At 45.1% G+C, this 203509-nt stretch overlaps 2 protein-coding genes across 3 annotated transcripts; both read left to right on the forward strand.

Annotated features, from left to right (window-relative positions):
* Positions 1-33049: 33049 nt before the first annotated feature.
* LOC119523305 lies at positions 33050-41427 on the forward strand (the record flags this gene model as incomplete). Its single annotated transcript, XM_037822071.1, has 3 exons — positions 33050-33065; positions 33136-33720; positions 41399-41427. Coding segments are annotated over exons 1-3 (630 nt in total), but the record flags the coding sequence as incomplete, so codon positions are not given.
* Positions 41428-57242: 15815 nt separating this feature from the next.
* Positions 57243-189321, forward strand: WWC3 (WWC family member 3). 2 transcript variants are annotated; one of them, XM_037822058.1, is made up of 23 exons: positions 57243-57665; positions 118048-118157; positions 122919-123122; positions 132078-132154; positions 133273-133352; positions 146570-146699; positions 148705-148854; positions 152280-152353; positions 160270-160512; positions 166375-166464; positions 167287-167846; positions 172117-172237; positions 173043-173117; positions 173946-174032; positions 175392-175584; positions 176511-176681; positions 177088-177239; positions 178595-178760; positions 180729-180893; positions 182286-182378; positions 184114-184341; positions 184782-184909; positions 186491-189321. In XM_037822058.1, exons 1-23 carry the CDS (start codon positions 57400-57402, stop codon positions 186555-186557), a joined length of 3630 nt encoding a protein of 1209 aa, XP_037677986.1. In that variant the 5' UTR covers positions 57243-57399; the 3' UTR covers positions 186558-189321. The 2 variants fall into 2 exon arrangements, with proteins under 2 accessions (XP_037677986.1, XP_037677987.1); XM_037822059.1 differs by lacking the exons at positions 57243-57665; positions 118048-118157 and adding an exon at positions 123444-123542 and having other exon boundaries at positions 123111-123122.
* Positions 189322-203509: the final 14188 nt, after the last annotated feature.

Here is a 203509-nt window from a genome sequence, read left to right on the forward strand (position 1 = left end):
TAAAAAATAGGGTTGGATGGGGGATGATTTGGGTGTTCTTTTTTACTTTTATTTTTTATTCTTATTCTGATTCTGATGTAAGGAAAATGTTCAAAAATAGATTGGGGTGATAAATGCATAACTATATGATGGTACTGTGAACGGTTGATTGTACACCATGGATGATTGAATGGTATGTGAATATATTTCAGTAAAACTGAATTTAATTAAAAAAACAGTCAATATCATCCTTTACCCTTTAGTCTGGTTTACCTTCATTATAATCAAGTCCATTTTGTTCATATCTCTAATATCATATCTAATTGATCTCTTTTTCAGCTTTTTTTAACATTTGCTATATGGGGTAATGCTGACATTTGTTGCTGCTGAACTCTGGCTCTGAGTCTCAGGTGTCACACAGATACCTGAAGTTATAGGGACCCACCAGGTTATACACAAACAGCTCAGCATCTCAGAATTTAGAGATAACCATTACAACTCATGAATAGATGTGACTCTGTAAGAGCTTACAATCTAGGCACTTTTACCATAAGCCTTCCCCTGATAACCTATGCTCTCAGATTCAATTCTCAGAGTGTGCACGTGATAGTTAGTCCATATTTGTGAAGCATTCTAAAGTTTGTCTTTTCGATTCTGGCTTATTTCACTCAACATACCTCACGATGCATACCTCACAACTTCACTTGTTTTTGCTGCCACTTGGTATTCCATTGTATGTATGCACCACAGTTCACCATTCTATTTATCTGTTGATGTACCCTTAGGCCAACTCCATCCATTGCAAATCATGCATATGGCTGCCATAAACACCACTGTGCAATATCCACTCATGTCCCTGCTCTCAGTTCTTCCAAGTATATACCCAATAACAGGGTTGGAGGATTATAAGGCAACCCCATGCTTAGCTTCCTGTGGAACCACCGCACTTGCCCTCCAGATGGGCTCTCCCATTCTACTTCCCTACCAACAGTGACTAGGTACATCCCTTTCTTCAATTTTCTCCAGCACGTGTATCCCTCTGTTTATTTTTTGACAGTTTTATTCACATGCCATAGAATCCACCCTAAGTAAACAATCAATGATTCCCAGTATAATCACATAATTATGCATTCATCACCACAATCTATATGAGGACATTTCTACCTCTTCCCCAAAGAGGAAAAGGAGAGAAAAAAAGAAAAATACAAAAGATAGAAGAAAAATAAAAATAAAATACAATGAAAAGCTCAGACAAACCACCACCACCAGGAATCCTATATCACTCCCTTAAATCCCCCGCTTATAGACATTTAGCTTTGGTATATTGCCTTTGTTACAATTAATGGAAGCATCTTACAATGTTACTGCTAACTATAGAGTCTAGTTTGCATTGATTGTATTTTTTTCATCTATACCATCCAATTTTCAACACCTTGCAATGTTGACATTCATCTGCTCTCCCTCACTTAAAAACATTCTTATATTTGTACATTTAATCATGATTATTGACCACTCTAGGTTTTGCTAAGTTATACAATCCCAGTCTTTATCTTCTTTCTTTCTGGTGTCATACATGCCCCTAGCCTTCATCTTTCAACCATACTCACACTCATCTTTGTTCACAGTACTTACAATATTGTGCTACCATCACACATTATTATGCTATCCATTTCTGGATCTATACAATCAATCCCATTGAACTTTCTGTACTCCTTTAGCTTCAAATGCCCAATCTACAACCTCTTTCTATCTCCTGAGAACCTGTGTTCACAACTCTCAAATTTTGCTCATCATTGTTAGTCCATGTTAGTGAAACCATACAGTTTCTGTCCTTTTGTTTCTGGCTAATTTCACGCAAGATACTGTCTACTGTCTACCGTTTTGTCTTTTGGATTTAATATGCCTATCTTACTTTATTTTTATTTTTTCCCTTTCTCTTTTAACCCTTACTGATAGTCTTCATTTCTACACTCTTCTCCAAACCTCTCTCTCCTATATTTTCCTATCTGCCTGTAGTGCTCCCTTTAGTATTTCTTGTAGAGCAGATATCTTGTTCACAAACTCTCTCTGTGTCTGTCTGAAAATATTTTAGACTCTCCCTTGTTTTTGAAGGGCCATTTTGCCAGATATAGAATTCTTGGCTGGCAGTTTTTCTCTTTCAGTATCTTAAATATATCATGCCATCATCTTCTTGTCTCCATGGTTTTTACGGAAAATTCCTCATAGTCTTATTGAGCTTCCTTTATATGTGATGGATCATTTTCTCTTTCTGCTTTCAGAATTCTCTCTTTGCCTTTGACATTTGATAATCTGATTATTAAGTGTCTTGGAGTCTGTCTACTTGGATGTATTCTGTTTGGGGTATGCTGCACTTCTTGGATCTGTAATTTTATGTCTTTCATAACAGATGGGAAAATGTCAGTAATTATTTCATGATTGTTTCTGCCCCTTTTCCCTTCTTTTCTCCTTCTGGGACACCCATGACATGTATATTCATGCACTTCATATTGTCATCCAGTTTCCTGAGACCCTGCTCATATTTTTCCATTCTTTTTTCCTATCTGTTCTTTTGTGTTTAGGATTTCAGATGTCCTGTCCTCCAGTTCATGAATCCTTTCTTCTACCTCTTCAAATATGCTGTTGTATGTCTCTATTGTGTTTTTCATCTCATCTATTGTGCCTTTCATTCCCGTAAGTTCTGCCAATTGTTTTTTTCAAACTTTCAAGTTCTTCCTTATGCTTGCCCAATGCTTTCTTTATGTCCTTCATCTCTTTTGCCATATCTTCCCTCAACTTGTTGATTTGCTTTTTGAATTGATTTAGATTTGCTTGATTAATAATTAGTTGTTTCAATTCCTGTATCTCAGTTGAAGTGTAAGTTTGTTCCTTTGACTGGGCCATATCTTCATTTTTCCTAGTGTGATTTGTAATTTTTTGTTGTCTAGGCATCTGGTTTCCCTGATTACCCCCAATCAGACTTTTCCAGACTTGACAGGCCCAGGTTGCAGGAGGAGGCTGTATTCAATATCAGGTTTCCATGAGGGTGAGACCCAGAAGATTGTTAGACTTTCCTGTGAAGCCCCTAGACTCTGTGCTTTTCCTATCCTGCCCAGCAGGTGGTGCTTGTTGGCCCCCAGCTCCCCACCAGTGTAAAGAGGTGAGGCGTATTTAATTCTCAGTGGACCCTGTCTCCTGGCCAGGGGCTGAGGGTGTCAGAAGCCAAACTTAAGCTGTTTCTGTTTTTTTTTTTCTCACCCCCCACCCTGGGGTCTGAGTTCTCTGAGGGAGGGCAGCCACATGAACTGAGCCCCACCCCCCTCTTTTCTTAAGAAAGATAAGCCCTTTAGTGAATTGTCTCCTACACTTGAGTTTTTCCTTTGACTCTCTGAGTATCTTAACTCCACTCTTCCCTGGATCAGGGCTGACAATTGAAAATGCCTGAGGCTTTCTCTAATTAGCTACTTAGAATGAGATGGGAAAAAAGGGGAAAAAGCAAGGAAAAGGAAAAAGTCCCCTTTTCAGAGGCAGTCACCAGCTGTCCAGTTCACCAGGCAAGAACCGGAATTTGTACCTGGTTCTGTGTGGTCCTTTTCTTGGGACATGCCATTTTCCAGTGTTCTGATCTTGTGGACTCCAAAAGCCTCTGTTTTTATGTTTTGTTTTGTTTTTTTTTTTCCATCAGCCATGCCTCCTCTCTGCCAGGATAAACCTCCAGGTTCATTTTCTGCTTGCTCCAGGTTTATCTATGCTCATAGCATGTATTCGGTATTCCAAATTTATTAATTAAAACTGCAATTGGAGCTGGTTGAGCTACATTCCCTTGCTTCCATCAGGGACTGCTTCTTTTTCCCACAGCAAAGTTTTGCATCTCACCTGCCATGCCATGGGGGAGCAGTGCCAGCTCCGCAGTTTGGGGAGCTTTACTTACAGTTCTATGCTGCAATCTCAGCCATTCCACCCATTCCAGACTGGGGTATGATGTTGTCCCATCACGGATGTCCCCCCATCAGTTGTTCCTATTTTCTTGTTGTTCCTGGCTATTTACTAATTGCTCTAGGGGATTAACTAAATTCCACACCTCTCTTTGCTGCCATCTTACCCAGCCCCCTCATTTATTTTTTAGCAGAACTGGATCCAGTTGTGCTGTGCATACAAATGTGTCATTTTTAGCATAGTCTAGATCTAGCTCCATGCCTGTTTATTCTGTAATCTCTACCCTGAGAAAGGGCAGAGTGACTTAGAATGCAGTGTGTGCAGTGGTTGGGAAGGATTGCTTCTGGCCTTAGACCTAGTGCTTGCTCTACTGGTGTGTCCTGGGTGTGACATGCAAACTTGGACTCTGAAGGGTGGGTGTGGCCAGGAGTGGATTTTCTGGAGGCCTTCGGTGGCTGTGAAGCATAGGAATCTTCTAGAGAGTCATCTTCTCCCCCTCGGCTTCTTCTTGACCCCACTGTTGTGGTGTTGGGGGATGTTTGCAGCTGGAACTCTTGAGAGGGTCGGGGTTCTGGGGAAAGTTCACTCTGTGGGCCAACCCCACAGAAGGTGTTCTGAGCTCTTTGAGCAGGTGCTGCATTCCCTCCAGGGGATGGAGGTCCACACGGGGTGCCTATTGGGTATTTGGAAACCAACTAAGATAAAGCCACATGTGAACAAGATGAGCTTGTGAGGAGTGTGGGAAGAACAGGAAGTGCACCCGAGACCTGGTGGAGGAAGGAGGGATCAAATTCCCAAGGATTCTTAAGGCAGGAAAAGTTAAAAGAGAGCAGGAAGAAGCCAATGCCAATACCACAGGTAAGAAATACACGCTATAGGTAATAGTATAATTGAAACTAAACTCATAAAGAGTAGTCCTTCTATTTCCTTATGTTTGATTGATTTTCCAGGCTACAAATGATTGAGGGGCTTCTCTGTGCCAGGCTCTCGGACTGGTGCTGGGCTTCTGGCTTTGCAGGCATTTCCTGTCTGTCTGTCTCCATCCCTCCATCCCTCAAGCTCCTGTATGTTAAAGAACTAGCGGCCTCTAATGTTTTTGTGGGCTGACTGCCTTCCTTTTCTTGATTTTTTTAGTGGATGAAGGGTATGAGGAAGTTGTGATGAGTGAAGAACAACGAATAGGGTGATGTTTGTGTCCTTTGTAAGTGTGTGGTTCAGGAAAGACTCCAGCCCTACTGTCCACTGCTTGCTGTGTCACCTTTCTACAACAGCTGTGACAGCTGGCTGGCCACCTCTTCCACACTTAGTAGTGATTGTGCTGGGAACTGGGCACGGTGCCTGAAGCCTAAGATGAAAGCTGTCATTTGTTTATCTTTGCCATGTTCGCCTGTGGAGGTTGCCTTGCTGGGCTGCTTCCTGAGCTGAAAGGGCAGCCCAAAGCCTGACTGAATGCCATCTGGTTGCCTCCTGCACACGTGTACTAAAGAAAGTCGCACAGCAGGGCTGAGAGGGGCCACCACAAATTCAGACCATCCTGCCCTGGTTGGGGGCACACCACTGCTGGCCAGCTTTTAATTTTTTAAATCTCTTTTAATCTCCCCACCCCAGTCTTTGCAGAATCTCATTTTTCTTTTCTAGCCTGTTCCCCACCTCCAGGGTAGAACACATCCCTCACTTAAATTAAGTGAGGACTGAGATCCAGTCCTTCCGATCCTCCATCTCTCCCTCCGAATTTCTTGGCTGCACCTCACCCAGTGGTTCTCCCCCTCTGGCTGCACACTGGAACCTCCCAGGGGGCTTTGAAAAAAATCTGTGCCCAGTCTCTGTCCCCTGAGCTAATTCAGTCAGTAGCTCATTAGTGAGCTAATTCAATTAGTAGTTAACTAGACAAGGCACTCGGAACAGGCAGGGTTGGGAGGCACTGCCCCAGCTTCTTTCTCCTCCCCTCTCAGCTCAAAGATGTGCCCTTCCCTTCTCAGATAACCCTCACCACCACGGATCTCAGTTGCACCTACCCGCATCTTGCACTGCAGTGGTGCAGTCTGTGCCTCGCTGCCCAGCTCCATCGCCTACTTCCTGTGTGGCTTTGGGCAAGTGACTTTACATCTCTGTCCCCTTACAAAATGGGTATTAAGAATACTGTCCCCACTTTGTAGGATTGTTGGGGGATTAAATACATAGCACACAGAGCAGTGCTTCTCAAAGCACTGGGGCACCCGGGCTCGGGGAGCAAAGAAACTTTCAGGGGTTCCACAAGGTCCAAACTCTTTTCCTCATGATTCTAAGATGTTGTGAGCATTTTTCACTCTCATTCCCTCATGGGTGTGCACTGAAGTTTACAGAGGCCACAAGGCATTCAATATCAAAAAGGCTGCGTGCAGATGTGAGACTCCAGCTGCCTTCTGTTAAGCCAGAGGTGAAAGCGAGCCACAGACTGCCCCTCTGCTCACTAAATTGTGTTAGTCTGAAAACACAGTTCTTTTCATAAAGATATGTTAACGTTATTTGTGTTTGCCTGTAATAATATTATGGGGTTATTATTACACGAGTTAATAAATACTTCTTGATTTCTCAGTTGAATTTCTAACATAATAAATATTAATAGATACAACCTACATGAACAGAAACTCTTTAGGGTCCTCGAAAATTTTTAATTGTATAAATAGAGGAGAGCTTTTTGGTCCTGAGACCAAAATGTTGTGGAGTAGCTGAATTGGAGCCGTGCCTGGCCCTCAGATGTGTGGGGGTGGGTGGCCATAGTCCCCTGGGCTGGGGAGTGCAGGTTCTGAATCTCCAGCGGAAGCCACCCGCCTTGCCCCAGCCTGCCCACTCCTTCCCCATTTGCACAGTCTCTTCTTTCCCCAGTGCTGCCAGGAATCCCCCGTCTGTCTGCTCTCCTCCCTCGGAGATGTCACTCACCCTCCCCTGCTCCCATTGCGGTCAGGTAACTAATTGGTTATGTTTTAATAGCAATACTTGTTTATGGCAAAAAAATTAAAACCTGCAAAGGGGGTGTCCAGTGAGAAGGTGATGTTCTCTTGCCAGTGACCCCAATCCTAGTTCCACTTCCCAGAACAAAAAGCATTTGACCAGTTCTGTACCCCCAAATTTTCTATTCATAGGCAAACATATGTATTATATATTTATATAGGTTAGTTTATTCATATACCAACATGTATTATATATTTCACTTAATTTTCACAGAAATTGAGCCATCTCTATACAAACTCTCCTGCCAATTGCGTTTTTCTTGACTTTCCTCATGAGTATGCTTAGCCGTCTCTCCCCTCTCTCTTATTCCTCTGTTCTCTCTCTAATGGAAACCACACACATGGATGGTAACTATTTAAATACTTACAGTAGTGCCCAAAGACGACTCTGAATGGGACACTGCCCTCCCGTCCCAGACCCGCTTCCTTCAACAGTCCCTGGTGGTGTCTTTCCAGAATTTTCCATGCACATTCGTAGGTTTAGAAAGAAGCTATGTGCATCTTTTCATAGCTACCCAAAGGGGTCTCTAAGATTCACTTTGTTGTGTAATGTTTCTCCCCAGGGAGGGATCTGTCTACCCCAGGGTGTGGACATGCACACACATTCACACGTGCGTATAGGTGTATAGGGGTGTGCGGGGGGCATCTGTGTCATCATCTCTAATCTGGATCGCTACAGTAGCCTGGGGGCGGGTTTCCCGGTCCCACTCTCGCCCCCTGCAGGCAGCTGTCAGCCATGCAGCCGGGACCCACTCGCGAGAGCAGGGGTCCCAGACCTCTTTAACACCCACTGAAGGCTATGGACGCCTTCCCAGGAAAAAGTGGTCATAGATGCATAAATCTAAATACCCAGAATCACAAGCGAAATCCCGTTATGTTGAAATACAGTTATCAAGAGTATTTTTGTAACCGTGTGAATCCTAATTCATGCCACCACTTTCTCTGCAGCTGCTCCTGTCTTCTGGCCAGTCTGGCCCAGCTAGCCTTCTGCGGGCATCACCACAGCACTCCCTTGCAAACCGCCGCACCCCTCTCTTCGTCCTACAGCATAAATCTTCTAACTGGACGGAAAGATGTCAACGTAAGTCTTTATTGAGTCGGGGTTTCTAGCAACAGGCCTGGGCGCTGGAATGAATGCAAGGCTGTTTTGCAGAGTCCGCGGATTTGGGTTGAGGAACGTTGACTCCTCCAGTGTGGCTTTTCTGGCACTGATGGGTGCCTTGGACTCAGGCTCTGTGCCCCCATAGCCTGCCCGTCCCAGGGACTTCAGGGGATGCCAGTGACTATCTCATTACGCATTCACGTCCTTTAAAGCATTGTTCTCCTGAATGCATCACATTAAAGATAGGTGGGCTTCAGGTCCCTATGTCCCACAGCAGCAGGGCAAGCCAACACCCACGTCCCTGCCAGCTGGGGCGGCTGGCCATCACTGGGACACACTTGAATTTCCCTCTTTAACAACTTATTCAATTGCCTTGTGTGTTTAAATCCTTCCCACAAGCCCCCAGGCTCCAGCACTCACAGTCAATTAAACACACCCAACTCACCTGTTCATTTCCTGCCAACGCACCATTTCAATCGTCTCTTCAAAATTGCTCAGGATTCTCCGCCCCAAAAGAACGATCTTTATAAATATGGTCTCTACCATGGATGTTCTTCATGCCAGAATGGATTTCTGGCATTAACCCACAACCACCCCCACCCTGAGCTCCCTGGCATCCCATAATAAAGCCCAGGCCCCTCCCTGTCTCTGTAAACTGGTATCCATGTCCCCTCCTGCTTTGCGCTTGTATAGACCACACGCTGCTAACACCACCGACTCACCTGCCAGACAAGACTGTGGATTTTGACCTTCCCACTTAATGCAGCTCATGGGCACAGCTGCCCCCACAGCGGCCTGTCCTGGACCCCTCCTGTAGGGTCAGGACACTTCTCCTCCAAGGGCCCTCCCCTCTCCCCCACCTACCTTCATCTCTCCATCTTCTGCTCTCTGTAGCATGCTTTTGCACCTGGCTCACAACACCAGTTTCTTCCTGCCTTCATCTGTCACCTGAAAGTCTACCTCCTTCCAGAGCAGATTTTCCCTGATGTTCTGGTTTGCTAATGCTGCCATTATGCAAAGTGCCAGAAATGGATAGCTTTTATAAAGAGGATTTGTTAGGTTACAAATTTATAGTTCTAAGGCCATCAAAGTGTCCAAGGTAAGGCATCAACAAGAGGATAACCTTCACTGAAAAAAGGCCTATGGCATCTGGAACAGCTCTGACAGATGGGGAGGCACATGGCTGGTGTCTGCTGGTCCTTTGCTCTCAGGTTCTGGTTTCAAAATGGCTTTCTCCAAAATGTCTCTGGGCTTCTCTCTTCACTCCTCTCTCTCAGCTGCTACGCATTCTTGCTTCTTTCTGCTAGGGTGTTTCTCTGTAGACATCTGGGGGTCCTCTCTTAGCTACTCTGGGGCAAATTCTGGGCTTCATCTCTTAGAATCTCCAAACATCCTTCTGTCTGCATCTCCAAGCATCTCCAAGCATCAGCATCTGTGTCAGCTCTTGAGCTCTCTCAAGTAGTCCAGTGAACCAGTCAAGACCCACCCTGAATGGGCAGGGTCCACACCTCCATGGAAATAATTTAATCAAAGTCCTCACCAGTTGAGCGAGTCACATCTCCATGGAAACAATCAATAGTTTCCACTCAACAAGATTGGATTAAAAGATGGCGGCTCTTTTGGGGTCCATAACAGTTTCAAACTAGCACATTCCACCCCCTGAACCCTGGAAAGATATGTTCTTTCCAACAGCAAAAATACATTCATTCCATCGCAATATAGATAAGTACAAGGTCTTATCAAAATCAGTTACAGGCATGATTTGTCCTAAGGCAACATTCCCCTCTGGTTGTGGGGAAACGCACAAGAAATTATCTGCTTCCAATATACAAAGAAGGGATAGCCATAGGATAAACATTCCCATTGCCATAGGGAGAAAGTGCAAGGAAAACAGGGTTCACGGGACTGAAACAGGTCCTAAAATCCTCATGGCAAACTTCAGTAGATTCCAATGTCTGAGAGTCATTTATAGAATGACGTTTTACCCTCAGGTCTTGAGAGAGCAACACTCCCACCCTTTCCAAAGGCTTACACAGAGGCCTTTTTTCTCTCCAAATGCTGGGGTGATTGTTCCAACATATCCATGCATTGGGGAGACCACCTTCTTCTCGTCTCACCCTCCTCAACATCAGTGGCATCGGTCTCTCTTCCACCTCCAAGGCACACACTGAACCCCTTCAGAACAGTAGGGTGATGGCCAGGCTCTCCCCAATCCCCGGGGAATTTGCCCCACCCTCTCTGAGGACTGGGGCAGCAGCACTCTTCCTGAGCATCGAGGCAGAAGGCCCACCCTCTGCCTCCAGGGCAAACTCACCCTTTCCACGTTCATGGGTAGGTGCGTTCATGGGTAGGTCCGCTCTCCTGGCCTGAGACTTCTTGGCTCCAGGCCTTAGCTTCCATGGTTCTGCCTTTGAAGTCATCCTTCTTGCAATTTGTTCCTTCTCCATCCCCTCCAGTCCTGACTGGCAGTGGCTCTGTCTATACAGATCTCACAGAAAATTTGTTGGCTTGGCATGCAGCATACAGGGGTCAAAACCGTCAGACAATAAGACTTTCCACAAATCCTTTCTGGATAACTCCATCTCCAATCCTGGCTTGTACCGAAATGGCTGGCTGTTTCCTGGTTTTGTTAAATCCTCACATGGTGCACTAACCTCTGGGGTCCCACTTTCTGGAAGCCCAGAATTTTCCAGATCATCAATTTCTGGTTTCTTTGTACTCAAGAGTTCAGTTCTCAGCTTATCTCTTTCCTCTCGCATTTTGCTATAAGCTACAAGGAGAACCCAGGCTGCATTTTCCACTTTTAGTTTGAAGATCTCTTCAGCTAAGGATCCCAGCTCATTGCTTTCAAATTCTGCCTTCCATCTACACCAGGACTCAATTTTGCCAAATTCTCCACCACTTTAAAACAAGGATTGCCTTTCTTCCAGTTCACCATGACACATGCATCGTTTCTCTCTAAGACCTCATCAGAAGTAACTTTAGAATCCATATTTCTACCAACAGTCTCTTCAGAGCAATCTGGGCCTTTTCTGTCAAGCTCCACACAATTCTTCCAGAATCCTCTCCTTATCCATTTAAAATGCTGTCTAACATGTTTGGTATTGGCAAACTCAGGACCCCACTTCTCTGGTATACCAAAATCTGTTCTGGTTTGCTAGAGATACGGTTATGCAAAATATCAGAAATGGATTGGCTTTTATAAAGGGGATTTATTAGGTCACAGAGTTTTAGTTCTAAGGCCATAAAAGTGTCCAAACTAAGGCATCAACAAGAGGATACCTTCACTGAAGAAAGGCCAGTGGCATCCGGAACACCTGTCAGCTGGGAAGGCACGTGGCTGGTGTCTGCTGGTCCTTTGCTTCCAGGTTCTGATTTCAAAATGGCTTTCTCCAAAATGTCTCTGGGCTTTTCTCTTCACTTCTCTCTCTCAGCTGCTGTTTATTTGTCCTTGCTTCCTTCTCCCAGGGCATTCCTCTGTAAGCATCTGGGAGTCCTGTCTTAGCTACTCTGGGGCAAACTCTGGGCTTCATGTGTCAGCATCTGTGTCAGCTCTTGCGCTCTCTTAAGTAGTCCAGTGAACCAATCAAGACTGACCCTGACCTAAACTCCATGGAAATAATTTAAACAAAAAGTCCCACCCACAGTTGGGTGAGTCACATCTCCATGGAAACACTCAACCACAAGGTTCCATCCAACAAGATTGGATCAAAAGATCATGGCTCTACTGGGGTTCATAAGTTTTGCTTGTGAGCTGGAGGAGGGACTTGCACGCTACCCTTTCATGTCCTTCCCACAACCAGGAGAGTGTTTGTTTTTTTGTTTGTTTTGTTTTTATTTTTTTATTAGAGAAGTTGTGGGTTTACAGAACAAACATGCATAAAATACAGGATCCCTATACACCACACTACCACCAACACAACAGTGTGGAACATTTGTTGCAATTTATGACAACACTTCTTTTGTAGTTCTACTATTTTTAAACAGTAGTTACATTTTATTAATTGTATTTTAAGTATGTGTTTTAAACTTGAAAAAAAAAATCATTCTTTTCTATAGGTAGAACAACTAGACAGAGGACCAATAAGGAAATTGAGAACCTAAACAATATGATAAATGAATTAGACTTAACAGACATATATAGATCCTTACATCCCAAGGTACCAGGATATACGTTCTTCTCTACTGCCCATGGAACATTTTCCAGGATAGATCATATGCTGGGGCACAAAACAAGCCTTGATAAATTTTAAAAGATTGAAATTATTCAAAGCACATTCTTTGACCACAATGGAATGCAACTAGAAATCACCAACCAACAAAGAACCAGATCTTTTACAAATATATGGTGGTTAAACAACACACTCCTAAACAACCAGTGGGTAAAGAAGAAATTGCAGGAGAAATTGGCAATTATCTAGAGATGAATGAAAATGAAAACACAACATATCAAAACCTGTGGGGTGCAGCGAAGGCAGTACTGAAAGGGAAATTTATATTTCTAAATGCATATATCAAAAAGCAAGAAAGAACTAAAATCAAAGACCTAACTGAACAACTGAGGAGGCTAGAGAAAGATCAGCAAACTAACCCTAAAGCAAGTAGACAAAAAGAAATAACAAAGGTTAAAGCAAAAGTAAATGAGCTGGAGAACAACAACAAAAAAAAAAATAGAGAAAATAAATAAAACCAAAAGTTGGTTCTTTGAGAAGATCAACAAGACTGGCAGACCCTTAGCTAAACTGACAAAGCCAAAAGGAGAGAAGATCCAAATAAACAATCAGAAACGAGAAGGGCATAATTATTACAGATCCTGAAGAAATAAAAAAAATCATGAGGATACCATGAACAACTGTATGCCAACAAGCTAGACAATTTAGAGGAAGTGGACAATTTCCTGGAAACACATAAACAACCTAGACTGATCCAAGGAGAAATAGAAAACCTCAACAAACCAATCATAAGCAAAGAGATCTAATCAGTCATCAAAAATCTACCTACAAATAAAAGCCCAGGGCCAGATGGCTTCACAGGGGAATTTTACCAAACTTTCCTAAAAGAATTGACACATTCCTGCTCAAACTCTTGGAAAAAAATTGAAGAAAAAGGAACACTACCTAATTAAAAAGAAAAACATGTCCTCTGAATCTGAAAGCAAAAAGTGTTCTTGTCCACAGAGTCCAATATCAAAGAGGCCTGGGGTGTCAGGGACAAAAGCAAGAGACCCCACAAGGCCCGACTCCCTGAGGGAGGTTCTGAATGTCACCTTGAGGTGGGAGACCCCGTGGTCTGGGGGGCCCACAACACTTGATATGATGCAGTGAATGACATGGTGAGGTCATATGGGGGATGGGGCCAGGCAGCCATGTGCCTTCCCCGTTCTGTCCCGTGTTCCCCATTTCTTCACAAGGATTGGAAGGCAGCACCTCTGGGACCCACACAACTTCTTTGGGTGAGCCAAGCAGACTCCCCTTGAAATCTATAGCCAGGCCCTCCCTGAAGCAAGGAAGACATTTTCTGTGAGGTGTGAAGGGACTTCTCTTCTGGATCCTTCTGTGGTTAAAAAAAAATCCCATCTATAAAAGGTTTAATTAAGCACAAGAGGAAACAATGGCAGCATCCACTAAAAAGTAAGCTTTGTGCTGTGCAACTGGAATACCTATTCACAGGTAATTGAGATGGGCCCCACGTGGCTAAGCATTGGGTTTGTGTAGTGACTGACATTTACCTTCTATCTCTCTGGGACTCATAGGTCATGTTGGAAAAACTGAGGCTGACTGGAAGGCTGGGCAGACCACGAGTCTAGCCTATCCTGGGCCATTTGCTTCGACAACACAGACCAGGATTTGAACCCAAGTGGTGTTGATTACTGGGATATATGGTCTCCTGGGAAAGGCAAACAGGGAAGAGAGGGGTGTGATGGGAAGAGCCTTGCCACCCTCTGGGATGTCTGTTGTCCTCAGAGAAACAGGCAGGAAAAGGGAAGCAGCTGGCATTGCCAGGAAGGGGCAGCTGGCAAAGGGTGGAGAAGCAGGTGCAACCCTCAGTGACCGGGGCACACTGTGCATCCTTCACTCGAGGAAATCAGGAGCTGTCATCACACAGAGGATGGTCAGTTCCACTCACTCAGTCCTTCATTCACTCACGTGGGCTGCCTCCATCCCAGGCAGTGTTGTAGGGGCTCTGACACAGCGGTGAGCAGAACCGGCAAGGGCGAGGGGCTGAGTGTGCCAGGGCTGCTATGACAAAGCACCACCACTGAGTGGCTGAAAGGACAGAACTGGATTCTTGCACAGCTCTGGAGGCCAGACATTCACCATTCAGGGGTCGGCTGGGCCATGCTCCCTGTGAAAACTGTAGGGCAGAATCCTTCCCTGCCTCTTCCAGCTTCTGGTGGGTGCAGGCAATCCTTGGCCTTCCTTGGCTTGTGGCTGCACTGCTCTCACCTCTATTTCCACCATCCCATGGCCATTTTCTCTGTGTCTGGGGCTCTGTGTCTGACTTTCTCTCTTCTTATAAGGACACCGGTCATTAGGATTTGGGTCCCACCCTCAGCCAGTAGGGCCTCAGCCTGACCATTTCCTTCACAGAATTATGCCACAGTCTGCTTCAAGAACAGCAGTCTGCAAACAGCCTGGCAGAGCCATATGCTTCCCAGAAGAAGGAAAGAGCATTCCATGGGGATCTCAAGGGAATCTCAGTCCCACATAAAATATTTGTTCAAGGGCTTCCCATGACATGTGGTGTCTTACTTGGAAGGAATCCAGCTTGTATGCTCCGGTCTCCATAGGTGAATGGACTTTTTTTTGGATCGCTATTATTTTCATTATCCCTGACTCTGTACAGCACGTGACAACTTCCAGGACACTTTTGTACAGGGAAATTCATTCAATTTGTCTTGCCAAGCATTGAGCATGATATGAAGGTTAAAAGAAAAAGGTGTTGACTCCATTCTTTGGAGATCCATTCACTAGAGGTACAATTAGATCTGTGATATAAATAATTATTATCTCAAGCAAATTTGTTAAATGCTTTGACAGAAGCTCAATATGCAATAAGAAGGCAGAGATAAATTTTAATTGAGGAATTTGAACTGGTCCTGGAGAGGGGCAGGATGTGAATAGAGCATAAAGGCACAATTTAGACTTTGATGGGTGGGTGTTGGACAAGGGGTTTGGTGTGGAGGGAATTCTAGACAGAAGGTGGCATGTAAGTGACCCAGAAGTTTCCAAACCCCGTCCTCTGTTCTCCTGCCTTAAGAGGGCGTGGGCAGGAGGGGATGGGGTCAGGCCAGGAATGGGCAGAGTGGCAGGTGGTTTGGAGGTGCAGGGAGAGCTGGGATGGCAAATGTCAATTGGGACTGGATTGAGAAGGGCCTCAATGCCAGGCTAAGGATTCCAGAATTTTTTATTAGTCCCAAGATGCATCTGTCAGGACTGTGGCTGCAAATGGATGGAAACCCAATTGGTGTGAGCTTAAGCAAAGAAGAGGATTTACAGACTCTGTTATAATCCAACCAGGTTTAGAGCTGGCCCTCAGGGACAGGTGGAGCAAGGGATTTGAGCACCATCAGAACTGCAGGTTGGAACTCCCCCCCCCACCCCCATTCTGAATGGACTTTTGAATCACCAGTGCCCTAACTGGCCTCCTGCCTCCAAATGCTTTAACACAAAGTTGAGTCGAAAGAAGCCAGTCACAAAGGAGCATCTGCGAGCATGATTTCGATTTTGAAAAACAGGCAAAATGGAACTGTGGTGTTCAAGGATGCATCCTGGGATGATAAACTGAACAGAAAAGCATGACAGTGGCGGTATTCTATACTGTAAACCTGAGCGGTAGCTCCATGGGGGTTTGCCCCACAATGATTCATTAAGCTGTACGCTTAGGTTTTGTGTGCTTTTCTATGGTTTTAAAGGAAAAAAAATCATAATCCCTCCAGCCCAGTTAAAAATTTCTCTTACTACCTTACCATATAGACCCAGTTCTAGTATCTATTCCGTGACATGCTCTCTGTGCTCAATATATGACGAGTATCCTCAGTTTTGGTCATGTTTGTTTTAATGGCAAGTTGAATGGCTATTTCCAAAAAGATTGGAAATACAAAACATTGGAGAAGAGATGGAGTAACTAGAACTTTCATACATTACTGGTGGGAAAGTAAAATGTTACGGCCATGTGCTGGTTTGAATCTGTTACTGTACCCCATAAAAAGCCATGTTCTTCAAAGCAATCATGTGGGGCAGACTATTATGGGTTTGGGCCTTTGATTAGGTTGTTTCCATGGAGGTGTGACCCCGCCCATTCAAGGTGGGCCTTGATTAGTTTACTGGAGTCCTTAAGAGAGCTCAGGGGCCAACACAGATCCAAATGTTTGGAGATGCAGACAGAAAAATGTTTGGAGATGCCAAGCTAAGAGATGAAGCCCAGAGTTTGCCCTGGAGAAGCTAACAGAGGATCCCCAGATGCTTAGAGAGAAATGCCCTGGGAGAACAAGCAAGGATGCACAGGAGCTGAGAGAGAGAAGTGAAAAGAAAAGCCCAGAGACATTTTGGAGAATGCCATTTTGAAACAGAACCTGGGAGCAAGGAACCAGCGGATGCCAGCTACGTGCCTTCTCAACTGATAGAGGTGTTTAGCCATTTCTTAAAATCTTAAACATACCCTTACATGCAATCCAGCAGTTCCACGCCCGGCTGTCTACCTGAGAGGACTAAGAACACAGGTCCATACAAAGGTTTAGATAAGAACATTCAGCTGTGTTATTCATAATAGCCCAAATGTGGAGTCAATCCAAGCATCCAAAAGCCCATGAATGGATAAAGTGTGGTCTTTCCATATATTGCTGGAATACAACTCAGCAATAAAAAGGAACAAACCTTCTTTAGAGTAATGAAAATTTTCTAAAATTGATCATGGTGATGAATGCACAACTATGTAATGATACCATGAGCCACTGACTACAGTTTGGACGGATTGTATGGTGTGTGAATATATCTCAATAAAATCGCATTAAAAATAAAAGGAATGAATTGCTCCTACGTGCTGCAATGTAGATGAACCTTTAAAGCATACTAAGTGAAAAGGGCCAAACACAAGATGTTACACAGTTTGATGACTCCATTTATACTTTTAACATAGCCACATGACTCCATTGCATGGATCCAGCATAAATTATTTAACCCAGCCCCTCTTGTGGGTTTTGAAGTTGTTTCCCATTTTTCAATCTTACCAACAGTGCTATAGTGAACATCTTCATGACTAAATAATTTCATCAACTTTAATTATGTCTTTGGACGCATGTTTGAAAGGTCTGTGCATTTTAAGGCTTCCAGTCAATATCGCGAAATAGCCCTTTACAAAGTTTGCTCAGCCCGAACTCCCACCAGCAGAGCATGAGGGTCACATGTCTCCTTTCTCAAGTGTGTCATTTCCCTCCCGGGGGCTGCTCGCCTCCAGCGATGGGACGGGACGGGATGGGGGCTGTCCCAGGCCTGCGGGCGCCCGCTCACGATGCCCTGTATTTCTTTGCAGGTACTCTGACCACGATGTGACCAGACGCCCCAGCAATATCCACCATCAGGTGTGCAACTTAGCTGCTGCCATCGTGGGTTGGATCCTGGCCACCATCTCCATGGACATGGCAGAGTGGAGAGACTGGAGTCTGAGCACCCCGGTGTCACCCTCCAATCTAGTCTACGTGGGCATGTGGCAGGTGTGTTTTCACCACAACATCAGCAGAGTCTGGTTTTGTCACCATTACACCTTACATGAACACTACCCTCCCGCTTGACATCCGCGTGGCTCAACATCTCCTGGTGGTTGCCAGCCTTCTAGGGCTCCTGGGGAAAGCCTCCACCATCTTTATCATTAGAAATCTACTGAAAGGAAACCTTCAGAGGAACGCCACCTGAATTGCATCCGTGGCCAGCGGGGAGTCTACATCTAGCCGCTGGCATCTGCACCTCAGCCACCATGGTGTGGAACTTTTCCATGGTGATGAAGGAAGAGGGAATCTCATTTCCATCAGATTTTCAGCTGCCATTCAAGCCAGATGCTCAGAGAGTTGGGTTTGCCAGTGCCGTGGCATTCGTGGCCACCCTCCTGCTGCTGATGAGCGGGGTTTCTTCCCTTATGTCCCGATTTCCCCCACAACAGCGAAGTGCATCCCAGGGTCTCAGACCCATGAGCTTACTGGTTGTGTTGGCTTTGCCAATTCTTGGTTACCAGGGGAAGGTCACCCTGGTGATCACTTATTTTCAGGTTGAATTAAGGAACTTTCATTAAAAAGAAAATCTTGCCTCCCTGCCAATCTTTTGGACTGGTTCTGGATTTCCATTAATCTTAGCTAAAATAATCAATACTCTAATGTGTGGAAATCAGCGTCTGTGAACACGTTAACCTCGCACACCTCCCTCTTCACCTTCCGCTAGCCAGTGACTGACCTTATTTCCTGTGGCATGATAAGAGCATCCCTCTTTTATTCTATGAAATTTTCCAAAACACATAAAAGTAGAGAGAATGGTGTGAGGCCTCCACGTGCACCTGTCTCCAGACTCAACAGTCACCAAGATCCTGCCACATTAGCGTCCTCTCTCCTGTCTTTCCCCCTTCTTGTCTATTTTTTTCTCCAAAGTAATTTAAGGCAAAGCCAGACATCATGTCCCTTCATCCCCACATATTTCAGTGTTCCTCCCTAAAAATAGGCATATTTCCTTACATGACCACATTCTACCTAAACAAACTGTTAACAAACTATTCCTTGTTATCATTGATTATCCAAGTCAGAATTTTTCAATGCCTCCAAAATAATTCTGGAGTTTTTCTTTTGACATTTGGTATGCCCACTTTTTCTCTTAAGTTTTAATCTAAAGTGGTTCCTTCACTCCCCCACCCCCTAACACCCCCACCTCCTTTTCCTTCTTTTTTGATTCTTAATTTGCTGAGGAAACTGGGCCAATCGTCCTGTAGATTTCCCACAATCTGAATTGGTCCATTGCCTCGTAATGTCATTTAACTTGTTATCTCTACAGGCTTGATTAGATTCAGGCTCAGCTTTTGCAGGACGAGGATCTCATAGGTAATACCAGGTACTTCCTACTGACTGCATCGTACCAGGAGGTACACGGACATTTGTTTCGATCAGTGGATTCTCCCGGTGAAGGCCTGATGCCTCGTGTAAATTTCCTCATCAAAATTCCACCTAATGGTTTCATCTATTGATGGTCCCGGTTTGAATCAATTATTTTCATTAAAAATTGAAAATGGTGACTTTCTAATTCCCCATACTCCTGCCAGATTCATTGGCTGGGATGCTTTCTTCCAGTTTGCTAGAGCTGCCATTATGCAAAATACCAGAAATGGATTGGCTTTTATAAAGGGATTATTAGGTTACAAATTAAAGTCTTAAGGCTATAAAATTGGTCCAAACTAAGGCATCAACAAGAGGATACCTGCACTGAAGAAAGGGCAGTGGCATCTGGAACACCTCTCTGTCAGCTGGGAAGGCACGTGGCTGGTGTCTGCTGTTCCTTTGCTCCTGGGTTGCATTTCAAAATGACTTTCTCCACAATGTCTCTGGCACTCTGTCTCTCTCAGCTTCTCTCAGCTCTCTGCTTGTTCTCCCAGGGCATTTCTCTCTAAGCATCTGGGAGTCCTCTCTCAACTTCTTAGGGGTAAGCTCTGGGCTTCATCTCTTAGCTTAGCATCTCCAAATGCCCTGTCTCCATCTCCCAGTGTCTCCAAGCAGTCAGTGTTCTGTGTCAGCTCCTGAGCTCTCTTTAGTACTCCAGTGAATTAATCAGGGTGGGATCCACACCTCCATGGAAATAATTTAATCGAAGGTCTCACCCACAGTTGGGTGAGTCACATCTCCATGGAAACAACCGAAAAGATTCCACCCAAAAGATTGGATTAAAAGATCATGGCTCTTCTAGGGTCCATAACGGTTTCAAAGTGGCACACTTTTGTAAAAAATTACTTTTCTTGTCAACTATGGTTTTTCAGTTCGTATTTTTAAAATCTGGGATAAATGCTTCATCTTTTCCCTCTAATTAAAACTTTCCAGAGTAAGGAGGGAGGCTACCCTAGTAAAACTTCAGTGGTGATCAGTGCATTCGTATTAGTCAGGGTTCTGTAGGGAAAGAGAACCAACAGGAGATATCTGTAAATATGAGCTTTTATAAAGTGTCTCACACAACTGTGGGGATGTACAAGTCCACATTCTGTAGGGCAGGCAGCAAACTCCGATGAAGGTCTTTTGATTGTACTCCCAAGAGATGCAGCCTGGCTGAAGAGAAATTCTGTAGGATGGGGCTGCAAGCGGGCACTCCAATGAGAGTCTTCAGCGAATTTCCCAGGAGAGGCTGGCTGGCTGAAGAAGAAGTGAAAGGTTCTCTCTCTTCTCCCTTAAAAGTTTCACTGATTGGATAAATCCAGCTGATTGAATTCCCCTCATTTGCAGAAGATATGCCCTTCTTGATGTAATCAGCCACAGATGCAGTCAATTGACTGATGATTTAATAAACCAGCCTTCGGTTTATTAACCAGCCACAAATGTCCTTGCAGTAATGGTTAGGCCAGTGCTTGCTTGACTAGACAACTGGGTACCATCACCTGGCCAAGTTGACACATGAACCTAATCCTCACAGCATTGTTTATTGATTTTGCTATTTGGTTCTGAGTATTGACTCAACTCTGGAGTATGACCTCGTGGAATTTTCTTCCATGTTTTGTCATGGAAATTGCCAAATGCATTCAGAAGTAGAGAGACTATTTTAATGAACCCACATATATTTATTACCCAGCCCCAAGAATTATCAATATGTTGCCAATCTTGTTTCAACTGTACTTTCACTCACTGCCTCCGACTCCAATCTTGGATTATGTTGAAACCAGTCCCTGGCAACACATCACTTTATCCAGAAATATTTCAATAAGTGTTTCTAAAAAAATAAGGACTCCTTCTTTTTAAAAATAACTCCATTGTCATTTATCACACACACAAAAGATTAACAATCATTTCTTAATCTAATCAAATCCTCAGTCAATGTTCCAATGTCCTTAATTGGCTCAGAAATGCATCTAACTGTAACTTGTGGGTTTCTATGTATTCAAAGTGTATCATTTAGTTGCATCCATTATTCCTTTTTATGATCCAATCATGCCATTTTTGTCTTTGGAGCCTCAGTTACACACATATCCTTTGACATGTCTCCATTTGTCCTTGTTTTTTCCCAGATTAAAAAAACAATCCTTTATTCAAGATCATCGTGACACACTGTTTACTGTTCACTTTATCAATAAAGTTTGTTTTCTGAAAATGATTTTCCTAAAGAGCAGAAAGGTAGAAGAACAATTCATCAATTGTTAAGGAGAGTTGTAGAAGTTAAAGCATGTTTATTTACTCTACATCTTTTACACATCTCTCATACCAGTGGTTTTAAGCTCATGAAACACTCCCCTGGACTAGTGCACAGACACACACAATTTTGCACATGTCCAGAACCCTCCTGAGGCCTATTCATGTAGCTAATTTTTAAAAAAAGTAATGATTTCCAAAAATTGATTCATTCTTTCTTTTACCTCTGGAAACTCCCCCTTCTCATAATCTTCAGCTGATTTTTTCAACAAATTAACTTTAAAAGTTAAAAAAAAAAAACTACTTAAACTGCTTAATGTGCAGCATACATCCTGCTTAAAAATATTTTATTGAATATTTTTGAGTGTCACTCCCTACCTTTAAAGTGTGAGAAAAGGAATTTAATGAAATCAAATCTATGCTGGAAGTCATTTTCTCTCTTTGAAGAAATATGACTAAAATGCAATTAATATTTACAAGGAAGGGATTAACTGTAGACATTACTTTATCTCAGGAGCACAGAAAATTCTAAACCTAGTAAGATCAGGCAGGCATCTGTACAGTCAAGAAGCCGACCTGGAAACTGTTTCTATGCTTGTTCTTGAGCTTCTACTTTGGGAGCTTTTCCACATTTTACTGAAGTTCACGGATGGTGCAAAGACTATGAAACTGTTTTCAAAGCAATTCCAGCTTATTTTCAGTATTTTCTTGGATATGTGAGAATGTACTAGTTCTTTGAATGCTCATACGTGTTTGCGGTCCCTTTCCCAAGCATTATATCCTTGACTATATTTTCCGTTATGCATTTTGCTTGAAAAATCTGCTTTTTGCTATCAGCAATTTTTTCCCACATTCTTTGGCTTAGTTACACTCTTTGTCTTCATACCTTTTGTCATGATTTTCCAGTTCTCTGAGATTCATATCCTATACCAGCAAGGTTCTGCTCACGGCACATCCCACTGTCAGCATGCATTGGCAGTGGCCATCTCCCTCTTCCTGAACCCGGCGTCGCACCATTAATGACACGTCAATAGCTGGTGAACTTCCCTGGTCATCAGCACTGCCCTCACCAGCCGAGAGACGCTTCCTAGGATTTTCCTGTTAGCCATGGCTCCCACCGGCTTGCAGGGTGGTTGTGACAGTGTTTCCCGTTAACCTGTTTTGTTTTGTTTGTTTTCTTAAAAATGCTTATATTTAAATAATATTTTCTAATGGTTTTATTAAAATGCAATTCACATGCCATACAATTTGCCCTTTAAAATGTACAATTCAGTGGGTTTTAGTATATTCACAGAGGTGTGCATCCATCACCGCTACTGAATTCCAGAACATCTTCATCACCGCAAGAAGAAACCCGGGAGGCATTAGCAGTCCTTGTTCGTCTTTGAGGCTTGCTTTTGGGTCCTTGAACAGGATGTTCCCGTGCATCTTGTGCACTCCAGGCCTGAAACTAGAGTTAGCCATGCCTCCATGAGCCCTGGAAATGAAGGTTGGTATCTAGAAACCAGAACTTGGGCACTAGTGGGACTCACCACTGTTGGGTCGTCCTTACATCTACAGTCTTTTTAGGGACACGCTAGGATATATGAATTGTTGCGAAGAAGGAAATCATGATATTAAAATATATTTTCAACTCAACCTTAACTTACAGAGTTTTAGTTTAGCTTCAATTTTATAACCGCATTTTCTACCCAGATTGAAAAACCCAGTAAGAATCTAATTGCTTATTTGCTTTTCTAAAATACAAGTAGAGTTATTTTAAGATATTATTACCAGTGTCATCAGTGACCACAAGACCACTGAGTAAGGTTTAAGGTTCTTTGAAGCTCTGTCTCTACAATTTATTCTACTAAGTGTGGATAGTCAAAATACTGCATTTAAGTTATTTGACATATAATTTTCCTTGTGTGTTTCTATCACCAGCTTGTTCATATTGTTTTTGGACATAGTTTCCTTTTTTAATATTGTGGAATATTTAGATAATATCAAAGTCAAAATTACATACCAGGTTTATTCAGAAAAGTCTGAATAAAACTTTGGTCCCTCTCCTCATTCTGTTCCTCACAGCATAGGTAGATTTTCATTTTTTTATTTTCCAGGGCTTTCTTTTGCAAATATAAGGTGTGCATGTTCATATTTCTTTCATGGCTTAAACAATGCTATCATAGTGTATACATTGCTTGGCACCTTGCTTTTTTCACTTAATATATTTCTGGAGATGACTCTACATCATTGTGTAGGGATCTTTCTCATTGTTTTTATGGCTTCAACTATGCCATTTCATCTACCTGCTATGTATGTATGTATGAATGAATATGTTATAACTTTCATGCCAATATCTTTTAGTATTTTTTGCCAGTGCCTCTTGGGGATAGATTCCTAGAAGTGGGACTGCTGAATGAAAGGGCCAATGCATCTGTAATTTGTGTCTTAATTGCTAAATCCTCCACCGTAGGGATGATTCATTTTGAACTCCCATGAGCAAATCTATGAGAATGTCTACTTCCTCACAACTTTGTCAGTGGAATACCTTGTAAAACTTTTGAAATTTTCTTCAAACTTTAAGGTGAGATATGGTATCTCAGTGTCTTTCTTAATATGCATTTCTTTTAGTAATAAGGTTGAACATTTTACAGATTTGGGGGGCTGTTTTTATTTCTTCGGTGATACCTGTCATCTGCTGATGTGTAACAAATTACCCCAACTCTTAGTGATTTAAAACAACACACGTTTATGATCCCACAGTTTCTGTCAGTCAGGAGTCTGGGCATGGCTTACTGGAGTCTTCTGCTTCAGGGTCTTTCTCAGGCTGCAAACTGTTGGCTGGGGCTGTGGTCTCATCTGAAGGCTTGACTGGGGAAGGAAGTGCTTCCATGTTCATTTATAGGCTTGTTGGCAGGACTCAGTTGCTCAGTTCCTTACACACCGTTGGCCAGAGGCTTCCATTCCTTGCCATGTGGACTCTCCATAGAGCATCTCACAACATAGCAGCTGCCTTCCTCAGAGCAAACAAGTAGGAGGACGAGAGAGCGACAGCAAGAGAGAGTGCTAAGAGGATGGAAGTCAGTCTTTTCTAACCTAATCACAGAAGTAACATCCCATCACTTTTACCATATTCCACTCATTAGAAGCAAATCATTCAGTCCAGCAGATACGCAAGGGGAAGGGATCCCACGAGGGTACCAGGAAGTGGGGGTCACTAGGGGCCACATCAGAAGCTGCCTATCACAGTCTCTATTCATATTTCCTGCCCTTTCTTCTCTCGAGTTGCCAGGATTTTTCTTCTTGAATTTTAGGAGCACTTAATATATTACAATATTAAACCTTTGTGCTCTCCGTTGCAAATATCTTTCTCGGTATGTCATTTATTTTTTAAATTTGCTTATGGTATTTTTTGTCATGCAGATGTTTTTAAATGTTTGCATATTGTCAAATCTATCAATCTTTTATTGCTTCTTTTTTTTTCAGAGGCATCTATGTTTATTATTGTAAGGAATCCATAAAAAGGCAGAATGGTTTTTTTTTTTTTTAGTTACAGTCTCTAGTTTATGCTGATTGCATCCCTCCCCCAATGCCTCCCCATTTTTAACACCTTGCAAGGTTGACATTTGCTTGTTCTCCCTCATAAAAGAACATATTTGTACATTTTATCACAATTGTTGAATACTCTAGATTTCACCAAGTTACACAGTCCCAGTCATTATCTTTCCTCCTTTCTTGTGGTGTCTCACATGCTCCCCACCTTCCTCTCTCAACCGTATTCATAGTTACCTTTGTTCAGTGTACTTACATTGTTGTGCTACCATCTCCCAAAATTGTGTTCCAAACCACGCACTCCTGTCTTCTATCACCCTGTAGTGCTCCCTTTAGTATTTCCTGTAGGGCAGGTGTCTTGTTCACAAAGTCTCTCATTGTCTGTTTGTCAGAAAATATTTTGAGCTCTCCCTCATATTTGAAGGACAGCTTTGCTGGATACAGGATTCTTGGTTGGTGGTTTTTCTCTTTCAGTATCTTAAATATATCACACCACTTCCTTCTTGCCTCCATGGTTTCTGCTGAGAGATCCGCACATAGTCTTATTAAGCTTCCTTTGTATGTAATGGATTGCTTTTCTCTTGCTGCTTTCAGGATTCTCTCTTTGTCTTTGACATTTGATAATCTGATTATTAAGTGTCTTGATGTAGGCCTATTCATCTCTTCTGTTTGGAGTACGCTGTGCTTCTTGGATCTGTAATTTTATATCTTTCATAAGAGATGGGAAATTTTCATTAATTATTTCCTCTATTATTGCTTCTGCCCCCTTTCCCTTCTCTTTTCCTTCTGGGACACCAATGATACATACATTATTGTACTTTGTTTCATCCTTGAGTTCCCGGAGACGTTGCTCATATTTTTTCATTCTTTCCTCCATCTGCTCCTTTGCGTGTAGGCTTTCAGGTGTTTTGTTCTCCAGTTCCTGAGTGTTTTCTTCTGCCTCTTGAGATCTGCTGTTATATGTTTCCATTGTGTCTTTCATCTCTTGTGTTGTGCCTTTTATTTCCATAGATTCTACTAGTTGTTTTTTTGAACTTTTGATTTCTGCCGTATACATGCCCAGTGCTTCCTTTACAGCCTCTATCTCTTTTGCAATATCTTCTCTAAACTTTTTGAATTGATTTAGCATTAATTGTTTAAATTCCTGCATCTCAGTTGAAGTGTACATTTGTTCCTTTGACTGGGCCATAACTTTGTTTTTCTTAGTGTAGGTTGTAATTTTCTGTTGTCTAGGCATGGTTTCCTTGGTTATCCAAATCAGGTTTTCCCAGACCAGAACAGGCTCAGGTCCCAGAGGGAAGAAATATTCAGTATCTGGTTTCCCTGCGGGTGTGTCTTAGAAAATTGCTCCACCCTTTGATGCCTCGGGTCACTGTGCTTTTCTGCTCAGCAGGTGACGCCTGTTAGCCTATAATTCTTGACTGGTGTGAGGAGGTGTGGCCGTGTTCCCCCAGGCTCTGGGGTCTGGTTCTGAATGGAAAGGGCCCCACCCCTTTCCTCCTAGAGAAGACAGACCCCTCAGGTGGAGGTCATTAGCATTTCAATGGTCTCTCTCTCTGCTTGTGCTGTCTCCACCCTTCCCGGAGTCACAGCCCTGGAAACTGAAAATGACTGGGGCTTTCTCCACCCAAAGCCTCTGTCTGTTTTTTGGGGATACGTACCTGTAGTGAGCAGTTCACACTCGCTACTTAAAACCCCAGTTGGAGCTCAGCTGAGCTATATTCGCTTGCTGGAAGAGAGCTTCTCTCTGGCACCACGAGGCTTTGCAGCTCGGGCTATGGGGGAGGGGTCCCATGACTTGGTTCCGCAGGTTTTACTTACAGATTTTATGCTGTGTTCTCGGGCATTCCTCCCAATTCAGGTTGGTGTATGATGAGTGGATGGTCTCGTTTGTCCCCCCACAGTTATTCTGGATTATTTACTAGTTGTTTCTGGTTTTTTGTAGTTGTTCCAGGGGCCTACTTAGCTTCCACTCCTCTCTATGCCGCCATCTTGCCCAAGTCCCTTATTGCTTCTTGTATTTGAGTAATGTCAGGTATTTTTCCACTCCCACGTTACAAACGTATTTGCCTGTGTCTTTTTCTAGTACTTATATGGTGTTCATTTGAAATTTATCCTGATGGACACTGTGAGATAGATATTGGTCAAATTTATCTTTTCCAAATGACTGTCCCTTTGTCTCAATACCACTTAATAAAAGAATCCATTCTTTCTCTACTGATTTGAGATACTATCTTTTTCATATGTTTAATTTCCATAGATATTGGGTCTACTTCTAGACATTCTATTTGACTCCTTTTGTGAATTTGTGCATTCACGTGCCATTACCAGACTCTTTTAAATATTAGAGCCTTTAGAAATAATGTTATGTTATTTGGTATGCTTATTCCCTCCCCACCTTAGGACCTCGTTCATTTTTTCTGCTTATTTTTCCATTAACTTCATAATCAATCGTGTTGCTCTAGACTGGAAAAAAAAATACCTGTTAGTATTTTAACTGGGATCCTGCTAAATTTATAAGTTAGCTTAGGGATAATTTCCTTGTTTACAATATGAGTCTTTTTATTGAAGTACATAGTATGTCTTTCCATTTGTTCAAGTCTACTGTTGTTTTCTTGAGGGATGTTTCAAGTAGTTTTCTTTGCATCAGGTTGTTTCCAATATGGGGCAATTATAAATAAAGCTGCTGTACATTTGCATTCAAGTTTATGCGTGGATGCAAATTTTCATTTCTTTTGGGTAGAAAACTTGTAGTAGGATTCCTGGAGTACATGGTAAGTCTAACTCATACTTAAACCTTCAAACTATGATCAGCTTTAGTTACCTTTTCCACTCATTATTTGGGATTGGGGGCTAAACACTTCTCTGTTGGTCATTATTAAGACAAAACCTAAGATAGTTATTTTATTTTTTTAAACTTGTTTACACAAATTTAGGTAACTGCTAACAGGACCCCACCCAGCAGCAGGGCCCCTCCTGAACTGTGGAATGCCTTTCTGCCCAACCTTCGTGGGTGGTCCTACTGGCTCCCAGACTAACTTCTAAGCCCCCTAATGTCTTTACTTAATAACCTTCCAAAATCACACCGAAGAGGAAAAATTTTGATCATTCATTTCCTGATTAATTCCTTCACCAAACATCAATTGGGCACCTTTCATGTGTAACATGCCACCGAAATATTCAACCAAAAGAAGTGGGGATGTGATATATACAAAACACAACCCTGATAATCATGTGGCTTGATTGCTCACAGCTCTTCTGGTGTTTCAAAGGCCTCAATTGAAAATAAATGGCTGAATAAATATAGCATTAGTAGGTTAAAAATTAGACATACTCACTTTAATCTTAGAGTTTCACAGACCAAGGAGGCATTGAGAACACAGGATAGAAATCAATGGGCAAACTTGGAATGGTCTCCTCAAAGAATATTTTGGTCTTTGAGAGCAAAGTATTTGGAAATTTCTCCATACTGTGACATACAAGTCTGTCAACTAAATGTATGGACCATAAATGCTGTCTGTGGACCCATGTGGACTGGGTCTGCATAGAATATTAAACAGATATGTGGGCAACAGATTCTTCCTCTCTGGAGGCCCTCCTTGGAGAGACCTGCTGGCTCACAATCCACACACCATCCACAGAGCCCTCCAGCTCTTCTCCTTAGGATACCTGCTCCCTCCTCTAGAAGAGTGGGGCAAGACTTTTGGAGCCTAGAAGTTTCTGTCTGCCTTTCCTAGAGTTCTCTTGTCCCCTCTTCTAAGATGGAGACTCCCCCAATGGAGAAAACCAGGGGTGGCAGTAATAATGTGTGTGGCTTCTCCGTGAAATGTCAACAGCCATCTTGGCATCTGCTTGACCACCAAGTAGTCAAGCCTGTGAGAAACCTCCTTCTGCAAGGTACAATTTGTCTGCTGCTTGAGTGTAAACATCAAATTAAAAAGAAAACATATTCCTTTTTTTAATATCACGTTCCTCCTGCTAATAGCCCAATACTGGAGACAAAGCAAATGTTCATCAACAGAACAGGGGTTACCTCAATCGGCTCTAGCCATCTGTGCCGGTTTGAATGTATTGTGTCCCCCAAATGCCATTATCTTTGTAGTAATGTGGGGCAGACGTTTTGGTGCTGGTTAGATTTGCTTGGAATGTGCCCCACCCAGCTGTGGGTGATGATTTTGATGAGATGTTCCCATGGAGGCATGGCCCCGCCCATTCAGGGTGGGCCTTGATCAGTGGAGCCATATAAATGAGCTGACTCAAAGAGAGGGAACTGAGTGCAGCTGTGAGTGATGTTTTGAAGAGGAGCAAGCTTGCTAGAGAGGAACGTCCTGGGAGAAAGCCGTTTTGAGGCTGGAGCTTTGGAGCAGACGCCAGCTGCCTTCCCAGCTAACAGAGGTTTTCTGGATGCCATTGGCCATCCTTTGGTGAAGGTACCTGATTGCTGAGGTGTTACCTTGGACGCTTTGTGGCCTTAAGACTGTAACTGTGTAGTGAAATAAACCCCCGTTTTATAAAAGCCTATCCATCTCTGGTGTTTTGCATTCTGCAGCATTAGCAAACTAGAACACCATCCAACAGAATGCTCCTTAGCCATAAAAATAAACAAAGTGATGATACAGCCAAGCACATGGATGAAACTCAAAAACATTATATTGAGGGAAAGAAACCAGACACTAAGAGTACAATACTGCTTTGATTCCATTTATATGATGTTCAGAAATATGCAAAACTCATTTGTGGTGCGAGAAGAGTGCTTACATCCGGGTGTGGGGCAGGCTGTGGTGGCTTAGACTGACAAGAGGCATGAGGGAACATTTTGGTAAACAGGGATGAGCTGTAGCTTGTTCTTGGTGGGAGTTACATGGACATATACATATGTAAAAATTCACTGAGCTGAATTTGTCCATTCTACTCTCTGTAAATTTTACCTCAAATAAAAACACAAAAAGAAAGTTTTCCCCACTTTCTCCCTCTTTGTGTCCACCTTCTGCCCTTTGCTCTTCTCTCGCCCACTTTTTCCCCGGGTTCACTTTGTCTGCTTAGTGTGTGTGAGTCTCTAGAATTTGGGCCATGGTCATTAAAATGTATCAGTTTACAACATTAAGCAGAATCAGAAAGTTCAGAGGGTGACGTAAGAATGGAATTTACCTTTGCATGCAAAACAAAACCTTACATGAGAGCCTTATGAATTTCAGACTGTCAGTTCTACCCATGGATCCCTGAACCGGGAAACTTTAGAAGGCACGTTCTAGAAGCCTTGGCCTTCTCTAGTGAAAGCTGACTCCTTTCATGGAAAATCTTTCTTTCTGTCCATTTTTCACTGTCCTCAGGAAAGATTCCCTGCTTATGAAGACTCATGAACTATCATGACTATTTGCGCTGGCACTTGAAATCAGAAATTTCTCTTCCAGAAAGACTTCTCAACTCTTCCAGAGGGAGTTGGCTACTCTGTGGCTTTATTTGGTCTCTGTCACGTGACCACCACTCAGAACTCCCTGACCAGCCTGGCGGTCATGGCAATATAAGAATGTCCTCTTGTACTTATTTCCCTTAACAGCTGGGAAGTTACCACTCTTGGTACTTCTGAGAAGTCCTCCTCCCTCCCTTTTTTTGAACGCTGTGGTTTAGTTATTTTTTTCCCTCTGGTTCAGATCGTTGAGACTTGCTGGGGGGAGGAGGTCACTTTAGTTTAATCACTTCATCTTCTCTGTAAAAAGGTTAAATGTCACAGGAGCATCCCACAGAAGAGGGAGGCCCAGGCCACGGTAATTTTGACACGAATGAGCCTCATTGCCTTTTCGTCATGGTCTCCTGGCCTCTGTGTTCTTGGCTTTTTGCACCGTGGCCATGTGCGTGTATCTCTTTGAGTACAAATTACAACTCAACATTGGGTGCTGCCGTCTTCTCCGTCACATCTCCCTTTGTGTGAAAATGGTGATGTGATTTAGTGGCAGGGTATGAAAGTCGATGGCTAAATTGTGACTTAGACATGAAAGCAATGGTGTTGCCAAGCCACAGGGTAGAATTCCTTGAATAAATGAAATGCATCTTTGCTCATTTTGAAGTACCCACTTTACAAGGTCTTCTGACACATTGAGATAAAGGAGAGAAGGAGGCAAGTGTATTTTATATTTCCCCATATGTTGCTATCTCTCAAGATTCATTTTCATCTTTTATAGGACATAGAGAAGGCCACAGCTGGTCGCTATCTTAATCAACATGGCATTTGTCTACTTGTTCATTCTCTCTTGATGTGAATAAATGCCTTGCAGTATTAGGAGAGCCACGAAACATTGCGTCTGATGGCAAGGGCTCTGGAGCCCAGTTTTGCCATTTATATTGTGTGACATTGAGTAAGTTACTTAACCTCTCTGTGCTCAATTCCATCATCTATAAAATGGGAGCCATAATTGTGCCACCATCATTGAGCTGTCATGAGGACTGAATATGTTAATAGTGCAAAGCACTTAGAATAGGGCATGACCTATATAAGCACAATATAAGTGTGTAATAAATAATTTGTGGGATCCAGGGATTTCCTGGGCTTTGTTCAGCCCCAAGGTCTACCTAACAGTATCTCTTTTACTACAGCTGGTTCATTTCTCATTGTGGATCTTTAAATACTGGCTGGGCATCTTTCCCTGTCTGACATTTCTTTCTGCTCTGAAGAGTATTTGCTATCTCCCAAGCATCTGAACTTTTGAGTCCTACCACAAGGCCCAGGGGTAAAATCATAAAGTAAGATATATGGAGTCTTTCAAATTTAGTCTTCAGGGAAATCATTTCCCCGCCCAGTCTGTTTTCAGACACGACGGCACCAGAGGCTCCCTGGGCTGCCCGACTCCCTGGCGACTGTGACGTGCTGCTTCCCAATCCCCTCTCTCCATCAAAATCTTCACGGCTCCTGGGGGCTGTCCCCTCAGACCTCTGGGGCATGGAGGTGTTCATGGATAGGGACTTCATCACTCTGGCAGCCAACCCCAAACTAATCTTGTCATATTTCTTCCTAAGTAGTAAAACTGCTGCCTCCATGCAATTAAAAAAGCACATTCCCCGAAAGATTGGGGATCAGTGGATGCAGTGTGGGTGCATCAGGCTACCCAGCAAGGGGATATAGTTTGCAGCCTCTCATTCCGTCCCTCACCTGTGCAGTTGTCACCATCATTCCCTTCAGGGCAGCACAATGGAGGGGAAACCCTAGGAGTATAATCGTTTGATAATCCCAATCACTCACTCCCAAGGATAAGAATTGACAAGAGATCCAATCAAGTGGACTCAGTCTAGATTTTGCTTCAGAGAGGATTTTTGCTTCATATAAAACGTATCAGGAGATTTTTAAGAAGCCAACAACACTAAAGCTGAAATTTTGAGCAAGTGGTGAGTAGGAAAAAAAAAACAGTCATGATTTGTTGCGTTTAACATATTGTAGCTTGTCAAGGTCATGTTTGGTGTGGTTTTAGTTACAAAAGTATACATGCTTGCCATAAAAAAACAGACAAATTTATAGTAAAGTAGGTAAATAAGAAATGAAAAGTTCTACCTCACCCAATTGATCTCCCTAGAATTGTGTGCGTCCTCTAAGCTTTTTAAAAAGTATATGTACATGTTTGTTTATATAAAGAAAACTCTGTTTGTTTTCATTATGACAAAAATGATCATACTCATGCCGTGTTGTTCGGTTCACTTTTTGGGTATAATACAGAAGTTTCTTCAGACCGTTGACATAGATGGACTCATTCTATGTAACGGCCACATAATATTCCACAGTCATCTTAGATGTGCCATAATATATTTGAGCATTCCACTATTCATAGACCTTTAGGTTATTTCCAGTTTTTCTCTGTTGTAAACATTGCTAAAGCTAACCTCTCTGTGCATATATTTTTGAAAACTTGTGAATATTTGTGTATTAATTCCTGGAATTGGAGTTGCAGAACAAGAGATAAGAACATCTCAACTTTTGATTGACACAGCAAAATTGCACTCCAAAAAAGGTTTGCAAGCTGATACTCCCACCATGGCCCAGGATTTCTAGGATTTTTTATTCTCATCTAAAATATTTAGAACACTAATTGAAGGCTGATCTATATATCCCTTAAATGTAACTTTTAGAGACAAGAAAGCAAGACACAAATATTTAGCACTTTTGAAACCATGGCTCATCCCATATGTTTGTTTATTTTTTCTCCTGTGTTCCTGGCTTGACTTCATAACTCCTCTACCTCTATAACCAACCCAAGATGAAGCAGCACTTGCACTGGAAATTGGCCTCTTTCTTAGTTATTTATCCTGGGCTTTCGGTCTGGTCCTAGCAAACAGCAGGTCCTGGCGTGTGTGCGAATTTGACAGCACCATCGTTCCCGTCGTGTTCATTGGACTTTGGGAAGCTTTTTATTTTCAAATTTTTAACATCTGTGGTTCTCCGGTTGAGTTGCCAGTATACAGTCAGATCAACATGAGCTGGGTCATTTCCAGTGAAATTGCGTACGGCCAGGACCTGATGTTGCTGGATAATTTTATGAAATCAGTAGCCCTAGTTTTCAGCTCGGTGGCCCTTTTGGTCAGCTGGATCGATGGCCCGTACCCAGACTTCCTCCGATCATGTTACAACAAGGCCGCCATCTTTCTTTTCCTCAGTTGTGCTTGTACCGTAGCTACAGTGAGTTGGAATTTTGCTGTGGACTTTTTTGGCCAAACCACCCTTAACTTTCCACAAAACTTTCCTATTGATAAAGATATACTAATGAGGAAATGCCTCTCCTATGTGTTCCCACTAGGAATCATGACCGCTTTCCTGTCACTAATAGGTTCTACCATGTTCCTCTGTGAGAAACATTTCACCAAATGGCAGAATTAAGTAAAGCCCATGATTGTGATCAAATTTTCAAAACAAAAGGTCTGAACTGAGGACTTTTCCTTTTTAGAATGGCTGCCAAGAGCTTTCTTAAAGAAATTTCCTGTGTACACATAACATTGTCATAATTATCCACTCATTTTAAATAAAGCATTTATTTGGCATCTCACAGTGTGTCTGTGGCTTATATGCTCCTCTTCAGCTCCAGTCTGCAAATCTATCCCTTTCCTTGAAGCCTTTCACCTTCCAGAACCTGCAGTCAAGCATGTTCTGTACATACTTGGTCAAAAAACAAAGGCAGTGGGAATATAAAATGGTGCAGCCTCTTTGGAAAACAGTTTGGTGGTTCCTTAAATGATTGAACAATGGGTTACTATATAACACAGCAATTCCACTTCTAGAGAATCTAGAGAATTCCACTTTCAAGAGAAATAAAAACATTCCACACAAAAACTGTGCACATCTGTATACCGCAGCATTATTCATAACAGCCAAAAGGTGGAGACAACCCTAATGTCCACCAATAGACGAAGAGGTAACACAATGTGGTCTCGCCATAGAACGGAAAATTATTTGGCCGTAAGAACTAATGAAGTTCTGATACTTGCCACAACATGGATGAACTTTGAAAACATTGTGCTAAGTGAAAGAAGCCAGACACAAAAGTCTTGACATATTATATGATTCTATTCCTATGAAAGTCCAGAACAGGGAAATCTAAAGAAACAGAAGGTATATTGGTGGTTGCTCAGGGCTCGGGGGCAGAGGAGGGGAATGGAGGGAGGAGAAGGTGATGGCTGAAGGGTATGGGTTTCTTTTGGAGGTGATGGAAATGTTCTACAATTGACTATGGGGCAAGTTGCACATATTGGTGACTACAGTAAAAACCATTGAATTGTACAGTTTTAATGGGTGAATTGCATGGAATGTGAATTATATCTCAAAGCTGGAAAAAAATCAGAGGCAGGAAAAGTATTGCAATGTAAGCACACAAGAATAGCATCGATGAACACAAGCAAAGCCAAGTTGAATCAGAAGCTATGAATAAACTCACAGATGTGCAAAGAAAAATAATCATGTTGAGGACTTAGAGATCTTTAAGACATTATAATTGGTCAGGTTAGAGCAGGGTTCTCGATTCTCGACCTCAGCACTGTTGACATTTTGAACTGGATTCTTTGGTGGGAGGACGGCGGGGTGGCGTGGGAGGCTGGCCCGTGCATTGTAGGATGTTTACCAGCATCCCTGGTCTTGATCTTCTAGAAGCGAGTAACCCCCGTCCTCCAGTTGTGACCACCAAAAATACCTCCAGACAGGGTCAAATGTCCCCTGGGGGACAAAATCGTTCCTGGTTGAGAGGCACCGGGTTAGAAGTAGGCAGTGACCCAGGCTAATTGTCACTACGTGAGAGTGAATTTCCAGTTTGAAATCCCCTGACTGGGGCATTTTTATTAAATGATTCTATTGAGCCCTGCATTTCCCTCGGGGGTCCTCACTCTTACGGGACACATCAAAAGGAGCCCCGACATGTGAGAGCCAAAGCAAGGGCTCCGAACACGCGCTCATGATTGTCTCCCAAGGGAAGTAATTCGTTTCCTCTAAGAGCAAGCTGTCACCTGTCACCGCAGGCCTAAGCAAGACTGCAGCGTGATTCACAATAGTATCTGGGAGCCACCTTGCCCCATGCCGCCAGCTCCAGCCTGCCCCCCACCCAGGGGCTGGCAAGCTGCTTGGAGCAGATAACAAAACAACTGTCCACCCCCAGGATGGTGCCCTCGTCTCCCCTGCCCGTGGCTTCTTCAGGCAGCGAGCTCAGGCCAAGAACATTCTGGTCAGAAGGCCGCGAAGTCTCCCAGCCCCCATGGGGTCGGAAGCCCTGTGAACGGGAGCTCCCAGTCTGCCTCTCCTGGCTTCCGAGAAGGAGCCATCTGCAGAGGCAGGCAAGGCTTCAGTTAGGCCCGAGAGGACTTGGCAGTCATTCTGGGCAAGCCACCTGGATGTCAACCCAGCGTGCAGCCCTCCAGCATCCCCGCCCTCCTCCTTTCTCCTCGCCGAGCCCTCGCCTGGCAAGATGAGGTCAAGGCCAGTTCCGTCCCAGGTGGCGGCGTCCTCAGGTGGCACAGCACCAGCCAGGATGACGCATGTGGCTTCATTATTCCTGGAAGGGTGGTCGTATTTATACTCAGAGGCATACGAAGCTCTCAATGACACATTTTCAACAGATTGATATTGTGTCACGGATAGTGCAGGCCTTTAGGATTTGGATTCAGTGGGCCAGGTATTTGCTTTCTGTGTCAAGACAATAAAATGCCTCATCAGGGCTTGGCACCACATGGACAGCCTTGACTGCCTGCCATTTCCATTCCTTCCCCCCTTTCCTCCCCACTGGGCACTGGAAAATGGAAGACTTGTGGAAATGGCGAGCCTGCTTGTGGGCCACACACACTGCTCGTTGAGTTTTAATGGTGCTGGAAGCTATAAGACTGAACTGTAGCCTGCAACTATTTTGGCCCAATTTTCCAAGCAATTGCCCTTCTGTTTTACTAGGCTTTTTGGGGGGGTGGGTTGGGGTGGGGGGGGTTGACTGTACCCACAATTACAGTAGAATCTCTTCAGAAGCCACTCAGCAGCTTGAAAGAAGTGTGTTACCTGGGAGCCAATCATTCAAATTGATGGCATTTGCTATTTTTAAAAGCCACATCCAAGCATTCCAGTCATTCATTCATGCCTTCATTCATTCCCCTGGAATATGCAGAGACATGAACCCCAAATGCCTCGGTTTCATGGATTTTGCCAAATTTTTAAGAGATTGCAAAAAGTGTCTGCACCTTCTGTTGTGTTTTTATTAGTAAATGATCGGATGTGATCTAGGTGGCCCTCAGGAGGTGATGGTTAAATTAATGGTGGACATTTGATCAATGGGAAACTGAGGCACCATCCGGAGCATGAGGCAGCGCTGGACAAGCTGACAGGGCAGAGCCCCAGGATATATTTTTCAGAGAGAAGCAGCCAGGGGCAGAATAACGAATGCACTGCTCTGCTATCTGTGTAGAAAAAAGAATAGACATATAGAGGTCGATGGCTTCACTTTACACAAATATATGCATATATAAGTGATCTGTACATCACACATATACACAGCTGAGTGATACACGTGTACATCACTTAGAAATACCCGTGTACTGGCAACTGTGAAGCACTTTTGGAAGGACACAAAAGTAGCTGGTAACAGGGGTGGCCGCTGGGGAGCAGGGCTGGAGTGAGATTTATTGCTCATGGTCTCTCCTTTTGTACATTTTGAGTTTTGTGCCTGTTCAGAAATATAGTCCAAATTCTAAAGAAACTGGGAAGTCCCAGGCAGACCCGGAGGAGTCGGCCGTGCTAGCCAACTTGCCCCTGCTGACACAGGGCTGCAGTGGAATTTGCTAGGAGGTCAGCTCGCCCGCTGGAGGAGAGCCTGTAGACCCCCATATCCCCCAGAGGAAGGCTACCCCACCCCCAATGTACTCCTTGGGGTGGGTGGGCTGGTGGCCATGGTCACATGGTCCAGCTGCCCAGCACAACTGCTTCCTCTGATTAGGAACCGCCACCTTAGAGGCAGCCGACACCTCCTCTTCTAGAACCTGCACGTGCCAGCCTCCTTTCCAGTGGGGGCGGCAGCACGTACCCCAGGCTTGGCCAAGCAACACACCCATGGGGGACTGAATTGGGAGTGGGGGGCAACGAGAGTCTGGCCCGTGCCCGGTTCATGCTGGCGAGGGTGGGGACAGCACAGCAGCCCTGTGGGGGTGAGGGGGCACGGCCCAGGCTGCAGCTCTAGGGGCAGCACTGACTGCCAGCATCGGTGGTGCCCACAGCACGGTGGGTGCCTGTGCTGAGGGCAGGGGAGGGCGATGTCCTCACGAAAGTCCTTCTCTAGGATGGTTTCGGACAGTCTTTCTGGCTGGTTTCACCGCTAAGCCTCCCTCTCAGTCCTTCCTAGATTCTGCAAATATTCTTTCATTAACCGCCCTTCAGATTAAATCAGATGGAGGTGGTTTCCAATGACTGTGACTCGGAACCCTGGTTGGCACAAGCGGAAAGGGGGTCCTGCCCTGCAGGCTGGTCTAGGGTTCTGGCGTGGAAAGCTAAGAACTCACTGAATGCTGTCAGATTATTGGAAACCGCACAAAGATGGAAAGGCAAAGAGCAAAATCTGCACACTGTGCTCAAGAAGAAGTTCCACATCCCCAAGGAGCTGTGGCCTGGCCAGCTGGGGATGCTTTCCCCTGCGTGTGTCTGGGGTGGGGTCCCCGGGCCCACCCCAGACCAGCTCCATCAGAATCTAGCCTCAGGGTTCTTAAAGGTGAGTGGTGGCCAAGCCAGGTTGTGTGATGTGACGGTGTGATGAGTCTGCCTGTGACCGAGGGGTTGCCTGGGACACAGGACATCCGGCGATAAAGCCAGAAACGCTGCAGGCAGACTGGGATGGTTGGTCACGCTGGGGGCAGCCACGGCTGAGAGCCCCCGCCCCACACCTGGCTGCACTGAAGGTGGGTAGAGCCTGGGGTTGGGGGTGGGGGGTGGGGGTGTCCTTTTCAGGAATAGCACATGTGACGGTGAAAAGGCGTTCCAGCTTATGAGCCAGCATTTCCGCTCCTAGGGAGCCATCTACCCAAGAGAAATGAAAACTTCTGTCCACACAAAAACTTGTATGTGAATGTCCCTTGCAGCATGAGTCATAACAGCCCAAAAGTGGAAACAGCCCAGACGTCCATCCCTGGTTGAGGGGATAACCAAAGCATGGCCTGTCCGTGCAGTCGAGTGTTATTCTGCCGTCAAAGGGGATGAAGGCCTGCTACACGCTGCAGTGTGGATGAACCTGGAGGACATTCTGCTAAGTGGAAGAAGCCAGACATAGAAGACAACTTTTGTATGATTCCATTTATAGAAAATGTCCAGAATAGGCAAATCCACAGAAAGATGAAAAGCAGATTAGTGAGTGCCAGGGGCTGCAGCTAAGGGCTTTCTTTTGGGGGTGATGAAAATGCTCTAAAATTGATTGCAGTGATAGTTGCACAACTCTATGAATATACTAAAACCATTAAATTGTACACTTTAAATAGATGACTCATATCTCAATAAAGTTGTTATGTATTTAAAAAAAATAAAAAGAGTTTCAGGGAGGGTCCTCTGCTTGAGCCCAGAGCACATCAAAGTGGTGGGACTGGCGTTGTGGCCGCGGACACGGGGAAGGCCATCGAGGAGGCCTCTTCCTGACCCGGGTGGCTTCTCACCGCCCTCTAGGCCTCGCCTGCTCTCCTCCCCCAGTCCCTCAGCCGGAGAACCACTGCCACCCCCGGTCCAGCAGGCTGCCTGTGCCAAGTGGAGAAGATGGAGTTGATCCGGAAGGTCAAGCTGGCTGAGCATACTGTGTTCCGACACCATGGCCAGCTGCACGGCAGCTGGGACAGAATGGGACCAAGCTGTCCCATGACGAGCTCAGCCTGCACTCGGTGGCCTATGAGCATGTCATCAGGGGCCACAGGGCCACCTGGATGGGCATCTCAGGCATCAAGCAGAACACCAGCCCTTCCCATAGGAAGTTGCAGTTGACCGAGGACTATTGGGAGAAGGCAGAGCGGGAACTGAGGGCCACCTGTGCGCCCTGGTCCTGGAGCTGTTGGATAAGGATTTAATAGCCAATGCAACTAACCCAGAGGGGAAGGTCTTCTGTCTGAAAATGAAGGGAGCTTGCTTCCAGTGTCTTGCTGAAGAGGCATGAGGCAACGATGAAAAACAGTCAATAAGTAATTCCCAGGGAGCTTCCCAAGAGGCATTTGACGTGAGCAAGAAAGAGATGCAACTGTCACCCGCAATCTGCCTGGGGCTGCAGTGGGAATAGACTGGAATCAGTGGATTCTGTACACATGAATGAGTTTTTTTTTCTTGCTATAGGAGACCCAAGTGGAATAAGGAATGGAGATGTGTGAAAAGGTTTACATGGAGACACGCTGTGTTCCCAGACGGAAAGATAAATCTCACAGAGGTCTTCATCCATCCTCGATTAATTTGTGGGCGTAATGCAGTTCTAAGCAGAATGCTTATGAGAAAACGGTAAATGGAAAAGGGGATAGAAACCACATCTATTAAGATTTGTGCATTTCACTGTGTGTAAAGTTTGTATCCAAAGGAAATCACTGTAAACAAATTGTGCTCTCTAGTCGATAGCATGTGCATTTATGGACTTATTTAGGGAGAAGTGTATTGATGTCTGCAATTTACTATGAAATGCATCAAAAAATAAGATGGATTGATTGATGGATAGAGGGATGGACAATTGGATAGACATGTGAGAAAGGAAAATACAATCAAGTGTTAAGGGTAGTATCTAGATGGTAAGTGGGTGTTTGCTGTAATTTTTTTTCAACTTTCTTGTATATTTGAAAATTTTCATAATAAAATGTTGGGAAAATACAGAGCCAAGAACGATGAGATGCAAAATGCATATCTAGTATGACTCCAATTTTAAAAGTACAAATGGGAAGAAATGGGCTAAAATAGTAGCTGTGGTGAAACGAGAAATTCCACTGGGTGGCAGCAGAGCCCCACCAATGCCGCGCTCCCTGAGCCTGGTTTCCGCACCTCAGATGACAGCTCCGGAGAGCCGTCCACACTGGCGTTGCCGGTGAGGCCCAAACCCACCGCCGCCTCCTGGGTTCTTGGTTCTCATTCTGCAGCACCCCCCCTCTGCCCCCCAGGCTCGGCCCCGTCCCCACCTTGGCCAGCTCCAGCCTCTACCTCCCTTGGGTTTGGGCCAGTTGCTTAAAATGTTTTTATTGCAAATCATGGTGATCCAGAAACTGTAAAGGAAAAATTGACAATTGACAAATTTTACTAATTTAATCATTTAACATCCCTGCAGGGCATACAAATAAACAACAACCCATAAATAAGGAATTGCAAAATGATTATTGAAAAAAACATTTGCAACCTATGTGAAATGGGGCTGATTTTCTTAATTTAAGCAGAGCTAAAAAAAAATCACAAGTATTAAAAAAACAACAACACAGAAAGGAAGATGACGAACCAACGGAAAAATGAACCCAAAAGAAAAAAGGATGAAGTATTAATGAGGGTACAGAGAAACATAGATCCCCAATGAACAGGGAGAAAATATTGAACCTTACCCATAATAAAAGGAATGCAAACCAAAACAAAAATGGGATATAACTTGTCACCTATCAAACTGACAAACATTAAATTTAAAAGTTGATTAGCACCTGGTGTTTGGGAGACTAGAGGCTTGAGAATGAGCATCCGTGCATTGTTGTAAAAGCCTAAAGTGATGCAACTTTCTGAAGGACAATAGATATTTGGCAATACCTATTAAATTTATAAATGTATGTGGCCTTCAAGTAGGACCCTGTTTGGAATTTACACTATAGACGTAGTTATTTACGTTCACCTAGATAGATAGAAAAAGTGTCCTTTGCTGCATTGTTTATAATAGAAAAAATAAAAGTGCTAGAAGCGATCAAGACATCTGAACAGGGTAAAGTTACCAGGTATTTGTATAAATAAAGAGGCTTGTTAAAAGTAAACAGCATATCTGATAAAGGATTAATTTCCAGTATATGTAAAGAAATCCTTCAACTTAACAAAAAAAGACAAACAACCCAATTTAAAAATGGACAAAAGACTTGAACAGACATCTCTCCAAAGAAGGATATATGCATGGCCAGAAAGCGCATGAAAAGATGCTCGACATCATTAGCCACCAGGGAAATGCAAATCAAACCACAATGAGATACCATTTCACCCCCATTAGAATGGCTGCTATTAAAAAAACAGAAAATAACAAGTGTTGGAGAGGATGTGGAGAAATAGGAACGCTCTTTCATTGCTGATGGCGATGTAAACTGGTGCAGCCCCTGTGGAAGATAGTTTGGCAGCAGTTCCTCAGAAAGCTGAGTATAGAATTACCATATGACCTGGCAATTCCACTACTAGGTAGATACCCCAAAGAAGTGAAAGCAGGGGCTCGAACAGATATTTTCACACCAATATTCATAGTGGCATTATTCACAATTGCCAAAAGATGGAAGCAACCCAAGTGTCCATCAACCGATGACTGGATAAATAAAATGTGTTATATACATACAATGGACTATTTTTCAGCTGTAAAAAGGAATGAAGTCCTGGTACATGTGACAACATGGATGAACTTTGAAGATATCATGTTGGGTGAAATAAGCCAGACACAAAAGGGTAAACATTGTATGATCTCACAGATTTGAAACAAGTAGAGTAAGCAAACTCATAGAGTTAGAGTCAAAAATATAGGTTACCAGGGGGTAGGGACAAGGAATGGGGAGTTAAGGCTTTAAAAAAAGCAAAAAAGGAAACAAAGCAAGAATCAAATTATCAGAGTCAGGGCCAAGGTTAGCACCCAAATAGCAGAAAGAGAGCTATACTGATCTTTACATCTTCACTGCCCAAGAGCACAGAATCTAGAGCCAATTGTAGAGTGGGATGATGGGTGATTTTTTCTTTCTTTGTACTTTTATGAGTTCCCTAAGTTTTCTATAATGAGTATGCATTGATGTTTAATCATAAAAGTTACAAATCTTACCTTTACCAATGTGTAAAGAACACATCCGGCTTGTATCAATGACTGGTCTCTGCTCACGTAGCATTCTTCTCTTTGTCCACAAGAGGGCAGCATGCGCACGAATAGTAGCTTCTCTTGGTCCACAAGAGGGCAGCATGCACAGGAAGAGTAGCAAAATAGTTCCCAAATAATTTTGTCTGACGTCGAACAGTGCTGTTAAAATTGCTTAGTTTATTTTGACATATTACCTGAATAAACAAATTATTCGTTAGATTGTTTTTCTGGTGAAAATTGGTAAGCAGAAGAAAACACAAGTCACCTGTCACACTCCTCAGATAAAGCCATGGATAGCAAGTTGCTATTTATCTTTGACTTTATAGATATGCAATGGAAAGAAGCAGCTTCTATACAACTTGTTTTCTAATCTACCCTTTTACATCAAATGTACCTGATCATTTCCCTCATATCCCTAAATGTTCTTTGATATCATGATTTTTAAAGATCATAAGGTGTTCCATCCTGGGTAAGCAAGCATTGTAACTTGCTAAACCAATTTAACTTGTTCATTTGGGGTGTTTTAACTGTCTTTGAATTAGTTTAAAATAATTACCAAATTAAGATTTCGTAAATACAGAATATACAGAGAAAAATATATCACCCAGTTGATTGCTACACCAAATTGATCCATGTTAATTTTTGCCATCTTGGCTTCAGATATTTCCTAAGAAATAAAATTTTACAAGTAGAATTGAAGGTCTCTCTATCCAATTAATTCTTGTCTTTCCATCATAAAAGTAACCTCTGATCTGAAGATGGCATTTAGTCTTTCTCTCCTTGATCTCAGACTTTAAGGACAAAAGTATGTATCATAAATGATAGAGTTTTGTTCTGTGTGTTTAAATTCTACACAGAAATATAATCCCAAGTGCATATCCTTTATTTACTCCCCATTCCTTTATTCAAATTTATGAATGCATTCCCCTATTGAAAAATCTTCAGGTGGTTTCCAATCAGTGAGAACTGACACGCTGGAGAGCATGCAGGTGTGGTTGAGCTCCTCCAGGAGAAATGTCTTTTATAAGATCCTCAAAATTCCACCAGAAAGAAAATAAATGGGCAAAAGACATGAAGAGATATTTCTCTAAAGAAGATACTCAGATGGCACATGAAAAGGTGGTCAACGCCACAAGCCACTGAGAGACGGAAGGCAAAACCACAATAAGGTATCTCACTCCACACCTATCAGAATGGCAAAATTAAAAAATAGTGACACTACCAAATGTTTACATGAATATAGAATAACTGGATCACTCATATATTGCTAGCAGGAATGTACAATGTTTCAGCCACTCTGGAAAATCACTTGGCCTTTCTTTTCAAACTAAACACACGCTTACCACACTGCCATACGACCCAGCAATCCCATTCCTGCACATTTCCCCAGGGAACTGAAAACTTTGGTCCAGCGACCCGGGCACCATTATTCATAGTGGCTTCATTTGAAATAACCAAAATCTGGAAACAACCGAAAAGGTTGTACAAGTGAATGATTAAATAAACTGCAGTACATCCATACTATGAATATTACTCAGCAATAAATAAAAAAGAACTCTTAATACATGTAACAACATGGATGCATCTCAAAGGCGTCATGCTGAGTGAAAAGAAACCAAATTTTTTACATGTTGCATGATTCCATTTGTACAACATTGTTGAAGTGACAAAATTACAGAGATGGAGAATGGATCAGTGGTCTCCAGGGGTTAAGGAAGGTGAGATAGAGGGAGGCAGTGAACTATAAAAGGTTGCCTGAGGGAACTCTTTGTGGTGATGGAGTATTTCTGTATCTTGACTCTGGTTGTGGTTACACGTGTCTATCTACACATGTGTGATAAGATGGCATGGAACTACACACACACATAGTACCAACCTAGTTTCTGGTTTTTGCTATTATACTCCAGTTATGTGAGATGAGACACTGGGGGAAGGTGGGGAAAGGGTCCATGGGCTCTCTCTGTACTATCTATGCAACTTCCTTTGAGACTAGAATTATTTCCAAAAAATGAAGTTTAAAAAAATCTCCCATGTATCATTTTTTGCATTTCAATTAAACTCCATGTAGAGATTATTTTGTTGAGAAGCAAGTTAGGGATTTGTGTGAGATCGAGTGGATGCTAGCAACTTTAGAAAGGAGATTCTAAAGCCCTCAACTGAGCGTGGTGGGCATTCCACATCAGTGGGTGGCTTGGGTCCAGGCGGGCATCCAGGGATCCAGGTCCCATCGGGTTTCCTCTCCATTTCCTAGTCTCTAGGTCAGTGTGGAGTGCCTCTACCTCGGGGTGGCAGCAAGTGAGAGGGGGGAAGAGAGCAGAGTGGGGGGCACACCAGGGTCTTACATCCTGGCCCAGAATTCATGCCTACTCTGCTCACACTCTATTGGTAAGGTCGAGTTGCATCCAACCACAAATGGGCCAGCTACATTTAACCATGTGCCCTGGAAGAGGGAGAGAAGGGCTTTGGGGGGACAACCACTGGTCCCTCTCACAGGACCCAACACAATTTTTTCCTTAAGTGGTTACAAATTTGCCCAATGCTATTTACTGAAGAGTCCCATTCCCCACATAATATTCAATGCCACTTTATCATATACTAATTTCTTATACCATATACTTCCATTAATCTGTCCGTTAATGTTTTGGTATACACTTCTAAAATGATGCTAGCCCTATAATATGTTTTAATATCTGATAGCCTTAGTACTCCGTCCCTCCCTGCCACTCCTCTTCTTTTTGGAAACATAATTTCTGGCTCTTTTTGTGTCTTTATTTTTCTATATTAACTTCAAGATGGCTTATCTAGCTCTAAAAATGCATTGGTATTATATGTGAGATATTGTAAAATTTGCAGATTAATTTGGGGATTTCCTATTCAAGGACAGAGTGTGATTTTCCATTTGTTCATGTCTTCTTTTGGGTTTTCTAGTGATGTTTTATGTTTTCTTTATATAGAATTAAGTTGATAAATGTCAGTTTATCTGGGTATAGAATTCTAAGTTGTAAGGTATTTTCTCTAGGCACATGGAAGATAATATTTCAATGTTTACCTGCATTTTTTTATTGCTTATGTGATTCCTATTATCAAAAAACTTCATTTTCCTTTGTCAGTAATTTTTTTCTCTGTTGCTCTTAATATTTTCTCTCTACCTTTGCATTCTGAAGTATTAATGTGACATGTTTGTGTGAATTTTGAAAAATTATCTGCTTTAGGATTCATGTCTTTCATCAACTCTGGAAAACCCTCACCTCTATCTCTTCTAATACTCCACATGCCCCTTCTCTCTATTCTCTCCTTCGGCACACTTATTAGGCACTGTTGAAACTTCTCACTCGTGCCTCCTGTCTATTAAACCTTTATTTTCCCCACCCTTGAATCCCTCTGCAGTACATTCATAGTAATTTTCTCAAATCTATTTTTCTGGTTTGCAACTTTCTCCTTTAGTTCTTTAACCCATTCATTGAGTTCATGTCCATGAAGTAATTTCTTCCCTAGAAGTTCTCTCTCATCCTTGTTAAATTTTTCCATATTATTTTGTTATAGCATTCTGTTGTTTGATTGCAGTTTCCATTCCTTCTTTGTTATGCTTGTAATTAATTTAAACAACTCATTTCATAGTCTTCATCAGACAGTTTTATTATTTTAAGATCCCAGGCTATTGGCCCTCAAGGGTGTGGTATCTGCTGACTCAACATTAGAGCATTTCTTAGTTCCAGCAGGTTTTATTTTTCCTTGCAGGAGCACTGCCTGCTCGGGATCATAGAAGACTCGCTGTAGAATAGATGGCCTTGGCTTCTGCCTGGTGGAGCAGGGGCTGGGCTCCATTTTCCCATTAATTTCTCACCTTGGCATTTCCATGCCAGAAAGATAACGTGCTTTCAGATGCCATGACTTTATTGCATAGGCTTGAGGTTTTGTTTTCTCAGATTATTTCTCAGCCCCTCCCCTTGGAGTGTCAGCAAGAAACAAGCATCCTTGCTACTTCACTGGGAGGTTGGCAAGTTTACCTCGCCCTCCCTTTCGTGAAGGAGGTGATCGGCCCATGACCAGCTCTGGGCAGGCATCTCAAGGCCAGCTCCCCATCTCAGAGGGTCAAAGTTATGTCTTTTAACCCTCTGCTGGTGTGGAAACCTCAGCCCCCAACAGGGAGAACCTATATTGGGATTCAAGCCCTCTCTGACTCCAGAAAGCAACATTTCTTTCTAGCTAGACTATAGAGCTAGACGATTTATTTAATGTTTGTGTTATGATTTATACAGCATGCTTTTGTGTTTGTAGAAATATGGGAGGGGGGGTTGTTGCATTACCTCCTTCTGTCCAATTGCCAGAAATGGAAGTTGGAGTCTGTTTCCAATTTTTCAACATTATAAGTAACACCATGCTGAATGTCCTTGCCCATTAATCTTTAGGCACATCTCTGGTTATTTTCTTTGGATAAAGTCCTAGAAATGGTCAAAGAGTATGAATGGTTTTAAGGCATTTGATATACAATGCTGTATCGCCAACCCCAAAGAATGTCGCACTTTGCATTCCCTGAGAAGGCCTGTTTTCCTGTGCCCTCATCAACATTTGGAAACTTTTAAAAATGATTGGCCGTTTGGTTAGATTAAAAATATAGTGTGAGAAGAATATATTTTACAGGATTTTTGAAAAGTTTAAAGAACTTTTCAAGTTTAATGTGTTTAAAGAAATGTGCACACATCATTATTTACGGCTTGGTGGGTTTTCACAAACCGGACACAACCATCGGACCACAGCTGCCACATCAAGAGACAAAACAGTGTTAGCTCCAGAAGCCACCCCGAGGACCCCTGCCAGGCATCACTCCTCCAAAGATGCCCTTTGCCCCAACTCCGTGATCGGAGTTTGGTTGGCCATCTTGAACTTTCTATAAATGAAATCAGATGGAATGTGCACTTTCTGCATCTGGCTTCTTTTGCTCAACATTATGCTTATGAGAATCCTCCACATCATGGGGTGTAGCTGTGGCTCATGCATTCTCATTATTGTGTAGCATATTCTATTGTGTTAAAAGGCCACAAGTTATTCATCCATCCTGCTGCTCCTGGCCTCGGAGTGGTTTCCAGTGTGAGGCTATTATGGACAGCGTGGCTCTGAAATCCTTGTGTATGCATCGTGCTGCACGTAGGTTTGCATTTCTATTGGGTATGTACCCAGGTATGGTAGTTTGACGCTGTTGTGTACCCCAGAAAAGGCCATGTTCTTTTAATCCATTCCTGTGGGTGCAGACCCATTGTAGGTGATTAGGCTATTTCAATCGTATTTTGTATTTTGCATTTGATATTGTTTTTGATTAGGCTATTTCAGTTCAGATGTGCTTTGCCAAAAAAATCTCTCTGTGCTCTGGGACTGATGTCATGTCCACAACTAACCAAGAGGTCTCCTTTGTTGCCAATGTTGACAGCACTAAATTACTTTGTCTCAGATACATTAGAATTTTCCTTCATTTTTTCCTTTTAAAAAATAACAATGTTGCCTTCTCCTAGGTAAAATTGGGGGGGAGGGGGAGCTATTTGGATGTTGAGAGTTATATAGGCAGAAGAATGCATCAATTTGGGGGGAACAAGAGTAAAAGTGTCCCTGTGATGATTCCACTGTGGCGAGTCAGGTAGCCCAAGTCTGCCTGGCAAGCACCGGGTCACTCAGACCTAAGAGAGGCAGAGGTGGTTTCATCCTAAAGTCCCCTGTACCTGAACAATCACTGTCTGCCTCCCCCACCCCCACACCCTGACTCAACTCCCTCTCTGTTCCCAACAGATCCTGGCAACTCCTTCTGTCACTTTACTTGGGAAATTTTTTCACTCGTCCCATGACATACACCTGGTCATTTCTCCCTACCACCTAGTGTGCTCAAAAATGTAAATGGAGTGAGCTCCAGGTAAAATAAAAATTGAAAGAGAAACTTGGTTTTCAAAACATGAAAACCATATCTGCATTTCACAATAATTTCTCAATATTAGAGTTATCCGTGCCGCGGTGCCCTTTCGCTGGCTGATGAGGAATCGTTGGTATCCCAGGAGAGGTAAAACATGCCAACCATGCTACCAGATCACGAGGGCAGTGCTAGCTACTGTAACAAATCATTCTCCAAATGTCAGTGGCTTCACTGAATAGGCATTTACTTCTTGCTCACATAAATGTCCAATGTCTGGTTGGCAGGCAGCCTTCTACGCAGCCTTCCATCTTGAGGCTCCTGCAGCCCTGGGGTTCTATAAGCAGGCAAGGAAGAGAGAAGGCACCTTCACATCTTCCCGGCGTCAGCCTGCAACATACCGTTCCCCTTCCACTCACAGCCCAGACCCCACCTTAAGGCAGGAGGGCAGGGACGTGTAGCCCAGGCCGGGCAGCCACTTCCCAGCAAGCATGAAATTTGGAGAACAGTTGACCGTCTGTGCTCCAGCTCCCTAAGTCCATAGCTCCCGGTTGTATATGTTACTTTTGACTCTAAATTAAATTCCATTTACGAAGGAAAAAAATTTCACTTCACTAGTTTAAAACATCATGACATTTATATTTCCCTTTATTTCTGTCACTTATCTTTAAGATCAGCGGGTTGGCAGACTACAGCCCGGATCTGGCTTGCTGCCTGTTTCTGTACTGCCCACAAGCTTATAAGGTTTGTTACATTTTTAACCGGGCAGGGGGAAAAAAATCAAAAGAACAATATTTTGTGACATGAGAAAATTGTATGAAATTCAATTTTCAGTGTCCGTAAATACAGTTGTATTGACGCACAGCCACACCCATTCATTTTCATATCGGCTGCATCTGCTTTGGGGCTACACAGCAGGGTGGAGCAGTTGTGGGAGACACCACCTGGCCCATGAGGCTGAAAAGATTTACTATCCAGCTCTTGACAGAGAAACTTTGCCAACCCCTGTTTTAGATAAAATAAACCCATACTGAAAGAAACTGTGGTAGAGTTGTCCTCTGGATTACTGACCATCAGTGAGATCGAATGAGCTACGGCAATACCCGACAACATGGGTGGATCTCACAAACATAAGGTTGAAAAGAAGAAGGCAGCTGCAAAAGAATGCATGTGGCTTGTGTCCTATTTATACAGTGTAGCAAAACAGGCACAACCGATCAACACGGAGAGAAATCCGGAAAGTGGTAACCCTTTGAAGGACAGTTCGCCGAAGGGGCATCTCGAGTGCCGATCTGGGTGCCAGTTGCATGGGTGAATTCACTTTAAAAAAATTCTTTGAGGGTTACACTTCTGATTTGTGCACTTATCTGTAGGTAAGTTTTTTTTTTTAAATTCAGTTTTATTGAAATACATTCACATACCATACAATCATCCATGGTATACAATCAACTGTTCACAGTATGATCATATAGTTATGCATTCATCACCCCAATCTATTTCTGAACATTTTCCTTACATCAGAAAGAATCAGAATAAGAATAAAAAATAAAAGTAAAAAAAAGAACACCCAACCCATCCCCCCCATCCCACCCTATTTGTCATTTAGTTCTTATCCCCATTTTTCTACTCATCCATCCATACAGTAGATAAAGGGAGTGTGATCCACAAGGTTTTCACAATCACACTGCCACCCCTTGTAATCTACATTATTATATAATCACCCCTTGTAATCTACATTATTATATAATCATCTTCAGGAGTTCAGACAACTGGGTTGGAGTTTGATAGTTTCAGGTATTTACTTCTAGCTATTCCAATGCATTAAAACCTAAGAGGTGTTATCTATATAGTGCATAAGAATGTCCACCAGAGTGACCTCTCGACTCCATTTGAAATCTCTCAGCCACTGAAACTATTTTGTCTCATTTTGCATCCCCCTTTTGGTCAAGAAGATGTTCTCAATCCCATGATGCCAGGTCCAGATTCATCCCTGGGAGTCATAGCCAGCGTTGCCAGGGAGATTTACACCCTGAGAATTGGGTCCCATGTAGGGGGGAGGGCAGTGAGTTCACCTGCCAATGTGGCTCAGTTAGAGAGAGAGAGGGCCACATCTGAGCAACAAAGAGGTACTCAGGGGGAGACTCTTAGGCACAATTATATGCAAGTTTAGACTCTCCTTTGCAGTAACGAGCTTCATAAGGGCAAGTCCCACGACCGAGGGCTCGGCACATCAAACCGCCAGTCCCAATGTTTGTGACAACATCAACACCAGTCCAGGTGAGGAAGTCCAACACTTCTGCACCTTCCCCCAGCTCCTCGGGGTGGGAGGGGGGGTGCTGTAAATATATTTTTTATTCTCTGCCCAAATTACTTTGGGATGTGTCACTATTTCACTCTAACCTATACTAACCTACTGTATCTCACTTCCTATTCAAAGTTCCATGTAATTGTGGTGTTTGAACAAACTGACTATAGAGTTATACTGTTTAGAAAATATAGATCCTGCACCAAATAGACATCTCTTCCCTTGGTCTCACATGGAAGTTGAAGTTTTAAAACACAATCAGTTTCGACCTTTGCCTTTTGACCTGGTTTGCCCTAGTCTTAACCAGACCTGCTTCATTCATATCACTAATTGAAGTCTGGGCTCTTTTTCAGCTTTTTTTTTTAACAGTTGCTGTATGCACTAATACCGACATTCATATCTGCCGAGCTCTAGCTCTGAGTTTCAGGTGTCTCAGAGATACACATTGTTCCAGAGAACAGTCAGGTTATACACTAAGGATCATCATCTCAAAGTTTAGAGGTAGGCATTACAATTCAGGAATAGAGTTGACTGCTGTAAGAGCTTACAATCTAGGGACCATTACGATAATCAAGTCCATGTTAGGCTATGTTCTAAGATTCAATTCTGAGTTTACACATTGTAGTTAGTCCATATTGGGAAGGCATTATAGTGTTTGCCTTTATTTCTGGCATACTTCACTCAAATACTGTGTACAGGATCCATTCACTTTGTTGTGTGTCTCACAGCTTCACTCCTTCTCGTAGTTGCTCAATATTCCATTGTATGCGTACACCACAGTTCACCATTCTGTTCCTCGGTCCATTACCCTTAGGTCACCTCCACCCATTGCAAATCATGATTACTGTCTCCATGAACAACAGTTTGCAAATGTCCATTCATGTCTGTGCTCTCAGATCTTTAAATGACATACCCCATAATGAGGTTGCAGGACCTTACGGTCCCCACATACTTAACTTTGTGTGGAACCACCACACTGACCTTCAGAAAGGCTACACCATTCTACCTGCTCATCAACAGTAGATAGGTACATCCCTCTCACCATGTTTTCTCCAACACTTTTACTCCTATATATATTTTTCCTACAATTTTATAGAGTTATATTCACATACCATACATTTATCCACAGTGCACAATCAGTTGTTCATGGTATCATCATAAAGTTGTACATTTATCACCACAATCAGCACTTGAACATATTGATTACTACAAGAAAAAAATTTTTTTTAGCAATAATAAAAAAGATGATAAAAAGAAAAATAACATGTCATACAATACAATATAATAGTAAGGACAGAAAATAACACCACTACCAAGAATCCCATATTCCTCCCCTATATCCCCCTCTCATATACACTTAGCATTGGCATATTGCCTTTGTTACATTTAATGGAGGTATATTACAATGTTTCTGTTGAACATAGACTCCAGTTTGCTTTGATTATGTTTTTTCCTGAATACCATCCCTTTTTCAACACTCTACATGGTTGACATTCATTTGCTTTCCCACATGCAAAAACATTTTTATATTTGTATATTTAGTAATAGTCATTGGCCACTCCAGTTTTTGCCAAGTTATACAGTCCCAGTCTTTATCATCTATCTTTACCTCTGGTGTCATACATTCTCCTATCCCACCTCTTTTAACTTTACTCACAGGCATCTTTGTTCAGTGTACTTACAATACTGTGCTACCATCACACAGTATTATGCTATCTATTTCTGGATCTATGCAATCAGTCCTAAACAGTCTGTAGCCCTTCAGCATCCAATGGCTGGTCTCTGCCCTCTTTCTATCTCCTGGTCACCTGTGTTGTCAGCTTTTAACTCCCAAAGTTTGTTCATTAATGTCTGTTCATATTAGTGAGACCATACAGAATCTGTCCTTTTGTTTCTGGCTAACTTCACTCAACATAATGTCCTCAAGGTTCATCTACATTATTATATGATAGAATGAAAAAAGTGTTGGGGGGGGCATTGCTTGGGCACACCTGGGAACATGGAGCTAAATCAAAAAAGGCCAAAATTTCTTCTGTATTTTCTCCTTTCCTTGTCTCGCTATCCTTCTGTAGCTCAGCTTTCATGGCTTCGGTCACTACCTCTCCCCTCCTTATATTTTCCTTACACCAGAATCAGAATAAGAAAAAAAATAAAAGTAAAAAAGAACACCCAAATCATCCCCCCATCCCACTCTATTTTTCATTTAGTTTTTGTCCCCATTTTTCTACTCATCCATCCATACACTGGATAAAGGGAGTGCGATCCACAAGGTTTTCATGATCACACTGTCACCGCTTGTAATCTACGTTGTTATACAATTGTCTTCAAGAGACAAGGCTACAGGGTTGCAGTTTGATAGAAAAACCTTAATCTTAACACTGCGTGCATCTACACAAACCAAGGAAGTCTCGCGTCAGAAAAGCCCTCTGAGCCCCGCCGGCCACACCCAAAATCTAAACGAGGACTTTTCAGATTGCTAGTCAATTAGGTGTCTAAAACTAAAATCATGAAGCCATGAAATAAAACATCAGCAAATAACCTCACCCCTTGCCCAGTCCAATTCTGGAGCCTGGGGACGGGTCTCCAGCTAGGGATCTTCGCCTTTCCCCCCTTCCTTTGCTGTCCCCAAACCGGCAAGGCAGGAATTAACAGGGGTGACGTCTTCTGCTCTCCCCAGCTCATGGATTTGCATCGTTTAAATACATGAGAGACGCCCATAATTGAGTAATTATTCCAGTATTTAAAGAATGCCAGACAATGAACCATTTCTTATGCAGACCCCAAAGGGCCCATTTCCGTTTCCCTCTTAGCACAATGTGTAGAATTACCCCATGTGTCACTTCCTAGAACACTGTTTGTTTACACAAGGTAAAAATTTCTCTGGCAGTATTTATTTTTCTCATTTTAGACACATTGATTGCAGCCTTCACAGTGTTCCCATTTCTAGAAGCTTCTCAAGGATGGTATATGTGTAGATCCAATTTTGTACCTTTCTTTTAAAATAGAGGTTACCCTTTGGGGAGGGGAAAGGGGAAGGAAACGCCCCATTCGAATTTGCCTGTGTAAAAATCGTCATACTCTGGGCTTGCTTGCCTGGCAGGCAAGAAGGGCACCCGATTTACTCTTGAACCATCCTTTTAAAGAAAGTATTCTGCCAGTTACTCTTCAGTGCAGTTTACAGGCTCCGGGAAAGGGGATTTCCCAGAGGGTCTGAGAGGAGAACAAAAGTATTTGCATTTCCTTCACCCAGAGCCTAAGTGGATTTTTCCTGAGTTGTTTTTCCTTCAGAAATCTTGGTGGGAGGACGGCTCACTGCACATGTTCCCACTTTCATCGTCGGTGAGGCTGTGGTTTTAATATGGAAGAAATAAAGAATGCATAATTGTCCATTTAGTTAGGGCCAAAGTCTTCTTTATCCTACAGCATTCTGTGTGTGCATGTGTTTTTATTCAAACACGGAAAGCCCCGCTCGACTGTAAGAAAGTCAGGCCTATGACCCTAACAGTTCTCAAGCCCAACAAGTCTTTGCAAACTTCCAGCAAAGCTGGGGCGTCATCTCCCCAGTGGAACCCAACGCCATTCTCAGGTCGTCAGGGCCCGTCAGCAGGTGCCTACAGCAAACATTACAAGTGAAAAACAAAAGGAGGAAGGTTGTCATAAGCAGGCCTGGGTCACCCCAAGCTTTGGCCACGTCCTCTCTGGTTCTGCTCATTTAGGAAGACAAATTCCACAGGCCACTTGCGGTTTCCGAGTCAGAGTGGTCCGGAGGTGGGCGGGCAGGCCTGGGGCTGAAGCTTTTTTCTTTATTAGAGAAGTGGCGGGTTTACGGAACAATCATGCATAAAATACGGGATTCCCATACACCCCCCACCTTGCTTTGGTATGGAACATTTGTTACAATTAATGATAGCATGTTTTAATAAGTGTACTATTAACTAAAGCCCATGGTTTAACTTAGGGCTCACTGTTTAGTGTAATTCCATGTTTTTTTTTTTTTTTTAATTATTATTCTGTTACCATATACACAACTTAACATTTCCCCTTTTAATCATATTCAGATATACATATCAGTGCTGCTAATTGTGTTCACAATGCTGTGCTACCATCACCCCACCCATTACCAAAACTTTTCCGTCATTCCAGATAGGAGCCCTGTGCATTTTAAGCCTCAGCTTCCCGTTCCCTATCCCCACCTCGTCCCCTGGTCGCCTGTATTCTAGATTCTGACCCTATGTGTGGCTGAAGTTTTCTCAGTGAGGGTCTCCAATCTGTCTTCACTGGCACGCCCTGCCACACCCCTCTTTTCTCCTCTACGACCATGCAGGTGAAATTCTAGGAGGACCGCTACATGTTATGCTGATGAGCTGTGTTAATATTTACTAAGTGCTTAGAAGACAGCCTGGCAGGGGGAGACTCTCCGAGGTCAGGTTCCAGAGCCGCAGCGCCTGAGCCGGGGATTCTCAGGCCAGTGGTCCCTAAGGGAGCTCGGGAGGCGGGATGGGAAGGCAAGCCACCAGCAAAGCCACGGGGGCGGGAGTCCAGCCTCAGCCTGATCCCACGGGGAGCTCTGCAGCCGGCGTGGCACCGTGGGAGTTTGTCCCACCAAGGCAAGGGGGCTGGGCCACAAGACTGCAGACTCAGCAGTGGGGGTGGGGTAATCCCTCGGGGATCGCCGGCCAGCCCCGGGTGACCCTCCAGAGAAGGGTGCAGACCCCAGGAAAGGGGACCTGGGTGGGGACCTGGCGGCCTTGGTGACTCAAATCAACAACCATTTGGTGACAGCAGCTCCACGTGTCAAATGGCAAGAGCTGGGAACTTGGGAACCTGAGGGGACACGAAGGCAGTGGCCGCTCCATTGGCAGTAAACCCTGCCAGTCAGAAGGGAAGCTGTCAGCACAGGAGCACCCAGCACTTGGGGCCCTCCTTGCCAGGGCAAGAGCAGGAAGCATTGGCTTTTTTAAGCCCCCTGTCCCCCCATCTTTCCCTCAGACATTTAATAATTGTGAATGTTTAATTAAAAAGGCCCCTGTGGTGGAATTTCTGGCATATAACATCTGGGGCAGATACTTGGGGAGCTAGGAAATCTGTAGTGGTGGTGGGAGGTGGGGAGGAAAGACTTTTCTTGGATGTGTCCCAATTAGTGCCAGTCTGCTGGCAGTCTCCATGCCTTCACATTTTCTTTTTTAAAACCACTTTTTCCCTTATAAAAGTAATATTATCACTTACCAGAAACATTTGTAAGAGAACTAATGAATCATCCCACTGTAGAGACATGAACTACTGTGAGCATTTTGAGACATCTAGTGTCCTTCCCCATGTTTGGATCTGGGTCACTGATAGGATTTTTACTATATATATATACATATATGTATATGTATATATATATGTATATGTATATATATATGTATATATATATATGTATATGTATATATATATGTATATATATATATGTATATATATAAACCTCACAGATACTTTCCTGCATTTCCTGGCATAGAGTCTTGCAGGGGAGGTGCGTGGGTCTGGAGCAGAAGTAGTTTGGGGATTTGGGGCAGGCCAGGGCCCAAACCTTTGGGGCCTCAGTTTCCCCAGCCCTGAGGTGTGAGTGCAAAGGAAAGCACCGCCCATGACTACTGCCTTAGTCGGCGGGGCGGGTACCCCAGCAGCCGCCGAGTTGGGTCTCTGCTCAAACTGTTGGACCGCGCAGATTGGAAGAGGGAAGTGCCCAGGGAAGGTCAGAGGCACCCCGCCCAGAGAGGGAACCCGGATCCGCCCCTCTGGGGCTCTCCTGGCAGGGACCCGAGGCGGCCACCTGCCCGGCTCCCCGCTTCCTGGTGCATCCTCCCCGCACCGTCCAAGGGGACGCCTTTTGAGGGAGACCCCCGGCTCCCGAGCGCCTCCGGTTTCCCCTCAGAGGCTTTACCACCCTCGCGGGACCAACTTGGGCATTCCGGGGCCCCGGGCCGCAGCCGCCTCCCCGCGCCCCCGCCCCAGGTGGGCAGAGAGGAGCAGCTGCGACTTCCAGGGCCTGGGAGCCGGCGGCAGGGCCGAGGAGGGGTGCCCCCCCTCTTCCCCGCGGAGCTGTTCGGGCCCCAGGGGTCAGTCCCCGGCAGGCCGCGCCGGCCTCCCTGGCGGGGCGCCCAGGTCCCGGCTCGCCCTCCTCTCCGCGGTGGCCCGGGGGCGGCCTCGGCGGCGCCCGCCCTGGCCCCCGTGCGGTTTCCCGGCGCGGGAGGGAAGAGGGAGGGGCGCAAGGAGGAGGCGGGCAGGACGAGGAGGAGCAGCAGAGGGGAGGCGGAGCAGACGGGGAGCAGCCCAGGGAGGCGAAGGACGGGGCTGGGAGGTGAAGGCGGGGGGAGGCGGAGGAGCCGCCCAGGGAGGTCCCACGAGGAGCCACGGGCCGGGCGACGGGCAGCAGAAGGCGGAGGGAGGAGGGGCAGCGGCGGCCGGCGGGGCGGGGCCTGAGTTCGCCCCGCCCCCTGGGGGCCCCGCCCCTGTGGGCCGGGACGCGCCGAGGAATGAAGATGGCGGGGCGCGCCGCGGGCTCGGCGGGGCGGGCGGCGGCGGCGGTGGTCCGCGGACAGTGACTGGGACGCGCGCGGCGGCGGCGACCATCCCGGCGGAGCGGGCGGCGGCGCTCAGGAGGCGGCGGGCGGGCGCTGGTGCGCGGGCGCCGGGCGGAGGATGCGCCGGGCGCGGCGGGGCGGCTCCCCGCGGTCACCCCCGCGCCCCGGGCGCCCGGCCTTAGTGCTGGCGGAGGAGGCGGCGGGCGCGGGGGCGAGCGGGCGGCGGCGGGGCCCGCGCGGTCATGCCGTGGCTGAGTGGCGGCCGCCGGCGGCGGCGGGGCCGGCCGCGCGAGTCCTCGCGGGAAGCGCCGTCGCCGGCGCAGTCCCCGCGGGAGCCGCCGCCGCCCGCGTTCCCCGCCGCGCCCCCCGCGCCCCCGCCGCCGCGGGTCCGGGAGAGCTCCGAGCTGCCGCTGCCGGCCGGCTGGGAGGAGGCGCGCGACTACGACGGCCGCGTCTTCTACATCGACCACAACACGCGCCAGACGTCGTGGATCGACCCGCGCGATCGGTAAGGGTGGCGGGGCGCGCGGGACGGGGGGCGCCGGCACGGGGGTCCGGGGAGCGGAAGCGCTGGCGCCGGCGCGGGGCCGCCGGGAGCCCCCAACCGCGGGACTCAGGATGGAACCGGGACCTGCCAGGAGCCCCTCGGGTCCCGGCGAGGGTCCGGGCGCCCTTTCTCTCGGAACCGGGACTCGCTAGGCGTCCCGGGCTCTGGGTGAAGACCCTGCGTCCCCGGGTCCGCGCGACAGTCCCGACCGCCCCCACCTGGCCCCGGGAGGCGATCGCGGCGCCTTTCCCCGCCGAGGCGACCCTGGACGAGGTTCGAGTCGTCCGCTCTCCGGGCCTCGAGGCCTCGGAGCGCGGAGCCCCGGCCGCGGGGCGGACCCTCCGTCGCGGTTCCCTCACGTCACCCGCCGTCCGAGCCTGGGAGCTGGGCGCCTGGAATTTCCTCTCCCGGGGCTGACGGATGGCTCTCTTTTCCTTTTTCCGCGGCGGCCTCGCCCATCCCTGCCCCGGCCCTCTGCGGTCCGCCACCCTGGCTCTGGCCCCGGAGGCGCCCCCGGCCTCGCGGTGGCCAGATGAGCTGTCACTTTGGAGCACAGACGTCGCGCCCCAGCATCGGGGTGTGGGTTCCTCGTCTTGGCGGGCTCAGCCTTGTTTCCATCCAAAGCTCGATGCCAGACGGGGCACTTCAGGGATCCCCAGCCCATTTGGAGTTGGGAAAGCCTGTTCTCCAACCCCGTTTGAAATATCCTTGTGTACTGGGGCCAGAATGGAATCTGATTAGACCCATATGTTTTTTGGAATAAATGAGAAACACAAGTTGTATTTTAGGTTTCCTTTTTGTGGAAGATATGCATATTATTATTCATGTAAATCAATCCAATCCAGGAAAGACTTCTAAAAGCACTACCAGAATTCATTTAATGTCACGTAATGAAACTTTTCCTTAACTTTGGGCCAATTGCCTGCTGGTTTCAATGGTTCATCTGCTTTTAGAGAGATGCATTCTTTGTGGAACTGGGAATTCTGTTGAAACCAAGTGTTCTCACTGCTCATCTGATATCTCGTCCTATCTGGAGTAACTTTTTTTCATGCTGGGCCTGAGTGCCAGAAAGGAAATACTGTAGGCTTTCCAGTGATTTCCAGACTTTGAAAGGGCCCAGTGTGGGGACATTGTGCCAGCTTCCTCCTAGGGACACAGGAAAGGCAACCCTGCACGGCACAGGCGTTTGAAAATAAATGTTTGTGCAGGGAAGCTGGTGGTGCGTTTGAAGATTCTTCTGGGTTCAGCTAGGGGAAAACAAGACAGATCAAAACAAAACAAAAGGATCATGATTCCCTACCATTCTCTCCGAACAGGGCAAAACTCTGGGCTCAGAAACTTATATATTTACTTCTAGTCCAGTTTTATGGGTTAAAAAAATGCTTAGTGTAAAGTTATTTTGAAAATCAGGTGAGATCGTAATATAAATTTAACCAAAAGCTAGAGCCACAGCTGTTTGATCAAGCCTTGGATGGTTCTGGAATTGGTAAGAACTGCTTGAAATGTGGGACCCTTTTGTGGAGTATGTTTCTTAAAAAATCCAAGTAACTGGAAAACGAACCAATTAAAAATACTGTTTTGCTTCGAAAAGGCTAAAGCTCATTTTATGAAGGTAATATAAAACAGTTGTGGTTATATTGAGTAGCGATTCATAATGAAAACTATAATACATAAAGAAAACGATACAAAGCAGAAGAATTTCTGCTTTAAGGGTAGGACCCGTGACGTGGGTAAGCAGGCTACAGTAATCAGGTGGTTTGGAAACTTCGTTTTTGTATAATTCGGACAGGTTTCCTACGTTCCTCTTAACAAAGATCTGTTATTGAATGACTGCTTCAACCCTTTTCAGACATCACTTATGTTACAGATTTTTAAAAAGTACCGTTTTTGTTGCTAAAAGTGTTGACTGAGTGAACAAAAGTGAGTATTTTGCATTTTTTATAAAGTAAAAACGTGTATACTTTTATGAGACAATGTTTTTATAGTGAGTGAAAATTCAGCAGGGGCAGCTTGAACTTCAGCTCCCATAATCCCTTGCCGGAAATATGTCTGGAATGTTCAGCAAGCCACAAACATTTAAGTGGAGTCTGCTGAAGGGTGCAAGAGTTGTCCTTGGTTTTCTATTTCTTCATGACAGAATGTTGCCGATTTTTATAAGTGATGGCTTATCCTTTAGAATTGTAACTAATTTTTATTATATGGAAAGAACTGGGCTTCCAAGCAAAATGTTTTTTTTTGCGTGAACATCTGACGCCGTTAAAACCCTTTTTGAGTCAGGTTTGATTTGCACAACTGGTAAACCGTGTTCAAGAAATAAGAACTTTTGGAGGGTTTTACTTTAATTTTAATTTTTTTTGGAGCCATGAGAATGTTCAAAAATTGATTGTGTTGATGAATGCGCAGCTATATGATGGTACTGTGAACAAGTGATTGTACACTGGATGGTTGTATGGTATGTGAATATATCTCAAGAAAATTGAATTAAAAATAAAGTCAAAAAAAGAAAAGAAATAAGGACTTTTACCAGACAGAGCCAACAGAAGAGGAGGCAAATAAATAATAAGCTTTTTTTAAGAAAATGAAATTATGGAGGAATAAATGAATATATGGTAGGTTAGGTGAAAGTTGTGTCTGACTTAAAACATCATGTCATATATAATTTAGTAAAAAGTGGAATAGCTTTATCTATGCTGCTGTAAGCAAAGTAAGTAACTGAGGGCCAGGGATTGTAAACAAAATCTCTTCTAGAATTTTATAGTGATTCCATTCAGTGTTGTGTTTAACAACATTTGATATTGCCAGCTCAGGGCATGTTGATGAATTATTGCAACTCTAGTTTCTTTTTAAAGTTATAACAAAGAGGATGTGAGCTTAAGGGAACAGCTTTACAGATGTGGCCAAAATCTCGGTATTTTAAAACCAGATTTTTTTTTTTTTTTTTAATTTGATGAGGATCCCACCTTTAGGTTTAAATTCACTATTTCTGGGAACCAATGCTGTGCATGTAATTTTTGTAGTTAGTTTACTAGGAATTGTACCTGAACACTTTGTTAAAAATATAAAGGTAATTTGCCATTTCGCTGGTCAGTAGTTTTCCTTGTGTGACTCTTGTGTGGTTTACGTTAGCAACTTTTATTCTGCAATTTCTGCATATATTAACTCGGAATACATTGACCACCTTACAACAGGGTATTTACCATCTGGGCAGAAATTTTGGGAAAAACATTTTTGCATCCTTTGGACAAATTTAGTGCCTTTGATAGTTGCTTGTGCGCTTCCTGCAGGGTTATTTTGATATTATCCTATGAATTGACCAAGTTGAAGCTGAATGTTCTGTTTCCTGTAGCTCAGTTGGAGTGGTATGATCTGGAAATGCCAACTGCGCACAGCTTAAGAATGGTGGAGGATATCATGTTGGCGATCAAAGTGGAGTGTTGCTGGTTAGGCTGCTGGTGGATGACCAAGGTTGTATCATGACATAAGTTCTTAAAGGACCAGTTTGTTCTTGAGACAGGTGGAGGGGATCTGTGGTATCCTTTTGCTCTAAGGAGAAAACAGTCCATGGTTCTGGAATTTGCCAGGTTGGAGCCCCACTTAACAGAGCCGGGTGACATCACTGCTACCTTCTTGGAACTTCTATTTAGAATTAATTCATCAGAGGTTTACTATATTTATCCCCCAGAGTCTACTTCTGGATTAGATAATCTGCTCTGGCCGAGCATTCTGATAAATATGTAAGGATTTCTCCATTTTCCATTCAAGTTTGTAGGTAGTATTTATATGAACATGGGGGAACGTCTTGCTTTGAAGGCTGTAGGGGTGAACCCCTGGAAGAATCTTCTCTCGCTTCCATTTAGAATGTTAACAACCACTACTTCGTCTAATATCTTTCTTTCTTCTCCTTTTCCTTTTCAAAGAAAAGTGAATGGAAAAGTCATTCAGTTCCAAAAATAGCTCCCGGATGTTTGGAAACTTCTAAGTTTCCTTTTCTTCCCTTTCCCTCCAATTTTGGAGGTGGAAATGATGGGTATTATCAACTCTGGTAGTTTCTACATCAGGAAGCCTTGGGGCACCTTGGTTCAAGGTCACCTGGTGAGCCTGGGGTGGGTTTCTTGATTCCTCCCACGTCTTTTTGCTAAGGTTGGCTGCTGTTCCAAGAAATCCAATAAAGTTAATCTGATGGACTAAAACCAAAGTTAAATTCTGAGTCCGGTTATCCCCATTCAAATCAAATAAAGCAAAGAAGTATTTGTGGAGACTCTTGGGCTCCTGTGTGTTGGGACAGGACATAGAGATCAAGAAGAGATGGAACACAAATGTCATATAAATGAAGACAGTAATAGTCGCAGGGCATCCCGTGATTCATTCAATTCCTTGGGTGGTGATTGTTTCCGAGACAAGGCAGGAGGCTTGCTTGAGGATGGGGGGTTGGTCTTCATCCTTGACCGCAGACCTCCTAGATGGAGGGATTCTTGTGCTTTCACAGAGCTGGGGAAGAAAGGAGGGGCGGGGGGGGGGGGGAGTGCCTGGGGGTGGAGGAGCAGAAATGAGAATGTGCTGGAGATCAGGAAGGGCTGAGCTACTCGGATCACATCAGGGAACCAGCCATTTTGACCCACCTGGAGTTTTCAGGTAAGGGAGGTCAGACTCGGGCAAGAGCAGGCGTGTCTCAGAATCCTACTGCTCCAGAGCTGGAAGAGCTGGGATGATCTTGTTCACACTCTGCATTTTGAGGGCAGGGACTTGACCCCTGATCTGGCGCTGCTTCCCAAAGGCCTACCAATTGCCCAATCCCTGCCCATTTTTAAGCATGCTGCCTCCTTTCATTCATTCAGCTGTTGGTTTGTTGCTAGCCTCTTAGGCTCAGGCACTCTTCCAGGGCTTGGGACTCCAGCGGTGAGCCAAACCAGACAGGTCCCTGTCTCCATGGGCTTCCACGGGGCTTGTGACCTTCCTCCAGGGCCTTCCTTCCCTGGGATCCTTTGGTTCTGTGATGTTAGCAGGCACCGATCGAATGCACCCCCTGTGCCAGCTGGTCTAGGAGTTGGCAGGGATGCTTCCGTTGAAAGCCCTCACTGGGCATGAGGTGGGGGTGGACCGATGAGGAAGCCGAGGCCAGGGGAGGGCGGCTTGGTTGCTTTGACTCACAGCCAGTGAGGGACAGAGGCCGAGCCGGAGCCTGCCTGTACTCGGGCCTTCCTGGGCTGGGCCACTGTTCCCTTTGCAACCTCTTATAGCCACCAGTTTTTGGTTTATTAAAATTTTTATTGTGGTAGCATATATAACAAAAAATTTCCCCTTTTAACCACTTTCAGGTGCACAATTCAGTGATATCAGTGACATTCGCAATGTCGTGCCACCTTCACCATCGTCCATCCCCAAAACTTTTCCATCACCCCAAGCGGGAACTCGGTACCCACTGACAGTAACTCCCGGTTCCCCAGGCCACCCTGCCCCTGGTGCTGTCTAATCTACTCTCTTCCCTGAATTTGCATGTTCTCGGCATGCCGTATAAGTGAAATCGTATGCTGTGTGTCCCTTTGTGTCTGGCTTATTTCACTCAACAGGATGTCTTCGGGGTCCATCCATGTGGTAGCGTGGAGCAGAGTGTCCTTCCTTTCTCGGGCTGGATAATACTGCCACGAGTGGGCAGGTTATTTTTTTTTACCTGGCACTGATTGTTTGATATTTAATCCCCCCCTGGGGTAGGGAGAATAATGGCTCCCCAAAGATGCCACATCTTAGTCCCCCAAACCTGTAACTGTGTTACCTTCCATGGCCAAAGGGGCTTGGCAGATGCGATGAAGTTAAGGATTTTGAGAAGGGGGGACTCTCCCGATGATGCGGGCCCGATGGCATCACGATGGCCTCACAAGGGTCTTTGTAAGAGGCCGGCAGGAAGGTCACAGTGAGAGAAAGGGATGCAACGATAGAAGCAGAAGTCAGGGTGATGTGGCCATGAGCCCAGGAAGGCAGGTGGCCTCTGGAAAGGAAACAGCTTCTACCTTAGAACTTCCAGAAGGAGCCAGCCCTGCTGACGCCTTGGTTTAAGCCCAGGGAGACCCATTCAGACTTCTGACCCCCAGAACTGGGAGAGAATACATGGGTGGTGCTTGGAGCCGCTAGGTTGGGGGTCATTTGTTTCAGCAGTGGTAGGGAACTAGCCATCCCCCGTGCATTGTTTCTGGGTTAGAATGGTGGCGTCTGGTCGTCTTGGGGTCCCTAATGACAACCCCAGGGGCTGACCTTTATGTGCTTAGGTAGACACTGTGCTAAGCATTTTGCATCTCTTTTCTCCCCGGCTTCCGCCACAGCCCTGATAGGCCCTTGTTTCTGGAGCTCCTAGCATGGATGGAGTCTTACCCCATCAGGTGCAAAGGCAGTCTTTAAGAGTTTGCCAAGTTCAAGATGGAAACTATTGGAGGTTGTCATGGACAGTGACGGCCTGAGCTAGAGAGACTGGCAGCCCTGGGACTAGTCAGCGCAGGGGTCAGGTCAGTTGAATTGTGAAGGCAACGAAAAGTCCGCCAGGTTTGGTGGATGCTGGCAGAATCAGGTGGGGGCCAGGAGACTGGCTGTCACTTCTGAAGGAGCTGAGACTGGCAAGGGGCAGACGTAAGGGCCTTCTGTCAACCCCACCCGTAAGCCTTCGCTGTGGTTCTTGTTGTTTGTTGTTGTCGTTTCGTGTGTGCTTAAAAACTTGGTCACATGGAGAAATGTGTCACAGTGCTGCTGCTGAGCTGGCATTTGTCGTGGGGGCTGTGCCATGCATGGTGGGATGGTGAGCGGCTCCGCCGGCCTCTGCTCATTAGGTGCCAGGAGCAGGCCCCTACCCCAGCCCTGCCGAGCCTTCACCGTGCAGAGTGGCCCCAGACTCTGCCAGCTGTCCCCTGGGAGGCAAAGTTGCCCCTGGTTGGGAACCACTGAACCTCCTCTCTCTGCCTTGTTACAATGACTCATCTCCAGGGGCTGAATTTATTTCAAGCAGATGACAGTTCCTGAGATCCTGTGTAACAGGGGAAGACCCCAGAGGCCCAGTTTCTGTGTTTAGATGAAAAACTGGTGTTGAACGGATTTATATGAAAAATCCTGAATGTCCTACACAGTAAAAATAATCACAGCGGTGTGGGAAACTTTGGGAATGTCCGTTAGTATGCGTGTGTTTTTCAGTTGTTAGACTTTTCTCCGTCAGTAGGTATTTATTGAATCCCCAGGATATGCATTTATCCAGTGGAGAATTAGGCCACCTTAGATGCCCCGAGATACGCCCGTTCCCCTTCTGGGGACGCAAGAGGGGGTGCAGCAGGAGGGGGTGCACAGATTGCCTCCGCCTTCACTCGGAAAGCCTCGAGGCCCGGGGTGAAGGTCTCTCCAAAGGCTGAGTGTGGAGTCATGGCGTCTCCCCTCTTTCTGGAAGCAGAAGGCACGAAGGGAGGGAGCGCGGAGGAGGGAGAGGCTGGCTGGCCTTGACCCCTGGGGGACCAGCCCTCCACTGTAGGTGGGTGGAGACTCACTGAGCACCCCCAGGCGCCAGTCACGACGCTCCCGGGAGATGGGGACCCCACCAGGGTGAAGGCGAGATTTCCAGGCCTCGTGGGACTCAGTCAGGGAAACAGATAGAAACTGCGGGGTGCGCTCTGTCTGCCACGGACAGCCACGGAGGGCTCCGTCCCGTGGCAAGCGGCCTGCCCCAGGGTGGGAGTGGGGGGCCCTGAGTGTGCGGTCACTTGGATTTGCCCTGAAAAGTCTCTCCCCCCTCCCTTTTTAAAAAAATTGAGATATATTTTGCATACCATGAAATTTAGAAGTGTATGATTCATTGGTATTTAGTACATTCACAAGGTTGTGCAGCCATCACCACTGTTTAATTCCGGAACATTCTCATCATCACAAAAAGAAACCCATACCTGTGAGCAGTCAGTGCTCACCCTCCTGCCCCACTCCTGGCAACAACTAATCATTTTCTGTCTCTGTGGATCTGCATTTTCTAGACAGTTCATACAAATGGAATTGTACTATATGTGGCCTTTTGTGTCTGGCTTCTCTCACTTAGCATAACATTTTCAAGGTTCATCCGTGCTGTAGCACGTGTCAGTGCTTCATGCCTTTCATTGGTGACATCATCCAGCAGTGTGGCTGGACCCCATTTTGTTTCTCCTTGGTTGTGGGTAGCCCTCTGAAGTTGGCGTGCAGACCTTTCTGCCCCCACCCAGTGCCCCCCTGAGGTACCCTCCTTGAATACAGGAAATAGGTATGTCTTTAATTCCATTATGTCAACGGAGAACTATTTCACTAGTGGAAATATGGCTTTTAATATGTTTATAATGTCAAATTATAACCATGAGCTCATGAGTTCAATGAAAATAAGGAGGTTTTGAGGGAACCGTGTGCCACCGTTTCCCTTCAGGTTGATTTGCTGCTTGCCTAGCTCTTCTCTCATAACTAGGAGGGCACCCCTCCACTGGGGTTACCCGTTAGGCCTCCTTGGGGGAGCTTTAGAAATCCTCATGACCAGGCAGCCCCCCACGCTGACTGCTTCAGGACTGGGGGCGGCGGTGAGGGGACAGGTATCTGTCTTTGTAAAGTTCCCCTGGGGATTCCAACGTGTAGCCAAGGGTGAGAGCCATCTTGTGCCAGGGCTAGTGGAAAAGCAGTCTTGGGGTGCTTGGTGTTTAACAGAATTGGAGAGGGAGATCTTCAAACGGGGACACTTTATCTATAGATTAATTTATCCATAGATTAATTTTCTTCTGCAAATGGGGCAGTGACTGTCCTTTGTTTTTGAAGGAGGAGAGAGTGGGCACCCTTGCGTCCCAGGGAGCAGCAGTGCAGGCCTGCGTTAGGGTCCTGCCTGTCGCAGAGCTAGCTGTGCCTCCTCAGGCCAGTGGCCCAGCCTCTCTGAGCCTCCGTTTCCTCACATAGAAACTGGACACTGTGGGGCTGTGGTGAGGGTCCGGGAAGCCCGGGAGGCAGCGGGGGAGGCAGCTTGGGGAGCCCACGACCACGTATCAACAGCACCAGGAGGAGGCAGCTTTTGTCACCTGCAGATGGAGCACAGGTGCGGCCCTGGAGCCAGGCCGTTGTGTGACCAGTGGGCAGGGAACGTTCCAGTGCAAAGATGCACAAAGATCCTGAAGGGTACATAGGAAACGGGCGACCACGATCACCTGTTTGGGGGATGGTGGTAGGGACTGTGAAGATGGGCAAGGCTGGGAGAGACTTGTCACCGTATCTTTTTATCCCTTTTGCTTTCTGAACCGGGTGAAGATAGTAACTGTGCAAAAATATATTGAGCTGAAATTCACATAACCTCAAATTAGCCATTTTAAAACGAGCAATCCAGTGCCATTTAGTACATTCACAATGCCGTGCAGCCACTGCCTCTGTCTTGTTCTGAAATATTTCCATCCTGCCAAAATAAAACCCTGTGCCCATTAGCAGGCCCTCCCTATTCCCCAGCCCTCTTCCCCAGCAAGCACTGATCTACTTTATGCCTGTTGATTTGCCCATTCTAGACAGTTGAGATAAATGGATCAGACAGTACATGGTCTTTTGTGTTTGGCTTTTTCACTGAGCATCATGTTTTCAGGGTTCATCTGCACTGCAGCAGGATATATTAACTTTTCAAAGGATTAAATGAAAAAAAGTTAAGCATAGGCTACCAGGATGGTATTTTAGATAAGAGTTTAAGGCCCCCTGCTCTTTCTCCTCTGCCCTCCTCCTCCTCTTCCCTCCCCATGCTCACCCCTGGGTGCAGTTGTATTTGGCACATTTCTGTTTGCCTAACTGAGCCCGACCCCTCAGTGGCTCCCGAGCACATTCCTGATAAGAACGATGTGGCCGCACCTCACCGCCATGGAACAGTCTTGGTGCTGGTGGATGTTTTCAGTTCTGTAACTGCATTTGGAGTTTCGAAATGGAAACAAATAGCTATTCTATTCCTCATCTCATCTTTTTTGAAAATTCACTCTTATCTTTGTTTCCTGGGTCTCCATGAACTTTTTAGTTTGAAATACTTTCAAACTTACAAGACAGTTACAAAAATAATACAAACCCCATACCAAGAACTCCAACATACTCCAGATACCCAGAGCCACCAATTTTAACATTTTGCCACCTTTGAATTCCCCTCCCTCCCTCCCTCCCTTTCTCAATTTCTCCATTTCTCAATTCCTTTCTTAATGTCTTTCTATCAATTTATCTTTCCATCCATCCATCCATCCATCCATCCATCCATCCATTGGTCTGTAAGTCCATTCTCTGAACACTGAGTATAGGTTGTAGACATCATGCTCCTTGAATACTTAATACTGCCACGTACAGTTCCTATGAAGAAGGATAATCACTTATGTAACCACCTTAAGTGCAGTTATCAAGTTCAAGAAATTTAACATTGATATAAAGCTTATATTCTATATTCCATTTTTTTCTTATGTTCCAATACTGTCCTTTTGAGCTGTTTCTCCTCCATTCTTAGATTCCATGCAGTATCATGTATTTCATTTAGTTGTCATTATCTCTTTAGTTTATCTTTCTTTCTGTGTATGTGGAAAGACGTACACCACATGACTTTCTCCTCCCACCCCCTCCCACACAGACCGTTCTGTGGGATTCACCACGTTCGCAAGGTTGCGGTTGGGTTGATCCTGTTTGGAGTTTGTGGGGCATCTTGGATGTGTCTATTCATGTCTTTTGTTTGATCGGGAAGTTTATAGTCATTATTTCTTTGAATAATCTCTCTGCCCCTTTCTCTCTTTCTTCTCCTTGTGAGATTTCCACCATGCATGTGTTGGTACACTTGATGGGGTCCCACAGGTTCCTCAGGCTCTGTTCACTTTTCTTCATTCTTTCCTCTTTCTGTTCCTCAGACTGGATGATTTCAATTGTCTTATCTTCAAGTTCACTGATTCTTTTTTCTGCCAACTTCAATCTACTCTTGAACTCCTCTAGGGAATTTTTAATTTCGGTTACTGCAGTCTTCAGCTCTCTTTGGTTCCTTTTCATAATTTCCATCTCTCTATTGATGTGCTCTCTGTGTTCATCTGTCATTTTCCTGATTTCATTTAGTTCTTTGTCCATATTTTCCTTTAGCTCTTTGAGCATATTTAGGACCATTTTTAAGAAGTCTTGTCTGGTATGTCCCAGGTCCAGTCCTCCTCATTGGTGGTTTCTAATGCTTTCATCTTCTTCTTTGCCTGGGCCATTGCTTCCTGTTTTTTGTATGTTTTGTAACCATTTGTTGAAACATGGACATTTTGATATTTTAATGTGTTATCAGTGGAATTTAGACTCTGAGACATCTGTTCCATAAGCTTGTATCCAGCTAGTGTTATGAAAGAGCTCTCCTTGAATGCCAGGAGATAACAAACAAAAAAGAAAAGAAGGAAAAAAAGAAAACACTTCCCAGTCTTTGCAGATTGAGCTGTGCTAGTGTTCTTCTTCAGGGCTTATCCATACGATGAGTTTAGAAAATAGCTCCAGGCCAAAGTGTAGGGGCCTCCCTGGGCCTGTCTTCACCTGGGACTTGTCTTGGGCATGTGAGTGTGGCCCTAGGAATTCCCCTGAATCCAGCCCACTGCCCTTTTTTGTAAAACCTGTGTGATAAGATAGATTTTTAAATGGTTGGAACAGAATCAAAAGAAGACTAGTATTTTGTGGAAGTCATGTGAATTTCAAATTTTAGTGTCTACAGAGTTTTATTGGAACCCAGCCATGCTCATTTGTTTATTGTCTGTGGCTGCTTTTGCGCTGCAACGGCAGAGTCAAGTTGTCAGAGACTGTATGGCCTGCAAAGCTGAAAATATTTACTGTCTGGCCCTTTATGGAAAAAGCATGCTGACCCCGATCTTAATATTATATGGGGTCTAATCAAGGAAACAATGAGTAATGGGGGTGCGAGTGGGTTCCAGCTGGGAGGACGAGTGGGCGGTCCTAGCTAACCAGAGTGAAAGGCTGGGCATCATAAAAGCCAGTGGGAACTTTTAGGCAAAGAGGACTCAATAGGCCGCAGTGTTCAGTGAACTAGAATCTTCTCTCCTCCCCAAAGAAGGCTGTTCCATCTATCTGTCGTAAGACAACATGGGAAAGCTAAACTAGGTAATTTAAATAACATAGAAATTAAGTCTCTTTTTTAAAGAAGAAGGTAGGAAAGTATCAACTTTTAGAAAGCGTGTCATCAGAAAGTACGGTTAAAAAGCTAAGTTTAGAGGTAGGGAAAGTTTTAGTTCCCAGGAGAATTCCGGTGTGGGGAGGCTCCCATTCTTTTGTGTTGCCAGGTAAACCAGGCTCTCCTGGACTTTATGAACTTCAATTGTTTTTAGAGGCCAGTTAAGGGAGTTGCGTGTGTGCATATGTGCATGTCCAGAATACACAGAAAGAAACCAGAAACAGCTGTTCCTTACCCCCCACCCCCACCCTGTTCCCAGACCTCTAATCACAGAAAATACCCCCTGGGACCATTCCCCTTCACAGCAAGCAAAAGGCAGTCAAACTCCAAACCACTAGACCGCTCCGGCCAAGACAGTGCACAAAAGGAAATAGGTATGATTCCATTTATACAACATACTTGAAATAATCAAATTAGAGAGCTGGAGAACAGCTTAGTGGTTGCCCGGAGTTAGGGAGGGGTAGAGGTAGGAGAGGCTCTACAGGGGCAGCACCCGGAGCCTTTGGTGATGGGACAGTTCCATATGTTGATTGTGGTGGTGTGTGAAGCCACTCATGTGTTAAAATGGCATAGAGCCACACACTCACCACACACGCACACACACACACTCTCACTAATGAGTGCCTATATAACTGGTAAACTCTGAATAAGCTCTGTGGACTGTACCAATGTCAGTGTTTTGGTTGCAACACTGTACTATGCAAGATGGGGCCATGGGGGGAGGCTGGGTGAAGGGTGACTGGGACTTCCCTACACATTTCTGTGCAACTTCCTGGGAATCTCTAAATGCCCCCAAATAACAAGTTAAAAAGGAAATTGGAGAGTATGCTGGTTTGAAGCTGTTATGTCCTCCAGAAAAGGCCATGTTCTTTTACTCCATTCTTGTGGGTGCAGACCTGTTGTGGGTGGGACCTTTTGATTAGGTTGTTTCAATTGAGATGTGACCCAGCCCATTCAAGGTGGGTCTTAATCCTTTTACTGGAGTCCTTTATGAGAGGATAAAGGACAGAAAAAGCTTAGAGAAAGAAAAGCCCCAGAGGAGTTAAGAGAGGACCCATAGAAGAGGCCACTGGAACCAGAAGCTGAAAGCAGTGAAACCCAGGAGTGAAGGACAAGCAGGTGGCGGCCATGTGCCTTCCCATGTGACAGACATGTCCCGGATGCCAGCTGCCTGTCTTCAGGGTCCAGGTACCATCCTGTTGATGCCTTAATGGGGACATTTTCACAGCCTAAGAACTGTAGATTGTAAGTTAATAAATCCCCATTGTAAAAGCTGACCCATTTCTGGTGTACTGCATTCTGGCAGCTTTAGCAAACCAAAACAGAGTAAAGGAACAGAACAGAGATGGAGTTATTTATAATTTAAAAAAAAATTAAGCTGTCTCCCTCTCTTTAACTCACTTATTTAGATCTTATTATGCTTTTTTTTTTTGCACAGTACCTAGCACTTCTTTTTTACACAGTACCTCAATAAATGTGTTGAATGCAATTACCCATGTAGAACCAGTTCTCTCTCTCTATAATTGTAACAGATTTTAATATTCTTCTATTTCATGTAGTTTTTCCTCATATATTCTAGAATTCTCAAGAGCATTCCCTCCTTTGAAGCTGTCATAGCCCCCATTTTGTTGGGGTGGCCACCCATCATCTTGACCCAGGTGGTGTGACCCTCACTGCGGCGCCTGGTGAAGTCCTGCTTGCCCAGTGGTGTTCAACTGGGGATGACGTTGCCCCCGAGGGGACATTTGGCACCACAGGGGTGGTTGTCACAGCTGGGTGGCAGATGCTACTGGCATCTAGTGGGTAGAGGTCTAGGGTGCTGCCAAACACCCTACAGTGTACAGCACAACCCCTCCACTGCCAGGAATGGTGCACCCCCAAATGTCCGTAGAGCCGAGGATGAGGATCCCTGCTCTAAGCCAATCGCTGAGCATCTCATCCCACCACTGGCTGAGGCAGGAACAATGTCCCAAACCTGTCTGGTGAGCTGTGACGGGAGGTCTGAGATGGGGGTGGGCAGAGGCTGAGGGCTCCTTGCTCCTAAAGACCTTGGTGAAAGCAACTCTTCCTTCCGCCAGTTGAGGTCACGTCTCCATGGACCCTGGAGCTGGGCAGCCCATGAGGTTGCTGGCTGAGAAGCCGAGGGTGGCTGTGTGGCAAGAAGGTCCCTGCGTCCTTGATAAGGGCGCTGGCTGGAGGAATGAAGATTCTGAGCTGCCCACCCTCAGCGCCATTTCTCCCCTGAAATAATACCACTTCTTCATCCTTGTGGGCCAGTTGGATTGGGGTTTGGTGTTACTTGCAGCCAGCAAGTAAATTGGACGTTGTCCCTCCCTTGTATCCCACGTCACCACATAGTTTTCGTAATTGACGTTTCAGGGACTAGGCTTCCATTGAACGGCTGCACCGTGGTTTATTCAATATTCTTTTATTTTTGACCACTTAGGTTGCCTACTGAGAGCCATGATTATAAATACTATAATTATAATGCTGCTTATGTGCAATTATTTTCTCTGTAGAGGTTTTTTCTCTGTTTGCCTTAGGAGATATTTTCAGGCATGGATTAATGCAATGCAATGGTTTTTGTTAGTTTGTTTTGATGAACTTGTATTTCAGAATAATTTTAGTGTTTTACAGAAAAGTTGCAAAGACAGGAGAGTTTCCCCTGGTGTTGACATCTTCCATCACCAGGGTACATTTATCAAAACCAAGAAACCAACCTTGATGGATTTAATTCAGATTTTACCAGTTTTTCCACTAATGTCGCTTTTCAGTTTCAATGGTTTGTAGAACTGTTAAATTGTTGGTATTTGTATCGTCCAACCTGATATTTGTTTTTCTCCACATTTTTTTTATTTTTTAATTAAATTGAGTTTTATTGAGATATATTCATATACCATACAATCATCCATGGTGTACAATCAACTGTTCACAGTACCATCATATAGTTATGCATTCATCACCCCAATCTATTTTTGAAAATTTTCCTTACATCAGAAAGAATCAGAATAAGAATAAAAAATAAAAGTAAAAAAGAACACCCAAATCATCCCCCCCATCCCACCCTATCCCACATTTTTATTTTGTGGGTATCACCATTTATCTTTCCTACCTTTGGCAATCTTGCAAGATTTCCTCTGAGCCTTTGTGGTGTAGTGCAGTGATTCCAAAGCAATTTTGAGTCAGGGATCCCAGGAAAATCTGATGCAAGGTAGGAATTCTGTTTGCAAAAAATATGCAAGCACACAGAAACTTGCCCATGCTTTCAGGCAGGAGGTCTCCAGACCTCCTGAAGCCCGTCCGTGGCTCCCAGAATAATGGAGGCTGGGTTTGAAATGGGCAGACACCCCCACAGATGCCTGCCCCCCACTCTGGAAGCATCGTGGAATGAATAAATGAATGTGTGCTCACATATTTACCATCACTGGCCTAGGTACGTCACGCAGCATCCAGTGATTCCAGTGATTCCTGGAGAACCTGCCAAGCTTTCTCCAACTCGTCTCTACCCTCACACCCGACCCAGCATTCAGCTGTAGAGTACATCACTTGTTACAAGTGGGTAGATTTCAAATGAAGAGCAAAGCTATGGATGCACCTCAGAAACCCGATGCTAAGTGAAAGATGCAGACAAAGGGGACCCTATGTTGTATGAGTCCATTTTTACAAAGTGTCCAGAAAAGGCCCTTCATTAGAAGCAGAAAATAGATGTGGGTGCCTGGAGCTGGGAGGAGGACAGGGGAGTGACTGCACAGGGGATCTTATTGGGGTGATGGAAATGATCCAAGGTTGGATTGTGGGGATTCCTGTTCAACTCGGAAAATTTATGAAAAACCATTGGCTTGTACCCATATGACATCTGAATTTTATGGTATGTAGATTTTACCTCCATGAAGATGTTTGAAAATTCCTTTAAAAGTAAAGCTGCTTTTAAATGCAGGAGTTTACCTTGACTTCATGGTTGGAGAGACCAGGTTGGGTAGATTTGACTCATGGCCTCTAACCACACAGAAGGCTTTTGGGCCTCTCAAAATGCCCATATGATCACCAGGGAGACTTGCCAAGAAGCTACATGCTAACATTGCCCCAGAGCTTTGCCAATTGTAAGGGGAGAATACTACCACGGAACCACCTGGTAATCATTACCAGATTAACAATATGGTTGGTTTTCACCAAGGCAGCTAGTTTTTCCATTTGGGGGAAATTTCTCTTTTAAGGATGACTCACTAGCATAGCTGTTTGTTACAGTGAAGTTGAAGTAATATCTGGATACGTGGCAGTATTTGGAGTAAAGTGACTTTTGCGAATAAAGGACCAGTTGATTCCTGGGCCTTTAAGTATCCACATTCTTCCATCCATTTTGGGATGAAACTCTTAATATTGTATGATACGCTTTTTGTTTCTTCTTAGATATGTTAACATAATGTAATGTTTTCTTGATAATCAGGGTTTGTAAGGGTGAGCATTAGGTTTTATATGTCCTGGAATGTGCCACTAATGGCAGGGACCACCCAGGTGTGAGTAAGGACATTGGTTTTGGAGATGGACAGCCTGAGTTTGACTCTTGCTCTGTGCCCTCAAGCAGATCATTTGGTCTCAGTTTTCTCTTACATAAAATGAGGGCAAAGTACTTGCCTCCCAGGTTGTTTTGAAGATTCAGTAAGAGTATGTAAAGCGCTTAGGTCAATGTCTAGTGCATAGTAAGCACTGAGATTTTAATTGTTTTTGTGGTTACAGTAAATGGGCACGCAGCTTTGCTTTTGTGATTTTTCAGTGTCTTTGCTTTTCTGTCCATCAGAATTTCCGCCCACTGTTATGTCACCTCTGCTTCTGAATTTGCTTCCTTATTTTACTCATCGTTGCGTAGCCCGTGCTTGCTGGCGGCCCACCAGCGTGAAGACAAGTGCTCAAACTTCATGACAAGTATTTTTCTGTCTGCTTGGAGCTGTTCTTTGAGTTCTCTTGGTTTTGTGGCTGGGTGAGTGAAGTTGCTGGAAATGGACTATTAGTAGAGATAATAACTAAGAGCAGAGGCCATCAAACTTTTTTGGTAAAAGACCAGATAGTAAATATTTTCAGCTTTGCTTGCCACATGAGGTCTCTGTCACAACTAGTCAGTTCTGCCTTTGTAGCATAAAAGCCGCCATAGACAGTACGTAAAGGAATGGGCCTGGCTGTGTTCCAGTGGAACTTTATTTATAAAAAACAGCAGGTGGGCCAGATTTGGCCCACGAGCCATAGTTTGCCAATCTGTGATCTGGGCCATGCTTGTTTGTGTACCATGTTGGCATGACCAAAGCTTTCCTGTCCTAAACTTTCATTGTTGTTGTATTTGCTTGAATCCAAATCTGAAAATACCCAAAATGTGTGCAGAATTATTGGTTTCCAAGTGCAGATGTCATTGTGTTCTGAAACTTGGTGTGTGTAGCGTTCAGTGATGTTAGAGACATTTCAAGTTCACATCATATGATTTGAACCTGTTCCATAGCTAAAAGATACTTAATTATTGGACAAATATTAAGCATGGGGAAGTTGATTCAAAGTAAAGCCAAATCACAGCAACCTTCTAATATGTCTATGAGACACTTATCCTGTGAGTATTGACAGCCTTTGGAGTCACATTTACATGCACAGGTGCACTTACCTTGGGGGATAAACTGAAGGTTGCCCAGTTGCTGTGCCGTTTGGGTCTTGGAAGTTGTATTAGTCAGGGTTCTCCAGAGAAACAGAACTTACAGGAGATATATCATATACGCTTGCTTGCCCAAACAACTGGACACCATAACCTAGCCAAGTTGATACATGAACTTAACCATCACAGTCCTCCCCTTATCAACTTGGCATCTGGGCACAGCTCCTTAAAGCATACTTAATCTCTACATAAAAACAATGACAGTCATTACTTTCACCTAACATCATTCAACTGTCCTATGTACAACCAGAAGCGCACTAACTCTTTTCCCAGAAGAGGGTGCAAGTCCTTGGGTGATATTCACTCTTAAACTTGATATCCTATAACTTAAATACTATGACATAAGGTTAATACAACTCATGCTATGTGAAAAAGGAATTAGGTGGGGAAGAAAACAAAGATATTTGCTTTATGTATACATACAAACACGTTCATAACAAAACAGGGAAGAAATATAATTATTACAGTCCTCATTTCTATAACTGGTCATATTGGTAATAGCTCCTCAGCTAGTTGTGGTTCTTTGCCTGGTGGGTTGACCCCAAACCTTCATTCCTGAAGATTCTGGGCCATTGGTAGTTCTCCCTGGATTGGGTGGTTGCAGTTTTCCATTGACTTTAATCACAGGGCATGGTAGTGCTAAAAGACACCGTAAGGAATATGTCGGGCAAATTTGTCTTTACCTCCATTGTGTAGTAGCAGTCCAATTTCAGCATGATAATCTGGATCCATCAGTAATTCCCTTCTTTGCCTGTTGATTCAGATGCATGAGGAGCCCCAAGTGGCTGGGTGGCAGTCTTAACTTCCAGTTCAATGTTCAACATTGTGTCTCTTGGTGAAATCACTCCTCCTTTTGGAACTAAGACCTGTAGACAGCGGAGCTTAAGGTTGTGGGGACAGGAAGCATACATGTTTCCTAGTGGATCACTAGGGGTAATAGTGAGTGGTGCCACTCCCAATTCTACCCCTTGATTCCAGGACCCATGAATCCTGGCTACGAGAGAAGCAGCACCATAGAGTGGAAGGTCATTTAGAGCATACACAGCCTCCTGGAGAACACTGCTCCAGCACTGCAAGGTATTGCCACCTAGTTGGCATGTAATTAAGTCTTCAAAAGGCCATTCCCCCATTCTGTCCATCCAATTGCTTCAGTATGATGGGGAACATGGTAATACAAGTGAATTTCATGAAGATGTGCCCATTCCCATACTTCATTTGCCATGAAGTGGATTCCTTGGTCAGAAGCAATGCTGTGTGGAATACCGTGACGGTGGATAAGACATTCTGTAAATCCAAGGATGGTAGTTTTGGCAGAAGGATTGTGTGGAGTGAAGGCAAACCCATATCCAGAGTATGTGTCTATTCCCATTAGAACAAAATGCTGCCCCTTCTATGATGGAAGTGGTCCAGTGTATAATCAACCTGCCACTAGGTAGCAGGCTGATCACCTTGGGGAATGGTGCCGTATTGAGGACTGAGTGTTGGCCTTTGCTCCTGGCAGACTGGGTACTCAGCAGTGGCTGTAGCCAGGTCGGCCTTGGTGAGTGGAAGTCCATGTTGCTGAGCCCATGCATAACCTCCATCCCTACCACTATGGCCATTTTGTTCATGAGCCCATTGAACAATGACAGGAATGGCTGGGGAAAGAGGCTGACTGGTGTTCGCAGAGTGGGTCATTTGATCCACTTGATTATTAAAATCCTCCTTTGCTGAGGACACCTTCTGGTGAGCATTCACATGGGACACAAACATTTCCTGTTTTTCACCCAGTCAGAAAGGTCTCTCCACATACCTTTCTTCCAGACCTTTTTGTTACCAATTTTCCAATCACGTTCCTTTTAAGTGCCTGGCCATCAAGCCAAACCATTGGTGACAGCCCATGAATTAGTATGCAAATGCAACTCTGGTCATTTCTCCTTCCAGTCAAGATGAACAGCCAGGTGCACTGCTTGAAGTTCTGCCCACTGGGAGGATTTTCTTTCACCACTGTCCTTTAGGGACATCCCAGAAAGGGGCTGTCCAGTTTCAGGTGGTGCCTGTATATCATGCAGAACCATCTGTTAACCAGCCCTGAGTTTTCTCTTCCTCAATCAACTGATTGTAGGGAACTCCTGAAGAAGCCAGAGGTGTTTGCTGGCAGAAAGAAGGTAATGTGTCTGGAGTAGGGGCTGGGGCATTTGGGCCTCTCTGTCGTGAAACTTACTTGTGCCTTCAGGGCCTGCTGGAGCCTAATCTCATATATACCACTTCCATTTGATGATGGAGTGCTGCTATGCACACACCAATTTGGGGGGTCAGACAACATCTAGTTCATGATGGGCAACTCAGATCTCATGGCAACTTGGTGGCCCATGGTTAAGCATTCGGTCTCTACTAAGGTCCAGTAGCAGGCCAAAAGCTGTTTCTCAACTGGAGAGTAGTTATCTGCAGAGGATTGACAGGGCTTTGCTCCGAAATCCCAAGGGTCTGTATTTTGATTCTCTTATAGTGGCCTGCCAAAGCCTCTAGACAGCATCTCTATTTGCCACTGAAACTCCCAGCACCATTGGATTTGCTGGATCATATGGCCCAAGTGGCAGAGCTGCTTGCACGGCAGCCTGAACCTGTTCCAGAGCCTCCTCTTATTCCAGTCCCCACTCACAACTAGCAGTTTTTCAGGGCTGGTGTAGCATATCCAAATGAAGAATATGTTGCCTCAGAAATCCAAAGAGGCCAACTAGGCATTGTGCCTCTTTTGGTTGCAGGAGGGACCATATGCAACAGCTTATCCTTCACCTTAGAAGGGATATTTTGACATGCCCCACACTACTGGACACTTAGAAATTTCACTGAGGTGGAAGGCCCTTGAATTTCTGTTGGATTGCTTTCTCACCCTCTGGCACACAAATGCCTTACCAATAAGTCTAGAATAGTTGCTGCTTTTTGCTCACTAGGTCCAGTCAGCATAATGTCACCAATCTAATGGACCAGTGTGATGTCTTGTGGAAGGGAAAGGCGATCAAGGTCCCTGAACACTAGATTATTACCTAAGGCTGGAGAGTTGATATACCCCTGAGGTAGGACAGTGAGGGCGTATTGCTGGCCTGGCCTTGTTTCTGGTAGTTTTGACTAACAGGTATTGAGAAAAAAGCATTTGCCAGGTCAGTAGCTACAGACCAGGTACCAGGGGTTGTGTTGATTTGCTCAAGCAGTGATACCGCATCTGGAATAGCAGCTGCAATTGGAATCACTTAACCTGGTTAAGTTTACGATAATCCACTGTCATCCTCCAAGACCCATCTGTTTTCTGCACAGGCCAAATGGGAGAGTTGAATAAGGATGCAGTGGGAATCAACACCCCTGCCTCCTTCAGCTCCTTGATGGTGGCACTAATCTCTGCAGCCCCTCCAGGAAAGTGGTATTGCTTTTGATTTGCTTTTTTTGCTTAGGTAGAGGCAGTTCTAGTGGCTTCCACTTGGTCTTTCCTACCATAATAGCCCTCACTTCAGAAGCTAGGAAACCAATGTGGGGTTTCTGTCAGCTGCAGAGTATGTCTATTCCAATTATGCATTCTGGAACTGGGGAAATAACCACAGATTGGGTCTGGGGACCCACTGGACCCCACTGTGAGTTGGCCTGAGCTAAAGCTCCATTGATCACTTGAGCTCCATAAACCACTACTCTGACTGGTGGACCACAGTGACGTTTTGGGTCTCCTGGAATTAATGTCAGTTTCGAGTCAGTGTCTAACAATCCCTGAAATGTGTGATCATTTCCTTTTCCCCAAGGCACAGTCACTCTGGTAAAAGGCTGTAGGTCCCTTTGGGGAAGGCTGGGAGGAAGATTAACATTACAAAATTTTGGCAGTGTAGCAGGGTTCTTCCCCAAGGGGATCTGGCCTTCCTTTCATTCAAGGAGTTCTGGCTCTGTAAACTGTCTTAAGTCTGGGAAATGATTGAGGGTCTGTGACTCTCTGTTTTTGTGATTCAAATTAGACTTTTGTTCACTTGACATAGAACTCTTCTGCTTATACAGATCAAGTAAGAATTTAGTAAACTGCCCAGTATTTCACTTCTAGGTGCCCCATTATTAACTAGCCAACACCACGGGTCTCTGTGAGACAGACTATTCTGATTACCGCTTCCACTCTGCTGTTTGTGTCTTTGGTGATTGAATGCTCCCACTTGACTCCTGCCAACCCGGTATTGATCATCCCCTTTGTGTTTAAGGATCCAAGTTCAGTGGTGGCAGTTTCCACAGCAATATCTAATTTATAAGAGTGGCCACTGAGCTCTTCAGGGATGATGGAGCTGCTTTCGTGAATTTATTCCCCACAGTTCTGATGAAAGGTGTGTCCTCTGGACATTCCTGGGGTGGGTGAGCAGGTCTTACATTCCAATCAACATATCTTTGGATCCCCTTATCTGCATTACACCAGTGCAGTTCTGGCATTTTGACTTCAGGCAATGTAGGCCACCTTTTAGTCTGTGCTTCAACCAACCACCTGAACAGACTTTCAGAGCCCTTTCTAATGCCTGGAGCTACAATGTTGAATCCAGATTCTCTGCTTGGTGGACTCATAATAATAAATTCAGCCTGATCCAACTTTATGTTTCTTCCACCATTATCCCACTCCCTCAATATCCATTCCCACACATAGTCCCCTGATTTCTGTCTATATAAATTGGAAAAACCAAAGCAGTTCATTTGGAGTGTAGCACATGTCTATATGAGTCACACTTTGTACCTTTCCTTTTGGGGCCTGTTCTGTCTTCAGTCTAGTTATCTGTCTGGAAGGAAAGTGGGGTGGGTCATGAGAGGAATTAGCAGTGTTTTACAAGCCAACTACCTCAGGGCATTTCATTACAGTTTCATGTGGGAAACAGAATTAATCTCTTCAGATGAAAGTGTGAGGGCTGTTTCCTCAGGGGAGACACAGGTTTACCAGGGACAGCAGCGTTAATCTTTTCAGGTAGAGGTGTGTCAGCTGACTCTAGGGTGGACTGGAGATACCCTGCAAGGTTGGGAATTCAATTTATTTTGTAATTCAGCCACTCACATAATGAATCTGCCTGATGGCTTGAAGCTGTATGTACTCCAGAAAAGATCGTGTTCTTTTAATCCAGTCCTGTGGGTGTAGACCTATTGTGGGTGGGACCTTTTGATTAGGTTCTTTCAGTTGAGTGCCCCAGGGTGGGTCTTAATCCTCTTCCTGGAGTCCTTTATAAGAGGATAAAGGACACACAGAAGCTAAGAGAGACAGAAGCTAAAAGAGAGAAACACGCAGAAGCTCAGAGAAGACGCCACCAAAGCTAGAAGCTGGAAGCAACGAAACCTGGGAAAGAAGGACCAGCAGACATCGCCATGTGCCTTGCTATCTGGCAGAGGAGCCCAGGCTTGCCAGTAGCTGGTCATTTGGACATTTTCACAGCCTTAGAACTGTAAACTTGTAAGTTAAATAAATATGTGACTGATGAAATACTTTTTCACGGATCATTGTGAGCATCTCAGCTCTAAACTTAGTGCCAACTCAGTAAATATATGATGGACTCCAAAGTCTGCAATTCCTTCAGATGGACTGATTTCTATCTTGTGTAAAGTAGAGAAAAGCAATCACCTTCCTTTCATGTGTTCAGGGGTGGTGAGCAGCCAGCCTTTCATCTGTTGGGCTGGCCATTGTCTTCCCTTTTTTGCAGCAGTGAAAATCACACCCTAGCATTTCACTTTGAGGACGAATGCTACTTTTATCTCACTTTTGGAATTATAAATCCATGTGGACTAATCCCAACCAGCTGGTGGAGTAGGAGCAAGACCAAAGCTGTTTCTTCTACCTTCGTGACCTGTGGGGTTAGGTCATGGAAGAACACTCTCCAAACCCATGAGGAATTCAGAGACAACTGGATTCCACAGAAGCTATTCAGTGTCAATGGGGAGCCCTTCATTGATTGCATAACTGAAAAATGAGCCGGCCTCTGTGCCTTTCTTCCCTTGTCTATGGTCTTTATTATGTCTCGGTGGTGTTTGGTTGCTTTACCTCTCCTGACAGAGTTAAAGAAGGCACCTTGGCATATTCCCAACTACCAAAGTAAACAAAAATCAGGAAATTTTTTGTGAAGCAAACCAATGACATCATGGTACTGTAAGCATATGAATTATTGGAATTGGTTTCATGAAGCAGTTGCATAGCACAAACTATGTATGCCCAGTCCCCAGCCTTTATGCAGTTCTTGTCACAAGTTACATGTTTATACATTATGAATCCCTAACCACTTATTTATCCTTACATTTTATGCATTTGCCTTTCAGTTCCTGTAGGAAGTAAAAAGTGGAGTTACAAACCAAAAATGCAGTAGTGCTGGCATTTAGATTTACCCATGTCATCATCTTTGCTAGAGATTTTTACTTCATGTGGCTATAGTCAATTATCTAGTGTCCTTTCCTTTTAACCTGAAGAATTTCCAGTAGCATCTGTTATAGGGCCAGTCTGGTGGTGATTAAGTCCCTCAGCTTTTGTTTATCTGAGATTGTCTTAATCCCTTCGTTTTGCAAGAGTTTTGCCAGATATAGAATTCTTGGTTGGCAATTTTTTGTTTTCAGCGCTTTAAATATGTCATCATACTGCCTTCTTGCCGCTGTTGTTCCCAATGAAAAATTGTCTTATTGAGGCTCCCTTGTATGAGACATGTTGCTTCTCTCTCGTGGCTTTCAAAATCTCTCTTTATCTTTGGTATTTGACATTTTGATTATAACATGGAGCAGAGTGTGGGTCTACTTGGGTTTATCCTGTTTGGAGTTCTTGAGCATGTTGGATATGTCTATTCATGTCTTTTGTTAAATTTGGGAAGTTTTCAGCCATTATTTGAATTCTCTCTCTGCCCCTTTCTCTCTTTCTTCTCCCTTTGGGTCTCCTACAATGCGTATATTGGTATGCTTGAGGGTGTCCCTCAGGTTCCTCAGGCTCTGTTCACTTTTCTTCATTCTTTTTTCTTTCTGTTCTCCAGACTGAATGATTTCAGTGGTCTTTTCTTGAAGTTTTCTGATTCTTTCTCCTGCCAGCTCCAATAGGCTGTTGAACCGCTCTAGGGAATTTTAAATTCTGTTACTGTGGTCTTTGGCTCTCTTTGGTTCCTTGTCATAATTTCCTTCTCTCTATTGATACTCTCTTAGTGTTCATTTCTTGTTCTCCTGATTTCCTTTATTTCTTTTGTCCATATTTTCCTTTAGCTATTTGAGCATATTTAGGACTATATATATATATATATCTCATACAACTGTCCAAAGATCCAAAGTGTACAATCAATTGCTCATGGTACCATCATACAGCTGTGTATCCATCACCACAATTAATTTTTTTTTCAATTTTTTTGTACATTTTCATTACTCCAGAAAAGAAATAAAGACAAGAAAAGGAAACTCAAATCCTCCCATACCCTAACCACCCCCCCCTCCATTATTGATTCATAGTTTTGGTATAGTACATTTGTTACTGTTGATAAAAGAATGTTAAAATACTACTAACTGTAGTATATAGTGTGCAATAGGTATATATTTTTCCTATATGCCCCTCTATTATTAACTTCTAGTTATAGTGTCATACATTTGTTCTAGGTCATGAGAGAGATTTCTAATATTTGTACAGTTAATCATGGACATTCTCCACCACAACATTCACTGTTTTATACATTCCCATCTTTTAACCTCTAACTTTCCTTCTGGTGACATGCGTGACTCTGAGCTTACCCTTTCCACCACATTCACACACCATTCAGCCCTGTTACTTATTCTCACAACGTGCTGCCATCACCCCTGTCCATTTCTAAACATTTAAGCTCACCCTAGTTGAACATTCTGCCCATAATAAGCAACTGCTCCCCATTCTTTAGCCTCATTCTATATCCTGGTAACTTATATTTCATGTCTGTGAGTTTACATATTATGATTAGTTCATATCAGTGAGACCCTGCAGTATTTGCCTTTATCTGTCTGTCTTATTTCACTCAATATAGTGCCCTTGAGGTTTCTTCATCAACCCATTTCTTTTAAGACGGTTTTGTTCACACACCATACATTCCGTCCTAAGTAAACAATCGTTGGTTCCCTGTATGGTCACGTATGTTTTAAAAAAAGTCTTTGGTAGGCCCCAGGTCTGGTCTGCCTCACTGATATTTTCTAATGATTTAATTTTCTCTATGCCTGGGTCATCCCTTCTTGTTTCTTTGTATGTTTTGTAATCTTTTACTGAATCCTGAATACTTTGGTATTTTAATGTGTTATCACTGGTGTTTAGACTCTGAGACATCTGTTCCTTAAGGTTGTATCCAGCTAGTGTTGTGACAGAGCTTTCCTTGAATGCTGGGAGCTAACAAACAAAACGAAAAAACAAAGGAAAAAAAAGAAAACCCCTTTTCCAGTCTTTTCAGATTGCCCTGTGTGGGTGCTTTCTTTTAGGGCTTATCCATACACCGGGTTTAGAGAACAGCTCCAGGCCAAAGCCTAGAGGTTTCCCTGATCCTTTCTGTGCTTGTGCGCCTGTGGCCCTGGGCATTCTCCTGTTTACACAGGTACGAATGTCCCCTCTTCCTTATGTAAGTTTGTTCACGGGCCTGCGTGCTGCACTGGACGTCCTCCAGCCAGCGGTCTCTTGCTCCAGGTCACACAACTTGACTGCTGTCCCACAGTGTTCTGGAGGAGAGCTCGGGGAACTGCCTGCACTCAGGGCAAGTTGTGGGACAGCAAGTCCCTCTGGCCACCCCAGGCAGACTGGGCCGGATAAACAGGCTCCCAGTAGGTGCACGGAGGTTAACTGTGCTCCCTCCAGAAACGGGACCAGGGATCCCCGCTGGGAGCGCGGGCCAGCCCCACACTGAGCTGGTGAGGGGTGAGGGAAGGCGCCGGCCAGGGTGCCCCGCCATCCTACCGCTTTTAAGTGGCCTTTTTCCTGACTTGGCACTCGCCCTGTTACTGTAGTCTTTTAACTGTTTTCTGGAGCTTTGAGAAAGATGTTTCTGCCAGTTCTTGGTGGTGGTTCAAAGCTTCTGTGGTGAGACAGAGCCTCAGAGCCTCTCACTCTGCCAGTGGTTGGGTTTTTTCCTAACTGAAACGAAACTAAAGTTACAGTTCTTGTATTATTTCATGGTTTTTGAAAAACTGATGTTCTGAAGTTCTCTTTTACTTGCCCTGACTTGGGTGGTCTGGGAAAGTGAAGATGAAACAGAAGCGTGACCTTTAGGCCATCATTCTTCAAATAATTAGATCTCGTGCTTACTGGAGTGATGAGGTCAAAGTCAAAACTCCTCAGAAGGCAGAAAAAGAAGGTGCCGAAGAGCGTCACCATAGCACTGTTGGTTTGTGAAGGAGGAAATGGATTCCACATCCCAAGGGGCTTCACGGTAACTGCCTCTACTGCTGTAGAATCTACTAAAAAGAATGATGTCTTGCCATCTTTGATCAATATTCATAGAACCAGATTTCTGAAATGCCTTTAAGAATTATCTACAATTAATAGAATTTGAATGAGTTGAAGCCACAGGAATCATTTCTATTTTGACTTTGGTCCCCTAGTGTCCATTTTTTTTACCCATTTTAAAAAATCGAGGCAAAATCCACATAACATAAAATTAACCACTAACCATTTTGAAGTGTACCATTCGGTGGCATTTAGTGCATTCACAGTGTTGTGCAACTGTCACCACTATCCAAGGCATTTTCTTCACTCCCAAAAGGAAACCCCGTGCCTATTAGCAGTCACTCCCATTCCTGCCTCCCCCCAGCCCCTGGCAACCACTAATTAGCTTTTGGCCTCTATGGATTTATTTATTCTGGATATGTCATATAAATGGAATCATACAATGTGTGACCTTTTGCATCATGTTTTTGAGCCTCATCTGCATTGTTGCATGTATCAGAACTTCATTCCATGTTATGGCTGATTAAATCCCATCGTGTGGATAGGCCACATTTTGTTGATCCATTTCTCTGTTGATGGACATCTGGGTTGTTTCTACCTTTTGGCTGTTGTGAATGGTGCTGCTGGGAACATTCGTGTACAGGTATTTGCATACATGTTTTCACATCCTTTGGGCGTACACCTAGGTGTGGAATTGTCGGGTCATATGACAGTTCTGTGTTTAACTTTCTGAGTTACTGCCAAACTGTTTTCCACAGTGGCTGCCCCATTCTACATTCCCATCAGCAATGTACAAGGGCTCCAATTTCTCCACATCCTCACCAATACTCTTATTAACTGTCTTCTTGATTATAGCCATTCCAGTGGGTGTGAAGTGATCTTTCACTATGGTTTTGATTTACGATTTCCTGATGACTAATGATCTTGAGCCTCTTTTCATGTATTTGTGGCCATTTGTCTCTCTTCTTTGGAGAAATGTCTATTTAGGTCCTTTATCCATTTTTTAATTGGGCTGTTTGCCTCTTGATTGTTGAAATGTAGGGGGGCCTTATATATTCTGGATAACAGAACCTTATCAGAGCTAGGTTTGCAACTGGAGTCCATTTTCGAAAAGTGGTGCTGGTGAGTTTGATTAGCGACCAGGCCCAAGATCTCCTGATGTAGACCAGTGATTCTTAGGGCTTCCTTTAAAACATCTGGGAAGCTTTCTAGGAAAAGCACAGCCCCCTATCTTGAGCTACCTGGGTGATTCTGATAAACTTCCCCTTCCCTCCAGAACAAACATAAAACCACATGACAAAGCGATTGTTTAAGGTGACCAACGATCTAACTGGATGAACAGGTATCTTCAAATCAGGGACTCTGGAGGTTCCACAGAGAAGTAGCCAGCATCAGCTCTCTGCTCTACCTTTCCTTGAAGATGTTGTGCAGAGCCTTTGCTAAGTGTGCAGTTGGCTGCCCTTTGTCATGCCTGCTCACCTTTCAGGGCTGTCTGGCACCCCTGAAGTACCCCTCAAACTTGTCATGTTTCTTAGGCTTCTCCGGAGGTGGCCCCCTCCGTCCTCCTGTGCACAACTTTGGTTGGGTGAATCAATAATTACTCAATTACTGTTCTGAAAATATTTTGCATGTTCAAGCTGTAATTCTCAGTTTGAAAAAATAGATGCTGGTTAAAATGACAGCTCGTGTGTTCTTCATATATGGTTCCTGACCCTGCTCCCCTATAAATCTTTCCAACCCGTTTAGACGCCCAGTACCTGGGTGACAGATGATAGTCGCCTCCGAGCATCACTTGTACGAGTGGTGTTCAACCCGGACTTGGGCCCCACCACCAGCCAGTGAAGTCCGCATCCCTGGGAGAATCCAGAGCTCCCCGGGGATTCTGACTGCGGCTGGGGTAGCGATCCACTGCCTTTCAGGACGCCATCTTGCTCACAGAATGAAGGAATATTTGTGGGTGATTTCAACCCTCTCACGAAACTCGGGCACACTCAGGAGGCTTCTCCTCTAAGCCTTTGCCTTGGAAACTGGAAACTTTGGGCCTTGAAAAGGGGAAAGAAGGGTGAAACAGCTATAAATGCCATTGTATTTTAAAAATAATTTATGGAGGGTTAAGGGTTTGGTGTTCTCCTGACCATGATTTGTATTTCTGTTGAATCGCTCCCTCCTGAGTGTCCATAGCTCTCTGAGCGAATCTGTCGACTCTGTCAGGGGGTGGTGATTTGTGATTTATTTGCTCCCTAGTGGAGCCTAATTCCTTGAGGTTAACTCCTGGCACTTAGTACCTCAAAGAGTTTTCCTGCAGTGAATATTTAAACAAATGAATAGCACTTTACAGTTTTCTTAGAGCTTTTCCTAGGGCGGGGTCCCCAAGCTCTCTCATCCTTAGCCAAGATTACAAGCCATAGGCTCGCGAGCATAAATTAGCCTCAGCTCCACGCGGGCCTCACTTCCCACCTCCACACCTCACCTTGGCATTGGCGATTACAGACTGAAATGCTCCCCTCTCCCCAGGGGGCTGGGCCTACAGCCAAATGGCCAAATGTCAGAGGTAAAAGGGGATGGCGGAGACAGTGGCAGGCTAGTGAGGGGGCCCTTATAGCTAGGTTTTTGTCTTCTGCGACTGTGGTCCCAGGGTGCCAGCTCTTTTGATTTGCCACAAGACTTAGAAATTGTGATTTTTGAAATGAGATCTCCTGGTATTCAGTGTTGGCAGCCCGTTGGGGTTTTGGTAGAACACTACAGGGCCAACACTGCCAAGCAGACAAGCCCTCTGCAGGCTGGAGTTGGCCCTCGGGCTGCCTTGGAGTCACATGCTCTCCCGGGCATGCTGCTCTTGGAGGCAGAGAGAAACAGGAAGAATTCAGTGATGGCCACACCTGTCCTCTGGGATCATGGGAAGGGGAGGGGAGAGGCGGCCATGTTGGATTCAGGTCAAAAGCTTTCTTTTACAAAATGGCTTGTTGTGTTTTTCTTAAACACAGTCCCCACGATCCCGTCCATCCCTCTAACAACAACTACAGCTGTGTTTGGGGGTCTTCCTTAACCTTTATTGTTTTTGTAAACCATGGAGCAAAGACATGACCATATAGCAAGTAATTTGAGAGCTGCCCTTTCTCCCTGACCATTTAGCCAAAGCATTTTCCAAGTTATTACAAAGTCCTGTTAAACACACTTTTTTTTAAAAATTAAATTCAGTTTTATTGAGATATATTCACATACCATACAGTCATCCATGGTGTACAATCAACTGTTCACAGTACCATCATATAGTTGTGCATTCATCACCCCAATCTATTTTTGAACATTTTCCTTATACCAGAAAGAATCAGAATGAGAATAAAAAATAAAAATAAAAAAGAACACCCAAATCACCCCCCCATCCCACCCTATTTTTCATTTAGTTTTTGTCCCCATTTATAACTCATCCCTCCATGCACTGGATAAAGGGAGTGTGATCCACAAGGTTTTCACAATCACACTGTTACCCCTTGTAATCTACATTGTTATACAGTCATCTTCAACTTCAAGGTTGGGGTTTGATAGTTTCAGGTGTTTACTTCTATCTATTCCAATACATTAAAACCTAAAAAGTGTTATCTATATAGTGCATAAGAATGTTCACCAGAGTGACCTCTCGACTCCATTTGAAATCTCTCAGCCACTGAAGCTTTATTTCATTTCATTTTACATCCCCCTTTTGGTCAAGAAGATGTTCTCAATCCCATGATACTGGGTCCAGATTCATCCCCAGGAGACATATCCTGTGTTGCCAGGGAGATTTACACCCCTGGGAGTCAGGTTCCACGTAAGGGGGAGGGCAGTGAGATCACCTGCCAAGGTGGCCCAGTTAGAGAGAGAGAGAGGGCCACATCTGAGCAACAAAGAGGCACTCAGGGGGAGACTCTTAGGCACAACTATAAGCAGGTCCAGCCTCTCCTTTGCAATAACAAGCTTCAGAAAGGCAAGTCCCATGATAAGGGCTCGGCATACCAAGCCATCGGTCCTCAATGTTTAAACACACTTTTAAATGATCCCATGTAGGCCTCACAAGGATTGAGACTGTTGAATGATTGCTGATATGCAGTTAATTCACTGAATCCCACCCCCTTTGTGGCTTGTTCCCTCCTTTCTGCTGTTGTCAACAGTACTGTGATGTGCCTCTTGATATATAAAGTCCTTTACAGATGTTAGATACTTTTCATGGGTGGTACTGTTGACATTTGTGGACAGGATGATTCTTTGTTATGGGGGGCTGACCTGTGCATTTTGGGGTGTTCAGCAGCATCCTTGGCTTCTACCCACTCGATGTTGGTAGTACCTCCCTACCGTGGGATGACCAAAAATGTCTCCAGCCATTGCCATCTGTCCCTTGGGGAGCACTGTTGTCCCCAGTTGAGTACCACTGTGCTAGTGAGATTAGCGAAGACAAGGGTGCCAATATATTTTAAGATTTGGTGTGTTAAAACATATGCTGCTGGGAAAAGATCTAAGTTAACTGAGTTGCTGCCTCTCCCTAATCTCTTATTCCACCCACCTTCCTTCCCCCGAGAAGTCTGTGTCGTCCACTGCCGTTGAGTGCCTGAAGGGCTGCTGTCCCAGAGAACTTTGGGTGATGGGGATGTTCTGTCTGCTCTGTCCAGCAGGGCAGACACTGGCCACATGTGGATTTTGAGCATTTGAAATGTGGCCAGTACGACTGAGGACTGAATTTAAAAAATTTTTTTTTGTTTTAATTGATTTCAGGTTAATAAGCCACACGTAGCTAGGGGCTGCTGTGTTGAACAGCACGGGAAGCCTTTCTTCGTGGTACCAGAAACGACCTGCCCTTTCTCGAAGGAGGCCTGTGGGAAATCACGTCATTACTGAATACTGAGGTGACTTCTCCACGGTTGGCATGTGGTTGCCATTGAGCTCAGCTCCTTCTTTCATTCCCTTCAGGCGTCTCAGAAGAGCAACCAGATGAGACAAGCAGGGACAGTGCTGCCTTCCTGAGCCTGCCTGAGAATGTGTTTGCCTCTAAATCCTAATGGACCTGCTCTGTGAATTCTGGCTTGCAGGAGAGATCTGAGAGGAGGAGGGAGTTTTCCCTTAACCCATACCATTCGCCTTCCTTCTCTTCAAGAGTTTCCCTTCACACTGGCCTATGTAGATGGGAACTGTCTATTTCATCTGTCTAGTTGTCTGTCTATCCCTCTCTCCATCTCTCTGTCCATCTGTGTACCTCTCCATCCATCCATTCATCTGTCCATCCATCCCTTCATCTATCCATCCATCCCTCCATCCATCCCTCCATCCACCCTTCCATCCATCCATCCATCCATACCTCCATCCATCCCTCCACCCCTCTATCCCTCCATCCATCTGAGCATAGTGCTCTCCTTCTGTGGGATCAGGGTCTGTGCTAAGTACTGGGGGACAAGACCTCCATGATCCTTGGCCTCCATGGCATCAAACTCAAGTGGGGGCATCTGGGGACTCTTGACCTTCAAGGTTCAGAGCAGAGTCCTGGAATCAGGATTGCCTGGGCTTGTGGTTAGGTAGCCACACCAGGGAGAGGAGGCTGTGGATGCATGGTGTGAGAAGATGAGTTAAGCTTATGGTCATTTCCAGGTTTATAGCCCTGGTCTGTTGTTGTTGTTTTTTTTTTTTTTTTTTTTTTTTTTTGAGGATACAAAGAAAAAAGGTCTGTGTCCTTGCAGTCTTGTTCTCTGCCAGTGGGTTGCTGGGCCATAATGTCCAAGAGCCAGGTGGGCTTGGCCCCTTGGCTTTTTCTTGGTTTCAGTGAATAGCTCCTTGCTTCTCTTGAAGCAGACCTCAGACACACAAGTTTGCTTCAGCAAAAGGAGCTCTCACTGGAGTCTTGATAGTCAGTGTTCTTGTGAGGCAAGGGCCGGGCAGCCTCGGGACTGTTCTGCATTTAGTTAAGCATGTCCGATGGACCTTCCTGTTTTCTTTGATGACATTACTGAACTCTGCTTGGACAGGCTCAGGCTTCCCCGGTGCTGGTGGCTTGGTCTTGGGGATGTGCCTAGACCACATTTGAGAGAGTAAATGTATTTCAGAAAAATAGTGCATTACTTGTTCAGAGTGTTGCTTTCGGCTTTGCAGACAACCGAGCGTTGTGTTTGTGTTTTACCCAGCTAGCACTACTACCCAGCCAGACCTCACTGTCCCCCACCAGGGCTTGAGGTGGGACTTTATTCCTGCGGGGTGACCACGTGCACGCACCAGCGGAGAGAAGGGACGTGGGGCATTGCCACAGCATGTCCCTGTTGGCAGGGTTGAATGGAAGATCCCCTGGACTTCCTAATGGTGGTTTAAAAGATTGGAGGAACTTTTGGAGAGAGCCCAGAGTGTGTATCCCCCCAAGGGAACTAACTGACACACAGCCAGTCTTCAGGGTGGACTTGTCCGCAGTGGATGTTGGCCAGGTCAAGAATTTGCCAAGCTCCCCATGGCCTGTGTGCATGTTTTAGAGCTGCTTCTTAAGAAGGTCATTGTAGATGGTAATGGCCTTGCAGGTGCTTCAGCCCAAGTGGTGGGGGCGTGGAAGGAATACTAGAGGGGGCCTTCTTATGGTGAGGAGCCCTGGCTTCGTTCTAAGTCATGTGGAAGTTGAAAGAGTTGCTTTAATGCCGAGTGTTGACTGTGCTGCTTCGGGTTGGAAATGTGAGCTTGTTTCCAGTTCTAAAGGAGAATCATCTGATTCGCTTTTTTCCTCCGGTAGAGCTTGCATAGGTAGGTCTTAGCCACAGTCCCTGGTTCATAGTAGGTTCGCAGGGAACATATGCTGAAAGAATTCCTAGCCCAACAAATTTTAGTCACAGGTGGACACGGAAGTTGAAAAAAGGTGCTTTTTTTGTTGTTGTTCTGGCTCTCATATAACTTGTCTGGTTGTTTTAAGTTAAACTTTTTATTTTGAGATAATTATAGATTTACATTCAGTTGTAAGAGATAATACGGAGATCTCAAATACCCTTTACCCAGCTTCCCCCTGTGGTAATACCTTGTACAACTGTATACAGTGTCACAGCCAGGATATTGACATTGATATGGTGAAGATACAAAGCTTGTCCTTCACCCCAAGGATCCCTCATGCTGCCCTGTGATAGCCGCACCCACTTCCCTCCAGCCCCCACCCTCTCCTTAATCCCTGGTGACTGCTAATCTGTTCTCCATTTGTGTAATTTTGTCATGTCAATGATGTTATATAAATGGAATCGTACAATATGTAGGTTTTTGGAATTGGGTTCACCCACCTCTCCCTCCCTCCTTCCCAACCCCCTCTCCCCCCTTTCTCCCTCCCTCTCTATAATCTATCTTATCTCTATGAGTTTGCCTATCCTAGGTGTTTCCTATCAGTGAAATCATACAATATTTGTCCTTCTGTGCCTGTCTTCTCTCACTCAATATGATGTCTTCAAGGTTCATCCATATTGTACGTTATTTCAGAGCATCATTCCTTTTTAGGACTGAATTATTTTCCATTGTATGGCTAGACCACATTTGGTTGATCCATTCTTCTGCTGATGGACACTTGGGTTGTTTCTACTTTTTGGTTATTGCGAGCAATGCTGCTATGAACATTGGCGTACAAGTATCTGTTCACATCTCTGTTTTCAGTTTTATTATTTTAGCCATTCTGATAGATGTGAAGTGATGTCTCATTGTGGTTTTAATTTACATTTCTCTAGTAGCTACTTATTGTTTCAAGTGCCTGCCTGCCATCTGTGTACCTTTGTTGGAGAGATATCTCTTGTCTTTTGCCTATTTTTCTAATTAGATTTTGTTCTCACTGTTGAGTTTTGGAGAGCGCTTCATATATTCTAGACGCTAGTCTTTATCAGATATGTGGTTTGCAAATATATTCTCCCAGTTGGTAGTCCTTGCTTTTTCATCCTTTTAACAGAGTCTTCTGCAGAGCAAAAGTTTTAAATTTTGATGAGGTCCAGCTTAACATTTTTTCCTTTTATCGATTGTGCTTTTGGTTTCAAGTCTAAGAACTCTTTGCCTAGTTATAAATCCTGAAGATTTTCTCCTGTGTTCTTTTTCTAAACATGTTATAGTTTTATGTTTCACATTTAAGCCCATGATCCATTTTGGGTTGATTTTTTTTTTTAAGTGCAATTCTATTGAGATATATTCACACACCATACAGCCCATCCAAAGTATACAATCACTGGCTTACAGTATCATCACATAGTTGTGCATACATAGTTGTGCAATTTTAGAACATTTTCATTACTCCAGAAAAGAAATAAAAATAAAAAAGAAAACCAAATCCTTTTGTCCCCATAAATAGTGGTGTAATACATTTGTTACTGTTGATGAAAGAATGTTAAAATATTACTGTTAACTATAGTTCATAGTTTGCAATAGATACATTTTCCCCACATATCCCTCTGTTATTAACTCCCTGCAATAGTGTCATACATTTGTTCTAGCTCATGAAAGAACTTTTTAATTTTTGTACAGTTAATCACAGATATTGTCCACCCCAAGATTCACTGTGTTATACATTCCCATGCTTTAACCTCATTTTGGGTTAATTTTTATAGGAAGTGTGAGATTTAGGTTGAGGCTTGTTTTGGCTATTGATGTCCAATTGGCATAGCATCATTTGTTGAAAAGGCTCTTCTTCCTTTATTGAATTGCTTTTGTACCTTTGTCAAAAATCAGTTGGGTGTATTTGTGTGGGCCTTCTATTTCTCAGAGTATAATTTGTTTTTAAGGGAAGGGGACATGTTCTTTGCAAATTGGGGTTCAGCGAGCAGCTAGCCATGTGCTTTTGAACAGACTGCTTACTTGCTTTGACCTCAATTTCCTTTTTGTTATGAGGAGGTGAATAGAGTCTTTCTAAGACACCCTCAGTTCAGGTCCTTGAGTTATTAGCAAGGAGCTTCTTGGAGTCTTGCTGGGCTGGGCAGAGTGGGGTTGGGGGCTCACGACAAAGCCACCTCATGGGGCGGTGGACAGCTCTGTCTTCTAGATGTTGTGAATCAAGTGTTGGGGCCCACGTTCTCGTTCTTAGACTCTCTTGATGCTTGTGACTCGATACTGCTCAAAGTGACAGAGTCTCTGTAACAGTGGGCTGTTATTTTTTGGGGTGGCTTCCTATGTTACAGGAAGTCCTGGGTCCAGCCTGTTAACCCCTAGACTGCCTCAGTTGTTCATATGTTCCCACACCAGCAAGTGGGTCCTCGCTGGGGATGCTGTGCTCAAGGCCACAGCTAGCCCTGGGCCTGCCTCCTTGGAGAACAGCAGGGGAGCCTCGTGGTATAGAAATCTTTGCACAGATAATGAGCTACGGGGTTGATGCGCATGTGCTAGTGCAGAGACACCACAGAAGAACTCAACCTGAAGGCCTTCGGAGGTCAGCAAGAGGGCAAACTCAGGGTAGCAGGAGTGGGCAGAAACGGTTCCAAAGTGTGTGCCAGGACTCCTGTCATGGTTTGGGTGAGTGTGCATCTGAGTTTGCTGCCGCACCACCTCACTCTTGGTCACAGTCCTGGGATCATCTTCACGACAGTGTCACCAGCTGGCCCCTTGTCGCCGCTCCCGTCAGCCCCAGCCGAGGCCTTTTCGCCTCCTGCCTGCACTCCACCAGGGGCCTCCGTGTGCCGGCTCCTCCCTGCTGTCTACTTTCTCTGCAGCCAGAGGGATCTTTCGAGAAAGCCCATCTGCTGTGGGCATGCCCTGCTCCACTTTCCTCAGCGACTGCACGCCACCTGCAAACCTCAGCCCGTCTTCTGTCAGGGCGCCCCGTGCTCTTCTAGAAGCGGCTTCTCCTTTTTCGCCTCACGTGCCCTCACCCACCAGCACTGGCTAGGGCAGGTCCCCTGTCCACCTGGGACCAACCCAACACAGCTCACGCGTCCTGTCCTCCTGCCCTGTTGGATGACTCAATGTCTTGATGTGGCTACGTTTCCCCTTGTGCTTTATTGCATGGATTCAGTTGGTGCTCTATGCAAAGATGCATCTATAAACAGTGGAACACAAATGCCCAAAAGGAAACAAATCAAGCAACAAATCATTTTTTTGGGGTGGGGGGGCAGTGGTAGGTCATGACTGCCAAAAACATAGGAGAGAAATCCTTTTGCTCTTACTCCTGGAAGTCTGTGCAGGGGAGAACCCTGTCGGGGCAGTATTCGAATAGCTTCAGTTGTGACTCGGCACCCAAGGACTGTCACGTGTGCTGCCACCTGCCGCTCAGCACCCAGCCCCATGCCCGGGGTAGCCTTTGCAGGCCCAGGCCAGGCGGCGCCCCCTCTGTTGTTCCACCTCGCCTCTCCCCTTCCAGTCAAATCTACTTTTCGCATCAGTTGTTGCTATCTTCCCCCACCCCCCCAAATCCTTCCTTAAAACCTCCCCTTTTAATTTCTAAATATTCTTTCCTGTCTGTTGCATCCTGGAGTAAAGGAAGAACCAAAATATTCTAATATTTTATTTTTATTTTTAAGGGACTGCGTTAAGACTCCCACCTACCATTTTGGCAATATTAAAGCTAAACAGCAGTCGCTAATTTTCCTGTGTTCTCATCAGAGTAATCACCATTAGAAATTTGTTAGGAAAGTAAGGGAGATTGAAAAAAAGAAAGGAATATGGTGTGGTTCTCAGGGATGGTGCCTCCTGACAGATCGACTCCTGACACCCTTTAGTTTTTGCTCCTCCCGCCTTCCCCAGGTCAGTGTGGAAGAGCAGGGAGCAGGCTGGTTACCAGCAGGAGCTTCAGGGTCCCTGAGTGCCTGCACCTGCACCCGGGTTCACCACTTCTTAGGTGTATGTCCCTGAGCTCAGTCCCCCCATGTAAAATTATGGGGCCAATTCCAAGAGATGGTCTCAGTTTGGCCAAGCCTGGTGCCTGGGTTTGCTACGTTGCTGGTGTTTGGCCATGCAGTTTTAGTTGTGTCTTGCAAAACTGGCCAGGTTGTACGGAAGCACTTTTGTGCTGCACGTGAATGTATCATTCACATACAGCTATGTCCTGGAGCAGTGCCTTTCTAATACCACTGACTGTCCCCAAAAAGCAGGGACAGTATTTTATACCACACGCACAACCACTACATGTTTCATGACGTAGCAGTTCCTGTACTAGCCTTAGCAGGTGTGAGATGCTTTCACATTATCTATTTTTAAGGAAACTTTGGTCAGAACCTACTCAGTTGATTTCACCGCTCACTAGTGGGTTGTGACTGTAGAATGAGGCATGCTGCTAGAAAGTAAGGTGATAAATAAATACAGAGCCTTGGACGTAATGAGTTTCGGGAACGTTTCAACATGTGGCCAGACACTGGCAAGACATTCTGGGACATTGAGAAGCCATGACTTGAAATTTATGGATCCAAATAGCCGGATGAGTCTAACAGCTTAATGTTTTTCTTTTTCTTCTCCTAAGTGTTTCATATGACTTGGAATCCTGAAATTGTTTCTTTCCGCTGTGAATGAAGTACTTCATGGAGTCTTGATGTATGTGGATATATATTTTTTGGTGGCTTTCTTGCAGTATGATGTACATTACCATAAAATTCACCCATTTTAGAATGGTGGGATAAGCAAAGATTCAGGGCAGCGAAGGCCTCACTCCCCCAGCTGGTCAAGGCTGCAATCTCTGCTAGAGGCTGCCAGTGGGGTCCCCGCTAAATGCCAACACCAACAGAGAACGGCCATCCAGTAGCTCCCAGATGCCCTTCTTCCACCTGGTCTTCTAAGTCCCCCGTTTTAGTTTCCTGGCTGCCAAAGCAAATACCATAAATTGGGTTGGCTTAAACAACAGGAGTTTATTGGCTTACGGTTTTAGGGCTAAGAGAAATCCCAAATCCAAGCATCATCAGCATCATCAAGGCGATGCTTTTTCCCAGAAGACTGTGGTCTTCTGGGGCTGGCTGCTGGCGATCCTTGGCCCTTAGCTTGGGAATTGGCAGTGCACATTGTGGCGTCTCCTTTCTCTTCTGGGTTCTGGTGACTTCCAGCTTCTGGCTGCTCCCTGTGGCTTCTCCTTCTGTGCCCTTCCCTATAAGGCCTTCGGTATTAGGATTAAGACCCATTTTGATTCATTCAGGCCACAGCTTAACTGAATAGCCTCATCAAAACCCATTTATAGTGGGTTCACAGCCACAGGAATGGAATAAGTTTAAGCACATGGTTTTTGGGGGTTGCATAGCTCCCAGCCATCATGCAAGTCATCTCCAGAGTGAATTTTATGGATCAAAATAGGCAGATGCATCTAACAGCTCAGTGTGCGTGAGATGACGGTGAAGCTAAGGACAGCACTGTGTCCTCTGATTTTTTTCTTTTTCTTCTCCCTCCATTTACTATGACTTGGAATCTTGAAAGTTTTTTTCTTCCCACCGTAAAGGAAGTACTTAGGAGTCTCCATGTGTTTGTGTATTTTTTTAAACAGCTTTATCGAGTATAATTTACATACCTTAAAGTTTACCTGTTCTAGTACAGTTCAGTGAGTTTTAGTTAATGTATACTGTTGTGTGGCTGTCACAACAGTTTGGTTTTAGAACTTTTCCATCAGCCCCGATGTCCCCTCTCCCACTCCAGTCCCAGATGACACAAGTCTGCTTTCTGTCAGTGTATTTGCAAATGCCCACTTTTCTGGTTCCTCTTAGGGATGAATGAACTCAGTGGCCGGACTTCTCCCTGGTGGCCGCCCAGCCGGCCTGAGCTGTGCGTGTGTGGGGTGGGGGTGAGGCCTGTAGGGAAGGCCGTGGCTGGCTGAAGGCCCAGGACTGACTTCAGGGTCTCCTGGCTGGGCCTCCGGCCTGTGCTGGCTCCCCGCTGTCCAGGATGCCTTTCCCAGGTGTCCTAGTTTGCTAATGCTGCAGAATGCAAAACACCAGAGATGGACAGGCTTTTATAAAACGGGGGTTTATTTCACTACACAGTTACAGTCTTAAGGCCACAAAGCATCCAAGGTAACACCTCAGCAATCGGGTACCTTCACCGGAGGACGGCCAGTGGTGTCCGGAAAACCTCTGTTAGCTAGGAAGGCAGCTGGCGTCTGCTCCAAAGCTCCGGCCTCAAAACGGCTTTCTCCCAGGACATTCCTTTCTAGCAAGCTTGCTTCTCTTCAAAACATCACTCCCAGCTGCACTCTCTTTCCTCTTTGAGTCAGCTCATTTATATAGCTCCACCGATCAAGGCCCACCCCGAATGGGTGGGGCCACGCCTCCATGGGAACATCTCATCAAAATTATCACTGACAGCTGGGTGGGGCACACTCCAAGCAAATCCAACCAGCACCCAAGCGTCCACCCCACACAAGACCACAAAGATAATGGCATTTGGGGGACACAACACACTCAAACCAGCACACCAGGCAACCAGCTCCCGTTTCCAATCACGTTGGTGAACAGATCCCGAGCACCTGTCGGGCCCCATTGCCAAAGAGGAAGCACTGGGTCCGTCATATCACAGGGCATCCCGTGCCTGATTCCCCTCGGATCCCATCTCGCAAGCCCTGATCTGCACACCTGCTCTCTGGCATATTCAGTCGAGACCAGCAGCAGCTAAGAAAAGCTTTAGAGCTGCCTACACCTGGAGCTGGGGGGCGGGCTCCACTGCACATTGATGGGGGGTGATTCGTCCCGCGGGTGTGCTGGCCACCTGGGCCAGGCTCCTAGCCCCGAGCGGGCTAGGGCACAGTGGGCACAGATGCCATTCGGGCCCTGAAGGAACCCATCCTAGGGGAGATGCAGCAGGAGCAAATAACCACAGTCTACTTTTGTTTTTAATCAGTGTCACTGGAAGAAGAAAGGAAGTACAGAGGTCCATCAGAAAGGGAACTTTGCTTCCAGCTGGGGATGGCCTGGTCCTGGTCAGGGGGGCTCTTGGATGAAGGATTGGGATTTGAGTAGGAGAAGAGCAGGAGGGAGGCTTGGCAAAGGGTGAGAATAATCTGCTCGTGGGGAGGGCAGTTCCTAGGGGTTGCTGGGAGAGCAGCTGGAGAGCAATGGGGCCAGAGGGAGGCTCGTGGTTCCCTGCAGGAGGTGTTGGGGTCTTCCGTGCCCGGATCCTTCCAGATCCCCACGAGGGGCTGGTGGAAGCCCACGACTCGGGGCATTTGAGCACTTAAAGCATGGCGAGTCCCGGTTGAGCTGGGCCCTTAGAGTAGAACACCCATGGAATTTCAGAGACTTCATACAAGTACAGGAAGGTGAAATTCCTGGTTTCTAATCTCTTTATATTCATTGCATGTTGAAATGGTAGTATTTTGGATATATTGGGTTAAGAAAAGTATATTAAAGTTAATTTCATCTGTTTCTTTTTACTTGTTAAAATGTGACTGCTAGAAAATTTTGAATTATGTATTTGGTTCTCATTGTGTTTCTGTTGGACAGAGCTGCCCTAGAGAATCCTTTTTTATTTTTAACTTTTTATTGTAGTAGCATATATACAACTCGTAATTATCCTTTTTAACCACTTTCACGTGTAAAATTGAGTAGTAGTAATTATGTTCACAATATTGTCCATAATTTAGATCACGAACATTTGTAACTCCAACTTTTTCAACACCTCAAACAGAGACTCTGTATCCAATAAGCAATTACTCCCTCCACCCTGGCCCCTGGTAACTTGTAATTTACTATCTGTCTGTGAAATTTCTTTGTTCTAAGTATTTTGTATAAGCAAGATCATATATCTGTCCTTTTGTGTCTGACTTATTTCACTCAACATGATGTCTTCAGGGTTTATCTGTGTTGTCGCGTGTATCATTGTTAGAAACAAGCACTATACCTAAAAATGCTCACCTGATTGCAGAGGAGAAAGGAATTTATTCACGATCTTGCAAGAGTGGGCGCACCACCAAAGAAACGTGGCAGGCATGCCGAACAATAGAACACAGCAACATTTTATATCCTAAGTCTAACATGCAAGTCCCTCCCGTTTCTCCATTGGCTGGATACACCAGAGGGTACAGCCTGTCCAAAAGAGCTAACTAGTCTGCCTTTGGGATTTTAAATTGTACAGCCTATCCGAGAGAGCTCACCCAGTTTAAATTTCCCGCTGACAATTCCCGCCTTTGATTATAGCTAGCTCCGACTCTGAGCTTACGTCAAGGGCTCTCTCCTTCCCTTTAACCGCGGAGCCCGTTTGAGCCAGTTTAGTTTCCATTTTTCCCTACTCCATGTTGCCTTTATGTGAAAGCTAAACTTAACCCTTTCTTTTTTTTTAAAAAATCTTCATTTTATTGAGATATATTCACATACCACGCAGTCATACAAAACAAATCGTACTTTCGATTGTTCACAGTACCATTACATAGTTGTGCATTCATCACCTAAATCAATCCCTGACACCTTCATTAGCACACACACAAGAATAACAAGAATAATAATTAAAGTGAAAAAGAGCAATTAAAGTAAAAAAGAACACTGGGTACCTTTGTCTGTTTGTTTGTTTCCTTCCCCTATTTTTCTACTCATCCATCCATAAACTAGACAAAGGGGATTATGGTCCTTATGGCTTTCCCAATCCCATTGTCACCCCTCATAAGCTACATTTTTATACAATTGTCTTCGAGATTCATGGGTTCTGGGTTGTAGTTTGATAGTTTCAGGTATCCACCACCAGCTACCCCAATTCTTTTTTTTTGAATAACAGATGGGGCAGTTTAATAAAATATGGTAATAATAAAATATATCAAGAATAATAGAAGTCAGATTATTGGATCTAAGAGAAAATACATTGTGATTTTGATAGATATGGCCATGTTACTCGCCTATGAATTGTACCAATGTAACCTTCCAAAAGTAATGTATGAAGAGTACCTATTTCCCCACAGTCTTGTCGCTGTCACCAGATTTTCTTTTCTGATCTGACATGTAAAAAGCGGTATGTTGGTGTGGTTTTGTTTTTTTTTAATTTTTAATATATATATTTTATTAAAGAAGTTGTAAGTTTATGGAAAAACCATGCAGAAAATATAGAGTTACCATATACCCCCCATTATCAACACCTTGCATTAGTGTTGTACTATCAACTATAATCCATAGTTTACACGAATGTCACTGTTTGTGTTATAAAGTCCTATGGGTTTTTTTAGTTTTTATTCTGGTAACATACATACAACCTAAAATTTCCCCCTTTAATTTTGATTTCTCTGTTCCTTCCATGTTCTTCTTGTCCAGAAAAGGTGCTAACTAAAATGGCTTTGTCTCTGATAGGGTTATTAGTGAAACTGAAAACTGGTCAGACTGGAAGTATGGGTTATCATTCAAATTCCCCCAAAATTCCAGTTTGCATTCAAATATATAATTCAGTGCTGCTAATTACATTCGTAATGTTGTGTTTCCATCATTACCATCCACTACCAAAACTTTTCCATCAACCCAAATATTAACTCTGTACAATTTAAATATTAACTCCCCATTCTCTACCCCTATCCCAGTCCCTGGTAAACTATATTCTAGTTCTGACTAGAATTATTCAAGCTTATTCTAATTATTTCATGTCAGTTAGATCACAGAATATTTGTCCTCTTGTGTCTGGCTTATTTCACTCAACATGACGTCTTCAAAGTTCATTCATGTTGTCATGTGTCAGAATTTCATTCCTTTTTATGGCTGAATAATATTCCATTGTACGTACATACCACATTTTGTTTTCTTTGATGAACACTTGCGTTGCTTGCATCTTTTGGCAACTGTGGATAATGCTGTTAGGAACACTGGTGTGAAAATATCTGCTTGAGTCCCTGCTTTCAATTCTTTTGGGTATATACCTAGAAGTGAGATTGCAAGGCCATATGGTAATTCTATACTAAACTTTCTGAGGAACCACCAAACTGTTTTCTATAGCAGCTGCACCATTTTACATTCCTATCAATAATGTACAAGTGTCCCTATTTCTCCACATCCTCTCCAACACTTTTATTTTCCATTTTTTAAACAGTAGCCATTCTAGTGGGCGTGAAATTGTATCCCATTGTGGTTTTGATTTGCATTTCACTAATGGCTAATGATGTTGAGCATCTTATTTTCGTGTGCTTTTTGACCATTTGTATATCTTGTTTGGAGAAATGTTTATTCAAGTCTTTTGCCTATTTTTTGTTGGGTTGTTTGTCTTTTTGTAGTTGAGTTGTAGGATTTCTTTATTCTGGATTTTAAAACTTTATTGTATATGTGGTTTCCTAATACTTTCCCCCAATCTGTAGGTTGTCTTTTTATTTTCATGATAAAGTCCTTTGATACACAAAGCTTTTTTAATTTGGATGAAGTCCCATTTATTTATTTATTTATTGCATTTATTTATTGTTGCTCATGCTTTTGGTGTAAAGTGTAAAAACCCATTGCTTAACACAGGTCTTGAAGATATTTCCCATGTTTTCTTCTAGGAGTTTTATAGTTTTGATTCTTATATGTGGGTCTTTGATCTGTTTTGAGTTTATTTTTGTATATGGTATGAGGTATGGTTCCACCTTCATTTTTTTGCATGTGGATATCCAATTTTCCCAGCACCATTTGTTGAAGAAACTATTCTTTCCTCCTTGAGTTGACTTGGCACCCTTGTTAAAACCATGTTGGCTATAGACATGAGGGTTCACTTCTGAATGCTCAATTCCATTGGTTTATGTGTCTGTCTTTGTGCCAATTCCATGCTGCTTTGGTTACTATAGCTTTGTAAGAAATTTTAAAATTGGGAAATATGAGTCCTCTCACTTTGTTCTTCTTTTTCAAGATGACTTGGTATAGTTTTAATTTATATGTACCTCATTATAAATGAGTTTAAGTGATTTTTCACATGTTTCTGAACCATTTATATTTCTTTTACAGTGAACCATATTTTCATAGCCTTTGTCCATTTTTCTATTTGGGCCTTTTTTTTATTATTGATTTGTAGGTACTCTTTATATATTAAAGAGATTTGTCTTTGATGTAAATTGATAATATTTTCTCCCATTTTGCCATTCGTCTTTTGCCTTTGCTTATGAATTTCAAATACAGATTATTTAATGTAGTAAAATTTAGTTTTTTGTTTCGTTTCATTTTATGGCTTCTAGATATTGTGTCTTCATAAAAAAAGACTTTCTTCCCTTCCCTCTAGAACTTTTATAGCTTTCCCTGACTAAGGACTTCAGCATCACTTTCATTGGCATTTCCAGCTTGCATCCTACCCTATGGAGTTTGGACTGGCCAGCCCCCACATTCAAGTGAACCAACTGCTTACATAAATCTCTTTGTGTGTGTGTGTGTATATATATACACACAGTTGAGTAGTTTTTAGTATACTCATAGAATTGCGCAACCATCACCATTATTTAATTTCAGAACAATTTCATTACCCCAAAAGGAAACTCTAGCACTCCCCTTTCTCCCTTTCCCCAGACACTATAAATCACTAACCTTCTTTCTGTATCTGTGGATTTGCCTGTTCTGGACATCTCATATGAGTGGAATCATATAATAGATGGCATTTTGTGACTGGTTCCTTTCACTTAGCTTAATGCTTTTGAGGTTCATCCATGTTGTAGCATATATTGGTACTTCATTCCTTTTTTTTTTTTTTAATCTTCATTTTATTGAGATATATTCACATACCACGCAGTCATACAAAACAAATCGTACTTTCGATTGTTTACAGTACCATTACATAGTGGTACATTCATCACCCAAATCAATCCCTGACACCTTCATTAGCACACACACAAAAATAACAAGAATAATAATTAGAGTGAAAAAGAGCAATTGAAGTAAAAAAGAACACTGGGTACCTTTGTCTGTTTGTTTCCTTCCCCTATTTTTCTACTCATCCATCCATAAACTAGACAAAGTGGAGTGTGGTCCTTATGGCTTTCCCAATCCCATTGTCACCCCTCATAAGCTACATTTTTATACAACTGTCTTCGAGATTCATGGGTTCTGGGTTGTAGTTTGATAGTTTCAGGTATCCACCACCAGCTACCCCAATTCTTTAGAACCTAAAAAGGGTTGTCTAAAGTGTGCATAAGAGTGCCCACCAGAGTGACCTCTCGGCTCCTTTTGGAATCTCTCTGCCACTGAAGCTTATTTCATTTCCTTTCACATCCCCCTTTTGGTCAAGAAGATGTTCTCCGTCCCACGATGCCGGGTCTACATTCCTCCCCGGGAGTCATATTCCACGTTGCCAGGGAGATTCACTCCCCTGGGTGTCTGATCCCACGTAGGGGGGAGGGCAGTGATTTCACCTTTCAAGTTGGCTCCCAGTCTGCTGAAATGATGGCTGAATGGGGCTTTGTTAATTCATACTGCTCCACCTTCCCAACTCTGGGACAACCAGCTGAGGGTGCAGGGAAGGCTAATGTCCACACCCAGTTTTGTGGTGTGTGCGTGTTATTTGAAGCACTTCCGTCACACTGGCTTGTCTGGGGCAGCTCTGGGCTATGGGGCCGGTGACAGGCAGGAGTGTTTCCTGTCCACCAGGATGATGGCTGTGAGCGGACACCCCCCTTTTCTTGGGAAGTTGTGGTGTTTAGTGAATTTTCTCAGCCACTGGATTATTGCCTTTTGTCTCAGAGCTCTCTTAGTTCTGCTCTTGTCTTGACCTGCCCAAATTGCAAGTCTTTGAGGCTTTCTGTATTGGGCTTCTTAGAGTAATTGTTTTAGAAACAGAAAAAAAAAAGATAAAAAAAAAAAAAAAGACAAGCCCTCCTCACAGATCTAATGGGTTATTGAAATGCTAAGAGACAAAGCAATTCGGGCCATTAAGGAAAGATCCAGGGGGCAGAGAGATCAGTTTTTCTTTGGGATTTGCATATGAGCCTCAGGGCCTGAGCTCTGCCCTTCCCCTTTCTATGTTCACCAGAACTCCAAAAATCCTCCGCTTTTATTTTGGAGTTTTTCTTGCTGTTTTTTTGCTATGCCTGTCTCTTCTCTGCTGGGCTGGCTGCTCTCAGATTCTCTGGTGTCTGGTTTCAGTGTATTTATGGTTGGAGTTTGGATCAGTAGAATGAGTTTCCGATAAGAGCTGCCACTGCAGTTCTCCCTTCTCCTTCCCAGAGCTGACGGCCCCTCCTCCCACAGGACTGAGCCTGGCAGGGAGGGGTGTGGGTCCCCTGGCCATAAAAGCTTACAGATTTCGCTGATCTCAGCTGTCCCATGTGTTCACGAGTGTTGTATGAAGTATGCCCAAAGTCAGATTGCTCTGTGGTGTCCAGTCCACGCAGTTCCTGGCTTTCTACCTACTTTCCTGGAGGAGTAACTAAAACATACAGCTCACCAATCCGCCATCTTGCCCCGCCTCCTCTTAACGCTTTCTTACAATCCATGTTGTTGCATGTATCAGGACTTCATTCCTTTTTCTGGCTAAATAATATTCCATTGTGTGTTTGTACCACGTTTTGTTGATCACTCATCTGTTGATGGACGCTTGGGTTGCTTCCACCTTCTGCTATTGTGAATATTGCTGCTAGGGAATCCTTTTTACCAGCTGGGCTGGGGTGTGTCTTTATCTCAAACTCTTAATCATATCGTTAGAGCTTATATATGGAGGTGAACAGGATATTTTCATGTCATCTCAAGACTCTGCACTTGATGGCTTGACGAAAACTCTGCTGTTTTCCCACCTGTGGCCCCCCCCTGCTTGGTGGTGGGCTCCTGTCTTGGCCGGAGTCTGCTTTCTCAGTCCTGAGCTCGAGCATCTGAATCCCAGGCTTTTAAACTATGTTCTGCTTGTACAGTATTATGCTGCTAAATCAGAATAATAACACCCCCCCCCCGATTTTTTTTTTTAAATATGCAACACTGAAGGAAAACAAAAATTTTGGGAATATGCAATAAGTTCTGGATACCTTTATATTGGTCACAGCCCTTCCACCCCCCCATCCCCATAGTGAACATGAGAAAACCAAAGCACAGCAGGGCAGTCATTTGCCGAGGTGCGTCCTTCCTAATAAGTGCTTAAAAGCAGTTTCTTCTCTTTTAAGCTTTCCCCCATAGTTATTGCGGTCTACGATCATTGTCAGTATGATTCAACAAAATGTATAGTGAGGGGCCTTAAATTTATTGTATCACCAGTTCATGGCTGTATTGGTTTCTTAGGGCCACTGTAACAAATGACCACAAATCGGGTGGTTTAAAACAACAGAAGTGTGTTCTCTCGCTGTCCTGGAGTCTAGAAGGCCAACATCAACACTGGGGGCTCTCGGAAAGCCTCCTGCCTTGCTTCTCGTGTCCAGTGGGGGCTGGCCATCCTTGGCGTTCCTTGGCTGTGGCTGCTTCACCCCAGTCTCTGCCTGTCTTCGTGTGGCCTTCCTCCCTGTTTGTCATCTCCTCCTCTTATGAGGATCCTGGCCGTTGGATTAAGGGCCTGCTCTCTTACACTGTGACCTCATCCTGACCAATTACATTTGCAAAATCCCTATTTCCAAATAAGGGCACATTCTGAGGTTCTGGGTGGGCATGAATTTTGGGGGAGCCACTGCTCCCAAGAGTGCAGTGGTATTTTTTAGGTGCTTTGACTTCCGTGGTAGCAGCGCCTGAGTAAGTTTGAGACGTGCTAGGATGGCCAGGGAAGATGAGCCGGGCAGGACAGGGGGACGGTTTTGCTTATCTTCCTAAATACCTCCCAGACTGATGTGTCCTAGGACAGTTTATTCTTTGCTGGGGGACAGAACATCTTGCCAAGATCTTGCCTCGTTGTCTTCTGTGGACACTCCCTTGCTGGTGGAAAGGCCCACGTTCAGGAAACCACATTCTAGACCTGAAGTTGGCTGGAGAATCAGAGCAAAAGGATGCGGGAGGTCTTGAGGGAGAGTTCCTGAAGCTCTGGTCGGCTGGCGAATGGCCTTTCTTCCTTCTGAGGGTGCGTCTGTCTAATGAAGAACTGGCCATGTAGACCCTGCAGCTCTCTGCCCTCCCAAGTCTTCCTCCTTTTCTTGTAATCTAGGCCTTGTCAATTGCAATGGAATTGGTAATGCCCCTTTCTTTCTCCGTTCTGTCCTCTTCCAGTTTTTCCTCCACCGTCAGTTGTCTCCATTCTGGTTTCTATATGGTGTCCATTTCAGGAATTGGCCTGATGAATTTATTAAATTATTTTCATGAAAGTCTGTTGGCTGTAGGGTTCTTGTTTAAAAAGATGACTAGAGGAACAGAGAACAGTGTCCTTTCTTTCTGGGAGCTCACTGATGGGGTAGGGAGCCATGTAAAATAATAATTATACTACAGAGTCATAAGTGCTCTTCATAATAGAAATACAGTATTTCTTACCCCGAGTCCCCAAGAGTCCTCGGTGGGGGAGGGACAAACCATCTGATCCTTTCCAAATAAACCTACAATATAAGTAAAAGCAGTGTACCACCTGAACGCCCACAAATCCCCTCACCACGCTTCTCCAATCAGGTTGACTTATACTAGGCTCCTTTCTCAATACACAAATCCGTATTTATCACAGGAAACATGGCTTAGGTGGCATCTGATCCTCCTATAGTTCACTGCAGAGCCAACCAGGCTTTATGTTGTCTGCCGTCAGCTAATTTGGTGTGAATCACTAAAGATCCTCAAATCATCAAATGAGATAAACTTTTCACAGGCTCTGACCATTTTCCTCCTTTTGCAGATCTCCAAGTGTGTTAGCCAACTAACTGCTGTAATAAACAGCTCCAGAATGTCAGTGGTTTGACAGAACAGAAGTTTTCTGTGCTCATGTCAGTTTGATCTGGGTTGTGGAGTTGGGCAGGGGCTTCACAGATCCCCCGGTCCATGGTCATTCGGGAACCCAGGCCCCTCCTACGGTGGGGCTCTCCCACCTCTTCCGGCTTTGCAGTCCCCCATTGGCCCCTCTGCCTTTGGCCGACAGGCAAGGGGGAAGAGAGAGGGCACGGAGGATCCTGTGAGAAGTTCAAGGGCAAGCCTGGATGTGGTGTATATTACTTCTGCCCATACTCCATTCCCAGTCCCCTCACCCCAGCTGGCTGCAAGGGAGATTGGGAAATGTGATTTTTCTATGTGCCCAAGAGGAAAATGAGGCAGGGGGTTGGTGAACCCATAGCATCGTGGCAGGAAGTGTCCTTTACAATATCGGCTCAACTGATTGAATGGTCCTTTTTTACTGTGATTACTGAAAGGTATGCTTGGCAGTCATTCTAAATGGGGTTTTGTGACCTGCGTGGTGTCTCCATTAGGTGTCAGTAATTATTGGCCTTCAGACTCAGGAGGTGGCCCTGAGCAGGTTCCACCATCTCCCTTCCCTTCCAGCTAGTCACCCTGTTTCTCCACTGCAAAAAGCAGTGCCTTGTGGAGCATGATGGCACCTGGCTTTACATTTGGAGGTTCAGGAAGACATATGCCTGCGTAAAAGGTGTTTTGTTCTCAGGAGGGACATGATCGTTTAGAAAAGTCTCGGCAAGACGTACCCAGTTGAGGAATAAAGGACGATGTTGACACTTGTCGATACTGAGGCAGTGAAGCCTGGTGGTGGGTGCCTTTAGTTTTTCAGATGGAAGACTTTGAGACTGGAGCAAATGTGCTATTTATTGCCCAGCGTTCCTACACGTACAGTTTTGCACTATATGGGAAAAGGCTTCACCCATGTTCGATTCTCTGTGGTCATTTGTCTTGTGGACTTACTGCCAGTAAAAAATCCTCTAAGCCACCTCTTTCTCTGAGATGTTTTTGAGGAGTCATTTCCTTATCCAAGGAGTCTGGAAATTTGTCCATGAACTTTGATGGGTTTTCAGTTTTGTGTTGGTGACAGTTTAAAGACTGACAATGTGTGTGTGTGTGTGTGTGTATGTATATATTTTAATTTTCAAGAAGACATTTTCACATGGAAATGACGATAATAGATTTACAAATGATAGATACTGAGGCTCTGTCACTAACAATCGAGCCACTTGCCCTTTCAGACATTGAAGTGTCAGTTGCAATGTTTCGCCTCAGTTCTAGGCATGCTATTCTTTATTCAAAATTCCAGAATTGGGATTTGATAGCAAAATGACAGCTCAACGCACAGGCATATTCTAAATAAATATCTGGGTTGATACAACCATTTTAAATGATTATTCAGAGTGACTTCTGGTCCGAGTGGCAGGTTTTGGGTACATTCACCACTATTTTAACCTTTGGCAGAGAAATGAGGAACCTTTCTGAAAGAGCTTCTCAACTCCATTTTTTTGAGGACCGACCTCTCTGGGAATCTGCTGAAAGCTATGGACCTTGCGCCTCAACTTTTGTGTACAATTTCAGGAAATCCGGGGACCCGCTCAGGGCTCGGTGGGAACCCCTGCTCTGGGCTGCCTTCTTAAGCTTGGAGAAACTAGCACAGCAAACAGGGTGTCATTCACCACCTAGTAACCACAAGCAGGCCGAGTTTCCAAGTTCCTGCAGGCTTTGAAATTCACTGTGAGCCAAGTTATGTTAGAAAAGGTGAAGGAAGTCATTATAATTTCTTGAGGATTGGTTTGGAACTGAAATTGAGATGCACAGTATCCTCTCTGAATAGCATATTAAAAACAAGCACGGATTGGAAATATAAAGGCTGGCTTGTTCTTGGAGACTGGAAAGTGCAGTATAAGCTCCTGAAGATTACTATGGCCTCCTTTTGATAAAGGAAATGTGACAAAAATCCACGGCTACCCTTTTCTCTCTCCTTCCACTTTCTCCAATGCACCTCTGTACTTGTCTGCAATTTGGTATGGTTGGTGCCTGATATTCCAGCCCCCCGAGCCCTGGCTGGGAAGCAGGGGGTGCCGTTCGAGGCACTGGACTGCGACCCACCTCCCTGCCACCCTCTCTGGCCCTGCAGTCCCCTCACTTGCTGTCTTGGTGTTGGCCGTGTCCTGATCCTGGAACCTGAGAATATGCTCCCTTACGTGGCAAAAGGGGCTTGGCAGATGTGACGGGGTGAAAGGTCTCGAGATGGGGAGAGGGTCCTGGGTTATCTGAGTGGTGAGCCCAGCGGGGTCACCAGTGGCCCAGGTGGGAGAAGGAGGCCACAGGAAGAAGCACAGTGATGGCCCTGTGAGGAAGACTCTCTCAGCCAGGGCTGGCTCTCAAGACAGAGGAAGGGGCCACGGGCCAGGGCAGGTGGGTCGCCCTGATAAGCTGGAAAAGGCAAGGAAATGGATTTTCCCCTAGAGCTTCCGGAAGGTTCTCAGCCCTGCCGACACCTTGGTTTTAGCCTAGGAAGACCCATTTCAGACTGCTGACCTCCAGAACTGCGAGATCATACATGTGCGTGCTTTAACCCCCAAGCTTCTGGTAATGTCTTACAGCAGCACCAGCAAGCCAGTGCCGTCTATAGGAAGTCTGTTGGGGAAATGAAAGGGAGACATGGAGGGGAGTGGAGGGAGGTCCCTTTATACTATAACTAGCAAGGCCCCACCCAGCTCACATGACCCTCTGAGATGTGTCTACTCATCCCCATTTTAAATTAGGATTAGGAAACTGAGGCCCAGAGAGAGCCAGAATGACCCACCCAAGCTTTCATGGCAGGAAACGGCTCTCTTGGATCTGGCATTGAGGTGGCCCAGGGGTACCCCTCAAAGAGCCCTGCAGGGTGGGACGAGAGAAAGGGAACAAAAAGAAGCCCGCTTTCTCTCCTTTCTTATAGACCAATTCTCCTAAAAATGGCCAGCTAAACTTACTTGCGTGCTCTGCTGAGGCCGAGAGAAGCAATTTGGGAAGCTCTCTGGGTGGTGGTGGAGGGCAGGGAAAGCGGCCGTCCTCCTGGTCGACCTTGCCCATTTGGGGGAGGCAGTGACGAAACGGTGGGACTGGCTCGGGGACCTTGGGGATGGAGTGTCAGAGGATGCTTTGATGGGGGAACAGTGGGTGCAGTGCTTCCAGTTCCCCTGTTTACCAGTTTGCCCCTGACACCCCCCAGGTTCGGAGAAAGCTGTTAAGCGTATGCTCGCGCTCTGGAGCAGCTCGGTCCATGGGGTAAAGTGCTCCCAGGCCATAAGGATTCCTTCTGAGCCCTCATTCGAATGCACTTAAAGCTATCCCCAGAGGGTGGGAAGAAAGAAGGCCTTGTGCGTCACTGGTGGGCATGTAAACTGGCCCAACCTTTTGGTAAAGCACTTTGGCAATATCTAGCGAGCGTTTTCTGTAAGTTGATAACCGTTATTTATAATAAAGAGCAGGAAACTGGAATGTTCCCAGATTGTATGACTTCAGGTGCCTGGGAAATAAATTATGGTCTCCTGCATGTGATGGAATATTCAAGCATCGTAGAAAGCGATTCTGACAAGGAGCTTAATTAATGGGGGAAAATGTACATGAAAAAGTTGGGTATATGAAAGTGTATCTAGAATATCAAATTGGATCAGCTATGAAGAAATGGAAGAAGAAGGGAGGAAAATAAGCTGAAATGTGAGTTCAGGCCTTCTAGGTGATGAGTGATTTCATTTCCTGTTCTTTATACTTTGCTGTCTGAATTTTTTTCCGTTGAATTTAAGATACAGGGGTAAAAGCTTCATCTCCTTTGACCTTGCAAATTTACTTTGGGACTCCTTTCAAAGAAAATTGTAAATATAGTCCAAGAGCTGTATACATAGAGACGGTCCTCTCATCAGTATTTTTTAATTGAGAACTAATTCACATAACATAAAGTGCACCACTTAAAAGTGTACAATTCCCTGGTTTTCAGTATATTCACAAAGTTGTGCAACCGTCACCACTAACTAATTCCAGAGCATTTCCATCCCCCAAAAGGAAACCCCGGGCCCATTAGCAGTCACTCCCATTCTCCCCTCCGTAGGCCCTGGCAGCCCTAATGTGCTGTGTATCTAGAATTGCCTCTGCTGGATGTTTCTTCGAAATGAAATGATACAACGTGTGGTCTTTTGTGACTGGCTTCTTCCAGCCAGCATAATGTTTTCAAGGTTCGTCCATGGTGTAGCCTCACTTTGCAAGTCCACGTATCCAGGTGGTCAACAAGCAGTGCGTCAGCCTTCCTTTTGGGGGGCGGATGGGAGTGACCGACAGCACAGAATTTGCGGGATTTTACCCTTGTGCAAAGGGCGGGAAGAAGTGTCAATATGGGGGATCTGACCAAAGGTGGAACTAAGGGGGCTGGGGTGGGGGGCACTGTGGTTAAAGAAACAGGACTCGGAGAACACAGGACATTATTTTTTCCAAGCTTTACTTTCCTCAACACTATTTTAATTGGTGTTCAGCATATGAACTAGAAAAGCAAAAATAATGGAAATCGATTAAATTTACAGAAACGGAAACATGTCCTTCCTAGTTAATTTAATCCCTGGTGTAGATGAAGGCCCATGTTGTGTAATCCGTGCAGAAACAGCGTCAGGAAATGAGATTAGGCATACATGAATTCATAGTGTTCCACTTTCACCCATAAAGGAAAATTCCTTGAAGTATAAACTAGTCCTTAAAAACAAGCCAAAGCCCTCCTTTCCAGGCTGACCAGGTGAAGGGCAGTGGGAGGGAAGGCAGGCCCGGTTGCTTACTTTACACATCATGAGGAGCTCATTTCTTGTAAGCCTGTGCAGGATGTTTAACATTTGCCTGTGAGTGGCCGCCATGCCAGTTCACCAGCTCATATTTTATGTGTGAATTGGGCTTTTTTTCTAATGGACAATCGCGGCAGACAGAGTTGTTTTCCAGAAAAGAGTCGATAAGTACAAAGTGTGCAAATTTTACATTTTCAGAATGGTAAAATAAAATGATGGCCTTGAGATTCGTATCATCACTTTCATCTTAGATGGTGCCTTCTGTGCCTGCCTCTCGGGATCGTGGTGTGTGCCTTTTCTCACCAAATAGACAGGACTCCAAGGAGCCTTTTTCTAATTGTCTTCTCGGCTCCATGGAGTTTAACGTGGAGATGGTGCAGACGCTTTATTTGCTGGTGGATCGATTGATTGCATCTGGATACATTAATGTAGTCATCTTTGATTTTACTTTGAGTATTTCAACTTCACTTCAAGGAAAACACTGTCGATGTCCTCATTCCATTTTTGCTTAGCCAGTAGTAAGACAGAAACGCAAAGTTGTCTTCTGCCTGCCTCTCTTGATTTTACCAGACCCTTATTTTGATGCTGTAAAAACACCGTTGTAAGAAAATAATTCCTTCTTGTTTCCTTTGTCGGAACAGAAAACAAAAAGAGACGCTCCCTGCTCCCACCGCTTTGTAGTCATTTTGAAAAAGAGGTGGGGAAGTGTAATCAAGGAGTATCATGCTTTTTATTTTTATTTTTTAAGGATAGATGCAGAGAATTGGAGAAAAATGACATTATGTGGGATAGAGCCCTGATTCCTGTGATTAGGTAGTTAAGAATTAATTATAGAATCTGCATTATAAATGTTTACCTCAGGGACAGGTTTTATATTTTATGCTTACAGGTCCACTTCAGGGGTGTTGGTGGAGTTTAAACCAAAGGGCCGATGGCCCACAGCTGGAAGCAGAGCTGTGTAGGACCGCTGTGGGTTCTGCGTGAGGACCTGAGGACTCTCCTGGGAGTGTAAAGCAAAGGGACATTTGGGTGGCTCTGTCAGTCCATTGCCTCCTGGTGTTAGAGCAGTGCTGCTCACCGGGGCAGTGTCGCCCCCTGGCGGGCAGTTGGCAGTGTCTGGAGACATTTTTGGTTGTTGCACCTGGGAAGGGGGTGTTGCTCCTGGCCTCTAATGGATAGAGACTGGGAATGCTGGTGACCGCCCTACAATGCACGGGGCAGCCCCCACAACAAAGAGTCATGGAACCCCAAATGTGAGCAGTGCCAAGGCTGAGAAACCCTGCCTTAGAGGCCTTACTAATTCCTTGGTGGGGTGGGGGTGGGGGCTGGGTTGGCAGGAGGAATGTGCACCAAAGTCATCACCATGGCCAGGGGTGGTGCTTGCTGTCCGGTGGGTGCAGTGACCGTGGGGGCGGAAGCCTCTCCTGGGCAGTGGAGACGGTGGGGCTTGGAGGGTCAGGCAAGGTCTTACTGATGCCGTGTGCAGGGTTGGGTTGAGCTGACCTTTGCAGGGCAGATGGGATTTGAGTTTTTGCATATGTGGAGGGGAGTGGAAACTGTCCACAGGTATGTCTCCTTGATGGACACTTGGGTTGCTTCCTCCTTTTGGCTATTGTGAATAATGCTGCTGTGAACCTTGGTGAAAAAAGTATCTGTCCAAGTCCCCTTTTTCAGTTCTTTTGGGTGTATGTCTAGAAGTGGGGCTGATGAGTGTTCTAGTTTGCTAGACTGCCGAAAACAGATTCCATAAAATGGGTTGGCTTTTAGTAATGGGAATGTATTAGCTTACAGGCTTATAGTTCTGAGGCCATGAAAGTATCCAGTTCAAGGCATCATCAAGATGATACCTTCTTCCCAAAGACTGGCTGACTGTGATCCTGGACTCTTCTGTCATATGGCAAGGCACATGGTGGCATCTGCTGGTGTCTCCTTTCTCTTCCACCTTTCGTTGCTTTCATCTTGCTTCCGTGGCTTTCTCTCTGTCTGAATTTCATTCTCTTATAAGGGACTCCAGTAAGAGGATTAAGACCCACCCTGAATGAGGTAGGTCACATCTTAATTTAAGATCCTACTCACCAAATGATCCTATGTACACTGGGTCCATACCCACAGGAACGGGTAATGGGTTAACTTTAAGAACATACTTTTCTGGGGTCCATATAGCTTCAAACCATCACCTTGAGTCATGTGGTAATTCTACATTTCAAGTTTTGAGGAACAGCGGAGAGATTCTTGCTTGGGGTCTCTTGAGGTTGTGGTCAAGGTGTCAACTGGGGCTGCAGTCACCTGAAGGCTCGGCTGGGGCTAGTGGCTCCGATTCTGAGGTGGCTCACCCGTGCGGCTGACAAATCGGTGCTGGTGCTGGCAGCCACATGGGCCTTTCCATCAGACCTCTTGACTGTTCTCACAACACGGCTGCTGACTTCTCCCAGAGCCGGTGATCCAACAGAACAAGGGGGAAGCCAAAATGCTCTTTATGACTTCACGTTGGGAGTCACACACTGTCATTTCTGCAGATCCTACTGGTTACACAGGTTCCTCTCTTCAGTGCGGGAAGGGACAATATAAGGGTGTGAATTCCTGCAGGCAAGGATCACTGGGAGCCATCTTGGAGGCCGGCTGCCCTGGGTGTCCTGCTGTTGCCTGTGAGTTGTTGAAGAGTCTAATGGATTGACTGGGTTTTATGTTCTGCTTCTTGCTGTCCCCTGCCCCTTTCGCTGCATTCTGCCTGCCCATGGGCTCTCTGTCCTTGTCTTCTAATTTACCACTTCTGTCTCTTGGGAGCTGGAAAACTTTACCACTGAGTTGGTTCAAACTGCTGTCAAGTAAGATTAAACAGGCTCTAAGTGTGGACCTGTCGGACTGACAAGACACACGGCAGGAACTTTCTAGGGCCATAAGAGCTCTGTCTCTGGGTGCAGAGACCCTGTTTTTGGCGTTCACTGGACTCTGTGCGATGTGACGCCCTGTCGGCTTGGTTTGAGGTACTGATTCTGTGGATGTCGGGAGGTCCTCCATGTTTTGTTTAGAAATGAAGTGGAATCCGAGACATGTGGATTCTATAGAAAGTGAAAATAAAACTCACCAAAATGGTAGAAGTACCAGTCTACTTATTTTTAGAGCAAGGAGTATGGAATTATGATAATTTAGGGAGTTTTTTTTAGAGACAAAATAGAAAATGATGAATTTATGATCATTTTATCACAGTTCTCAATTGTAAAGGGAGTGGACTGGGCTCAGCAGTGCGGTAGGGATGGTTTACCTCCGATATTTGTTAATGACAAGAGATCTTATATGTCAGTGTCCAGAATGGCCAGTGCTTGGGCATTTTTCTCGAGGCTTCTGTGTGAATCTAGAAGAGAAGAGATATACTCAGGACACAATATGCATTAGTGTTTGTGTCTTGCTGTGGTTGGGTTCCCATTCAGGACTCAAATTGTGCCCGGCACGCTGCCGTTATCTGCCTGATGTGGAAGTGTGCTGCTGCCACACCGTTCCTCATGTGTCAGGGCCCCGTGCCGCACACATTCGGACCGCTGCTTTCGTGTTGTGGTTTTTTTGAGCATGTCATGTTTGGGAGAAGGGCCACATCGTATTTGAATTCCCTTTCTGTAGATTTCAGGTTTTATATCGACTCGAGCATTTAAAAACCATACATTTAAAATGAAAATGAATTAAAATCAGTGTCATTCTGATGATGTTTTTATCAATTTCTAAATCCTCCTTGGAGAGAGAGAGAGCCCTGTTGTAGAACGGGTTTGGGGGAATCACAGGTTCAAATTTCATATGGGTCTTGTGGATTTGGGCTGTGGTTGTGGTGTCTCACTTTCTTGGGACCGGGAACTTGTACAGAAGCGGAATCCTAATTGGATGTGGGAGGATTGTGTTGGTGAAATTTAGGTTATAGGATTCCCATTCATAGCAGGCAGTGTGTTTTTATGACAGCTGAAGAGAGGGCTGCCCAGACTCAGACAATTATAGGTGTGTCCATTTTATACAACAGCTGTGTTCCTAAAACTGTCTTGTCAATCAGCCGGGTCTTGGGGCGGCCGTGGGGGTGGGGGGAGGTTTTCCCTAAAGATGCCCATCTCAAGATCCTTTCCTCTCTCTAGCCCTTCTGCCAATCCAAGGCTGCCTTCGTCAGATTTGCTTCAGTGAGAGGGGTCTGTACATGATGTGCTTTTTTTTTTTAAATAAAATAAGATGAAGTATTTATTAAGACAATCTCTTTAAATGGAATATACTCATCTATTGAAAGTAAAACTTAGATTGAGTCAAAAACCAAAAGCTAAAATTACTCAAAATTTAAATGAAAAAGATGGGCAATGATATACCAGGGAAATGCAGAAAAGAGATGGAATGGTTGATATTTTATAATCTAACAGAGTTGAATTCCAGGGAAAAGTATTAAATGAGAGTGGAACACTTTAGCTTGCTGAAGGGTACAATCTGCAGTAAGATATGACTTTCCTGAACTAGATAGTGCGTTGAGTACACCACTGATACATGCAAAGGAAATCTATAGGAAATGAAAGGCTGTTTGACAAATATGATACTGACAGGTATTATGTGGATATAGGCTCCTATGTTTTTTTTTCCCCTCTCTGGTATTATTCTCCTGCCTCACATCCAGTGTGGATGGATACTTAAAAATTTTTCTAATTTTTCCCTTTAGTTTCTTTGTCTGTATCATTTTACAACCACCATACCATTGCTCTTTGAATATAAAGTATTCAGTCCATCACACCTCCCACCCTTTCCTCCCAGCAGACTAGCTCATCCCCTATTTAGTGGCCGTAAGGCCTAACTAACTTTACCTTTCTGCCTACTCTCCCTCACTTACAAGTTTTTTTTTTTTTTTGTATTTTTACACAGAAGAACTGTTTGCCATTCTCACACTGATCCCTGCCATTTCACCTCCTCTAATGGTGTCTTGTACTGATTATTAATAAACCTGCATCTCTAGTGGAGACATCCTCTGTTCCCATAGCCATCTGCCCCCTGGATATCTGCCTTTCCTGGGATGTCCATCAGGCATCTCAGATTCAATATGATGTGTGCTTTTATTTTTCTCTGGAACACAAAAAGAAAGGACCCTTTGACATTTCTGATATGTACTGCATAAGGAATACCGAAAGTGTTTAGTAGGCATCTTATGTAGTGTTGTTACTCTGCTTTGCTTTTCGTAGTTGGTCAATGACTAATATTTAATTCTTTAAATTACAACCACTGGCAGATGTAAATATTACAGATGTGTTTTGCGTAGCTTTAAGCTGGTGTTCACACGTAATGTATGAGATTGAACATTGTAAGGGGGTGACATTTCTCAGGCAATGAGAGGAGAACACAGTGCTCTCTTCTGGTTCTAGAAGAGCTGTATATTCACTGCTACGTTCCATTGTCATCACATCACTATACATGCTGCTTGGAAGATGAGGCTTGTTTTACCTGTTTTTTCAGTAACTGTCAATATTTATTTTCACTCATAGTTGAAGTTGCACTTTGAAATATTAATGCTTTTAATTATGAGTGTACTAATGTTGTTTTTGATTATTATTTTGAATCAATTTTCCAGCCCAGCAATCAGTTGGATAGGATTATATATAATTTTGTAGTAAAACCTAATAGTGGAATCAATTCAGCAAACTTACACAAAATTGACCAGACTTTCTAATTTGTTTCCATGGTTTTATTTTGCAGGATAACAAAGCCATTGACCTTTGCCGATTGTGTTGGGGATGAACTTCCTTTAGGATGGGAAACTGTATATGATAAACAAATTGGAATTTATTACATGGACCACATAAATAGTAAGTAGAATCCTATATTTGCATTCTTACATGAGAATGCGTTTTCACGTTGAATGTCAAAGCTTCTGAAGACTCGTTTCGAATTGTCCAATGCAGTATTAAACTGGGTTTTATAAATGTCATCTGAAGTCTTCATTAATGGAGCTCTTCCAAAAGCAGAGCAGTTTTGTAGATGTACCTTGCTTGTGTTTTGCTGAGGACTGCCTGTAGTATGTTTCATAGAGGGTTTTAATATCTAATATAAAGAGTCAATTTCCCAGGCAGTTTGGGAACCGAAATACATTTTGGAACGAGAAGGTTATTTATTGCCAAATGGAGCCTAAAAGTTCTGCAAGCAAGTAAATGCCCAAGTGGTTACCCCTTCACTTTAACTTTAATGCCCCAAACCTTTTTACTTTTTTTGAAGTGCTAAATGGCATAAAGACTACGGCTAAAATAATGCATCTTTGACTGTGAGGTGTCCTCTGTAGAACTGTCTAGAGCAGTGACTCTCATCCAGGGGCAATTTGGCTCCCTCTGCCCCCTCCCAGGGGCTGCTCCTGGCCTTGCAGGAGGCTGCTGAGGACGCTGCAACGCTACACAGGGCAGCCCCCCTCCCTGACGATGGATGTGGCCCCCAATGTCAGAAATGCTGAAGTGGGAAATCCTGGCCTGGCGGCTCTGTGTCATTCTGGATCACTTCTCTTCTCCACGCTGGTTTCCTGCTCCCTCACCAGCCTTCGGTGATTGGGTACCAGCTGGAATCCATTTCTCTCAGATTCAACTTTCTCACACTCTGCCATTTTGATTCTAGCCCCACTCCGGGTTTCTGGCATTGTCATTTTTACTTCCTGGGTCAACTTTCCCTAAGAGGAGGGGCTGAAGCCTGGCTGCCCCTTGGCTTACTTTCTGCCCTGCACTTTATTAAGTGCACAGGAGCCTGGGGGGATCTGAAGAGGAACACTGCTCTCCTTCCACGTCCATCTGTCTTTCCATGGCTTCCCATTTCCTCTTAGTGCAATTGACCCGGGTTGGTGGCTTCAGGGTAGAGTCCTGCTTTGTCAGTATCAGTTGCAGAAACCTCAACTGGAAGTCGTCTTCCTGGCCCAGTTCTTGGGGCAGTGGCGAGACAGCCTGGGGCTGGACTGTAGCTGTTATCCAAGGATCAGGCGGTAGTGACTGGAGACGGGATAAGTAGTGGCTGGCCCCTTCGCCCTCCCCGGCAGTTATCCAGGCAGCAAAAGGGCTTCCAGGTGGCTCCACTGCCCACTGGAAAGGGCGAAGGGCTTGGCAGGAAAAGGGCAGGAGGCTCTGGCCGAGGGGCAGCCCCCTCATGGTCCCCACCTGGCTGGCCGCCTGCCGTCTGGGTAGGTTTGGGTGGCTCTGTCCGCCTGGGCCCACCTTCCCAGCCGACAGCAGGGCTGCTGCGTGAGTTCCCCGTGGCCCAGGGACAGGATGGCTTGTGCTTACCAGGCTGCATCCTTCCCGCCGGGGCCCAGGTCCCAGGTCCCGTTCTGGCTTGTCCCTCCCCAAACCCAACCTGCTCCCTCTTCAACGGCCCCTCCCTGCTCCTGGCGTCCCTCGCTCGCTCGCTCCCTCCACCACAGCAAGCGTTTCTAGCACACCCCTCTGTGCTCGCCCGACGCCCACGCCCCACCCTTCCCACCCCTGATGTCTCTGAGTGTGCCACTCCATGCTGTGTGGCAGGTGCCAAGGCTGGGGTGGGCAGAGCCCCATGCTCATGGCACAGGACTGGGGCTGTGCAAGCCAAGAGGCACTGGCATAATCCGTTTAGGCCCTGAAGACACAGGTAAATGAGACCTGATCTCTGCCCTCAAGGAGATGACACCCTGGAAGTGGACGCAAGCCCTAATTCTGAATAATCACCAAGCGCTTTCTTCCAGCCCCCATGAGCCTAACTGGATGCCCAGCACCGCACCGCAGAGGAGGTGGGTGAAGACATCGGCTCCGGGGTCATTATCCCCTCCCCACGTACCCCCCCCCCCCACCGACCTTCAGACACCCAACTGTTAAGAGCAGAGCTTTCAAACTCTTTAAAGGCCCAGAACCTGAGAAATAAAAAAGTCAAACTGGAACTGTGCAGGTTGTCAGTGGGCTGAGGGGCCACCGGCATCTGGGATGGTAGCCTTGGAGGTTTCCCTCTCCCTGTGGCTCCCTGGAGCAAGGGCAGCAGGGGCTCTCACCCCGGAAGAGGAAGGAACCGGGACTCTGTCCTAGCCCCATCTCACTGGATCTGAGCTCTGGGGCTCAGGCCAGGTGTCTGGTTTTAGTCTTCTTTTCTTTTCTGTTTTGCCCCTGCTGTGACCTTTGAAGGCCTGGAGAGACTTTTTAGGAGGGGCCCTGGGGTGGTGATCTGAAGGGGTGGGTGATGTGTCAGGGTTCTCCAGCGAAACAGAACCAACAGAATGTGTGTGTGTGTGTGTGTGTGTGTACATACATGTACATATATACATATAGATATATAGAGATGTAAAGAGATTTATTTTAAGGAATTGGGTCACGCAGTTGTAGGGGCTGGCATGTTTGAAATTTGTAGGGCAGGATGGCACGGTGTAGTATTGAGGCAGAATTTTTTCTTTCTGGAACTCTCAGTTCTTTGCTTTTAAGACCTCTAACAGATTGGAGGGTCATCTACTTAAAGTCATTTGATGGTAGATGCCAATCCCATCCACCAAATATCTCCAAAGTAACAGCTTGGCCAGTATTTGACCAAACACCATAACCTGGCCAAGTTGACACCTAAAATTAACCAGTACAGATGGGTAGGGGATGTTGACAGGAGGGTAGATGGGGAGAGGGCTTCAAGGAACTTGCCTTGAAACATCCTAGCAAGCATGCTTTAAAAAAAAAAAATTATTTTACATGTTTATTTAGGATTTGGGGGAGGAAACTTTTGCCAGCATCTCTGTCTTATAACCTCCTCCTTATTTTGTTTAAGCTGTCAACAGCCTGGAGATATTTACCAACATGTCATCATTATCATGGAACCACCATAACCTGATGTCTCTAAGTTTGTAACAAAGATATCGTTTTCCATTTTGTTGCCTCCATTTAGGGAAGCACTTTGCTAGGAGATTAGTATCCATTAAAGAGGGTGGCCCTTCCCTAGTCTGGGTGTTCTGCCTCTTGTCTACTCTGCCCCCAGATTTCAGGATCTGGTTTTGAGACTTTGCTCCTCTGTCTACAGTGTAGACTGCACCTTCCCTTCCTCATTTAAGGGGATGCCTTTCCGTCAACAATTATCATCGCCTTCTGGGTCTCAGACTAAGTGAAAGGCCTTGAGAATATAAAGACAACTGAGGCTGTGCCCCTGTCTTCTGGGATCTTGTAGCTTAGGTGGAAAACAAAGATATATGAAAACAGTGGTGTGCTAAGTGGTAAGTGTTAAGAACAGTGGTACTAGACCCTGCAGAGTAGGAACATAAGTGCTTGGAGGGTCAGAGAAGCCTTCAAAAAAAAAGAGGAGTCCTTTGCAATGAGTCTTGAAAGATGGTGAAATTTCCTGGTGGTCAGAAGAAGACAGAAGGAATGTAAACAGATGCATTAATGAACCATCCCGGCATATTCAGAAGCTTGGGAAAAGTTTGGTCTTTTTGTGGGGAAGAGGACAGAAAATAGAAATGAAGCTGGCAAGTTAGTTTGGGGACACTTATCGTGCTAAGGAGATTGGGCTTTGGGCTCTAAAAGAAAATGTGTTGAAGAATCTCAAGCAGAGTTAGGAAGGTAACTTGGTGAGCGCACCGAGGATGCGTCTTGTTGGGATGATTTGTTGAGACAGGCAGCCCAGAAGTTCCTGGAGGGAGGTCCCAGGGTCTGACTGGACTAAGGGGAGAGGGAGAGAAAGGTAGACCATCAGCCATTATTACAGCTAGAGGCAGGAATCACCAATTCTTAATGACCAACAAAATACTCTGGGTGAGGGAGAGGAGCGGGGGTTATTTGAGAATGTGCCCGGGTTGGGTAAGAGGGTAGAACCCAACGACGCCCCTCCTTGAAAGAGGGAAGGCAGAGGGTGAAGCAGGTGCTAGCTGTCCTTGTCGTAGTTTGCGTTCATCGTTTTTGGTAGGGAAAGGGCAAGGTGTGTGGCTGCGTTCTTTTTTGGACGAATGGCTCAGAATTACTTTGGGTCTGTCCCGATGGAAATGTGCTAGGAGGCAGTTGGAAATAAAAGACGAGCTCAGGAGGGAGGTTGGAGTTAGAGGAATGCATGAGCCCTTGGGAGAGCCTCTAGAGTGAGGAAGCAAGAGTGGAAGGCAGGGGGATTCATGGATAGGAGGAGATGAGGAAGTCAACAGAGAGTGAGAAAAAGCTGTATGGTCTGGGAGGTGGAAGTAGAGCAGGAGGACAAGCAAAGCCAAAGTGGCAGTAAAGAGTTTTGAGCATCCTGTGTAGAAGTCCTTGAGAAGAAGGTTGTAAATGTCTGTTAGTTTGACAGGTATGAGCTCATATGGGTTCAGCTACTCCAACCTTTATTTACAATGTAGCCATTATCTGTGAGACATTGTCTTGTCTTGTCGTCCCCCCTCCAATGGACTACTTCATATCTCCATTGTAGAGTCGTCTTCTCCTCTCAACTGTGAATATATAGATAGAAGGTGTGCCACACTCTAGAAGGGTGTGTTATGTAGAATCTTCCATAATGTGTGTCCTGGTAATTAATCACTTCTCTTATTGACTGTTAGCATAACTGCATGATTATTGGGCAACCAACCCAAAGATTTTGCTCTTAAGTCACTTGTGTTCTTCCCCTTTTAATTTCAGAGCTTACGCAGATTGAGGATCCAAGAGAGCAGTGGAGGCGAGAGCAGGAACGGATGCTGAAGGAGTATTTAATTGTAGCCCAGGAGGCTCTCAATGCCAAGAAAGAAATATACCAGATTAAGCAGCAGCGGTTCGAGCTGGCCCAGGAGGAGTTCCAGCAGCTGCATAAGCTGTGGGAGGATGATGGCCGCTCCTATGCCAGCTGTGAGTTGACTTGTCTCCTAAAGACTGTCCAGACTTTAAAAGCCACCTCTCTGCTCGGTTATCTGCAGATGGGGCCGTTCACTTGGGCAAGATGGTCTCAACAGGGTTCTAGTTGCCTGCTGCTAGGTAATTAATGTCTTGCCCTGGCTTCCAGTTGTTGGTAGCTGTCCATTTAGCAGATGGTTAATATCAAGTGCCTCTTCTGTGCTCAGGCACTGGGATGTGGTGGTGACGAAGGAAGGAAAGGTCCCTGTCCTCGTGGAGCTTCCATTCCAGGGGGAGATGACGGTAAGCGAGCAAACAAATGTACTTTTTCAGCAGAAACGTGAAACCACCTCGTGCCTCACGTCACTGTTGAAGACGACTTCCCTCTGCTTTAGAAGGAAGGTGTTGGGGCTCTTTCTGATGCCTCTGTCGATGGTAATTTTCTAGTTTACTTCCATTGGGGTTGGAGAATATCATCTGTAAGGTTTCAAACTTCTTTTGTGGCTCAGCATCCGGTCTCACTTGGAGATCTCCTAGGATTGGGAGCTCAGGGAATTGGTGCCTCGAGGCCACACGCAGCGGACACTTTTGCTTGTAAGTTGTGCTGAGAGTGTGTAGTTACTGTTTTAAACCTTTCAGAAAGCTACTTGGTGAAGGCTAAGTTGAACCATATGAAATTGCTGTTTTTGTAGGTTCAAAAAAAAGTCTGAATATCAGCAATTGCAATATAGTTCAACCTCATGTTGTTTTTTTTGCCCCTAGTAGACTTTAGGCATCTTACCTGTTGCATGGTCAGGTTTGGTGGGTCTTTGAAGAACCTCTCAAATCAGTCTTTCTAAGAGTGAGATTGAAGAAGTACATGTCAGAAAAACTTGGCAGGAAGTTTCTTGCCAGCGGTCGAAAAGACAAACTGAGTTGACAGAAGGCATGTGTTGTGTCCCGGCTGCTGAGCCTGTAGGTAAGGGTCTTCAGAACTTGTAGCGAGGTGGGGCTGGGGCCTCCCACAAGATCAGATGCTGTATTTCCACGGGCTATTCACTTCCTTGACGTTTGGGCAAATAGGGAATTTACACTCAACTACATTCCTTCCAGTGCCCCATGGAATTTTGCTATACCCAATGTACTGGTTTGGATGTGTTATGTCCCCCCAAACGCCATTTTCTTTGATGCAGTCTTGTGTGGGCAGGAAACCTATTGGTGTTGATTGGTTGGAGACTTTTATTGGATGTTTCCGTGGAGATGTGATCACTGAACTGTGGGTGAGATCTTTCCTTGGATAATTTCCATGGAGGTGTGGCCCCGCCCATTCAGCATGGCGAGCTTTGCTACAGCCAAGAGGGGCACTTTGAAGAATGCACAGGAACTGAGAGAGGAGCTGCAGATGAGAGACAGTTTGAAGATGGCCGTTGAAAGCAGACTCTTGCTCCAGAGAAGCTAAGAGAGGACAGACACCCCAAGAGCAACTAAGAGTGACATTTTTGAGGAACTGCAGCCTAGATAGGAATGTCCTGGGAGAGAGCCATTTTGAAACCAGAACCTTGCAAGCAGACGCCAGCCACGTGCCTTCCCAGCTAACAGAGGTTTTCCAGACACCATTGGCCATCCTCCAGTGAAGGTACCTGATTGTTGATGACTTACCTTGGACACTTTATGGCCCTAAGACTGTAACTTTATAACCAAGTAAACCCCCTTTATAAAAGCTGATCCATTTCTGGTGTTTTGCAATCCGGCAGTATTAGCAAACTAGAACACCCAGTTAAAAAAAAAAAAAGATTCAAGACACTCTCTTCAAAGTGGCATGTGTGTGTTTCTTTAGGAGAGGAGGCCGAGGGTCTCTGTGTTGGCCTGGAGACTGTCACATTCTTATGAGAGTCCATTTCCCCACCTGCTAGAAGTCTTGCTCTTATAGACACAATCACTGCTTCCCCTTCGAGGCTACATTTGGCTAGGTTGGGCCTGCCAGTTCCCACGGAACAGCTGGCAATGCCAGTGAACTTTGCTGGGGCCAATCAGCTCATCAGGGAATAGACCAGGAATGGAATCCAGGAGTTAATCCAAGTGGTTATAAAGTTGCTGCTTTCCCCAGGGCTTAACTATGCTCTTTTAATTTGCCATTTAACCTGCACTACCTATCACAGCAAGGAAGACCCTGCCAGACGTGATCCAAATGAATTATTTCCTGCCATGGGATAAAGCTCAAGACGGTGATACTGTTGGCTTGAATCATTGGGATCTAATGAATGCCTTGCTGGCCACGGCCAAGCCATGGGTGACATTCTCCATAGCGTACCCGTGCTCCCCCTGCCAGCCTTGCCACCCTCCTGCCACCCAGAGTGCTCTGCTTGTCAGGTGGCCGAAGCAGAAAGTGTCTCTTGGCTCTGGTGCTGAGAACAGAATACAATTTGGACTTATTTCCTATGACTTCCTTCATTGGTAATGACTTGATCCGAAAAGAACCAATGTTCAATGAATGAGGCGTTTTGGGTTGCAGCATTATGAAGTACAAGCTGTGATCTTCATTGTTCATACAGAGAAACTGAATATCAGAGAGGCTAAATATCTTCTTTAAAGTTACATACCCAGTGAATGGTAAAACTTGGATTTGAAACCTGATCTATTTATGCCTGTAGCCTTCAGGACTACAGCTTCCTAGACATGGGGTAGGCAGCTCAGAAGAGCCCATCCTAGTTTTGGTACACCTTGCCCCTGGATTTTCATCTGGAAGAAAAGACCAGTGATAAATTGACAAGTCGTCTGCCACATTTTGCAACCATAACGGGGGCAAGTGGAAGGCAGAGAACTTTTTTCTTCAGCTTTCTCACGGCCCAGGGTAGGGTCACTAAACTAGTCATTTATTTTTCAACAGGTGTTTATTTCACACCTGGTATCGGTATCAAATGTTGGTATTAAATCGGTACTAAGTGTTGGGGATGTGATTTATCCCTATTGGCTGATTGTAGGGAAAAATGAGGCAATAATGGTCAACAGAGGCATTAAGTAAAGAGCCATTTCTAATGCTGGAGCAGCAGGGTGTGTGTGGGGGAGGAAGGGAGGAGAGGAAGTGCATCTCACCAACGCCCTCCACAGATTTCCCCCTGGGCCATGGAAATCACCAGCCTAAAACTAAAACTCCATTCATTGCAGAGGAAAGATTTGGTGTCAATATTGGGTCATCTGGGATCTAAGAATATCCAAGCCTTGACCTCTTTCGTCCCTGACCAGAGCAAATTCTGATGCTTAGCTGGATGTGAATACATATGGCTCCCAGAGCCCAAGAACCCAACTCGCCTTTATTTCTCTGAGCTTACGAGCCACCTGCCTGGTCCCCAGTCCAATTTTATCCTTTGTCTACAGCACTGGGACAGAACTGGTCCCCAGGTTTTTTTCTGGGACACCCTTGGTGCCTTTTCACTCCATTTTGTAGAGTTTCCTCTTTCTTTGTTCATTGCAACACATTTTTCTATTTGCCTTCCTTTTTTTTTCTTTTTAAAATTTTATTGTGGTCACATACACACATATAATATGTATAACATAAAATTTGCCATTTTAACCATTTTAAGTGTACAAATTCATTGGCATTAATTACTTTTACAATATTGTGTCACCATCACCACCATCCATTACCCAAACTTTTTCAGCCCCTCTCCCTGCCAGCAGAAACTCTGCACCCGTTAAGCAGTAACTACCCTGCCCCCTCCGCCCCCCCCCCCAGCCTCTGGTAACCTGTGATCTGCTCTCTGTTTTTACGAATTTGTTTATTCTAGATATTTCCTATAAATGGAATCATACAATATCTGTCCTTTGATGTCTGGCTCCTTTTACTTAGCCTAATATCTTCAGGGTTAATCCACATTGTCACATGAGGGCTGAGTAATACTCCATTGTATGGCTAGACCACATTTTGCTCATCCCTTCATCCATTGATGGACGCTTGGGTTGTGCCCACCTTTTGTGATCTACCTTCCTTTTAATACTGAGTTCATTTTGTCATCTCAGGAACTTTTTTGTCTGGAATTACTCTGTCATTCTGCCTGAGAAATTCCAGCCTCTGGATGCCTTCAGATGAAGTTGTATGGCCTTTTGCAGGATCTTCTGGAAGGAATCACAGGACAGCAAACTATGTATGGCCTGCAGACCAAATCCTGTCCGCTGCAGGTGTTTGTAAATAAAGTTTTATTGGAACACAGCCATACCCATTCATGTAATGTCTTGTCTATGGCTACCTTCACCTCCAATAGCAGAGTTGAGTAGTTGGGACCGAGACTCAGTGAGCCACAAAGTCTAAAATATTTACGCTCTGGCCCTTTGCAGACATAGTTGGCCAAGCGCTGGTCTGCGCCAATGGTTCTCAACGTTGGCTGCTCAGCAGAATCTCCTGGGAGGCTTTTAGAAAATCCTGACGCCTTGGGTGGGGCTGGAGCTATTTTCTTTTTTAAGCTCCCCAGCAGATTCCTAGGGTTGAGATCAGGTCCAGATTGACTGTTAAACTCCCATCTACCAGGAGGAATATGACTTGGTTTGTTACCCTGGCTCCTAGGAGTTACCAGAAGTCTACATCAAAGGTCTCCTTGGGTGGCTGGGAAAGAGTCAGCCTTCTCTAAGGTGAGAGAGTGCTGCCCCACCCTGAATTCTTGTGTTAGGTTGTGGCAGAGTTCCTCCTTATCAGTCATCAGTCCAGCCAACATTCTTTCTGAGACAAGAAGCCCATCCCACGAAGGCTATCTTCTCTGTTCAAGGGTTTCTCCTCTGCTCTCTGGTTAGGATAAGGGCCACAGTCAATCCATTTACCCTTTTGTTTTCCTTGACACAAGCATGTCAGAGCAGGCAAGAGAAAAATGGATCGTGCTGCATTTTCCAGGAGCATTAGTTGGCAGGCCTCAATCTTGAGGGCTGTAGCACAGGCTACCTGTTTACCAAGAGCTAATCCCCTAGCCTGCCCTGAGAAACTTCTTGGTTTAGATTTGGTGGCATCTTGCATTTTGTTCTGTAGCTCACCCCTGAGTGGGCCGATTTTAAGTATCTGTCTTTGGTCCTTTCCCTATGGTGCCTTTAAAAAAGAAGCCATCCCCTCCTTTGTTGGCCTTGATTCTTTACATGGGCACCTTCGTCGTCGCTGCTTTGATCATTAGTACCTGGGAGCGGGGAACCTATCAGGGCATGCTGTCCTTTCTCCCAGAGTCCTCTTTGCTTCCTTGAACAACACCCTACAGCGCTTATCCCTGGAGGCACACACCTGGTCCTAAGGGGCAATCTGCCAGCAAGGCCATTTTTGGAGAAGGTTACTGGTCTTTTAAGGGCATGTCGTCTCCCTGGGGTTACTTCAAGTTCCCACAGCTCAGAGGAGGCATATGTGTATGAGGGTGCATATGTGCGTTGCCCCCTTTCAGTACAAGATACGTACTGCGGTTTGCAGGATTTGGAATGCTAAATACATAGATCAAGCTCACCTTTTGAATATGGGCGCTGGGGAGCTGGAGGGACAGTCCTTACATTGGAGAAGCTGGTCTGAAGAAAGGATCTTGGGGGGCTGATCCACGGGAGCCCAAGTTAGACATGAGTTCCCTTGACCAATGGCCTAATGTAGGTCAAGTCTCTGCGAACTTCATCTTACGCGATGAAGTGGGAAGAAGTAATCATTGCCCCTCTTTCACAAAGATTTTATGAGTAGAGGTGAAATAAGTGTGAAAGGCACCCTATAAATAGCAAGGTATAATAGTTTGCATCGTTATGGTCCAGCAAAGCTTTAACCTTAGTATGAGATCCAAAACAGTCTTCTATGCCTGAGTGGGCTCCTTTGGCTGTTCAATGGCTCTGCCCACTCAACTCTCAAAGAGAAGAAAGCTTCAGATGCAGAAGGCTGGTCTTTATCACACACCTGGAGGTTGGGGACATGTCTTAGCGAAGGAAACTATTTCTCTTTCTAAATGCTGTGGCAGGCATGCCGCTCCCCACGGGGCCTGGCTTCCTCAGCACGTCCTTGGCCTCCATTCATTGTTCTAGTGGACTTTCTGGCAGTCCTGAGGAGTTGAGAACTTGTATTTTTAAATATCATATTAGTCAAACTTCAGCCAGTGGTCACACATAGACTTAGCACTTGAAGATGAAATGAATTCATTGTGGTAGGTCCTTAGGTTGCCTGGAATTTTATAGTTTTCTGGTCCAGAGCAAAGATAACCTGAAAGGTAGCAATGGAAGTACAACCTGTTTGAGCATTTGGGCCAATTCCAGCTGGGAGTGCCAGGAAAGACCAACTCCCACTGGTCAGGACGATAAGGCCCCTCATCATCACGTGACAGAGCCCTTGGGAGGTGGGTGGCTTTCCCCGTGGGTGGGTTCAGTGGCTCGGTGATCAGATTCCCCCTCTAGACCTGGGCTACACGCCTAGTGTCCTGGGGGAGAGGTGGCCACCGGAGACCATTAGGGTTCTGTTAGGAAACGGAAGTGGGGGGCAGTTTGCTGAATAGATGACTGACCGCATCCCCTCCACCTCTTGTGTGTTTCCATCTCTGCTAGGATTTCCTATGAGATTGCATAGAGGGAAAGCCTTCTGTTGCAGGAATTTCAGAGCGTTGTTGTCGATGTCTAACATTGCAGCCGGTGCTATGGAAGTTTGGTGTTGGGGTTACTTTCTCCCCTTAATGGGAAAGATCCCAGCCACTGACTGTTGGCATTTTTGGGGTCAGCTGATGACTTTTACCGTATTGAGCCCAACTGGTATTGTTGTCTGTATCAGTCAGCAGGTGCCACGGTAATGCTGTGTAATGTGGGTTGACAAGTCCATACCTGGCTGCCAGTGGAATGCCCTTATTTATGCTCCTGCCCGGGACATGTTTAACTCCCAGGAGTTTAGTGTGGAGATTTTGCATGAATGATTTCTGTCTTTTAAGGGCATTGTCTGAGGGGTTGCTTTCATTGCTAATCTTAATAAATGAAGCAAAAGAGTCAGGCAAGATAGAAACTGTAGGATTTGGAAACAGACGTTCTGGTCTAAGAAAGAATTATATTTTTAAAAAGTTTTATTGCATGTCTTTGCAAAATCATGATTCTAAATATAAGAAAACTTGAGATAAGGTTGCCAGTGCCACATTTAGCTCCTCCAGATTTTTATTTCCATTGCATTCATTTGTTTGAAATTCTGATTGATGGAGCTTAAATAATAAAAATTTCCATAGAACAGTTTTTTAAAATAGGAGATATATGAACTGTTCAAATGCACTTTGGATTTGGTTCTAATGGAAGTTCTTAAATAATAGCTCTTTAAGCTAGGGGGTGGCTTTTTTTTTTTTTTAATCTTCATTTTATTGAGATATATTCACATACCACGCAGTCATACAAAACAAATCGTACTTTCCATTGTTTACAGTACCATTACATAGTGGTACATTCATCACCCAAATCAATCCCTGACACCTTCATTAGCACACACACAAAAATAACAAGAATAATAATTAGAGTGAAAAAGAGCAATTGAAGTAAAAAAGAACACTGGGTACCTTTGTCTGTTTGTTTCCTTCCCCTATTTTTCTACTCATCCATCCATAAACTAGACAAAGTGGAGTGTGGTCCTTATGGCTTTCCCAATCCCATTGTCACCCCTCATAAGCTACATTTTTATACAACTGTCTTCGAGATTCATGGGTTCTGGGTTGTAGTTTGATAGTTTCAGGTATCCACCACCAGCTACCTAGGGGGTGGCTTTGAGCGTTAGGATCCTTTCTGTTGTAAAGTCAGAAAACAGTTTTGCATTCGTTTGTGGTTGTCAGGATGCAGGTTATCTGAATGAAAGCCAGCCGTGGGTATCCGGGTAGAAGAGGTAAAGGAGAGGGGGCTGATGCTGCACGTGGGGCTTCGGAGCAGGTGGGGTGGACGGGAATAGCCAGGAGGCAAGGACCCCTCGGTGCTTCTCACCTGAAGGAAGGAGGGCTCCACCCGCCGGGGAAGGGAAGACGGGCCGAGTGCCACAGTGCCAGGGCTGAGGGCTGCCAGAGCAGGAGGGAAAGACACAGGGACGGCCAGAAAAAGCAATGCAGGGCGAGCACAGGGGTGGTGGGGATTACAAACAGCCGCTTGCTGCGCCAAAGGGTTGCCGCGCTTCTGTGCGGGCAGAAATTGGCTGACTAGGCTTAGTGTGTAAACGTGCTGTGTGTCTCATTCACCCCAGGTCTTGGCTGGTCATAGTAACGATGCTACATCTGTTTAAAAAAAAAAAAAAAAGTGAGTTTCACTTGTGTTCACTTCTCCAATTACGAAGGCCTTGAGCTGGGTGACGTAATTTAACTGGATACCCATCAAAAACAATCTTAGAATATAAGCATTTGGGTGCTTCAGTGCAATTTGTGTGGGGGGCAGAAACAACTTGGGGGAATAACTTCTGAAGTCTGCAAGAGACTGACACTACTATAATGTTGTCTTTTTCCTTTTACAAAATTTTAATGTTTTTTTCCTTCAAAAATCATTTATGTGGTGAATATAGATATGAAGAAATAAAAATAAAATCAGTTGTAATGCAACTGCTGCGAATACCTACAGCTAACATTTTGATGTCTGTCCTTCCAGTGACTTCTATGTGTGTGTGTATTTTAGAAGTAAAATGGGCTCATACCGCACATACTGTTTACATATTAAGAGTTTTCCATATATTATAATACATACCTATATGATTATACATACCTTTTTTCCTTGCATACATCTGTTTTTTAACCCTAATCGTTTAGCACTAGATGTAAATAGAGTTTTGATTAACCTACAGTCATATATTTTATTAAGTGGAATCATGTGTAAAGGCCTCATACAAAAATCAATCATCAAGAAAATTTGAGGTTGTGAAGTGTAAATTCTTTAGGAGCCATTGCTAACTTTTATGTCGGAGGCTTAGAATTATTTAATATGGTGAACCTGAAGATCCTGTCTATATGCATGTATTTATTTTAAAGGCTCCATTATAAAATAAAATATTTTCCTTCTCTTTAGCCTTCTCTGGATATTCAGCAAACACAAAGTACGATCCACACCAAATTAAAGCAGAAATAGCAGGTCGTCGGGATAGGGTGAGTAAAACAAGTATTTTTACAACTAGGAGTGCCACAGGTATTTTTCATGCACTGTCACTTATCATGGTTGATTTTGTGGTGGTCAGTGTGTCTAAACATCCATATTTTGGTAAGACTAGATTTTATGGGTTCTTAATGCATTTCATTTCATTCTCCACTTCTTTCCCAATAGGAGAAAAGAAGTTGCATTTTAAAACCTTAATTCATCTAACAAAAATAGCCCATCTCCCTCTCAGTGTTTCCTGGGGCTCGACTCACCCCCGTTAAGACTCAGCCCCTTTGGGCCTGGTCTTCAAGGGCTGCATCCCCCGTCAGCCGGATGCCCGCCTCGACCCTCGCCAGCCGTGGCAGCCTGCTCTTCCTACCCCATGACGTTTTCCTAGATGGATCGTTCCTTCAAGGGTGTTTGGTCAGAAGGGCTCTGATGCTTGTTCCCCGGTGACACCTGAATTCCTTGTGTGTCATCTTGTGTCATCCCTTCAGACCTTTGTCTTGTCATCTGGGAAAGGGGACAGTTTCACTGCATTTGTAACAGAGCTGAGACATCTTGGAAATGAACCTCCTTCTTTCCTGATATCTCAAGAGTTCCTTAAACCTTGGTGTATCTTTTAATGCAGTGGTTCTCAAATTTTAGTGTACCTAAACACCCGGGAGCTTGTTAAAAGTGCAGGTTCCCAGGCCCACCCCTGCGTAGGCCTGGAGGGAGACCCAGAATCTGGTAAAGAAGCACCCCAGGCAACTGAGGCACAGGTGGTGAGAGACCTCCCTTATGGAAACAGCATTTAATACGTGGCGTCTATGAGTAGTAAGTAGAAGTAAAGATGAAAAAAGTACTGCAAAGTTTGATAAAGTAACGTGTAAATCAATACCTTGAAAAAGAAAATAGTTGCCGCTTCCCCACTTGGACAGGACCTGTCAGTGAAGCGGTATTTTCGTACCTAAGCCAGGCAGTTCTTCTAGAATGGCTTTTTGATACGCATGTGAGTGGAATTTTGTGGAGAGCATAGATGATGCGCTGACTTGCAAGCTAATCGGAAACTTAAATGACACTGTTAATAACTGTAGAAATAATTTTTCACAGCTTGTTTTTGGAAAAAAATGTAATTTATCTTTAGCTTTCCAGATTAAAAAGAGAGCTGACCCAGATGAAGCAAGAACTGCAATACAAAGAGAAGGGGGTGGAGACCTTGCAAGAGTGAGTTGCCTGCATCTACAGAGGGAAACTCTTCCTACGGTTTCATACTGTGCTGACCTGTTTTGGTGCCTGGACGTGTGTCTTAAAGCTTCATGGGCTTTCACTTTCATTTAGGCTCATCATTTCCTAATCCTGAACATCACAGTCTCTCTTTTCCTCGAAGATACTCTGTTCTCTTAAATGGAAATACTTGGGAGACAAGACCCTTATTTCTATATGTGGCCCATTCTCTGTAGCTGCACTGTCCAACACACACGTGACTTTTTTTTTTTTTAATTTTATTTTGAAATAAATTCAAAGTTATAGGAACAGTTGCAAAAACAATACAAATCCCATACACGGCATACCCTGACCCCCCTCCCCCAATACCCCGATCCATCAACTTTAACATGCTGTCACATCGCTATTTCTTTCCCTCCCTCCCTATCTATCATCCATCATCTATTGCTCTGTCTTCTGAACATATGAGAGCTAGCTGCACACATCCTTGAACAAACACTATAATTCACATATACAATTCCCAAGAACAAGAACATTCTTTTATGCAATCCCATTAAGCGCAGCTAAGAAGTTCCAGAAATTCAACATTGATACAAATCTTACATTCTATATTTCCTTTTTTTTTCTTATGTTTCAGCTGTGTCCCTTTGAGCCTCCTGTCCTCCATCCTCAGATCCCATCCAGGGTCATCCTCACACATGACTTTTTACATTAAAATTCTTTGGGGGAGGTTAGTTTTATTCTCTTTTTAAATTAAAATTTAGATGAATTAAAATTAGAGAAAATTAAAATTTTAGTTCTCCAGTCTCAGTAGCCACATCTCAAGCCACTCAAAAGCCACATGTGACTAGAGCAGGGTTTTTCAACCTTGACACTGACATTGGGACATTTGGAGCCAGATGACTGACTGTGGTGGGAGCTGCCCTGGGCATTGTAGGAGGCTGAGCCGCCCCCCTGGTCTCTGCCTTCTGGATGCCAGGAGCACCCCTGCTTGGTGGGGACAACCCCAAATGTCTCCAGACATTGATGGGGGGCACAGTTGCCCCTGGTTGAGAAGAACTGGACCAGTGATGATTAACTACATTGTTTAGTCCAGATAATACGGCCTTTCCATCATCATAGAAAGTTCTGGTGGGCAGCACTGGGCTCTCTGGTCCTCTGGTTTACATATCCACAATGAGGACTTTATCCCTACTCAGAGGTTGGGGGTGAATTTCTTACAATGAGTGAACTATGTCAACTCACCAACTTTAACGAACAAAAGTCATTATTTAACAAATGGTGAGAATGTGAGTCTGGAAGAATTAATTTCCTTAAGAAAGGGCCTGGTCTGCTTGTTGGCTGTGCGCTGTTCGCTCTCGATTCAGACCTGGCTCCACTTCCGGAACCTGGCCACCTGCATCTCCCTCTTCAGGCCTTCTTTGCGCATCTGTAGCTGGCGATGACCGTACTAAATTGTCCGGAGTGGTGGGCCAGTGTGGCCACAGAGCAAACCTTCCGTAAGTGGGAGGAGTTGTGTGGGTAGTAGTAGTATCACTTATCAAGGAGGGCAGAATTCTGCTCTTTTGCATCGTGTGTATGGACTCAGTAATAATATGTCGAATGTGACCACAGTATCATTCTTTATAGGGAGGTAGGAAATGCGTTTAAGTGTGACAAATGTAATTTTCTCAGTCTCCTATAAAGAGCGTCTCAAACCATGCTGTTTAATCCCAAGCTGAGATTTCACTTTTCTTAACCTGTTTGTCTGGGTTTTTTTTGTGTGTTTTTTTATAAGTACGTATTACGGGCACTGAGGGAGACACGAGGAAGGTGAGCATGTCCTGCCCACTATGGGCTTGGCTGGCTCTGGACTGACCCTGGAGCCATTCAAAGATGTGGTTTCTGACACTGGTTTGTTTCAGAAACTCTGCTGTGTGCCCTGTGGGTCCCACTGGGCAGTGGGGTTTCCATAAGCCCTTTATCACGTCTAGTGTGATCGGCAGTCTCTTAACCTGTCAGCTTTTTTGCTGTCTCCGCAGTGACCCAGCAATGTGTTCGTGTGGATTCTGCTGTGATTTGGATCTACACTAGGGGGTGCCTTTAGTTAGTACAGCTTTTTTTGTTCTTCAGTTTTGTCTCAAGCAAATCAAGCCTGTTTTTCAGTATTGGCTGCTGGCTGTGGTGCTCATTTTGTCCATTTGCTAAGGTCCTTCCAAATGCACGGAAATGTGCTCTGCAGTTTTACCCCTTACGGGACAGTCAGAGCCTGCTGGAATATTTCTGGGTGTGCTGTGGTGGTGTCCATCCTGAAGGGCTTCTGCCAAATGGGCAGAGAAGCAATAAGCAAACACAAAACGTTGAGTTTGATAGGTGACCGGTACGACTAGTTGATATTGAGGTTGAGTTACTGATTCCATTTGGCTACAGCATAGCTTTCACTTCATCACCAGAAGAGTCATGATTCCAGAGCGTCCGTGGTTGAAACGTGATTTAGTGCCAGGTATCGTGGGTCCTGGAGGTCACGGTTCATTTGATTCTCACTCCCCAAAGCTCTGATGGAGGTGATGAAGGTGAGTGTGGTTCCGGAACAGTCTGAGGTGTGCAGGACCCTTAGCCACGGAGAGGAGCCACGCCCGATGCTGCTCCCTCTGGACGTGGCTTCTGTGGTGGAATCATGAGGTCAGCACCTGCTCCTTTGCTTTGCCTCCATCATTCTGGCCATCTCCATTGTCCTTATTTGAAGACAAAGGTGAAATTGACTGTCCAATCTAGAAAATAAAATGTGCCAGGCTCTCAGGTGACCCAGGCATTCCCCTTCTCAGAATGGCTAGGAAGTCAAGTCATCTCTGTAGTTGAAGTAACTTCAAGAATAGGTTAAGTCCCTCTCCCTCTAGATTTATTGGAGGCGGGGCATGGAAGCCAGGACAGTGGGAGTTTTAACTTCGCCCCGGCAGCTGGGACAGAGTAAGAGCTGAGCTCCTGGCAAGAGAAGGGCCAGTGCTGTTTGTGTTTTTTCTTTCTGCTTTCGTTAGCAAGTTCCCACATCTGGGTGCAGCGATTGTAAACCTGCCCCTTGCCAAGGGGAGGAGCCTCTCCCCGGGGAGCACCTGGGCGGCCCTGCCCTGGGGGGGCCAGGGAGTGGCTGGAGTAAGTTCTGGCCCAGCCTTGGTAGGGGGCAGGCCCGCTTTCCAGGCCCAGCCACAGCCAGGGCCAGCCTGTCACCCGCGCTGGGCCTCCGCTCTGTGTACTCTTGCATTTTCACCATAATTTTAGAGCTTGCTTTGTCCCGTTACCTCACAGCAAGAAGAGAAAATCGGCATGCCGGCCACTCTTAAAATTCTGCATGAAAAGTAATCCGTTAGCCTTCCTCTGAGAGACGCAGGCGATCAGACTCAAAACAGCCCACTTATTTTTCTGGTATTGAAGACTGGCTTATGCATTTGGCTCAAATAATCCAAATTTATGTTATTTATTGAGAACTTTGGAAAACTTGTTTAAGCACTGAAAATGCGATCATCCCACTGCTCCTGTAAAATCCTAACTGTAAGCCCAGCTAAAAGATAACTGCCGCTGCACTCAAATGGGCATCTCTGAGTTTGATCATGCACACTGATGTAAGGCAAAGGTCCTGAATTTTCCTCCAGAAAATTTTCTGCTCTTCTCGCTTCCCAGAATATCCGGTGTCTTCTTTCCCAGAGCGCCTCGTCAGGAGTTTGGCCCCCGTAGCATTTTAAACTCGACTTGTTTATCTTGGTGAACTTTCCTGGCCCGCAAGGGAGCCATCATCCTGCTTCGGTCCAAGCAAGGGAAAAAGAACCTTTTGTATTATTATTTTTTTTAAATCTATAAATGTGAATTTTTCATAGAGGAGAGCCGGCCATGATCGCAGTCTCTTGGTTAATGATAAAATAAATGTGTGTGTATGTGTGTGTGCACGCGCTATATATGTTTAAACTCTTAATGAAAGAAAATTTATCAAACACGTGAAAGTAGAGAGACTGGTGTGATGAAACCTTCACACACACACACACACACACACACACACACACACACACACACACACACACACACACACACACACACACACACACACACACACACACACACACACACACACACACACACACACACACACACACACACACACACACACACACACACACACACACACACACACACACACACACACACACACACACACACACACACACCCCCCCCCCCCCCCCCCCCCCCCCCGGCTGGAACAATGGATAGCACCAGGCCACCCTTTGTTTTGTTACCCTGTCCCATCCCCCTTACTCCATTGGCTTATTTTGAAGCACACTCCAGAATTGTATTTAATCCATAAATATATCTCCTAAAACTGTGGGCTTGTTTGGAAAACGTAACTCTAAAGCCTTAATGGGAGAATCTGATTTGTTCAAATCAAGATTCAGACAAGGTCCCCACTTGGCATTTGTGTAATATGTCTCTTAACCTATATTTCCCTCTCCTTCCTTTTTGTTTGTTTGTTTTTTTTTTTTAGCTGACCACTTACATATTGAAGAAACTAATTTGCTTGTCCTGTAGAATTTCCTTCACACTGGATTTTTTTTAAATCATATTTTTATTGTAGAATATAACATATATACATAGAAGTACAATGTAACAAGTATTTAGAGAGCAAATTTCAAAGAATATTATGGGTCACAGTTCCACCATTTCAGTTATTTCCTTATTGTGAAATATAACATATATATAAAAAGGTGATAGCTTTCAAATTACAATTTAACAAGTAGCTATAGAACAAATTTCAAAGGATGCTATGGGTTACAGTTCCATCATTTCAGTTCTTTCCTTCTAGCTATTCTAATATCCTAGCAACTAAGAAAAAGAAAATTATGTAGAAATTCAGAATTCATAATCCTTTGATAAATTCCATCTTGTCTGTTGCTTCCCCTTCTTCTAGTTTAATCACTTGCCCCATCTTCAGGGATGTCTAGGCAGTGACCACTGTAACCTGTTCATGCTGAAAAGGAGTTCACACTGAATTTTGCCACTCGAATTCACCTGGTGTCATTTAACATGTTCCTCTGTTATTTATGCAAACTGGAGCAATTAGTTTGTGAGGCTCAATGTGATTCAAGTTGGCTTTGTTTGTTTTAGGCAAGAATGTTTGGCTCTTGGTGGTGTGACTGCCATCAGGAGGTGCTGTCTGTCTCTTTGGTGAGGTGAAGGTTATCGATGGATCCTGGCATTGTCAGCCTGATCCAGTCATTTATAAAAAATTTCCCGTCAGCTTGTCACCTCATGTTGTCCACGTGGGTTTTTCAGAATAAGTACCTGGAAGTGGAATTGCTGGGTCAAAGGGTCAGTGCATTTGTGGGATTGTTAGATAATGCCAAGTCCCCGTCTCTGGGAGTTGTACCATTTTTTCCCACCACTAGTAGATGAGTGTTCCTTTTCCCACAGCTTTGCCAACAGAATGTGTTGTCAGGCTTTTGAATTTGTGCCAGTCTGATAGGTGAGAGATAGTATCTCAGTGTAGTTTCCATTTGCATTTCTCTTGAGGCCCTTTACAAAAGTGTCCGGAATATACATAAACTTTTTGAAATACTTGATGAAAGATGATTTTTGAAAATAGGAGTGACGCTTACAATGCATAACGTCTTCAGACAAATTGGGCTGTCCTTTTCCAGTGAAGGAGCTCCTGGAATGCTGCCATCATGTTTCTGAACATCGTTTTGGAAAAGTATTTTAATGTAACTTTTTGTTAGTATCTAGAGGCAACGAGGAAAGGCTCAAACCACGGTTGCCTGGTGTTTCCCAAATGGGTGATTCACAGGAAAGTGTCGAGCGGGACAGGGGGTGGGGCTCGACTCGAGTTGGCATGCACTCAGGAAGCTCGCTTAGCATTGCTTCACCCCGAGTTTCCCACACTTCCCCAACACTGACGCCTCTTCCCGCCACGGTGCCCGTAATGTCCATGAGCACCGGTGCCATGGCTGAGGCCGCTCTGGGCCAACACTGCCCCACCACCTTTTGACCACGTGTGTCGCTCTGGGTGTGACGTCTCCACGCCTGCTCCCCGATCCCCTGGCACAGCTGCCACCAGGCTCACTCTTACCCAGGCCTCTGCTTGGCTCAGCTTTCTCACGCTATGGCCGCAGGGATACTTTGACAATATGTCCTCTGCTTGTGCCCCTCCCGTGGCTTTCCCTCTCATGTAGGAGAGACTCCAGGCTCTGTCCCCGCCTCCTTGCCCACACACCAGCCACCCTGCTGGTTCCCAGCATGCCAGGTACATCCCCACCTCAAGCGTCAGTACTTGCCGTTCTGTGTGCCGGGAATGCTCTTACCCCCCAGTTCTTGTGCACCCCTTCCCTTCCCTCCCCTCCAGAGGGCTCTGGTCAGGTGCCTTCTTGGGGAGAGCTTGCTTCACCACCCTACCCAAAAAAGCCCTCCTTGTCTCCCTCTACCCCACAACTCGGCTTTGTTTTCCTTATTTTCCTTCAAACACCTGTTGCTCGCTGACCTTTCTTTTCGATGGTCTCGTGACTGGAAAAACGCAGCATGAGGACATGGGCTTTGTTTTGTCCTCTGCTCTGTCCTCAGGCCCAGAACCCTTCCTGGCTCGGGGTGGGGCTCAGCAGAATGCATGGGTGGATGGCCCCGTGGCCCAGGTGCCGTGTGGGGTGGCTGCCGCTCCTGCTGCAGCCTGCTGGCTGCGTTACACAGTTGGCTCCATGCCTGGACACTGTGACCCTCTGCACCAGGACAGGTCTTTTATTGGCTGGAAGTTTTGCCCAGGCCATGAAGATAAATTGGCCCAGTAGCCTTCTGAATCGCCTTTTAGCATTTGCTTCTCTTCTGAATTATATGTGATCTTAGATTTTTGACCTGGCTTTTAAGAAGTCCTATTGCTTATGATTGCTCGGTGTGTCACAGAAAGGGGTGGTCACCAAATATCCCAGTCGCCAGGTTGCGGGAGGTGCATTTTGAGGCACTAGGTAACCTTTGACTTGCTTGATGAACTTCCCTGCTGGGACAGTATGGATGAAGTTCAGTCCATTTGGCTCCTTAAATAACAGTGACTGCACACTCCTGAGCATTTGACACTAGAATGAGGCGTTGTTGGATGTTGGAGTTAGCGTTTTTCTGTCTGAGGGGATTTAGTGTAGTCGTTTTGGAAGATTGTTCACAGTTGGAACAGGCTTAGATGAACAGACACCTAAGGCACGGCCCCCGTGAAGACGTCAGCAGTGCTCAGATAACAGCCAAACAGCCAGAAGTGGGGGTGCAACAAAAGGAGCCTTGTCCCTGGTCATGCTCCAGCCTGGCCCTCACACAGGACCTGCTGTTGCTGGAAGGCCTGCCGGAAGCGTTCTGGGGTTCACTCCAGGCCCCCTGCCAGAGCCGGGCATATGAAAGGTAGAAGTTGTAACAAAATCTCTCATTCTTTGGGGTTGTAATCTGTAGTATCAACAGGGAATGTATTTAGAGGCCTGGCTGCCCTTTTCTTCAAGATGTGGGGTCAAGAAGTCATTCTGTTGGACTCTTTTATTTTTGCCAGTGCCACTCCCTCCTCTCTCGACATCTTAAATTGAACATCAAATATGGAAACTTTTGGGCAGGGGGAGATAGAGGTTGATGATAAATGTCTCAAAAATGCCTTTTTGAAGCTGTTTCTTCCCCCTTTTCTCTTGAGCCCATTTCTTTTGAAAGCAAATCGTAAAGAGCCCTGGTCTACTTGGGGGCTGATTTGGTTGGCCGGGTGGGTGGTCTTTAGTTTTGACGTGAGGTTTGTGTTGGGGGGCCTTGACTTTAAATGTCCTGCTAACCCCATGAGGAAGGTGAGTGCTGGTGTGAGGGAGTCTTGGGTGTGTGACCTTGAACCTGTCACTTAACCTCCCTGAGGCCACGTGGCCAAATGTGCAGGGCTGAAAAGTGTGTGTCTGCATATGGATTTTTTTTTTTTTTTTTTACACTGCATAAGAACTTAGGTCTTTGTAAGTACTGGCTTTTATTCTGGTTGAGCAGTTCTCAATTTTCTACCATTTTATTTGAGATGTGTGGTATAAGCAGTGTCTTGGGCTCTTAATTAAAATTTTAGAAGGAATAGGACCATTTTTTGGCAGTCACCAATGTGATTTTCTCTATGAAATTGAATACACTGATACTTTAGAAGATACCAAATAATTGAGCACATCATCCGAATATGACTAGTTATATAAGGAATTTTAAAAGAGAGAGAAAACTCTCAAGTAAATGAATTTTGCAGATGTGAAGGGTGAGATTTCCTTTCCATTGAAGTTTTTTTTTTTTAAATGAAAATTTTATCACAATTGAAAAATGGAAGTGGTTTGAGTTTGATGAAATATACCTTGCACTTATAAAACCATACGAAGCAGGAAGAAGCCAGGCACAAAGGCCACATGCTCTATGATTCCATACATATGAAATACCCAAGATGGGTCAACTCATAGAGACAAAGCAAATTGGTGGTTGCCAGGGGCTCAGGAAGAGGACAGGAGTAGGGAGGGGCTGCTTCATGATCCAGGGGTTCCTTTAGGGCTGATGGAAATATTTTGGGACTAGATAACAGTTACGGTTGCACAACTGTACTAAATGCATTGAATGTACTGAATGCATTGAATCATACACTTTCAAATGGTTAAGATGGTTATATTACATTTTATGTTAAATGTATTTTATATCCATTTAAAGTAGGTAGTTCAGTAGTTTCCAGTGTATTCACAGAGTTGTGCAGCTGTCACCACAATCCATTGTAGAACATTGCCATCACCTCACAAAGAATCCCCATACCCTTTAGCCATCACCTCTTAACCCCCTATCCCTAAGCCACCACTAATCTCCTCTCTGTCTCTGTGGCTCTGCCTGTTCTGGACATTTCATATGAATGGAATCATATAACATGTGCACTCATGTATCTGGCTTCTTTCACTGAGTGTGATGTTTCCAAAGTTCACTGTGTTGTCACATGTGTCAGTACCCCATTCCTTTTTATGGTGAAATACTATTCCATTATATGGCTAGACCACATTTAGTCAAGTTGATGGAAATCTGCATTGTTTCCACCTTTTGGCTATTATGAATAATGCTGCCATGAACATGTTTTACGTTTTTTTTTTTTTTTTAAACAATGGAGTCATTTCCTCCTTCATTTCCCACCACCCACACCTCATATGGAACTGAAATCTGTACGACAGAGCAAAGAGAAGCCGCCTGTTGAAGCAAGGGTGAGGGTCTGCAAGCCCGACCTGGGCTGCCCCTTTAGCTACTCCTGCATCACCTCTCCAGGACAGCCTCAAAGCAGCAAGAACACGCTGCTGCAGCCCACGCTTCTTGCTTCTTTTTCAAGGTCTCAGAGCTGGGCCCAGAGCCCAGATGCCTTCCTCGCAGTCCCGCGTCCTCCCCGCTGCTCACCCCTCTCCCTAACGGGCATTGGCCTTGTTGGCCTTTGTGTGGCCGCCACGAGGCCTGCTGAGTCCCTTCCTGGGTTTGCTGGTGGCCACTTGGAGGCGCGAGAGCTCCTGAAAGCTCTAAGTAAATCAGGACACTTAAGTATAATACTGGAGCTGACATGGTTAACGTCTCAAATTGCAGCCTTTACAGTGGTGTATGTCCATAATTTATATGTGTATTTGATTAGCATTTATTTCCAGACACTTGAAAAATATTTGTTTAATGCAATAGAGTTTCATCTGTCTTTAGAAGGATAAATGTAATGTGACGGTTTATTTGCTGAATTTTTAAATTCAGGAGAGGCTGGGTCGCCCCGATTAGCAGTCAGTGACTCTTCGGGTCAGTCACATTTTTCTGGTGTCAGATGTGTTCTGTCTGGAAATGGTATAACCCTTTTCTATAGACTTTGTCAGACTAGGTGTATTGGGTGTAACGAAATTTAAATATATATATATATAGATAGATATAGGAAATCCTTTGATCACAGGATGAAGACAAGGAGACATTGTTTTGCAAATATGTCTCAATTTTTTTTTCTGCCACATCGTTGACAGATTTAGTGCTTTGAGGCATCTGGCCTTTTTTTCTGCCTTGCATTAGAGGCCCTTGGTTCTCCATGGAGCATCTAAAATAGAAAAACACCTGGGCTTTCCTTCTGTTCTGTGTGCTCCTATGTCATGGGTCTTGGGGTTCTGGGTACCCCTGTATGGTACACAGTGGTCTTCAAGGGCCCGCACTCCCAGCCTGAGCTCCCTAACAGGAGTCGCAGCAGGAGAATTTCATCTGCCTCTCAGGTTGCTTTGTCTTTGAGTAATTTAGTGCAGAGCTGATTCTCTGTTACAGATTTCTTTCTAGGGTCAGTGCACTGCCTATTTAGAAGTATGTGTGAACATGTGAGTGCAGATTAATTATAACCATTACATAACAGCCATCAGCTGGTGATAGTGTAAGAATAGGCTCCATCCTCGTGCTTCTGAACCTGGTTGATGGACTCATAGCTCTCCCATCTGTACCTGTAGAGGTTCACATTCAGCAGGGACCCGGGAGTCTGCTTTTTGTTTTTTTTAACTTTGCAGAAAGTTATGGTGATCATCTGTGTTTGGGAAGCCCATCCTTGGCTTGGCACCTTCACGAAGTCACCATGACTTCTCCAGGTGACACAGTTAATTTGCTTTGGAGCTAGGACCAGGGACCTGTTTTCCGACTGTGACTGGGGTCGGGGGGGCTCCCCTTCCCGTCCCACAGGCAGCCACGCGGCACTCCCCGCAACTTCAGGGAATTCCAGGCATTTTTGTAGAAGTGATGACAGGTGAGAAAGGCAGAGGGGACCTCTCCTAGATGCCGCGCTTGACTTAGAGGTCACGTAAGGCACCCACAGGGACTGATAAATCCTGTCACTGAGGTACAAGTGGGGCTGATTCGGGGGGGGACCATATGAAGGAGTTGGAAAATGCATTGAGGGCCAAGGCGATTCCAACTGCCGCCCTGTGCCCAGTGCTTTTCTGTCTTCCCTCTGAACCACATGGTGACCCTCGCGGTGAGGTTGAGCATGGAAGCCGGGCCCCTGGTCCTGTGGATGAGCTGTTTTATGAAGAAGCCGAAGTAGGGATATTTTTTCCTTAAGCTTTTTTTTTTTTTTGAAATTAAATTCTGTTTTATTGAGATATATTCACATACCACACAGTCATCCATGGTATATAATCAGCTGTTCACAGTACCATACTATAGTTGTGCATTCATCACCCCAATCTATTTTTTGAACATTTTCCTTACATCAGAAAGACTAAAAATAAGAATAACAAATAAAAGTATAAAAGAACATCCAAATCATCCCCCCCCGATCCCACCCTATTTTTCATTTAGTTTTTGTCCCCATTTTTCTACTCGTCCATCTGTACACTGGATAAAGGGAGTGTGATCCACAAGGTTTTCACAATCTTACTGTCACCCCTTGTAAGCTACATTGTCTTCAAGCTTTTAATTTTGAAATAGTTTCAAACTTACAGGACAGTTGCAAAAAATAATGCAAAACCCATACAGTCAACTCCAACACAAAACAGGGATTGAATGAGAGCAGAGAAAAAGGAAAACCCGGCCCACAGCCCAAACTTCTGTGTGTGCTCTCTTGTTTTAACCTCCTGCATAGAACACGCCATGGTTAGACAGACTTGTATTTTTTATAAAAATGTATGAATAAAGAATTCTGTTTCGTAGTGACGGTCCAGGAAATGTGCATCTTAGAAACTCAGAGACACTGCCCACTTGCCCTGACATGGCAGCACCCAGGAGATCAGGTAGTGCTGGGATTTGGGGGTGTCACCGGCCAATGTGGGGAGCATGACGATGCTCCTACAGCCGCTGTCCATGCAAGACGACTCAGGGCCAGTTTCCATGAATATTCCCAAGGCAGTGAAGGGTTTCCTGCTGCTGGGTTGGTTTGCCTCCTCTTCTAAGGGCGCCAGCTCCCCAGACCAGCTCCTTTGCTGTGGGTGGTGACATAGGTGACAAGGAGTGTGCTAAAGGTGATAAAGTACTGGAGTTGGCAAAATTCCGTGAGTAAGAAGATTCAACATTCTTCTGCTAGCACTACATGCCAGGCATCCGGCCTGGGACTCCCTTTCTTTTCATTTTCTCCTTAAACCTCACACCCACACTATGAGAAAAGTATTTTCAGTATCCCCATTCTACACATGGGTAAACTGAGGTTTAAAGAGGTAAAGTAACTTGCCCAAGGTCACACTGCTAGTGAACTGCTAGGAGTGCTGTACTTCCCAGCATGCCAGGAGGTTTTTGTGAGTGGAAAATGAGGGAGTTTGGGCTGGCAACTTTTCAGGACAACATAGGGGGAGAAATTTAGCACCGGAACCTGGGTAATAGTGGATCTGGACCCTGAAATGTAAACAAATTATTTTCCGGAGGAGGCATTCATTCCATTTCTAAACTGAAGTTTTCCACCTTCTTTAGCCCTGAGGGCTAGCAAGGCTCAAGACTTAAAGCTTGGAAAAGGGAGGACTGCAGAAGACTGCCTGCTCTCTGACGGCCAGAGCCAAGCCTGCCCCATGGCTCTGTCCCCGTCACCCAGGGCCAGGCTGGGGTGCCCAGGGGTCAGGTGGATGGACGGCTGAATGTTTGGATGTTTGGCTGGAAGGCAGGAAGGATATTTGAAGGGAAGGAAAGAAGGGAGGATGGATGAATGGATATTTGAATGGAAGGAAAGAATTGAGGGGGTGAGTGGGAGGGAGAGAGAGAGAAATTCACATCATAATGAAATGCAAGAGATACATAGAGGAGTCAGAATTTTCCACCTTCTGCCCAAGGCAGCATTATTGAGAGATCACTGCTTTTTGCTGTTTCCCATATATTCTCTTGGTTCACAGATCTCATTTGTATGTTTATCTAATAGACATTTTGGACTGCTAACCTGGGGTAAGCAAAAAAGGCACAGTCCTACTCTCAGGGAGCTGACAATCTCAGGGAATTACTCAAGCCAGTTACCACCTTGCCCCATAATGAGTAGAGGCTGTGGAATCCCAAATCAAACCTTCTCCCTGGCAGAGGCTGCTCACGGAGCAAAGAAAGCCATTTTCGCAGCCAAGTCTCATTTCTTTGTGTTCACCACAAGGGAGGAGTCTTTCGTGGGGTCTCTATTTTTCGTTGCTGCCACTTTTCTTTAACTCTCTTCCCCCCTTTCTCTAAAGCTGTCTTGCTTGTCTGCTTAATGGCATGTGGCGATCTCATGGGCACGACTCCTGTTTTTCGTCTTGAACCAGGATTGATCGTAAGATGTCCAGTGCGCACACCAGCTATAAACTGGATGAGGCACAGGCTATAATGAACGAGCTCCGGACCATCAAGAAGGCCATTTGCACGGGCGAGAAGGAGAGGCAGGGCCTGCTGCAGGTGAGGGCGTGGCGCTCCCGCTCCCCACCAGCGGCCGCCTGTCTGTCTTTTATTTAAAGATATATATTTTATGTTTCATCATAACATATATATTTTAAAATAGGCCATACATTCGCATGATTCACCCATCAAAATAATTCACGAGGTATATGATAAGAAAGAAGTCTTGCTAGCGTCCCATTCTCTCCTTCCCCTAATGAGTTCCCTCAGCTTCCTGTGTACCCTTCCAGGGTTTATGCAGCTACACAAAAGTATGCAAACGTGTGCAACTGTCCCCACACAAAGCTAGTGACTGTGCACACTTCTACACTAGCTTCCCCATCTCAGAAAAAGGCCCCTGTACCTTTTTCTGTATCAGTACACAAAGAGCTATGTCATTCCTTTGATGTGGTTGTGTAGTATTCCCCTCTGTGGATATATTTAAATGATAGAGCTGGGTTCATTTTTTTCAGGATATTTTGCTCCTTGAACTCCTGTGGCGTCCATTATTTTTAGAAAAAGTGGTGCTTCTGCAGATGGATGCATGAGGCCTTTTTGCTACACTGGAATGCATTCCAGGGTTCCAGTTGTAGTTTTTTTGTAACCACTCAGCACACTGGGTGAGCACCCAGTGCCTGGAAGGCATCTGTCTGGATTCTGCAGAATGCAAGACAGATAAGGACAAAGAAGGCAGAGTGCCACAGGCATGCCAGTGACTATCATCATGGCCGTGCTTCCTAAGTCGGGTCCCCTGGATGCTTGCAAAAATGCAGGCTACCGGGCCTGGCCCCAGAACTATTGAATCACAAGCTCTGGAGGTGGTGCCCAGAGATCTGCATTTTGAAGCAGCCTTTCCAGGTCACAATAGGTAAATGATGGATGGTTAATGGTTAGAGTTTCTGGGAGCACTGGTAGCAAGGAGAACAGCCGCCATTTCCTGCAGCCTCTGGGCACACAGCCTCAGGCAGGATGTTCCACGAACAGTATTCCTGTAGTCCTGCCGAAGCCCCCAGGTGTGGGCCAGGCCAGACTTCTTGGCCAAGGCTGGAGGCTTCTTCCCAACCTGCCAGGAGGTTGCGTGGCTTCCCTGGCTTGACCTCACTGCGGCCACAAGGGGGCAGCGTGGGGGGGGGGCAGCTCTCCAGTTGCCTGGCTTGGTTCCCACCAAGGAGGCAGGAGGTAGAATCTCTGGAAGAAGCTTCAGGCCCCAGCATCTCCTCCGAGGCCACTGAACTAGGAGAAGTTCCCAGGAGAGGCATGAACAGGGTCCTCTTCCATTAAAACCAAACAAATCGTTCTGTCTCTCCTACCCAACTGAACTATACCGACACATTGCAAGAAGACTTTATCTAGAGCCACTTTCGCCAGTCATAGCACCAGGGCATTCTGGTTCTTGTGTTTGCAGCGATATCCATTGAAGATGAATATATTCAAAAGTCTAAATGGACAAAAATCTGGTTTCTGTTTGCCTTTCATGTGATGGAGTTCCATGTACCAGAACACATACTTCCTCTAATTTTTGGTGAATGACATTTGTCTGAGATTAATTTTGACCATGTAGAATTTTGACTGAAAAACCCAGTTATAAAAATATCTAAGTCCAGTCTGGGAGCAGTTTTCACCATCTATTTGGTTTATCTCTTAGGACCTTGAGGGGATGCTACTCTGTGTCAGACTCAATTAATGAGAGAAACTTTTGGATGGGGGTTGCTTATTATTTATTTATTTTTTTTCTTTAGGAAGCTTGGTTTAAAAAAAGTAGCAAAATGGCGCCAGAGTTTTTCTCCAGTTTATTCACATGCCACCAGGGTGACTCAGTCGCTATCTGATCAAAATTACAAAGACTTTGATGAAAGCTGCCTGTGATGAAACACATTTCTTTTAAAGCCAATGAGAATGAGGGGTCGGGTGGGACAGTTCTCCACTGATCAAGTTGCAGACCTTGAAGCAGAGGGAAGTGACTGCTTTCCAAGGAAAGATAAACATCCCCATCTCTATTCTAACAGCTTGTCGCATTCTGTTCCAGAGCCTGGCTAAGCTTACTGACGGCTTCAAGAATAGCTGCTCCATTACTGATGGCCTCCAAGATTGTCCTCCCACCCTGGCTGTGCCTGGCGATTCCTGCTCCCCTCAGCAGCTCTGTGATGCTGGCTCACAGACCGACGTCGTCGGAGAGGTAGGCCCGCCCAGGGAGAAGCCACCAGGATGCTGAGAGAGGAAAGGGTTGCCTCTGTGCTGCCACCACTCGTTTTGTTTAATTTTCCATTGTTACTTCACAAATATTTTCGCTTTTGTGTGGTTACTTTTGAAGAAAAAAGGCTGTTTCTCACGGCCAGCTGTGAAGCTTCAGCGGCCTGGGAAGCAATTGAGGGCCTTATTATCTCAAGCCTTGTGATGTGGCCTCGTAAAAATGGCAGAATCCTTGTGAGAGCTGAGTTTAAATATTTTCTTGACAGACAGCTGACCTTTTAGACTATAGGTTGGCAAACATTTTCCGTAATGGGCCAGATAGTAAATATTTTAGGCTTGGTGGGCTATTAGTCTCTGTCACAATTACTTGACTCTGCCGTCATAGTGCACAAGCCGCCATAGAGGACAGGAAAGCAAATGTACATGGCTGTGTTCCATAAAACTTTATTTACAAAAACAGGTGGCAGGCCGGATTTGGCTTGGGGGCCGGAGTTGGCTGACCTCTGGCTTAGACCCGTGATTTCTAAAGGCTCTGTAGTTGTGCAATCCTTCTGTTATACTTTGATGCTGTTTTTTTTTTTTTTTTTCTTTTTTTCATTCTTCTAAATGAATGGCAGGAAATTGAGTAGAGTTCAAATTAATTTTGTTTGAGACTTGGCGAATTTCATAAGGCCCCTTTTGGTAATTAATGAAGCCTTGAGTTAGCCACAAAGAAGGAAGTTAGGAATCACCTTTGAAGCCTGGGGTGTTGAATATTTAAAGACACTACTTTTGTCATGTCATTGAGTGCAATGTGACATTAATTTGTTACCAAATGGAAAAGCCATTTGGACTGCTTTTTTTTCTTAGGGATTATTGAATAAATATGAGGTATCAATGGAATGTAGAAGGCAAAAAAAAATTAAAAGAAAGAAAAAAGGAAAAGATTGAGAGAAAATTAAACAATTAGCTAATATTTTTAAAAATTGGCAAATAATGCCTCTGAGAACCGTATGATATATTAAATAATGACTCTATGTCTTAGATTTGTTGGAACAGTCCTAATTTCCATTTTCCCATCATTGTTCTCAAAAGTACATTAGAAAGCGTTTCAATCACGTGGCTGGCGTTTTTGTCTAACGATTTTGGAGTGTGAGGAGGAAAGAAGTAAAGACACATGGACTTCCCCCTTACCACAAGGTTAGAAGTAGAAGTTAGATCCTCTTAACTAGTTTGAGAGAAACAGGCAATATTGAAGGTTCTGCAGTGGTTTAGGTGGGCCGTCCTGAACCCGTCAGGTGACGAGTGGCTGGTTGCTTGTGCTGTTGTAATAACTCCAGCAGGAGATTCTTGTCGCGTGGGGCCCCTGTGTGTGCTGGGGCTGGCAGCTCCCCAGCTGTTATCTTAATTTAAGTAGTTGTTCCCACCCCTGTTTTACAGATGAAGAGACTGATGTGCCAGGCCACCTAAGGTCACACAGCCGGGGGGGAGGCGGGTCTGGGTTTGAACCGACACGTGTGTTGTGTATTAGCTACCTATTGCTGCATGACAAATCACCCTCAAAGCTAGTGGCTTGAACCAGAGCACTCATCATCTCCCAGCTTCCCTGGGTCAGGAGCCCAGGTTGGATCCTCTGCCTTGGGGTCTCTCCCAGCACTGCAGTCCAGGTGCCAGCCAGGGCTGCCGTCTCATCCGAAGCCACGGCTGGGGAAGGATCTGTTTCCGAGCCCACATATCGTTGGCAGGATTCATTTCCTCACAGGCTGTGTCACTGAGGACCACGGGAGCCAGCCGCCTGGGCCTCCCCAGCATGGCAGCTGGCTTCATCACAGTGTGCAAGCGAGAAGGCAGTCGGTGGAGTCCGCTAGCAAGACAGGCAGCACAGTCTTTTATAAACTAGTCACGGGATGAGATCCCCTCACCTTTGCTAGATTCTGGTGGTTAGAATCCAGTCACTAGATCCAGACCCTTTATGGGCCATCTCAGACCTGGTTAATGCTTCGAGTGAGTTTGCTGGGTTGAGTGTTTGTGTGTATTGAACGTGCCTTTCAAGCCTGGGGATTTGTGTGCACGGAGCTGTCAGCGATGTGGATGTAACGTTGGAATTTAGTGGCTGAGGTCCATGCCGTAGCATTGTGGGTCAGACAGGAACCTGTTGAATATATTTGGCTATAGACTTGTTCTTTTTTGACTTAAACAGCCATTTTATTCTCGAAGAGGGGTGCAAAAACACAGCTTAGAGGCCTGTGATCCTTTGAGAAGAGGTTTAAAAAAATAAAGTTCACTGGTCTTGATGAAGAGTTGGCCAAGGGGTCTCTAATGAAGATGGTTATGAGTTGACAAGTAGTTCACCTCCACTGTTTGTGCTGGAGATGGGGTGCTGTGGCCAAAACGGGTTTCTACTGAGGCGCCCGTGGAGGGGGCATCGGATGAGGCTACTTAAATGTTTTCTCATCTCCCCAGAGAATGCTGTCCCTCGGAAGGCACTACCTAATTTGCCGTTCAAAGCAATAAAGATGTAAAGAAATTCCCCATCGACATATATCAAAATGCTCATCAATAAATTCGTCACGCATCATTCAAGTAGAACATTTTCAATATCTGTGGAAGTGAGGTTATTTAAAAACAGTAAGAACTTACTGGTCATAATATTTGGTCTAGTAAGGTCAGATCTGTAGTTGCAGCTGATTTATTGAAAATGCACTCATCTCCAGGAACGAAGAAAGAGGCAGGCTACAGCTCCCCTCTCGTACAGGTCCTTTTGGTTTGTTCAAGATTTTGCTGACTTCAGTGTAATTGGTATAAAAAATATTTAAGCACAGCTCCTGATCCTGTCAGAACTCCACATTTTAAATTTTAGCTCCTCAGGCAATACCCCCCAACTCCTAGCATTTTGATCCCTGGCTTTCTTGCCTTTTACCGTTGGTTCTTCACCGTGCCGTGCGACTTTGGAAGGAGTCCTGTATCCCATCTCTCCCGGAGCTGGTCTGTGTCCTTCTGGTTTCTGACTTCTTGGTAGAACATCATTATCCTGTATTTATGGAGGAATTTCAGAATATACACCCCAAAATGGGATCAATTGTTTTGCCTATGTTTCTACTTTTACTGAGTAATTCCCTATTTCTTCTACAACCTAAATTTATTGTTTTTATTTGTAATTACACAATAGACGATCACACTTCCATGGTGGGGAAAAAAAATTCCAAGGTTTGGGAAAGCCAAGGTCCTCTTAGCCCCACTCCCCATCCTCGCCAGGCTGCGGTCGCGGCCGAGTGGCATTGCGTGTGTTTCCAAACCTTTGGTAGTTGAAACTGGAAGAGAAATTAAAAGAAAACTCTTCATTGTTGCTGACAATTTAAGTGAATTTGCTATAGTGAAAATATGTTTTTAACATTGTGCTTTCTGTCTTTTTTGTTCTTCTGTTCCTGAAAGTTTGTCTTTGATGATAAAACAAGACTTGTGGACCGAGTCAGACTTAACTGGCAGTATGAGGAAGCCAGAAAGAGGTAAGAAGCTCAGTTTTTAAATCTTACCTTCCGCTTACTTACTTTTTCCCATGGAAAGCTGTGTGATTGTCCACAGTCTTATTGGGAAGCAGTGTCTGTGCTCAGTATAAATGGCTCTTCATTTATACTGAGCTTCTCAATATATGTGATAAATTTCAAGTGCATTTAAAACGTGAAATCCTCAATATTGAAGACAGTTATAAAGACTTGATTCAAATAAGAATAGAGACTGTTTCTGTTTTCCTTATCTTAGCAGCCAGGTCAGTATTCTCTCCCTCCTCCCTCCCTCCCTCCCTCCCTTCCTGCCAATAAACTGAACATCAGTCCCTCAGACCAGCTTAAGCTAAACCATTTTTTCTTTTGCTATCTGTGGCTTCTAACTCCATAGGTTAATGGAAAAAGCTACATATCTAGGTTTAAAGGTGTTTTAACAAATATTGGATCAACAGGTGATAGTAGTACCTGTTCTATTTCACCTTGGTAGTAAGGATGTAAATGCAGTCATTTATGTTAACCCGTGTTCTAAAGAACCTGCCTTCTGCAACTCCAGACTTGCCCGTGTCTGCGCGTTTCTTTCTCTCGCCTTCCTTCCCTTCCTGCCCCCCTCAGCCCTGAGACGTGGGCACCCCAAGAGGCCGTGCGGGAGCCTCACATGACGCCTGTCCCGTTCCTTTCAGGGCCACAGGGCCCCCTGTTTTCAGACTTCTGACCCTGTCCTAGCTTTCATGTCCTCATTTTAGAGACTTCCTTTGTACCTTCTGGAATGTGTCTTAAAATCAAATTATTGTAAAACATGTCCTTCCAAAACCTATGCAGCCTATCTTAAAAGAAAAGTTCCTGTACTCAGAAATGAGTTGTTTGTAATCTTGTGGGGGGAAAGAAGCAGAGCGAGGGGGCTGCTTCCCAGGAGGCCAACCAGCCGGGCCTGCCCAGGAGAGTGTATCGCTCATGGATGTCTGGAAATCCACTTGGGTCACGTTTCAGAAAATGTAAAAATAGCAACACGAGCAGATCACATGATACCCTGCTCCAGGGCAAACGCTGGCCACTCCGGGCCTTCCGTTTGCTGGAAGATTTCCTGCCCAGTCCCTCCGTGCTTGTTACGGTGGCCTCACATTGGCCTTGAAGTGTGTGTGGAACGCTGATCCCCGCGGCCATGTCTTCGTGTGGCACACATCCCTTCTCTGGCTCTCGCTGGTGTCCCTGCTCCCTGCACCTCTGCTCCTACCCCGGGTTGCTGCTGGGGCCGCCCAGCGTGGGTGCTGGAATTTGCTGGGCTGTGTGAAAACGCAGACGTGAGATTGTCGCTACACTCAGGAGCATTATTGTCACGTGTTTTGCCATGACATTTATCAAACCCAGCAAGTGACTTCTTTGTTTTCGAGGGCTGGTGTTGGCGCCCAGTGAGTAATGTTCAGATGATACGTGTGCAGAGAGTCGAAAACTTAAGATATCTACTCAAGGGGAAAACACCAACACCGCACTTCATCAGTATCTTTTACCAAACGTTATTTCAAGGTTGCCGGAGTCTTGTTAGGCTCCTGGTTGGAGTCTTGCAGGTGGCAGAAGGAGGGTCATATGGCCAGCATTTCAACATTTGAGACAGCAGGGGCTTCTCAGAAATGCCTTTCTGGCTGCAGTGGCAATGTGTCAAAATCAGAGATGCCTTTTAGAGACATCCTGAGTTGGCTGACACAAGTACCTGCCCTTTGCCCGCCAGTGCAGGGGCCTTTACCCACAGGGGCCATTTAGCGATGTCTGGGACTATTAGTCATTGTCACACCCGGGGAGGTGCTGCTGGCATCTGGTGGTAGAGGCCAGGGCGGCTGCCAGACATCCTACCATGTACGGCACAGTCCCCAGCCACAGACACTTGTTTGGCCAAAAAATATTACCGGTTTTGTGGTTGAGGGACCAGGAGCGGGGCCTCCCCCTGCACCGGGACGGGATTTGATTCTGGTTGCTTCTCATGAGTGTTCTTTCTGATTGCCTCTTGGTGAGGCACTTGATCAGAATGGTGTAGACTTGGGACGCAGGCAGCAGTGGGCAGTCCTGTGGCAAGAACTAAATCGAGAGCACATGTGAGCATTCCAGGATGTGGGCCAGGAGCAACACGGGCCAGGCCCAGTGGCTTTGGGGCTCTCCGTGACCCTCCACTCGGCCTCCCTGATTGCACTCGGGTCCCTTCTCACTGGAGAAGGGGGCCCCACGGACAGGAACGCTTCATGTACCTACTCTCCCGCCAAAGCGTTAGAAAGAAGCCCATCGCATTTAACAGCAGTGGTGGCAGAGAATCGTGTCTCCTTCCCCGTCTTTTTCTCCAAGGATGTCCTGTGACCTTTTCTTTAGCCAGTGGCCTTCCGTTATTTTAGGGCCATAATTCAGCGTTCAGTCTTTTCTTCCTGCCACCTCATCATTGGACGTCAGTCTCCGAGCTCTCATTTCTGAGAAGTTTTGCTTCCCGCCACTCTGCAGAGCCTCGGGGCCTTGCCGCTTCTCAGCTGGGGAGAAGTTGATGCATTTCTGATTTCGGAGTCTTTCCTTGTGTATCTCGATTTGAGATTGTTTTTAAGAGGCAGGACGTTATCAAAGGCAGAGTTTGGGACGTTGAGGGACCTCCTGTGTACTCGGGTGTAAAGGAAGTTTATGGAAGTGGAATTCAATGCCACGTGGTGGTGTGATTTCTAGAGAATTCTCTGACCAAACTCCCACTATGTTGGTGACCACTTGTGTGACCTGTATCAAATATAACTCCCTCTACCTTCCCCTTCAGGAAAGCCTTTGGAATCCAAAGGCAGACAGACTTTATAATAGGAATATTTTCAAATTATTGGTTTAAAAACTGTTAGTTTTTTTAAAAGCCACATCGGAGAAAAAAGTCTTGCATCAATCCAGGTGACGCAGATGGCTCCTTTTTTTTTTCTTTCAACCTAAGAACTATGCACAAAACTGTACTTGTTTGCATAGCAACACTCTCAGTCCAGATAGGAAAAAAACATTGGGCCCGACTCGTTTCTGTGTCATTTTTTGTTGCCAGGGCCAGTCCTTTCTGCATCTGTGCTGAGGCGTCACTGTGGTGTGTGACGATTCCAGTCCAGTTTGATCAGTCACTTGGCTGTTTTCTTCATTTCTCAAGTGACTTTGTAGCTGAGGTTTTGGGGGTGGGGCCGAGAAATGAGAAACCAAGCAAAGTGTTCCTGCCATCTCACATGCCTCTTCCCCATGCAGGTCAAGAAAAAGAAGCCTGTCGATGTTCTGCTTTTTATTTGAAGAGGTTGCTCTCTGAAGGAAGGTCTGTTAAGGCCAGTGCAGCTGAGGAGGGCCCGGGATATTAGCATATTGCTAGGTCTTTCTTATCCCGCATACTCTAAATCCAGACTTCTCTGGTTTCCACCGTAGAGCTGAGTTAGAGGACGGGCCCTGGTTCATCAGCATTTAGGCCAGTCAGCTGAGGTGCTTTCATCTGTCCATCCTCAGCTGGGGTTTTCCTCAACCTTTGCTTTTTGTGTAAGTGAATATTTGAAAAAAAGAAAACCATGGAGAGAAAATGTCAGAAGAATCAGATGTGTGGCTGTCACTGCCATCTGAAGGCATGAGGCCCTGAGCTGACACCACACCCTGGGACACACCAGATGGGACTGTGGGCTCCTGGGGTTTTTGTTTGCTGTTTCAGAAAGCAGCGACATTTTAGGAGCATGAGAAATTGTATAAGGACTTCATATTTTAGGTCAGACTCAAATAACTGGGGATTGCTCTTGGTATATAAAATGTGCCTCAAAACTTAGTGAGATTACAGGTGCATTCTTTTCTTAGAAAACTGCACATCACATTTAGATTTCCATGTGAATTGGGACCGTCCACTGGTCCCTGCAGCATAATGCATTTATGGTTTCCATTCTCGGTCTCGTGGTGCCTGGGTAGTAACAAAAAAGGTGTTTGGGCAGCAATGGTAGGGAAAAAATAATTCGTATTTGACTGCGGTTACATTAGGTCTGTTCAGGATTAGAATTTGGAAATCACATAATAAATACGAAACCCATATGCTTGAAGGAGGATTTGCTTTCACTTCTTCTCTACCAAGGGCATGGGGGCACAAGTTTTGAGGTTTTTATAGGCGTTTGTGAAATACGCTATAGAGACCATAAAATTTATTCCCTATCAAATATAACCATCAATAAAGAATATTGTTGATTTGTAGGAAAAACAGACTTGCCGGTTTAAAATTGCTTTCGGTTCTCTTTAAAAATGGACTTGGAAACGTTTTTGTTGTAAATGTTAGGAATCATCTTGCTTTGCTTCCATGTATTGCATTTCACTGAAATGAAATTTCAGAGAACTGCCTTTCCAGAAATTGTTTTTCCGTGTTTTTCCTTTACTACCTGGAATTGGCACGCCAGCCTGGGATGGGGGTGGGAGGTGGTTTCCGTCCTGTGGATCAGCTGTCTGGCACGGATGTAGAAAAAGGTGTGTCCCAATTCTGTACATCTGTGTTTGCCCTTAGCCGGTGTCTTGGTTTGCCAGGGTTGCCGGAACAAAGTGCCACAAAACCAGGTGACTTAAAACAACAAAAATGCATCGCCTCACCGTTGGAGGCTGGAAGCCCAAAATCCAGGGGTCGGCAGGGCTGAATGGCCCTCTGTGAAGTCTCTAGGGGGATGCTCTGTTCCTTGCCTCTCTGTTGGCTTTTGGTGGTGGCCGGCTCTCCTTGGGCTTCCATCTCTGCCACAGTCGTCACGTGGTATCACCCCCCTGTGTGTCTGCCCGTGTCCAGTTCTCCCTGTCTTTTAAGGCCACTGGTCATATTGGCTGAGGGCTCTCCCTAACCCGCTCTGGCCTCATCTTAACTCATCGCATCTCCAGAGACTCTGTGTCTAAATAAGGTCCCTTTCCTGGGGCTGGGGTTAGGATTTGAACACGTCTTCCTGGGGAATGCAGTTCCACCCCCAACAGGTGGGAAGTCTATTTTCTTCAAGTAAGCCCAAAACACTGAAGTTACTCCCTGTAGGTGGTGTGTTTCCAGGCAGGCGATAAGTTGGACAAGGCGTGCTGTTTCAAAGGTAGAGTGTCTTGTCTTCATGTGGGAACAGTACGAGAAACCGTTGAAGGGATTGTTCTAGTTCTTTTGGCTTCTAGGACAGACAGCAGACACATATACCCTCTCTCGACCTGGCTGAGGACAGGCCCCAGGTGTCTGTCGAAGGAAGTCCTTTGACCTGCCCTCTCAGCGAATGGATATAGGGAAAGACATTGTACTTTCTGGTATATGCCACTAGTCTTCTAGATTCATACGGCACTCTAAAGTGAACATGCAATCTTTTGCTTTCTTGTGAAATTTTATTTTATTTTTTAAAAAAAGCACTATCCTTGAGCATGGAAGTGCTTGCCTGGTGTTCAGCACAGCCCAAACGACTTTTCCAAATGGGCTGCATGAAGTGATCGTCATCCAGAGTGTCTTTCTGCTGGAGAGGTTGTCCCCCGCCATGTGTCCTTTCCTGTTTGTCCTGCCAGCCGTGACAGCCACAGTACACTCTTGAATTGGGGCTGTCATTCTCTTCGAGGGCAGCCATGGACAGCAAGCCTTTTGAAATTTGCCCTTTCCTCCCATAATTCATTTCCCCTCTCTTCTCTCCTATAATTCATTCCCCTCATCCTTTCTTCCGGTAGTAGATCCTACCTGAGATGTCCCTGGAAAGGGTGTGATTGGGTGGGACGCCATCTCTGCCACCCTTGGCGGCTTGAATCCTCATGGAACGGCAGCTTGCTTAGGGTGGGCAGCCTCGAGGGAACTCTTGATCTCCCCACCCTTGAACCTCCCTTTTTGCTTCACCAGTTTGAGCAGACGTCTGAAAACTCCAGAGGACGGCTTTTTAAAATGTGCCTGTTTGTAGTCTATGATTAGTGTATGTGACAAGATCATATGGCTCAGTGGGCTCAGGTAGACTTTCCTGCAGATGAGATAAAGGGAAATGAAAAAAGCATGAGGACACAATGAATTTGTCATTCGTGTCTTGTGTATTTATTCCTTTCCTTTGACTTGTCTTGACCGAGAGTAGAGTATTCCAGAAATTTCATGAGGTGTGCTGTCGCACTTGGCACTGCTTTATTTATGGGTCTGCTTGGAGTGTATTTAGCTTGGGCTTCAGCTATATGACCCCATAAATTCTAATTCCCCTAATTAGGCATAGGCGATACCTCAGCCCTGCTCAGCTGCCTCTGTCGTTAGTTTTCTCAGTGATGCCATGCGGTGACATTTTTTCAACACATTTTCAGGAAATTAATTTTTAAGTTAGAAAAGAAATTGTCTAATAAAGTGACTGATGTGAAAGCAGTTTCTTTACCTTCTTGGGGAATTGTACTCAAGTAAAATAAGTACTTGAAGCTAGAACGTGCATACCCTCTTTGTTCTGTGGCTGTGGGTTTTCTGGAGTGCTGATTACGTAGCTGAATTCTTCCTGAGATGGTGTTTCTGTTTTTGTTTTAAACAGCTTTCTTGCGATCTAATTCATATACCTTAGTGTTCACCCATTTACAGTGTACAACTCAGTGGTTTTGAGTGTATTCACAGATATGTGCAACCATCACCACAGTTGATTTTAGAACATTTTCATCAGCTCACAAAGAAACCCTGTACCCTCTAGCTATCATCCCTTTATCCCCCAAAGCTCCTTCTCCCAATCCCCAGGAACCACTGATCTACTTTCCGTACCTGCAGATTTCTTTCTTCCGGACATTCCTAGGAATGGAATCATAGAATATCTGGCCTTTTGTGTCTGGCTTCCTTCACTGGGCATCACATTGTTGCGTTTGATCCAGGCTGGTATTAATGTATTCTTCCTTTATGGATTTGGGAGCTTTAAACTCAGGTTTTAAAGATGCTAGTTTGACTCCCTTCCTCTTAAAATAGCCGTCTGAGAGTTAGCACGGGGCTGGCGAGCTCACCCACGACCTCGGGGTCAGGTCGAGCCTGACGTTCCTTGTTTCTGCCCGGAAACAGGTATCCCTCCCCTGTGGCCATCGACTTCGAGGCCTCAAACATGCCATTTCTGTTTTGAAAGATCACTCTAAAGATACTTGCCACATTTATTTCACATAGTCTCCCTTCAACACTCCCTCAGGACAAAAAAAGGGACGTAGTCTATTTGCAAGCAAGTACTTGGAAATGGAGAGACATGGAAAGTGATCACACAGCCTGCGTTTCTCCCCATTCGGATGTCGCGCTGGTACACTTAGTGAGATTTACCGCTTGGCATCCAACTAGACTACCTCACACCAGTATCAGTGTACCAGGGCCACCTCTCAGTCTTTCCTGTACTTGCGGGCGTGTTTGCACACTTTTTAACTCCTCCAGCACTTGTTGAGCAGTTGCTGTGTGCAGGGATCCTTGGATTTCCTGTGTGGCCAAGGTCTGTGGTGCAGAAACCAGCAGAGGTGACGGGTGCCTTTCTCCCGGATGTTTTCAGGGCAGGTGTTACCAGGTGGGCACGGCAGGGAAGTGAGAAGGATGGAAGCTTCTCGGCGTCCATCTCAGCATTCAGCTGCCAAGAGGTGGGGGTGGGACGAGTGAGCCAGCTCCATCCTGCTCTCTGGCAGCGTCACATTGGAAACCATGGATGTGCAGGAGCACGGGGTCAGGCCAGTTGAGGGCCACCAGCCTCTCTGTCCTTTGAGAAAAGTGGAAAATGCAGTTATTGCCTTCCCAAGTGCTTCTAGACCAGGGGAGATTATGCAAAGGATTTATGCATCATTTTTATTACTCATTGCTTCCAATTACTCTCTATTTAGCGTATAGAGCCTATTCGATTGAATTATTTCAATATTCCCTTAGCAAAGTGGGTTTACACAATCCGAGGGGTGGCGCGAGAATGTGTTCGGATGATTCACCGAGTGTCTTGGTTTCTCCGTGTCTCTCTCTCCAGAGTCTCAGGTATCCAACAGCAGCTGGCCCAGCTGGACACTGAGTCCTGGCCGGGAATGGCCGAGGCCGACAGGGACCGGCTGCAGCTCATCAAGGAGAAGGAAGCCCTGCTCCAAGAGCTGCAGCTCATCATCCAGCAGAGGAGGTCGGCGGAAGATGTGGCGCGGCTGGAGGAGGAGAAGCGGCGCCTGGAGGAGGAGATCCAGCGAGCCCGGGCCACGTCCGCGCAGGGCGCCACCGAGAGGTGGGTGGGCTTGGCCATTTCCGGAGCGGGCAGCCACACAGCTCCCCGCCAAGAACCGATTCCAAAAGCAAAAATGGGGAACTTTTCTATAGCTCTAGAACATTCTTGATTATTCCTCAGAGCAGCTACTGCCTGTGTGTCTCCTTGCCAGCTTGTGGGAAGGCAAGGTGGTAGGAAGCTGGGCCTGCCCCACTGTAGGAGGCTCCTGGCTCCCATTCCATAGTGGGAGCTGATGGAGGAGGGCAGTGGAGCCAGGAAAGACACCCCCATACCCCCACTTAACCCCACCGCTTCCTGGTGTAGGTGCTTGCTGCCTTCCCCAGATTTGAAGCAGGGGCACGGGGAGGTGGGGCAGGCTCTGTTGCCCATTCCTGTCATTGTCAGCCATGTGACATCGACCTTGCTCCTTTGCTCACCAGGAAAGCCTGCTCTTTCCATGGCAGTGGCCCACGTTGGGCTTGTCCTTGGGTAGTGTTCAGGCCCTGTTGCAGTATGGGCAGTGCTGTGCCAGCCCGGAGTCTTCTGTGCTCTTCAGTGCCGAGCCGTTCAGCCTCTGTCAGCCAGTTTCCACCAGCTGGGGTGGGATCACTGATTTGGTGGAAGGCTGGTCTGCTTTCCACATGGAACAGCTATTGGAAGGTTATTTGGAGACATCTGCCGAGCTCTGTGGGAATCCCCCCCACCCCCCACCAACGCCGTTAGTTCACATACCTACTCCTTAAAGCTCATAAGCTGTATCTCCTTATGGAGTTCAGTAGTCACCTGGATTATTGGATCTTATTTAATGAAATCACATGATCTTCCTCCTACATGCTGCGACCTTCATCATTAATCGTTAGGTGGGTCTGTGGCGTGGCTCAGGCATTAGCATCAGCGCAGGAGGGAAGCGCTGGGGTTTGGAGAGCCTGGTTCATAGTCACAGGCAAAGGGAATCATACTTTGCCTGAGATGGCTGCATGCCCTGTCCTCTCATTGCATGGAAACAGTTGACACTGCCTCTGAATGGGGACTGAGGAACTCAAGTCCTTGCCTTTTCTCCTGTGCTTTGGGTTTTTTGTTTTTGTTTTTAGTTAAAGATCGCCTTCTGCCCTACCCTTGGTATTCTCCTGTGAGTGTTCCAGGTAGCAGGGCCTGGGAGTTCCGGGTGGTTCTCTGCTAAGGAGGGTGGATTGGGTCCCGTGAGCAGCACCTGCTCTTCAGGACTCCAACACCCTCTCAGTGCATCTGCTCTTCCCGTGTGGAGATCCCAACACGCCGTGATTGCTGTGGTCCGGGTTAGAAATCTGTGGAAGCTGACAGCCAGTATCACCCTTGATGCCGGGGTTCAGGGCCTCGGTCACCAAAGTGGCTCCAGGTGGCCTGAGTCCTGGGCGTCAGGACCGCGGTGTGAAAGAGGAAGCACGCTCTCGGCTTCCACATAGGGAGTGGGTTTGGCCTGGGTTAAAAAAAAAAAAAAAAATGGAGCTGGGTGCCTCTGGAACTTTCCCATCTCCTCTGGACCCTGCCTTTTGTTCTGGAGTCATCTTCTCCCTGTGCCTCTGTGGTCCCTGTGCCAACACCCCATGCAGGGCTGCCCAGCCCCCCAAGATAGAAAGTCCCCTTCCATCCATTTCGGTTCCCTCTTCCTCAGAGCTCCTCACTTCAGCGGGGTTCGGGACCTGGCCTTCCAGAAGCAGGGCATCATTACTTTGGGTCCCTTGCCTTTAGGAGGAAGATATTAAACATTGGGCCTCAAAATGGGCTTGCCTTTGTGGTTGTGGTGGGTGTGTGGACAATAGGGCAGGATGTGTGGGAGCTGGCCTAGGCCATACTTGGCCTCTTGCCAATTTTTCTCCAGCGGTGAAAGGAGAAAATATCTTTAAAGCATAGAGGAAAGAGCCCTAAACTGGGACTGAATTAAGTTGAGTGTGTTTCTCGAGTCGGCCGCTCAATGACTTTGGCCAAGGAGAAAGTCTTGGAGCTGAGAGGCACCAGTGCTGCCCCCGGGCCCCATCTTCTCCTGTCTCAGCTTCACTGTCGTCATCTGTCACATGGCAAGTGTGAGCCGGCTTAGTGAGTATCACTAGGGGTTGGAGGGGTGAAAATCCTTGTCCCATCCCCCTGCCACTGGTCAGTGACACCCTGTGGGCGTCTGAGCCACGAGGAGCCAGTGTCACCGGCGGGACCTTGTTCACTTCCTGTGACGTGGGAGCAGGAGTGAGTCTAAGACTGGGTAGACACTAGATGATCTGTTTCTTAAGACCGAATGGCGTCCTCTCTTATCGAAGACACAGACATTCTGGTGTGGCAGGCATTTGTGCAAGATACAGATATTCCCCCCGGGAAACTCAGGGCTCTGTTGCAAAATGCCAGCCTAAGAAATTCTTGCTCAAAGGGAAATACTTTTGTTATCTATCTGATTGTGAAAATGAAAGAGTGATCAAAAAGCAGAAATGTGGTTTTTTGGTTCAACTTTGAGTCACATTTTGCTTTCCGTCACAATTTGAAGACATCTATGCCAGTAAATTAGACTTGGTGATTTCTCAATCCGTTAGCTTGTTTTTCTCCTCCTCTTCAGAGCTGTGGTTTGTTTTCTTTGACGTTCATCTCCTTTGAAGTGGGTGCTCGAGGCTGTCTCCTTTGGGGCTTGGGCCCTGGCCAGTTTTTTGCCAGTAAATGGTCTCATTGCTTTGTTGATTTGTTTGTTCATTTATTCACCTGTTTATTTAAACAGTTGTAGGTTTACAGAAAAATCCTGCAGAAAGTACGTAGTTCCCATGTACGCCCTCCCCACACGCATTTTTCCGTTACTAACATTTTGCATGAATGTGGTCCCTTTGTTACAATTGTTGAGCCAACATTATTGTAATGACGTTATTAACCGAAGTCCATCATTTCCATTAGGTCTCAGTTCTGTGGTTGTTTTTTAAACTTTTACTGTGAACATATATTCAACATAAAATTTCCCATTTTAACCACTTTCAAGTGTGCAATTCAGTAGTGTTACTTATATTCCCCATGTTGTGCCATGTCACCACCATCCGTTATCAGAACCTTTCTGTCACCCCACACAGAAACTCATTATCCCTTTTCTAAGCTGGAAACTGTGTGCAGAAGTTAGGCAAGTACTTACGATTCCTATTTCTATAGAACAACAGACTAGAAATCATAGCTTATGGCTTACCCAATGTTTAGACATCTCACTAATCAGTGGCATAGCCTAAAGTGAACGTCCCTACTTCTGTTTGCTGAGGAAATCATATTTTTAAGCTTCTACAACTTTCAGAATAACCAGCATAAAATTAGACTTGGCGTTCTCTTTCACACACACACTGCGTGCTCTCTGCCTCCCTCCCTGTCTCTGAAATGCACCTGTTCAGTATAATGACAGGTGTGACATATTTGATACAAAGGAGTAATTGGTTCTAAAAATTTTGTTACTAAGGATAAAACAACCTGAAAATATCATGATTAAGCAAAGATGATCTAAAGTTGCTGTGCTGCACATATACATGCGTGTCTGTATAAAAGTATATAATTGTAAGTGAAGACAGATGGCAGGAATGGATGGATTTGGCAATTGGGTTGGAACTCTTGCCCTGGTCACTGAAGAGTGAAGCCAATTTTCAGTGAGAACTCAATGTAGATTCTGTTAAATGGGGATTTGTGATAATCAAACCTTGACTGGATTGGAATTTCTGCCAAAGGGTTCAGAAAGAACTCGATGAACTCCCTGGCCCCAGGCCTGGGTCCATTCCGTGCCACGCGTGGCTGTCCATGACCGGTGGCTGTCCACGGAGGATGTGCCCCTGTCCCTGGGGCCCTCCCTGCAATGGCGGCCATCCTGTGGCTGTGAGACGCGAGACAGAGTGGGTTCAGCGTTACAGCCAGAAGCCCCAATGGGCCTGGTTTGAAACCCCCCCCCACACTTCTAACTCTACATCTTCTGAAACAGAATTTGAAGATGGGATTTTTGAGGATAAGCCCTAAGTAGGAATATAAATATAACATAAAATCCAGAACATGTTTAATTATGAAAGAACAATCCCCCCCCCGTCCCCCGCAACACAGAATAACCCCCGGACTGAAGGGCAGGGCAGCGTGTTGTACTGCTCATGCGGCTTTGCTAAGTGCCTGGACGGGGCTGCAGACGTGCCTCACTTCCCAAGTTGCTTAACTCCTCAGGTATCGGTTTCCTAACTGTCAGCTGGGGATAGAGACCCGTGAGCCCTAACGGACGAGCTCGTGCATGTCAAGCACGTCAGGCAGCTGGCAGTATCGTCAGCCCCCAGTGGTCCTGAACTATTGTATGATGTCATATATCTCCTGTTGTATGACATTAAAAAATTAAAATCATTCAGCAGAAATTCAGAATTGCTTTCTTAAAAGTTATTTGTAATTTATACAAGTAACCAATTAAAATATTTTCCTTAAAAATTAAAATATCATTGGTAAATTAATTGTTTTTAAAAAAATTATACTCAGGAGAGTTGCTTACAGCAGTTCTCAAACTTATTGGTCCCAGGACCTCTTTGTACTGTTGAAATTGTTGAGGACCCCCAAAGAGCTTTTGTTTAAATGTGAGTGGACAGAGGGTTGCTTGGGTGAGTGAGTGGATGGGTGGACAGGGAGATGGATGGGTGGATTTAGAAATTAGAGCCAAGAAATTTAAAGAATATTTATTTATTAATTCATTAAAAATCATCATAACCTCATAGATGTTAACATAAATAACATATTTTTGAGTGTTTTTTTTTTCTTTTTAACTTAATGAGTAGTGTGGTATAGTTTGACATTTTTGTGAGTCTCTTTAATGTCTGCCTTACTAGAAGATGGCGGCTTGGCGTGTAGCCTGCTGTGAAATATTGCTGTGGTTGAAGTATCTGAAGAGTCTGGCTGCATATGGATATGTAGTCAGGGGAGTGGGGGTTTACTGGACTCCTGAAAGGGGTCTTGGGGATCCCTTGGGGTCCTCAAACCACACTTTGAAAACCACTGGTTTAAAGATGATGTCCAACTTCTTTAAAGTTGGTTGTGTAGTGGCTCTAGTTACCAAGACATTCGATTCATCAGCAAATACCGTGGTCCATCCATGCCAGAGCATACAGGGAAGAGTACTTTTTTTAACTATAAATCCAGCAGAGCTCTATCTGGGAAGAGTTTGAAGTTCATTTGTATCTAGGAAAAGCAAAGACATGTTAGAATTTACAGATTATGGCATAGGATGTGGGAATCTGGTTTGCTTCAAGGAATTCTGGTTGATTACTACATGCTCTGCATTTGAACCCATCTTCTAGGCTCCCATTCGTCTGTCTGTTTCCCCACCCTCCTGTCCGTCCGTCTACCTATTGATCTATCTCTCTGCCACTCGTCCACCCCTCCTTCCACCTCAAATCAATTTAGCCACCCATATGTCCTTCCATCTACCCACCCACCTGTCCATCCATCTATCCACCTACCTATCCATCCATCCATCCATCCACCACCCGTTCACCTGTCCACCCATCCACCCATCCTCCTGTCTTCCCACCCACTCATCCGTCTTCACATCCATCTATTCACCCATCCATCCAAACACCCACCCACTCATCCTCCCATCCACCACCCACCCACTTATTCGCCCATCCCTTCATCCTCCCATCCAGTCATCCATCCATTGAGCTTCTACCGTGTATCGGGCGCTGTTCAGGTGCTGGGGATAAAATCTCAAACAAGACAAAACAATCTCGGTTACCTTGGAACTTCTAACCTAAATGCGCTTTTAAGAATTATTAGTTTGTTGAAACCTAGATCAGTTTTGAGGAATTTATAGCTGAATTTCTCGTTATGAGAATATACTTGCTATCTTTGAAATCCACCAGTTGGCTCTTTCCTTACCTCTAGGATCCTACTTCAGGAAAAGAGAAATTGTCTCCTTATGCAGTTGGAAGAAGCTACCCGCTTAGCCTCCTATCTCCAGTCCCAGTTACAAAGGTAGGTTACTTTAAAGGAGAAAACTACCCGTAATTACCATGTTATGATGACATTTCCATGAACTTCATAATTCCCTTGAGTTTGGATTTTCTCTTACTGGAACTTGGAGCTGCAAGGGGCGTGAACACAGAATGGGAAAGTGGACAAGTTAGATTTTTTAAGGGAGCCTGTTAATACATGATTCAAGGAATGTAAGGAGAACCGAATTTGACTCCAGATAACAAGTCCGAAGTCAGGTTTATCTAAGGAGTTCTATAATCTAACTCACAGCTTCAGAATTGTATATATCCATTGACGCATATGCACATGTACATTTTTGTTTTTTGATTTTTTAAAAGGATATGAATATCTTAAAAATAAGTAAGGGTGGGAGGTTCAATAATAGCCTGCTTTTCAGGTGTTCACCATATCGGGAAGCGGATTATTAAGGTCTTGTTGTGACCTCTTTGCTCAGTTATTCCTCCTCACAGCCCCATGAGATGGGCGCTCTCTTCCCCCAGGCTCCAGGAAGCAGGTTAGAGACTCAAGAGGTTAGAGACCTTGACCAAGCCTGGTCTGCTAGTATGTGTTGGAGCTGGGACTTGCACTCAGGCACCCTGGCTCCGGGGTCCTTGCCTGTGACCACTGCTCTCCAGGGGCATGAAAAAGGAGGAAGGGAGGAGTATCACTGAAGGGAGATTGAGATGCTCCCAGGTGGGGAAAATCCTCCTGGGGGGATGGGAGAGCCAGCCTGCAGGTCCCTTCCCTCGGCAATGGCCGGCAACCGTGAGTGGCACCAGTCTGCAGGCTGGTTTTCTAAGCTCGTGCCCTCTCTCCTTCCAGCCTGTCTGCCAGCACCCTGACCGTGTCCTCGGGGAGCAGCCGGGGCTCCCTGGCCTCCAGCTGGGGCTCGCTCGCCTCCAGCAGGGGCTCCTTGAGCTCCGTCAGCTTCACTGACATCTATGGCCTCCCGCAGTATGAGAAGCCCGAGGCGGAGTGCGGCCAGCTTTTGCGCTTTGATCTCCTTCCGTTCGACCCCCTAGGACGGGATGCCGCCTTCTCAGATGCCCCTGGCCACCCGGGCTTCAGCAAGCCACGGCGGTCCCTGGACACACCCCAGTCCCTGGCTTCCCTGTCCTCCCGCTCCTCCCTGTCCTCTCTGTCGCCCCCGAGCTCACCTTTGGACACCCCCTTCCCGCCGGCCTCGCGGGACTCCCCACTGGCCCAGATGGCGGATGGTTTTGAGGTGCCAGGCCTGGGCGCCCTGGACAGACTGCGGGCCCAGGCCTCTGCGTTGGGGGATGAAGACCTGCAGGGCATGGCGCCCCTGCCACTGCACACACTCCCGGGCGACGGGGAAGGGCTGCGCGAGCGAGGACCCCAGCTGGCTCCCCCGGGCACGGGTAAGTGTCGGCACATCCACTGGGTTTTCACTTCTGGGGTGAAAGGTTTAAAATTCAGGGAAGAAAACATGTACAATGTCAGTGAGGCGGGCCGGCTTTTCAGTCACAGAGCCAGCTCTGAGTCCAGGAATCTTGAGAGGATGCGGAAAGCTGCAGTTTTCTCTGTGGGTCTTTCGGCGTCTGTAGAATTTTGCTGAGTGTGTGTCATGGAGAGAACATTGAAATCGGCAAAGTGGTCTGGCCCAGAAATTTGGCCTGTTTTCAGAAAGTACTTAATTATATTGAAATTAAATTTTTACTGAAAATTTATTAAAAAGTAAGAGCCACCTAGCAGTCCATATTCAGAGGCAGAGAAAAGAGGGCCAGGGCCCTAACCACCTCTGCAGGGCTGTGCCAAGATGGAACATTCTCTGCAGCCAGTGAAGACCAGCAGGTGGGCTGACTTCTGGTTGTAGCAGAGCAAAAAATGTCTACATGTTTATCGCTTTCACTGCATCTTCATCCTCTGTTTTCCTAGTTATCAAGGACAGAATTCTGTAAAACATGGAAATGAAAATACTTTGGGAACATTTCCACAGCTGTGCCAGTAAGCATTAGTCAGTTCTACAGAATCCGTTTGTCTGGTTGTTTGCAAATCGGGAAACACGTAGCCAGGTGGAGCTCCATTCCTCCAGCTGGCGTGTCCTCAGCTCCTTCTTTGTGCCAGGGTCTGTCAACTTGTAGCCCTCATGGAAAACCAAACCGCCACTCCAGAGAATATTCCGGCTGACAGCTGCTACGGCTAGTGCACAAGGCAGCACCTGGGCTGCGACCCACTTCCTCTTGCCCCCGTGTGCTTTTTTGAGCCAAGCCCCCCAGCAGCTTTAACTTCCAGGTGCTAGACAGGGTCAAGAACAAGGTCGCTCACCCCCAAAGTTCAGCCCATGTAAATAACTTTTACTCACTCAGCAGAAATGTTTCAAGCATTCCGTTTACGCAAACACTAGATAATTTGTATAACACTGTAGATCTCAACCAGGGGCGATGTTACCTGCCAGGGGACATGTGGCAGTGTCTGGAGACATTTTTGGTTGTCCCAGCTGGGGGCAGGGAGGGTGCTACTACTGGCTAGAGGCCAGGGATGCTGCTGAAATAAACATCCTTCCATGCACAGAACAGTCCCCACGTCAAAATATTATCTGGCTCTAATGTCAATAGTGTTGAGGCAGAGAAATCCTGGTGGTGCCCTGTTGAGTGATTTAGCAGCAAAGGGTAGAAATAAAACTGGAATATGAAACCAGTGCGGGGCAGTGGAAGGAACTTCGGGGCAGCAGCGTGCAGACGTGGAGCCCAGTCCCCACCCCGTGACCAGCCCTTGGTCTGAGGCTCGGATTCCCCATCCTCGCACAAGGTGAGCTCTCCAGTCCCTTCCCACCACCAGCTGCCTGTGAGTTACGCAGAGAACAGCAGTCTCCTTTACCACTTGGATGTCCAGCCAGAGACACGGCGTGTTCTAAGGCAGCCCCTGGCTTTGTGGTCTCAGTTATTTTGGCATTTTCCTCTCCGTCTTTGCAAACACACTTTCCATATCCCTGGATAGTTTCTGTAATGCATGTACATGTGTAACCTTCATTCACCTTGTTCTTTATAGCCACAGGTTCACATGTCCATTTTTACTCCTTTCATTTAAAAAAGAAATATAAAATCAGGGCCAAATCTCTTAGTCACTTTTTCTGTGTGCCAAGTGTTCTTTAAAGGTTGAGATATGAGAATGTCAGTGCGGTTGTACAGAAAATCAGCACCGGCTAAGGGCCCCTCTTGGCCAGAGGAAAGACAGGGTGGGAGGGAGAAGAGCTGGCTTCATTTCTGATCATCGCTGTCTTTATTTTTCCCTTCCCATTCTCTGGCGGGCAGACCCCGTAACTGTCTGAACGTACCAGTCTCCGAGGCATTTGCTTCTGCTACGTTTTGATGCTGCCCCCTGGTGGTGGATCCCTGCATGACGTCACTTGACGTGTCCCTTGTCTGAACTTGCATTTCCAGTCTCCGCGATGGGTCCTGCCAGGTGCCCCCAGAGGGCCGGGTTGGGTAACCAGCTTCAGGCATGGGCACAGGGGCACTTTTTGCCTCCCTTGCTCCTTGCGGGAACACCTGGGCCCAGAGCTCTCCTAGCTTCGTCAGGTTGGCGAGGGGCTTGGTGCTCCCATGTCCCCCCACCCCGCCCATTTGTGGGAGGGTGCCCAAGGCCACATACCCCCTCCAGCTTGTCAGTCTTGCCAGGAACAATGCTGTCCACGTTGGGCCCCAAGCGAGTTTCTTATCAAATTCTAGTAAGATGGTGTTCAGTGCTTGCCCAAACCTGCTAGGCAAGCTCCACAAACCACTTCTCCCAGGTGTTTTTAAGCAATCTGAGGGGTGGCAGTGGGGCGATAGACTGTAATCGTTAACCTTGTCACATTTTTAGTGCACTTTTGTCTTCCCTGGATTTTAAAAGCCAATTATGTTGTGATTTTGAAACAATTTCCCTGTTTCATCTACCCGTTAGTGTTTGCTCCAGATCTGTGAAGGCAAGCCTTGACTTTTCTCATTACGTATGGCTGTTTTTATTACAGTCATACTGTCTAAAATTCTTGGCTTAAATTCTATTGTTTTTCACTTTGTGCTTTCTTTTTTTTTATCTTGTTTCTCGTGCGGCACGGCAGAAGCATTCACTGTAAGTGACCTTGGAATTATCCTTCCCCTCTGTTGATTAGGCTGTGGGGGCAAATTTCTGTAGTGAATAATTTATTTCTTATGGCCGGGAGGTGGCCCAGGGGAGCGTATCTTATAGCTGTACTCAAATGGCACTTATCAATTATTGAACTATTTATTTCCTGTAGATATACGTGTTTATGTTTTTATATATTTTTCCAGACTTTAGTGGCTTTCCTTATTTTAACATGGCAGCTGGAGACTTTGCCCACTATTTTGGTTGGTTTTCTTCCTTTTTATCAAGCAGTATGAATGCACTTAGGTCTCACGGTCTGTCTGTCTGTCTGTCTCTTTCTTCAATGATGAAAAGGTCAGGGATTGAAAAACAATGCCTGCTGAAGATTTTCTGTGTCTTGCTTCCTTGGCGTTGCCCCCATAGTCAGCCTCATGTAATTGAAAGCCAGGAGCGGGAGCCTGGGGTCTGCAGCGTGGTTTCTTCCATGTGTGTTTTTCTCACCCAGAGAGGGTCAACTCTTGCTGCCGGTTGCTCAGGGAACTCAGTGACTCCATCTAGGGCTCTTGGACAAGTAACTCCTTAATTTCTTCTCTCTTCATCCCCTTCTGTTGTAAAAATGAGAGAGAAATTGTGTCACAGTTGCACCCTCGGGTTCCCTGGAGCTGCTGAGGATTGTTGCATGTTGCTCCTTCCTTAAGGGAATTTAAAGCTCTGTCTAGGGTCTCTGCGTTTCAGGACAGGGAATGAAAACAGCAATTGGCTTCACTTGCTGGTCCCATTGGCAGCTCAGGGCCGGGCGCTTGGGCACTTTGCACCTGGCGGGGTTGAAGAGCAGAGCTGGACTGAGGAGAGCTCACCCACAGTCTGAGTGGCAGTGCCTCCAGCCAGGCCGGGACCGGGCCAGCTTTTCGTTTCTTGCTGACCGGGGAAGGAGACAGATCTGCTGGGCTTGCCTCCCAGGCGTGGCGTTGCAGACCTTTGGAAGTTAACTTTTGGTCTCTGTTTGAGATGGTGAAACTACAGCCCTCAACCCTGTCCCGTTGCTTGTCAGTAGTGTTCGAACCCCAGGGAAGCAATTCTGGAAGCAAATCTGGCCCGTGGGGCTGCTGGGGGGGATGGAGAGAGATAGGCAGGTCTGAGCCCTGCTCCCCAAACTCCCAAGACACCCCCTCCAGTCTCTCCAGAGATGCCTTCAAAGGCAGCCCAGTAGATGGACGGTCTGTGCTCAGCTGTGTCCTTTGACCTTCGGGTCACTCAATTTGGTTGGGACACAAGGTTGTGATGTTAAAAGGCTTCCCGCTGTCATCTGATGTTCTGTGTGTTCCTTGAGGATATCTGATTCCAAGTGTCTTTCTGGAAAGTTCAAAGAGCTTTCAAACAAGTAGCCAGAAGTCCATTTCTTCCATTTTTCAACTATAAAAAGAGATGGGTCTTTAAAAATAAATCTGTACATATAATGGCGTGCCTGGGGAAGATTTAGTGACCTAATCTGTGCTCTAATTTAGAGCACTTCTTTCTTGGCATGACAGCCCCCAGCCTCCCGTGCTTTTGTCTCCTGACGCCTGGTGTCCCTCTTGTTTGTAGCGGTGACTCTTCGTGAAGACAGCGCCAAGAGGGTGGAGAGGAGAGCTCGCCGCGTCTCTGCGTGCCTGTCAGACTATTCGCTGGCCAGTGACAGCGGGGTCTTTGAGCCTCTACTCAAAAGGTCAGAAGCCCACCGAAGCGGTGCTTCCTCCTCCCCGAGCAGACTTACACCCACACCCTGTTACCTTCAAGTATCGCACACAGAGGGTACAAACCAAGACAGCCGGGGATTGGAACGTGATCGTATACCCAGGGGCAGACTGGTGGGTGGACTAGTTTTCTAGCTTGTTTCATCTGTACCAGGTGGGGCCTTAGACCCCTCAAAGAAACCACCTTTGCATTCTCTGTGGTGTTCAGGGACTGGCTTTCTGATGTTTTAGGAAAATTTCTCTTTCTCTCTGGCTCCGGTGGATTTAAGCCCAATAGAACTGGAGAAGGAGAATCAGTGTATGATTGAGATCTGCTTCTCTAGAAAGGAGACCATTAATTAGCAATTAATTCCCTCCCTCCCTCCCTCAGCTCTAGGAATCACTTTGCCGTGACAAACACTTTTTGGAATTTTGTGCTTCATTTTGATTTCCCATGTTTGGGGTTGGTGGTTTCTTTGGAGAGTTGTAACTCTCAGGTATCTATTAGACATTTCACCTAATTGCACGTTTCTGCCAAGTTAATTTCTGAATGTGGCCCTGAATATCATGTGGTTCTGAAGAAGAATGCCAAGTTATTTTCTAAGAAAAGCAGCACTTTGTAAGTGGGTTTCCCGTGGATCCCAGGGACCTGTCAAGCCCTTTCAGACAATTAATTCCAATGGCGATTTAATGAAGATCTTCTTAGTAGGAAGCGCTCTTCACAGAGAGAGCTTCTGTAAAACCTTGGATAACGATTCCCTTTGGAATAAACCTGGTGAATTTCCCCGTTGGCTTTAGGAATGAAGATACCGAAGAGGCTGTGCACGGCGACACCTGCAGTCACGAAGAGCCCCAGATCCATGTGGGATTTTTGTGAGTACAGATGACACCTCCCCTGTTGGTTTTAAAGATGATCTGGATATTGGGGCACACCCAGCGAGTCACGCCTCCACATGCAGGGTGAGGGAGACAGAGGGTGGATACGTGGTCCCTGGGGCTGCTCCCCCCATCCTTGACACCCCCAAGGCTGCCACGACTGGGCCCACGTGGGGAGGGCAGAGGTGCTGTAAGGAGTTCTGGATTAAAAGCTGGGGAGCTGTCACCTCACAGAGCTGGGGGTCAGGGGACCTCAGCACACTGGGTGCTGAATGTCCCTGGTGAAGTCCCACTTGGGGGAAATGAGCAGACATTTCTGCCAGCACTTGATTCCGTTCGCTGCAACACAGAGAGCCAGGCTGCTCCCCCACCCCCCGGGTGAGTAGGCGCGAGGTTCGCTGCACAGCGCTTTTTGGTTTCTAATTACAGTTTCACAAAAGGCTGGGACCAGTAACGTCCTCCCTGGCAAGGCAGGCTGCTCCTATCCCAGTGTTCTCTGTTGCTCGCTCTTGCCATGCTAGTCCGGGCTTTCTCCATCTCAGCTGCCCTGACGTGGGGGCTGGCTCATGTCTGCAGGGGGATTGGAGGGGGGGAACGAAGGCTGCCCCATGCACCGTAGGACATCAAGCAGCACCCCTGGCCTCCCCGCACCCACTAGCTGCCGGCAGCGAAATCCTCCCCTCAGGTGGTGACATCCCGACTATCTCCACACATTGCCAAGCGTCCAGGACACAGTTGCCTGGTTGAGAGCCCCTGGGCTGGTTCTGTCACAGGGACTCCCCCACTGGGAATGTGGGGTTCCTGAATCAGTGTTCCCCTTTCTAGGCACGATAGTGCCAGCGAAAGTCTCCTCGTGAACGTGCTCCAGCTGAAGAACTTTGCCGGGATGGCTGTGAAGGAAGACTGCAAAATGTGAGCTCCCAGCAGGCGAGGGCCGGGGCCTTCCTTTGAGAAAGGAAGGAGGGTGGGGCGGGGACAGCTGATGGTGCCGCCCTCGTGTACACAGCACAGCTCCCTCACCTGTTCTGCTTGGCAATTCGGGGAGTGGAGAGACCATTGTGGGGGGGCTGACTTTATCGTCAAACACCGGGGAATGTCCATTTGAAATATAGGCTTGTAAATTTGTGAAAGTGTCGAGTGTATTATTTCAGGCAGGTGAAGTTGACGGAGCCAGGCTAGTTACAGGCGGCGGTGAGTCTAACGAGCTGCTCGTCGCCGGGGATGGCTGGGCTGACGCAGCCACGCTGGCTCCGTGGTCCGATGAGATGTGCTCAGAGGCCGCTGGCTGGGTGGCTTAGCCTTTGGGCTTGTTGGTGGGAGCACTGACACTGAGCTCGGTGGCCCTTGATGGATGCCAGACAAGGGTCCCGCTTACCCAGGTGGGCACTCCCTATCCGACAAGCCTTTTTTTTTTTCCATCGTGAAATTTTAAAAAAATTTTCCTTTGTTCCCTTTCCCCCCACTTTACAAGATCTCAAATTTTACTTCATCCATGCTGTTTATCAGCTGTGATCAGCCTGGTAAAACCTCAGGGGGAATAAAACCCCACAAATCAACTGTAAATCTCAGTGTCCCTCCCCTGTCATTGCTACAAGAATGACAGCCGGGTTAGGGTAAGTGTGCAGCACTCACTTACTCTCGACTATTCTTCCTCTGAGAATCTGCCTGGATGCTGGTTGTGGCCAGCTCAGGCCCGAGGGGTGTCCCCTCCAGAAGCTTCTTTATGGCCTCGTGTCCTGGAGGCCTGGTGCCAGCCTGGTTTGGAGGCCGAGGAGTGGCCCAGGCACTTGGCCCTCCCGACGAGGCACCCTCCCAGCATTCTCAAGTGTCCCAGCCCCTCCTGGGTGCCGACTTCCCCGTGGAGAGGGGGGCAGGGCCCGCAGCCCTGTCCTTACCCTGGTTGGAGACGATCAGAGAGGAGAGGGGGGGTGGCCTTGACTTGCCACATGCCCGAGGCTGAGGGGCTGTGAGGCCAGGGAGAGACAGGTTCCAGTTCAGCCGCTTTCCCACAAAGCCCCTGGGCACAGAGTCTTTCTTACTGACTTTCACATCTAGCTCTTTGTGATCTTTTTCCCCCAGTCTATAAGGGTACGTTGGTCCCTTTGGACTCGCCCTTAGTTGAGAAAAGAGCTTTTCCCAAAGGACTTGAAAATTCTGCCTTGGGCATTAAAGAGAGAATTTATCTCCATATACGTGTGCTTCATGTGTTTTATGGTCCAGTTCTGGTGGTGAGTCTGATCAGTGCTCTTTCTTCCCTCACTCGGTCTCCAGACACATCCGCGTCTATTTGCCACCACTCGACTCCAGCACACCCAACACTTACTGCTCTAAGGCACTAGAATTCCAAGCCCCGTTGATATTTAATGAAGTTTTCAGAATCCCCATGCATTCGAGCATGTCGACGTTGAAGTCGCTTCAATTATACGTGTGCTCAGTGAATCATAAGCTGCAGGAAGAGCTTTTGGTATGGCTCCCTCCCTCCCGCCCTCCTTTTCTCCCTCCCTCCTTTCCTCTCTCCCGCCCTCCTTTTCTCCTGTGGTGGGTTGCTTAGAAATTGTAATAATGTTACATGGTCTCTGTGACTGGGAGTACAGAAAGGGCTAATAAAGAACCATTTATCTAGTCAAGTGTTTTGTTGTTTAAATCTATTATCTCAATTAATACCTGCAAAATCCCCATGAGATAGCTTCCACATTATCCCATTTTCAGCTGAGGGAACTAAGTAGGGTTGACAGATTTAGGAAATAAAACTATAGGCTGCCCAGTTCAGTATGGATTTCAAGTAAACAATGGATAATTTGGTGTAATTATGCCCAGGCAATATTTGGGACATACTTACACTAAAGAAAAAACATGGTGGTTTATTTGAGATTCAGGCTTCCCTGGGTGTCCTGCTATTTTATGTGGCCACCTAGAGTGAGGACGCCAAGAGATTCAGGAGTTTGTCCTCAGTGCCACGTGGCCACTCGATGCCCGGGCCGGGATCTGGAAGCCAGGATGGTTTCTTTCCAAGGCCAGGAGTCTTTCCACTTGGTCATGCCACTTTGCAGCTGCATTAGGGAGTGGAGAGCTCAGCGAGTGGGTCGGCCCTCATTTCAAAACTTCTGCCACCAAGTGGCAGGGCCCTCACTGGCCCCAGCACCCCGGCCTCCCCTCTGCATACAGTTTCCGTGCCAGCACCAAGCTCACTCAGATTGGGCTGAGCAGGAACAAGCCACCTTTGAGGTGCCCGGGGAGCGTTCTTCCACAACTGCTTTCATGTTGCTGCAACCCTTTGATGGGAGTTAAAACTTCTAGATGTTTCCTGGTTAAGTTTGAAAGGTGAACTTGATAGTTTACAAGACCAACGTGCTTTCTTGGGCTTTTTTGTTGTTGTTAACCCCCACGCAGGGCATTGCACAGATTAACTTGGCCGACTACGAAAGTTCCAGCGAGATGCAGCTGCGCTGGTATTCGGTGCAGATCTTCACCAGCTCGGAGCCGCAGCAGGCGAGGGAGAGCGAGCATGCGGGAGAGGCCTCCGGCTCACACGCCCCTGCGTGCTCGCTCTCGGGTCAGACGGTACAGTGCCCTGGGTGTCGGAGCATATCCTGTGGCCTCCGGGACTTGGCACCTGGTCCTTTCTGGGGGGAAGCAGCGCTAAGACACATTCAGTTAGACAGAACATCTTAGAATGTAGTGAGGAAAAAGTAGATGTGGATTAACTGGGAGATGAAAAAGCAGAGTTTACAGGGAAATAATCCAAAGGGAACAGATGGATACAGGGCAATTTCATGATCATATTTCTTTGGTGCAAACATGGCCGTGATCCAGAGGGTCTCATGGGTGGTCATTTAATTTGCGCCCTTGGAGCTGTAAGAAAAGGCCACGTGCACGTCTTGCCGTGAACGGTCGCCGCTTTCTGCTCTGCCACCGTAAGCTGCAGGTTGAAGGCGGTTCCTGCACCATCCGTTCTCTCCTGGTCCAGGATGCGGTGACGGTGCTCTTGGCCAGAACCACGGCCCAGCTGCAGGCGGTGGAGCGAGAGCTGGCGGAGGAGAGGGTCAAGCTGGACTACACTGAGGAGGAGATCCTGGAGCTGGAGCGGAAGGAGGACCAGGCGGAGGCGGCCTCCGAGAGGTGAGCGCGCGCCAGCTGCTTGATGGCAGCCACGGGGTGGGAATGGTGCTGCGCCAGAAAGCTCTTTAAAAAAGGTGGCTGTGGGGTCTCCTCTCAGGGAACCACAGGACATCTTCTTGGGGTCCCGGCAGCTGCGTGTCAGTCAGGCGTGGCTGGGCCCCAGGAGCTCTGGGGGCGAGTGGCTTTTCTCGCCAGCCTCTGCAGGATGCGCTGGCTGAGTCTTCAGTGCTGTTGCCTAGATGTCAGGGTTCTCTGGGGGGTTTAATGCTGGACTGGATGCGGGCAGCACCTCGAACTCTGCGCCCCACCTCTCCATTTCTGCATCGTCACCTTTTTCTTCTACTCTGGAATTTCTCATAATGTGTGGGACTGATCCCCCTTGCCAGGACTGAATCAAAGCAGAGCCCTTTCAATATTTTTTGGAGCAGCCTATCGAGCTGGAACTTGCCTGCCATCCAGTTCACCTGTTTAAAGTGTACAGTTCATTGGTTTCTCATATGTTCACAGAGTTTCGTGTCTGTCACCACAATCCATATTATTTTTATTTTTTTTAAATTTTATTTATCAAAAAACTAAAAAAAAAACATTTCAAACAAAACAAAGGAATAAGAAAAAAAAATATCCTGAAATAACTACACTGCTTCCAATATGCTCCTACCATACCCCAATAAAATTAACAAACCATATTAGAACATTTTTTTCACCCCAAAGAGAAATTCTGCACCCCCCAGCCATCACCCCCAATCTCCCCAGCCCCTGGCGCTCACTCATCTACTTTCTGTCTTCAGATTTGCCTCTTCTGCACATTTTGTATAAATGGAATCCCACAACATCCCTTTAAATTTTCCTTGACGGAGCCTAGGGCAGGATAGACCTGCGGGAAATGAGGAAGCCCCTCCAGGGAAGCGGTTTCTGTCCAGTGCTCCCTGTGGGCACTTTCCGTGGCTTTCCTTCCACACTTTTCCACGCAGAGTATCATGTTTCCACAGCTTCCTGCTGCTTCCCTCTATCATCCCCGCATTTCTTGTAGACAGGGGCAGGGCATAGCTGAGGGGAGGTCTATGTGTGAGGCTGGCAGGAAGCTGGGAGGGCTTGGAAGGGGCAGTTTCCAGGATCTGCAGCTTCAGCAGCTACAATTGGGTGATAAAGAAAGACAGCCCCTCTTAACGAACAACTTGTAGAGTTGCCGCCCCTAGGAAACTTAAATGCCCTTTTGCTTTATGAGTGAGGCAGCGTCTTCCATCCTCAGAGGCGTCCTGGTCTCGTGGCTGCACCCTGCCCCGCGCTCTGAGTGCAGCAAGGAGACGAGGCCTTGGGATGAACGTTTTGTGGGTTTTTATGTCACCCTCTTTTAGGAGTTGGCAGGCCAACTCAGTGGACAGTGGCTGTAGCAACTGCACCCAGACTAGCCCCCTGTACCCGGAGCCCTGCTGCATGGGCGTCGAGTCCTTCCACGGACACACACTTGCTGGACAGATGGACCCCCAGAGCCCCGAGCAGCGCCAGCTCCCTCCTCTTAAGGTAAGGAGCAAACGGCTGGGGATGTTACGTAGACTCCTGGCATTTTGCTGTCCAACACTGGGCACTGTCCTGGAAGGCAGGGGATGTGTCCTCAAATCCTGCATAGTGGACCGTTGGGGAATTGGCAGATGAGATGAGCTACAGGAAGCTGAAGCTGATACGCACATAGAAAGGAGCAGAATGATGTGTTTGCCCAGAAACACACCAGGTGACAGTGCTAATGGTAGGCTGTGGTATAAACAAACAGTGAGTGCCGTCGGATTAGGGGACAGTAGCTAAGGTATATTCTAGTGAGATCTGAGGAAAAGATGTGAACGGCCTAATATTTTTAAGTGCTTAAAAATGGCCTAGCAGATACCATATAAATAGTTGTCAACCTACAATTAAAATAAAGGGAAAGACAGACTGAAAAAGGTATGTTTTCCTCCCTTCACATGCCAGCTTATGAAGATCCATTCCAATCTTGGGGACAAATAAGGGTCAGAATGTTCCATGGGTCCCAAGGGTTTGGGATGCGCACAGTTAACTTTTTTACTTCCTGATGTCAAGAACAGTCAAGCGTCTTTTTGCCCTTCCGTTCGCCTCATCTTAGTTTTTGTTGTGCTCAGTGCTTTATCTTTGGTGAAGCGCTCTCCCACATTCATGGTGACAGATGTCCAAGGACCCAGTGAGCTGGGTGGACACCCTCTCAGTGCTCTATTGCAACTTTGTTTCTCAAACTTGTCACCTCAGGAGGATATCTTATCGTGCCCCCATCCTCACCCTGTAACATGACCGCTGAGGTCAGTCAAGGCCATGCCCTCGGCAGCTTCCCAGGCTGGGCTGGGACGTCACAGCACAAGGGACGGTGTGGGGCTAGGCTGCCAGGACCTGCTGTTACTCTCCTTTTTAAGACCTTTAAAAGCCTCGGCCCAAATGAGGCTGTGTGGCCATGGGAGACTAGTTCCGTGTTCCTAACTGTGAATTTGTAAAAATTGTAATCCTGTGGAAAAGTTGCTGGAACAATCCAAGGAACCCCCATATACCCATCACCCAGCTTGTTCACTTGGTTAGTAATCCTTTCCATGTGCACGCTCTCTTGCTGTGTGTGTGTATGTGTGCATGAGGCATGTCAGATGCAACAACTAACAAAGCCAACGGAAATCCTGTCCATGGGGGCGAGGCCGACGGTTAACAGGCTAAGTCAGTAGGATATGCTAGCATTTTAGATAGTCAGAGGGCCAGTGGAGAAGAAGGCGGCGGTCAGCAGGGTTTGCGTTTCTAGAAAGGGTGGCCTTGGAAGGCCTCACTGAGAAGGTGTGTTTTAAGTGAAGATGTTAGGGGAGGAGGCAGGGAAGAGCCCGGAGGAAGAGGAACCATGCACCGGGCAGAGGGGACACAAGGAGGCCGTGGGAGCCGAGGACAGAGGGAGTGCAGGTGACATGCACATAACGCCCATGGGGTTCTGGCTTTTTCCTGGCGAGGGATGGGAAGCTGGTGGACAGTTTTGAGCTCAGCAGTGACATGAAGTGACTTCATTTTATCAGGAGCTCCCTGGGTGCTGTGTCAAGAACAGATTGAAGGGGAAGTGAAGGGGCACCCAGGGAGACCAGTGAGAAGGCTGTTGTGCCAATCTGGGCGGGAGATGATGGTGCCTCGGATGAAGGGTTGGTGACAAGTGGCCGCCATCCACCTGATTTTGAACATCAAGCCAACGGGATTTTCTCTTGGACCACGCATAGAGTGTGAGAGAACAAGCGGGGTCCAGGGTGACTCCAAGATATCAGCATGAACAAATGGGAAATGGAGATCCCCGTGCGAGGAGGAAGTGTGGGTAGGGGCGCAGAAATTCCGCTGTTGCCATGTCGCGTGTGAGCCGCCTGCGAGCTGGCCAGGCGGCGCTGGCCAGGAGACAGGTGGTTGGCGACTCCGCTAATTGATGGCTTGTGTTCTAGAAAAAGTAATGGTAACCAATGAACCAATGTCTAGGTGGATAAAGAGACCAACACAGAAGATCTCTTCCCGGAAGAAGTGGCAAGTCTTCCGAAGGAAAGGCCCAGCCGCAGGCCCCGCGGGGCCCCCTTCGTCCGGAGCAGCACAATCGTCCGTTCGCAGACGTTCTCACCTGGAGCACAAAGCCAGTATGTTTGCAGGGTAAGTCGGGCTTTCTTTGCCATCTGTCTGGAATGTTTTATACCAGTAAGTGAGCAGTTACAGTGGCCCAGAGGGGGTTGTTCAGATGCAGCAGAACTTTGACCCTTCCTGGTCCTCTGAATTGGGCTTGTTGAAGGAAGCACCTTCCGTCGAAAGAGGCACCTAAGCATCCGGCTCCGTTAGGGCAAAGCCCGAGTTAGACCACGCGAGAGCACTCGGGCCTCGCATCCTTGCAGGAGACACTGGGAGTGAGCAGCAGTGGCTCAGGGCTGAGGAGGCCCAACCTGCCTGTCTGCCGCATTGGGGAGCCCCACTGTGTCCTCCCCACAGAATCACTTGTTCCAGATCGAGGCCGCCTGGGTCGCAGTCCGTCCAGGGAACCGGGGCCAGTTCTGGGTGGTCCTACCCGTCAGACACAGCCCCGTGGAGGCCGAGGCTTACCCAGTGCAACCCCTTGTCCCTCCTTATTCTAGACCGCTGCCAAACCACCGAGGCGCGGACTCAGTGTCTGTTTATCGAGAAGGATTGGAGTGGTAAAGGAGAAAATCCTTTCCTTACCCCAGAGAAAGAGTTCCAATTCCTGTGACATGTTCTGTGCCCCAAGTGTGCATTTGTTGGCGATGCTTTGGGGACCTCTTTGTTTTCATATGCACTTGTAATAATTGCGGGGTCTTTAAACTGCCCCGCCACTACATTTCCTGAGTTTTGGGGGTTAATTGACATGGAAAATAAGGACATGAAGGCAAGGGCTTTGGCTTTAACAGAGGTCCACATTTATCCTAAAGTGAGAGTCGCCACCAAACGAAATACATGATGTCTTTGCTCCTATAATGAAGGTATTGTTGATTTTTCGTTTTTTAAAGGACTTGAGACCTTTGCCGTTGACTGGCTGGGGGCTGATTAGTTATGTTGGCTATTCCTGCTAAGAGGAATCAGTCTCTGTTTTGGAAAGCCGTTTTTTCCCCATCTCTTGCCAAAGCCTGAAATCTAGCAAATGAGAATCATTAATAAAAAGTGGAAAGTGCCAAGGACAGGGCTGGCTTTCGTGTACGTCACATAGACTGTCAGATCGTGGCTGGCATCTATAGGACAGAAATGTTATTGACTGTATTAGTCTGGACCCTTCATGCAGTTTGGTGGCTGAACACGAGGGAGGGCCAGACTGGGTTTTGGTTTGGTTGGTTGGTTTTTGTTTGGTTTGGTTTTTGTTTTAGTTGAAATCTTGTGTAGGTTTTAACTGAAACCCAAAGATGTGGTAAAAGCATCAAAAGTCATAACTGTGTTCAAGTACCTGTGAGGAGAAATGAAATCACTCAATTCAGAGCACAGAGAGAGAGCATGAACATTGAATTCTGGGACACTGCATTTCTGATTTCATTCTTTTTGATGCAGCTTTATCGTAGTGACAGCGACAGTTCAACACTGCCCCGGAAATCCCCCTTTGTCCGGAATACTTTGGAAAGACAAACCCTTCGCTATAAGCAGGTGTGTGCCGCAGAAATGGATTTTCCCTGGGAGTTGTTTTTATAAACCTTAAAGGGTAATATTTTAGGTGAGATTCAAGGTAATTTTAATTAAAAAGTAATATTTTTATTTCCTTGTTTATTCAGTGTATAATTTGTGAAAGCATATATGATATCATAATGTTACCCAGTATTAATATTTCTTAAGATAACATGACCTTTACATTTTTAATGTAATAAATTAACAAGCAATCAACCATCTCTATGTAATAGAAACTTCTTTTTTTGACAAGAGGGTATATCTAGTATGGAAATTTTGAATATTTCAACATCTAGTGATCTCCATAGATTTTATAGTTTTTGTTTCTTTAAACCAAGTTTTTCCCCCACCTCACACAAGTAGATAAAAAGTTGTGCCGCTTTCAGTTCAGAAGCTGGTGGTTCCCTGTCTTTCCTGGGGAAGGATCCTTTTCAATGTAAAAAAAAAAAAATCCCTGATTTCCATGTGGTAGTTATACTTAGAGTAGCTGCTCCGCGAGAATTATAAGGACATCCTTCACCCACAGAAGTGGTTCTCCACAGCAACACGTTTGACATTTTGGGCTGCCTGGCTCTTTGTGGCGGGAACTGTCCGGTGCACTGCAGGGCATTTAGCAGCAGCCCTGGTCCCTGCCCACTTCATGGCAGTGGCATCGGCCACCCAGTTGTGACAACCAAAAAATGTTTCCAGACACTGCCAGATGCCCCCTCAGGGGCAAAACCAACCCTGGGTGAGAACTATTGAACAGCCACAAATTCAGCAGTGCTGTTAAATGAATTTGTATTTGCTACATTACATGTATTTGTATTTAATGTGTGTGTGTGTGTGTGTGTGTGTGTGTGTAAGGCATATAATCATTCAGTCTATGGAAAATGCTAACACAGTCATGAATTTGTGATTTTTGTAACAGTAACTGCAATCCCCACCCGGGGGAGCTGTTTCCCATTGGATGGGAATGACTGCTTTAAACTCCACAGACAAAAATCCTTTCTCAGCTTGCAACTTTTGGGAGCTCAGCATATTTGCTCACCTTATATCGGGAGGAAAGTTTCTGACAGCTTGTGTTGTGTGTGTGTGCATGGATAATTTTTTTAATGAAAAAGGCACCCAGGTGGTTTTCAGCACACTCCCCGCAGCAGTGGCTCATTAAGATCTTCCCATGTCAGTGGATTTTTTTTTTTTGTGGCTGCATTTTATGTTGGCCCTGTAAATTATTTTATCAGTTCCCTATTGCTATATGTATAATTTTTTTCCCTATCATAAACTGTAATTGGACAACTTTTGTGCATCTACAGTTGTCTTTCACATGCAAGTCAAAACTGAAATTCCAGAACCAAAGAAAGTATGCATTTTTAGGCTTTTAATATACCTTTTTAAATAGCACTTCAGAAAGATTGTACCCATTTTTGATGCTGCCAGACTGTACACAAGGGCCTGTTTCTGCACAGCTCTGTGCACGTGTAGGTCGCCATTAAAGAAAACCATTTGCTATCACTAACCTTGATATTGAACTGGAGATTTAAATTGCTGTTGTCAAAATCTATGTACTTTTTAACATTGGACCATGCTTAGAGAGATTCCGCTCCAATAACTGTGTTTCACCTGTCCCTGCTAATTGTGGAAGAACCTTCTAGAAAGTCAGAACTTGTAACGTGGCAGACGCACCTGCATGCCTGTCTGGGGCTGGCGAGTGTGCTCACGGCTGCGTGTCTTGCAGTCCTGTAGGTCTTCCCTGGCCAAGCTCATGGCCCGCACCTCCCTGGACCTGGAGCTGGATCTCCAGGCGTCTCGGACACGGCAGAGGCAGCTCAACGAGGAGATATGCACCCTCCGGGAACTGAGGCAGCGCTTGGAGGACGCCCAGCTCCGGGGCCAGACCGACCTTCCCCACTGGGTGCTTCGGGACAAGCGATTCCGAAATCTGCTGAAGGAAGCAGAGAGGCAGGCAAGTGGGGGTGGGCTGCCCCAGGTTTCCTGTGCCATCTGGTCTGAGGGGTCAAGGTCAAAACCCCCTTCTCCAGTTGTACTTGGGTGGTCATTTAACCCATCTGAGCATTTCTCTTGAGGAGGAGCTCGGTTTTCTCCTTCTGTGGCCCCGGAGGCCCAGGGGGAAAGTGTTGGGGTGTGTGATGGCAACATACAAATTGAGCCTTTGGAGCTTCCGTGGTGGGGGCTGGAGAGGGAAGTATCCAAAGGACGAGGGAGCCAGAGCCGGTGAGACCCCAGCTCTCCTTTAAAGGAGTCGACAGAGCAGGCCTTTGTCCCCTGGGCATCCCCACTCACCATGGCTGGCTCTTTCCTGGTCTCCAGAGGTGGGAGTGTCTTCGTTCACTCTTCCTTTTAAAAAAAAAAAAAATTGTTTTGTTAATCACGTTGCTGTTCCAGACAAGACAGACCAAACTTGACTACCAGCAAGAACAGGTGGCTGAGAAGATGCTGAAGAAAGCCTCCAGAGAAATCTACCAGCTGCGGGGGCAGAGCCACAAGGAACCCATCCAAGTGCACACCTTCAGGTGGGGAAAAAGCGGAGATCCGCACTCAGCCTCACCGTCCCTAATTGCTTTTACCGCTCTGCCTTCATGAGTATAAAAAAGAAAGGAAATTATTTTTTTTTTATAAAACCACAGGGAGTTGAGGACACAAATTATCAACTGTAACCTGTAGCCCCGTTACTATTAGCGTTTTGATGTTTTCTTCCGATCTTTTTTTCCATGCATGATTTTTCAACAGTAGTATTTCATCTTGGAGCTATAATTTACTTTACCACTCTAATTTATGACATGCTGCTGCTTTCCAAATGTTTGCTATTGTAAACAACACAGTGATTTATATATATATAATTTTTTAAAATTAACTTTATATATATATAATTTTTTAAAATTAACTTTTGATTGAAGCATAACAGACATAAGAAAAGTGTGCATATCATATACATATATAGTTCCAAATTGTCACCAACTGGATATCTCAAGAATCAAATCATTACCAGCACCTCCAGATTCCCCCTACAAAAGTAACTTCTGTCTTTAAATCTAGCAGCAATGATCAGTTTTGTCTGTTTTTGTTTTTTTATATAAGGGGATTTGCACAGTTCCTCTTTTTTGCTTGACTTTTTAAAAAAACAACTGAGGCGAAAGTCCCATAACATAAAATTAACTATTTTAAAGTGAACCATTCATAATTTGGGTGTTCTTTTTTACTTTTATTTTTTATTCTGATTCTGATTCTTTCTGGTGTAAGGAAAATGTTCAAAAACAGATTGGGGTGATGAATGCACAACTATATGATGGTACTGTGAACAGTTGATTGCACACCATAGATGATTCTATGGTATGCGAATATATCTCAATAAAATGGAATTTAATTAAAAAAAAAAGTGAACCATTCATGGCGCTTCATACTCACCCTGTTGTGCCACCACCACCTTCATCTGGTTCCAAAACATTTTCATCACCCCCAAAGGAGACCCCGTACCCATTAAGCAGCCCCGCCCCTTGCCCCACAACCCCAGCCCCTGACAACCACCAGTAAACTTTCTTTGCTGTGGATTTACCTATTATGGATATTTCATTTAAATGGACTCATATAATATGTGGTCTTTTGTGTCTGGCTTCTTTGACTCAGCGTCATGTTTTCGAGATAACTCCACATTCTGGCCTGAATCAGCCCTTCATTCCTTTCTCTGGCCAACTACTACTACATGTCTGACACTTAGCTCTACTTTTGTATGCCCTTAATTTTCATGGCCCCATCATAAAATAGCTTAAAATGCTATAGCTATCTTCCTTCAATTATGACTTTGAACTCATCCATTCATAATTTTTCATTTATCCATTTGTTTATTAACCAAACAAATATTTCCTGAGTGCCCAGTATATATAGCAAGCCTTCTTGTAGGCATTGGAGATAAGCAACTCCCAGGGGCATTGTAACTTACGGTGGGCTTTGGCGACTCTGTACACTGACAGATTATTGTACAGATTTCAATTCCGTTTGGTCTATGAGTAAGAAAAGCCATGATGAATTTGAGCCCCTCATCTGGCAGGGCGACATCTTTAGATCGTCTTCTGACCTGTGATTCTTTCCCCTCCCAGGGAGAAGATGGCCTTTTTCACCAGACCAAGGGTTAACATACCTGCTCTGCCAGCTGACAACGTTTGATGTACTGCATTGTACACATGAAGTATTTATCTGCCTATTTTATTTTCATGAAGTTCTTAGACTAGCTAAATTTATCTTTAAAACGTTTGTGCAAAGCTAATAATATACACATTTTGTAAAAAAAAAAAAAAACAAAACACATATATCTATACATATATATTTTATAATAGTGACGGCAACAGGGCTTGGTTTTTCCTTGTTGTGAAATTGGCATCTCTGGAGACAGGTTATTTTATAACAGATCAACTATCATGTTAAGAGTGTACAGTTTTTATGCTGTTTTTATTTGACTTAAAGGCTGGAAGACAGAAACGAAGTGAGTTCAGACAAATTCACTGTATTGTAATTTATTTATAGTACATTTTTTTTCCTTGAAGGAAAATACTGACTTTAAGATGTATTTTAAGACTGAAAATTTTGTTCTTTGGTGCGTGTCATGCAGTAGAATGGGACTTTGGGGCGGTTTCGTTTCTGACACCTGAAATGAAAACACCACGTGCTCAATTTGTCACTCGTATCGGTTTCTCGGATGTGCATTTATCCTGTATACTGTCTGCCTTCGCTCTCTGTGCATCATGTTAAAATAGCTGCCTTGCTGTCATTGCAACGCAAATGCCACGTATGCGTGTGGCAGAGCTCAGCCTCATCTTTGTACTGTGCGCTAAGAGCTTCTCGCTTCTGTGTTGCCTTGTAATACATCGTGGCGTGCTCGCCGTGAGCCAGAAGCCGGCGACAGAGCTCAGCCTCCGGGGTTGGTGGGCTGGCCGCGCTGGCCACACTTGCCGAGTGATGCCCAGCTCACCTTCTACGTCCGCACCATCTCCCTGTAACACACCAGGAAAGTGGTGGTGGTGGAACTCCTACTCGACTGTTATTTCATAAAGGAAAGTGAAAGGGAATGAGGAACGCGTGTTTTCAGTGAAACTGCTGATGAATATGGCAGTTAAAACATCAACATGACAACCTTTGAAAATGCTGTTTTGTGGAGGGAAGGATATGTGGGTAACTAGGATTACCCCATGAGTCATTTATGGCATTGTATTTGATTTAAATCACAATATCCCCCTTATACTGGCCTCTGCTCAATCTTTTCTCCAGAAATCTTATAGTTAGCTCATAAGGAGAAAAAAAAATTGTTTTCATGTAACAAAAATATACCATTATTCTTTTAAAATGCCAAAGGATATAAGTATTTTGCCTATTATATATTTGTGATCTAAGAACTGCACTCTTCTTTATTAGAGGCCTTGCATGAGAAAACAAAGTGGATCGCACGAAACGTAAAAGAAAGCCTCACACTCTTCCTTTCTATTTCTTCCCCTCCGTTTGAATCGGGGTCTGTCACTTCTCATTCATCTGTAACTTCCCCCTCATGTAACCAGCCTTCCTGTTTACATTTATGGAAAATGAATTTTGTAAAAGCATTTCATTGACACATGACTTGTCACGGACAATGGCATTTGTCGGTGGTGGTGAGACCGGGCACCACATGCTTCTCACAGTTGGCCTCTCTTGCTAGGCATTTCTCACTTGAGTCTCCCTTTTTTTTTTTCTTTTGCATCTCTTTTTTGGCCGATTCTTCTATAAACATACCCACAACAGAGGTAGAGACCAACCCACAAAGCAGCCGTCCTCACCGGAACTGCCAGGCAGCAGGCAGCCTGGCAACCACTCTCTACACCCGGCTGCTGAAGCTTCCGACATCGACAAAGAGTTGCCTGGTGCTGGACTCCAGGGTCTGGGGAGGGCTGATGGTTCTGGCTCATGCACATGGCTCGCTTGAAGCGTGGAGAGTTCCTGGGATGCGTGGCCCGTGCACTTCTTATAGCAGATGCCGCACGTAGCTCTCTCTACTTTCCTGCCAAACCACATTAAGTAGCAATAGCGGGGGAAACCCACTGTGCCAATACAGAAAGCCCCCAAGCAAGTGTTTTTAAATGAATTCCACTGCCCTGGTTAATACAGATATCCTCTTGGAGTGGTCATCTCCCCGTCTCCCCACCCGGAGAGTTGTTTTGTGTTGTTCTTTTTTTAATTCCCACCTTTGTCCCACGAAAAACAAATGCAGCCCCCGCTTTGATGTCAGACCGGTGAACACTTGTGTTTGCCCTTTCCCTGCTCTGCCCGGCGTGTTTGCTTTCACAGCTGAACGGGACTGGGACCATGATAAGAAAGGGAAATCAAGACCAAGGAAGGAGGCTGAGTTGATCGGGTCCGTGCTGCCTGTGGATGGCCCCCCTCGGCTGCTCTCCGTCCGTGCTGCCAAGGGCAGGCGGGCAGTGGGACAGGCCGTAGCACAAAGCACCAGAGTTTGCTTCTCACTTGTGGCTGGGTTTTGCAGCTTCCCACTAGTTAAAACTGCCCCCTCCCACCCCCGAAAGTCTCACACATCAGAAAAGTGGAGTCCTAATGTCGAAGGGTGTTTTTGATCTTATGTTTGAATCTGTTCATGTACTGTGCTTTCTGATGAAGATAACTCTGCCGTGCTTTATCAGCAATTGTAGTCAGAAAATGATCTGAATTCTGCCATCAAGGTTCCTTAAGAACAGGACTGTGAGTAAAAGGGAATTGGGTTTTCACTTCTTCCAATTACTGAATTGTTAAGCTTTGGTCGATAATTCCAGAAACAGATCTTCTGTTGTGGGAATAAGTTATAATCAGTATTCATCTCTTTGTTGTGTCACTGTTATAATTGTGTCATTTGTATTGTTTGTATCGTTTGAAAGTATTTCTTCTATAAAATTAAACTAACCTGCCTTAAGAACAGAGTGGAAATGTGTGATTTTTTAAAAAATTTTTTAATTACGGAGACTTTCAAATATATAACAATGTTTACATTATTTAATATAAAAACAGAGGTATAAAAATAGGATACAGGCATACCTGGGAGATATGACGGGTTTGGTTCCAGACTGCCACAGTAAAGCGAATATTGCAAGAAAACAGGTCACGTGAGTGTTGTGGTTTCCCAGCACATATAAAAGTTATGTTTACACTATATTGTAGCCTAGTTAGTAGGCAATAGCGTATGTCTAAAAAACCAATGTACGTGCTTTAATTTAAATGTGACAGACACAAAGTGAGCACAGGCTGTGGAAAAGATGGCTCCAATAGACTTGCTAGACCCAGGTCTCCATGAACTTTGAATTTGTAGAAAATGTGGTATCAGCAAAGTAGTGAAGTGAAGCCCACAGAGCCCTTACCCAGACCCTCACCCTGCTTCAGCTTGGATCACTCCTGGCCAATCTTGTTTTGCTTATACCTCCATCTACTTCTCCCTCTCATATTTCCACTTACTGGAAATTTTTTGGGGTCTCTGTTGATTTTTGTTGTTGTTGTTGTTATTTTGGTAACAGCTTTCTTGAGATCTAATTCACATAACCTACAATTCACCCATTTAAAGTGTACAATTCAGTGTCTTTTAGTATATTCACCGAGTTGTGTAGCCATCACTACAATCAATTTTAGGACGCTTTCATTACCCCCAAAAGGATCTCCATCCCCGTTAGTTATTATCCCACAAACAACTCCTCATTCCCCCAGCCCCTGGCAACCACTGATGTGTTTTGTGTCTCTGTGGATTTGCCTATTTTGAACATTTCATACGAATGGAATCATACACATGTGATCTTCTATGAGTGGCTTCTTTCACTTAACATAATGGTCTCCAGGTTCATCTGCATTGTAGCCTGTGTCAATATCTGAACAATAATCCATTGTATGGATAGACCACATTTGATTTATCCCTCCATCAGTTGATGGGCACTCGGGTTGTTTCCACTTTCTAGCTGTTATGAAGAATGCTGCCATGAACAGATATGTTCAAGGTTTTGCATGAACATATGTTTCTAATTGTCTAGGGTATACACCTAGGAATGGAATTGCTGGGTCATGTGGCAACTCTACAATTTACCATTTGAGGAACTGCCAGTTATTTTGGATTTTTATGGATTGGACTTTTAAATTTAATTCTATTTTATAATGTTGTAAAATACACAGTTCTAAAGACAGATATACAAAGCAGGTAGAATCAAAGGAGTCTAGTTTTTATCCTTGCCCCTCTACCCTATTCCTTCCATCTCCTTACAAGTAACATCTTTAAAAATGTTTTTTTCTTGTATTGTTTACATTTTAATAGAAGAAGAAATGTAAGTTTGTGTAAGTGTGTATACAAGTACATACACAGATATATGTAAATACAACATATACATGAGAATATATATACAAAAATACATAGACATCTATATTTGTATTTGCTCCCCTTTCTTGGATAAATGGTATCAAACCAACACGTTTCGTCACCTGCCCTTTCTCACTTAAAAATATATTGCAGAGACTGCCACACACTGGTATATATAGATATCCTTCATTCCTTGTTACCTTTGTAACAAGTGGATGTCCTATAGTTTATGCAGCCATCTTCTGGTGGTTGCTTGTAGTCTTCTGCTATTAAAACTTATTCAGAAGGATCATGGGAAGATGGAGTAGGAAGCTCCAGGAATCAGTCCCTCCACCAGAACAACTATTAAACAGGCAGGAACTGTCTGAATCAACTATTTTGAAACTCCAGTGTGCAGCCCCAGGGGAGAGTGGGAGGGAGAAGCTGGTAAATTGCAGTAAACACCAGTGAATTTTACTCCCTGCAGTGGCTACCGTGGCCCATCCCCCAGCTGTGTGGCAGGCAGCAATGAGGTCCTCAACCCTGGCCCTGGTGCAGCTTGCTGGTGCCCTAGTGGGATATAAAGACCTTGTTCCCCCAAGATCCAGAGTGTGCACTCTGAGAGCTGATCACTGCTTTTGATCGGCTACTTCAGATCACTGGGGTTCCAGGCTCTGAGGGTGGCCATTGTTCCAATCCAACCCAGGCAAAAGTGGTAAAGAAGCATTAAAGAAAGTACCCTTCCTCCAAACTAGAGGAAATATTTAAAGGGCTGCATTTACTGGGCAAATGCCAAATCAAGAAAATGCAACATCAAAGAGCCATAGGGGAAGCTGCTGGCACTCTGGCTGGCCGCTCTCTCACCCCCTCCCCAGGGCACTGGGGAACCAGCCAGCACTCACTTTGTGGGTCTCTGGCCTCCTTTCAGCTAGGAAAGACTGACCTGGGAAACTCCTCTCCAGCTTACGCAGCCCCCTTCCCAGAATTTGCCCTCCGGGATAAAGCAGCCATGTCAGAAACTATTGAGTTCAGTGGCCTGGGGCAAAGTCGTACCTGCTTTAACCTGCAGTGGAGCACTCCGGAGAGGGAGACCGGTCTGTTTCCTGGGCAGTAGAGGGGACATCCAAATTCCTATAAACAGGATCTCCTAAGGCCACCAGCAAGTGCAGGCCCAGGACAAGACACAGGCCCCCAAAAAGACAGGGAGGACCCTGCACTGTGCATTCATTCACCTTGGGCTGACTTTCTTGTTAGGAGAGCTCAGTGCTGAAGGAGGGCACCAGCCAGCACAGGGCCAGTTTGCAAAGACGGTGAAAGGTGTTTTTTGCATTGGTTTGTTTGGTTGTGTTAGCCCCTGGCCCTCAAGAAAATCTCTGTCATATCATTAGCTGAATACAAACTCAAGAAACAGCTCAGGAACTCAATCCCGGAATTTACATTTTAAAATATTCAAGTGTACAGTATGCAGCGAAAGATTACAAGACAAAGAAGCAGGAATGGTCCATCCAAAGAAAGAGGATAAAAATCCAGGAAACATCAATGAAGAAGACCAGACTGCAGACATACCACACAAAGACTTTAAAAATATGATCTTCGATATCCTCAAGGAGACAAAGGAAAATATAGACAAATAACTAAAGGATATTAGGAAAACAATGAATGAACAATATGAGAATCTGAATAAAGAGAAATTTTGAAAAGGTACCCAATAGAACTATTGGAGTGGAAGACCACAGTAACTGAAATGAAAAATTCCAAGGAGGGTTTCAACAGCAGATTGGAGCCGGCAGAAGAAAGAAGCAGCAAACTGAAAGTCACAACAATTGAAATGAGTCAGGCTGAGGACCAGAAAGAAAAAAGAATTAGAAACATTGAAACTAATATAAGAGACCTGTGGGACACCATCAAGTGTACCAATATACACATTATGGGAGTTCCAGAGGGAGAAGAGAGAAAGGAGAAGAAATAGTCAATGAGATAGTGACAGAAAACGTCCCAAACTTGGCAAAAGAGGTGAATATGCACATCCCCAAAGCCCGTTGAACACCAAACAGATAAACTTAAATAGAAATATGCCCAGATACATGGTGGTTAAACTGTCTAATGCAAAGGACGAGAGAGTTCTGAAAACTGCAAGAGAAAAACAACATGTTTTGTACAAGGAAGTCCAAGTTCGATTCAGTGCCAATTTCTCATCAGAAACCATGGAGGCAAGGAGGCAAAGGGTTGAAATACTTAAAGTACTTAGAGAAAACAAATGCCGACTGAGAATTTTATATCCAGTGAGACTTTCTTTCAAACATGAGGGAGAGATTAAGACATTCCCAGATAAACAAAAGCTGAGGGAGTTTATTACCACTAGACCTGCTCTAGAAGTAATGCTAAAGGGAGCTCTTCAGACTGAAAGGAAAAGACACTAGACCGTGGGTCAAAGTGGCATAAAGAAATAAAGACATCTGGTCAAGGCAACCATTTGGTAATCATAAATGCCAGGACTACTGGGGTCATTTGAAGCTGTATGTACTCCAGGAAAAAAATATGTTCTTAAATCGAATTGACTCCTGTGGGTGTGAACCCATTGTAAGCAGGACCTTTGGATGAGGTTACATCAATTAAGTGGGGTCCATCTCAATCAGAATGGGTCTTAATCCTATTACTGGAGCCCTGTATAAACAGAATGAATTCAGACACGAGAGGGAAAGCCACAGAAGCAAGAAGCTGAAATCAATGAAACCCAGAAGAGAAGGAGAGACCAGCAGACACCACCATGTGCCTTACCACGTGGCAGAGGAGCCGAGGATCCCTGGCAGGTGGTCTTTGGGAATAAAGCATCACCTTGATGGTGCCTTGATTTGAGCCTTTTCCCAGCCTCAAAACCATGAGTGAATAAATTCCCATGGTATTTGCTGTCAGCAGCCCGGGAAACAAAAACAACTCTCCTGTATTGTATTTTTTTTTTTTTTTTTTATGTAACTCCACTTCTTACTTCTTACAGGTGCTAAAATGCAAATGCATTAAAAAGTAATAATAAATCTATGGTTTGAGATATACAATGTGCAATGATATAATTTATAATGTACAAAAAAACGGGGGATGGAAGGGTATAGGAATAGTGTATGTGTATGCTATTGAAGTTAGGTTGTTATAAAGTAAAAAATTGTTATATATAAAATGTTCAATTTTAACTCCCTGGGTAACCACAAAGAAAATATATGAAAAACATATCCAGAAAGAAGTGAAAAAGGACTCAATATGGTACACTACAAAAAAAAGATCAAATAAATGAGTAAGCATTAATGGAAGAATTAACTAAATAGCAAAATTACAGCAGAAAATTCGGCATTATCAGTAGTGACTTTAAATGTCCACTCCATCTGTCCTGGATGGATCGACAGATGGGTGTTAGAGTGGTTCTCCTTTTCCTTCCATCACTGATAGTTTCTACTTTTGAAAGCTGTTGCTCTTTTATTAGGCACGTTAAGTATTAGTGGCTCTTGGGTCTTCATTGTGCCTCAGAGCTTTGAGTGTTGTAAAGTGCCCTTTGCCTCTCTTTGGTCTTCGTTCCACCATGCCAGCTACCAAGAGTGTGATCGTTGATTTCATTTTCTTTGCCTTTTTCTGCTGTGTCTGTGCACACTCTTTATTTTCAGTCTTTTAGATTTAGGTATATCTCTTGGCACAGAGCTTAATGCTACATATTTTTTCTTAGATCATCTAAAAATGTTTTCTTTTAACAGGTAAGTCGGCCTTTTTACAGTTTTTAACATTATTGATATTTATGGCCTCATTTATGTCATTTGTTATACATATTCAAAATTATAGTATATAATTTTTCCTGTGTGGTTTTCTCTTTTCTTTTTGTACGTGTATGTGTATGTGTGCGTGCACACGTGCTTGTAAATATATGTGCCATTTAGCCCTATTTGCATTTTATTCTAATGGTTGCCTTTTAGTTCCCTCTTTCTTTTTTTTCTAGTTAATATCTATTGTTTCTCTATTGTGCCTGTTTGAAACTATTATGTACCCCAGGAAAGGCCATGTTCTTTTAATCCAATCTTGTGGGGACAGACCTATTGTGGGTGGGATCTTTTGATTAGGTTGTTTCCATGGAGATGTGACCCACCCAATTGTGGGTGGGACCTTTTGATTAGGTTATTTTCATGGAGATGTGACCCCGCCCATTCAGGGTGGGTCCTGATTTAGTTTACTGGAGTCCTTAAGTGAGCTCAGAGATGCTTAGAGAGAAAATACCCGGAACCGACCCAGACCCAGACACTTGGAGATGCTAAGCTAAGAGATGAAGCCCAGAGTTTACCCCAGAGAAGCAAGAGAGAACCCCAGACGCTTAAGGAGAAGGCCACTGGAATCAGAGGCTGAATGCAACGCAATCTGGGAGCAAAGGACCAGGGACGCCAGCCACATGCCTTCCCAGCTGACAGAGGTGTTCCAGACACCATTGGCCTTTTCCTCAGAGAAGGTATCTACCTCTTGATGCCTTAATTTGGACATTTTCATGGCCTTAGAACTGTAAATTTGTGAACAAATAAACCCCCATTGTAAAGCCCATCCATTTCTGGCGTTTTGCATTTCTACAGCTTTAGCAAATCAGCACACCTACTATGAGCAGTATTGAAGTTAGCAGGTAACCCCCTTCTCCCTCCTCCCCTGTGTCCTGTTAGTCCCAGTTAATAACTAGAAGTCTGTGAACAAGCTCAGTCTCTTTTTCGTCCTCCTCCCCCAGTCTCTGCCCATTGTCAGAACTGTGGCCACTCCAGGCTGCATTCTCCCTGGATAGCCATCCCTTTGCATACGTATTTAAGGCCACCATCAATCCTTGGGCCATTCTCTCATCATTCTGGTTGTCTGAGGCTTGTTCTTTAGTAGATGCCTCCAGACAGGCTCATGGGAACAACGTTCTTAGAGTTGGAGTTATTGGACATTAATAACAGTTATCTGCTGCCTTGACCTTTGGGAACCGGTTTGGTAAGATGGGCCTCACATTTCCCAGCCTTCAGTATCTGAAATATGATGCTCTGTTGTTTTCTGGCATAAACAGATGCTCCCAGCTTCGTATGACAAACTGATTTTCAGTTTTTTATAAGTGACTTGGTCTTTTCTTTTTTCCTTTCTTGGATGCCCAGAGGATTTTCTCTTTCTTTGAAGCCAAAAATCTTTACCAGAATATGGTTTACTTTGGGCCATTCTTTATCAGTTTCCCAGTTTCCAGTGTGTTTTTTCAGTATACAGTTTCATGCCTTTATTTAATGAAAATTTTCTTTAGTAACAATTTTTAGTGTCTATCCAGTTCTATTGCCCTCATTTTTCATCTTTGTATTCTCCTATTATAATGCGTCTGTTTGCTCTTTGCCTATTTTTATTTTTGTCACTTTCTCACAAAGCCTTTTCAGCACTTCATTTCTTTTTTTAAAAGTACTTTTTATTGTAGGAGCATATACACAATGCAGAATTTCCCATTTGAACCATTCTCAAGTATATAAATCAGCGGCATTAATTACATTCACAGTATTGTGTTACCATTGCCAACAACCATTGCCCAAATCACCTCAAACAGAAACTGCACCTATCAAGCAATAAGTCCCCATTACTCCAGTCCCTGGTAACCTGGAGTCTACTTTCTGTCTCTATGAATTTGCTTATTCTGGGTATTTCATATCAATGAGATCATACACTTTTTGTCCTTTTGTATCTGGCTCATTTCACGCAATGTGACGTCTCTTCAAGATTCATCCATGTTGTTACATGTGTCAAAACTCCATTCCTTTTTACGGCCGAATAATATTCCACTGTATAGACAGATGTCTTGTTGCTCCGTCCATCTCTTGATGGACACTTGGGTTGCTGCTACCTTTTAGTTGTTGTGAGTAAAGCTGCAATGAACAGTGGTGTGCAGATATCTGAGACTTTGTTTCCTTGTGATTTTTAATGTTTTCTTCCTTTTCACCTTTTACTTTTTAAGGCACTGTCTCCTGTTATTTATTCATTTTGTGTGCCTTCTAGTTTAGTCCTCATTTCCAAAATATTTTCTTCTATTTCTAATTATTTTCTGAGTTTTCTAATTCTAATTTATGTTGTTCTCTCATATCATTTCTTAAACTGGTTTTAACTCTGAAATCTTTACATTACACTTTTTATCCATTTGGTGGACGTGTCTCTCTGGAAGGTTTTCATTATCTGTAGGGATGTTATGATGTTTCTTAGCCTCCTTTCTGATAAACTGTCTTTTGAAAATCCCTACTGTGGCCAAATCTTTCAAACTTCCATCAGCTGCTGGAGCATAAGGATTCTTCTGCTGAGTGCCGTTGGGCACACCTTCCCTTCCCTCTGGTCCTCTCTTCTCCATCCCCCCAACTTGTGCTGGCTCTACTCATCCTTTGATAGGCTTAAATGCCACTTTCTCAGGAAGGCCGGAAATGGCCTCCATCCCTGAATAAATTCAGCCCCGCTGCTTCCTGTAGCCTTCCACATCACCCGGCACTTCTCGTTTTATAGCATTCCCCACCCTGGGATGAAAAGGCTTGTTTCAGGTCTTCCTTCCCCATGGATGGTAAGCTGTCCTTTTGGAAAAAGATTTGCAGGACTCGGGTGAAGTCCGAAGCTGAAGCTGCACATTTTGTGGCATTTGGGAGCATCCTGACAGAGACTTGTGGCTGGAGGCATACGGCCTTCTAGAATCCCTGCCTTTCCGTCATTCCCACCACCAGACACGCTCTCTCTTGATTACTTTTCCTGCCCTGCAATTATAGGCAGAATCCCATGGGTAATAAACACAAATTGTTTTATTGCAGGGGAATTAATTTAAAAGAAATGCTTTGCAGTGTTGTCCAATAGAACTTTCTGCGATGACAGAAGTGTTCTCTAGCTGCATAAAATACTGAAGCACCAGACCCATGTGGCTATTGAGCATTTGCCATGTGGCTGGCGTGACTGCAGAACTGAATTTGAAATTTTATTTAATTTAAATTAATTTAAAGGTTACTAGCGACTTGTGGCTGGTGGCTGCCATAGTATAACAGAGTAACTTTAAAAAAAATTATGTTTCCATTCTAAAGCACCAGGGCAAGGAATGGCTTCTCTCAAAGCCCAGGTCCTGGGTGAGAAAAGCTTTTTTCCGTCCAGGTGCAGAAAACCAGTTTACTTCTATTGTCTGTGTGTGGTGGAGCCACTAGGAAATATGGCTTCTGTGTGTCACACTTTCCAACTCCACATTTAGTGGCTTGAAATCAGCCATGATGGGAGAATTTATACCACGGAAATTGGCAATTGCTACAATCAGGGCTTCCGCTACCCCTTGGTGAGCTGGGTTATTTCATGTTCACCAGCAGACCGCCATGCATATCCCAGTACGGGAAGGCAAGCCTGCTGACTTGCCTCAGCATGATCTGAGTTTCCTAGCCCCCAGAGAGAAAAGGGAAACACTGTCAGAGAGGGAGAATACATATTTGTTTCTCAGAGGAAGAAAGGCTTCTGTTTGACTTTCATGCTACACGAAGGATCTTCTCTTGGGTTTCCTAGGCTGTTGTCATAGTTTTCCAGAACTGCTATGACAAATGCCACAAAACTTAAATAATGGGAATTTGTTGTCTCATCGTTTTGGAAGAAGTCCAAAATCAAGAGCTCGATAGGCTGTGCTATCACCCAGAGTCTGTAGCATTCTGGTAATATCTTGCTGGCAATCCTTGAGGCTCCTTGGCTTGCATCTCTGCTTTTGGGTCACATGGCAATCTGCTTCATTCTCTGGCTTTTTCAGGTTTCTGGCTGCTACTTCCATGTCCAATTTCCTTTGCTTATAAGGACTTCAGCCATATGGATTAAATCTCACCCTGATTCAATTTGGCCCCATCTAATAGGATCTCTGAGGATCCAAATCACAAATGAGTCCACACCTTAACTGATAATAGCATCTTCAAAGGTCCTGTTTACAAATGGGTTCCTCTCCATGGGAACATGGATTAAGACTTGAGCAAGCCTTTTGTGGGGGACATGACTCAATACCCAATGGATGGATGATATCCTTGCAACAACTCCACTGCAACAAACGTTGCAGGGGGCTTTCTAAAGTTGTTACTTGTCACATCTTTCAATCAGGGTCATCCCTTTGGATAGATGTCAGGGTAATATATGGTCTAAGCTTGCAACTTTCAGATGTCCATTGTGATCTACACACATAGCCCAGAATGCTTGGGAAAGGCTGGATTGCATGAGCTTTTATTTTATGTCATTTATGTATTCCTCCAATTTTTTATGATGTTGACCATATGCATAGCACCAAGCCATGGGTGGTTGGGGGTGGAGGGCAGGAACTCATTCATTCATTCAAGAAAATGTGTTCAAGTGTGAAGTCGCTCAGGTCCTAAAGGCAGATGAAATAGCGTCCTCACCTCCAGGTTTTATAAGGCCTACTATTCATAGAATACTTTTCCAGAGTCTCAGGGCTGGGATTCGGAAGAGGTGAGTGAGGCACTTACATTGTGCACAAAATTTAAGGGGGCACCAAAAAAACTCAGAAATCAAGATGTGATGGTTCAGTTCATGTGTCAACTTGGCTGGGTTATGGTGTCCAGTTGTTGGGTCAAGCAAGCACTGGCCTGATTGGCACTGTGACGATATTTCATGGATTTAAACCATTGGTCAGTTGATTGTGTCTATGACTGATTACATCTACAATCAACAAAGGAGATTGTCTTCAGCAATGAGAGACGTCTCCTCCAATCAGTTGAAGACCTGAAGGGAGAACTGATGATTTCAGTGGTTGGAAAGAAGAATTTCTATCTCTACCTCAGCCAGCCAGCTTCTCCTGGGGAATTCATCGAAACCTTCATTGGAGTTTCCAACTTGCAGCCTGCCCTACTGAATTTGGATTTGCCAGTCCCCACAGTCATGAGCCAATTCTTAAAATAAATCTCATAATATTTGCATATATATGTAAATCTCATAATATTTGCATATATATACATATGTGTATGTGTGTGTATATATGTCCTGTAGGTTCTCTTTCCCTGGAGAACCCTGACTAACACACAAGATAATGAATATATTATTTAAAAAATAAAAATCAATGAAAAAATCACCAGGAATACAATATCAAAATTTTAAACAAAGACAAGCTGTTATTGTTTGTTCGTTTATTATTGTGCAAGGGCAGCAGTCATTGCCAATCAGCCTGGGGGCAACATCTCCACAGGGTGGGTTTATATGGATTGACAATGGTGTGTGAATAAAGTGGACAACTTGGGGCTTTGTATATAGTTGTGTTTTTCGATTGCAGATCTTTTATTAACTTTTTCCACTTGCTTCAAAGGGTTGGAGTGTATTTTGCTAAGCATATTTAGAGGTGCACATCTTCCCTTGCATCTCAGGTTCCCAAAAGGCTCTGCAAGGTGCTGCCTCCTCCTTCCAGTTCTTCACTTAAGCCTCACAGTGCCCCCAGGTGGTGAGCATTAATCCTCCTCCCCATTTTACAGAAGGGAAAATTGAGGTGGGGGAAAATTGAGGCGTGCAGACAGAAACAATCATGCAGTACTTCAAGATGGTGTATGATTAAAGGCACTAAGCTTTGGGCGAGAACATTTGGGGACCTCCACAGGATAATAATAGTACTTTTTAGGAGACTGAGGAAAAATAATCGAGCTTCAAAAATCCAGTCTGAAATGCTCTTCAATGGATTTGTGTTTTGTTCATCGAAACAGCTTCTACGTACATTTGGAAAATATTAGGATATTTTTTGGGGGTGAGGCGTTATTTATATTCAGCCATCCAGCAATAGTTGCCGCTCCTATCGATGTGTGGACTATATAATAATGGCAGGCCCCCAGGGGCCTGGGGCCCACGGGTTGGTAGCCCCTGGCATAGCTCAAATGTGCAATTTTTGTTCTGAGAATTGGGAATGAGGAAAGGACCTCAGTCAGGGACACTTTGCAAAGGAGGGCAAAGTAAATATGCATGTGCGTATTATACTTATTTTTGAAATATCGGGGTCTTTAAGCCTCAAATCAGTATAATTTTTGTTGATGTTGAACATGTACATGAGGAAAACTGAAATCAAGTAGTTACTGGGTATCATTATGTACAGGGCATGGTACCAAGACATAAATTAGGAGACATAAATTAAAATATGGACCTTGCGCCAAAGAACTCACAGGTTAGTTAATCGACTGACATGTCAACAAATTATTTCAGGTTCCACCTCCCCACCTTGAAATCTCATTTACCTATTCTTTGTGTAGTATTGCACAGGTTACTACTCCATCTCTAATTTCATTATGATATTTTATAAGTTGTTGATTCTTCTTGGAGGGATTTCATCCCTGCTGGTCATCTCCAGATGTCAATTTAGCTGTTTATTCCTTCCTAATGCTTTGCCCACATGACCTGTGAACTTGGCCGAAGAAGATGACCTGCCAGGGCAGGGAGAGCCAGCCTTGGATGGAGCAGGAGAGCAGCCTCACCTCCCCGCTGGACCCTGCGCCTGCCCATGGGCCCCAGAGCCCTGAATCTAAGCAGCTTGGGGGCTCCCTGCTGTGGCAGGTGGGGCAATGGCCCCCAAAGATGTCCTAATCCACAGAACCGATGAGTAGGTTATGTTACATGACAAAGGGGCATTCAGGGTGCACGTGAAATTAAGGCTGCCAGTCATTGAGTCTGTGATGGCGAGATTCTCCTGGATTACCTGGCTGGGCCCAACATAATCACAGGGGTCCTTGTAGGTAGAAGAGGGAGGCAGAAGAGAGAGTGTGTGCCAGAGGGATGTGATGTGAGAAAGACTCCCGCAGTGCTGGCTTTGAAGATGGAGGAAGGGGACCACCAACCAAGGAATGCAGACAGCCTCTAGGCAATGCAGAGATTAGGATAGAACTATTTGAAGGATCTTTTCATGAAGAATGGTAATGACTAACGTTCTATCTCCACTCAGGGCAGAATAAGAAGTGGGTTTAAATGAAAGAGATATTGAGACTGGACATCCAGACGATTAAACATGAATACCAGTTACTATTCACTTATTCAACATCTTGTGTGAAGCAAGGTTATTAGATTATTAGGAGCAGAATAATCTCCAATGGCTATAAGAATTCTCTCGGGGCTTTGGGGTAGGATGCCTACCAAGTCTAAGATCTGAAATCTTCAAATAGTGAAATCTGCACTAAAAAAAATAGCCCAAAATTGTAAGCCATGATCATATTTTCTTGTTACAAAAGCAGTATAGAATGAGAAAATATAGCTAAACTAAAAAGAGGAAAACTTAACTCATCCTTAATCCCACCAACGGTGAAATGCTACAATTGGAAATTCCATGTATTCATTTCAAAATTATTTTCTGTGCTCATTTAGAGAGGTATATATGTAGACACAAATATACCTACATACAAAAGATAGGGATCACTTAGGCAGAATGCTTTGGAACTTGCTTTTTCGGCTTATTACACTGGGAATGTCTTTCCAAGTCATTGAGTATCTGCTCTCAAGTCAGTTTTGATTCTTCTCTTGTATAGCTGTCTTATAATTTCACACAGCCTCTGTTTTTGAAATTGAATTTGCTTCCAGTGCTTTTATATCATAAATGACATTGCAGCAAACCTTCCTTAGTTAGATTCCTGGCACACCCTTATATATTTCCCCCCTAGAACAAATTCCTAGACATAGAGCAAATTCCTAGACATATAGTCCGGGGAGCAAATGTCATCAACAAGCCCGTGGGCCAGCAGTAACTGGTCAAACTATTAACTAGTCAAACTATTAGCTACGCATACCTGATGCATTTGGGTGGAACTGCTAAATGGCCCACCAGAAAGAGGGTTTCACTTGATGTTCTCAGGGGTGGCATCTGTTCACTTTTTTTTTTTTTTTTTCATTTTTATTGAGATTGTTCAGATACCATACAATTATCCAAAGATCCAAAGTGTACAATCACTTGCCCCTGGGTACCCTCATACAGCTGTGCATCCATCACACTTAATTTTTGTTCAATTTTTAGAAACTTTTCATTACTTCAGACAAGAAATAAAGTGAAAGATGAAAAAAGAAAAAAAAAGAAAAGGAAACTCTAAACCTCCCCTATCCCTAACCAACCCCCCTCAATTGTTGACTCCTAGTATTGATATAGTATGTTTGTTACTGTTTATGAAAAAATGTTGAAATACTACTAACTGTAGTATATAGTTTGTAATAGGTATACAGTTCTTCCCTATATGCCCCTCTATTATTAACTTCTAATTGTATTGTCATACATTTGTTCTGGTTCATGGAAGTGATTTCTAGTATTTGTACAGTTATCATGGACATTGCCCACCATAGGATTCAGTTTTATACATCCCTATCGTTTGACCTCCAACTTTCCTTCTGGTGACATATATGACTCTGAGCTTCGCCTTTCCACCTAATTCACACACCATTCGGCGCTGTTAGTTATTCTCACATCTTGCTACCAACACCCCTGTTCATTTCCAAACATTTAAGTTCATCCTAATTGAACATTCTGCTCATACTAAGCAAGAGCATCTACATTTCTTCCACAAGGCAGGAGGGAGAGTCAAAGAAGGTAGAGAGGCAAAAGAAAGAGGAAACAAAAAAATGACAGCTAGGAAGCAGCAAAAGGAAAAATAACCTTAAATCAAAGTAGAATAAAGAATCAGACAATACCACCAATGTCAAGTGTCTAACATGCCTCCCCTATCCCCCCCTCTTATCTGCATTTACCTTGGTATATCACCTTTGTTACATTAAAGGAAGCATAATACAATGATTCTATTAGTTACAGTCTCTAGTTTATGCTGATTGC

The sequence above is a fragment of the Choloepus didactylus genome, chromosome X (genome assembly GCF_015220235.1).
Source record: "Choloepus didactylus isolate mChoDid1 chromosome X, mChoDid1.pri, whole genome shotgun sequence".
NCBI classification, from domain to species: domain Eukaryota; kingdom Metazoa; phylum Chordata; class Mammalia; order Pilosa; family Megalonychidae; genus Choloepus; species Choloepus didactylus.

Excerpts from the sequence above, each read along its gene's own strand:
- WWC3 (XM_037822058.1), top strand. The coding sequence starts at position 57,400 with ATGCCGTGGCTGAGTGGCGGCCGCCGGCGGCGGCGGGGCCGGCCGCGC. Across the intron at positions 57,666-118,047 it reads TGGATCGACCCGCGCGATCG|GATAACAAAGCCATTGACCT; the intron begins GTAAGGGTGGCG and ends TTTATTTTGCAG. Across the intron at positions 160,513-166,374 it reads GCGCAGGGCGCCACCGAGAG|GATCCTACTTCAGGAAAAGA; the intron begins GTGGGTGGGCTT and ends CCTTACCTCTAG.